The sequence below is a fragment of the Opisthocomus hoazin genome, chromosome 7, assembly GCF_030867145.1.
Source record: "Opisthocomus hoazin isolate bOpiHoa1 chromosome 7, bOpiHoa1.hap1, whole genome shotgun sequence".
NCBI classification, from domain to species: domain Eukaryota; kingdom Metazoa; phylum Chordata; class Aves; order Opisthocomiformes; family Opisthocomidae; genus Opisthocomus; species Opisthocomus hoazin.
The window spans coordinates 61,930,359-62,140,320 of NC_134420.1; the positions used below are offsets into that span (position 1 = coordinate 61,930,359).

At 40.1% G+C, this 209,962-nt stretch overlaps 3 protein-coding genes across 5 annotated transcripts; 2 read left to right on the forward strand and 1 right to left on the reverse strand.

Moving 5' to 3' along the window:
* Positions 1-34,852: 34,852 nt before the first annotated feature.
* On the reverse strand, positions 34,853-35,875 carry LOC142361882 (inositol 1,4,5-trisphosphate receptor-interacting protein-like 1). The gene has a single exon (XM_075425678.1). It carries the CDS (start codon positions 35,873-35,875, stop codon positions 34,853-34,855), a length of 1,023 nt encoding a protein of 340 aa, XP_075281793.1.
* A 24,715-nt stretch (positions 35,876-60,590) lies between these two features.
* PPP2R5C (protein phosphatase 2 regulatory subunit B'gamma) lies at positions 60,591-147,572 on the forward strand. Of its 3 annotated transcripts, none has more exons than XM_075426548.1 (16): positions 60,591-60,673; positions 62,316-62,381; positions 76,328-76,487; positions 113,047-113,246; positions 121,183-121,293; positions 121,895-121,987; positions 122,080-122,210; positions 124,725-124,784; positions 128,496-128,604; positions 130,763-130,816; positions 133,464-133,634; positions 134,200-134,327; positions 135,870-135,971; positions 138,386-138,458; positions 140,785-140,901; positions 144,952-147,572. In XM_075426548.1, exons 1-16 carry the CDS (start codon positions 60,647-60,649, stop codon positions 145,081-145,083), a joined length of 1,734 nt encoding a protein of 577 aa, XP_075282663.1. In that variant the 5' UTR covers positions 60,591-60,646; the 3' UTR covers positions 145,084-147,572. The 3 variants fall into 3 exon arrangements, with proteins under 3 accessions (XP_075282663.1, XP_075282664.1, XP_009935135.1); XM_075426549.1 differs by lacking the exon at positions 60,591-60,673 and adding an exon at positions 60,822-60,929; XM_009936833.2 differs by lacking the exons at positions 60,591-60,673; positions 62,316-62,381; positions 76,328-76,487 and adding an exon at positions 92,468-92,819.
* Positions 147,573-152,779: 5,207 nt separating this feature from the next.
* On the forward strand, positions 152,780-198,770 carry DYNC1H1 (dynein cytoplasmic 1 heavy chain 1). The gene is made up of 78 exons (XM_075426550.1): positions 152,780-153,120; positions 155,709-155,796; positions 157,001-157,174; positions 157,398-157,653; positions 158,569-158,755; positions 158,942-159,213; positions 159,352-159,579; positions 160,096-161,172; positions 161,412-161,591; positions 162,203-162,352; positions 162,567-162,713; positions 162,860-163,000; positions 163,134-163,310; positions 163,423-163,533; positions 163,616-163,735; positions 163,957-164,196; positions 164,725-164,880; positions 165,176-165,289; positions 165,906-166,016; positions 166,097-166,306; positions 166,689-166,835; positions 167,061-167,227; positions 167,944-168,117; positions 168,823-168,988; positions 169,067-169,255; positions 169,339-169,533; positions 170,519-170,801; positions 171,058-171,158; positions 172,629-172,788; positions 173,080-173,323; positions 173,500-173,683; positions 174,172-174,384; positions 174,565-174,803; positions 174,914-175,070; positions 175,481-175,708; positions 175,952-176,182; positions 176,313-176,453; positions 176,715-176,948; positions 177,480-177,686; positions 177,784-177,905; positions 178,280-178,445; positions 178,685-178,848; positions 179,121-179,250; positions 180,032-180,165; positions 180,418-180,532; positions 180,659-180,820; positions 180,898-181,112; positions 181,197-181,401; positions 181,541-181,714; positions 181,807-181,926; positions 182,055-182,175; positions 182,799-182,994; positions 183,637-183,754; positions 184,703-184,918; positions 185,460-185,672; positions 185,859-185,986; positions 186,292-186,445; positions 187,242-187,388; positions 187,470-187,620; positions 187,829-188,082; positions 188,252-188,386; positions 188,482-188,576; positions 188,668-188,842; positions 190,291-190,366; positions 191,486-191,646; positions 191,920-192,031; positions 192,114-192,174; positions 192,563-192,686; positions 193,030-193,143; positions 193,421-193,591; positions 193,802-194,019; positions 194,196-194,299; positions 194,700-194,911; positions 195,782-195,935; positions 196,737-196,879; positions 197,233-197,401; positions 197,776-197,903; positions 198,338-198,770. The coding sequence occupies exons 1-78, from the start codon at positions 152,850-152,852 to the stop codon at positions 198,464-198,466; spliced, it is 13,956 nt and encodes a 4,651-aa protein (XP_075282665.1). The 5' UTR covers positions 152,780-152,849; the 3' UTR covers positions 198,467-198,770.
* Positions 198,771-209,962: the final 11,192 nt, after the last annotated feature.

Sequence of the window (209,962 nt, forward strand, 5' to 3'; positions counted from 1 at the left end):
GCATATTGGCACTTTCTGCAGATGCTGCTGGAAGCTGGAAAGATCTCCTTTGTCTTTTACCACATATTCTGTGTTATCGTGGACCTGCTTTGGAATCTTGTTTGTTTAATAAATCTAACCCTTAGAAAAGGGACTTGACAAAAAGGAAAATCAGATTTTATTTTATCTTCCCAGTTGCTGAACGTGCCCACTGACTCACAACTGATTTCCAGAACTGTCAAGCTTCTCGTGCTCAATGCAGTAAGGCTTCATGGTCCGGAGGATGCGGAAGATGCCACCGAGCACATCAGGCCTTTGAGAGAGACATCAGCACTGCACTACAAAGGCACGAGATAAGGCTCAAACTGCAGGACAATGAAAAGAGGGAGATGGTTCTCTATTTCCCATGCACAGCACTGACAGTTGACTGATATGCCCAGCTAAATATTGTCTGTCAAACCCAGTACTATTTTTAATGCCAGGTGAGCAATCAGGGCATTCATTGTCATTCCCGTATAATTCGTTTTCAGACGATGGATGTGTCATCATTGTAAAATGGAATTTGGGTTTTTTTTTGAAAAGAAATCAACACTTAAGCCATACTCCTGAGCAAGTCAAAAGACACCCCAGAGTACGATTGTCTTGTACGCTGCTCTTTTTAATAAGGCCAAGGAAAAGCATCACTGGATGGGATTATAATCAACTGCTGCTTTAATGCAGACAATCGAAGAAGGCTCCTTACTGATGGTTGTAAATTCATCATTAAGGATACCACTCAGAGTCATTTGGCATGACATTTTTTATGCACAGAACAGAAAAGTGCAGTATTAGCTCCAGAGTGATTGGATGAGTTGTACATCCATTATGGGCATATCACAAAATGTTTCCCAGCTTCGACTTCTTTCCTACACAAACTGAGAAGATGCAGATTGTCTTGCTGTTGTTTACCTAAATTTTTGGTGCATTTTTTCACTCTGTCCAAGATCCTGTTTATCTGAGAACCTACTGTCATCATGCATTGTAGATTTTACTGCTGACTCTGAGATCGTAACAGTCTGGCTATGTTCACGTTTCTGAAATCTACAGGATGACAAGCAATAAGAGAGCAAATTAGTTGCACTAATTCTGTAATGTGTAAACATTTCTCAGTTCACTGCTTTGCAAAACAAGGGAATTGGGAATTCTAAGCCCAGGAAAGACAGGCAAATTTTTGATCGAATGTTTTATCCACCCAAGCTGCCTGTTCAACCTGGCTAAAATCCACATGTCATCCAGCTGAAAATTGCAAAATTATTCCAACAAGAATCCATTAAAACATAAAAACATTATAATAAACACTAAAAAAACCTATACTCAAATAGACCACCTTTTTCATTTAAGATACTTCATTTCTAAATATAACTAGATTTGATTTTCCAGAAGAAATACATAAACAAAAAATGGAAAATTTCATTTTCCATTTTGGCCAACTCAAAAAATCTACATTTTCCTCATATACAAGTGAAATAAAATATACATTATTCAAATTCCCTGCTCTGCAATCCTTCTTCCTGTTCACGAATTGTTCATGAACTGGTTATGACCTGTTAATCTATTCTTTATCCACACACTTTATCGATCAAATTACATGAACAAATTTCAGCCAAGAATATATCAGCTAATTGTTCACTTAGGGTATTTATTTAACTGTGATATATGACCATCACTTATATGAATGGTGTCATACTTGTTGCCTTGCTGGCAATGATTTATTCTTTTTTTTAAGAGAGGAAGTACCAAATATCAAGTCATGACATTACTCAGATGTGAATTTTCAGACGACTCATCATTAAATGTTTAAAAGGTATACAAAGTTTCTATCCAGAAAGCAGCATTATCCACCTTTAAGCCACTGACACATTTTCAGCGCACTGAACCAACATTTTTTATTTAACCATATACACAAAATATAGATACAGTTTATAGGAGAGACTAGATAATAAGAATGCTTAAAAAAAAAAGCACCTAGAAGTCATTATTTAGGCTTCCAGTATAAACAATATCTTTTCCCCCTGTAAGTGGTAGTGGGAATACAATCACACCTCATCTGCCAGATAGTTAGGGCACTCACTTAAAGGAGGAGGTTCTGGTATAAGCCCAGATCATGTTCATGGTTCTGAACCTGGAATTTCCACATCCCTGCCAATGTTGTAGCCTGTCAAATATGCAAACCATTTCCTTGGAACTTTAGGGGAATAGGAGCTGATCAGCACTTGTGGGGGATGGCGGGAGAAAGACTCCTCACTTTTCCTAGCAAAGGTACTTCTTTAGGATATAAAACAATTACGCTACAGTATCAAGCAAAAAAATCAGGTATATGCCATAACTGTGAGGCTATCATTTAATTCCAGCTAATTGTCATTCTTCTTCATTTTATTCTGACCAGAATGGCTATTCTGACTTGAGAAACCTTCCCAATGAAAATTTACTTTTAGCCAACACATTCACTCATAAAATAGATGAATTTACCAGAAATTTAGTCACCCTCCCCCCCCCAAAAAAATGTTTCATTCAAACGTTTCAGGCCAGCTGTAGGATGGACTTTCAGAGTCGCATGCAACTGCTTTCGTTGTCTGATTGGTCAACACGTCTACATATCTTCCCCTGCTGTGCATATGACCGAGCATTGTGTAGGCAGCACGCTGGCCAATAAAATCTCAAAAAGCAGTGAAACATTCCCAGCAGTGCAAGCAACCGTTCTCAGCATAAATAACCGTCTTGTCATCTCTCCCCAGGCTCATTCTCTTTGCTTTCTTCCTCTCTTGCCTGCATTTCCTCAGAGATGTTCTTTCTCCGTCAACATAGAGTGGTGTTACTTCTCTGCAGCTCTGCTGCCCTCCGTTCTAAAATCTGGCATTACAGTGAAACTTCCAAGAATTCCATTCTCTGAAGCATTATGAGTCACACTGTAGTCTTCAGCAATATTTTTAAAACACCAATGTTTTTTTAATCACTCTTGAGACCCACTGAAGAAAGTAAGGATATTATCTTGCTAACTTACAGTCGTGGTTGTTTTTTCTATTGCCACCCACACTCTCTCATCTTTCTCCAGATACTCTGCTCCAGTGTCTCAATAGTGCAGGCATATGGTATTCAAGCATGCCAGAGTCTGACTTCAAGTTTTAGTCATTTTTCTTCCTGTAAAAAGGATGGAGGGACATTAAGCCTATGACCATTTGAGAGCTTTCTTTATGTAAGAGTTTTATTAGGGTTTATACTTCAATAAATAAAGTATATGCTATACCATAAAACTAACAGAGAAACATCAGGTCTGAGCCATAATTCATTGTACCTGAATACTGTGTGTCTGGCGTGTCAGAGGCAGCACAGAAATCACTGGTGCAACAGTGAGGAGGGGGAGAATTCCTGCACAGGAAGGGGAGAATTCCTGCCTCCTCCTTGCAGCAATTTGCAAAAAAGCCTTTGAACAGAGGAGCTGGTTATCTTTAGGAGCTGTACTTCTAAATACTGTCCCTGATAATAAAAATAAAAGTCTTTATTTCACTGTTTGAAGAGCTTTCAATTTTGAGAAAAAAGAAACATTACTAAGCTGTGGTAAAGTTATCAGTTAATTTTCATTGTATGTTTCAATGCTTTCTCCTTTTTCTTGTGCATGAGGGGTGAGGCAGCTTCTGTTACCAAAGAGTTATTTGCAGCTTAGGACAGAAGTTCCACAAATTGCTGTTATCTGCCGTGCAGATGCTCATGTGACACACTGAACAAATATGCCTCAAGGTAAGCACATAACATTGGACAATGAGCGTTCAATAAAGAAGATCCTTAAAGACAACAGTTATCTGAGCTTCGGTCGAGATCAGCTTCTTGCATGCAGCATTCGAGGATGACTGGCTGCCCCATGACAGTCTTCAGAAAAAGCTGCCAGGAAATAAGAGGACAAAGAGACCTAGATTTCAAATTGCCAGCTGATCACATGAAGAAAGTACATTCTTAGGTCTCAAAAGTTACTGAAAAATGGTCAGTGAGCTCGCCTGTGCAAGAGATGGTTGAGGGAACTGTGAAAATAAAAACATCATTGAGAAATGGAGGTAGGATGAGTGAGATTTGCTTAAGAAAAGGCGAGAACAGTGTTAAGTGAAATAGAAAAGAATCCATATTAAATGGTAGCATTAATGCTGTAAGCCAGGAATCTACAAGCGATTAAGACTCCTAAAGAATCAAAGTTAGGTGAGGGATTTTACATACACACATGCATATATTTAATTGTCTACATAAAATAAAGCACAGTCATAAAGAAACTGCTCATTTTACATCCAGCTCATATAGGGCTTTTCTGTCTCACCGCCTCATACTCCGAAATGTGGAAAAGCAATAAACTTGTCTTTCATTTTAGTAGGATTTTGCTCCTACTCCATGTATCTTTAAGAAATCTTGGCCAATTTTTTACTTGATTGTACCAATCCTAAGCTTTTGGAGGATGCTACAACTACCAGGCCAAGACGTTTAAAAATTGCTTTACTCACTGTGGGTTTTTTAAGATTAAAAAGAAAAAGATTCTTTTCTAGGAAATAGGGCCCAAATATTAAGACAGTTGACTAATGTTAAGGTTTTGGATTCATATTTAGTCTCCCTAGTGCCAGTGAAGTTATACCTCAGTGACAGACATCCATAAATCTCAGTGAATGGCTGTGAGATACAACCAGCTAAACATCAAACTATTTATAAACTCACTACCATTATAGACTCAGGAGCCCATTTAAATACAGACATCCAGTTTTGAACATCGCTCATAGGACTGTAGCAGTGATGGGCTAAGATCTTTGGTAACTGCTGCTGTCGTTGGTCAGCTGTAGAGACTGCGATTTTTCACCAAAGCTATTGTTACCAAATGAGCACCTCTTCAAGCCCTTTCTGTTTCATTATTTTGTACTACTTCTAAGAAAAAGAATACCTCCATCTTCTCTGAACCCCCACCACCGCGATTTCGTGCTCTGGACAGAACAGGATGCAACGGACACGACAAACAACCTCTGGACTGGGCAGCACATGCCAGACTTCGCAAAGAGAACGTCATCAGTCAAAGATCAGTAGCTGAAAGTTCCAGATTACTCTGAATCATTCTCCTGAGTGGCCTTCATACTACCTCTCACTGGGTTTTCAGGAATAATTAGAAACAGGCGCCGGTAGCACCATTTCTGTAAGTTTAAAGCAAGCTGAAAATCAGAATTGAGTTGCTACATTTTCAACAGCAGAAAATGTCAACAGCACAGGCAATTTTTGTCAGAATTTACACATGCTTTTTTCAGTGCTTCACAGAAAGAAAAACCAATTGACACAATACGGAAATCTAGCACATACAAAGTACGAAGCTCTGAAAATGAAGACTGTTGTGAAATTTAGAAACGTGATACTGATGTGAATATGCATGTCTCTAAAACAGACTCCTCCATTACAGATCTCAGATTTGTATATGCCAGACATAGCTGAATGAAAGCCAAAGCCCAGATTAATCACTTTCTATAAAATTTGCCTACATATGTATCTGGAAATCAAAACATAGAAAACAATATCAGACACCTCATAAAGAAAATAATATTTAATTAGCTACAGGTTAGTAACTAATTAGTACAGGTTCAGATACTGGCTCACCTTGAAGGATTTTTTGTTTTGTTTTTTTCTTACACAAAATATACTTCTAGAATTCAGTTTTGTTTACAAGCATTCTTTAATGACCTCCCCAACGTTAATGATTTAGTCACAAAAATAAGTGTTATTTTGTTCACTCTTACCTTCTTAGTCCATAAAATGTACCCTCAGTATCATTTATGAAAAAAGGCAAAATAATACTTGGAATAATCAAAGGGTAAGCATCCAAATAATTTAGAAGACAAAGACTGCGTATTTTAACAAGCTTACCCTACCACAGCAGTGTGATGGGAGTTACAGCTGTGACAGAGATTTAACTGGGGAAGAACTGATGCAGATTTGCAGATGCAAGTCATGTCTCAAAAATGTATCAGGCTTGTCTAAAGGAACATGTGGATAAGACGACCTGTTAACTGCGGTGTTGCAATTCTGTACTTGGATACTCGGCTGCATACGGCTTGGATTTCCATAAAGCTCTGGGAAAATTCACAGGCCTTTGAAAGAGTGAAGATATCATGGCAGAAGGGGAACAGTCCTTTTGTGCATTATTAGATTTTTCCAAGTTAGGAAAGAAAAGAAGCAACTGACGGTCAATTGCCAGGAGGGAGGAAGGTGACTCGCAATGCGTTACAAGGTCTCTGCTGGAATCTGTGCTGTTCAGCATACTCGCGAGTAATCTCAAATACAGAGTAAACAGAAACTGTATACATTCTGCTGATGATATGAAATTACCCAGGGTAGTCAAAACTAACATTGTTTGAGGCACAGTATAGAAGCATCTCACAGTACCAAATGACTAGCTGGTAAACTGACAGATTAAATTAAATGCCATTTCTAAGCTGGGAAAAAAGCTGTGTATACATTTTTGCACATAATCACTGGCTGATGTAACTCTGAACAACAAAGTCTACAGAGATTTTAATGATTTAATGAAACTATTGCTTTTAATTAATTCCTATCCATGATTCAGAGTACGCCTGATAGTGCCTTTTAATTTCATTGAAAGTTGGTGGCATTTAGACTGCCAGAGTCTTTTTTATAATTCCTTTTGGGGATTGAGCTTCTCTGTCTTTACAGTGCTTAATAAACACAAATTAACTATCCTAACACTCTTGGAGGTCTATAAACTATGTAATTCACCTCTCACATGGGAAGAAAACCAAGGTATTTCAGTTAAATGATTTGCACTAAGTGCTAAAAATGTGTTGAGCATCTCTCCACTAGAAAACCGTCATTTCCACCAAGATCTTCCTAAAATAGTTTAATTTAAGCTTTTCTTGACAAAGTGGAAAACACTTCTAAAATGCAGATATATTTCAATCAGATATTTCTGGACAAGAAATGTTCAAATTTTCACATTACAATATTTTATATTTTTTAAATTACAAAAGTTTAAACCTAATATCTTTATTTTAGCCCAACATTACAATTAAAATGCCCCAAAGTAGTCTGAACTTGAATCTTTTTTTCCCTGAAGATATTCAGCAACTTGTCTTTTTGTTCCCACTTGGGATCACTTTGTTTTATGAAGTGCTATTTTTTTTTTTGAGAAAGAGAAACAAAAAAGTTCATTACCTGACCAGATCTGCTGTTAGTTTACATGCCACAGGCTGACAACAACACAAGAACTACCTCTGAGGAATTCTTAACACCTTCTGTGTAGAAACAACATCTGTCTAGTAGTATCTCTTCACAGATTCAATTTTCTGGGAATAGAGTAGGTCCCTGTTGATTAACATTCCCTGAAACATCCTATGAGAGGTTTGTATGTGTGTAGGGGATACTGAAAAAAAATTAGATGCCTCCTGCCCCAGACGTACCTAGGTTGAAACTAAAGATCACACTGGAAAATTAGGAAAAATACTGCCAAAATTTACCCGATTGTAATCAAGGCATTGATATAAATTTTAAAGTCTGTGGAAGTAACAGCACTGAACTACAATTTTAAATGATGGGCTTCATTGTACTCAGCACTGGTAAGGCCACACCTGGAGCATTGTGTCCAGTTTTGGGCTCTGCAGTACAAGTGGGATATAGAGCTACTGGTGAGATTCCAGGAAAGGCCCACTAAAATCATATGGGACTAGAGCACCTCACATGTGGAAAGGCTGAGAGAGCTGGGATTGCCCAGCCTGGAGAAGAGAAGGTTCAGGGGGATGCCCTCAGTGTACACCTGAAGGGAAGGTGTACAGAAGATGGAGCCAGGCTGTTTTGAGTGGTGCCCACCGACAGGACAAGAGGCAATGGGCACAAACTGAAACAAGGGAGTTTCCATCTGAACATCAGGAAACATTATTTTACTGTGAGGGTGACTGAGTATTGCCACAGGTTGCCCAGGAAGGTTGTGGAGTCTCCTTCCGTGGAGATATTCAAAAGCCATCTGGACATGGGCCTGGGCAACCGGCTCCAGGTGGCCCTGCCTGAGCAAGGGGGTTGGACCAGATGACCTCCAGAGGTCCCTTCCAACCCCAACCATTCTGTGATCTGTGATTCTGTGAAATATTACTCAAATTGATAAAAGATTAAAGAGGGAAAATGAAGAACAGAGGAATAGGAAAAAAAATATTCTTTAACAAAAAAACTAAGGAAAAGATGCCTGAGCAACTAGAGCAGCAGAATGTTGCTGGTACAGTTATTTATAACAAGTACTTAATAAAACAGCTAGAAAAAAAATGTAAACCAGAAGGAGGACATATGCATCCCCTGATCATAAAGGAATTAGGTAGTTAATTTACGAACGACTGACAACTAAATTGGTATGACAAGAGAAGCAGGTACTGAGAAATCTAAAAATTCAAAAGGAATAAACATGGATTAATGCTTTTCCTATGGAAGTCCAAGGAATTCTAGCACTTACTTTCCAGCATCTCTCACTTCTCCTTCCAGAAAAATAATTGAATAAATTAGAAACAAACGTGTGAACCCAGAGAGAGATGAAGAGAATACTAGAACCATAAGCAACACAAAACATGTATAGGATCAAAAGATCATAGCATAATTCAGGTTGGAAGGTATCTCTGGAGGTCATCCAGACCAGCCTCCAGCTCAAAGCAGTATCAGCTATGAGATCTGACCAACTTACTCACAAGCAGTTTGGTCTTGAAAACCTTCAAGGACTGCTGTCTGTTGTCTCTTGCCCTCCCATCACGCAGCACTGCAAATTGCCAGGGTCCTTCCTCTTGGTGACCTCCTACTATCAGGTCCTCCAAAAGCCATATCTTCTCCAGGTTGAACAAGCCTCAGCTTCTCCCTCCTAAGGCAAATCCTTCAACCCCCTGACCATCTTTTAGCCCTCCGCTAAACTCAGTCCAGTTTTAAATTTAAATGACAAATCCTGGGTAAGATATGTAGCGCACTTACTTCAGAGATAACCATACTGTAGTGGTGAATAGTCTTTACAGGTAGCAACTCTGTAGAATAGTTTGGAATCCTTCATCTTAGAGAACTGATTTATATAAAAGACACAGTTTGATAAGTTCTCCCTATTCAGGACTGAATATAAAGTTTTGCTAAACTTTTAGTGAGACCAAAGTCCCACTTAGACAATTTACATTTAAAAATCTACTTGCATTTCTTAACAGGGATAGACTTGAGCACATGTTAAAGTGCTTTCCTGAATCTGGGCAAAAGTTATTCTATGTAGAATATAACCTGTAACTGGACTTTATATCTGATTACTGTGCCTTTCAAAACTTTACCCACAAATGAGTCACATTTTCCCAAATACTGACAAAACCTTATGAACTGCAAAGCAATTAAAAGACTGAAACAAAAGGTAATGGAAGAACATATATCAAGTCTGGAAAGAGGTGGTAGCAGGACACAACAGAGTTCATTGAGTATTAGTTAAGATTTCCATTAGCTATCCATGGTGACAGATAAACAGCACTTACATTTGTAAATTATACTGTACCATTATGAATATTAGTGAAAAGAGTGAAATATAGTGCAAAGGAGTCCGAAAATATCAGACTATGGAAGCCAATACTGCTCGCCTTGCTTATACAAAAATCCCATTAAAACAATAAGGTGTGCAGAATCTGGCTCCTGGATATAGGAAATAAAGGAACAAATCCAAAGCCCACTGAAGTCAATAGGAGACATTCTTCTGACCTCAATGGGCCTTGGATATCACCCAAAATGAGATTCATTCTGGAAAAACGCAAGCTGAAGGAAATAATCATTCAAAAAGTATCTGGGAGAGAGATGTTTGGAAAACCTGGATATCAAAGAATACCTAGGAGACTTTGTGCAATATATGATACGTGACAAGAGCTTATGAACACTGTTACAAGATTATATCGTTTCTGAAAGCTTATTAGTCTAAGAATGAAGACAGAATGTAAGAGACAAGAAAACAACCCGTTCTACGCTTTTAGGGAGCAGAAGTCCCAGGGATATCACAGATTGTTTTGCATGGAATTTATAATGTGCCAAGCATCAAATAAAAACACAACACTAAAAGTAATCGTCCCATTTGAGAAACCACAGATATCTCAGCTCTCCTCCCAGATACAAGTCTGCTAGTACCTACAAAGATGAAAGGTACAAACCATTTGCATACAGGAATTTATGGTCAGACTTTAATGAGGCAAGTGTCACATTTGTTATTTGATCCCCTTCTCATTTTAGTGATGAAGGTCAACAGAGCCTTTTAAGATTTCATCTTTCCCACTATACATGAATATCTTGTGCTAAACTAAGGATGTCCTTCTTCCTCTTGGGTGGAAAAACACTTTCATTCTCCTGTATACCTTGCTGCTGTCAGATGGAGAACATTTCTAAGAATATACGTACTCCTCAGCAAAATGAAGGTCTGCCCTTATTCTCAAGACCAAGTGGACAGAGTATGCGCACTATAAACTCTCAAGCTACCTGTCCTCAGCAATTATTTTCCTACAACATCATTGCTGAGCACTGAATAAGGACATCTGTAAGCACATGCTATGCAGCAGAAAAAATAATACAAAACAATGATAAAGGTAGTTTCTCCTCATCTAGTCTTCTGCCCACAGAAGGACCTATCCTGTCTCCATTTATGCAGTGAAAAGAAGCTAAGAATGGCATAAAGAATAAACTGATTGTATTGAAAAGCTATGGCAGCCTGACTAACCAACCTACCGCAGTTCAGAATGGCTTGGTCCTTCTCTGCTGTAACTACTGTTGCTGCCAAGGAGAGGAAAACTTTATCTCTCACCAAAAAAAAGCCAAATCACCCAAACACTCCCAGAAACCCAAACTCCAACAGCAACCATGTGTGGCTGTGGCTCAACAAGTAAGATTGACAGGGATTTGGAGTTTCCTGCTTTATTGGTCCAGACCATCTCTATATAATTTTTGCTTGTAAGACATAGATCAGGGTGAAGACAACCAGACATCCCTGAATAAATGAATTGGATTAAATAATTGTAAGATGATTAAAATAAAGATGAAGTAAAGAAAGCAGACCCCTATGCTCTTACCCTAAATCCTCCTTCATCTTATAAGATTGATATTGGAAAAAAACAAATCTCTTGCCTGAAAGCTCCAGTTCATTCTACAATGTCTGTAGGTTCATATATTGTAGATTATGTGCTATTTAGTATCATAATTTCTGGTTTAAAATCCTTCTATTCTTAGATTTTAAAACAAGAATCATTATTTTTTGGGGAATTGTATAGCTGACCCTTCACAGAAAATGTTGGAAAACATTTTATTTTGAAACATTCATGCTTATGCTTCATATATTTTTTGGACCACTTCATATTTAAAACTCATTGGCTTTTGCTAGAAAATCATGCCTCAGCATGACTGTAATTCTTGCAGTGGATTCAATCCTGTGAAATCCTGAGCACTCAATTCTACCGACCAATTCTTAGGTTTTCTCTGGATCCGATCTTTTGTGACATCATAAAAATTTCAGTGGAATGAAGTCACAAATAAAGGATTAATTCACATGGGTAAGAAGAAAAAGGAGCACATGGATTTTAAAACATGAAGCTTGTAAAGAAAATTCCTGAACAATATAAATGGGAAAAGAGAAATTGTGGATAATGTGATATACAAGAGAACATTTCTGAATAGACCACTTCACAAAATCGTTTTATAAAACTTAGGTTTTTTAGAAAGTAGACCCCTATGCTCTTACACTAAATCCTCCTTGATTTTATAAGATTGATATTGGAAAAACCAAATTTCTTGCCTGAAAGCTCTAGTTTCAATTAATGAGGATGTTCAGCATTCTTTTTTTCAGATACATGAAAAGACTGACAGGATTACAGACCACCAAATTGTTGGTATTTTAAGAATCTGACAGGCTCAGCACCATGTGCCATTCTAGCCTCTCTGTGTATCCTTTGTGGTTAAAACTCTTAAGCACTTTAAATTCTTTTGGTCAGTATTTTTTTCCTTTTAGGGCAGACAACTAGAAGCACATTCCGAGTAACCATTTATGGTGTACAGAAAATTATAAGATACTAAAATCACCTCTTTGAAGGTGTTTCCAGGCTTTGGATAGTAAAACAAATATTTTATTTATAAAAAAACAAAGTGTTGTTTTAAAACTAGAATATAATTATCTATGTTCCAATTCAAATGAAAGACAGTAACAGCACAAAGACACGGCAAAATATTACATGTCAAATCCTAGAGCCTTTACTTGGACAAATCTCCCATCAAGTTTTGGTCGCAGCTTTGCCTGATGAAATATGGCTGAGCCAGACCTGAAATAAGCGAAAAATTAAGAAGCCAGTGGAATCAGCTACGAAACAACAAAGGAAATATTTAATTTTGGTGTCTGAAAAATAATGACAATTAGGTGAATTATCAGTACAGAAGTCCACTAAAACAGGAGTCCTCAGGCTCATTTATCCAGATACAACAGAGGACCAAAAAGACGTTTGAAGAAGCAGAATATTTGATACAGGCTGGAAGAAATACGCAAAAAAAAATTTCAAATCATCACACTTTGGCAAACAGAATTGACTGTAGTTTTTGCATAACTTCATTTACAAATTGTTCAGTCCTCTCACGTTTCTTCTTTTCCGATGAAGACGACAAAACTGTGGACTGGTCCTGTGCAGAAGACATATCTGGGTGCTGGGGCTTACGGCGGGGAAGAGGCCAGCATTTCTGTGCTGCAGCCAGGAAACATGCCAGCAAGCGGGTTCCTCGGGGCCAGACACCCCACTAAGAACTGGTGGACATGGAGCCCAGCTGCCTGTCCTACTTGACAGCCCAGTGTGCCAAGAGGCAGGGGGCGAGAGGAGCTGCCAGCCGCCTGCAGCTGGTATCTCAGGTCATGGAGTAGGAGAACGATTCTGGCACTGTGCTAGGAAAGTCTGCAAGACGTACCCCTATCTGTGGGGGTGCGTCGAGGCAGGAGCCAAATCTCTGAGTCTCACACTCGGTGCACAAAAACTTAACAGCTCAGATGGATGGGTAGAATCTGTATCTGTGTAGAAACTGCATGGGATGAAAGCTTTGCAGTTCTGCAGAGGAATCTGGTTCTGCTCTGCACCATCTGTGCTCCAATTGTGTGGACTGTTTGTTGAGCTTTGTTTGTTTGTTTTTTTCATTCGGGAAAGATACAGAAGTCAGTAAAAAGAATGCGCTTCACGTCAGTTTAACTCTTGAGCTATTCTTTTTTTTGCCCTTGCCACTGCTAATTATAGTTTCAAATTTCTTACAAGAGAATACATAATACATAATTCTTGCATACCTAATTTCTATTTCTGCAATTTATTTAATTTCAAAGACAACAATTTAATTTCAAAACTTGTTCACACTACTGAGGGAAGTTGAGAAAACCTGGAAATACAAAAACGGTAAGATTCAAGGTCTGATTTTCAATGTTAGAACCTTGCAGCTGAGAGTATATTTGTATGTGCATGTAATATGTGCACACTCTGTTTGAAACCTAATGACCATGTGATAGTAAATACCTGGCAGATCCAGACCTTGAAGTGGATGCTCCCTTTAGGTCTGTGCTAATACCACACATTTATTTGCATGTATTCTTACAATATACATACAAATTAGACTGCACAGTTCATAGCAACATGTAAATGCAACAAGATAAAATAAATTTGCATATATGTTAAACATTTATATAAATACACACATTGTATATGCATCTCATAAACACATTCAGACAAAGATTTTAAATCTTAATGTCCACAGGCCCTCCAAACATGCTGTGACACTCACAGAGTGAAATCTGAGACTATTAAAAACATATGGGAGCCTTGCTTAATCGGGGCTCTTCAGACTGCTGAAGCCCAGAGGGGTACCAAAGAGAATCCTTTGATGAAAATTAAGATTATAATGACATCAAGGTGAAAAAAGGCATTGCTCCTGTCTGCTTCTCCAGAAGCTTCTTTTGACTTACAGGAAACAGCACCTTACGCTCTCAACCAACACAATGCAGGAGTGGAAGAGATGGACTAAGAATTCCATAAACATTGGTAAATGTCTTACAAGAATGTTTTCTAAAATCTTGATGTTCTTTTTTGGCTTCTGGGGTTTTGGCAGGAACTCCGGTCTCTAGACCCATTTCTGTGTACACACTTTAATAATGGGCTTGATTAAGAGACAGTAATTCCCTGGAGGTTTAGTATCTTATTTATTGACATGAACAGGGGTACAACGCCAAAAGCAAATGGTTGTGTCCCAAACCAGTGGAAAATCACAGATGCAAAACCATGCTGAATTCTTAATTTTTTCAGATTTCATGTATTTCTACTGTTTTCTACCGCCTGCAGGCGTCACAATCTAACCAACACCCAACTTGGCCTTGCAAGAGATTACCTTCCATCAAACAACAAGCAGTAGCAAAAATGTCAGCCTACGTCTGCCCATGAGGGAATTACATTGAGGTCCATTTGTATTTGTCCCAGTAACTCTGCCTGCCAAATAAGCCAGTTTCCCTCAAATGAGGATTTAAAGGAAGAACACAGATGTTGGCTGTAAGACAGGACTGCTAAGGAAAATTCTAGACAATGAACTGTGTTGTAGGGTAGTTTAGGAATCAATATCTCAAATGAAAACATAGCAATGAGTTTATAAAAATGAACTTGCTGTCCTCCAACATTCTCCTACACAGGATTCCAAATTTCCAGTGAGGTCAACAGGATTTGCAGGCACATAATATATCTCTGGACAGGACTTTATATTCAAAGCTGCCCTTATCTCGATGAAGTGCGACCATTCCTGGGATGACACTTGGAACTGTTTAATAGCAACAGAGCACAAAATGATGCTAGCGAGCAAAGCAGAATGCGGGCAAGGCAGCATGCTTAGCACCTATACAAAGTACTTGGGAATCATTGCTGATCACAAATTCTGTAGCTCTTTAAGATTACTTAAAGACACACAAAAATATATTCTGGAATAGAACCAAGGCTCTGCTTTTCATAACTGAAAGGCAATAGGAAGAAAACATCCTCGTCATTCCCTGTACTAAACTAATGGCATTGAACTTCAGACTAATTGACCATTTTCTTCTTCCTCTCCCTGGCAGGCTGAAGGAGAAGAACCCTCTCCCACAGTTCTGCATTCCCATGAAAACTCAGTGTCCTGAAGCCTTCTCTCTTGCAGGAGAAAGTGGTGATGCTCCACAGCCTGCAGCTCTACCATATTCTTTTACTGGAATAAGAAATGATTCTAGATCAACAACTTAAGAAGCCAATGGAGCATCTGTGTGCCAGTCTCTTTTCATCTGTGAGAATTCCTTCTCACAGGAAGATGGCCAAAATCTCACAGAGATATGAGTGTGTGGCAGAAATCTACAAGTTTTGATCACTAATTACATTATTTCTCCTTTTGAATATATCTCAGTGTACACGCATACATTATTCTGTATGTTTTCATTTCTTCTTTATTTTCTTCAGTTTGATTTCCATTTGATTCTCAGTTTATTATGAAATTGTGAATATTTTGGTTTTCATCTTTTTTTTTTAGTTTTGTGTTTGTTGTCATTCTGGTATTTTGTGACTTTCCCTTTCTTGTTCCTTTGTACTTCCTTAAGGCAATAAGTCATCGTTGTGGTGCTGTACGGGGATGAGGGAGTTGCCAGCAAAATTTTTGATGCACCTGCAATAACAATCCTCTCACCACGCCTTCAGGTTTGTAAAAGGTAACTCCAGATGATATTTCTACATACAGTGGTACATTTTATCCAGAGAGGTAACTGTGAAGTCTTTACTTGTCTCAATTACTTATATTTATTATGTGCATAGATATTTCTCACATAACATGCTAATGTAACAAGTACTTATGCATATTATACATATGAAATGAGTGCATACATAACATTTTCCAATCTTCCAAGCAGCACAACAAATTCTTAAACAACCCAGTACTTGCGAACACTATTATGTGAACAGAACAAAATGTAGTTGTCAACCAATTAAAAACATTCATGTACGAGGAACATATTTATGTTTTATTGGATTTTCTTTTACTTAATTTTTAAAAGATTTTTAGGCTATGGTATATAATATTTCCCATGCCATAATATTTTCATTAAATCTATCTATATCAAATCTGATCATTGTCTTGCTGTGCTAGAAATGCAACAGGGTGATAATCTTAAAGAACCAAATAGTGAAATGAACTAGACACAGAAAGCCCTCACAGTCCAGTTTCATTATCATGACAAACTGCATAACCCCAAACCCACATATTGAATCTGACAAATATAAATTATGTTGTAGCTAGAGAAAGTGTGATGCAAAACCCATGGATATCTTCAGGAAAACAAATGAGTCTCACAACTTACATAGAAGGTCATCAAACTGAGAATCTAGCACAGCAGAGAAAAAAGCTGAAAACCAAGGTAAACTGGTGTAAAGATTACTGATAGGGCAATGAATCCCTGAATATAGTGTTCAACTCATCTTCAAAAGATGTTTAGCTGAAAGAGAAAGGTGTCAAAGACAGGTAATTGAAATGTGGTTAAAGGCACAATATGACCCTATTATAAGAAGGGACTGAAATGAGTAAGTGATAATTTGACACAGACATCAGATAATGAAATTTTGGCAGTAAGTGCCAAGAACTGTTATGTCTGCAGTGTTGTTTGACAGGAGTTCTCAGCAAAGAAACACATAAAGGAAGCCTCATGCTTCTGATCGCTACTGTAAATGTTACAAAGAAAATGGAGGGGCTCAGTCATAACCTTCAACTGCCAAAGTAAACAAGAAGGCGTTTGATTTTCAGCCAATAAAGACAAAGTGAAAAATGAAAGTGGGAAAGCTCTGGGTAGAGCTTTTTCTGGTAGAGAAAGACAGACAGATGTGCATGATAGTTCACTCATTGCTTTGGAACAATACAAATGATTGGAGAAAACTGAAGCATTTTTCAAACAAAAAATTAAAATTAGAAAGTATTAGTCCTTGACACACATGCTGAAGATGTTTAAACAAGTTACAGAGAACTCTGGAAAAATGAAAATTCAGTTGGAAGAGTGCACTTCTCATTATCAATGTTGTTTCCTGTGGAAGCTGAACTCAGCTATGAGATTAACCCTCCAAAAACATTACCAGACTACCTAGGATAGACTCTCCCAGAAGAGGCTACCAGAGACCACTGATGGACAAGAGTCAGCAAGACAGAGATATGAAATATTTCTGGAATTAACCCCTTGTACCTGCTGTGCCCACAGTAGGATATAGAACAGCAAAGTAATAAATTCTACAAAACACTTTTTAATGCATTTCACAAGATGTTAATTCATATTTGCCACAGATGTTTGACAGAAGTAATTGCACTTTGCACTATGGCCATCACTCAGCTCCCTCAAAGCAGTTTCGAAGTTAGCCCTTACACTGCTTCTGCACATGCATAAAGCATCAGTGTTTCCCCCAGCTCTGGAACTGGATACGGCAGTCACACCACTGCATGCAAATAATCCTTGTTCTGAAATCAGAAGTTAAGGCAACCAGCAATAGTTTGATGCTGGAAAGACAGCTTTTCTAAAATAATCCACCATTTAATGGCCATTCAGAGGCAGAAGTCACCGGTCCGTAGCCCAGCAAGAGTGTACTACACTGTATACCATGAGAGACACACTGACCTTTCAGATTCAGTCTGCTGCTCTCTCTCTGTCCATCCCTTTCTCTATTTCCTGCCTGCTTTTTTCCCCCCTAAGTAGGTTTTTAATGATTTCTTTGATGTCCCTTACTGGTGGAAAGGTGAGAAGATGATTGTTAGTTGTTAAAAGTGTTAAATAGAGCAGAAATAATTTTCCTTTGTTTTAGAAAAAAATATGGTTGATAGGTCCATTGTCTTATTAAATTCTTGATACACTGTTTGACACCGTGACAGGTCATTGATTGCAAATGCTTCCAGACTTCTTGTCTCCCAAGTAAGGATCAAACTTAACACAGTACTTCATGTCAAAAGTGAAAGGTAGAAAACTAAAAGATGCAGAGTGAATGAAGAACTATCGCAAGACTGTCTCACATTCTCCACAGTGTTCAGTATCATATCAATTAAAACATGCTTATCAAGATATTTTCAATATCTTTTCACTAAGTAGATATATCCTTACATCCTATGAGATGACCTAAGAAAGCAGGAGCCACCAAATAATGAGAGTAAAGCTGAAGGAGCTATGGAAAGAAAATACTTAAATAAGCAACGTTCACCACTAGAGAATCTAGAGAAAGAATCAGAAACGGTGATCATCAGAAGTCCTACAACTATTCAGGAAGAAGCATTCAAAAATATTTTAAAAAACATTTTACAGTCACATGTATTTATGTTCCACATGCTGATCACAGTGATAAACAAGTGTAATACAAGAAATGAAGCCAATTTTAAGGAAAAAAAAAATCATTTTGCTATTCAAGCCATGGATCTGGTAACAGATGGAAAATGAACCTCTTAGACTGTTCTTGCCATAATGACTACTTGGAAAACTTACTAACTCCAATTATAGCCACAATTAGCACTTTTTAAGGACTTACATGCATAAAGCACTGAGACAGATGTAACACCAAAAAAAACCCCAACCAAAACCATTTTCTGTTACGTTGGCTTATCACACCCCGCAGCTGGAACAGTAGTCATCTTTTTCACCACGTCTCCAGATTTTCCCCAGTGTCCTGGCTCCCAGAGAATGTATTTGTCTTTGTGATTTTTAGTGACACCTGCAGTTCTCTAAGAAAAATGCAGAGTGAAGATTTTTTCCTGTGGTGCAACCCCAGCATAGTGCCCTCTGTCTCATTTACCCACCACTAATGAGGCTCTGGGCACCACCAAAAGGCACAAAATGAGATTTTCCAGCGGTTGTTGGATCAGCTCCCGGAGCCATTGGCAGTTGGCATACCTGGGACTTAGACCAACTGAGACCACTCTTTTACTATCAGAGAACTTCAACAGAACTTTCTTCCCTTTCACTTTGGCAGTCCCATGATACATCCCAGTTGCAGGTCAAGGTCTACCTCTTCATCGACACAGTTGATGTCTCCTAAGCTACAGGCTTTTTTCCAGTCTGCAAGACCAGAGACACATACCTAGCACTATTCAGCTACTCACCAACACACTGTGCAAATCATAATGCCACCTCCCACAGCTCCGTCCCATAGAATTTCATACTATATGTCATTAATAAACATATATTTTAGTGATTGTTAAACATTATCTGGAAAAGACTTATTGATCTACAAAGCAGAGACTGAATGTCTCAAAAAAAAAGAACTTCTGACATCAACAGGTTGTAATGGTGTTGCTGCCTATCATACACAAATATTGGTTATTTAAAGAGCTTCTGAAAAACCCAAGTTTATCCCAAAGCACGGATGTTAGCCTGCAGTTGGAATGGAAACAGACTAACATTTCCAATAAAAAAAAAACCTTCTAGCCAAATTTTAATTGATGCTAGATAGCAAAAAAAACTTTTTTTTTTCTTCCCTAGGAAAAAGCAGACTCTGAAAACAAAACTATATCAATAAATTTTGGATTATTTTTATACCAAAAGCCTAAACAATATAAATGATATACAGTAAAGTATTTAGAAAGCCTCGAGTGAATAAAGAAAAGCCAAAATTTTTTTCCAGAAAATACTAAGGTGAATACTGATGTATTTTTTCAATGTGAAGATAGTTCTCTGTTAGGAATCTGATATTCCCAGCTCTGTGTGCTCATGATGATAGATTAATTCTTAAAGATAATCATTATGATTTTCATTCTACAGTTTTAAACTGAGGATCAATATGTTCTGAAGGCTTTATTGCCTCTTAGAATTTCACATTCCCAATTAGTTATTAAACAATCACCTTTCACTATATACACTGTTTCCCTCTTGGAGCAATGTTTATCTTTAATAGACAATGGTTTGATAAATATTGTAGAATAGATGAATTGTTTATCACTACAACATAGACTTGCCAAGTAATGAAGAGATACTGCTATTGTGTAATTCAATAAAAGAAAAATATAAGGCACCAAAACATGCAAATATTGTCTTTTTTGTTTACAAGACACACACAGAAAATTAATTCAGCAAAGCAGTCTAGAATCATTAATTCTTCTGAGGATTTTACTTCTAGGAAAGTTTTGTACAGAAGCTTCTTCTGTAATTCATACTGACACCTTACTAAATGCTAGCTAAATACTCTGGATGAAGACCATAGTTGCCACGTTCCATAAACAAGGATTGTCTGGAAAAATACCCTCACAATCTTTAGATCTCGAGAAAATATCTAAACCAGTTTCTTTAAAGTTTGCACAAAGGCTGAGATTCTGACAAAATTAAAATGCAATCAGTGGCTACGCAGCAAAGTTGTGGAGGCTTAGATGGGGAACTTATGTGTGTGTCTTAGCACTGCCCAGACCAGAGACATTATACAGAGATTCCATTATGTTTAAATGACAAAAACATTGTGCGCCCTGAAGAACTAAGTGTTTTCTAAGGGTTAACAGCAATGCCATTGTTGTCCAAAAAGCGGATTCTCTACCCGGTGTGCAACAAGCCAATCCTCACACACTCAGGAGACATACCGTTTTATTCCAGCCTCGGTGTTCGGTCGATTTTCCACAAATCAAGTACACTCAATGCAGGCTTCTTCGTCACATTTCTACATAAAATTAATGCATATTCTATCTATCAAACACATAGTCATTCTGATCTACATGTGGTGTGCAACTATGTGGAGTTGTTCTTCTTGGCTCGTTTTCAGACCCTTCTGTGCATGTTTTCCTCCTTTTGGGGGTCTCTGGTGGTCCTTGGTGATCTTTGCAGATGAAGTACCCTAACTCTTTTTATCCATAGATGGTCACATGGCAGCTAAGGACAACTTCAGGCTACTTTCTTCTGCCAACTTTCCTTTGTTTCTTCCAGAGGGAGAATTTGACTTTGATGAAATGGATAGTGTAAATGGCCAAGATATTCTGTTTCTAAGCTTAGGTTAAACGTTAACATCATCTACTACTTGCTCAAAGGAACACTACTTAAACATAAACAATACCCCTTCATTCCAAGGGCAGAACTTGTCCTGTTACACCATCATATAGAATATTACCATTAGGCACTACCATCTCTCCCTTTCAGTAATTAATTAATGTCTGATAAAAGATGTTTTATTAATTCTGAAATACTTGTTCACTTGCTCTCTTGAGTACTTGGATCGCTAAACATGTCCAAGCCAGAATGCCTATCTCACCAGTTATTTCAATATCTCCTTCAGTAGCCAGATACTCCACCCAAAAACAGAGTAGAAAACTTGGGGTTCCTCCCTGGCTGGGAGAAAACCTAAATCAGGGACCTAAAATGAAAAACACATTGCCAAGGGTTGCAATCTCCAAAGACTGTGGAGGCATAGACAATCTAATATTAGTGATTGGTAAAACATTGTTCCCTTTGCAACAGAAGACTCCTGGCAAACAGAACTGGTCTAAGAATTCTTAAGACAGTTGAATGGAGCAAAATTAAGGAATGATTAGACAGCAAATATTAAATGACTGTTGCATGTCCTAAAGGGGCCAGTGTTCTGTAGCTATGAAAATAACCACTGTTGAACAGGTAGTGCAACAGAATGGTAACTTAATGTCTGCCACATCAAGAAGAGTCTGGAGTGATGTGATGTATGAGAGACCATCTGGCCTCCATTAAAAAGAGAAAAGAAAGTATTAGGACACAAGAACACAGGGAAGAAACCTGTCAAGCAGTTTGAATCTGTGTCTAAAAAACAAAGCCTAACAGTTCAGCAGCCAGCACTGCAAGGATGTGGAGAAATCAGTAATTCTGCTCAGACTTATGAGAAAGGAGGTTGATCCACATAAGCCAGTTCAAGAAGCAGACACCCTTGGAGTAAAACACATACATACCACTGGGTACTGACAATGATCGTTTAGACTCCCTGGCATGAGTTCTTTCAACAATCAGACAAAAACGTATTTTCTCACCATTCCTTCTAGCAGTCTGGTTTAGATCTCTGAGTAGCAAACATACGACACTCTTGCTGCCAGGGATAGCTGAAGAGATTTTAAGCATCAAGGAGGAGATTTCAAGAAGTAGGACCATGCAGGCAGGACAACATATATACGATCCTTAACAATCTAAAAGGCACAAGAAGCAGAGCCGCCGGGTCAGAAACATTCAGGAAGCTACATCGAATGAGACGACATGGACACAGTCCTACTGCGCTCTGTGGATGTTGCCAAAGCTGACACAGCTGGATAACAGATAGATGTTGTAAGGAGACAGGCGCTGTGTGAACACCCAGCATTTTCTCCATAGACTCTACAGAGGCTCAGACACTAGGGCGTATGTCATCCCTGGTGCTGCTATGAACACCTCACCCATATGACTAGCGTACATACTTACCCAAATGGCACAAGAAATTTTGGCTCTGGTGGCATGTGCAGAAGAAGATAAAAAGACAAAAGCCTTCTTAAATCATCTGAGAAGAAAAGTTGGGAGTCTAGCTGCCTTTTGCACAGTGTTCGCATCTTGAACAACCAGCAAAGAGAAAACCGCTGAGAAACACAGCCCTAACTGAGAAAACCAAAATATCCTGCATGTAGACTTGATCACAGGACACAACCTCTGCATATTCTGCACAGCTGAAATGAGGCTTCAGACTAAATAGTCAATACAGCAGAAGCAAAAGGCAATATACTAATTGTGAAGATCTGCAAAGCATTCTATTTCAACACGAGAATTACTTCATACGCCACACGCTGAGTAGCAAGGAAAGGAGCAACAGCACAGCTCTTCTAATGTTGCAAAGACAAAATTTTGGATCTTGAATGCCTGGGCCATAGCAAACCCATCGTAATAGCTAACACGGACCCATTTCAAGAACTTGTGGTTCAGGGCAGGTATTGGTTAAGACCAGAGGGCGTATCTAGGACTTAGCTTTTGTTCCCCAGCAACAACAACCCTTGAGGTAAAGAGTACAGCCTCTAATAAAGTAAATCAGGCAGTAAAAGGAAACAGCAGTGATAAAGGCATTTGGGGGCGGGGGGGAGGTGTTTCTGCAAATAAATAAAAATTTACAGCAGGGTCAGGACTTAGAGGAGAGAACAGAAAATTTGGGACTGTTCCTCATCAAAGAGATTATTGGATAATAGGGAAATACCAGGAAAAAATCCTAAATTACTGCAGCCAGTTCCTCTTCCCACAAGGTAAACTGCATGCCTGTTCTTTCCATAAGCCACAACCAACATAACATGCCTAAATTATTCAAAGCAATAATGACACACATTTATTTCTGGTTGCACATAGTATCACCCTTATAACTGTGCAATGTCAATGCACATTAAGAGTATGGCACTTAAAAAGCGCTGAAAATGTAAATAGTGCTAGAGTTCTTATCTCTGTACTCGATCACACAAAAACCCACCCCAGCTAACTTTTTCTCTTTCAACGCATCCAGCTGCACATGGATGTCCAAGGTCCTGCCTCTTATAAACAAGGCCAAAGCAGAAACTCTCATTAATTTCAGTAATGCAGGCTCTAATCCCACATGTAACACTAGACAAGATATTGTCATATTTTCAGGCAGATCTTTAATCAAAGACCATTTATTAAGGACAGTATTTCTGCAAAAATCCTGGGTGAGCAAAAGAAAGGGTTAAGCAGAAAGATTTTAAATCAAAACACTTCTCAGTTCTTCCCACTTTTATCCTTATTCATATCACATCTCCTCAAAAATTACTGAATTACTTGAACAGTTGCAGCTGGTACAGAATGCACTTGGAATAACCATGCATTTCTACAGCTTCAGCAGCAGCATGCTCTGATTTTAACAGTCAAAGGATGGCTCAGATTCCATTCATCTCTTCCTCAAATGATTACTTTCTACCTTGCATGAAAAAAACTAGTAACATACCAAAATAGGCAATTAAACAGTTTGGGATTTAACAAAGGATTGGAAAACACATAAACTAGATTTGATCTGACCAAAAAAGTAGAATGATCAATTAACTGAGTGTCTACACAAACTTGAAAGTTTGATAAACACTAATTGGCTTAATTACTTCAATTAAGACTAACAGCATATGGACAGCATAGGAGGAAGTATTATTGGTGATAAAAATTATTGAGGACAGTCAAATCTAAAATTTACTGCTAGTTTTTGCAGAAGAATTATACCATACTGAGCAACAGGAAATAAAATTAATTAACTACAAAGACAGTATCTCTGACTCTGGAATTTCCTGAAGTGCAAACTGCTGGAGCTGGGCAGAAGATTCTGACAAAGTAACAATACATGATTGCCCTGCTCTAATGCTTTTTTTCCAAAAGCATTTTATTTTAGCCACTGTTGGAGACAGGAAACTGGCCTACAGTAACCTTTGGTCTAATCTAATATAATCATTCTAATGTTCTTAAAATGGATAATGAGTGCATAAAATCAATAAAGGCAGCATAATACACAGGTGAAAACATATAAAAAAATGATCTCTTAACTATTATCATAATGAGAGGTGGTCTTGGAGTCATTATGGATGATTTTTTGAAAATTGCCATTCAATATGCAGCAGGATTCAAAAAGGCAAACAACATAAACTACTAGGAGAGAGACAGAAAGAAGTCTGAGACAATATAAACCTACCATGTTCCCAACATCTACAAAGTATGTAGTTCTAACATCCCATCTCAGAAAAAAAAGACTCTATAAAACTATAATTTTAGTTTCTAAAAAACTATAGCTTCTATGAAACTATCGAAAGAGTATCAAAGATAAATAGAAGCATAGACCAGCTTCACAAAAGAGAAACAAAACACACCAAGATGCTTCACTTCACAAAAATCCCAGAAGACTGAAAGAGAAAGACAACTAACATCTATGTTGTGATGACTAAAGTCATTCATGCAATTAAGATAGTTAACAGAGAAGAATAATCTGTTGTTTGTTACTCTGCAAATAATAAGGCTTGCCAAACAAAATTCTCACGTAGCAGGTGAGAGGCAATATTAAGCTAGATGGACCTTTGGTCACATTTCATGTGGCTGATCTTAAATGACATGAAGCAAATGAGGTCAAGAACTTATATGTAAATACTTATATGGAAATAACATAAATACAGTGGATGTTCACAATTATTATAATTATTTATATCCATTTTATGGAAAGAGCTACTAAAAGCTGAAGCAGATTAGCAATTAGAGTTCAGGAAAAGACCAGTCACTGTCGTTTCCTGTGAAATTCTTACACCTTCTTTTGAAAGCACAAATATATTGGCAATTTTCAGAGACAGAATACAGGACTAGATGGAATTCTTATATTCAGATGAACATAAAGCATGAGTCTTTGAAGTTCTGACTTTTCACAATTTATGAATAATTTTCATTTCATAGAGCCACATATTATTCCAGGCAACACATTTCTGAGGTCTTGTTTATTGATCTGTATTGACAATGTTTCTCAAACCTACTTCCTGGGACTATTTCTTTAAAAATGTGCTACTTGTCATGTCCCACTGCCCAAGCATACCCATGTTTGTTGGATTTTTTTTTTTTTAAATTCCAAAAAGACTTAGGTACACTGAGTAAACAGATTTAATAAGCTGAACTCAATCGTGACTTCTCCAGTTACATTTTTTGGCAAAAAATGCCTTTCTGAGTTTCTATTTCAGTAAGATTCACTTAATACAACCAAAGCTGAGTAGCCTTTGATCCACAACTACAAAGCTAAAACATATGGAGAAACAATAATGCTGGGAAAATGCTCTCCGGGCAAATAAAAGCTGGAGCAAATTAATCCCACCAATTTCCCACCTTTAATGAGTTCAAATCTTGCCATCATTAATAATACTGAAATAATTATTAACATTTATATAAATATAATTAGAGAAGGTCTTTGGACCTGCCAGCAGGATCGGAAGCTATTGGAACTTTCATCACATGAGCAAGATCAAAACCAAAGCAACTATACTCCTTTTTTTCCTTTTGCATTAAGTAACTTCATAGCCCAAGCATCTGACTGTCGTCTTGACTTAAAGTACTTGGCTGTACCCCAAAGAGAGGTTCACACAAGGTTCTTTGATTCCACACACATGCACATACACATTCTTCCATCCACCCTCCTTGCATGCAGGAGTCAATAGAAATTAAAGGCAGTCAGCACCTCAAAACACGTTCAGCACTTTGCAGGATGTGGCCCTTTATCCTCATTTGCCCCTTTGTACTTGCTTAGTTCTCTTTTTGCCAGGTCTACTAATAATGTCGTTCTGCAACAAAAAATACTGTCCAAAAAACACTGATGCCTACTGTCATCTTTCCTTGAAGTGCTATACAGTCTATATCCCCAAGTTATTAAATGTAGTTTCTACTCTCTATATCATCTATTTTAGAAATAAAGATAATTCTGAAAAACAAGACAGTAAAATTTCCACTAAAATTTGCAACATTGGAGAATTCTTCAGTAAATGCAGTCATAATTATTTCCTGAGATATTATTGTATTGTAGTCTGTACTCTGTTTATTTTAAAAGGTAACAGAACTGAATTATCATGGCTTGCCATCCTAAAATGTGGAGTAGAGCTTACCCTTGCAATCCAGCTCCCCTGATTTTGTTCTGACTGGAAAACTATTCAACTGAAAACTACTCTGCCTGTATCTTTAGGTTCCCATTCAACACAAATGGCAGTATTGGATCAATGGGGAAACAGGAACGGTATACACCTAGATCTTGTTCTGGCAGTCACTTTGCATGTATGTCTGTATCCAGGAGCCCACACACATGCCACAGTAGAATGCAATAGTTTATATACAGCTGTTCTATACATTTAGTGGTGATAAGGACTTAGGAAATTCATGAGTCTTCGGGACTGCATTTATGGATCATCAAATGAACTATTAAAATTTACTGCAAATCAGCCACCAGTGCCTGAAAGCTGCATTCCTAAATGCATTTCTAGATTCCAAAATAAAAGTAACTTGAATTTTTGGAAGATAGTCAGCAATTCGATTGTTCATGAGCTTATAGAAGTGTTAAGGAAACACATTTTAGCACCTTAACTTGAAAATATTAGTTCAAATGTTTTGGACTTTATTCTTAGAGATCATACTGCATTTAACTATTTAAACATTTAGCTTATTAATTCCTTAAAGTTTCTGTTATGAATGTAGTAATCAATAAATTTCCCACAAAGTTTTAGAGGACTCAGGGTGGAAGCTTATCAAATAGGAACCTGAATTGTGTAAACAGCAGTGCAGAAGGATTTTCCATTATTGGTTTGTTAACCAGCTAATTTCTAATTTCAAGGACACAGGTAAAAGGAAGAAAAAGTCTTCCTCCATGTAAGAGACATTGATTGTATAAAACTTTTGAGTTTTTTGCTGTCTACATGAGTATAATCACTTTGTATTTTGTTTTCAAGTAAATGAAACACAAATTGAGTTTTCACATCTTTCCGCTCGTCCAATAGTAGCTATGGGAAGAAAGCAGTCATCAAGACAGAGAAGAGCACACCTACCGTATTACTTGCAACTCAGGTTAACACGTCCCAGCTTCTTTAACAGTTCTTCTGTGTAGTGTTTGACGATCACATCTCCTTTCCAGGCCTCTGTTTAGTCATCTCTAAAATGGATATAATATTCTTATCAGAATAATCAGATGTTTACTTGATTAATATTTGTTAAGTGCTTACACATTCTTATATTATTGGCACTAAATAAATCAGAAGTACTGCATACAACTTGCAGACTCCTTATTTAACAAGACTCATGAGACTGTTTATTAGCAAATAGATTCTCAGTGAGAAAATGCGAACATTACCCACATGTTAATGTATAAATTGAATATTTTAACAACTTCATTCTTAGAATCATCTCTTTTTTTGAAAATTTGGCACTAGAAATTGCTTAGCAGAAGCCCCCACTACTGGTATTTGCACTATAACCTACATCTACTGCTTCTTTAATATTAATGCATTAATAAATCAGGATGTATTCTTATATTAGTAAGATACAGTAGATGACTCCTGCATGCGTGTCAGAAAAAGTTATAGTGTGCATACCAAGTTATACATTACAGAACCGGGAAGATATTACAGCATTCCAGTACATTGTATTAAATACACTCTGGAATAGGAACTAAAATAAAAAGATGAGTTGCAATATCCTCTATAAACACTACTTTCCCAAAGTCTTTCATACTACAACAACATTTTGTAAGTACATTTTAAGAGCTAGAATTCTACAATCTATTTTAAAAGACTTAAAAGACAGACGTTAATGATGCTCATTACAGAGTTTTGGAACCAACAAAGACTTTGAGGCAAATAGTAAACCCGAATAGTCTAGTGGCTCTTCTCAACCTGTAAGTTAATGTCCTTATCCTATGTGGGAATAGTATTTTAACATACTCCACAGCTCATTCTTTCCAATAAAACAGTAATAGGAATCCTAAAAAAGCTGAACACTCTCTTCTCAAATTTGACATAATTGCATTATTGCTGATCTCAAAGCATGCAACTGATCCACCTTAATACAAATGTATTTTTTAGTGTATACCATGTAAAAAAAAAAATCGATGAGTCACATGTGTCACTAGTTTTATAGCATTTAAATATAATCAGTTTCCAAACAAAAGGCTATTTTCACACTCAAACACACACACACAAAAATTAGCCCAAAGCAATCACAAGAAAATAAAAATAGAAATACTTAAATCTGGAACAAAACCCATAGTGTTACATATGTCATAGGCACACATATCCAGAATACATAAGGTTCATAGGTTGTTAGATTTGAAAAGCAGATATTCTTTAATCTATAGAGTTTCCCTCATTCTTGATACCACTCAGTTTTCAGAATTTTTCTAGTGACATGAAACAAACTTTTGTACTTCACTGAAATCAGTAAGGAACTCAAGCAATGAAGAGGCAACTGAGGAAAAAAAAAACCCTAGGCATTTACATAATATTAAAATTATAGTAAACTGATCAAATTAAAAAAAATTTAAGCAGTCAAAGAAATATTAAGGGAAGCTAAAATATCAGCAACCATAGAAAGAAAAATGGATATTGCAACTAATTGTCCAAAAGGCACCTGATTCTTCATTTGCTGGCTGGTTGTAAGTACTAAAAATTCACAAAGACAAAAAAACAAGGAATGGAAGGGTAAAGAAAGCACATTAAGAACCAGATCGTGGACTCCTTATTCAGGTGTTTTTCTTCTGCTGATAAAACTCAATGGAACAGACATTTTATTACACATCTTGATTAATAAGTCATCTAGTCAAAGACACTTTTGGGGTCATATTTTGTGGTCTAGTCTGCTCTCACTACATTGCTTCAATATCAAAAAAAGACTAGATACCCCTCTTTAGATAGAATTCCCTGATCACAAACATCACTCCCAGCCGGCTGAAATCCAGTGTGACCAATTCCTACAGTCTAAGTAACTAGATGATCTTTAAGGTCCCTTCCAACCCAAACCATTCCATGACTGCATGAACTGGGAAGCAAGCACAGAACATGGGCAAAACAATTCCAGCTGGTGGACTGCCTCATGCGGACCATAACTAGAGTAAGGAGTTTGAGTGGTCCCCTTTTTGTAATGCTGCAAGGGATGATGTAAAAGCGAATTTATAATCTGAAAGTTCTAAGTATCTCCTTGCTGGTCCTTTGCCACGAAAACTGGTCCATTATCATTACATGTTGTGAATCATAATTTCAATGGTTTTATCATACAATTCTCACACAGGCGGTGCTTACAAAAAAAATTGGTTATTTACAGTATTAAAGCCCAGATGCCTCAAATCCTCCCATTGTCCCTACCCAGGCATCTTCTACTATAAAATATTGCTGATTTATGATTCCAATGGGGTTTTTTGTGCAACTCTTACATGCTTTAATAAATAAAAATAAATTATGCTCTTTCTATTAGTAACAGGAGCACTGTTCTACAAATCTCAATCCTTTTTTAGAATTATTTGATCAATCTGTTAATGCCAATGAGAATTCTGCTTGTGCAAGGACAGTCACAATCAGGGACTAGTCAGGAATATGGAAAAAGCAGAGTACTGTGACTAATATTGTTAATGCCTCTTTACACAAGATTACAGAGTCACATTCTCAAATCCCATGGGGAATTTGGCCTAGCAGCTCACCCTCTTTGATACTTCTAAAGAACAGAATGTAAGGTGCTAAAAAACTTTATTTGGCAAGAAAATGGTCTGAGACTCTTCTGAGTGTAAAATAATTTCATAGTAGCTGGATCCAGGCATAGGAAACAGTTTGGAAGGTATGAAGAAACTGAAGTGTTGTGATTAACAGACAGAATGACATTATGGAGTCATGTTCTTCATTCCTCAAAAGAAATGTGGTCAGCAACAAATGGCATGACATGTTTCTCAAAGTCTCTACTTAACGTATTTCTTTTGAGTAGCAAATTACTCAGAAAAGTGGTATTATAAACAACAGACGTTTAATGAAAGAATGGGCAGACTGTATGATCCTGTCGGGTGTTTTAAAATCTGGTAAAACATATTAGTAGTAATGAGTTTGTTTTAGAACCTAATTTAATAAGCAAACACACATGCACTATGTAAGATTATTACTTAGCTAAATATTTTTGAAAGTACATTTGACTAACATTAATTTCTCTATACACAAGTTTGTATTCTCAAACTGTAAAGAAAAATGTAGAATTACTGTTTTTTAAAGATATGTCAATGAAGAATAGGTATTCTGTCCTGAAGAGAACAGGGACTGGCATAATTACCTGGAAAATTTAAGAATTAGTATTATTTTAGACTATTATACCACTACAGCACTACCTGGTTTACCAAAATGCTTACTATTCTCAAAGCACGTAAGTCCCGTCACACTCTGTTACCAGTAATTTTCGTAGCACTGTTTCCCAGGAGAGAGATGCTCAAATACAGAAAAAGGCACTTCCTGGAAAAGCTGTGTGACTCCTTTGTCTGGTAGTACTTCTGTTACACAATATTTTGACAAAAACATTTATAATTCCCTCTTAATTTAGGATTTTTTTTTAATTTCACATCAGTTTGATTTGTTAACTTATTAAAACACAAAAGCAGGATCTCCCATCCCAAACCAACCTAGTGATCACTTTAGTACCATGTCCTTCCAGCTGTAGTTGGCAACTTCTCTTTCAGAGAAAGCCAATAAAGAAACCTGTGCCTAGAAAATGTGTCACTTAAAACTTGAAGAAACAACTCGCCCCTTAAGGTTCTCAGTTTAAAACATCAGACATGAAATTCAATAGTGAATGGCTCCCAGAGCCAGATTATGAATGATTTTCCTTTCTCATGATCATGAGTACTTCTTCTCTTACATAGTTCCAATTCAGCTGACAGGACTACTAATTTCTTATTTAAGTGCCCGTTCTGGGTTCGGCTGGAATAGTGTTATTTTTCTGGCCTTCTGTTCTACTTGGTAACAAACTAGTAGTTCTGTCATTTCATACTACTGACTATAAGCAATATTATTAAAAAAATGAGAAGTAGGGACATAGCTTCTTTTTCAATATCACCAGTCAACTTCTCTTTTCCTCATATAAGATTTGAAGTCTCCTCGTCAGAGTATATCAGCTTGTACCCTATGTCTGTGTTGAATCCAAGGAAGGAGCCATCCCCTTCAAAAGCCAAATTCTGACTTCTACGGACATTTCTTTAAAAGATTGTAAAGTGAAAAAATTGTGTAGTATTTTCTCTTTGCAAATTATATGAAGGTGTACATTAAAAACAGTTTAATTTTCAAAAATTATAGCAAATTAATTGATATGGAAAATATACCATCAAACAAAATACAGTATTTAGTTATAAAATTTCTTCTCTTTAGCTTTTCTTAGTAAACACATTTTTTTTCTGACTTTGTATTATGGGAAATCACAAGACACTTCTAATCCAGAAAGATTAATCAGTTGACGAAGAGTCTAACTCAGCAGAGGATTCTGGTCTCTGTAGTTCTACATTATAAAGACTGCTTTACAACTACACTTCATTGTACCCTACTTTTTCAATTTTTTAAGGCTCTTTTGCGTCCTATTCAATTCAAATAAATTCTCAGCACATTCTTGTACAATCTGTCTATTCATTTTATATTAAAAAGTAATTCTTAATACTTTCCAGGTAGTTAGCTTGGGCAGTAATACACACACAAGCAAGCTGATACTGAAAGTTTTGCGTCAAATCTAACATGACAGGAACTGAAATCAATGAAGACAGATTTTCAGATTTGTTGTCATAGCTCTGCCGCATACCGTTGGTCTGCTTTCTCTAACTTGAGATGTCAGGGCCCTTTTTTAAGACCGATTGCTTCCAGATGTATGGGATATTGTCAGCAGAGAGAAAGAGAAGGCGTACTTCCCATTGGCATAGCTGAAACTGTAGTGAAAAAGCGGCCTCCACAAATCAAAGTCAATCCCTTTAATGTATTTGTTTCTTCTGTCCTCCGTTACACACTGAATTTTTCTTTCTTATGCTTTCAGTCAACCACCAGAAAAACAGAGACATTTTGCCTGTGCAATTTCTTACCTAGTACAATAGGACGCCATTTGCTCCTTACTCAGGACAAGACAATATCCTTATTCACACCGAAGAACACCTGCCCTAGTGAATTTAATTCAGTGAAGCCACTTGTAAAGTGACATATTCACCATATGAATGATCTAATTTTCTAATCATTGCATATAGTATGCAGTTATACCGTAACAGGGGCTGGTTCATGTGGTTATTAATGGAAATAGAGTGTGACTGTGCTAGATTGCAAGTTCACATTCTCCAGATCATAAGCATGCAACTACCATCTGCACATGACATTATACCTCTTCAGTGACCTGTGAGAAATACATTTGATTATTTTATTTCCTGTATTTCTTTACAAATTTCTATTAGAAGAGAACACTCTGCCATTATTGCACTCTTTTTGTGCATATCAGCAGGCAGCCCAAACTTTAAATGAGTACATAAAATGAACCGTGTTGTAGGTCAGCAGAGAAGGACATTACCCGAGGAGCTCTGGCTACTCGTCCTGTGTTATTTGTCCTGCTAATTCTGTTCTGCAGAGCTAGCAGTCGAACTCCATTTGAAAACACGATAATCAATATGAAAGTCGGTGTTTATTACAGAGCTCTTCTAATGTCTATTCTATAATTCAATGAAATACTGAGAAAAATATTGCACTGGAATACTAAATAACAAACTATTAGACTATGTCACTTCATAGCCATATATAATGTTTTCAACTGTTTCAGAATAATTCTTAAATTCCTATGTTTGTATTTAAGGCAATATTCTTGCAATTATGAACATGTGAAACTGCAAATTGTAATTAATATTTGTTTTATTGTGCTGCTTACTACATAAACAGTATTTTTCCAAATAAAATTTTAAAAGGTGCCCTTTTCAAGGCAAAATATGTAGGAAGAAAAAATAACATATTCCAAGAAACACTGATAGGGTCATCAAGTGAGTATGCATTCTTCAGTAACACAGAATCACAGAATGGTAAGGGTTGGAAGGGACCTTAAAGCTCATCTGGTTCCAACCCCCCTGCCATGAGCAGGGACATGTTCCACTAGACCAGGTTGCCCAGAGCTCAATCCAACCTGGCCTTGAACACTTCCAGGGAAAGGGGCATCCACAGCTTCTCTGGGCAACCTGTGCCAGTGTTTCACCACTCTCATGGTGAAGAATTTCTTCCTAATATCTAATCTAAATCTGCCCTCTTTTAGTTTGCAGCCATTCCCCCTTGTCCTATCACTACACACCCTTGTGAAAAGCCCCCCTCCATCCTTCCTGTAGGCCCCCTTCAGGTACTGGAAGGCTGCTAAGGTCACCCCGGAGCCTCCTCTTCTCCAGAATGAACAGCCCCAACTCTTTCAAGCCTTTCCTCATAGGAGAGGTACTCCAGCCCTCTGCTCATCTTTGTGGCTTCCTCTGGACCCGCTCCAACAACTCCATGTCCTTCCTATGTTGGGGGCTCCAGAGCTGGACACAGTACTCCAGGTGGGGTCTCACAAGAGCGGAGTAGAGGGGCAGAATCACCTCCCTCGACCTGTTGGCCACACTTCTCTTGATGCAGCCCAAGATACGGTTGGCTTTCTGGGCTGCAAGCGCACATTGCCGGCTCATGTTGAGCTTCTCATCCATTAGTACCTCCAAGTCCTCCTCAGGGCTGCTCTCGACCCACTCTCTGCCCAGCCTGTACATAACATTTAAATAATTTGGTTTTAGTCAATAGGAACACTAAACCACATAATAACCCATATAACAGTAAATTCCATCTTCTTATGCCCTTAAGCTATTAGTTCTAGACACACAGAATCTTGAAACACAGAAATCAAGAGAATCAGGCATGTGGAATGAGAAACAGGAGACAGATTCACCTGGTGGTACTGACCTATTGAAGAGAACATGGAGCTAAGATCAACGTTTTTTCACTCTTTCTACATCACAGGCTTATTTTAACACAGCTAACATTCCCCTCCCATCCTGCACTGGAGGAGATTGTCTGTTTGATACCCAGCTGCCTCTGGGGATTAACTCACAGCACCTGGGAAGCCAAAGCCCAGCGAAACCTTGAAACCAGAGCCTACGGCATCAGCTTTTTGGCAAAATGCTCCCCAACACTGTGGCAGCTGAGCTGTCAGCACCCTGTGCCCACATTCCCCAACTAAGTGATGCACAGACACTCATGGATGCAGCGTTTGTGCAGACAAGTGATTTATTGACATCTCTGCACCAGGTAAAGCTCCCGGAGGGAATGCCGTAGCACAGCTCTTGGGCCACGTCCTGCAGCTGGTAACATTGGCCTCTGCCTACTCGATGCTCAGGAAGGCATCCAAGTCACGTTGCTGCACCCCAAACATCAGCTGAATCAGGATGGTGCTCTGGGAAGGGTGCATCAGCTGGAGCCTGCAGGAGTGCCTGGAGGGCAGCACTGTCAGACAGCTGTTTTTCGGCGGAGGCAAAACCACCCAGGCTGCTTTCACCAATATCTGGAACAAGCGCATGGTTTTTTCCAGGTCGAGGTAGGGACCAGTGCAGAGGGTGTCCAGGAGGCTGGAGCCCTGATTCTTCCTCGGATCATCCTTGAGGTGGTGGAGGAAGCACAGCACGTCCTCCACAAACTGCTCCCCTATGCAGGTGCGCTCCAGCTCCACGCGGAGCCTGGATTTCCTGGCTGGCATCTCCTGCGCGGTGCCAAGCTCCAGATGGAAGGCATGCCCCTGGGAGGGCTGCAGGGGCACGAGCAGGCGGTAGACAGCATCGTCCTCACAGGGACCCCAGCCTTCTAAGGTGCTGCCCACTCCGAAGGCTGGCTTCAGCTGCAGCATGAAACTCTTCCTGGACCGGCAGATATGGGGAAGTTCATCTACCAGCTCCCGCACCATTGTGAACGATAATGGCAGGTCCCAGAGGTGCCTGGTTGAAATTCTGCCCACTTCCAGCGCAACACTGCTTTTTCCTTCTTGTTCCTCCTTATCCGCCTTGCTCCTGGAACTGTCCTCCTTGAGGCTGCGGGCTGGCCCATGGCTGCTTTTCCTGAGCCACCAGCAGAGAACAAAGAGCAGGAGCAGGACTGCAGCAGCAGCCCAGAACTGCCACTGCTGCAAGGCAGAGAAAAGCAGGGCTCCCCAGGCCAAGCTGCTGCGCTCCTGGCTGCTCTGCTCCCGGATGCGCTGCTCCAGGTCCCGCAGCAGCCGAGTCATCGCCCATCTCAGGTGCTCCACACACTGCTGCTTGCACTCACGTGTGGCCTCATCCAGGTCCTCATCAAGTATCCGCAGCTGCTGATTGATATTTTCCGCAAGCAGGGTGAGGAATTGCATGGCAGCCATGGTCTGCAGCAGGCACGAGAGACGGGGTTCAGTGGTGTTCGGAGGCAGGGAGCCGGACCGGGAGCCACAGGGAGCTGGGGACAGGTAGGAGAGGCGTCGAGGGAGCTGGGAGGCAGCAAGGCCTGCGCCCATCCCTGCTGCTGTCATCGCTGTGCCCTGCCCACGGTGCTCCCGCCAGCGGCAGGGCCCTCGATGCAGGGTGAGAACTCACTTGCGGGGCCCCGCGTTCCTGCCCCGGCTCTCGCCCAGCCCAGCCTCCCCCTATGCGTGCACTCACCACTGGCCAAGGCTGTACTGGGGCAGCGCTGCCGGCCGGCACCCTTTTATAAGCGCCCTCCCCCCACTGTGATGCATCTTCTGTGATGTCATGGGCATCACAGAGCACCACAGGCACGCCCTGGCCTTGCCTGTCCCCTTCCTTTCTGCTTCATTTACTTTTTTTCTCCTTTTTCTGTTTCCCTTTTTCTTCCCTTCTTTTCAAAGAACCACAGAACAGTGGGGGTTGGAAGGGACCTCTGTGGATCATCTGGGCCAACCCTCCTGCCGAAGCAGGGTCACCTACAGCAGGCTGCACAGGACCTTGTCCAGGCGGGTCTTGAATATCTCCAGAGAAGGAGACTCCACAACCTCCCTGGGCAGCCTGTTCCAGTGCTCCGTCACCCTCAGAGGGAAGAAGTTCTTCCTCATGTTCAGACGGAACTTCCTATGCTTCAGTTTGTGCCCATTGCCCCTTGGCCTGTCGCTGGGCACCACTGAAAAGAGTCTGGCCCCATCCTCCTGACACCCACCCTGAAGATATTTATAGGCATTTATAAGTTCCCCTCTCAGCCTTCTCTTCTTCAGGCTGAACAAGCCCAGCTCCCTCAGCCTCTCCTCGTAGGAGAGATGCTCCAGTCCCCTAATCACCTTCGTAGCCCTCTCCTGGACTCTCTTCAGTAGCTCCTTGTCTTTCTTGAACTGGGGAGCCCAGAACTGGACACAGTACTCCAGATGGGGCCTCCCTAGGGCAGAGTAAAGGGAGAGGAGAACCTCCCTCGACCTGTTGGCCACACTCCTCCTAATGCACCCCAGGACGCCATTGGCCTTCTTGGCAGCCAGGGCACACTGCTGGCTCATGGTTAACCTGTCATCCACCAGCACACCCAGGTCCCTCTTCACAGAGCTGCACTCCAGCAGGTCCGCCCCAAGCCTGTACTGGTGCACGGAGTTATTCCTCCCCAGGTGCAGGACCCTGCACTTGCTGATGTTGAACTTCATCATGTTCCTCTCTGCCCAGCCCTCCAGCCTGTCCAGGTCTCGCTGAATGGCAGCACAGCCTTCTGGTGTATCTACCACTCCTCCCAGTTTTGTGTCATCAGCAAACCTGCTGAGGGTACATTCTAACTCTTCATCCAGGTCATTGATGAATAAGTTGAGTAAGAGTGGGCCAAGTACTAACCTCTGGGGAACACCACTACCTACAGGCCTCCAACTAGACTCTGCGCCACTGATGACAACCCTCTGAGTTCTGCCATTCAGCCAGTTCTTAATCCACCTCACTGACCACGCATCTAGCCCACACTTCCTGAGCTTCCCTATGAGGATGTTATGAGAGACAGTGTCAAAAGCCTTGCTGAAGTCTAGGTAGACAATATCTACGGCTCTCCCTTCATCTACCCAGCCAATCATGCCATCATAGAAAGCTATCAGATTGGCCAAGCATGATCTCCCCTTGGTGAATCCATGCTGACTCCTCCGAACCGTCTTTTCCTCCACTTGCTTAATGATGACATCCAGAATGAGCTGCTCCGTCATCTTTCCAGGGATGGAGGTGAGGCTGACTGGCCTGTAGTTCCCTGGGTCCTCCGTCTTGCCCTTTTTGAAGATTGGAGTGACATCGGCTTTCCTCCAGTCCTCAGGCACCTCCCCTGTTCTCCAGAACCTTTCAAAGATGATGGAGAGTGGCTCAGCAATGACATCCGCCAGCTCCCTCAGCACTCATGGGTGCATCCCATCCAGGCCCATGGATTTGTGGGTGTACAGTTTTCTTAAATGGTCTCTCACATGATCCTCCTAAACCAAGGGAAGGTCTTCCTTTCACCAGGTTTCCTCTCTTACCTCCAGGGACTAGGATGCCCGAGGGCCAGCCTTAGCAGTGAAGACTGAAGCAAAGTAGGCATTCAGTAACTTTGTCTTCTCTGCATCCTCCATCACTAGGGCACCCGCCTGATTCAGCAGCGGTCCCACATTGTCCCTAGACTTCCGTTTGCTGCTGATGTACCTGAAGCAGCCCTTCTTGTTGTTTTTCACATCCCTTGCCAGATTTAATTCCAGATGGGCCTTAGCCCTCTTCGTCACATCCCTGCATGCTCTGACAACATTCCTGTACTCCTCCCAAGTGGCCTGTCTCTCTTTCCACATTCTGTAGATCTTTCTCTTCCATTTGAGTTCTGCTAGAAGCTCCTTGCTCAGCCATGCAGGTCTCCTGCCTCTTTTGCTAGACTTCTTACTCAAGGGGATGCACCAGTCCTGAGCATCTAATTCCAACCAAGATCATCTAATTCCAACCACCCTGCCATGTTGATGATGATGTTTCAGGTCCCTTCCAGCGCAAACCATTCTATGATTCTATTCTATCACCTAGTTCCACCACCCCTGCTATGGGCAGTGACACCTTCCACCATACCACATTGCTCAGAGCTCCATCCAGCCTGGCTTTGAACACTGCCAGGGAGGGGGCATCCACAGCTGCTCTGGGCAACCTGTTCCAGTGCCCCACCACCCTCAGAGTAAAGAATTTCTTTCTTTTATCAAATCTAAATCTACCCTCTTTTGGTTTAAAGCCATTCTCCCTTGTCCTATCACTACAGGCCCTTGTAAAAAGTCCCTCTCCAGCTTTCTTGTAGGCCCCTTCATTTACTGCAAGGCTCCTATAAGGTCTCCCCAGAGCCTTCTCTTCTGCAGGCTGAACAACTCCAACTTGGTTGAAACACCAGCTTTGCATCCACCAGTACCCCCAAGTCCTTCTTGGCAGGGCTGCTCTCAATCCCTTCATCCCCCAGCCTGTGTTGATAACCGGGGGTTGCCCCAACCCAGGTGCATGACCTTGCACCTGGCCTTGTTGAACCTCATGAGATTCACACAGGCCCACCTCTCCAGCTTGTCCAGGTCCCTCTGGATGGCATCCTGCCCCTCAGGCATGTCAACCGCACCACTCAGCTTGGTGCTGTCAGCAAACTTGTTGAGGGTGCACTCGACCACACTGTCTGTGTCATTGATGAAGATATTAAACAGCACTGGTCCAAATATGGACCCCTGAGAGCCACCACTTGCCACCGATCTCCATCTGGACATTGAGCTGTTGACCACTACCCTCTGGATGTGGCCATCCAACCAGTTCCTCATCCACCAAACAGTCCACCCATCAAATCCATATCTCTCCAATTTAGAGAGAAGGATGTTGTGGGGAACAATGTCAGAGGCCTCACAGGAGTCCAGACAGATTACATCCTTAGCTCTTCCCTTGTCCACTGATGTAGTCACTCCATCACAGAAGGCCACTAGGCTGGTCAGGCAGGATTTGCCATTGGTGAAGCCATGCTGGCCTTCTCAAATCATCTCCTTGTCCTGCATGTGCCCTAGCATAGTTTCTAGGAGGATCTGCTCCATGATCTTTCCAGCGACAGAGGTGAGGTAGTTCCCAGGTGTAGGGCTCCAGGCCGGAGTGAGAACTGTTACAAACATCCGTCTTGAGAAATCTAGACAGAGACACGCAAATTCAGCAAACTCCTAAATCAGGCATTGTACTTTGGGAACTTCCTCATCTTGATAAGGGACTGTGGCACATGAGCAGAACCCTGCAGAGGCAGGGTGCCACCCTGCGAAACCCACCTCTCTCCCTCCTCTCTCCCTCACGTAGGCAAGGAAGTTCAGCTCTTGCACAAGGCAGTGACCAGCCTTGCGGGGGAGGGCGTGTTGTGAGACCACCGAGACCCACCCTCCCCCACACTGACTCATTTTGAGAACTTTCAGGAAGCACAACAGTACCCCTCCCCAAGGAGGGATGACAGATACCTGAAGTGTTGAAGACAATCTCTGAAATTTAGCCCATCAGTTGTTGAACAGCAGCCAGTGTTCCAGACAAGGAACATCTCCTGCCTACAGACTTGCTCAACCGAGGAGATAGATTGTTACACTGAATCACCTCCTGTCAGAAGAACAAACACTTTGTATATTTAACCAAGGATGTGCTGGAGCAACCGCACCTTGAGAAGGACAGTTAATGAAGATGTTCTGTGTACGCTGCAAACTTGGCAGAAGAACTGAGAATTCATGTATTCTTTGTTGAACTACCGTTACTATAATACTAAAAATCACATCCCCTGAGCTGGAGACCCCAGCCCAAGCAAAGACCCTTACTCACTGAGCATTCCTAGTGAATTTTACGAGCACTGTATCTTTAAACTGAAGCGAGACAGGAACTAACTAATCCTAGTTACGAGGGTACGGCTAATAGGCGGTACTAACATTTTAAACTGTGTAAATATCCAATGTGATTGTAAGTGAGTGTGCTTGATTTGTGGGAACCACCGAGCACCCAGGCTTGCGCAACCTTGAAATAAATGGAGAGCGAGCAATCTGCTTGGTGTGTGCCCACCACCGGAGGACCCTGACCACCAGCAGAAACCGTCGCTGGATCCAAGGGCGGTGATATCTTTTCTCTTCTCTTTCCTTTTGTTTTCCTCTCTTTCTCTATCTCTGACTTTCTAGGCACATAAGGGTAATGTTGTTGTAAGTTTGTCAATCATCTGCTGTATTTTGGGGTTTTGTGAAATCAGACATTATGTTGTTGTAAGCTTTGCCAAGTCAATATCCATTCTAACCCCACCGCACTAAAAGTAATGTTACGAAGTTGCGAAGTTACCATCTTTTGTAATCCCACTCAATTCCAGGTAAAGCTTTGTTTGTAGTTGAGCCTCTTGGGTCATTGTCATGACTCCTGAGTACCACATCGAACTGAAAAGCTCACCTTCTCCTTACCCACTGAGTGGGACGGGACACCAGGGTCCACCTTTCTACCTTTTTTAAAAATGGGTGCAATTTTTCCCTTTTTCCAGTCACCAGGGACTTCACCTGACCGCCATGACTTTTCCAGTATCACAAAGAGTGGCTTGGCAATAATGTCAGCCAATTCCCTCAGGACTCTGGGATGAATCTCATCAGGTCCCATAGACTTATGTATGCTCAGGTTCCTCAGGTGGTCGCAAACCTGATCTTCCCTTACAGTGGGAGGGATTTTGCGCCCCCAATCCCCGTCTTGCAGTCCATGCACTCGAGACGCATGGGAAGAGAGGTTGCCAGTGAAGACTGAGGCAAGAAAATTGTTGACTATCTCAGCCTTCTCCTTATGCGTTGTTGCCAGTTTGCTACTCTTGCTCATCGGGGTGGGGGGGAGGGGTATGCTTTTTTTGACCAAAACAACAGTTGCTGTCCCATTCAAGAGAATTGTTTCTTGACTAATTATTATTCTGTGGCTACAGGTATGTTGTTAAAAATTCTATGTTTTCACATTGCAGTTTACCACTGCAGTTTATACCATCATGGCAAACACTGCTCAAGGGGATTGTGGAACAAAGACGACAAGACATTGACTCTCTGTGCACATGAACTGTCCAGATCAAGTACCATCTTTCGTGCAAGCATAGACCTCAGAGAAAAAAAAATGTAATGCAAATATTTTGCAATATAAATTGAATGCTAGGAAAAAGAATCATACATTTTTATGTTTTTACTTTTGCTCTTGGTTTTTAAGGACAAGTCACATGAAAATTAAGAAAATATTTATTGTGTATTCTTTGTACAAATATCAGAAAAACAACTTGGCAAAATAGGAACAAATACACTTGTGAATTAAAGTAACTTTATAAAGCACAAGTAACTTTTATGAATTCTATAATATGTATCAATGTCAGTATAACCTCTATAGTATCCACTAGTTATATTTAATAGTGCATTAAGTGGTAACATTTAAAAAGTACAATCCCATCTCCTTAAAACGTGTTTGCTAACTGTTTGGGTATGGAGAAGGTAAATTGTTACGCAGTCCTCTAACTGGACCTTACACACAAGTGAGCTGGCTGTATGCCAAATGGTCTCTGAAAGTAAAATCAGAACAATAAAGACATCAATATATTAATTCCCATCTGTTCTGCTCGTCACTTGCAGAAATCACTCCACATGAAAAGCTAGAGATATGTCTTTAACTACGTCTTCTCTGTTTCCTGCTTCCACTTTGCCTTGGATTGCAAATAGGAAGCATCATGACCTCTTTAATACCAAAACACATTATGAAATATTTAGATAAAACTTCTCCAAAATGTGTCAGAATATTAAAAAACACAAACACCAAAAAAACACCACCAAAAAAGATTACTCTCATAGGATTTTTAACATATATAAATTTCCAAACTTCCAGAGCAGGAACATTTTTAGAGGATGAGTGAGAAATCATTTCATTTTTTGTAGCATCTATCTTCACAGTAAGCAAACGCACCTTCAGTCTAGACTGGCCCTTTTAGTGGGTAAGTTCAAAAAACTGATGCATTGAAATCTCGGAATTTATTCTCTTACACAGGATTTTGGCTTTCCTTATTTTCCCTTAAGCTATACCCTGGATTTCTGAAATTTCAAACTGAAAAAAAGAAATTAAGGGTATTTTATGTGCTTGTGGATACCAGTGTCTAGAGATACTATCACCATGAGAGTTAGATTTTAATGCCAGAGTTCAAGAGTAGACTAAAAACCAACTAGTGACATACCTGTGAAAAAGCTACCATAGAAGAATACAACAACAGAAGTTTGATAGTCTGGAAAATCACAAGAACTTGTATATGTATGCTCTGTTTTACAGTGACATAAAAATACATAGTAGTGCAGCTGATGTTGGTGGCTGAAGTATATATAATCATCACATTGTATGCAACATTTTGTTAATTATTCCTTATTATGTTATGTAAAACAAAACTCTGAATTTATAAATAATAGTGTGGGCAACATACCATCTTTTCAACACACATAAATCACGTCGATGTAGAGAATTGTGTTAACACATACTGCCACTAGAGGATAGTGTTGTCATATTACTATGCACCCACGAAATTACTATAAAGTTCAAGTTGCTTATTTTCTAGAGTTGGCAAAAAGAAGAGAACAGTTATATTTCAATTAAGGAGGGGTTTTTTTTTGCCTGACAAACTCTGACGCCTTTTTAAAATAAAAATTAGAGAGAAAAATCACATTGCTTATTAGTTTGCATTTAGTAACAGTATTTAATATGCTTTTTGTTTTCGACTACCTCAGACTGAGTGTACTACCCGTGAATCTCTTGGAAGGAGACAGCCCTTATGCAGTGGTCCAATATACAGCAGATAACTGAATTTTATTGCAAGGGTGCTGAAAATACGTGATCTACTACTGATATATTTGTGAAACATAATGTAGATTATGGCAGCCTAAGCTGGTCTAACTACTTGCTGCCACACCTCTACTCTCTTGTCCTGCATTCTCCCTTGCTCTTTCAGCACTTGCTTTGGTAAGTTTTCTGCCATTTTAGCTCTCTGAACTGACTCACTGTGATCAAGCAGGTAGTGCTCAGCACAGACGAATTGCAAGAATAACACTGCCCCGGCAACATGTGGCACCAAAGCTGCTTCAAATTAAACTGCTTTGTAACTGGAGTCTAGAAAAAGTGCTTCTCTGCTTAAAAATCCATACACTTCTGCTGTAGCTAATATAGTAATCAGATGGAAATAATCCAGTTTTTATTGAGTTTAAAATTAATTACAGAAATATTGACTCCAAAAGCAGGTATAGATCCTTCTGACAGGTGTCATATACAATAAAAAGGGCCCGTGAAGAAGCCTACCTCCTCAGAAGGTTCAACATACACCTGGATGAAATACCTGTGGGATTCTGTCCTATTCAAAGCGTCTTTGTTTTTATTATTTTAGAATGTTCCCACTTCATTGTAGCGTTAAAATATCTTCATTTGCTTGATAAAAAGTAAGGCTATTGGTCAGAGTCACAGGTATCAGACTTGAAAATTGACTGACAGTTTACTGAGGACATTGCTTACACCTTTACTTCGGCAAAGCAGAGATAAACCAGCTGCAGAGTTCAATTAAAGCATGCAGACAGAACTTAGAAAATAAACTTGCAATAGTTTGAGGAGTACACTGCTTCAAATAAAAAGCCACAGCAAATTGCTGTCATGAGAAATAAGAAAGTAAAGGAGGAGAAACTGTGCCAGTCATCCCCTGGCGCTCTACCTGATGGAAGAGCTGTAAGTTTCTCCATGTTCAGAACAAGAATACTAAATTCTGGAAAAGATCAAAATCTAAATTTAGTCTGGTGATGATATGTTCCTCAATAGAAGGCCAGAACATATTTTACTCACTTATTTTCAGCAACTGAAATCTACAGTGGAACACAGTCAACTCATTTAGACCCATGCTTGACACACTGAACATTACACCATTCAGAACTAGAGTGCATTTTTCCTTAATGTCCATTATGTGTTCACAATACATGTTTATATTACTAATATGACAATACTTAAATTAATGTGTGTATTTAATCAGTTATTTCATATTGCTTTAATTTAAAAAGTCAATAGGTTTAGCAATTGTTAGTATTTATAGAAGAGCTCCACCCAGACAAGAAAACTAGCAGTAAAAGTGGCTTAAAAAATGAGCCTTACGAGAGAGGTTAAGGATTTGAAAGAGTTCAGGACTTGATAAAATTCTCTTGATACATGAAAAGTAGTTATAAAAAGACGATCTACTGCTCAAAGTATCCACTAGAAGGAGGACTGGAAGAAACACACGAAATATTAATTAAATAATTGAGAAGAATTAGAACATGGATGGGAAGCCAAGCAACAGACCTACTACGAAAGCTGTAAAACCTTCTTTACCAAAGGCTTTTCAGTAAATTTAAATGTGCTTGTCATAGATTATTTAGGAGAAAATAAACTGACAAGAGCAATAGGTTACCCTGGATTATCTCTTCGTGCATATTCCACCTTTCCTACATATTTATAATTCTTTTATAATCCTAAACTGTTGCAAGACAAAAATCTCATTTACCATCTTACTAAAATCAGTACAGACTGGGAAAATAGTATTGCATCAGACTGGTCCACTCATTTTATTAGTAACAGTAATATGACACTTTTAGGAAAAGGCATCGGAACTAGGTATACACAAAAGCTATTCATTAAGAAAAAAATCTGTCACCTTTCTTGGATTTTTCTTTACTTATAAAGATATACACTTAGCACACTTTCTCTATGCTCTTGTGCAAAACTCACCATGTAAGTAATTCCGTTATCTCTTCTTAGTTATCGGTTCATCAATAACATCAGGCAACAGTGAATCTTGGGAACTCTCCTAATAATTTCTGAAAATTTGTTCTCGGTACTGAACACAGTCACTACAAAAAGTAAGTAGTAGTTACAAAAAAAATAGAAAATCATATTCTTCAACTTTGCCACTCCACAACTGAAGCATTATAGGACTCTTAGAGTGATTTAAATTCAGTTGTGATTATAACTGTGTTAAATTTTATTAGGTCATCTTAATTTAAAACTAAGTGAATCTGAGTAATTTTGAATCCAGCAAACTCCAATAATATTTTACTGGGATCTTTGCTTGTGAACTGCTTCTTTATGCCTTATGTTTGTAGAGATAAAATCACCTTACTGTGCTTGTTTTTGTAAAAGTATTTTATGCCCGTTTTAGCAGATTTTTGTAGCAACATGTGTTAACATCCAAGCATTACAATTTACTGCTCACTAATGATATTTAAACAATAAAATTATGTGTGTGATTTCCACACTCTAAAGAAATCCATAAAATCTATCAGATCTCTATACTATGAAGTGCTTCATTCAGATTTTTTTTCCTCTGACTGCTGAAACTTGTTTTAAGTTGCAGTTCTCACTTTCTTACAAATTAATTTAATTTTCTCTGAAACCTTTATATGCAATTAAATAGCTGTTGTAACGTCAGAACATGTGTCTTGGATTGCTCAATTAAGTAATTGTTATTATTATTGCATAATATTATTATATCTGCGCTAACAAGATACTTTGTTGAAGGCATAAGTGTCCAGGCACATTCAGTTTTGTTTTTAAATGTACATTATTAAGCAACAGTAAACAGATAACTGCTGGCAGATGATCTCTACAGAAATGGCCAAAGCTTTCACAAAAAGAAGTACAAATACATTGTCAAGAGAGATATTAAACTCTGAGCTACAAAATATTTTTAACCAGCACTGTCCTTTTTTTTGGGTTTTGTTTGGGTAAGGACATCTGAAACTGAATTTCAGGTCCTGGAGCATGACCACTCGAACATTAACCAGACGTATGAGCTAACTTTTTTAAAAATTTAATCAGCAAGTTGCAGAGGTATTAAGAAAAGAAAGAACTCAAATTATTTTCTCCTATATTTCATCTTTCAATGTCTTGGCTTTTCTGATACTGCTATGAAACGTGTACTCCAGTTGCCACTGACTATGGAGGACCTGGATTTTTAATGTCAGGGCTGCAGCTTGGTTTCCCAATTCAGACACTCTTTGCATAAACAGAATAAAGAAGAATAAAACCAAGAAAATTTAATATCCCACCTTATTCCCCACTTCATCTTTAATACAAAGGCTATATCTGAGGTTGGGTTTGGCTTCAGGATTTACTTACACCACTAAGTCAGTCAGAATTGTGAAAAACACCCTTCTGAATGAGCTAGTTGTGTTGGTAAAAGTGCTACAGTAGATGTAGCAATACTGATACCAGCAAAAACCGGACACAGTTTGCCTCACTTAAAGAATTACAATAAGCACAACTGCAAAAAAATCCCCTCCTATACCAATTTAAGATCCATCTGTACCTGTTTACCTAGACAAACTTTTCAGAGTTTCTTACAGAAGGATGAACACTAGAACACAAAAGGCCTTGATAGTGGTCCTGGTCCCGAAGGTCAAAAAAAATGAGCAGTCAAACCAGCAGGGAGATCAGCTTGCAGCAAATCCTTAGAGATTCTGTAATTCATGTTGTCGGTTACCTATCAGGCATTGGTTGCCATAGCTATAGCTCCTTGGTCCCTGTGTACTGCAGTAATACAATCTTGAAGCCACAAAGGCATGAAAACTGCAGAGATCTGTATCAGAGATAAACGGCCAAGCCTTTGTGTGTTTTGGCCAGTGATACTCCCAGATATTACAAAAAAAAGGCAAAAATAAAAAAAAAAATCACAGATTGAAAATGAAGTTTCATTGTGCAAATGTCTTGGATCAAGGACTACACCTGCATGTCATTTTCTCCCAGGCACGTAATTACTTTCCCAGTGTATACAAACTGCGCATTCTAAGCAAAAAAAAAGATCAGTACTTCAAAAGAGCATGACTTTCAGAGACATTAAAAACTAAACACTTAATACTGTCTTGTTCTGGCTGCAGGCTTTAATTCTGTCAACTTTTCAGATCATATTGTTCAGTAATATAAAAACAACACAACTCTCCCAAATGATAAGACTGTAAATTACGTGTTTGAATGGCTTAAGTTCTAATGCAATAATTTTATTGTGCCTGGTGGAACTGTTAATTAAAAATGTTAACACTGTCCAAAACAAATAAAATTCTCTAGATACTTTTGGTCATTTTTCTGGCATTGACATTTCCACTGACTTTGACAGAGCTGCACCAATTTATATCAGCATTCAGCTCCCTAAGTCCAAAACATTACCTTACTCATTTCATAGCATTAAGTGATTTACATTATCAAATACTAGATTAGTGTAGTTGTGTTAGTTGTAATAAACTATGATACAATTTACTCTTTTTTGCTCAGACTCCATGTTTTGTAGAAGTATTTTGAAGCAGTGATAAAACACGTTAATGTACTTACACAAAAACTAAGCAACCTCATACTCATGGATCAAATTTCATGTCACATCATATGTTTTAATGCCTTTTGTCCCCTAAAACAGAAAATACCAGGCAACTTGCCATGGCTACTAAGGCGATGTTAGAGCTCAGAAGCTAAATAATGCTGAGATAGCTTATGCTGGAAGAACTAATAGCAACATAAAAGCTAGAGCACAATCCATGAATACATTATTAATGATGTTTTCTTCTCAAATCAGCAGATGGACACTGAATGGCTCAAGTGACTGGTAATGTGATACACAGCTTTTCATCTCAAAGTAACTGCTTCAGATCTGCCTCATATTGATCGTAACTGAAAGTTACAATTTGACAGGTATTCAACAGTCAATGTGTAATAACTGGTCTTAGTCTAGCTTTTCCTGTACAATCTGGTTAACAAAGCTGGCATGCTATTTTCAAACTCAGGGTTGAGCAGGCCAGAAGACTTGATTATCCTTTTATGTCTAAAGGTTCAGCCCTTCAAAACAAGTCTGAAATCCAGGTGCAAGTGGGGCAATGGACTTAGTATGTATTACACTTGTTCAGTGGTCAATTTCCATTAGTGTCTATCAGGTATTTTTTCCAATGACGAAATTAACTTCTAAACAAAAATAAAACAAAGAAGAATATCAGCCTAAGATGAATGGAAAAAACTAATGTAATGAGACAGACTGTTGCTTTCGCAAAGCGCGAAGGACATGATGTGTTCTTTTGTACACTAAAGGCACAAGAATTTTCAGTAGCAATAAAAAGGCTGCCTGTATCACCTGGAACCTGACAGCAAAATTGGTCACAATGGAGAAGCACTTTTCCTTTGCAAAGAAAAATACCATTGCGGTATATCTGGAGTAAGCCTAGCAACAGCCACATGAGAAATAATTGATCATTGTCTTCAAATGTAAGGTCAATATCACATGAAAGTTTTATAATGAGAATGTTTTTGAAAACATATCAGGCATGAAAGGGATTTATACGTGTAAAAGCTGCAGACTTTTAGCTGTAGGTCATAGAGATGTTGAGTCAGAATTGTTATAAATACAACTACAACTCCTTGATACCCATGGACATCATCTTCAAGTCTAACTTCTCTCAGCTCAGTACAGAACATGAAGATGGATGCCAAAGACAGCTCTCTGACAGGATTCGATCCATTATGTCAAAGATGGCTGAACATGTAATTTAACACTGTATACCTATACAAACCCATTACAATCATACTTCAGTAGAATGACTGAAACTTACTTTGTCTTTAATATTATTTGTTATCACTGTTACTAGAATCACAGTCAAGATTGCTTCCCTCTTTAATCTAGGCACTGTAGAGACAAACTGCAGTAAAAATAGACAAGAGAGATAAAAGATGTGAAAAAGAAACAGAAACACAGAGATTAACTTGCCAAAAATCACACTGCAAATCAATGGTGAAATTAAGAATAGAATACAGATCTTCCAAACCCTAGTCCTTCGCTGAGTTCACAGAGTACTCCCCTGGGCTTTTTCTAAGACAGTTTTCTTAGCCATCAGTGTTTACTAGTAACATTTAATGTCAGACCATAAAAAGACTTTTTAAACACAAAGCAACTGAACTTACCACCTCTCAAAAATTCACTTCCTCGGTAATGTTTACAGAATAATGAAAAAGTTGGCTAAGAGGCTGTTGAATACACCTGCTGTACCGTATATGTTCCATGTTCACTCAAGCCTACAGAGCCTGTTGGACTAGTTGGGTATGGTATACCAGCTTCTGCAGCCAATAGCATGCACAGGAACACTGGTCAGTATCATAAATGATCATCTCTTCAGACCAAATGACACAGGATCTACATACACCTGAGCAGCCTGGAAATGCACAAAGTTTAAACTCCTGCATCTGAGTGACTACTGAGCCGTTACACCTCATAAGTAACGTAAACATAGTAATTTTTTTTCAATTGTACAGCTTTCCGTCATTCTTGTCTTGTTATGACTTCAAGCCAACAACTTGTGCATATAGTTAATTTCACATTTAATTGAACAATACTATATATAGAATGCTTTGGGTTGGCAGCGACCTTCAGAGGCCATCTAACGCAACCCCCCTGCAATGAGCAGGGACATCTTCAACTCTATCAGGTTGCTCAGAGCCCCGACCAACCTGACTTCAAATGTTTCCAGGGATGGGGCATCGACCACCTCTCTGGGCAACCCATGCCAGTGTTTCACCACCCTCATCGTAAAACATGTCTTCCTTACATCCATTCTAAATCTACCCTCCCCTAGTTTAAAGCCATTACTCCTTGTCCTATCGCAACCAGCCCTGCTGAAAATATTTTCCCCATCTTTCCTACAGGCCCCCTCCAGGCACTGGAAGGCTGCTCTAAGGTCACCCCGGAGCCTTCTCTTCTCCAGGCTGAACAGCCCCAACTCTCTCAGCCTTTCCTCATAGAAGAGGTGCTCCAGCTCTCTGATCATCTTTGTGGCCTCCTCTGGACCCACTCCAGAGCTGCACACAGGACTCCAGGTGGGGTTTCACCCGTGCAGAGTAGAGAGGCAGAGTCACCCCCCTCAACCTGCTGGCCATGCTTCTCTTGATGCAGCCCAAGATATGGCTGGCCTTCTGGCACGCTCTTAGGGAAGTACATAGCAAAATCAGATCTTTCTGTGAAAAGGCCATTTCTTTACTAGTATTTCTATACAGTGCCATGATACTTCAGTCTTGAGTGAATACCTCTGATTGGTCCCCTAATATAAGCAAATAACACATACATGTATATACATATGTTAAAAAGATTAGCTATTAGTTCATCTAGTTTCCAACATTTTAGATAAAATGCGTTAACATATTTAGCAGAACTAAAATTCAAATCCAACTTAGTAAAATAAGTTGCAAAACTCCAATCAACTTGGACTGAGGAGTAGGATTTATACATAAATATAAGTAAAGAATCCTTTATGTATCTCACACACATCTTACATACCTTATCTCATTTACATACTTTATTTACCTTATTATCATTATCGCCTTTACAGAAATGAAAAAAGCTTTAAATTTAAAGTGCCATGGGAATTATGGACAGGCAGTTACCAATCTGCTTCTTTTTTATGCTAATAACAGGGATCTTCCATTTCAATTTATATTGAAAACCATTTAACTTCAGTTGAAATGCCTGCTAATTCTTTCTCTGAAACAAAAATAAAGAAGTCCATGAAGTAATCTGGGCGTCTATTCTATAAATTAAAAAAAACAAGTTAAGCAAAGGGCTGCCCATAAAGATATCAACACCTTCCTACCCTCTATCTTGGCAGCCCTTGGCAGAAAGCAAAAAGAGGTCTCACAACTGATTCTTGAATCAATCTTACATTGAACATTTCTCTAAACAGCGAAGAAAAGTATGAACAAAGAGTCTTCTGATAAAGTTGGAAAGAAACACGTAGCATAGCAATAAAAGCAAAAGCAGAGACATACAGCATGCTGGAAATTATCATCTGTAAGAACAGCTGTGATTAATCAGCTCTGCTCACATCAACAAATGCCATTTTCATGGACAGGAAAATACTGTTGACAGAGAAAAAGAGCATAAAGTTTAAAAAAAGTGAACAGCTTTGCAAAAGGAATGGACCAACTATAAAATTGTGTCATGCTTCTGTGGAAGGCATGGAGACAAGAAATTCATGTAAAAGGCCTCGGGTTTTTTTAATTCTTAGTAATCATCTTTCCATATTATTGTCTCAGTACTTCTACTCATCTGCCTGGTATTCAAAAGAAATCATAACATGCCTAAGAAATTATGATATAAATGTAAATACAGCTCATATCTATGCAGAATTTTTAAGATAAATACTGAACACAAGATGCATACAAAGTTAACTTTGGGGCAAAGTCTGTACAGGCATACCAGACAGTCAGTACACAGCATGATATAAATACAGATGGAAGAGAAATCTGTAGTTAAGTTTGCCTAACACATCCTATCATAAGGTTCTAGTTTGAAATGCTTATAAAATTTGCCAGTGTTTAATTGCTCAGTCTAAATTATTTCAGAGTATCTGATTTTTTTAAACCTTCAGTAAAAATCAAGTTGCCATCTTCTAAAATATGACAAAGCAAAACTATTCTGGTTTGCTGAAGTTAACAAGTTGTTATAATCCTTCTGTTGAAAAACTGAATCTAGAATGATGAAAGGACCTGGGTGCTTCACCATCCAGTAGAATCTACAGGCCTGAATTACAGACCAAGGCTCCCAACATAACATGTAAGGAGATTCTGAGTGCACCTGTAGTATCAATTTGAATCATCATCTGTGCTGCTCCAAAGTCCTCTCCATTAGTGTTTGTTCTGTGTGCCTGCCTGATTATTCCTGGAATACCCTTTGAAGCAAAATAACAAGGCTTCTTCCCAGACAAAACCTAGTAGCCATTCAGTAGCTAGATAGGTCTAGGAAATGGCTTGAGTACGAAGTCTCCTTCTACTTGGTTCAAATCTCCGACATCATCCTTATAAGCCTTTTTTTGCCTGGTATGTCCCTATAACATGCCTCTCTGGTAACATGCTATAGTAGCAGATATGTGGTGTGCTGCAAGCATTTCTCTATCTTGGACAAACAAAAAAGAGTATTAATTGTTAAAGAACCCTTCAAAATTGTTCAAATGTCTTATCTGCAAAGACAAGCTTCAAGGTGCTGAGAGGAGGTTTGCATGGCAGAGGACTCTAGGCTACCACAGCCCTTCAAAAAAAGCAAAATCTTGACTGCCCAAGTCTTGACACCCCGAGTACCAGAAGAGATGTGGTAGGTCAGCTTGATGCTGAGGGATTTCAGTGTAGCCTCAGGCAATGATACTTCAAAACAAACTTTATCCATCTTAAGCTACACAGTAAGAACTGGCACAATCACAGCATGTGAGCGCAGCAGAGAAGTGATATTTGTGCTGTGTATGTAAAAAGGCCATGGAAAGACCTGCAGAAGACCACAAGATCCCTCCAAACTCTGCACAGTGTAGATGCAGGCAGCCTGCCCTAGGGGAGCAAGCCAAAAGCTGTATTGATGGAAGCTACTCCTTACTTTCTGACCAGGAAGCACAGATTACTCCCGAGGCAGGTCACAAATCCATCATATGCATCATCTGAGAAGATGGACATTTCTGAGCATACTTGGAAGCAGACACTAATGCATTTACAGACTTATGGTACTTGCAGGGTTAAGTCCTGAGTATGCCTCCTGAGTATGTCTTTCAACTCTTCCCACACTGAGATAAAAATATACAGCTATATCAGCTATGACAAATCCTAAAAAAGGCAGAAAAAAGTATGAAGTGTTGACAGAGAGAATCTTGTATGGCATCAACAGGAGGTACAATTAATTGGATCTCTTCATTCGTTCTATAAATACCAAGTTAAATAAGATAAAAATGAAATGTAGGAGTCTTAGCTTACAGTCACCTTTATGTTACTAGTCTCACTCATCTGATATAAAATTAATCTTCCCTTTGATATGATGTGGGATGAGGGAATGGCAGTACGCGAAAACGAACATTGCACTTCATGCAGCAAAAACATGGAATCAACAAAGACTGCTAAAAATTGCATCAAAACATACCACAATAATATTCAATTTGGATACACAAAAAGAGATGAACTATCAAAAGTAATCTCGTCCCTTATACTCTCTGAATGCTAGGTACATCGAATAAATTTTAAACAGATTATTCTACCATATTTTAAAGTATCTCTGAACTCATTACAAATACAAAAAATAAACCCATGAAAAACAGTGGAAATATGAAAGCAGATATCCTAATTTCATTTATGTTACCAGCAGAGTTGCACACCTGTTTTTGAGTTTATTTTCCTGGAAAGATTCAGCTACATGACATGCAGCGAAGTCTTGCTTTTATGATTTTTTTATTTGCTTCACTGAGGCAGAAGAACATCAAGTGATTTGTACAAAGTGTTTTAATGTTACTATTTTTATAATTCCCATCTCTGTGGAATTTTGGTACCAGCACACAAATGCACTTTTCATAGGAATTGGCATTCTGGATAAAACAAATGGTTCATCTGGTTTAATAGCATGTCTATTACTTTGACAATCATCCAAATTCCCAGATGTTGTTCATTTTAATACTTAATAGCCACTGTGCAAACTGTGGTCACAGAGTCACAGAACGGTCGGGGTTGGAAGGGGCCTCTGTGGATCATCTAGTCCAACCCCCCTGCCAAAGCAGAGTCAGCTAGAGCAGGCTGCACAGGACCTTGTCCAGGCGGGTCTTGAATATCTCCAGAGAAGGAGACTCCACAACCTCTCTGGGCAACCTGCTCCAGTGCTCCGTCACCCTCAGAGTGAAGAAATTCTTTCTCATGTTCAGATGGAACGTCCTGTGCTTCAGTTTGTGCCCTTTGCCCCTTGTCCTGTCACTGGGCCACTGAAAAGAGTCTGGCCCCATCCTCTTGACACCCACCCTGAAGATATTTGTAAGCATTGATAAGGTCTTCTCTCAGCCTTCTCTTCTTCAGGCTGAACAAGCCCAGCTCCCTCAGCCTTTCCTTGTAGGAGAGATGCTCCAGCCCCCTAATCACCTTCGTAGCCCTCCGCTGGACTCTCTCCAGTAGTTCCTCAGACACAAAACAGATAAAATGTTTTAACTATCATTATATATTATTAGATATTTTTGTTATATATTATTTGTCTAGAATATTCTTGAATCTCAGTAATGATGCCTGTCATGGTTTAACCCCAGTAGGTAGCTAAGCACCACACAGCCGCTCGCTCACTGACTCCCTGGGGGATGGAGGAGAAAATGGAAAGGGTAAAAGTGTGAAATTTCATAGGTTGAGATAAAGCCAGTTGAATAACAATTTAAAAAAAATTAAAAAAAAATTTTAAAAAGCAACAAAGGAGAAAAGGAAAAAAAAATGAAAACCAAGTCATGCAAAAAACCCCCAGACAATTGCTCACCACCAGCCAACTGATGCCCAGCCAGTCCCCAAGCAATGGCGGCCATGGCCAACCTCCCCACCCCTCCATCCAGTTGTATTGCTGAGCATGACACCACATGGTGTGGAATTTCCCTTTGGTCAGTTGGGGTCAGCTGCCCCAGCTGTGTCCCCTCCAAACTTCTTGTGCACCCCTAGCCTACTAAATGATGGGGCAGTGTGAGGAGCAGAATAGGCCCTGAGGTTGTGTAAGCACTGCTCAGCAACAACTAAAACATCCTTATGTTATTGACACTGTTTTCATCACAAACCCAAAACACAGCTAGCCCCATACAAGCTGCTACTAAGAAATTTAACTCTATTCCAGCCAAAACAAGTACCATGCCACAGTAACATACTGTGTGAGTTCTCCGTGCTCATTATTTATGTCTTTCATGTGCATTTTAATATTAAGTTCGCCCAAACAGAAATCCAGAATCAATGTGCTCACGAATACGGACAATAGCTACTGACAATGCCTAATACCAGGCCAGTTACCAACCACATGAGACAACATTTCCAACTGGTCCAGGAGCTTCATTTAAGCTCTGGCCTGGGCACCCAAACCTGGCCTGCTTTGTCAGAGTTGTATCTGTATCCAGCCCTGTCTCCTTCCAGCACGACTTCCTGATTGAGCTTCTTAGATGGACCTCACACGTACATTGTAGGTAGTCTTGTCTCTGGCTCTGGTCTCCTGGACAAACCTTAGACCTATGTTATAAGCAGTCCTCTCTCTGGGAGTGTCTCCTGTAAGCTAGGACTTGCATTATTGTACTCTTGTCTCCATTCTGATCTTTGGCCCTGTCTCCTGTTGTTTCTGAGTGGACTTCTTGGATGCACCCCCGACTTGTTCCCTTGCCTTGTCTCAGACTGGTGACTACTGCCATCCTGACCTCACTGGGACGGTACCCTGGTCAGAGAAGCCCTGCCCTTGCTGTCGCCACGCTCTGCCACCAGCTCTTTCTCTCTCACGGAGCAGCCCCACTCTTGCTGCTTCCTGAAAGAAGAGTCATAAGCTGACTTCTGGTTTTGCCAATAAGCTTCTGGGAGCTTAGCGAAAAGGGGGCTTAACTTGAGCTTCCACCACTTACCTGAAGGAAAGAGACTCCTGAATTTTTCACAAAAGTGACAAACCTCCCAGCAAATATTATCTATAATGCTGTAATTGCCTAAATAACTGATGTTATGCACCACATTCAAAATGAAATCTTGTCAATTTTTTTAAAACTTAAGAGGTAAGAAAGAGAATGAAAAGGTAAGAACAGACAAAACTCAAAGAATCTGTATTTCAATGCAATACCTCCACAGTCATTGGAAATTCTTAAAGTTGAGATTTAGACAGTATAATTCATCATATGTGAGCTTTTTTTTTCATTTCTTACCAGTCCAAATTTTACATAAATACAGAGTAATATTACAGCTAGAATATATCCAATACTGACACTACTACACGTACATATGACTAATTATGGTTCTGAATGCACATCCCTGTTCTGTGTTAAGTGATGCCAGTAACTGCCATTTGTAACTTATGTTGCCACACAATGGGCTGAAACATCATGCAGTTTACAAGCATGAAGTTCTAAAATTTGACCGTTACTCATTACCTCAAAAGAGTCTGACTTTTACACAGCTTTGAATAAATTATTTTGTAACCTTTACAACACATCAGATTATGACAGCAGAGCATCCAACACTAACAGATATTAACTCAGGAGAATTAAAGCCTTGCAATTTAGAGTGAGAAACAGCCCCAAAATTATTTAATGTAATTCAGGGTAGGCACAATAAATCCATGCTAGTAGAGACGGTTTCTGAAAGATACTTAAGCTTTTTTGTGAAGTTGAATATACTGACTTTGCAGCTTTTGATGCTAGGTTGCATAGAAGCAGAGGCTATTGCAGGTGCTGATGAAGCAATTTATACCCTCAGTCCCTTCAGACATAATCTGGCAGTTTCACTACTCCTGATAGGAAAGTTAACTAATAGTTTGATCTGCACAAGAACGGAAAAATTGTTTAAATTTCAACCCACCTATTCCAGCCTCCTTACTGCCAGTGGTGCTTCAGCTTTCAGTTCTCTCTCTACATCTGACACAGAATGCCAGAAAACAGAGGAGATCTGCTTCAGTCAATAAAGAACTGTTTTGAGAAACAGCCTGCCAATGTTTGACAATTACGTATAACGATGGCAGTTCACTGGCTTCTCAAACCTTGTCCACAAGTGCAGTTGCACAGTTTCAGCTGAGCCAGATTAACAGCTTGCTACCAAAAGGTCTCATTGTCTCCTGTCCTCCCTGCTCAGTTAGTTTTCTGCCATTTTAGCAAGCTGAACTGGCATACCACCCAATTAAACTCGAGAGTGCATGGAGAGCAGTAAAATCATACAACTGGGGATGTAAGATATTATCCCTATCACAGTGACGGTGATCTGCTCAATAAACTCAGGCCAGATCATGACTGCTCAACTGCTGTAAAGGGATTAAAACAAAAACAAACAAACAAAAATAATATCCAATACAGTTGGAAAGGACTAACTGTGTAAATGTTCCCCTTTCATCAGTACACTGGACACATGGCCTGGTTTCAAGCTATTAAATATTATCCAGGTGTTTTACACAAGACTTGAAATTATTTGGTGATTTAACTTTTGCAAGTTTAGACAATTTCATCAATCAATACAGTACAAAAATGCAAATTGGTAGCTATGCTACATGCATTAGATTTTGCTATTTTAATTACAGAGATAGCCCCATCAGTGTGAATCTATTCTAGCTTTTTAAAACATGTAGTTGGCATAAAATATGTTCAGCAGTTAATGCAAATATTAATATAGTCATATTCACACTCATATTACATCACATTATTTACACAGTTAATCCTACTCTGTAGCAGAATAATTAGGCCCACAGTGATGTACCACTGTAGTAAAAATAAGATTTCATCTTAGCGCTGCATGAAAATGTAAGTCACTTGTCTTATTGTCATATTTTATGAAGACACTAGAGCATACAGTTGGAACTATTTTTTCTTGTAAAGCACCTCCACCCACCGATTATTTCATATAATACGCAGGCCTTGAAAAACACAATTGCTTTCTGTTACTGGTGAATGAGACTCCTCAGCAAGTGAACTGAGGGGGAGTCAAGTTTTCACAAGAGTTTCTACTTCTGTGGTCACAAAGAAAACCTCCTAAATGTTAACTGAGTCAGTGCCACCTTTTGAATCTGTATTCAGTCTGACGTATTGATTCAAGGTTTCCCAACTAACATCAAAATAAGGACAGACATTTTTTGCTGCTGCTATTCAGAAGTACTTGGGTTACAACGATACTGACTGAGTTTTTCCATTATTCGGAAAAACTATGAGCACTAGCAAGCACAAAGGAGGCCAAGAGCCAATGAGAAACTCATTAAGCTGCTTAAACTGATCTAAATCTAGGCTGTTGAGGTCACATCCCGCCCCCGCCACATATTTCCACCCCCTTCCTTCAGCCAATGCTAGTGTTTACAGAAGCAGGTATTGGTGTGCCAGTTCAAGGCAAAAAAAACCCCAAACAACGCATCACTTTTGGGGGGGAGAGTTTTCAACCCAATCAATTCTATGAACTGGTTTAAGGAGCTGCACAGTACCAGCATCAGTGCAGAGGAGGGAGACAGGAACACAACAGCTGGGAATTAAGAGTAGTTTAAGCTCCTATGAAACCTAACAAAGAACTGGAAGCTCTTGAGTTTATCCTCAGCTGTACAAACCCCTTCATACACCGATCAAACTCCAGTCTACAGATGGAGGTAGATTTCTTTCCCTTATTGTCTCTCAGTATGTTCGATATCCATGTTGTTCTCTTGGTGAGAAGTCTCATTTATTAGTAGTAACTCATTCATGACTGGCTCTTAACAGAAGCACAACAGTGATAACCGCACCTTATTTCTAAATCCTCAACCAGAGAAGATTAGGGAAAGGATAAGAGGCAGACATACTTTGTTTTCTAGCACTTAAAAAGCAGGAAAGGAAGGGGACTGAAGGAAGAGGAAGCAGCTCTCCGTAGTCATTAGACTTCTTTGCAGTGCCTGGAAAAGGGAAAGTTTCTTTGCCCTTTCACCATAGCAAAAGCAAAGTATTCAAATATAATAGATGCAAGCTGATGTTAGATATCACCACATCAGACACAAGTGGTTATTAGAAATCCCAGTTCCTGAAAATGAGAGCACAGACGCTTGCTCATGCTGTCTTTGATACTCACAGGTTGGGTAAGGAAGGAGAACAATTTCACTTTTATGCTGGTATTTATTAAGCTAGAATTTTTCTATGCTACAGTAGTACAGCACAATTGGAATTTAATAAGCATGTCCAATCTAAATTTTAAATGCTTTATGTCTTGGCACTATTATGAGCATTAATATTCCCTGTGCTTTTTCTTCAGCTAACAGTAATTTTGGGCTTAACCTGGCCACATGAGAAAGTTTGTAGATCTTCCAGAGGAAATATATGCACCTTTCTTCTTTTGTCTAAGAAGATTGTTCTGATTTTTGCATTCTGGCTTTGAGAGAATAAAGAGCAAATTGTTTGAAAAAAAATCATCTCTGGTACAGGTGGGGATAGAATCACAGAGTGCTTTGGGTTGGAAGTGACCTTTAGAGGTCATCTAGTCCAGCCCCCTGCAGTGAGCAGGGACATCTTCAACTCTATCAGGTTGCTCAGAGCCCCGTCCAACCTGACTTCGAATGTTTCCAGGGATGGGGCATCGACCACCTCTCTGGGCAACCTATGCCAGTGTTTCACCACCCTCATGGTAAAAAATTTATTCCTTATATCCAGTCTAAATCTACCCTCCCCTAGTTTAAAGCCATTACTCCTTGTCCTATCGCAACCAGCCCTGCTGAAAATATTTTCCCCATCTTTCCTACAGGCCCCCTTCAGGCACTGGAAGGCTGCTCTAAGGTCACCCCGGAGCCTTCTCTTCTCCAGGCTGAACAGCCCCAACTCTCTCAGCCTTTCCTCACAGGAGAGGTGCTCCAGCCCTCGGATCATCTTTGTGGCCTCCTCTGGACCCTCTGGCATCATGGAAACAAACACATCGGCACCCCGGCTTTTAAAAACAAACGGGATAAAGATAGTGTTATCAAATCAGGCTGCAACTAAGCTCACCTTCTCCTCATCCACGTACTGCAAGCATACACTGCAGTCCTCAGACTGATGATGACCACGCCGGATTTGTGTGAGAGGGCCACCACGCTGCAGATACGCTCTATATTGTTTTACTGTTTTCTTCTTTAACCATTGGCCGCTCCCCAGTGACAGGCTCCCGGCCCCCACACGGCGGCGAAGCCCGCAGCCCCTCACTCAGGAGCGGGCCCCGGCGGGCAGCTCCGGCTCGGGGGACCTTCCGCCCCCCGCGGGGTGCCATCGGCTGAGGAGAGCCTGCCGCACGCCTGGGACGCTGAGCACACCTCAGCCCACCCCGCCGCTTCCCCTCAGCGAGCCGGCGGGCTCGGGGCGCGGAGGCGGAGCGGCTCAGGCTGCGGGTCCCGCCCCACAGCCCGGGCGGAGCGCGGCGAGCCCGCGCCCTCGTCCCGCCGCCCGCCCGGCAGCGTGACAGGCGGGACGAGGGGAGGGAACCCGCCGCCAGCCCGGCCTACGAGGTGACGCTCGGCGAGCCGCGGGTCACGTGACGCGAGCAGCCAATGGGGCGGCGGCGGCGCGCTGACCGCGGGCGGGGGGGGCGGAGAAGGAAGGGGGGGGGGGGGGGGAGACCGAGGCCGCCGCCGGGGACGGGGGGGAGCGGCAGCGCGGGGCGGGCGCAGCGCGGAGCGGGGCCGCCGGGGCTTGCGGCTCGCCGGCCGCGGGGCGGGGGCGGCCATGCCGAATAAAAACAAGAAGGAGAAAGTGAGTCGGGGTGGCACGGGGGGCGTCCTGGGCTTCGCGGGGGGGGCGGTGGGGCGCAGGCCCCGCGGGGAGGAGGGGCCTGGGGCAGAGCGCGGCGGTGGGGGGCGGCGGCAGCGGCGAGCGGAGCCCGGCGCGCAGGGGGCCGGCGGGGCGCTCCCCGCCGCTGGGCAGGACCGGGCGAGGGGCGGCCCCCTGCCCTCACGGCTGTGTGCTGGACCCTGCCCGCCCCCGGGCGCTGGGGAGGGGGCAGCTCCCGGTGGGGCCTGGTCCGGGGGGTGCCCTGGGTGTGTGTGGGGTGTCCTGGTGCCGTCTCGCCGGGCCCGGGGGGGGGGGGCGCGGAGTTGGGGGCAGCGGGAGGGAGGGAGTCAGTCGGCGGAGGGAGGCCGCGGTTGTGGCGTGCGGGGGAGGGAAGGAGGGGGGCGGGAAGCGTGTCCGCCGCCGTGCCCGGCGGAAGGGTGGGCGCGGGGGGCGCGTCTCGTACTTCGGGGCCGGCCCGGGTGCGTTGAAGGGGAGGAAGGGGGTGTTCGGCATGGCGGCGGGGCTCGGCGGGCGGGCGGTGCCTGTCCCCGCAGCTGGCGGCCCGATCCCCCTCCCGGGGAGTCTCTGGGCTGCGGGGCTCCGGCTGCGGTTGCAGCTGTGCTCGGGGCATCGCCGTGAGCGCTCGAGGAGCCTAGACCGCCTCTCCGAGCCTTGTCGCCTCCTTTCCCTGGCGATGGGAGAGGAGCTCGCTTTTGCTTTGCCTCAGTTTGCCCCCGGCGCTCCCGGGTGGTTTGTCCGGCAGCTACGGAAGGGGCTTGCGCGAGTAATGGTCGCAGAAAATTTACTAATCTGACAGAAAGTTAACTGGGTGCGCTTTCGGTGATAGGCAATTAGCGATGTGAGTGGAAGTCAGAAACAGAGAAGAGCTGCCCTATCCAGCTGCTGTCCCTCTAGACCTTCTCTGTTCAGTTGGCTTCTTCTTGTCTTTTTCAGCGTGGTTTTATAATTGGGTGTAGGGAGATTGGGTGTTGTGCTTTGTGGGGGTTTGTTCTAACTTTTTCCTCAATATCCTTGCCACCTTTGATTATTAAAAACATTCAAAGTTTTCTTTACTTTTCTGCTAATAATGAATATCAAAAATATGCTATGAGTGAAGGATGAAAGTTAAGTATAATGCTGAGAGGGAGAAGTATGAGTTGTGGGCCTGCTTCTAATACTAGCCTTTCTAGCCCCTTGAGCAGGCGAAATAATGCAGTGTAAAACGTGTAGGGCACTCATGCTGGTTTCAAAGCTAAACTAAATATAAATATTCTTGAAGCTAAAACCCAAAGACAGAAAGGATAAGTTCTTAAACGTAGTTCAAATTGCTTGCATTCTTTGTCCCTGCCTGCTTGGCTGTATGAAAGCTTATCTTTATATGGCTCTATGGGTGAATTTTGAGGCATAAATAAAACTCCAAAACCTTTCTGCAGATGAAAAATGTTTAAAGTAGCTATGTAGAGACTGATAGTTCAGTATTAAGATTGTCCAAAAAACAGTATCATTTTTTCCATCAATTTTAATATTCTTAGTGTCTAAAAAAACTTGAGTTTCTTGGCTTGAAAAATCTGTCTGAATCTCCTTTTCAAAGTAACTGAAACTGCAAACTTCTTTTTTTTTTGAGGAACCTGTGAAATCAGTGAAGAGTGGAAAAAGTGGCAAAGATGGACAAGACAACCAAGAACATGAGGTAAGTATTACTAAAATATGTAGGTATTTTCCAGGCAAATTTGTCATAGCTCTTGAAGAGTGTTTAAGTCCTAGATTGTTAAGATTTTGACATGACAGATGGCTGTGAGGAAAGTGGTTGTGGAACTACTGCCCTAGTATTTGACGAAAAAGTGTTTTTAAGACTTAAGAGAAGATGCTTTTGAGGAAGTTAATTTTATTTACAGTAAATAAATACGTGCTTGCTACAGTCTTAAATATTAATCTGTTTTCTTTTTGTTATCAGGCATACATCTATTTTGTTTTCTAGTCTTATTATAAGATTTTGGGCTTGTTTTCTAGTTGCTCGTTGCAGTTTTTATCGTACTCTGTAAGTCCCAGAACTCTCTTCTCTCAAGCTGTTGACGTTGGTGTGTCAGTTAAGTGTCAGTAGCCTGTTACATTGTCAGGAGACCTTAGGCTTAATCAAAGGCTGCCAGTTGTTTTGTTGTGTGATTTCTTTTTATAGGTATACAATGCAGTGCTCCATTTCTGACTGATTACTCTGTTGTTGATGCTGATTTTTTTTTTTTCCTCTTCCGCATTGCTCTCTGTTTTGCCCACCAGCAAGATACAGTGACTTGAAAGGGGTCAATTAAATCGTTATTCACTCCATTTTGCATATTCATCTAGAAACTCGGAATTAATAGATATGTTTCATTCGGAAATCCACTGTTTAGGTAGATTCTGAAATTTCTTTTAAAACGTTCATACCAGCCTGAATGTAAAACACTGCACTGAAAAGCTTATGTATTTCAGCCTTTAAACTACATGTTGTGATACTGAAAGATGATGTTTGACATCAAAGTACTCATCCAGCTTCACCATTTTTCCCTCACTGAAATATCTGTTGGGGGTAGGTGGTTGGGGATATTTAGTCTACTCCTTCTGATGCACTTCAATGAGTTCTTATTTGTTTCTTGTTCAGAAAGACGCATGCTACTGTCATAAATTAATAAGATCATTAAAAAGTCTAATCTTAAGTATTTTGGCAATTCAGGTAAGAGGGATTATGCATTTTGGTGGAGGGAACCTAGCTTCTAGGAGGGATCTTAGCTACTAGGAAAGCTCTTAAAATGGAATAAGAAATGTATCGGTGTAAATAGACATACTTTATTGTGATGTGTTCTGTCTTTACAGTATATTGCTGTGATGTTAAAAAGAGTATTACTTCTTGGCTGTAATTTTAGTTCCTGTGCAATTGTAAGGCTTGTCATTATCAGTGTCTTTTCTGTACATTTGTTAAGTACTTATTTTCTCAAGCTTCTGAATGACAAGCTGCTGAGACCAAAACTGATTTTCTTATTTCTTCCTGGTGCTTCAGGATAGAGTGTAAAGCTCCCATAGTTAATTAGTAGAGAGCTTTAAATGTTAACTGAAAATGTATACACAGTTTTTTAAATTTCTTTCTGTGCTTGCAGATCTAGATGTGGGTTTGTTTTTTTTTTACTTAAAATGTGAGAGAGATTAATTTCAATAGGAGAATATGTTGTAGTGTCCATGCATTTTTCATTTTCACTTGTCCTTCTGTGTAGAATTCCCAATGAAAAACGCGGTTTACTTAAGTTATCTATGATAGTTAATCATATGTGAGTAGGGGCAGAATGGGAAAAGGACTGGGGGTGTGACTGGCACATATACAATGATTGCCATTCCCACTGGGCATTATTTAGTCTCAGTACAATTTTGAACACCTCAGTGCTTGACTCATTAACTTAATTAATAGAATAATTGCACACAAATAGTAATGTAGACTTTGCATTCTAATGTGGCTGACTGTAATCATGATGTATGTTAGCTGGTGCTTATGAGCAGAAAAGAGGCTATTTGTTAACATAGTGAAGATTAGTAAATATAGAAATATTCTGGAACGTAATACATTTTAGGGTTTTTTTTCTTTAAAGAAGGTTGTCTTCAAGTTTCCTTGTACGTGTATTTTAACAATGATTTTTAAAAAATCCTCTTCTAGACTATAAGTAGATCTGGAAATGTGCTTGTTTAATTTTTTTTCTTAAGATGCATTTAATGCAAATGAATTTAATGCAAATGGCAGATTGTAAAGACTAGAAGCTGTCTGCTGTTCAAAGAACAGGAACAACACAAGCAGCAGCATCCTACAAATACTTTATTTATAGACACTTTTATAGCACTTAACTAAATTCATGATGCCTTGGACTTCTGTAGTTAAAAAAGTACAACAGATTTTAATATTTACAAAAATGAACAAGTGTTTTTCCTGTTGTGCAGTCAGGGAGATGAGATTTCAGTTGTGAAGCTATACAGCAAGTTTGAAAATGGATTGAAATGATTTGTGGTATGCCAGGTCAGGATGCCTGTCCTGAAAGGGGCTGAAAGTGAATTAAGCAGATGCTTGTCTCAATTTGAAAACTTCAGCAGTAGCCCGTAAGCATGTACAGAGGTAGGGAGTAGCTGCAGTATACGGGTGACTACTGAAGGAAAAGCCTCTTCATTTAAAACTCAAAGAATGCCATTGTAGTTGTGTCTGAAAGCAAGGTCCATCTTGCCTATTTTCCTGTCTCCAGCATTCCCACGAAGCAGATGTTTACTGGAAGGAATACAAGATAATTCTTCTTGCGTTGCCTGTGCCTTGGTATTACATCAAGTAACCAAAAGATCCATGCTACGTAAGGAGGGTCCATGTTGCTTCATATTTGCTGTGTGGTCAGTAGCTGATACTCTGGAAGAGATATTCAGAAACAGAGTAGATGTGTGGTCTGCCATCCTGAAACACTTTTCCTTAAGCCAATATCTGGCTTAGAAAGTTGCTTAGCTGAGGTATTGTATGAAATTGTTTTCATATTATTAATGATTTATTTGATATTTTTTAGATTGTCAACAGTAGATTCCCTCACACCCCCCCCCCCCCCAAGCCCTGCTTAATCTCCCCTAGGTGTGAAGACTTTCATTACTTTGATTGTCCTTCTCTGTGTTCTGTTCTCCTTTATGTGACACAGCTGCCAGAATTTCACAGAACGTATGAGGTGAGGGTATCTTGTTTTTCTGTACCCTAGTGCAGTTATTCAAGTTTCCAGGTGCACATATTGTTCACTTTTTTAACACTTAGGAAAAGAGGTAATATGATTAAGCTCCCATTTATTTAACTGTAGTTTCTAACCTGTTAGTAGACATTAATGAATTAGACTAAATAGTTACTAGAAAAGTTGAATCTATTCCTTAAAGTATAAGTACAGCTTCTTACTTCAGTAATTAGTCCAGGATATTAGTGTCTTCAGGTTGTGAACAAAGGCTTAATCTGTTGTGTATTGGGGTTTTCTGTTGTTATAGTGTCTCTGCTCTGGTAGAGTACTTCGGGGTTTTGTTTACCAGTGCCTGAAACATGTACTCAGAACAAACAAATAACAACAAAAAAAAAACCAACCCAACCAAAACAACAAACTGGGTGTGGGTCTTGGCTATGCCAAAACTTCATAACTTGTGGACGTATTCCCTGTGACCTAACTGGCTTTTGCAGAAGTTACTTCCCTCACGCATAAGCTTTATTGTAGAGTTCTGTTATGTCACACAGATGTGGAGGTGGTCTTCTGCGTTAAGGCAGTAGTGACTTATGGTCAGTCTAATTTCTTCAGAAGGAGGTGGCTTGCTAGTAGTTAATGATTGAGAAACATTACCTTTTTCCATCTCTAGCAAAAACCTAACACTTCTAAAAATTCAAGTGTTTCTTACAGTACTTTAACAGTAGTTTTGAAATACAACCACAGGGGAAGGAAGTTAAAATTTTAACCCTATCGACTCGTAATTCTGACTGTTTTGTCTGTGGGAGTATATGTGCTGAAACTTGTGCTTTTCACCAATCCCTGAAATGGTCTGGGAGCACTTTGAGTGCTCCTATTTGAACCACTGTTGTGGTTCACTGGAGGGATGGAAGGGTCAGAAGTAGCTGGTAACCTTTCATCCAAGGCAGTAGTAGGTGACTGGGAGCGACAGCATCTTCTAGGTCTAGCTGGACTGGTTTAAGCTTAGAAGTTTCATGCCGCCTTAAAACTGTATTCATTTTGAATCTTAAGTGCTGAGTAGTCTGTAGAGAAAAACTGTTTTTGTTGTTTAAGAAAGTATTGGCTTGGTGACTTTCAGCAAATGAGAACAGGAATCGTAACTCTTCCTTCAAGTTCTTCTGCTATACAGAGCAGCAAACGGAAGACCAGTGTGGTTTGAGGAGAGTGTGTGTGTATTACCTCATTGTTTCCATGTGCTATCCTGGGTGATTCTTTCTGCTTTACAGGTGGGTTGGTTTTTTTTAATACAGACAAATCAAAATGTAGTAAAATATAAACTGCATTGGCTAGTTCTCTTGTGGTGCAAAAAATTGCGTGATTTATTGATGACATGTGTTGCCAATGTGAGACTATAATCACTATTGAAACCAATTTTAAAAGCTTTGTTAAGTAGTGATCCATGCTTCTGTTCTGCCATGCATGTGATTCAGTGTGTGTATATATTTATTGTCACTTGTATAAAGCAGCTGTCATTAAAGCTCTTTTCCATTGCTGTTATTAGATGGGCAATCTCTGTCACGCAGTGGCACAGCGTTTTTGGATGCACTGAGTTCAGCATCTTTAAGATTTAACATCTTTTTGTGTATTTGTTGCTTTTCATAGAAGCAGATGTCTTTTAGACATTTAGCATAGTTTTGATTTATCTCTTTTAATTAATGCCTGAAGTTAAGTATTAATTTATTTGTAACATAAATCGGTGTTTTAAGGGGTTTGGTAGTACTCCCTACCATACTGTCACTTTGATGCCAGTTATGTAGCCATCTAGATCAGGAATGGCTGATAGCCTGTAATAAAGCATCCCCAAGCCCCCAGGTTTTCAGTGAGCCAAATCAATAAGCTCTGTTTGTCAGGTGTACAAAGCACATAACAAACCTAGCTGTACCTTAGCTGTTTCTTTAGTATGTATTCAGTAATACGTCCCTGCTGGACTGATAGGCTGAATAGCCAGTGTTTTCATGAGTCAGTCGCATGCAGTAGATGAAATTGATTTGGAAATTGGTGGTCTTTCGTTTGGAAGAAGAGGTACTTGTGTTATGAAATGAATTTGAAATGTTGAACAACTAGTACTCTCAAGTTTTAATCTCAGAATGGCTATAAATGCATAATTGTAGAACTTCTGTTTCCTGAAGCTTTCTAGGGCTGTTGGACTGGGATTTTACTTCTGACATTAGCAAAACAGGACTTTAAACCAAAAAGATGTGTAAAATCAAGATGGATTTCTCTTGTATCGGCTGTATAAATAAAGTTTGTGGATTTTCGGTGGTTTTTTTGTTTTCTTGACTTTAAACTGGTATGCCAACTTCTTTAAAAAATAATTTGAAAACTGTTTTTTTTTTTCGTGGCCTGCAGTTCTGATTTTCATTCCTAGAGAGAATTTTTTAATGGATTGATACAACCATTGAAAAATACTTAAGTGTAGGAAGTAAACAGAGCCTTAGTACTAAATGAGGTGCTATTGGCTGACTAGAAAGATGCACTATGTGCTACTCTTAAAGCAGCTACACAGTTTTTTGTTTGTTTTTACCTTCTGTATTTCCTATTTCCAATTTTTATTGACATCTTGCCTTTTTACTTTTGGTAATCGGAATTTCCTTCTGCATCCAAAGCAAATACACCTTGATACTGAATAGTGAAAGAGGCTGCCTTAACAGTGTTTGTTATGTGACTTTAATATTATGCTTTTAAAACTATTTGCCTTGATTAAAGAAATGTACCAAACACTGCTGTATAACTAAATATCTAAAAGTTATTTGTTACCTAAAAGGAGATGTCTCTGAAAACTGGATCCTAGGCTCTTCTAGTTCTTACACAAAGCTGATGACTACTTGTGTAACATGTATGTATGAGGTCTTTGGTTTGTAGTTTGTTTTAGTACTTGCTATTCTTTACTTTCTAATCATGCATTTAAACTCTCTGAATCCTTCCTGAACGGAACCACGGCAATGAAGGCAAAGACTGTTCTAATCGGAAGGAGCAAAGTGGTCTTCAGAAATGGATATCAGCAGTTTGTAAACTGAAGACATCCTTTTATCCTTTGTTTCAAATAATTTCTCTTACATTTTTTCATAAGGGTTAAGACCTAGTGCTCCTTAAACTTTGAGAGAACTCAGGTGTTCATTAATGCATATGAGTAATACTGAATTATTAATATAATTATTCCGTAGAGAATACAAATAGTAAGAAAAACCTGTTGAATCCACCCATATATTCAGACTTTACAAATATTAAATCTTGTTTGGTTTTTTTTCTCCCTCAATTTCATTTAAAGCTAGAATAAATTAATAATTATACAAGTGGGATGGTAGACTTTGGGTTTTTATTTGTGTGTTGTTTGCGCCCTCCTCCCCTGGCTTTGGGGGCCAATTAGAAACAAAATTATGGGGATCCCCCCCGCCCAATTCCTGAATATACATATATACTTGTAAAAAGAGAACTGCCAAATATTAGAATTTGCTACACCTTTATAGTGACTATAATTTAATACATTTCCTCATCACTGCTCAGTTTAGCAGTCTGAAGTACTGAAAAGTAAACTTTTCTAGTTTATATAAAAAAATATAAAATAATGTAATAAAAATATATAAAAGCATGATGAGGGCCAAAGATGAAATGATTTGGTGTAACAGTTCTTTGGAAGTGGTTAAGGTTGTTACTGCACTACTAAAATGCCCAGGAACCTTGTCACAGGCTGTAACTCTCTTATATAGCATGTAATACAAATACCAGATTGGGGGGCAAGGGGCGAAGATTCCAATATGAGTATGTGGAGTGAGAAACTGCTGTGAATAGATCGGGGAGCACAAAAATACAGATGTCACTGATAAGGCCACGTATATAGTAGTTTTAGCTCATCAGTAGCTTTATATAATTAAAATTTGCAGCAGAGTATAGGAGTTGGGGCTTGAAGTAAGTGAGATTAGTTTGTGCCTATGTGTTTTCCTTCAAATGTGGGAACCTTATATGTATGTGTGTGTGTATATATATAAAGCAGCACAAAGGTAGTTTCTGTTGGGTTTTTTGAAAGTAAAAGGGTGGTTCAGGCTGATCAGAGAGAAATTACAAATGAAAATCAAGAACTAAAGTAATTTAAGCCAAGCCATCACTTATTCAGATTCTTCATCTCTGTATTTATATAAATGTTTTGAAATAATGCTTAGGACTTTATCTGGTTTTAATCATATTTAATTAGCTAACTGATGGTTGCAGGTAACAAATTTTACTTTCCCAGGGGCATTTGTTTCTTTGAAGTTTGATTATAGAAGATGCATTAAGAAACAAATGTTGCTTTGCTGCTGATGTTTATGAAGTACCAGGTGCTTACTGGTGGTGGTGTTACAGCAAATGCAGAACAGCATGAATCTGCTTATGGTCCCAGCCTGGCCACCCTGTCATCGTTGCCAACACGCTACAACCTCAGGCTGCAGATCAGTCCTCTGACTGAAAGGAATCAAATGTCAATTTGTTCCTAGAGTAAACTAGTAAACTTAATTTTGATTTAACAAGGAGCAAATGGAAATCAAGCTTGATGCTACTGATACTTAACTATGAGTGTAAAATACAGTGCAAGAATGTCTAGGATGCAGTACACTGAGCTGAGACATCTTTGGCAGTTGTCAGGATTGGCTGATGTGTTGCAAGTCAAGTGTGTTGTACAAATCTAGGGTGATACAATTCTTTAAAAGATAAAATTTGAGCTATGTGTGTAAGCAGCTGACAGGGAATGCGTGCAATGCTTTGTCGTGAAAAATAAATGCTAGCAAGAAACGTGAAAGAGCTTCAGCAAGTTATAGATCAGTTTTCTAAAATGGTCTGTGACTGTAAAACTTGCTGTGGGCACCTCTCCACAGTGAAGAGGGTCAGATGACCTTCACTGCTGGTAGGGAACTTCCCAGTCTGATGCAATTCAACAAACTCCATGTTGTCTCTGACAAAACACTGGTAGAACTCCATAGTCAAGCATCAACAATAGCTGCCAGTAGCATTGCTATATGTAATTACAAAATCATGGTTGCTAAACAACACATTGTAAATCAGTGAGTGTTGGTTACAGTGTACTAAAATATATAAACTTTGTCATCACCACCCTGTTGAAAAGTTAAGCTTTTTGTTTATCATTGTAATAACATGGATCCTCAAAGCTTTAGGATGCAGGTCTTGCTATCTTACCAAATGAAAACATAGTAAGTTACACTGGATAGTACAGTGGTAGTCCCAGCATATCTCAACCGTTGAGAGAATCTTTAATGATAATAAACGTACTTGCTAGAAAGGCAGCTGCAAAGATCATTCTAGCAAGCCAATCCAGGTATCATTCTGGCAAATGATTTTGTTGAGGAAAAACAATAGAAATCTAAATTGTGGTCTCTGTGAAACCAACCAAAGCCTTCAGCACCATAAGCTGCATCTCCAGAAGCTCCTTCCGAAGTTGTCTGTCCAAACAATCTTATGGTAGTGAGACAAGTGAACAATAATGGCATAGTAGGAACAAAGCGAGAACCTCAAAACTGTGTGTCATCCAAAATGGTACCCAACAGTCATGTTGTTTCCCTGCTTTAACTGGGTTGTTTGTGGGTAAATGGCCCCTTTTTATGTTTCCAGATGATAAAGAATCCGTATCAAGCTTTGTATAGATTGAAAATGCTGATATTTGAGGTTGTAGTTAGTTGCTCCATAACAAACTCTTTATCAGTGATTAGGCACTACTTGTATGAACTGGAATTACTGCAGACTGTCTGGATAGCTCTATTAAGCTGCATCTTTTTATACCGTAATAACAAGAGTTTATTCTGACGTTGTCCTCTTGGAAGGCATGTTGAACTGGTGGTCTTAACAACACAGCACTGAAATCGGGTGACAAATGCTGTTCTCCTGGTAGCGTTTTTTCTTGAACAACTTGCCTTGGTCCCAACTGCTAATTAACACCACCAGCCCACCTCCTGCAGGTATGCTGTGGATATATTTACCAGGTTGATGGTTACTGGGCCATATGGCAGATGTGATCTGTCCCTGTTACCTCCCCCAGATCAGAGCAGCAAATGAAGATCAGCAGAGAGCTCTGTGGCAGAGTTGAAGATTTCTGGAGTGTTCAGAGACTTTCACGCTACTTTGAAGTTACTGCAGAGGGGAAAAAACCTGCATTGAAGGCTCTTAACTGCTCTCCACCCATTTTGACTCCTTGATCTTTGATTTCAGTTCTCATCTCAAGAGATTAAATTAAATTCAACTTCTCAGCCTAATTACATTGAATATATATTGGACCTCAACCTCTTAGCCAAATTATTTTGATTACGTACTGGGCGCTCATACAGTTTTGAAAATGAAGTTGTAAATGTCGCTTTGGTGTTTTCTCATGTCCTTTATTTAGTTTCAGTAAATTGTATTTCGGTTTCAATGGAAGTACATATTAGATATAATCCAGAATGCTTTCATAGCTCCTTCTGAGGCTGCCTTGGCAAGAAATGAGTTGCTCTGGGTGCTACAGATCAGACCTCTGTTTATCTTAATGAAAAACAAATCCATGGAGGCTACTTACTGTACCAAAAGGAAAAGAAGGAAGAGATTAATTCTGAATTAATATAGGCATTCTCCCTTGCTTCTTGGATTCAGACTAATGATTCTTACAAAAAGTGTTCTGTGTTGTGATTTTTTTTTTTCTCTGTGTACCCACATTTCACAGGGAGTCTTAATTACGTGTTAATTGGTACAAGGTTCACCTATCCAGATCCTGTAGTCCAGAGTTTTTATCATGATTTTAGCTGGTATGTGGCGTGCTGCTGCCATCCTGGGATGGTGTACACACTGATAGAAACTTGAATTCAGTGGTGATACTCATTAGAAGGAAGAAATCTGTGTCAAGAAATGCCATGTAGGATACTGCCTAGCACCATGTTTTCTTCGGGCAGAGAGAGACAGTCTCTCTTGCCTTGTGCTTAGGAGGTGATCTAATTTTTTTGTCACTAGTAAGCTATCCAGTGTTTTTTAATCATGAATGACAGATGCATCCATGTGATTTTATTATGATCTTCAAATCCTTACCCTGCTCTCACCAGTTTATCTTAGAAAGTGGTAGGAAAGCTTGCTGTGTCGTTGTAGAGTTAACCCCACTCAATGCTTGACATGGAAGCCCTCTTGATTTTGTGATGCAGAAGAGTGTGTGCTTTGCTCTAATTCAGTTATTAGTGAGTGTGCTTTGCAAGGTAAGGTCAGACAGAGTTCTTCTGGTTGCCCATGTTTGGTCAAGGTAGTTTGAATACCAGCTTTTTGGGGGACTGTCAGAAAAGGAAGAATAGGGTCTTCTGAAAGACTCGTTGACATCTGTGGGGTGTGGAGTGGACCCTCCTTCCAGATCCCAGTTCTCTCTCTCATGTCTTAGATGGCTGGCCAAAAGTAAAAGTTGCCGTGTGGGCTGTTTGATGATCAATTTAATTCAAAGAGAAAAATTGACTGTAACTGTAGATGTGCTTGGTCTACCCATACCTATCTTTCCCAAAGATTGGTCACAAACTTAGTGTTGTGCTCGGATCTATAATTGCCTGTGTACAAGTTGAGGTGATGAAGAATGCAACTTTGAGCAAACAGTGGTGTTAAGACAAGGCATGTACCGCATCCTGGTTGATGCAGGAGGACTCGCGGGAAGAAGGGATGCAAGGAATGTTTATCTTGAACTATTATGGCTGGCAAGAAAGCTTCTCCTGCCTGCCTTTCACTCTCTTGAATTCATTTGAAGCTTATTCGAGGGAATTGGGGAACATGAACTCTACTCTGTTTTTGAATTGTTAAAAGTCAGAATAACACTGGTCCTATTTGTCTTATTGTTCATAAAAGTGTGTAAAGCTCTATCTTTCAGAAACTAAATTGATTAGAAAACATGAGGATTGTGTTTTAGTTGTGATCTGAAGAAACATGTTCTCAATATGATGTGTTTTCAGAGGAATTTATTAATATTTTTAGGGGTTTATCAACACTTTTGGAATTGAATGTGTCTATGAGGGTATAAACGTTTGGGTGGGAGGGAGCTGTTTGCCAGAACAAGGGGAAGAAAAGGTATTTCCCATTCTAGTCATAGGAGGAGAATTGCTAAAAATGCATTTGTAGTTTGATTGTTCTGCTGTCAAATAAATTGAACTGTTCGCTGATGTAGCAAAATGTCCATCAGGAGTTGTGGTTTCTGAAGTAATTTGGTTTATTACTGGGAGGAAGAAGCTGAGCTTGGTTGGCTCTTCAGTCTGAACTAACGAGCACTCTACCTTCATAAAATGTATGTTACCGTGAAACCTTTAGCAAATGAATACACAGAATTGTTAGTCTGTTTTCCTTTTAGAGGGGAGGTTAAAATTGCTGAGCTGTGTGACTTAAATTGACTTGACTCACTTGCTCCAGGTGCCTTTCTGTCCAAGGGCTGGTTATCTGCGAGCCCTGGAGGCCACTTCTCTCGTGGTAACACCATAGTGCCACTTGGAGAGGCTATTGGGTACAGCTGTGTAGTGTAGTATTCAAATAATAATGAAATGAAAACTGTTTTGGCAGCTTTGTGGTATGTGCTGTCTGAATGACTGGAGCATGTCTGAAAAGCAGGGATGATCATGGTTGACGGTAGAAAGGAGGAGGAAATCTGTTGGATAAATTGGCCGATGATTCAAGGCTGGAATTACACTGGAGTCATCACTGCTAGATGGGAAGTTGCCATAGCAACAAAAAATGCTTTCTTTCAACATTTCTAATTAGGAATGTTACCCATCCTCTTAAATAACCACTTTTGGCTAATTTTAGAATTTATCTGCAATTTAGAATACTTGGTTCCCTGAGGTGTGTGTTACCTTAGGATATCGCAGTGTGCGCATGTGTACAGGCACACGTGAGCACTTCTTAATTTGAAATTGGAATTTGTTTGGGAATAGAGGAAACAGGAAAGTAGCTTTCCTGTTCCAAATAATGCACAAAAAACCAGGTGGCAGTGGAAGATAGCCAGTTCAGAAAAACACTGTTAGGCTCAAGCACAATATTGGAAGTATAGAATCCTGTGCAGTAATAGTATTTATAATGCATCTTAATTAGCTTTTATCACTTAATACATGGTAAGTCATTGCATTCTATTTTTTAGTACTGGTTTTCTTTCTGCTTCGTCTATTCATAACTTTATTTGGAGTGTTTTTTAAAATTGGATTATTGGGTAGAATTTACCTTGCAGATCACATGTATACTCAGCAAAAATATTTTTAAGCATTTAGTATTTGGGATTAACAATTGAAATAGTCTGAAAAATGCAATGTAACAGGTATTACTTGTACATAAATGCTTTAACTTGCTAATGTATGCCATTTTTACTGAAACCAATTCTAGAGTATTTTTTATAACTTAAGACTTTTGATGTTCAGTGTGTTGTCTCACCTTATTTGTTCTATAAGGCTGTAAGGGTTTTTGCTATTATAATACTAAATTTGGCAAAATGGTCATCTTAAATGTATTCAGTGAAAACTAAATGCTGCTTTCAGTCATGTCTTTGATATATTAAGCACTGTGTGTATAATATAACACAATTGTTACTCTATCCTTGAAGGTTATACATTTCTTTCCCGGTTATGCTAGTAGAACAAAGTTTGAATAAAATTACTGTCTTAGACTCTAGAAGAAGATAAATTTATGTATGGTAACATTTCCACGTGTCCTGAATGTGTACAATTCTGGACCATGTGGAAATTGCTGATGAATAAGCTATTGTAGAAAGCTTTTTAGAACATGAAGAAAAGTGGTTTCTGTTGTTTTAGCATTATCCCTGTGAAAATTCCATTGATGTTATTTCATGCAGGAAAGAAACACTACTTTCCTATGTACTATTCTTAACAAAACTCTAATTAAATCCATTCAAGCTGCCAAAGTAGCAGCATTACAAGTTGATTTCCATCCTGAATCCTGTTTCCATCTGATCTTTTTTTTCCCATTTCTTATCACATGGGCACTTACTGAAAAGGAGAATATGGTCTTTCCTGTAAGAGAAAAGTGCCAAGGTGTATTTTCACATGTATGTGCTTCAGTGTAAAATAGTTTGCAAATTTGAAAGGTTTCTACAGCAAATTAAGCTCCTGTAAAATGAATTACTTGCAGTAAGATTTCTTACTCAGCTGTTCCTGTATTCTTAGTGTAGGTCACTCCTAGATGTTTTATCATTCTTGTAAAGAACGTCAAAAGTTAACTATTACCTACTTTAAACCTGCTTTTCCTACTTCAGAAAAGGAATGAGAAAGGCAGCATCACAAGTTCTGACAGGCTTTTGTTAATGATGCATTTTATTCAGCTTGAGAGAAAGCACTGTCAAGTGTAGTCTGGGAAACAGCAGCAAACTGAAAACCTATAGGTGGGAGCCATTTTTCTGGTTTTATGTTATTTACCACATACAGAGGTACAGTGACAATCTGATAAGGATTATTACAGCAAAAGCAACTTGCTCGGAGCCAAGCTTAGGACTATACCAACAAGGCACACTACAAATAGGCAGTGAAAGGTTTACCTTCTGTAAATAGAAAAGGTCCTGTAATCCCTCTGAAGCTGAAGTAAGACAGCCAAATACCTTGTAGACCCGGACTTCTCAGGGAAAAGGTGAAAGTAGCTAAGGAACTACACTATTTGAAAACTTCTTTTCAATTGACTGATAACATCAAGTAAATGGGCTGGTGCATGTAACAAGCTGATCTATTCCTATCTATATGTGGGCTATGGTACAGAAATGAACACTGAAAAGAGGGAACAGAAGAATAGATAGCTATACATTCAGAGGGTGATGAATAGAGCAATTTGATTAAAAGCTTATTTTGCTTATTTCTATAACAAAAATAGTTTTTTAGAAGATTTTCTCTGTAAGTTCAGCTGCAATTAACTGCTTTCATTTCTGTTTAAACAGGTGTCAAACAAAAAGTCAAACAGCACTCCTCCCCCAGCACAACTATCTAAAATCAAAGTACCAGCACCACAGACAGTACTGAAGAAGGAAAAGCGGCAGAGTTCTTCAAGGTTTAATGTTAGCAATAACAGGGAGCTTCAAAAACTGCCAGCTTTAAAAGGTATGTCTTTCTAAATTAGAATTACTCTTGTGAGGGATCTTGGGCAGGAGACAGAGAAGCATCTCAACCATCATACTTCTTGTATCTGGATAACATACATTATATATCAAGTATACACATGTGCAGACTTGCAGATACTTGCATGCTCAAACATGTTGTTTGTTTTTTCTTGTCTTTCATTCCTTATATGAGGACTTCCAGTGTGTTGTATAAGAAATAGCCAAGTTTCTTCAACCCAGAAATGTCTGTGTTAAAGTACATTCACTCATCTCGCATAAAAGCAGAATATTTGGGCTCTCTATGCAAAACATCAGTCATCTGTCCTCGGTGCAGCATGCACTACTTTGTACTAGATATCTGTTGGCATTGTGAGATGACCTGGTCTATTGCTATTTATTGGTCTGGTTTTCCTGAGCATGGGTCAAGTGTAGGGGCATCTTTTTAGGGAATACGAATTTTTTCTTTATTAATTCTAAAGCTTTGTGATCTTTTAGAATTATATTTACTGCCATCTGTGGTGAAAAGATGATGCCAACTGATGTGTCTTCTCTTACTAATATGGCTTTTGTCATCTTTATATTAGCTACTGTCTGTTGTGTAGATACATGTTTACATAGTGTGCTTATAGTAGTTTGTAGTAGTGTTAGGGTAGAATTTTCCAGGTGGGATCAGATGTACTGATCTATTGCTTATGAGCAACTGATTTGCTATGAAGGTTTATTAAAAAAAAAAAAGTGCAATGCATACTGCCTTTCCAGTGGTCAAAGTTGGCAGTGAAAGCCTAATAGACTGCCAAAAAGTTGAGTAGTACTGTTGTAGGCAGTGTGAAAATGCCAAGGGATAGGACTTTTTTCCTCCAGTCATTGTTGTCTTAATATAATGCATAAGTGTTTCTTAAAAATAAGAAACCCAGCTTCTCAGCCCCTGTGAATTGTATTGCTTTTCATACAGACCAAGTCAGACAGACTGCAACATACTTCTCTTCACACACATACTGTTTTTACAAAAAGAATATGAAATATTGTTCATCATGTTAGTACAGCAGTCTATATACAAGACACTGAAATTTGCTAATTAAATAAACAGCAGTTAAGTCTTGAAAAATTTTGATCAATCTAATTTATTAGATTTGTAAGTAAGAATATTTAGCACCACAGATTATGAATAATATGTCCTATCTCTTAAACTGACATTTTAGGTTCATGCACAAGCTGTCACACCCAGGGTGTGACATAAGCAAATGACACTGAATTAAAGTAGTGATTTTTATAAAAAGTTATGCATACGGCCTCATTGGTATAACCTTTTGTTCAAAGACTCAGCTGCAAAGAACAACACTTGTTACTTGGTCTAGAACCTCCGTTTTGCCTTATTTGAAATAGTATGTTTCTGGTAATGCCTGGGACTGTCAGCTCGGGGAGACTAGAACTGAGTAGAAGCGGAGTGGACAGTGAGCTGGAAATGAGAAAAAAGAACACAGATGGAAGAGGGGGAAAGTAATTCATCTTACACTGGGTGGGGTGAAGTTTTAGATTTGTTTCCACCTCGGCTCTGTTGTGATTTAAACTAGTAGGCAAGTGAAGGGCAGAAGAGTGCCTGCTTGGACTTGGGTGGGGAAGTAAATCTTAAAAACTGTGTAAGGTGTGTTCCTAGACTGTTCTACTGTTTTTGCACAATGCACCTAGACGTGAAGAAATGGTAGAAGTATTGTTGTGTGCATGCATTGCATTTGCCTTTCAGTCTGCAATCACTCCCCACCCATTCTCAAGTGAAAAGAAAGAAAAGATCTTGACCTTATCTGTGGTGGATGTCTGATGCTGTATGTGTGTCCCCAGGCTGTCGCGGGTCAAACTTTGTTATGAAACACTGGTGCAATTGCTGATCTAGTAATGGGTAGTAATTACTACCTTTACTAATAAAGCTGTGTCCAGTCTCAGGAATCACAGTAGGTGCCTGGATAGTTGCTGTACTCACTACGTGTGCTCACTCATGACTTAATTCCCACCTATTAGGGTTGCTGAGAATGCTGTTGGCCAGTTGTGCTGTCCTCTGAATGTGTAGATAGATACATGACTTGATGTGCGTTCAGTGGGTCAAGTGAAGCAGGGAAACTTTCTTTCTGGATGGCTGTGTGTTGTTTAATGTCTGTGTCCAGACAGGAGTTAAAGCAAACTGGCAGGCTGTAATTTAAAGGACTGAGATGATTAAGGTGGGTTTGACTTTTACAAAGCACTGGGAAGAATGTAGCATTCGTTCAGGTTAGATGTATTTAACCAGCTTCCAGCTTTCAAACTCCAGTTATTCATAATGGGTGGCTATATTTCTATGGCTGCAATACCTGGGAAACATTTCTTCTATCTGTAGTACACCGAGATGTGTATTTTCTTCATAGATGTTACGTTGATTGCCGTGTGGTGGACTTTACATGAGATTGTACTTTAAGGGCAGCATATAGAATGGGATTGTCTTTGTGTACTTGAAGATCTGTATTAGATCTGTGAAAGTGTGTAACTGGTAAGCTCTGAATGGCCTGCAGTATTGCTGAGATACCATCCTTCTGTGCCATAGTGCTGGAGGTGAGGTCAACAAATCACCTGAAATACTGGGAAGGGAAAGGAGGAGCTGCCAAAGTGAGTTTTCATCCAGATTTCTTGTTTAGGAAATGCTTTGCCTTTTAATCTGAAACAGTCTAAATTTGTGGTCTTCAGGCATGTTGCGAGCTTCTTTGGGGCGTTGCACAAAAGTGCTGATGATAGGCTTCTGGAAATATCAGCCTATTTGCCCTGGTGACTGGTGTTAATGTGATGTGATTTATATTCATTGGAGCAGCTTGTGATTAACATTGTACACCCTCAGTTTATGCCGGAAATGGAGGAGCGGGGTAGCGCAGATAATGCAAAAAGAAAAGGAAATAAATTATGACTTAAGAGGCTCTAAAAATAGAGATGCACATAGAAAAGAGAAGTCTGCGATGCAGTTGGCTTTTGGAGCATAGAGATCCATATATTAGCAAAGCTGCAAGCCGATGAAGATCCCTGCAGCAGTGTAATACAACCTGATTTAGTTTGGGCAGAATAGGCAGCTTGTCTGCCCAAAGGTAACCCAGAAGTATCTCTGGAAGTGCCTTCAGAACAGTGTCAAATGTCTTGAAAAGACCTTACCTATTTTTACCAAAACAGAAAAATTCTGTGCCAACATAACTTGCATTATGTTAATTTCTGCTTATCTGGTTCTCCTTGTTAGCTGGCATTTCTAGTACAGGTACTTCAGTTACAGAAAGTAGGTTTGGTTTGGTTTTTTTTTTTCAGTTGTTTATTGGGAAAAAATTACTTACTGACCTTAAAGGTGTGGGGTTTTTTATTATAACTTTGAAAACTTGCAGATTAAGGCTTTGGTTGTATCAAATACACATAGCAAAGGGTGTTTCAGCCTTCAGAAACTTATCAGTTTCTTCATTTTTGCTTTCTTAAGAAAACAGCTTATAACTGAGGATATACTGAAATTTTTTTCAATTTTAGGACTGTATTCTGTGTGAGATAAACAGTGGAAGTGTTCAATGTGAATATTTAATAAACATATTAAAGTACCATATCTGAGCTTGTATGTACCTGACCACTAACACACTGAAGTAGTTTGTTCTTTGCAACTTCCTACTCCCAGCTTTGCACAAGAAGCTTAAATTCATTGTTACATTATGGATAATTTTTTGTGGTTAATTAGCAAATAATTCCACAGTGTCTGTGATTTAGTATGTTTTGTGCTGACATGTATTTCTGGTGATGTTGATCAGTTGTCTTTACTTAAGCTCTTGATTGTAGGTTACCTCTATGAACTTCTGACACCCAAATATATTATATACTGGAAAAAGCACTGGAGCTTGAATATGTGATGTATATGTGCTACTGATCCACCTGTGTTTGTTCAGTTTTGAGAGGAAGCTTTTGAGAGTGTCTTGGCATGTCATGAATTGCATGCTTGTTGCTTGTGTGCTTGACAGCTGTAATAATACGTTTTCACTTGAGCTGTCATGGAGTTAGTGTGTGAAGACCAGCATACAGATCAAGTCTCTAAAATTTTAAACCAAAAAATGACCTGGGTTTAATGCTGAGGGAGAAAGTTATCTTTTTTTCTTATTCTTTTTTTATGAGGTAATTGTGTTTACTTCCAGGTCTAGCTGCCTTGTTTTTCCTTCTCTTAAATGCGTATTAAGAAAAGCTTACCATACAAATACTTGTAAATTCTATAAGCTTAGTTTACCATCTAAACCATTAGGAGATCAGACTTAATGTTTTCCGAATTTTTCCTGGAGTGTTTTTTGCAACCTTTTTTTTTTTTTTTAAATTTTTTTTAAAAAAATTTATTTTTACTCTCTGATTTCTCCGAGAATATAGTTGTCCCATACCAAATGAGTAGTGTGTGAGTAACGGCATCTGCAGGACTGAGGTTGCTACTCTGATGAACTCACTGAATAAATGACCCAGATCAAAAAGGAATCACAAAATAAAACAGCCAGCAGTGTGATATTTCATAACTGGTTAACTGGCAACTTATATGTTCATGTGTTTCGCTTCTGTTCAAGACTATTAATACAGAACAGTAAAATTTAAGTTTAATGATTCAAAAATGTATGTTATTGAAATGAAAATTTATATTCATAAGAATTTATAATTTTAGTAATACTTCCAGGTTGACAGGCGTTTTCCCCATGGTATAGTCTCACTAATAATGCACCTTTGCCCATTACGTACATTTAGTTTAAATGCTATAAGGGATTTTTGGGCACAAACTGAAGCACAGGAAGTTCCGTCTGAACATGAGGAGGAACTTCTTCCCTCTGAGGGTGACGGAGCACTGGAACAGGCTGCCCAGGGAGGTTGTGGAGTCTCCTTCTCTGGAGATATTCAAGACCCGCCTGGACAAGGTCCTGTGCAGCCTGCTGTAGGTGACCCTGCTTCGGCGGGGGGGTTGGACTAGATGACCCACAGAGGTCCCTTCCAACCCCTACTATTCTGTGATTCTGTGATTCTGTGATTTTTAACAGTACAAACAGGTCAACATAATTGCATTTGTGCATGTTATTTTGCAAGAATGTGTTCATTTTAGTAAACTGTGTAAATGTGCAGCGTTTAGAGGTAACTGTTGTACTAAGTGTTGAGATTTTTAAGGATATGGTCTGAATCCTTACAAAATGTAAGAGGATGTTGGAATGAGAATTCTTAAATACAGTATTAAGATGCCGTGACTGGGATAAAAGGTTTTATACACTGTCAGATAAGATTGTGTCACAAGTCTAACTTTAACCTGCAAGTAATAATCATTGAAAGATAATGTTCTCTCAGTCCTAGAATAACAAATTTGGAAGAAAAAAGAGTCAGTACTTCTTAATATTCTGGAGAGCTGTAAAATTTCGCAACGAATATGTGTTAGTCATGCATATGTAAACTTGGGCATGATTCAAACATACGTGCTTTTTTGTAGCATTTCTGTTTTTTTAAAGCTGGATAGAAGTCCTTTTATAGCCTTATAGAGGACTCCTGTGATGCCAGCGAGTTTGGGGTTGGTTTTTTGTTCTCTTTTTTTTTTTTTTAGGCAAAAGTGAACATTGTTTTATGTAATCTTAAAGATGATGATTGCAATTGAGCTTTTATTTTCAAATACAGTTCCTAATTTATTTACAGAATTACTATTTACCTCTTGGAGTTGGATTTTTGATTCAAAAATGTGGATACAGTATTCTTATAAAGGTATCTATCAAGGTAGGAAGAAATTGGCTATGTTGACAGATGTGGACATCTAGACTAATTCTTAGTGCTAAGAACTATAGAATATGGAATACTGTGCTGTTTTCTTGATGTAGAATAACTGCATGTGGTATGACTAAACAGATTGTGGTATTCCACTGCTGGAGATCTTGCTGTGCTGTGTTGATCAGCGCTGGTTTTGACCTTCTGGTGGAAATGTCTGTTTCTGACTTAGCATGATACTACTATCAGTACTATCTCTGAAAAACCCACACCAAAACACGACAGGTCATAAGGGTGCCATTTTTCTGAGCACATTTCATGTAGAGTGTGTGGTTTCTTTTGACTTTAGAGCTATGCCAAATTTTGAGTCTGTTCTGTTCAAGAGGAGAACGACGGGGTGGTGTCTCAACTTGTCTGCCTGTGATACAGGACTCTGATAGGGAGGCAAGTGTTATTAAAGCTTTCCTAATGTTTTTAAGTCGTAAATGGCTGTCTAAGGGAGAGCTCTGTGTTCATCGTCTGTACAATATTAAAATCTGATGAATCAAGATTGCAGAAGAGGTGATTCCAGTTTAAGATTCTGATGCTTAAAAAATTGGACCAAATTTCTTTGAAACTGTTGTAACAATGACGAAGGAGGAAAAAGTGAGAATTTCTCAAGAGGTCAGAAATGGTAGGTGGTTGTGTGTTTCTGTAAACTGTAGAGTACAGGTAAGTAAGCAAAACTGGTATCGAAGCAAATTAAAAAGCAAATAAAATACTGTTCTGTGCTGCAGAGAATTTCAACCATATACGTTGGTAATTTCCACAAACTCATATCGGGGTAAGTTCAAACTCAAGCACAGTGCGTTACCTGTTCATTTAAAACCAGCGTCTGTTTTTGTGATACAAAAGAGACTGGCTGGACATATGCAATATAATTGAATTCATAGGAATCATAGCGATAATGGACTGCTTTAGGGTTTTCAGCAGCCCTTTTCTTATCAGCTGTTGAGATTGGAGATCTCAGTGCTTAATGTCACTGTCACCACAGAAATCTACTCCTGCCAGGTGTAAATTAGAATCATAGAATCATAGGTTGGAAAAGACCTCTCAGATAGTCAAGTTCAGCCGTTCAACCTAGCACCACCATGCCTACTAAAATTAGGTGGAGAACAAAGGTGCAGTACTTTGCCCTTTCCAGTTTAATCGTGCTGCTTGTGTGTGTGCATGGCAATTAAGGAATTTTGTCCAGCTGCAAGGTGGTAGCATCACTGTTCAGCTAAAAGTATTTTATATGCAAAGTAAGATGGTAGATTAAGCAAGATAATGGTACTATAAAAGATAATTTGCCGTAAGATGTAGTGTATTTAAAAGGCAAAGCACTGAGGCAAAACATTAATTCTCATGCAAAGCATTGATGAATACAGTTTTGTGAAACAGATGATGCTCGTCTCTTGTACACAAACTACACTGGGCTACCTAAGTATGCTAAGTGCTATCCTTCTGATCCTAGCTGTCTTCAGTTTTGTCAGCCTGATGTTGTACTGAATTTATTGAAACAAAAAGTCCATAAAGGAAAATACTGCAGAAGCTTGCTCTTCTCTGTGTCAGTATGGTTAGGTGTCAGTGACTGTCTGTATTGTAGCATGTGAAAGAACTGTGGAGACTCTTTGCCATGTTAATTTAGTAACTTGTTTATGAACTTTGATCTTTATAATGTTATTATCGAGTTGCATAAACACATTCCTGTATTTAATTTTCTTTAAAATGTTTAGAAGAATTATTAAAATGTGGTAAACATTTACGTTTCTTAAAGCAAAAACTGGCAATTGTTTGGTGTTCATACAGGAAAATATGACCTATCAAATGAGTAAATATAATCTATAATCATTAAATATTAAAATATTTAGCAATTATGCAGTCTGAATTACTTTAACATTTTAAAGATTAAGAAACATGATAGTTATTGAGTGAATAACTACAAAAAAGGTTATAGAGAAAAATGCTTTGAGTGTGTGAATTTTTTTCTTTAGCTTTACATGAAATCATAGGTTTGGATTAATGAGCTGTTTTTCATTTCAACTGCCCTATCAAACACCTACTCATTAGTCAGCAGCTGAAAGTGTTAGAAGAATGCTCTACATCTGTCACTGGCAGCATTTCCTACCAAACTTGTTTCCACTGAAGCTTGGATAGAATCCATAAAAATGGGATTTCAAATGTTGTATTGTCTTATTTTCTAGATTCTAACCCATCTCCAAATTCAGAGTTTAGATCTCCCTTAATGTTTTTTATTATGCTCTTATTTACAGAGAGAGCATTGTGTTCAATTGCACAGATTTGAGTTGTAATCGGACTGAAGCATTTTTGCTGCTGCACTAAACTTCTCACTTCGTAAGACCTTTACTGATCAAACATTGAATGCAGTATGTATATGTGTAAACAGAAGTCAGTGTTTACTGGATAACTAGCAAGTTGCCAAGTTTTCACTCTTAAATGTAATTTTTTACACTTCATTTCTTGAAAGTGACATGTGACCTATGTAATAAGGCCACAGACAGACGTGAATTTGGTGGTATACATGTTAGCTTTTATACTGGGCTTGGTTAAAATGACATGCCAATACCTGAAATGACCTTCTGCGATCTGCCAGGGAAATACGTGTTTGTACCAGATGCTGCTATTAAAATATATTTCTTTTAAGGTAACTAATGATTTTTTTGTGTTGTACAGCTTTCTGAACTCAACTGATTATCTACTGATTTCTCCCCCCACTCCTCACTAACACAGCATTTTGAGTGTGCAATACTGGCTGAAGAAAAACTTGGCACTGTTGAGTCTGTGTGTGCTACAGTGACCATGCAAATATTAGGAAATACAGATAGAGACAAATCCAGTCACAGGCAGATGTTTGCCAGTTTCCCTTTTAATCAGTTTCTCCCATAATAGAAGGAATAGATATTATAAAATTCTCAACGTGGAATACTATGTTTTGCTGTGCTTCAGTGTTAGGAATTCTTTAAGGAAGCCAAATGATAGTGCATACCCGTTTCACGCAGGTAAGGATTTTTTTTTGTTATCTGTGTATTTCTTTTGATAGCTAGGTATTAGCATGGTGTTTACTGCCTCTGCTTCCTTGAAGGATTTCCTCTTGGCTGTCCTCTAGAATTGAGTCAGAACCTTGCAGAAGTCCAGTATCCTTCTTATTGCTGCAGTTTCTCCACCATAGTGTAGTATCCAGTGCCTTTTATCCCCTGAAACAAAGTTACTGTCCTCTAGTAACTCATTGTTCAGGGTTGTGGAGAGATCCTTATTTTCTATAGCCTGACATCATTTGTGAGAATGGTTAAGTTTTGATTGAGCTATAATTGGAGGGGAAAAAGTAAACTAGGTTGGTCCTACTGGTAAAAGCGAGTCATGCTTATTCCCATCCCTTTTTTGGGTAGCTGTCTGGTGAACCAGATAATGGAATCAGCGTGGCTCAAACTTACCCTTATCCTTCTCATTTTAACCCTGCTCAGTTTCCTGATCTGGTTCAACCATGCAGCTGCAGAAGCCCTTGTACGGTGACTTCAGACGGTTGTGCACATGTGCCTCAGAGGTGGGACTGCAGCAATAGCTCACGTAGACTTAGCTCAGCCAAGGCTGCCATGGAACACAGTCTAAGTTAACAGAAAACCAACCTGACAAAGGAAGTGGATTTCTGTTGGAAGAATGGACTAGACCAGCTCAGCTGTGAGTCTGATGATGACTGAAGCAGAGCACGAAATAAAGCAGGGGGGAATGCAGGAAGGGGACTGAAGCAGTCTGTAACTAGGCTGGTTTAGGTCGCTGAGGAATAACAACTTCAGCAGTTGTGGAATTACCCCTTTAGTTACCTTGGAGTTCAGACTAAATAGCCCCCTTCTCCTCCAATCCAAAGATGAAACTCCTCATACAGTCCTAGAGGTAATCAACTGTGTCCAAGGTGTATTCATGTACACAGAAGTTAATCCAATTTTAATTATATGTTGTTGATTCTGTCACTGTTGGTTAGAATAGTAGCTAATTCAGAATGGAAATAAAGGCAACCTTTGGGCAGGTGAATTTGTTGTGGGGGGCGAGATAGGGTTGGTGGTTGGTTTTTTTTCAAATCACAAAAAAATGGAATATGTATTTTGAAAGAAATGCTGCATAGCTTCCCTGTATAAAGAGAATTCACCAACTATAGTGCTGGATCCCAAACGTAACGTGTGTAATCATATCCTGAGAACTTCATAGGATTTTCCTTTGTTCCCATCATCAGGAAGTTAGAAGTGATCAGCAGCGTTCAGCGGAAAACCTGTAATAGCTACAGTTTTGCTATACTGTCAATAGGTTTTTCATTCATTTAATTCTAAAAATGGATAGCTGAAGTTAATACGGTGTTTGATTCTCTTGCAACAGAAGTGTCTTCATAAATTTGTTCAAGTAACCTATTCCTCCTACCATTCATATTCATTAGCTCCATTCCACTTGCGCTAGTATTCTTTCCTTTCCTATTAGTAAATCAATTCCTCACTCAATTTTCTTTGCAATTTTTCACCCAAATTAAGTTGCTCAAAATCATTCAACTTAAGTAAATATTTTCATTTGGTGACAAATAGTTTAAGGCTGAAACAAAGGGAGGGTATACAAACCTCCTGAGCAGAATGTACTTCTCAGTCTGTACGACTGGTGAGAAGATAGAAGATTTTGTTAATGAGCAGAAGGTCTTCTAAGACTCAAGTTCTTCAACTCTGCTAGTGTCCTGTGAGAAGCTCACCAGAAATATACTGAATTATGGCTGGTTGAACTAGTTTCATGGTAGTTTACTGAGTACTGGCCTGAGGTGTAACAGTCCTGCAAAGAGGAAGAAATGTGAACAGGATATTTGTATCTTGCAAGAGAAAACTTACTTGAATGTTACTTAGTGTTCTGCCGTTGCTACTGCTAGCACTTCAAATCACAGAATCACAGAATAGTAGGGGTTGGAAGGGACCTCTGTGGGTCATCTAGTCCAACCCCCCTGCCGAAGCAGGGTCACCTACAGCAGGCCGCACAGGACCCCGTCCAGGCAGGTCTTGAATATCTCCAGAGAAGGAGACTCCACAACCTCCCTGGGCAGCCTGTTCCAGTGCTCTGTCACCCTCAGAGGGAAGAAGTTCTTCCTCATGTTCAGACGGAACTTCCTGTGCCTCAGTTTGTGCCCATTGCCCCTTGTCCTGTCACTGGGCACCACTGAAAAGAGCTTGTCCCCATCCTCCTGACACCCACCCTTCAGATATTTGTAGGCATTTATTAGGTCCCCTCGCAGCCTTCTCTTCTTCAGGCTGAACAAGCCCAGTTCCCTCAACCTCTCCTCGTAGGGGAGATGCTCCAGTCCCCTCACCATCCTCGTAGCCCTCCGCTGGACTCTCTCCAGTAGCTCTTCATCTTTCTTGAACTGGGGAGCCCAGAACTGGATACAGTACTCCAGATGAGGCCTCACCAGGGCAGTGTAGAGGGGAAGGAGAACCTCCCTCCTCCTGCTAGCCACACTCTTCTTGATGCACCCCAGGATCCCATTGGCTTTCTTGGCAGCCAGGGCACACTGCTGGCTCATGGTTAACCTGTCGTCCACCAGGACACCCAGGTCCCTCTCCGCAGAGCTGCTCACCAGCAGGTCCACCCCAAGCCTGTACTGGTGCATGAGGTTGTTCCTCCCCAGGTGCAGGACCCTGCACTTGTCCTTGTTGAACCTCATCAGGTTCCTCTCTGCCCAGCTTTCCAGTCTATCCAGGTCACGCTGAATGGCAGCACAGCCTTCTGGTGTATCTACCACACCTCCCAGTTTGGTGTTGTCAGCAAACTTGCTGAGGGTACATTCTAACTCTTCATCCAGGTGGTTGATGAAGAAGTTAAACAAGACTGGGCCCAGTACTGACCCCTGGGGGACACCACTTGTCACCAGCCTCCAACTAGACTCAGAGCCGCTGATGACAACCCTCTGAGTTCTGCCATTCAGCCAGTTCTCTATCCACTTCACTGACCACTCATCCAGCCCACACTTCCTCAGCTTCCCTAGGAGAACGTTATGGGAGACCGTGTCAAAAGCCTTGCTGAAGTCAAGGTAGACAACATCCACGGCTCTCCCTTCGTCTACCCAGCCAGTCATGTCATCGTAGAAAGCTATCAGATTGGTCAGGCATGATTTCCCTTTGGTGAATCCATGCTGACTACTCCTGATAACCTTCTTTTCTTCCACTTGCTTCATGATGGCCTCCAGGATAAGCTGCTCCATCACCTTTCCCGGGATGGAGGTGAGGCTGACCGGCCTGTAGTTCCCTGGGTCCTCCTTCTTGCCCTTTTTGAAGATTGGAGTGACATTGGCCTTTCTCCAGTCCTCGGGCACCTCTCCTGTCCTCCAGGACTTCTCAAAGATGATGGAGAGTGGCTCAGCAATGACATCCGCCAGCTCCCTCAGCACTCATGGGTGCATTCCATCGGGGCCCATGGATTTGTGGACATCCAGATCGCTTAAGCGATCCCTCACACAGTCCTCCTCAACCAAGGGAAAGTCGTCCTCTTTGTAGGCTTCTTCTTTTACCTCCGGGGCTTGGGATTCCTGAGGGCCAGTCTTAGCACTGAAGACTGAAGCAAAGAAGGCATTCAGTAGCTCTGCCTTCTCCGTATCCTCCGTCACCAGGACACCCGCCTCATTCAGCAGCAGCCCCACGTTGTCTCTAGCCTTCCTTTTGCTGCTGATGTAGGTGAAGAAGCCCTTCTTGTTGTTTTTGACATCCCTTGCCAGCTTCAATTCCAGGTGAGCCTTGGCCTTCCTCGTCACATCCCTGCATGCTCTCACCACGTTTCTGTACTCTTCCCAAGTGGCCTGTCCCTCTTTCCACATTCCATGGACCTTTCTCTTCTGCCTGATCTCCGCTAGAAGCTCCTTATTTAACCATGCAGGTCTCCTGCCTCCTTTGCTCGATTTCTTTCTCAGGGGGATGCATTGCTCCTGTGCATGGAAGAAGTGTTGTTTAAAGAGCAACCAGCACTCATGGACCCCCCTTCCTTCGAGAGCCCTGGCCCATGGGATTCCTCCCAGTAGCTCCTTGAAGAGGGCAAAGTCAGCCCTCCTGAGGTCCAGGGTTTTGATCCTGCTTATCGCCCTGCTTCCTCCACGCAGGATCCTGAACTCGACCATTTCATGGTCACTGCAGCCGAGTCCACCTCCAACCTTCACATCCTCCACCAGTCCCTCCTTGTTTGTTAGCACGAGGTCCAGCAGCGCGCCTTTCCTTGTTGGTTCCTCCACCACTTGCATCAGAAAGTTATCATCGATGCTCTGTAGGAACCTCCTGGATTGCGCCTGCCTAGCTGTATGGTCTTCCCAGCTGATGTCAGGGTGGTTGAAGTCTCCCATGAGAACCAGGGCCTGTGACTGTGAGGCTGCTTGCAGCTGCCTGTAGAAGGCCTCATCAACCTCCTCCTCCTGGTCAGGTGGCCTGTAGTATACACCCACCGTAATGTCACCCGTATGAGCCTGTCCCTTAATTCTAACCCACAAGCTTTCAACTTGTTCCTCATTTGCCCCCAGGCCAAGCTCAATGCATTCCAGTTGCTCCCTCACATATAGAGCAACTCCCCCTCCTCTCCTTGTTGGTCTGTCTTTCCTAAAGAGTCTGTAGCCATCTATGACAGCATGCCAGTCATGCGAGTTGTCCCACCACGTTTCTGTGATGGCGACCAAGTCGTAGCTGTCCTGCTGTATAATGGCTTCCAGCTCCTCCTGTTTATTGCCCATGCTACGTGCATTGGTGTAGACACACTTGAGCTGGGCTGTCAATCTCACCCCTGGCCTTGGCATGCCAAGCCTGGGCTCATCCCTAGTGAGCTGGGCAATATCCCCTTCCCCCTTCGAACCTGTCACATTGACTGTCTTCAGTGAGGAACAATGCAGGGTGGTTGACTCTTGAACCATTACCTAAAATTTGCTAACGAACATCCAACTATTCAAGCCATGCTTATGTATAAAATAGGAAATGGCACTGTAGCTAAAGTAACATTCCCTTTTTGCTCTGCTGTGTTCCAGTACAGTAGTTGTGTGCTGTTGGACCAGCAGTCTTCATATCCATTTTAATCTTTGCAGAGAGTTTCAAAGAGGCAGAAGCAGCAGTTGATCATTAAAGCAAAGACATGAGTAGAGAGGAGGGGAGAGAGAGCAGCTGCCTCTTAAAGATGTGGTTACCAGATAAATTGGAATTTTAAACCTAATTTTGGCTGCTTCATACTGTGACTTACCACTATAGAACAGTCTGATTGTACTGTAGATGGGGGGAAAAGAAACATATTTGCTTACAAAATTCTGCATATGAAAATACTGCGAAAAATTATCTGAGTTGTTCTTCAGTTTTCCATCCATCAAGATCTTGTAGAAGACTGTTTGAGCTCAGTCTTGGTTTTGTTTTCAAATCTAGTTTTGTTAAAGGCGCATCTGTATGGTAGCTTTTTGTAAGACTAAAACACCATATCTAAGGTGTACACAAGGGATATGCAGATATAAAACCTGACATTTTTGAGAATACACCTCCCTTGTTTTTGCCTAAACTGAAAGGACAAATTATTTGAATCTCTGTAGTCTTAGGGATAAGATTTAAAAAGGCATCAGAAGTTCATGTAGTCCATTTTGATGTTCTCAAAAGCAGGATCAGCTACACTTACATCACTCATTATGTTTCACCATTTTTTAAACTATTAGAAAGTTTGTGGTCTCTTACTTTGTTTCACTATGCTTATTTGTGAGAGGATTTAATATCCAACCTAATCTTCCCTGATGTAGGAGGAATTTACTGTCTGTAGTGAATGTAAAAAAAAAAAAAACACAACACAGCTAATTCCCTCCATCTCTGTAATGACTTTCTAAGATACTTGGATATTCTCAGTCTAGTCCTTTCGGGGGGGGGGAACACAACCGAAAACCACCCACACCAAACAGAGCAGCCTTACTTTTTTTTTTTCTTGAGTAGTATTTTCTAGGTTGGTTGTCTTTAGGCTTTCTCATCAGGTTTATATCCTGCTTCAGCTGTGATGTCCAGGATGTGCTACTTCAAATGGGGCCTTGTCAACCATCAGTAAACCCAGCTGATTTCCTCATATGTCTTGTGGGTAACATTCCTCTTTTTTCTATCCTGGATAGTCTTTTCCCTTCATCCAGTTGAACAATATTCAGCACAGCTTAACTCACCTTTGACAGTGTATTATTGTAGTGCAATATACTTGTTCTAACCGGGTATGCATATGTTTTTTGTTCCAAATTTTCATCAGCAAATTACTTAATTGAAAAGCCTCTTCCTCTTTTTTATGTACTCCTTTTCTGAGCACTTGTAAGGACAGTGTCATAGATCAAGTAATCTAAGTATTTAAGGTGACATGCTGGTGCAAATAGTATCTGGGGAGAAGTACGGATTTGGAGATGGTACGACATTGCCGGTGTGTCTGAACATCGCTCCCAGAGGTGCAGCACCTGGGAGCCAAATGGTCCTTCAGATAGCTCACGGTAAAAATAAGCGTGCATGTCTCTCGTGTTGAAGAAAAGGGTGCTTGCAGTCTTGTTGCAAATTCCTCAAGTAATTTGACTAAATAGAAATTGTTATGCTGTGCTGCTTCTGCATTTCTGGGATTATGCAGCAAAGCTGTTTCCATATGCCCATATATTGGTTCTTAGTGCTGCAATACTTTAGTTTGTAATAATAATAATGAAGTTACTTGTAATTACTGAACTGCCTAGCAAGGACAACCTCAATTTTGCAATATCAAAGTTTACCAACATCATATTAAACTTAAAATAGATCCATTTCTAGATTGAAATATTCAAATGAGCATGAAACATGGTGTTTCCGTCTCCTGAAGGCCAAGTGTGTATACGTTTTTACTTATAACGTACATATTGGCAACCAGTCATAAAACACTTCGCGTGAACGCTGATGACGTTTTCTATTTATAAATCACCAGTAATAACGATTCTTACTGTGAATCGCTAGTTAATACGGCGCTGGGCGGCTGAAGTTGTGGCTGTTGCCCTGAACGCTGTGGCTGTGCGCGGCGAAGGTGCGGTGCGCTGCGGTAATCCTTGGCGGCCGCGCGGGGGGGAAGAGGCAGCCTTGGGCTCCTTCAGGAAAGGGGGGGGGGCATGCGCTCTTCCTGGCAGGTGCGTAGCGAGCGTCACTGCGGGGCAGCCCCAGGGCAGGGGTAGAAGCCCGGCGCCGAAGGCCCGTGTGTGTGTCCGTTCCCCCCCCCACCCCGGGCGGGGGGCGCGGGTCGGCCTCGCACCAGCCCCTGCTCCTTCGCGGCCGCCTCCGTGTCATTTGAAGTTGCTGCCGTCAGCCAATGGGGCTGCTCCCGCCCGCTGACATCACCGGCTAGCCCGTTCCCTCCAGCTGCAGAGCGCTTCAGTTTCTGTCTTTTTTTAAACTAAAATGGAGGCTGATTCCTTGCCGTGAGGAGCGCGCTGCCGTGCCCGCTGGAGCCTCGATGTTGACATGTAACAGAGCTGGCAGCAGGATGGTGGTTGACGCAGCCAGCTCCAATGGGCCGTTCCAGCCCGTGGCCCTCTTGCACATCCGAGGTGAGTTATTGTGCGTGTGCCAGGGAGTCGCGACCCTCTGAGGAGCTGACAAATGGCTTTTGTGGCGCTCGGCCGGGGGCAGCGGGGAGCCCTGTGTAGCCCGGGCCCTTTTGCCTAAAACCGGCGGAGATCCGAAACCGCCAGCTGCTAAATGCGTTGGGGGAAGGCTGAAGAATTCGTGGAGGCATCGCATGCATAGTTAAAAGCTGGTTTTACTGCTTTCTGCCGTAACCCTCCCATCCCCCTTCCAAGCTGTGCTGATGTCAAAGGATGTGAAGTCACTACCCCAGAAAGGTGCTGAGCGGGGGGAGGGAAGAGCCGAGTTCTCGCCATACAGTTCCTGGAGAAGAAGGGCAAGCGTTTGGTGTGCTCCGAAGCCTTTTTTGTCCAAATCATTGAGATAGAGCTTGCTCAAAACGCACTGCAGCTTGTGAAAGAACTGGGAGTGTGGTTGGGAAGGAAGGGGGGGGGGGCGGGAAGAGACGTGACATTTATTATGAAAATATCCTTTATGTATTCAGAAAGCGTTTCCTAGAAGAGATGCGGTTCGGCTTCAACAAGCAGGCTCTTATGTGCTTATTGCTTTGTGCAGTTTTGAATGTCACATTTCTTCATAGAACGTGTTCTTTTGGGTTTATAGAATTAGTGCATTGCGAATCCCACGTTTTTATATCATTCACTGGGAAAATACATGTTGGTATGCATAATACTGAGTGTGTATCTTTTGTTCAGTATTTTTGCAGTTAGTAAGATTTTGTGTTGCTGTAGGGTTTTTTTTGTGGTTTTTTTTAGCTGACTGTTAACAAACCGTAGCTTTTTTAATGTCTTCCTTAAAAGTTCTAAACCAAAACCACCTTGTGAAAGCAGAACATGTATTAGCTGGGATCAGTACACCTAGCACAATGGCATTTTGTATGCAAGAAACACAGCTGATACAGTTCTCAATTACCTTTGCTTCTTAGCTTTCACTGGTGTAGACTAGATGTTAGTACTGAAAAGTGCATTTTCTATTAATATTCCATACACTGAAAACATTTGGGGCTTTTTTAGAACTTTAAAAGCAAAATGTCCAGCAGTCTGCTTCTTTAAGCAGTAGCACTGGTCTTCAAGTATTAAGAAATCATGATTTCTCTTTACCTTTCTTTTAAAAGAGCCATATCCTTCTCTGTCTGAAGTGGGACTGGATGTATTCTAGAAGACTCTAATTTTGGTCTATGAGTGGGGGAAATGTGATATAATTCCCTGGAGTTAGAGTAGGGACAGTGCTTGTTGTCGAGGGGATTCAAATACGGCTGCCTGACCTGTAGACAGGCCGTCACCTTTCACTCTGCGCAGATCACCGTAATTCTCTGATGGGTGCTGCCTTTCGGAAGGAGAGAAGCACCATCTGTTACAGGTGCAAGTCGGGGAAACAAACCAAGGTTGGAATTAGAATGATGAAATGTTATAATGATGAACTTTAATAATCCTTTGCCTCAATACGATAACGAGGTTCTTGTCAGTGAATTTGTTATCCCTGTTGCTCCAATCAAATACGTAACTGTGAAAACAATGTATTTTTAAACTGTTCTGAAATTTAGTTTCCTAAAACCTGCATTTTTGGTGTACTGGATAATACAGTGGTAAAGTAGAGGTTGAGGGGTTTTGTGGTTTGGTTTGGTGTTTGATTTTTTTTTTTTTTTTTCCTTTTTTAAATGAGTGATGACGGTGGACTTTCTTGTAAGCAATTAAGCAGTAACTAGGAGATTGGTTTGCATTTTTCAGGTGGTAAGAAAATGGATAGGTCTGTGATATTGTAGCCCAGAGGAGTTTCTTCATGCTGGGAGGGGAAAAGGATCTCTTCCATACATATATGTATACAGAAATTGCTTTGGTCTTTTTTTCTTTGTGTGTGTGTGTACCTCATCTCACTAGCTGCTCTGATGTTACTGGTACTCATCTGCCTCCAAAATGAAGCCTGTCAGAACAATGCAAGCAAAATTAATAGCACTAAAAATCAGCTGGTAACTGAACCCTAATGACAATGTTTACTGTTTGTCCCAATCCATGCTACTTTTACTTACATCATCTGTTGCAGTATAGGATTAAATTTCTAGTAGAAGTACTCCTCTTTGCCGCTGTAAGAGCTAAAGCTTCAGTGTCAAGGTGAGGGAACACAAGCCCTCAGTCGTTTCTAGTAGGTCTAGTTTGTTGTAATAGAGAAGATACGGCTGTATCACCAATTTCATATCATCTTTAATGTTTTGAGATGGTGTATTTATTTTACCTTTATGAAGTAGCTGCTATATTTGGCCTTAATCTTAGTTTTAGAAAAAAAACTGAAGCTTTGTGGACTATGCTGTCAAGACTTACTTGAAAATAAAAATTGCAATCTTGCTTTTAAAGTTAATTCTAAGGCACTTTCTGTGCCTGGATCATATGGAATATGTAATGTTTGCAGAATAAGAAGGAAATCTGATATAGCATGGGAGGGGAGCTTGTTCCCCTTCCTCCTCCACCTCCTGAACTGTAGACGGCTTTATTGTCTGGGCTACTTACAGCTTTAGCAAAACATTGCAGTTGGAAAAATAGATGCAGGTGTTTTTTAAAAATGATGTTATGAGTCTTGTGAGTAGGAAATAAAGGTGTCAAAATTTTATGGACTGCTGTTGCTGTCACTGGTATTTGCAGCGTCACCAGTGAGGAGTGGTAGGTATTTGTAGGATAGGAGGTGTCAGGGCCCTAGATACCTTGTTCCTCAGCAGTTCTTTCAGCTGTCAGTGCTCAAAGTTAGCTTGGATATGGTGCAGCCGTGTAACCTTGAGTCAGACTGCTGTGAGAAGAGCTGTGAGAAGTCTTGTCAGGGTTCCCCTTTCACTCAGGAGTTGTCTTTAAGCTGATGTCCTTGGCTTTGGTCATTGCCTCAGCTCGGTTGTGGCTTTGTGGTTGTCCGGCCACGTACCTGATCTGGATGCAAATGTGTTGACTGCCTGGCTTGGCATGCTACTTCATTGTGGACTTGTCCAGCAACCAGTGGGCTGTTGGCTGACCCTGGTCACTGTCAGTACACCCGCTCTCCTTTCCTCATTCAGGTGCTGTGAGACTGCCCTTGGTTACAACCATAGACTGTAGGCAGATGAGTTCAAGACCAGTGTGTAGAAATCGGGTCTGCAGAAGATGACTTTGGACCTGTTGTTGGAAAATACCGAGCACCAAAAGAGCCTAATCCACACTGAATGCGAGTAGCGCGGAGCCATTACTGTGTGATATTTCTTTGTGCTGAGAGCACTGGCTCAGTCAGAGCGTTTGGTCTGCTGGAGTAGTGAGCCCTTCGTCGTTCCACCCACAACAGGCTTTCCAGGAGATCTGAGCTATGCTGCTGCTGCGTTGACCTTTCCAGAGTACAAAGATGGTGCATAATGGTCATCTGAGCTACTTGTCACTGGTTATCAGGGTGAACTGAAAACTTACCTTGTGTTGGAATGACCCAGAGCTTCCAAGAAAAACTGCAGTGTCAGTCTGAGCAGCCATTATGGCCATGGAATAACCACTGTGGTTTGCAATCCTGGGTAGAGGCTTGAGCTTGTAGCTGACTGTGAAACAATGGTGTGGCCAGAGCACCTTGTCGGAGGGTATCTGCGTGGAGAGCTCCTTTAGGGTCTTTGTGCGTAGACAGGTCACTAGCTGTGAAGATGACATTAGGACAGCGCAGAGAAGAGGGTTATTAGGTGTTACGAATTTAGAATTTTTACAGCAAAGAGGGAAGCGGAGCCCTGAGTGTTGTTTTCAGGATACATCTTTCTCCTTCTGGAGCCCTTCTGGCAGCTGAACCCCTAGGGTGATGGAAGTGCACTCAAGTCTGTAACAGGAGGATCCACATAAATGAGATGAGGCCTGGGGGAAGGAATTGGGACCTTTGGATTGCTGTTCCAGCACTTCAAGCACAGAAAGAAGCTGTAAAAGCAGCATGGAATAGAACAAACAGTAAATGTTTGTTGCTAGTTCATACTTACTGTTTTGAGTTGTCTCGGTGAAAACTGCAGCTGTAGTACAGAGTGCTGTTGCAGGTAGAAAATAATTGTAATTCATTCTGTAGGCAGATTACAAATGTTTATTCATTAGGGGGGACACACATTGCTTATTAGTAATACAGTGCAATGCTGTTAAGAAAAATCTCTTAATACTGTTTTACCAGTAATGTAGAAGTAGCCTAAATGCCAGTGTTTTTATGAACTTAAGACACAGATATTTGAATAAAATACAGATAAAACTCTGCTCTGATCTGCAGTGGCAGAATTAGCAGAATCTGGATGTTGCTTTAGTGGCTTAGCGGCTGACTGGCTGCAGTTGGTAATGTCTGTTCATGCTTTTCAAAATTTATTTTCAAGATGTTTTGCAAGACATACTGAAAGTTGTGTGGAAAGGAGGGTGAGAACACTCTGATACTGTGTCAACTCGAACTGATGCTTCCTGTAGGCCATAACCTGTTTCAAGTATCTCATTGTCCATCCTTCTGCTCTGCCTTCCAGAGCAGCAAACTTCTTTTTCACAGATTCAACTTTGTCGTTATTTAAGTTACTTCAGGTTTTTTGACAGATGCTTTGGCTGTTTTTTCAAATAAGCTGTAGGTGATGTTAACTTTGTCCATTATTTCAGTGTGCTTCTCGTATGTATTAATCTTGAGTAAGGGATCATGGAAGGTAGTTCATATTCCAACTTGACATAGTGCTTTTCTACATGGCTAAAATGTCAATGGTAATGTTTTTGTGATGTAAATATCTGAGTATTTAGATACAAATTTGCATTATTGTCAAAGCCAAATGAAAGAAAGGTTGGGTACTAAACTAGCATCAAGCACCTCTCAGTGGTGTTTTCCCTGAGCTTGGTTCACCTGTGATCTGGAGCTGAAACATTACCTGGTCAGGATGAACTGCTGTCAGGTTCTTGAAGCAACCAAGTGCTATCTAGCTATTGCAAGGGGCATTTCCACTTCCTTTATACTTTCATACTTGGCAATGAAAGGTCAAGTCCCTTTTGACAATGTGTAAACATAGGAAACAACTTCTGAGTGAGCTGCATATTGTATTTAATCCTCAAGCATGCAATTTATTTTTTTTTAAAGGAGAAAAGCTCGGCACTTCCATTTTAGAAAAAAACCCAGCATGTGTTTTCTTTTTCTTGAAAAGTAATTGACCTGAAGATACTTTTGTCTAACCGTACTTGCTAAAAATTATGAAAGTTCTTACTTTGCAGGAATTGTTTCTGAGCTAAAAAAAAAAAAATCCATTCCATAATTAAATGGGAAGCAGAGGCCAAAGCTCACACTTCAGAAGTAATACAGACCAAATTCAGCATGCAGAACAGTAGTCATTAATCTTGTGATGTACAAAAGGAGGCTGAAAGAACTAAGTTTTTTGGCCTGTGGAAGGGGAGGCTAAGGGGAGATCCTGTTTTCAGCTAAGTTATGGGAGGGTATAGAGGACAGAGCCAGGCTCTTCTCAGAAGTCCACAGTGATCCAGTGAGAAGTAACCAACATGAGTTGCAACACAGGAGACTGCAATTGTATACAAGGAGAAAAAATTTTCGCTGTGAAAGTGGTTAAACACTGAAACAAGATTCCAAAAGGGTCTGTGATTTCTCTGTGCTTGGAGACGCTTAAAAGTTGACTGGACAATGCCATGAGCAACCAGGTTTATCTGGCTCACCCTGCTTCAAGTGGGGGATTAGGCTAGCAGAAATGAGACGGTCCCTTCTGGTGAAAATTATTTTATGATTCTGTCATTGTTGCATGTGGGACCAAAAAATGGCTGGCCTTACTGTCACTTAAATGTTACAGTGTCAATTTTAATGTATTTTTTTAATTCAGAGAGTAACATTCTTATTGTAAACTTTCTTTTTTCTTTTCCCTTCTGTTACTAAAGCAGACTGTTTAATGCTTGCTGCCAGCATGCCTATTAGTAGTACTTTTACCTCTGTGTTAGCACTTAATTTTGGTGTTACGGTGTTTTAAATTATTCTTATCATGTTTTTGCAAACTGTTAAAGGTGAGTGACTGGAACCGCATGCAGTATTAAAAATACTGGCACACTGACAGGATGTTTTGTTCATTTCTTAATATTCTGTTAAGAGCTCAGCAGTAGTAAAAGAAAAAAACTATGGCAGGTATGTGTTTTTTTTGCAGAACATCTGTAACTGGAAGTATCTTCTGAATAAGCTAAGATTCATGAACGTACGCGGTCAGCTATGTCACCCACATTTCTTTACATTTAGCAGCTTTTGGAAAGATATAATAGATTGAATTCTTTTGCTCAGTATTGTGAGATTTTTCCGTAGCTCTTTTTTAACAAGCTTTGAACTGAAATGAATACAGCGCTAACAAACTGTGTGACCTTGCTATTCATCTTCTGTGGTGTTTATGAAAATGTTGAACAGTGTAATTTCTACCACAGATCCTTACAACATGTTTCTGGTAATCTTCCTGCATTATAAAAACATTGTGTTAAAAGTCTGAAAATCCAGGGATAATTGTAATTTACCAACTGTCTAATAGTTTCCAAGAACTTGATAAATTTCAAGCATAATTTCCTTTAGATGTGCTCAGTTTGCCTTTTTTGGGTATTAACATTTTATTATAGTATGAAATTGGCCTGTGCTGATTGTGAAAGCGTACCTAAAAATCTCACGAAGTCACCTTTCATGCTACTGATTTTTTTGCTGTTAGTGTAATACTGCAATGGAAAAATGAATCTGTTTTATTCCTTCTGTGTTTTCTGTGTAATGATAATTGTCACCTTCACATGCATCTTGCATTTTTCACCTAAGTGGGTATTGTTAAGGATGATGAATTTAACGGGTCTGAGCATGTATGTTTATTTAAATATTAATTTCCTTTAATCCTTCAACACGTTTAAATTTAGTAAACATTTAAGGTACAGTGACTCTTTTAGAAGTGAGCAAAATCTTCCTGAGAATAAAGGTACACAGAGTAGGTATCTTAATCATTTTCTTCAGAAGTACTTCCATCACAATGATGAATTGTGCTAATTCTTTTAGTGAATTTAAATTTTAAAAAATACAGCTACTTGTGAAACCGCAAGTTTGTTTTTACTTCTGTGGAAATATTCCTCTGCAAAAGACCTTCAAAACTCTTTTCACCCTTACTAATCCAGTAAATGGGTTTTCTCATGGCCAGCACACATCATCTGTCCTGCTTGTGGCTTATAGTTGTTGTTGGTTTTGGAATCAAATGGATGAACCTCAGCTGAGATTCAAAGGAGATAAAAATTCCTGTTCTTCCCTTTTCTCTCATATGAATGAATTGTCATTTGATAATCTGAGGAGTTGAGGACCAGCTGCGTTGTTTGGGCTGATGGTGGCCTTCCTACCAAGCCACCCAGACTCCATCAATACTCAGCTTGATTCCTGGAGTTCATAGTCATCCATCTTGACAGAAATTTCTTATATCCTCATAGCAAGTTCTCAGCCAGTGCTGCTCTTTAACATTGCTTAACCACTTGTACACTGAGTCATTAGCTTTGAAACCCGTCCACTGTTCCTTTCGAAAAGTGTTGCTTCAAAAAAGGAGAAACAAGACCATCTTCCTCAAGAACAAGCAGCAGTTCTGTTCTTAATGAACCTAAGGCCTCTCGTATCTATAGGATTGTGAAATGTTTAGTTAATCATCTGAATTATTGAAGGACTGATATTGGTACAGATGATGGTTACTGTATTGCTTCTTGTACAATTTTGCTAGATTTTTTTGAAGGGCATCCAGACATAGCCACCAGTACACAGCCAGACATAGACCAATTGTTTTTTAATAGTATATACTGAATCAACTCATGAGGAGTGTTTTTAATACTTGACCAAGAGCGAATATAGGCGAGGTTGCTTAGTTATCACTCCTGCTGCGTTTAACATGGTGACATGCTTATTAACCCTTCACTTACTGAGTACCACTTTGTACCAGATGATGTGTTTTACATTGTTACTGCTTTTACTCTGTCATTCTTCTTACTTCACTTTGGGTTATTTTTACCTTTGTATAGATCCTTTGCCCATACAAAGAACATATGTATAAGTTCTGCTGCTGGAAGCAATGAGGATGTTAAGTGTTCACACTGCACTTGAAATCTCTAAGGGTATGACTGTAAAATGTCTCTGGAGGGGACTTTTTGCTGAGCTGAAAATTCCGTGAAATTGTAGGAAGGTAGTCAGCTGGAATTTTTAAGTGAGGTTTACTGATTCATGGTGTAATTTCTGTGCCCTTTCAAGGAAGCAAAATTATATTGGTGTAAGTGCATATATTCCTCACTTTTTATGCGTACATCAAACCTTCTGTTTTGTGACTTGATATGAAATACAGTTTAAGATTAAAATTCAGTGTGATCTGTTTCTGAGGAGAATTTTTATTCTCATTTCTGTTCAAAGCTTTTAATAATTAATTTCAACTTCTGTAGAGTCGGCTAATTCTCTCTATGTGCTATCATATACTGTTAGCTACTGAAGCTGCATTGTAAACCACACCGAGTAAGTGAGCACCAGCATTATTTCATAGATACAGGAATGTTTACATTGTACGCAGGCAAGGTGATCCTCTGGTGGTGGTGGCTTCTACATTCTAACCTGTATGCCCAAGATAAACACTCTATACCAGTGAAAGCACAGTCTTGCAGCTTAACAGAGCCTATGGCTTGGCTTCTGCCCACATACTTGTGTCTCAAATGACAAAACTCAGTTACATGGTGCTCTGAGTGTGTGATATTTTAAAGCCACAGGCACGCTTTTAATGAATTCCACTTAAAGCACATTAAAATCATGCAACACTACTTCTGCTATAATTTGCCACTTACGTTTTCTTTTTCAAATGCAGCTAAAATCAGGGTTGGGATCTAATGCTGGGTTGTTATCAGTAGTGACAGTTTTACGTCAATTTTCATAATTGATCTTGTTACTGATAAGGATCTGAATTTTATTATTTAAATATTTTCCTTATAAATTACACAGTCATGTGTGGAATGTAAAATATGTAAAAAACTATTAATTTGGGACTTCTAGTTGTTCGTAGCAGTCTAAGCTGACACACTTCTTAATTTTGGGGAGTTTTATAGAAGGTTTTTGATGTTCATTTTTGAATTAAAGCTACCAGCTGTGTGTCTTCACACAGCCTCTGGAACTAAATTCTTACTGCTTTTGTATGTAAGTGAAAGCATAACAATGTCAGGAATGTTTCAAAGGTGTCTTATGTTCATTCAAGTCATGTATGAACAATAATAATCAAAGCTTGAAATCCCATTATTCATTTATGGGGAAAGTGTGTTTTCTGTCCATTTGGTGTAGTAATTTTTCTTTAAAAATATTTTCCAAACAAACTGTAACTAGTCTAAACACTAGAATCTTTCTTCTAACCTATTCCCAGAATATTTTTATGTCTTTTGCTCCTGTTACATCTAATCTTCTGTAGAAAGTGTTTTAAAATACAAAAATTGGTGGACAGGCTTTTTTGAGGACTGTCTGTTCAAGTTATTTGCATGCTATAAACATTTGTGTTGTTCTTGTCCCAGTAGGAAATGATCTTATTGACCTTTGAATCAGAATACACACATCCTCTCTAAAGTAAAATGTGTATACTTCACTGCATAACTTTTCTCACTCCCACTTGTTAGAACTCGGCATTCATTAATGTGGCTTAAGGGATGAGGAATCCTAAAGCTTATTTTTAAATGGAAGAAATTAAAATAAATAGCTTTCATTGTACATCTAATCTCCTGTTTAAAAAGAAAATGGTAAATAAAATAATCGATATTTTGGGAAATGGGCTGGGAGATGTGTAAACACGTCCAGGGTTTCTGGCCATGCAGTAATGGGTTAGTCTTGGATTCAGAGCTAATAAAGCCAAGCGACATGTTTGTGCCCTGTAAATTTACAATTTGTTGGAGGCTCCAATTTAAATGTATTGCATAATGAAATTCTCCACTCTTTCTGCTGTAAGAGGAGTGGAAATTTGGTGCAAATCACCAGAATGTCAGCTTTTCAAGCAGCTAAGCAGGGTCACTGTTCTAATACCTACAGTTTCTGTTCTTACTAGAATTCCCTTGTGAGACTGCAGACATCTGTTTGAAGGAAATGTACATGTTTTAAGACATATGAGGCAAATAATGTTGGATTGTGCAGGAATGATTTTTTTTTTTAGTTAAATGGAAAATTCTTAGATGTTTAATTCCTGACAAAACAGGCAGGTTTATTATATCTTTAATCTTCTTAAAATATGATACGTTGAAAGCATGTATTCTAGTACATTTTGAAATGGGCATAATTGGCTTTCTGCTGTATTTCAGTCAAAACTTTCCTTGCTGAAACATGTTTTTTATTTCCTAGCAGGGAACTACTAGTAACTGCTGTTGGCATTTGAAGTAATTGTTGTTAGCATTTGACACGGCCAGCATTGGCTGCTAAGCAACTTTGTGACCTAGCTCTAAAATGATTTCTTTTTCTTCTTCCCAAAACATCGCTGCTATCATGCTTGACCATTGTTACAGTACACAACGTGCCTGAACTTCACAGGCATATGGGACTAAGTAATTGTTGCTTGTGCCAAAAAATGAGGAAGACTATGGACTGAATTGGAAAGTAGGATTTTTCAAGGAATATTAAATAAAATAAAATAAAAAAACGAGCACACTGAACCCCAAACACAACCATCCACCTCTCAGAAAAACCCCACAAACAAGCAAAAACCCACACAGAGGGAATGGGACTTACTGTCTATTAAAATCTAGTAATATTCATACTTTCTAATCTAGTATGTCATCTCTTTCTAAGCCAACACATGACCCAGCGTTCTTCAATGAATGCTTGTGATATCTGTTGATAATTATTCTAAATGTCATCATTAAGTTCATCTGTTTGTTCAGAAGCACTCAGTAGGAAGCAAGCAGTAGCCCCCAGGGTTTAGCGTATGTACGGGAAGTGAGGGGAGGAAGAAGCAGGCTGATACACTCTGGGGGAGTAACCAAGTTATTTTACATTTTGGTGATTGATTGTTCCTTGAATTATATTTAGTGCAGAGGTGACAGGTAATATTGATTGGCAAGTTACTCAGACTTGTGAGCGGTATCTGACTAGAATTACGAGTGTGTTTCAGGATGGTTACGCTTGATTAGCAGATACTTATTTCAACCAAGTGTCCAAAGTAGCAGCGTTTATTCGGTGGCTCATGGGTTTCTTCAGTTTACTTAATATAAATCTTTTGAATTACACCATGCACTTGAATTATGTTCTGTAATGTAACTGGGGTCTGGTCTCACCACAGTAGGGTTTATGCCGTGAGAATGGATTCAAGTACACTGTAATGGCTAGGAAACTGAGGATTTTTCTCTTCAGGTTTCTAGAAAGGGCTTTGTGTTTAAAAATTGGTTTTGCTGTTGTATTAACTGTATGTATGCCAAAAAGCTCTACTTAGAGTTCTTTATATGTTTGGTTTCTCTCTTCTCTTGTTAAGACAGGGGGTTTTTTCTTCTGTTGACTATTTGATTATCCTCCCTGTCATTTTTCTCCCTAATTTTCAAGTGGATTTTTTATTTCATTAGTTCAAGCCCATTTCAACTTATTTCACTCGTCATTTCCTGTATAAGCATTCCTGTTTTCCTCTTTATGGTACCTTGCCTTTAAAGTATTTATACAGTTACCACTTTTACTCTTCACTTTCTATTTTTAAACATTTTAGTATAGTCTAAAAATCCTTATTTCTCTTAAATATTATAAGTACATTCTCAAGGTTTTTTAAAGTTTTAGATATCTGCTAGGGAAATAGTTGACTTCTGATAAAACTCTTTGTAAAGCAGGAGCGGGGGGCAGGGTGGTGTTGGTCCACTTTGGAAACATCATTAGATAATTAGGAGCAGAGATTATTCACTGCTGATCTGCCTTTATCATCATTAGACTTATGATGTACACCTGGAAAAGATTTTACCGGAATTAATTTCAGTGGCTCGGGTTGTTTAGTATGTAAAAATTATGCCAAATAGTAGAGCTGCCTGTGCTGGATTCCCCAAGGACTGGAGCTTTTGGAGGGAATTGGTGTTGTGAAGCACCTGTTTTGAACTTCCCTCCAGGACTCACAACATGTGTGCTCCCATTCCTTTCAGGCTCTCTTTAGCTGTGGGGTTTTTTGGGTGGTAGCTTTGTTTTTTGTTGTTGCTGTTTAACTACTCTGATAATGGCTCATTTGTTTCTAACAGCCCTTTTTTCTTTCCATTAAATGGAAGAGTCTATTGCTTTAAGAGACTCATAATCCAATGAAAAGCTGCTCATTTGAATGAAAATTTAGCCAAGAGATTTCTTTATGTAGAAACAGAGAATTTTAAACGTTAAGTATCTTTCTACTTAATGAATTCCAACATCTGTTCCTGCCTCCTCCCTCCTCACTTCTGTATCATGATTAAGACTACTTTCATACACAAGCTGTCATAGATGAAACAACTTTTATCTTACGTAGAGTTACCTCTACATCCAGCCTGTAAATACAGGAGAGTGTAACATAGAAGCACTATCAGTGCTAATGCTTTATTGAAAACATAAAGCTTGAATGTTCGCTACTAACCAGGACTTGTTTGCTGGAAATAAAGCTGCGTGAAATAAAACCACTGGAGTACCTGAATGTCCAAAAAATCTGAACTACTTGAAAATAAAGTAAAATGCAGCTTGCTTTTGAATTTTAGGTAGAAAATGTGCCACGTGGGTATGACTTAAGCATTGTTTTTAAACCTTATTTTCTGTCAATATATAGGAAAGCAGTTCTCATGGTTTGGGTGCCAGTCTCTTTCAGGCTCATTACCAAATGTGAAACGCCAGCAGCTAGGAACAGTGTAGTTTCTCCAAATGCAGGGAAATGAAAATTTCCAGTTACAAATTTGTTATCTGAAGAACAGCCAAAAGGTAGTTCTGGCAGAAGCTCAGTTCCTTGAAAGCAAAGGAGTGACCATAGCCAGTAATTACAGCTGGTTCTCATTTCCCCTCTTGCCTGAATGCCTGGGCCATGGTGCTGCATAAAGGCAGCTGATGTAGATGAAGGTCATGCTTTGGAAGTTTCAGTCCACTGTACAAGCACTGCTTGAGATTGGGAACTCCAGTGCAACTTGTGCATCCACCTACCATTCTCAGCTCACTTCATAACTGGCCTTGAGCTAAACAACTTTACTGTGATAATAGCTGGTTGATTTTCCCATAATCGTTATGGAAGCTCTAAGTACCTGCAAAGTATTTTTAGTTATTGATCAGGAGTTGTTCGGGAACCATGGATGTTGTTGTAGATCAGACCAAGTCCATCTAATCTTCAGGACATCTTTAGTAGGGCCTGTTGTGATAGGACAAGGAGTAATGGTTTTAAACTAAAAGAGTGTAGATTTAGACTGGATACAAGGAAGAAATGTTTTACAATGGGGGTGGTGAAACACTGGAACGGGTTGCCAAGAGAGGTGGTAGGCGCCCCATCCCTGGAACCATTCCAGGCCAGATTGGATGAGGCTCTGAGCAACTTGGGCTAGTTGAGGATATCCCTGCTCATTGCAGGGAGGTTGGACTGGTGACCTTTTGGTCCCTGCCAACCCAAAGCATTCAATGATTCAATGTCCTGTTTCTGACAGGAAGTGTGTTAAGTGTTTCAAAACAACAACGAAAAAAAAAAAAGATGTGGAGAACTACTCTATAGGAATGTTTACAGGTATAATACGTGGTAATTAGAGAAGGACCTTAAACTTACAGCTCAGTTCTTTTGGAGTAAGTCTGGGTTCCTTTGTGGTCTTTCACATCACTTACATGTGCATTCCTTTATATTCGTTAGTGAGATAAAGAGCTGAAGTTTGTTCCTCTCTATGCCACTTAAAATGTTTATATATCATGCTCTCTTCAGTGTAATACAAGCACTCTATTTTTCCCTGAGTGTTCCTGTGGCTTTGATTGCTGTGGTTGTTTTTTTCTTGTTTTAAACATTTCTTTTGGCAAAGAAATGCTTCTACAGGATCAATAATGTTCCAAAGGAAACAACATAAACAGCAGTATGTTTTATGTATTTTCTGATCCAATGTATGCATACAACAGTATCTTGCCTGCCTTGAGTTATCTGCAGCCAAACTCCCACTCCCAGGGTTGCTAGTTAGAGTGTAAGATGTATTGCGTATTGTATATAATTATAGTACTTTCCTGTATTCCTTGAGTTTATTTTTAAGTGCTGCTAGAAGTAATAGCTTTAATTAAACTTTTCCATGCATGAGTTGGAAGATTTCTTCCCTGCGCTGGCCACTTATTTACAATTTCATGTATTAGAATAGCATACTTTTAACTGGCAAAATGTCATCTGTAAGTAGTGTTAATTGTTGTCGTCATGATTTCAGTAAAATCAGTAGTGAGACTATGAAGTAATAGAAATGCAATGAAAACGTAAGTTCTAGAAGACAGAAAAGTACTCCTTGCTTGGGATTGAGGAGTAATTTAACTGTTTCAAAATAAGGTAAATACTTTAAATGGAATTTTATCAAGTGTTAGACAAGGTTTTGTAATCTTCTTTCTAGTTTCCTGTGATTGTCCTGTGTTCTTCTCTTTTGAAGGGCTTGATTGCTAGTTCTGGGAAAAGTGCTAATTCTGGTAAATCTATGCTTTGACAGATTATGTCCTTTTCCCATGCCTTGCAGTCCCTCTGCCTTCATGTCTGGCAATTTCCATTTTTCTTATGATACTGAACTCTGCTTATTCTTTGAAAAAATGCTACCATGGTACTATCAACTGAAATGACTAAAAAACATTGCAAGATATTGGACTCCACATGTTCAAGTACAACTACAGAGTGTGAATTACAAAGCTTCACTGAAGCTTTAATAATGCTTGCTTTTCCAATGGACATAAAATTTGAAATACGCTAATACTTGCTTTTGGCTGGCAGAAGGAACAAAGTTATCAATACACTTGACATGTTCTGCATAGCGCCCTAGTTCACAGTTCAGTGTTGGGTTTCCATAGCATTAAAAACCCTAGCCCTTCAGTAGGTTTGCAGACATGTTTCATAAGATGTATTGTCTACTTGGAAGTAGGAGTCACCTTACTCAGACTTTTGTTCTATACCTGTGTCTTAAAGAAGCAGTTACTTTTAGCACGGTTTTTAGTTAGTCTTCTGTGACTTTTTTTTTTGCACATGCTGCTTCTCCTCTGTGTAGTGGTCTGTGTATTCTTTGACTTAAACCTCTGTTTATATGAAAAAACCTAGCTGCCCATTCAAAACGAGCGGAACATTTTTTATTGCTGTGTGTACATAGTCTGGTAGCTATGGGTATCTGACAGTTTTAAAGAAAAAGTGCTATTTTAATGAAATGGGGAACTGTCAGCAGAGCAAAACTGGTACCCCTACTGAGCCTTTATATGTGAGCAAGAAAGGGCTCGCACAGCTGAGAAAATTTATCTTGTGCATGAATTTCCTGCAAATTATAGAATCATAGAATGGTTTGGGTTGGAAGGGACCTTATAGATCACCTAATTCCAAGCCCGTTCTCGTGGGCAGGGACACCTTCAACTAGCACAGGTTGTTCAAAGCCTCATCCAAGCTGGCCTTAGGCACTTCCAGGGAGGGGGCAGCCACAGCTGCTCTGGGTAACCTGTTCCAGTGCCTTACCACACTCATTGTAAAGAATTTCTTCCTTATATCCAGTTTAAATCTACCCTCTTTTAGTTTAAAAACATTACCCTTTGTCCTATCACTACACACCCTTGTAAAAAGCCCCTCTCCATCCTTCTTGTAGGCCCCTTGCAGATGCTGGAAGGCTGCTCTAAGGTCGCCCCGGAGCCTTCTCTTCTCCAGGCTGAACAGCCCCAACTCTCTCAGCCTGTCCTCACAGGAGAGGGGTTCTATCCCTTGGATCATTTTTGTGGCCCTCCTCTGGACCCGCTCCAACAGGTCCATGTCTTTCCTGTGCAGCGGGCTCTAGAGCTGGAGGCAGGACTCCAGGTGGGGTTTCACCAAAGCAGAGTAGAGGGGCAGAATCACCTCCCTCAGCCTGCTGGCCACGCTTCTTTTGGTGCAGCTCAGGATGCAGTTTGCTTTCTGGGCTGCAAGCATGCACTGCCAGGCTGGGCTGCACCCCCAAGTCCTTCTCTCAGCAGGGCTGCTCTCAATCCATTCTCCACCCAGCCTGTATTGATACTGGGGTTTGCACCGACCCATGTGCAGGACCTTGCACTCAGCCTTCTTGAACTTCATGAGGTTCACACAGGCCCACCTCTCAAGCCTGTTCAGGTCCCTCAGGATGGCATCCCTTCCCTCCAGCGTGTCAACCACACCACACAGCTTGGTGCCGCTAGCAAACTTGCTGAGGGTGCACTCGATCCTGCTGTCCATGTCACCGAAAAAATGTGAAACAGCAGCGGTCGTAGTACCGACCCCTGAGGGACACCACTCATCACTGGAGTCAACCATGTCTCGTTTTTGGCTTTCAAAATGACGTAACAGTGAGTTTTACTTACCACAAATTGTGTAAGATAAATGATGCAGATGGAGGCATAAAATATGCCATTACAGTTTTTGTTTGTGTAAATCTGTGTCAGGAATTGCTGGACATCCAATTCAAATGTAAGACTCTATCTTTGTGATTCTGAAAAACTATGCTCCTGTTCCAGTAAGAGACTAGAAATTACTCATTTGAAGTATAATTAGTGATAGGGATAAGTGTTTGGATTGAATAGAGTCTTAAGACTACACTAGTGCCACTGTTCAGAAACAAATTCTGTGAAAATTATGTAAAGGGTGACTAGCAAATGGGGGGGGTGTATGGGGTTTTTGTTTTGATAGGAGGGTGGTTTGGTTTTGCGGTTTGTTTTTGTCTTTTGTTTTTTAAATTGCTCAATGAATAGCTCCAAACGCAAATTTTGGAATAATTGTAAGGAGTAGCTTCTGAATAACTGTGGCCTTCCCGTGGTCATTGGGGAATGGAGCACCAGAGTTGCTCAACTATGGAGACTTTTACCTGATGGCACTCACTTCAAGTATGTCAGTTAACTTCAGCAGTTGGAAGTCGGAGGTTATCACTTGTATGGAAATGGAAGGTCACCATGCAGTTAACTAAAAGAGCATAGCCAGATAGCTACTGGCATGTGGCTGAGGATAAATGACTTCTGGAGGCATCTCAGAGTTGGTCTGCAGATGTGCATGTGTTCTCTGCACAAAAATTATGGTCTGCTCAAGTCAGCTTCTTAACTACCTTCTATTTTCTGTCATACTTAAATCAACCTTTCAAACCTTAAAGGTATGGGTGGGCTTGATTTCATGGCAGGTACTCGAGACAAGTACCAGAAGAGATTTGAGGTCTAGACAGTTGAAAGCTGTTGATGAAGGGGTGAAAAAAACCCCAAGCAAACACAGCACAGTTTCTTAGAAATATGTGAGTTTCTCAGTCTGTATAAAGAACATCTCTCTGCTAGGATAGCAGGGATGACTGAGGTACTTAAAACAGTCAAGCCATTTCAAAACAAATGGTGAGGAAGGTGGCTTGCCTTGTGAGGGTGTTTCTTGACCCTTTTAGTTGTCAGTCTTTAGCTTCCAAGATTAGTAGTAATTACAGCTTTAATGCTTCCTCTCCTTTCAGGTTAGTGTACTATAAATCACTGTAATTGTGTGTCCATTACTTGTACGATTATAATCTCTAGTTAGGCTTTGGATTTCGTGGAGTTACACATTCATAATATGCTATCCCTAAGTGAAATCATGTTGTTTACACGTCAAGTTGAACTCTTTTCAATTTCACAGTTAATTGGGAAAAGGTACCCACTCCAACCACTTGGTACATCTGAGACTTTTTACATTCAGGTCATAAATTCAGCTGGCTTTCAGTATGTGAACTACTCAGTTAAATACTCTTTTTCCAGGAGAAATTGTTCATTGCTATAGTTTTTAATCCAAACAGAGAAAAGCGTGTGTATTCAGATACAAAATTTGTGTGGCTTAAAGTACCCTCAACTTGTTCACAGCACCAGACAGGAATTTTGGTTTATTTGTCAGAAGGTTGTTGCTCTGTTGAGGGACACTTGCCATTTAGCACCTTCTTTTCAGTTCTCGAAGTCTTCACTATCCCAGGTGTCTTGGTGACACTGAAGTATGTAACTGGTTATGGCTTTGTTCATGTATACTACATTTTATTCTGTATGTTCTTCAGGGCTATTACCGTACAGGGTTTTTTCTGCAGTTAATCTTCAGAGCAATTCAGTGTACATAACTTTAAAAAAAAATTGCTAGCTGTTTTAAGCCAAGTACGTATTCCAGGTTCATTGTAACAAAAGTACATTTGAAAGCAGCTGCTCTTAGGAGGGGAAGAACTACTTCAGCTTTTGCTGTCCTAAGGAGAAGTTTGTCAGGCACTTAAAGGAGAGGAACTTGTATTTCATCAGCTGGACTGTAGGTATCTGTTAGGCATTCAGTTTATTAGATTGTACATGCACGTGTTAGGTTGTGGGTGCTTGTATTCAGTAGTACCACTTGAAATCCTTTGTTTGACGGTAGCTTTTGCTGCTTGTTGAAGAAAATTTTAGCATTTTATGATACTCTAAGGAGAAAGAAAAGTCATCAACTAGAAGTAGTGGGAGTAAATGCAGAAATATTTACAAAGTCAATCTAGTCTGACTCTGTTTTTTAACATGTTATTAATGTCTTAGCAGTTCATATCTTAACAATAAATAAGTCATTATGCAGAAACATGAAATGTGTTATTGTGTTAATTTACGGAGGCTGTCTGTGGTGTGTTCACATTTCTTGTCTTAAGCTTAGTGCTGTAGTTTTGTGGACATTTTACTTGCATATGGATTTTTGTTGCTGTCAAAATATGGTACTGCTTTCTTCACCTCTGGCCAGTTACTTTAGTATTTGTTAAGTATTGAAAGTTAAGGTCCTGATCCTGCAAGTTTTTGCTGTGTATAATGATCTGTAATTTCACATACACTAGCCAGCTGCTCATGGGATTACTTCAGCGAAACACAAAGCACATGCAGAATTTTGCGTAATCAAGGCTAAAGTTCTGTAGAATTTAAAAGGTGTAACTTCTGTTCTGTAACTGTTGAAATGTTAGCCATAGGACATATTTTAATTTGTCAACATATGAATGTTTATAAACAGCAATCTAGTGTTAGTTCTTTCATAACAGTAACCTAAACTTCTACATCTATATTGGGAGTAGGTGATTTAGGCTTACTTCAGTTTCAAATTATAATTGGTGGGTTTGTATCGATGTGAATATTTTTTTAATTTTTTGAAGGTTCATTATTTTGGAAAATACTAATGGCAAAAGTAGTGCTGGCTTACTTGCTTATCAGTTCTGTGTATTAAGTTTGAACTGTGCAATCTAATTTCAATTTACATGCAAGTGCTAAATAATTAATTGCGGAGGGTCAGCAGCAAATGAGATATTTACTCAATTTGTTTGAAAATTCATGGTTAATTTTTTTCATATCTTATATTCATCTTGGTGATTAACTATGGCCTCTTCTAGAAGGCCAATGTTGTTTAATTTTGCAGTTCTGGCCACAGTTAACCAGCCTCCTGTAAGTTCTTAAATAGATTGTTAATGCAAGTCTAACACTTGTACATGTGGAACAAACATTCAAAACAGTGTTACAAATTGACCAAATAGTTGAAGATGCTAAGTGCGTTGCTCCAGTTTCTTTAAATGTTTCTTGCGCTAATCGAGTTTTTAAAAATCTCGAATAGCTGTTCTGTGCCTAGATGTGGTTACTGGAGCGTGTGGTGTTGTAGGAGGCGCTTGATATAGAAATGGAGTTTGTGAGGTGGCAGCTCCTGAAAAAGTGGCTCTGGCTTAGATCTAGTGCTGAAACTGAAGATCCACCTATTTACATCTAATACTAAAACCAGAATATTTCTGCAAATGTGGCATAATACTTTTTTTTTTTTTTTTTTTTACACAAACTGAGCTGTTTGGGGAATTCCTTGAGGTATTTTTTCAAGTGTGTTTTTTTTCCACGTGGTACTTCTGGCAAAGGCAAGTATGCATCACTGTTGCAACTTTGTTAAATCATCCTGTCATATAAGTGTATGGTACTGGGGTTCGTAGCCTAGATCATTATATTCCTGAAAGTTTGAAGATGCAGAAAGTTTGCTTGTAGTCTTAAACACTGCTATGTCTGTGTCTCTGGAAATAAAAATGGGGAGAAAAGTAAAGTCCACTACAATATCATTTATAACCAATTATTTTCACTTTTCAGATGTTCCTCCTGCTGATCAAGAAAAGCTTTTTATCCAGAAGTTACGACAATGTTGTGTACTTTTTGACTTTGTTTCTGATCCACTAAGTGACCTAAAGTGGAAGGAAGTAAAACGCGCAGCTTTAAGTGAAATGGTAGAATATATCACACACAATCGCAATGTGATTACAGAACCTATTTACCCTGAAGTAGTACATATGGTAAGTGATTTAACAATGGGAGCTATTTTGAATTTTTTTAATTCACAGTTGCTTCTGTAGCTGTATCAGTTCGTCTTCAGAAATCTTACTGAAATCTTCAAAAGACATCAACTGAGTTTGCACATCTGCAAAATGGCAATATAACAGTGCTCTTAAATCCCATTGCCAGTGTTGATTCTTCTTCTTTGTAAGATAAAAATTAGATGCATATATGAAGCAGGAGTAAATTATGGTTAAAGTTGGTAAAAATGAAATCTTGTATTTAAAAAAAAGGGGAGGGGGAATCTTTCCCCCCCACAAATCTTTTTTTAATAGGTGTTTATGAAAGTAGGTAGGAAAGTTAAATACAGCTAGCTGTTAAAAAAAAAAAAAGTAGACTGCAAAACTGAAAATCTGAAAAAAAAAGAAAAATATTAGAATTAAGATCATCTATGCAAGCTTGACGCTTTGTCACATGTAATCCCATTCAGTACCAGTGATTAATTTTATTCTGCATTCAGAGGTGAGAATGAGAGTCAGTTTATTTAGGACACTGGATAGCAGATAAAGATGCTGCTGGAACAAGCTATGTGAACTGTTCAGACCTGCTTTGTTCCTCCCTGCTCAACATCCAAATTCTAGCCATCTAGACCTGGTTTAGATGTTGTGCTTAAGTCTACTCCAGAGGAGGAGGCCATGAAACTACAGGAGAATCTCTCAGCTCTCATTGTGGTGACTAGGCACCAGTTGCCTGGAGTTAGCAGTTGGGTTGAGTTCTGTGGCTGTTGTCTGCAATACACTGAGAACAGAAATCATTGTTTTACATTGCTGACTACTAAGCCTACAAGAAATGCTTGAGCATGTGAGACATGATGTTTTTCCCGAGACTATGGCTTGGAGTGATTTTTCAGAGGGATGAGGAAACAGTGTATCTTTACCATAAGTATGAACTTAGTCAATTTTCGAGGTCCTACAAATCGGAGACTTTGAAGCTTCTTCAGAGATTCTAGGGATTTATAGTATGAAAGATGTTGCTTATTCCGAAGATTGCTTGTGATATAAATCAGCCAAATGTTTACTGATACGGAAGTTACTTCTGTGAGAACTTCTGAGAATATGAGGATTATGTATAACACTAGATGTCAAACATACACAAAGCATTGAGGATGGTTAATGAGGAGATGTGGGATCACGGCTTTTCCCATGTCTTGGTAGCTTATTTGTCTTTCTTGCTAATTGCTTGCTTGTTTTGGAATACTGGACACTGAAAGGGGAGTTACAAAAGAGAAGAAGTTTGCTGAGACTTCATTTAGGTAAAATGGAGTTCATGATGGTTTCTTGAATATATGTGTCAGACATTAGTGTTTGCTCTGTGTAAGAAGTCTTAACTGCCCTTAATTTCATAACTTTTGCCTTATGTGGCTGCATTATCTTCGTCAACAGTTATGACCAGGATACATTCGGCTGAGGAGAATATATACATTCTTTGTTTTCAGATGCAAATGATGGTGGGAAAATCTGCACTTCAGTCAGTGTAATAAATCTTGGTGCAGAATTTTGCTGCTATCTTAATTGCCAGTGTTTCGCTGGGAGCACACGGCATCTGTTTGGCAATTCTTTCAGTGAATTTAAAATGTTTTTTATGTGCAAGCTAGAAGCTTGCACATAAAGGGTACAGGGTTTCCTTGCATGGGACTTACACAGCACTGTGATGGACATTCTCAGTGAAGGCACCTGGACTAGTATTTTGAGGTTAAATTCAGATAGCAATTTTTTAGGCTGCTTTTGTGAAACAATTTTTTTTTGTTGTTCTTCTGGTCTGAAACAACTGTATTCCTCCTGCAGTAGTATTACCGGCTTTTTTCTTTCAGACATATATGTAGATTGAGGTCTACTTTTGCTATGTTCTAGTAGTGGATTTGAGTTGATTGTGTGGATTTTAGGCAAAAATAAAACTAACATCTTTGTGTACTTTGAGACTCTTCCAAGAGACATTGATAAGTTATGTGCTGCTACTGCTACTGAATTATATTAATAAGGAATAGGGTTTTCAGCAAAATTATGAGAGTAATTCTTGGTTTGGAAAGTTTGTAGAGTTGGTAGTTGGCATAGGAATTAGGATTTGACTGTGCATTTCTCTTCATCTTTACAATTCGGAGGTTATTTGTTTGTGTATGACTATGTATAGACATACATGCGTAGATAGGTATGTGTGTCTAATTTTTGTTTGGTTTTGTTAACATGTTATGTAGTCCAAACACTTAGGACAATGAAGTTCACAAGTTGTTTAACAGTAGTAATAAAATAATGTTTCCTTTTCAGTGGCTTCAAATCTTGCTCTTTGACAAGAGAAGCATCTGCCGTATCTGGTCCTTTTTTATTCTTTGTAATTCTTGTGCTCCTGCCATGTGCATCAACCCCACCTTCACCCTTTTTTTTTTTTTTCCTTCAAAGAAGTTCTGGACTAATTTATAGTAAGGTCTTGTCTCTAAGCTATATATTCATCTAGTGGCTTAGCTCAGTTGTTTCATCTTAAGTATAAGTCTCCTTTTCAAAACATAAGAGATAATTTAATTTCTGAAATGGATTTATTGCTGTTCTCTAATGTAGATGCAAGAGTTTCTTCCCTTTCTTTCTCAAAGAGCCAGCTGACATGTCCTTTAAATTCTTTTCACATTTCTAAGCCAAGATGTGAAGTGAAAGGATATGTTTTTATTAAACCGTTGTATAGCAAGTTCCATTTCTCAGGTACAATACAAGTAAGGTTGGATTGATTAGCCTCAGAGCAGGAACTTACCTCTTCTCAAAACTGTAAGAACTGTAGTCAAATGTCTGAATAAATCTTGTAAATGAGAAATTTAGTTGTTTTGATCAAAAGCATTTGTTACTGATTCTTATTTAGAAAATTATATAAATTTTTTTTTTTTAGCTTGGCTTTTGAAGAAAACAAGCCTTATCAGAATATTCTGTTGTGCAATAGTTTGTCAGAAGCGTAGATGCTTAGGATGTTAGTTTTGTAGAACTTTGAGAATTGCTGGCTATGTGGAACACAGACCCAAATCAATGCTGCTTTCCACCTCAGGGGAGGATAGATGACAATACCTGGATTGTAGCTGTTTTAAGAGGGACTATGAAAGTGAACGTCAATACAAATACTCCTTTCCCCGGCTAACCAGCTAGAGGGTGTTGAGGAGAGCTGAGGGAAGGCTGGGGCAGTACTGAGTGTGGAGGTCCAGGGTTGTGTTCTGAGAAAGTGGCTCAAAAGCATGTATAAATACGTCTTATTTATTTCTTTAGCTCCCAGAATAATTCCTTAGTGGTGATGATGATGAAGTACTTGTGGATGGTAAATTAAAGTTTTTTGTGAAGCATGTAGGCTAATATTACTTTTTTAAATTGATAATATGTAGAACAGATCTAATTTTATTCAGCATTTGAAGCAATTTTCACTGCAACTTTTCAGGCATTATGAAAATTACATTACATGCTCAGTTACACCCATGGGAGGAAGATATTTTTGTTGTCGTTGTTCTGGGGGTTTTGCAGGTGTGGGTATTTGTTTTGGGTTTTTTATCTCTGATCTTTGGTCTAGAATGAGAGAAGTTACTGTGAACAGAAGTGTACTACCTGTGGCTCTATTTACCTGTAAGAATGGCTTTATTCACATGAATATAAAAGGCACAGACTTGCAGATTGTACAGCTTGTCACTCAGAGCTGTTCATGTCAGGCTTCACTCACGCTGCTCAGCAGAATGGGGGAGAGAACATGTGATGATATCTCTCATGCTTACTTGCTTGAAAATATCCTCCAGCCTTACATAAAATGGGCCACCAGAAAAACAGGGTGCGTAACTACCATTACAGCAAGCAGATCTGTGAAGCGGTGAAAATGCAGGTTGTTTGCTTTTCCTTTTTTGTTCTCCTATCCTCCTAAGTTACAGCCTTTGGAGTCAAGTATTCTCAGTCCTAACAGCACAGAGAGGATTTTGGCACACTAGTCCAGTTTTCCTAAAGACTCAAATTTCATACATCTGGGGGAGTTGGGGGCAGGGGTGGGTGGGGGCTGGGGATGTGGTTAAGTTATGCTGTGTTTACTTAGTACTTCTGTGGGAAATTTGCCTTAGGCTTTGCAGCTTGTGTCTTGTCTGTTTGGTCAAGAGACTGAGAAGTTAGGAAAAAAGATCAGCCAGAAAGATCAGCCAGAAAGGTGAAGGTCTCACTGTTATTAGTTCATTATAAATTTTCCTAAATTTCAATGGCTTAATAAACAAGAGAGTCTCAGGTTCGTGCCTTCACTGAGATGCTGCACCTTGATTTGAGCAGTTTTGTGTTCTGTTGGTCAAGGATATAAAACACAAAATAGACCAAATCAGGCTTCACTGGTTCTAGTGCTTATGGAACAAATTACTCTGTTTTGGGGTTTTAACTCTTTCCATTTGGTATTCCCAAAAATAAAAAATACAAAACAGTGTACCTAACACCTTACGTGACCTGGCTTTTCTTCTTTATAGCGAGAGACTGAGACTTTCTTCTCTAGAAAAGGCTGATTCTTCTTCCATTTGCTTAACAACCTTAGGAAGTTCTAAATTTCAAGTCTGGTCTTCCTGGTTTTTTCTTGTAAGACCATTATTGATTTTTGTAAAGTTTCACTGTATTTTTTTTAAGCAACGGTTGGAGGTCGTTAGTTGTTTGATGTCCATGCTTTTAAAAAGGGGAACATGAAGATATTTTAGCTTTAGTTTTAATTCTCTGAAATAGTAATTACTCTGATATGCCAGCCTCTGTCTGTATCAGACCTACATGTCAGTTGCTGAAATGAAGGAATATTCTGAAGAAAAATAAAGCATCAGGATGACTTTTTCCTTCATGGGACTATGATGTAAGTCTCACAGATTTAGCTGATGCAGTTTGATACTGCCTCCCACTGTCTGCTCTGCCATCTGTCAGATGTGAGATGGCAGGACAGGACATACGTGTGCTCCTTAGCCCTGCCAGTAATAGGTAATTCACGGCACTATTTTAAACTCTGAATGGAGGTATTAATGAGAAGTCAGAATGTGAAGAAGAAACAGCATTCTGTTTCTTTTCCCACAATACCACCAAAAGAGGGGTGGAATGCATTTTTTTGCAAAGTAGTGTCTTTAAACTGAGACAGCTTAATCTTTCAGAGCTTTCAAGTAAACTTCAGATGATCAACAAGCAGGCTTTGATGCTCTTTAAAAAAAAAAATTTAAAAATAAAATTAAAAAAAAAAAATACAGCCAACCAACCAGGAAAAACCTGAGTAAAACCTGAGAAAAGAACAACGTGTTTGTGGCATATATGGTTATTATCTACGATGGAATTTGAACATAATAAAGTCTGAAATCATGGCATAAAGAATAGATTTTAAAAGTGATACTGGAATAGACCTTGCATTCTGAATAGCTGTAAGTAAACTTAAACTTGTAGGGTTTAGGTTTTTTCCATAAATTGAGCTGTATTATACAGTTGTTGAAAGTGTAGGAACCTTTCAGCTCATGAAATAAGTAAAATGTTTTTTTGCATCCTCAAAAAAGGCATTCTGTTCAGTGCAAGGTCTGATGGAATTTGTTGTGGGGTTTTTTTTGTTGTTGTTTTTGGGGGGTTTTTTTGGTTTTTTTTTTTTTGTTTTGTTCTGGCTGGTCCTGGAGATGCCCTGTACTGGCATGTTTGCTGAGCCAAGTTACTGATTTTCTTGAAAAGGATCTGTAAATGTTTCTGCTGCTCCTGGTGATGTAGCCTTTTGCAAAGAATTTTCTTTTTCCTGGCAAATCAGCTTTTCTCCCCTGTGGTCTCTTACTTTGCCACACTTAGGAGATGTATTCTCAGATTTTCCCCTCAATACTTGCAAAAAGACACCTCCAATCTGTTACAGCAATAGAATTCCAGTAACAATGTATAGGTTAACTCTTGCCAGTACTTGTGGTACATGTTTAGGACAGAGTATATTTATACCTCATGCTGAAGCTCCATGTAGGCAGCTGCAGGTGATTTGATAAATCAGTTCTGTGCAGGATGTAGCTCTCCATTCAGCACAGCCTCAACTCTTGTTGCAAGCAAATGTTTACTGAAATTTGCTTTAAAATACCTTAGTATTTTTATAAAGCACAAAGTGATCTGTGTATTTGAAAGCAGAATTTAATTTAGTGTTGTAAGGCAGAATCAACATGAAGAGAGTTTCTTTATGGAGCCTAATATACGCAATTGTTATGAAGGGTTAGGACAGTACACCACTATGTCTTTATTTTGGTGGTGGTCTTATCGTCCCTGCAGTGTGTTCAAGCTGCTGAGAGACAAAGGCATTTGTCTCAAGGGATCGCTTTAAAGTACTGGAGGCAGTTTGGGACCATATACTAATTTGAATTTATCTTTATTTTTTTTATTCTGTACAAAAAGAAGTTTAGACTGCTTGGTACTGGTTTGATGATGAGTAAGGAACAAAATATAGAACAGGAAAGTCTCTATCAGTGTACTTACGCAGCTAAATAGATTGCATTTTTATACTTGCTCAGCAATTTGGTTGTCTCCTACCAATGTCTGCCCGACCTAATATTCTGGCTTACAAACAGAACTGAGGAATTAGTGTGTTTTCAGCACTGACAGCCATAGCTGCGTTGCATATACAGTCAAAGGCTTTTTCAGCCTTTTTTTTACTGGCTCGTGCAGTAACCTTTTCCTTCCACCTTGATCAGTAAAGTTTTAATCATTAACTCCTCAGGTTGTGAGAACAACCGTTTGAATCACTAGCTAGTTGCTCCTTTCTTATCCACAAAGAAGCCAGCTGGTTTTGCTGGCTGTCATTTCGGATGGAGAATTTAGGATACTGCAGACCTTTTAAATCTTAGCACCATTCTGGGTAAGGTTACTCTTGACAATGCATGCTAAACTTGTCCCAAAAATCGTGTGAGGTTTTTTCAGCCAACATATGTGTTTTGTTTTACGTGTGTGATCATATCCATTGTATAAATTGATATAAATGTTATTATTTTTAATTATATGTTTTTATTTTAAAAATTCAAGCTCCATGGATTTAGTCATGGGGTTGTTTGGCCTGCAACAGGACCTCGTAGAAAAGTTTTCTGTCCATACCACAGGCACTGAGGGTTTTGTCTTTGTTAGGGACTTTGAAACTCTCTTCATATTAAAGCACTTTGTGGAGAGTACTACTCTGGTTCATAATAGTAGGAATGTGCATCTAGACAAGCACTTGGAAACAAAAAAAAGTATTTATCTGTGTATCAACAACTTGAAAAGCAATTCATCTTTGTAGTCTGCTCTACTTCCATGAGGGTGTTAATGGTTTTCAGGGAGTTGAGAATTTGGATGAAGTGAAAGATTAAAGGATTAGGGTGTGCGTTTCTCCCCCCTCAATGCCCCTGTGAGGTCAGGTGGATGGACATGGTTTAAGAGAAATAACCATTGGGAGGAGGAGGGAGGAGTTTGGTTTTGAAGTGTTTCCACATATGTATACTCACGCTGTGCAGTGAAACAGATAACATTTTACAGAGAAGAACAGTCGGGGGTAATCTTTGTTTTGCATCTCTGCTGCCAACTTCCAGTTTTGCAGGTTGTTGCATGGCTTTGTAAAGCATATATAAAATAGTTACACAAACATTTTTTATATATACTTTTGCTTGGGCTTTTAAAATGTGTGTGTGTGTGTAAAGAGATCAGAGCAATATCCTCATAAAACATGTCCTGACAGTAGGTTTGTGCTTGAAAGAGTACTGCATGGAAAAGTATTCTCCAAGTTAGAAATCTTTGAAGAATGAATGTACCTCATTATTGTTTAAACTGCTGGGTTATATAGCTTGTATTTTTGCAAATATCAATTAAAATAGTTCATATAAAAAAAAACCCCCTCAGTCAAAACAATTTTTAAGTCTTTTTTTAATCATTCACTTGTTTCAAAGTTCTTAGATACATGTGATTTCAGTTTGCAGTTAATATGTTTCGAACATTACCACCATCTTCCAATCCGACGGGAGCAGAATTTGATCCAGAGGAAGATGAACCAACCTTAGAAGCTGCATGGCCTCATCTACAGGTATTTAAGGAAGATGAGGAAGTCGGAGTCTAACAAAGTTTTGACATTAAAGTCATTGTTTATTGATTCAAAATTGTTTAGTTTATGTGTTTATCTCAAGTCAATTACATTTCTCTGCAATATTTAAAATACGTCTTGAATTTAAACTGATAAAAAATTTCAGTTAGTATATTAGAGGTTAAAGGCTTGTTTCTTGTGGTACAGATGTGGCTGCTGTGATTTTAAGTGAGCTTCAGTTTGTCACTTTGAATGCTTTGATCTTACTGTGGCACAGCTCTAGCTTTCAGAGGTACCGTGACAAACAGAAAAGAACAGAGAATTTTCAAAACACGTACTTCTGGGCATGATGCATGCTAGATTACTGTATGTCATTTGAGTAAAACCTACTGATGGAGCTCAGCAGAATTTTGATGCAGTTTAAAGAACTTTGTCAGCAGAGGAATAGCCAAGCTTTACTGTGTGGTATATAAATAAATATAAATACAAATAAAAGAAAGTGCAGTTCTGTACAACTAATTGGTGTAATTTTGGTAATGTGCTGCTCATAGAATGGTTCCTTGTTTGAAAGACTAATAACTATTTTTCTTTGGGTTTTTTTCAGCTTGTTTATGAATTTTTCTTAAGGTTTTTAGAATCTCCAGATTTCCAACCTAATATAGCTAAGAAATATATTGATCAGAAGTTTGTATTACAGGTGAGGTAAAAAATAATTTTTAATTTCAAGCTTTAAATTATTTTAAAATGGATTAGACTCAAGTAAAGTGTATCTCTTTTCTCTCTTTGCAGCTTTTAGAGCTCTTTGACAGTGAAGATCCTCGTGAAAGAGATTTTCTTAAAACAACTCTTCACAGAATATATGGGAAATTCTTAGGCCTAAGAGCTTACATCCGGAAACAAATTAATAATATATTTTATAGGTATGTCTTTATATTATGGTGCATGCAATCAGGTATACAACTAAAAATACTCTTAAGACACTGCTAGCAATTTTTTTAATTCTTAGTGAGTTTATACCCAATATTGCTACTTCCTGCTATAATTAACACTAGTTAGGAGATCTAAATTAAGGTAATGTTGCACACAGCATAAATTTGGCAGCTGACATTTGAGTTTGTGTGTGATTCAGTCGGTTTGATATCTTTATCTGTGAGGATTTTTTTTCATATTGGGTAGTAGTGTTTTTATTATAGTAGTGTCTTAATAACATGTAGTTCTTCATAATGCAGAAGTTGGGCTCAAATTGAATGGCTGAGAGATCTGGAATTTGCTTGCAGGAACATTTTTACTGCCTTTTCTTTCCTCAGAACTGAGATATACCATTTAGGACTCATGAAATATTTTTTTAATTGCCATAGAATAAAGTATAGTATTATCCCTGATAGAAAAATAAGTAAATATGAAAAATTAATCCCCTGCATTACCAAAGGTCTTAAGAACTGTGTGTTTTTACTGCCATTATGTCAAGTGTAAAAGCAGGATTATGGTGCCTGCTTTTTAGTCTTTTAGTTTTGGTATGCTTCTCTTTTCTACCAATAATTATGTTGTGTATCTGTTTTGCACTCGTCCATCATGCTTCCCTTTTTCTCTGCCACTGTTGTTTCCATCCCGGAATGAATGTATGATGCTACTCCTTCAGTAAAATAGCAAAAAGCTGCTGCATACTCAGTGCCATCTCATGAGTGGCACCCAGCAGTACCAGCTGTAAACGGAGCTTATCTTCCCTGTCTATGGTAACAAGTAAGCCTTTAGAAGAGATACAGAGGGGCTGCTTTAAAATAATTAGTAAGCCGTCACTGCCTGGCGGACAGCTGCTCTTGGCTGGAGGTGTCAAGAGCCAGTATGTCCTAAGGAAAAAGTACAGGTGTATCTGTCAAAGGTGCAAACTTTTTTTCCCATGCATAGATTTTATTAAATTAATTCCAAAATGCATAATTTTGTAAAATGTCTGAAGGAGATGGTACACAGCATCACAGTGTGTTAGAATGCACTTCTGAACGGCGTTTTTATTTGCCACTTCCTGAACTTTACTTTCAGGGATAATGGAAGCAAAGTCTTCAAACACAGATAGTTCGGGTGCAAGAACTTTGAAAGTCTAAGAAATCTTCTGGTTATTAGATCAACTTTGTAATAGTTTGTATAAAAACATGTTTTTGATCTGAAATGTACATGGGAGATTATACAATTTTCACCATAGAGACTACCTTTCTCTACCAAGTTGTAGGAAGAAAAATTAAACAGAAAACTTCACTCGTTTGTGTAATATCTAGGAGCTAGAAGTTGAAATGTTTTGCATCCAAGTGTAATCTAGTGTCCCTGGATAGGAGTACCAGGGAGGAAAGTTGTTTCAACTTCTGACTTGAATTAGTGGATTGCGCATGATAAGCTTTTAAAGTATGTGTAGAATTTTTCAAAGTATTTCATTTTCTTATACTTTTCCCTGAAAGTCATCAGTTTGTTACTGTGTTTACCTAAGAAAAGCGTGGTCTTTATTTGTCTTTTAGTCACTAACCAGAATTGCATGAATTCTGTCCCAATAGTACATTAATCTTATTTTTTCTAATGTAAAAAATATTTTTATAAAAATCATTAAACCAGTATGTTTCTATTAATTTAGTCTGAAGCTTTTTGTGTCATTGTCTTTAGTTTTGCTTGGAATTGTTGTCCTGAATTATATGGGAATGGTCTTTAAGGAGAAAAACCAGTCACATCAAATATTCTAGATTAAAAGTAGCTGTTAATATACCAGTCTGTTAAAACAGAAAAATATTTTCTAATGAGTGAAATAATTTTCTCATAAGTGTAAACTATTATAACTATTTGCAAAATACCTGAGGTTGTGTATAGAGCTTTCTCAAGAAATGTACATTCAGGCAATTGGGAAGAAGGGTGGAAAGGTGATTGCCTCGTAAATTACAGTGCTCTGTCAAAAGAAAATTCAGGAAAATTTTACTTCCTCTGTTTATTACAGAGCCTTTTGTGTGCGCAGAAGTCTGTAATGCCAAAGAGCTTTTTAGATCCATAAGTAGTAACTGTTTGAACATCTTGTGCTCTCGTGCACTGTAGAAGGTTGAGTCATGGCACTTGATTATGCCAGATACTCTTGTGTTGTTTTAATATTTAAGATGTTGTTTGCTGTGTTCAGTTTTGCATTATTAAAATGGCATAGAATATGATTATTGGGAAAAACTGAAGTGCATGCTGCTTTGTTGAATGTAGAAGAGAGCCAGCAAGTGAGAACACTGTAAGCAGCTTGATGTGCTATTGATTTATGCTTCCACAGAGTTTTTTTTCCAGTATGTGTTTCTGTTTTCTTTTTACTGAGTGACTAAAATCTGGGAGATCAAGGCTACCTGTAATGTTAGATGGGGATCTTGGTGTTGGAGTTGTATCTCTCTTCAGCAGTAACTGAGTAAACCATTTCATTTATTTAGGTTTATTTATGAAACAGAACATCACAATGGCATAGCAGAATTACTGGAAATACTGGGAAGGTAAGTTGTAGGTTTTGTTTAACGAAACTCACTTGGTCTTTAGAGGAGACTTTAAAAATCAAATTGGGGATTGCAAATTGCTTGGAGACAAGATTTAAATAGCTTCATATCATGTGGCAAAGCTGTAACAAAGAGAACAAGTTTTGTGTAAGACTGCAGAAACGCAGCAAAAACATGAACCCTGTGGCAACGTTCTGGGGTGTGACAGTTTTTTAAATCATATTTTTTTAAGTCATATTTTCTAGCTTAGGATCCTTGTAATTAATGTTAGTTGTAAAACTACTACAAATAACATGTAATTAGTTGAAGCGTATTAAAAAATTCTTCTAACATCCCTAAATACATAGCAGGTAAATAAAGGAAGCATAGGTTATGAAACTTCAGAAACCTTCTTTTCTTAATCCCATTATGTAGTAAACTTCAGTAATGTATCTGAAAGCCCTTGAAACTAAAATTTTACAACCTTAAACTGCTAGCCTTGTCAAAATCATTGTGTTTTTTATCAATTTATTTCTCTAATCTGTCTGCAAGCTTTTTGGTTTTATACATTTATACACTTTAAAAGCTTAGTTAGGTTTACTTGATGGTGTTTCCTTATTTTTGCGCATAAAAATAACAGGTTAGTGAGAGCAGGTTGCTCAGGGTTGTGTCTGGTCGTGTTTTGGATATCTGCAAGGATGGAGGCTCCACAACCTCTCTGGGCAACAGGTTCCCATGTTTGACCACGCTCACAATAAAAAGGGGTTTTTGTTATCTTTGACATTTCCCATGTTTCAATTTGTGCCCTTTGCCTCTTGCCCTTATACTGGGCATCAGTGAGAAGAATCTGGCTGCCTTCTACACACATCCCTTCAGGTGTTTGTATACATGGGTAAGATCCCCCTGGGCCTTCTCTTCCCCAGGCTAAACAGCTCTCAGCCTTTCTTTGCGTGTCAGGTGCTCCAGCCCCTTCATTACCTTCATGGCATGTTGCTGGACCTAGTGCTCCAGGTGTGTCCATCTCGCCAGGGCCGAGCAGAGGTGAGGGATCATCTCCCTCAGCCTGCTGGCAGTGCCGTTCCTAATGCAGCCTGGAACACTGTTGGAATTGGAAAGATGTTTTAAAATCTTCTAGGTCTGGATGTCTGGCTAGAATAGTTATTCAATTTTCAATTACATGTTCAGTGGTTAAAGGAGTTACATATCCATCACTACTTCAACATACTGTAATCGAGTAATATCAAGATATACTGAAGACTGTGTAAAGCTTAAATACTAGAATATGGAGCTAAATCTTCAAAACTGTTAGTTAAGTCACAGAATCACAGAATAGTAGGGGTTGGAAGGGACCTCTGTGGGTCATCTAGTCCAACCCCCCTGCCGAAGCAGGGTCACCTACAGTAGGCTGCACAGGATCTTGTCCAGGCGGGTCTTGAATATCTCCAGAGAAGGAGACTCCACAACCTCCCTGGGCAGCCTGTTCCAGTGCTCCGTCACCCTCAGAGGGAAGAAGTTCTTCCTCATTGTTCAGACGGAACTTCCTGTGCCTCAGTTTGTGCCCATTGCCCCTTGTCCTGTCACTGGGCACCACTGAAAAGAGCTTGACCCCATCCTCCTGACACCCACCCGTCAGATATTTGTAGGCATTTATAAGGTCCCCTCGCAGCCTTCTCTTCTTCAGGCTGAACAAGCCCAGTTCCCTCAACCTCTCCTCGTAGTGGAGATGCTCCAGTCCCCTCACCATCCTTGTAGCCCTCCGCTGGACTCTCTCCAGTAGCTCTTCATCTTTCTTGAACTGGGGAGCCCAGAACTGGACACAGTACTCCAGATGAGGCCTCACCAGGGCAGTGTAGAGGGGAAGGAGAACCTCCCTTGTCCTGCTGGCCACACTCTTCTTGATGCACCCCAGGATCCCATTGGCTTTCTTGGCAGCCAGGGCACACTGCTGGCTCATGGTTAACCTGTCGTCCACCAGGACACCCAGGTCCCTCTCCGCAGAGCTGCTCTCCAGCAGGTCCACCCCAAGCCTGTACTGGTGCGTGAGGTTGTTCCTCCCCAGGTGCAGGACCCTGCACTTGCCCTTGTTGAACCTCATCAGGTTCCTCCCTGCCCAGCTTTCCAGCCTATCCAGGTCACGCTGAATGGCAGCACAGCCTTCTGGTGTATCTACCACACCTCCCAGTTTGGTGTCGTCAGCAAACTTGCTGAGGGTACATTCTAACTCTTCATCCAGGTCGTTGATGAAGAAGTCACCAGCTTTTACATTCTTGGTTTTGTTAGATTAGCTTTAAGTGTTGCAAATTTTGAAGTGTTTTTTTTCTCAGGCTTCAAAATCAAAATTTGTTGTAGATAGTGAGGCTTATGAGCTGTAAGTGTTCTGCATTGGTCATTCCTCCAGTCCATTGAGGAGTTTCAGACAGCATGTTGTCAACATAGATGGAACTTCTTACGAGTAACAATTTTTAGTTGGGTTCTTGGGTTTTGACTTGTCAAAAGTAGAGAGGAATTGGATTTTATGCTGAAGTACTAGATTTCATTCTTTTCCTTTGCAAAGGACTATACAATACTGGACAAATGAACACTTCCAGTAGGAACTACTAATGTGGTTCTGGGTTTTTTTTGGACAGTCATCTCATGACAGGATTACCAAATTTCTTCACACTCGATCAAGGCCAAACTTGTCCTACAATACTGCTCCTTTTTGTGGTTAACAACCTTAAAACATCTTGGAGGAGAATTTTTTTACATGAAATTAATGTGTATTTGTCAAGTATGTGGAATCTGGAAAGAACACCATAGAAATGTTAATGTAGAAATGGGGTTTTGATATTGTGTTGTGAGAGGCTTCAGGAGGGATAACCTCGTGTCCTGAACTTAGTTGTGCAGTCATTACTAGTGAAAATTATTTCAAGCATGCACAACAAGGGTAAGCAAGTGTTATTTAGCAAGCTTTAATTCTGAGACATCATCTTATTTCTGAGATCTAAAACATCTGTAACTGAATTTTTTAATGTAATTTTTTTAAGATAAGTTTGGCAGGTTCCTTTTGCGTGGGTACTTGTTAGTGAAGAGAAAAGCATTAGAATTAATAAAATAGGGCTTGAAATAGTAAATGGGCAATAGGATTCTGAGTGTTTAAACTGATATTAATGCTAGTCAAGTGAGTGAACACAGTTCTGGTGCTGTGTTTTTAGGTAAAGGTGCCATTGAGCCACATCTGCACTCACCTGTAATTGGGATGTGTTGAGATGCTGTTGGTTATATGCTAGGGTCTTGCAGACATAGTAATATTTCAGCAGAAGTCATGTTTTGACTTGTCTGCTGTCCTGGATTGTTCTCTTCTACGTCCAGTCTGGAGTTCATTCTTTAGTTTTGTGAAGAAGCTGGGAGAAATATGTTTTCAAAGCTTTGATAGTGAAGAGTTCATAGTGAAAATTGGAACCTGAAGTGTACGTGTAGTCATACGTTGCTTGGAAGAAGAATTTGGGACTTATGGAAGACTTGGGTGAGGGATGGGCAGAGGTTGATCTGACTATTAATTTGTAATCTTTAGAGAACTGGACCAAAAGTTAAATAGTCTCTCATGCATGCTTCATTTGTTAATTTTTCTGTTACATCATGATCTCCAGGAGATTGCAAAAAAAAAAAAGCACTAAAAACAAGGATTTTGATATATCCTGTACAGATTTTATATAATTACTGATTTTTATTTTAAATTTTTTTCCCTGGCAGCATAATCAATGGATTTGCCTTACCATTAAAAGAAGAGCACAAAATATTCCTATTGAAGGTTTTGTTACCATTGCACAAAGTGAAATCACTCAGTGTCTACCATCCACAGGTAAGTTCTGTTCAGTGCTTTTCATGCTAGTGTTAAAGTAAGTATGCCTAGAGAGGTTATAGTCATTCTGACATGGATTCTGTTCTAGGCTCCAACACACTTCCCTGCTAACTGGCCTTGGAGAAGTTATTTAATATATATGCCTGTAATGCTTCATGGAGCAGGGAGAAAAGATATATATGTGTGCCCACATGTATATAAATAACTAGCTTTTTTTAAAAGCACTGTAGGTTTATAGATGAAATGCATGAAGAAGTTGGCTAATGTGAGAGTTCTGGATATTTGTTCACATGCAGAATTTTTATCTTGTTTGTCTGTAATGTTTAGACCTACAGAAATTGCAGAAAGGTATGGTTTTAATGAATGTCATCTATAAACATTTTCTTTCTGAACTACAATGAGAATTTCGGCTGAATTCAGTTTGTTACAACTGTTGATGTTTTGAAAGGAATTGGACGTTTACTAGGGCGTAATTATTTAATTCAATAGATCTTAGAAGTACACAGAAAAAAAAGGGGGCATCTGATTTGTACTGTGCTTTAAATCAGCTGTATCTTTTCTGTGCTGAGTTTAGTTCCATTCAGAATTCCTAGAGGACTGGGAAATTGTACAGTGTTAACCACAGTATTATTGTGATGTGCTGAGATTTTCTCCATGAGAGGTTGTTACATGGCTTTGTTTTTTTTTAATTTGAAAGTTCAACATTTTTCTATGTAAATTCAAGTACTCCAAGTTCTAAGTGCCATTTCCTCAAATAAAATTACTAACAACTTGTATTATTAAGAACACTGTTTCTGTAATTACAATTCTCTAGCAATTAGAGATGCATATAAGCATTTGCTTTGGATGTTGCCTACTGAGGCTCCCATCGGTTCCTGTTGAAGTAGTAGGCTAGAGTGGCTCCCATTTCAAAAGATTTTTTTTTCCTAATCCTATGAACGTAACTTGTTTGGGTGTGGCCGATCAGACCTTTCTATAATCTCAACTAGTGCAGAGATCTGTGATTGACACCTGTTCTTCTACCTGCCTGAGGTGGATTGGTCTTCATCTATTCCCCTTACTGCACAAGCTAATTCTCCAGAACCTTCAGGTGATTTGCATTCCTCATTACTGTCAGTAAAAAGATAGTGGCATAGGGATGCCTCTCTTCCATGTCCTACTGAGTGAGATGGGAAGGCTTTTCAAGCGAGCTTAGTGTGTGAAACACCAGGGTAAAACCACAGCAATTCACATTGAAACAGTGGCAGATACTCAGAAGGATTTGCTGCCAAATCCGGATATTCTTGAAGAAAGCTAATTTCTATATTCAAATCAGATTTACTTCAGAATAGTGGAGAACACTAGATGTAATAATCTTTGTATGTTCCTCAAATTACCTTGGGACATTCTTGTAGCAGTCATTAAAACAGGAGAGGATTTGGTCTTAGCAGCTGAACTTCCATAAGTGAATCATAGAATCACAGAATGATTGGAAAATGGAATGACTGGAATGGAAAGACATTAGAAAAATGGTTCAGCAGTTCACGAGGTGTGCAGTGATCCTCCCATTTTCTTTGGGACCATTGGCCTGCTGAATGAAAGGGATGTAATAGTTCACTGTTTAGGCACAGACAAGCTCATTCTCAGAACTGAAATTGGTAAATACTGTAATTCAGCCTCAGCTTGCACCAGCTTTACATTGATACGCATAGCTATCATTAGTTCTCATACATAGAGAATCTGAAGATTTACAGCTGTTCAATGCATTTTTAACTAACAGGTTATGAAATAGAAAATACTTATTAAATCAGCATGGGACACCAAAATGTTGGTGAAGGTAAAGCACTTTAGAGGACAAGTTTGATTTTTAAATCCCGTGTTTGAAAAGATGAAGCGTACTGAAATGTAAAGTACTAGGTCTAAAAAGGAGTGTCAAATTGTGTGTTTGTATTATAACCCAGAAAAAGGTGAGACCAGACTTGGGAAGGTTGGGGAAAAACTGGTAAAGCATATTTACCCTTTTGTTGTTTAAATCATCTGCCAAATAATTTTTGTAAAATTACAGAAAAACTGTTGTGTTTTTATTTCAGTTAAGTAGTGTGCTCCACTTAGCTAGTGATTTCAAAGTGTGTTGAGATTCATGGTAAGCATTAATAAAAATCTTTCTCTTTTATTGTAGCTGGCGTACTGTGTAGTTCAATTTTTAGAAAAGGACAGCACACTTACAGAACCAGTAAGTTTATCTTGCTATTGTTATATATTTTGGAGTATTAATATCCCTTTCATCTGTCTAAGGAGGTTTGGGGACAAAGTGTTAATATGTAATTGTTTTTATTAGGAAGAGTCAAATATTTAACAATTTTGGTCTATCTATTTTCCCAACAGTTGTTTGAAATGTCCAAAACGAATTAAAACAGCATTAAGAGCATAACTCTTACAAGCAGACCAGAGTTTATTCTATTTGTTTTGTTCTGGCTGACTGGATACAAGATGGTTGATCCAGAAGCAGTTTAGTCAGAAACTAGCTTGCCTGATCTGTGGTTGAGAGACTGGTGTTATAATGGCATGCGGAGCTACCTACTGATGCAAGCCTTTTGATCTACCCAGTGTGGACCATAGACAAAACCAGACTTTGGTCTGGCTGCACATAATCATATAGATGAATACTTTTAATTATCCTTGATAGCATATAGTGTTTTGTCTCATTACACCCAATATTAAGTTGGTAATAACTAATATTTGTAATCACTAAGTAACAATCAGTAAAACAATTGCTACTAACAAAAGTGCACATTATTAGATTATAAGCATTTCCATTGTAAAATGGAAACTGGGATTTTAAAACCAGTTAAGTGTGCAGCTGAGAAAGAACTCTTTTCTACTCAGAGCTTCTAATATTTGTTAAGATAACAAATCTCAGACATCCTGTCATTCGTGTTATATGAGATCTTGGAATCTTAGTTTTCTTCCAGACGTCAGCTAGGATGTTACATATTTCCTAGTACAAATCTAGACTAATACGCATCCAAGTCTGTTTCCCTTTTTGATCCCAAATTAGTACATGATTACAACATTCTTTAAGAATTTAGCACATGCATCACTGAAGTACTAAGTTTCCCTTCAAAAATTTTGGTCACTGCAAAATAAAATGCTTTGTTTCTCCCTTTTAATTGTCACATGAGACTTTTTGACATTTAAATAAAAAAAATCTGCATAAATTTCTCAAGGCTTCTTTGAGAACATGGTATCTGCTTTCATGGTTGAAAAATACGTACATGAAGGATGCACTGATCTCTCACTGAGTTGTCTTGTCAGTGATGCTATTAAATATTGTTTATAGTTTTTAGATATAAAAAGCTGGACTTCTATAAATGTCTTCCATTGCAGAAAACAAAAGACTGCTTTTTTCCCCTAAATGAGGGGGAAAAAATTGTTGTCTGAGACTAATGGACTGCTGTAACTTTTAGATGATATAAAAAGACAAATATAAACTTTAAGTTTTTTCAAGCAGTCTGCTGGTTTTTATTTGTGGGGGTTTTTTTTCCTCCAGGTCTGTATCTAGGACTAGACAGACATTGTCATATTTTAGTTCTTCGTGACTTTTTAATCTTTAACCACAGAACAAAAGCATTTATAAACTTAGACGTTCATGGTTGTATTAATTTCTCATCAAAAATATCTAAATTTACAATTGATTGCTATGCTGGTCATTTTGAAGTATTTATCGTGGCTTAAATATCCTTTAAAGGAAAATGTCTTCCTATTTGAATATTGTTTGAGACCAAGTTGCCACAGATGGAAAATGGTTTTTGTAGTTACCCCAAAAAAAAAAAAAATCTTACACTTTGGTTTTAAAATTGACATCTTTGTTAAAAAATGATCATTTTTTCAAACCAAAAACATACTTGCATTTTCCTTAAATCAAAAATTGCTAACAACACAAGAGTCGTTATTCCTTCAATATAACTTTGTGTGTTTTTGCAGATTCTTGAATAAATTGTGATTGATAGCTCCACTAATAAATACAATGTCTAAATATATCTAATTGCTAAACTAATATCACTTTTCAGACTTAAATTCTTCTACTTATATATTCAGTAGGTGAGAGAGTTTGTTTTTCAGTTAAGACTTCAGAAACGTTTCCCCACAGATATACAGACTCCTGAAGAGTTGCGAGCCAGCTGGCAGGCAGCTTCCTTTTGTGTCACATTTTTATGGATCCTTTAGTTGTCTCACCCCTTCGTCTCCCCACACCACCCCCTTTCTCCCATGTATCTTCTGAGTGTTCATGGTTTGCTAGGAAAAAACTGCTTCAGCAAGCTGGGTAAATAATTTAATAATCACGAAGAAAGCTGAGATTCTGATTATAGTAATACAGTCAATTAAATAAAATTGGATGTTTAAGAGCAACATGCCTGAAGTACTTGGTCACCTGTCAATCTGGGTATTTATAGTAAATCTTTTCTTATAATATAATGATAGAACTTAATTTCTTGAGCTTTGAAGTATGCCTCCAAGAAATAAGAGATTGAAAGCTGCTGTCACTGAAGTGGCAGATAATATGATCATCAAATCAAAGTGCAAACTTGCTACTGTACTGTGGGGAAAATGAAGTTAGATGTCAGGTTACTTTCTCTAACCTTTTGATTATTATTTTTGAACATGTCTCTGAAGTGTATAACTTTGTTTTCTGAAGAAGTGTTTTTAGACCTATTAACAGTTATTTTTGTGTCTCTGAACTGTATCTGATCACTTCTGTCACAAGGCAAGAAATCTGAGCTTTGTGTTCCCTTTAAAATGTTAGGTTTCCTAATGTAATATAATCTATTGCAAGGTAAAGTCAAATTATCGTCAAGATTACGTTCACTTTGTCTCTACAGGTTGTAATGGCACTGCTGAAATACTGGCCAAAGACTCACAGTCCAAAAGAAGTCATGTTTTTAAATGAACTAGAAGAAATTCTGGATGTTATTGAACCATCTGAATTTGTAAAAGTTATGGAGCCTCTTTTCAGACAGCTAGCCAAATGTGTGTCCAGTCCACACTTTCAGGTCTGTACCTACTGAATGTACAATAATACGAGGATGTTCGTAGAGCAGACTTGTTGGTGGTATTACACGTTATTCATCATAATTAATTTTTTGTTGCAAAAAAGTCTTTAATTGTGTGTCAAATTTTAGAGATCCAAATGTTAGCTTTATTGTTTCTTTTCAAGCATGTGGTATGTGCATTTGTACTGAGTGGTTCACTTCAGTGTTGCACTTAACATAAAAGCTTAAAAGCTCACTGTTTTCAGAAATACCTGAACCCTTTCAATACATAGGGCTTGCATTTTACTGCTTGTAATAGAGTTCTACAAATACTGTTTCCTTGAGAGAACATTTCTTTGCTTGAATTTCAGAGTTCATAGGTTATAGTTTGAATCATGTCTCTATCAAGGAAAAAGTAATTTTTCCATACCCCTTTCCATCAGCTCCATGAGCCCCATTTGCACTAGAAAAATTCAAATCCAAGTTGAGACTTTTCTTACCCTTACCTTATATTTGCCAAATGTTTCAATTATTTGTTCTTGAAGAGATTGTCTGAAGAAGTGTTCCTTTTTTCATGTCTTCTTAGGTTGCAGAGCGAGCATTATACTACTGGAATAATGAATATATTATGAGTTTAATTAGTGATAATGCAGCGAAGATTTTACCCATCATGTTTCCATCCTTGTACCGGAATTCAAAGACGCATTGGAACAAGTAAGAAACACTAATACAAATAAAATTCTGCTACTTCATTTATGTGTAGTTAAGGCTTAAAAGTGATTCAGATCTGTTGTCAGTTTTAACAGTGACTTGAGTTGTTTATTCTATGACATTAAAGTTGCTGGATGAGGTGGAGACTACTGCTGTCAAAATTTTTAGGTAATATTAAGAAATGAGGAAGATAGTTCCTTCTTTTTTCATTAGACAAGAAACAGTGTTTTAGTGCATCAAATCCGTGACATTTTATTAATATGAAGCAAATTAGACATTAATCTGTACTTCAGATGCTTATAAAGACTAGCTTTGTCTGATCTCTTAACCTCTTTGCTGATTTGCATTTCTTCTGCATTTTAGTGGAATATGTTGTAGATCAGGTCATCTGTTTTTTTTCCCTTTTTGTTTATTGTTTTCTCTTCTTTCTCCATTGACTATTTTCACTTTTTTTCCCCCACAATAACATAGTACTTATGCATGAAAACAGTCCTGGTCAGCTCCTTTCCGCAGCTGTTCCACTGTAAAGTGCCTCTTTGTTTGAGCTGTTGTGCAGCTGCTGGGATGGTGACAGCATCACGGTCTGGTGCTGGCCATGAGTTGAGGACTGCTGATGAGTTGGCCAAGAATGTGTAATCAATCTGCCACTAAACACAGGAAAAGAAATGGAAGATAAAGTGATGTTAAAGTGATTTGTTACTGTCACTGAATGTAAGCAGTAACAAATAATGTACTCATTAATAAAATTTTGATTCAGTGATGCAAGTGGACATGGAAAATGTGGATTGCTGTCAGTTGTTTTTCTGGCTTTCAAGACCATGCATTCATTTCATTCTGAACAGAAGTCATGTTACCCAGTACAGCTGCACTCTTGCTTGTAACTGAAGTGTGATACAAAGTAATCAGTTAACTTATTGCTCTTTGGATTTAATGATCAGCAGTAGATTACAGACTGGAACTCTAGATGTCTCTGTGAAAGTGCTTCCTAAAGCAGATCATTTTTGTTTAATTTTTCTGATGTTTTCCACTTCATTTTTCTAACACTTTTCTAGAGAGTCCTGGCATAATTGTGTTGAAGTGAGTGCTGCTGCTGTGTGGCAGTTTTCAAAATGAATGGTGTCTTTTCTAGGCTCCTTTTAATCACTGACTTTTTTTTCTGGAATTGTCAGTTGCCAGTAAGTTACTTATATCAAGATCTTTAATATCATCTTGCGTTTTCTCTAATAAGCCTAGTTTGATGAGTATCAGGTACTAAATTTCAAAACTAGTTCCATATTGACACACATAATATTAAAAATGAAGTTCAAACATGAAGTGTGACAAGTAGTACTGTAGAATAAGAAGTCTGCATTCAAAGTTGGTAATTTAGTACTTGCATTAGCCCTTTTAAGGGTAAACTGAAACGTCCACTAAATAGTTTTGTTTCCACTTACTCTGAAATTATGTAATTTTCCAGTTATGTAGGCTATTGGCTACTGTTGACCAGAAAAAATAGATTTCAAAGTTTAAAGTACTCTGAGTTTCAACCAGAAGTTTTACTTATAGGACAATACATGGCTTGATATACAATGCTCTGAAACTCTTCATGGAGATGAACCAAAAACTGTTCGATGACTGCACACAGCAATTTAAAGCAGAAAAACTGAAGTAAGTTTTCATGTCAGTGTGTCTGTCTGTTCTTGAATAATTTGTTCAGAGTGCTTTAGCTCTGATAAACCACTGTGTCTTTAGTGGGAAGTTGCCCATTTGATTACAATATAGCAGTCTCAAAATTGACTTGGTGAAACTTCTTGTTATGTATGAACTGTAAAATCTTCATAAGAATAGGATGCTTCATGTAGTGTTTGACCTAATACTGCTGGGGGTCACCATCTTCCTAAAAATTTTTTTTTGAGAGGGACACTGCTAAACATGGAGCCCAGAGTAAAAGATTTGTTAAACAGTTAAGTTTACATCCTGTGTTTATTTTAGCATCTTTTATTTACCCAGTTTTATTTTCTTTCTTTTTGTCACTCGATTCTTCCCAAAATACTTTTCCAGTATTTTTCCACATTGCGTTGTGTGTGAGCACATGTGTATGTTTTTCTGAAAATAACCTGAGATAAAGTTGTCACTCTGTTGTAATACAGGATGTTCGTACATTATTTACCAGAAGAATCCTCATGAGTTTAGTATATTCTTGCATAGGCAAGTGAACACAGGAGGGAATTGGAAGCTAAAATTTTTGTTCTGTGCCCAAAAATGTGTCTAACTTCTATGATCATAAAGTCACTTATCTTGTGTTCCTCTATTTCCAATTTTGTTAGATAGATTTTTTTTTTTTTTTTTTAATATTCAGTATATTGTAAAGCCTACTAAAATGAGATCGAGAAGTCAAAAATATTAATGGCTTGGCTCTCATTTTAGGGCCTGGGGAATGTAGTTAGAAAGTGGGTACTGAAAAAACCCAGATTTTAATTTAATTTCAAAGTAGACGGGGATTCCTTCAAGTAGTGGTTCAAATTACACACCTATTTTAAACCAGTACGCTGTAAGTAATACAAATTCTTAACATACATTGATTTATCCAAGTTTTGAAGTTCCTTGTTACAATTTAAGTAAAAATGAGCTTGTAGTGTAACAGTTTTGAGATGTATATGTGTGTATGTGTATAGATAACAAAAATATGAACATTTGCTTTTTTAAGAAAGACTCTGTACGTATCTCTTCATAGCAAATAAGTAGAATCCCTTTTAAATGGGAAAGCAATCTCTTCTCTTTTTTTGTTGTTGTTTCTTTGTAGATTTTTTTTCTGTGGCATTTTGAGTGTGAGCTAAGGCAGGCAAGTGCTGAGTGACAAAATAATGAAACCACCTTCCCCCAAAAAGAAGTCCCTCACCAAACAGGAACTTAAAAGGGTGTGGTTAAAGAGTTCTTCCACCCCATCCCAAACTTACTTAATGGAGAGTTGGAGGCAAATTGCATGTACGTGTTGTGGTTAAACTCCAGCCGGCAGCTAAGCACCAGGCAGCTGCTTGCTCAGTCCCCATTGCGGTGGGATGGGGACAGAATCAGAAGGGCAGAAGTGAGAAAACGCATGGGTCGAGATAAAGACAGTTTAATAGGTAAAGCAAAAGCCGTGTGTGCAAGCAAAGCAGAACAAGGAATTTGTTCACTACTTCCCATCAGCAGGCAGCTGTTCAGCCACCCCAGGAGAGCAGGACTCCATCACACGTAACGGTTACTTGGGAAGACAAACGCTGTCACTGTGAACATCCCTCCCCTTCATTCTTCCCTGCGCTTTATATACTGAGTGCGATGTCACATAGCATGGAATATCCCTTTGGTCAGTTGGGGTCGGCTGTCCCAGCTGGGTCCCCTCCCAGCTTCTTATGCACGCTTAGCCTACTCACAGGTGGCTAGACTTTATCATTTTTTATTGCATTAGGCATAAGGAAAGAATCCTTTATTTTTATTTTTTTTTAAAGAAAGAAAAAGTATCCCTTGTCATCCCTCTTGGGTTGTGACTCCCGTGAATGACTGTGAGTTTGTCAGGTACTTCTCTGTTAGTGTTCAATTCAAAATGTTCCTGGGCCTTTGGCTTCAGCCTATTAGCTGAAGCCATTGAGCTGACAGTAAGAATCTATGTCCTTTTTTTTTTTGTTTTTTTATGGTCATACATTAGTTTCTTAAGTTTCAATATAGAATTCAAATAGTAAAAAGTTACAACACAAACATACTTCAGCATGGATCAAGACTTTTTTCCTGTTTTAATTGTAGCCCTTTTAACAGTGTGCTGTTACAAAAGATTAACTGATATCAGCCAGTTTGCTGCTTTCATGAGAGAATACAATTTTTTTTTTTTCCCCTTGTAATGTTGCTTTGAGGTCATGGCGTTTTGATAAGATGCATATTGTCCTGTCAACAGTAGGTGATATTTTGGGCAATAAGCTGAAACGGGCATAGCTAAATTGTTGAATTTTTCTAGTGGTTTTCTTCATGTTTAAGAAAGTATACAAGTTGTGACGGAAGATTCACCAAGCTTCTTTTGCCATTTTTCTTTTTAAATTTTTTTTTTTCAGAGAGAAGCTAAAATTGAAGGAACGGGAAGAAGCATGGGTTAAAATAGAAAATCTAGCCAAATCAAATCCCCAGGTATATAGAAAAGATTAACAAGTTCATGTTTAAATACTTTAGTTTTGCTAAGTATCAGTGGGGGAAACAGGTCTGACTGATCATGGAAATAAAGCAATTTCACTAATTGTATTATGAAAGATATACAATAAAAGTACTTTTAAAATTTGTAACCTTTCTCTTGTGCAAGTAATTATTCTTTTTTAAAAAGGTTTCTGAAAAGTATGTTATGAAGTACTTTTTCCTTCTCTTATAATAGGAGATATACTGTATTGCGGTTTGAAAAATTATTGTGCAAAATTATGGAAAATATAGAGATGCCATAATTGGTTTCTCTTGAAAAGCTGTTTTGCAAACAATATATTACAAAAGAGATCTTTCTGCAAACTGTGAGTTATGACTGGTCAGTTTTTCTCTGTGTCAAATGAATTAAAGTAATACTCTGTGTTCTCGTCTGCTGCATTTGTTCTCATACTTGCCTTGGGTGATCTTCTGGTGAGCCTGCACCTCAGGTTCTTTCTAAAAGGAAAACATCCTGTCAGGCATTACTTGATGGAACTGAAATTGTTATAAAGAAACAAAAGCCCCTTTAGACTATTCACTATATTTTGAAATTATGGGAGAAGGGGATGGTTTGGCTTGGGTTGTTAGTTTGTTTTGTTTTGTTTTTTCCCCCTACTTACTTTTCTTGGAGAATGCTGCCAGTTTTCCTTTACCTCAGTCATACTGATTGCTGCTATGGGGGAGAAAACCCCAAACGTTTCGATTACTTTGCAGCCAGATTTTTTTCTATACTGTAACAAGAAACTTACTGTAATGTATCTTTCCAACATTGTGTAGCTGAGTTTAAAGTGATGGAAGATAGAGTAATGATACTCTATAAACAGAAGTTGGACACTTCATGATCTCAGTGCTATTTTTAAAACAAAATATGAGGTCATCTTTTTTTCTAAGAAGGTAGAATTTCATAAATTTTTTTCCTCTTGTGGCATTTCTCAGGGAACAATTAATAAACTGCTCAAATAAAATTTATTAAAATTAAACATTGTGCCAGTTGACAACAGATCAGTTAATCAAAAAAGAACCACTCATATGAGAGCAGCAATTGACTTTCAGTGACAAAACATTCTTTTAATCAGATAATCCATACAAAAGCCTTGCGTGAAGAGTACTTGATATACATGGTCATTTGCTGTCACAAATGATGAACTATTGCGTGTCTAGCTAAATACAGGGATTGACTTGCAGTAATATTTAGAGTTCTACAGTGTAAATTTCCTTTTTTTCCCAAGTAATTTTTTGTAACTCTGTATGTTTTCTGAAACTGGTTAACACAACCTGTATACAGCATATTCTGCGTAGCATGCTTGAAGAGAGCTGCTAATTGCAAGCAATTTAAAATAAAAATTACTACTTTGAATGCTGAGTGCTCCACTGAATTGACATAAGGATATAGAAATGCTTTTAGCACTCTATATAATGGAATTTCGATTAACTACTTTTTAATTTGTCTAATTAATTACAGTTCGTATTGTTCAGAGCTATTCCTGACTCTGCATGACACAAGAATACATTATAAGATTTTAAATTGTTATAATTATATCCATTAAAACCTTTCTGTCAGTTTTTTGTATTTTCTCATCTGCATTTATTGGTACACTCAGATACTATAAACTATTTATGAGGACAAATGGGTGAAAAAGCATGTGTGTGTAAATGAGTTTGGATTTCAAGACCACATATGCCTCATCTGATTTAAAATCGAATTTAAAATACTGAGATTGCTGTACAGTAAGCTTTAGATACTATAGAGGTGTTTTTACAATATTTTTTTTTTTTAATTACTGAAAACTTTTATGGCTGTTTTACTTTCTCAAGTCAGAAAAGTTTAATATTTTATCTTGAAATTACTTTAAATGTGTATTAACCATATTTGGCCTTTTAATAGTGTATTTTCGCTTCCAACACAAAATTGCACCAGAAAGTAAAATCATTGTGTTTGGGTTGCTACGCTGTTTGCAAATCACTAGACAATGTATTAATAAAGTTTCAGATAAATGATTGCCATAGTAGATTTTCAGCACTGGCAAAATCTGAATATTTTAAAATTCAATCTCAGCTAATCAAGGCATATTTTTTGTATTCTGACTGTATTTTTCAACAGGACGTTTCTGTCAAGTGAAAGTATTGGCGTTTCATTTTATAATGTATTACTTGGTGCCTGGAAGCATGAGATATTGAACCTAATCTCAAAAAACTAATCATATTATTCAAATGCTCAAATACACTCTTAGTATTTAGGTATTACTACGAAGAATGATTATTTTAACACTTTGCGTTTTATTAGTACCCAACATATAGTGACACGAGTTTGCTGAACAGTCCTGTTGCAATGGAAACAGATGGGCCTTTAATTGAAGATTTGCAGATGCTGAAAAAGACAGTGAAAGAAGAGGCTTGTCAGGTAAAGCCATGTGAAGATAACAAAGTACTCTAAATTGTGAATTACTTTTTTTTTTAAGTGACTTAACTGAAGTTTATGCCTATGATTATGTTTTCAGCCCTGTAACTGTTTATCATAGAATAATAAATTTCATTAGGGCTGCTACTTTTAAGTGATACTGTAGCAGACAGGAATACAGTGTTATGTTTCTAATGCCCGTGAATCTGCTATATGGTCTCTTTTGACATTTATTCCACGGAAACTTCCATTTTCTTTTCACTTAGAAAGACCTTTTTGTGTCATGATGGGAACAATGATTATGCTTTAAGGATAGTTAAAAGTATGGCTAAAACCTACCATATCATGTTCTATTCTTTTCTCTAGAAGTATTGGTTTTTTCAAGAGGAAAACTTGTATAAAATATAGTTAGATTCTAGTGATGACATTTTTGTTTGTTATTCAGAGCCTTCTTAGTGGCTAAAGCTACTATGTTTTGATAAAACGTGTGAAGTGTGCATTTGACTTGCCTGCTCGTGGGTCGTCTTCCTCAGTCCACCATCTGTCATGTTCCATTACCTACCATAGGGCAAGGGCACTCAAGGTCATTCCAGTCTTGTCTTTAGCTAATGCTTAGTGATCTTCAGGTGTTTTTAATTTAACTCAGTTCAGTGGAACTAGAATCCTGACATTCAAACTAGAGATTTAAACTTGGAAATGATGGAAAATCAAGAGGTGCCAGGGAGCATTGCAGTATCACTGAGACGTCTGGTAGGAATATTAATAAGATGAATATCTCTTAAATCCAGCAAAGTTTAAGACCACAGAAATGATCTTGAGCTGAAGAATTAGTTGTGATCGGAGATAAAGTCTGTCAATTTGAACCAATGTATCAAACAAGAAATTTAATAACAACAAGCATATGGTCAGCCTAACCTCCTATATTACTTTTTTAAAATTCCAGTGTCATCCTGCAAGATTGTATTTTATTTACTGTTTGTACTATGGCATTTTAGATGAAGGTTGAAATCAAAAGAAATGCTGGAACACCTCCAAGACATGCACATTGACTGCTGTTTTTTAAACACTTATTTCTGGAGTGGAACCTTATGTACTGTGTGTAAAACTCGGTGGCTGAAGTATGTGTCTATCCAGGGCAATGAACAGGGGCAGCGTTCCCCTGAATGGGAGTGTTGGTTAGAGCTAGTCAGGGAGGAGCACTGGGCTTATTACAGTTTCTGAACCTCTGTTTTTCTTCAGACCTTGGATAGCTTAGCTAGGCCAACGTGATGGGGAGAGGGCCCTCCTTTCACTAGCTCCAGTGCCTAGAATGAGTACTATTGGAGAAAGGTACATCAGCAAGGCTTTCGACACTGTCTCCCATAACATCCTCCTAGGGAAGCTCAGGAAGTGTGGGCAGGATGAGTGGTCGGTGAGGTGGATTGGGAACTGGCTGAATGGCAGAACTCAGAGGGTTGTCATCAGCAGCACTGAGTCTAGTTGGAGGCCTGTAACTAGTGGTGTCCCCCAGGGGTCAGTACTGGGCCCAGTCTTGTTTAACTTCTTCATCAACCACCTGGATGAAGAGTTAGAATGTACCATCAGCAAGTTTACTGATGACACCAAACTGGGAGGAGTGGTAGATACACCAGAAGGCTGTGTTGCCATTCAGCGTGACCTGGACAGGCTGGAGAGCTGGGTGCAGAGGAACCTGATGAGGTTCAACAAGGGCAAGTGCAAGGTCCTGCACCTGGGGAGGAACAACCCCAGGCAGCAGTACAGGCTTGGGGTAGACCTGCTGAAGAGTAGCTCTGTGGAGAGGGACCTGGGTGTCCTGGTGGACGACAGGTTAACCATGATCCAGCAGTGTGCCCTGGCTGCCGAGAAAGCTAACGGGATCCTGAGATGCATTAGGAGGAGTGTGGCCAGCAGGTCGAGTGAGGTTCTCCTTCCCCTCTACACTGCCCTAGTGAGGCCTCATCTGGAGTACTGTGTCCAGTTCTGGGCTCCCCACTTCAAGAAAGATGAGGAGCTGCTGGAGAGTGTCCAGCGGAGGGCTATGAGGATGGTGAGGGGACTGGAGCATCTCTCCTACGAGGAGAGGCTGAGGGAGCTGGGCTTGTTCAGTCTGAAGAAGAGAAGGGGACCTAATAAATGCTTACAAATATCTGAAGGGTGGGTGTCAAGAGGATGGGGCCAGACTCTTTTCAGTGGTGTCCAGCGACAGGACAAGGGGCAGTGGGCACAAACTGAAGCATAGGAAGTTCCATCTGAACATGAGGAAGAACTTCTTCCCTCTGAGGGAGACGGAGCACTGGAACAGGCTGCCCAGGGAGGTTGTGGAGTCTCTTTCTCCGGAGGTATTCAAGACCCAGCTGGACAAGGTCCTGTGCAGCCTGCTGTAGGTGACCCTGCTTCGGCGGGGGGGATTGAACTAGATAACCCACAGAGGTCCTTTCCAACCCCGACCATTCTGTGATTCTGTGATCTAAATAAGTGTACTGGAAAAAAAAAATAGTGCTGCTTAATCTTAGAGTTGTGTTGATGGTAGTGTCCATCTTTTACTATGCTATTTCCTAGCGCGTAATTATTTGCTCAAGATTTATGAGACCTGGTTCACTTTCCATCCTGGCCAGAGAGAATTAAAACTCATACCTCCTACCTCCGAGTGCTCTAACTTTAGTTCTAGAAGAAAAGCAGCCGAAGTATGACTCTATACTAGTAGTTGGGACAAGCAGTTAACAACAAAGTTCCCAGTCCCAGCTGCTACAGGTGTTTGGGGATTTGGGCCAGTATTATGCAATATCAAATGCACAAATATTAATGGTAGCCCAAACTAAACCCAAGGACTCTACCTAGGCCTTACCTTATTTTCTGCTGTTCTGGTTTTAAACAAAGCATCTACAAAGAATCCAACTTCAAGAGCTGTAACATTGAGGCCATGTGCAGCGTCATTGATAGCATTCCAGCTGGAGAACGAGTGCATTGTGTTCCTATGGATGAGCTTGATTTCCACCCCCCACCCCAGTTGTTAGAAGGGGTGGGGATTAAAAAAAGTGGTGCTAATAGAAAATAAATAAATTGTAAACTAAATAAAATTCTGAAACTTGGGTTGGAACTGTTCAAGCATTCATAGCCATCTCTCCAAGTGCATGCTTTCCTGCTTTTCCTTGCTCAGAAAGTGTGCAAGAAGTAAATGAGATGATAAGAAAATTATAAGCCTGGTTTTCAAAGATAAAGATCCTGTCCTAGCAGAGCTAATAGAACAGTTTGAAGCAGGAATTCTTCTTATTAGGAAGACTTAAGCAAATCTGTGACAAGTATAAAGCTTGCAAGAGGATTGATAAGCCAGGGTCACCAGACAGGAAAAGGAATGATTAAAGATTAGGTAATTGCAGAAATTAAGCTAGGTAGCATTCTTGCATCAGTCAGTGAGAGGACACTGGAAAGAGAATTATGTATGCCTTCCTTCCTAAGTACCATCGGAAATTGATGCTAAAACAAGAGATATTACAATTACCAGTTAAAAAAACCCAAAAGGCTAAAAAAAAGGCAAATCAAAAGGGCAGCCTAGTTTACTTTTTAAATAAAACTTCGGAATTGAGAAACTATGTAAAGATCTATACAGCAATACTGTCTGGTTTTGAGAGAGTATCACAGCAGAACCTTAAATTTTCAGATACGTGAATAGTGCAAGTAATTACAAGCATGGAAAAACTTAAAATAATTTATCTTACATATAAAGATTTACAAAACATATAAAGATTTACAAAAAATAAACTTATCTGTCTTATTTTTATAGATGTTATCAAGTGATAATTGCAGTAGTAATGTCATGATTGCAAATAGCCTAGAATTTGTTCGTTGTTACTAAATTTCCCTCAGCAAAAAAATCGTTTTAAGGCTTGAAACTGGGTAGCTAGTGGAGTAAGGAGGAAAAAGTATAAACTTTTTCCCCATATGCTTTTTTATTTTATTTTCCCGTAAGTCAGCATACTGATGTGCAAGAAATATTTTAAGTAATTGTTTAGTAATAAATATTTTTGGCCAACTTCACTCTTGTTTTTATTTCAGGCACAGAAAGATCAGAAAAAAGATCGTCCTCTTGTGCGACGCAAGTCAGAACTGCCTCAGGATATCTATACCATGAAAGCCTTGGAATCACATTGCAGAGCTGATGAATTAATATCACATGATGGGCATTAAACTATTACAGTGAAATATTATTTTGGAGGAAAAGTGTTTTTTTCTGGACTCGGTTCTACAGTAGAACTTACTTTTTTGTGCCATACCAATCAGTTACACACAAAGTCAAAGCTTTCTTCAACCCAGTTCTGTAGGCAATAACTTAGAGTATGCAGCTCAAGATTAGTAGTTCAAACAATGGTAAATTACCCAATTCCATATGCAGAATATTGGGTTGACTATAATCAAGTGGACACAATTCCCTGGAGGTGTTATCATAGTACCAGTTAGCCGATAACGTGGTTTTTATAGTCGTATTTGAGAAATGCATTATATGAACTCTGTCTAAATAAATGAGTGACCAATAGTTGGTACTAATGATAAATGTGTGTTTTCAAAAGTAAACTTATTTCAGAATGAAGTATTGAACTTTTTTCTAATATTTCTCAATTTTACAGTGGTTTCCACATTATTGCTGTCTTGTAATATACCAGCAGTTTTGAAAATACACAGTTATTCTTTCGTATTGTAAAACATGGCTTACAAACTGGTAACTTTCATGACAATCCTCATTCATCATTCCTTTCTAAGAATTCTGTAAATTTATTTCTCCTTTATGTAGGATAAAGATGTATATCTATATATACCATGTCCTAATACTTTATGTATATTTAAAGCCATATTTTCCGGTCTTTAGTGTATAATACAGCACCAGTATTCCAGACATGAACTGGTAGAAGCATTTTTCCTAAAATGAAAATATGTTTACTGTAACTGGGAATAGACTGAATATAAAATTTTATTTTAAGTTTTTTCAAGTCAATGGAATACTCTTTCACTGTTTTCTCCCTTATCTGAGCTTTTAATACTCAGCATTTTTCTTGGGCTCTAGGAGTTCAGTATTCTCTGGCAGATATTATGCGCGATTTCAGTTGCATCAGTTCTTATCTGAAAGATGAGCATAACCGTTCAGGAAATAGAACATCGAAAATTACTAAAATAAGAAAAAGAACAGACCCTTGAATTCCATTCTGCTTCTTTTTAAACGAGTCTAAGAGCTGAGGAGATAGTGACCATAATTTTACCATGAAAATATTTTTGTTGTTGTTGTAAAGAGCACATGTGCTGCAAATACACCTCACAAGTGAACTGAAAATGCATCTGAGTTGCTGATGATCTTCAAATGCTGCTATATATTCCACAAGATTACTTGCATGTAATGAGCTTTTTGTTGTAGATGGAGAAGCACGAGAGGAAAATCTCTTTAAAAATATAGTGCTTTGTCTTCAATATTTGATTTCTCTCAGGGTGGCCAGTATTTTGACTTACTTATCCTGCTTACAAGCTGTTTGAAATGTGTTCCGCTAATCTGAATGGGTGATTAGTTTCTTTTGTCTCTGGCAGTAACATGATATAACTTAATGTTTAATGTCTTGATGCATAAAGAGATAAAAACGTGGCTTCTTTAAAAATAGTTTTGTTTTACTTCTTAAGAAAGTATAATGTCTCCTGCATCCATTAAAAAAAAATAATTGTGCAAAGCAGACATTCATAGTAACCTTGTGCAGATGTAGTGCCTGCTGTTGGTTCTGTTTAACATTCAGTTTCCAATATTTGTTACGTTGTCTATTGGAAGAAAATTGTGGGTGGTAAATATTGGCTCACAATTAAATTTAAAGACCAACCCAAACTTTAAGTGGAATGTCCACTGTGTCTGAAAACATTTCCTGTAAAACTTGAAAAAGAATATGCTTTACCATTAGGATAAACTATATTAAAACAATTTAAAGATGCCTTCTCCTTTTGAGGGAAAAAGGGTGCTTTTTTAATTGTGTAAAGCGATGTCTATGTATTTTGATATACCATTGTTTGAACTTCCATCTTTAGCTGGTAGATTATCAGTTACCTTTGATTTTGGGTGTTCAGTATGTTTGTGCAAGAGGTTGCTGAAAGGAATTATTCTTATGTTACCCAAAGGGGGGGGGGGAACCTGTATATCAATGTTTGATTGATTGTGTGATGCTCAACGTATAAGAACATCTTTCACTGTCTAGATTTTATTTCTGTTCTTTACTGAAGATAAACACTCACCAAAAAGGGGAAGTATTATGGGATTTTTAAAGGCTTAAAGTTCACCGTAAATTCATATTTGAAGTCTTGGGCCACTGAATATTTGCTTAGGCAATATTCCAAAATCTATCACCACTGATGGTTTAGCGTGTTTACAGTCAATATTTACATACTTCTTAATAATACTCTACTAAACCATTCTAAAACTAATACATCCAAAATAAAAAGAAAAATTAAGGTAGAATTTTGGTGACTGTTGTTCTTCATAAAGTTCTGTCTGACACTTTCCCTTGTTTTCCAAAATTACACCTGTACATCAGGAATGTCAAAAGTAATATTACAAGTGTCTTTTTAGTGTGGCTTTAGTATGGCTTCATTTTAATATTGTACATACATTGTACCTTGTTTTATGGTAATAAGTAATAAAAATGTAGACTTCATATTTTGTACAGAATCGTCCTATGTACAGAATAAAAAGTTCCTAGAAACAGCAAAAATAGGTAAGTGGCACAATTATTTTTCATTAGACAATATCTGTAACGTTATGCGTTAGTGGAATGTTAAGTTCATATGTACCTACATATTTTTTAACATTTTGTAATTCAGTTTTTTGTTCTGGCATTGTTTCTGAAGAACTTCATACACCTGCCATTTAATATGCTTTTATCTAATTTTAAAACTTAAAAAAAAAAAAGGTGTATTATATGGACAAATAAAGAACGTGTGAATTTTACTTGCTCATCATGGAACTAAATTTAGCACAGAGCGTTTGGGGGTGTGTTCAGGTTATTGTTTGCAGAATCAGCTGTACAAATTAATGTGTATCACAAAAGCAAAAAAAAAAATTTATGGAAAGGCCATTAGCAAAAAAAATGAGAATAATCAATATTCAGTAGGAAAAGCAGGCTTAACTTTTAGAACAACTATCAGTACTGAAAGGAATTTTATAATCTCCAATCTACAAATATGCAAGACACCTTTCATTCCATACTGTTTTCCCCTGTAACAGTTCTATATTGACAAGCTTCAAGCAAATTAGCCCTAAAATCAAGGATTATAGTGTGGTGTGTGATACATGGTCAGGTGGCAAGGATGTAGGAAAAAACTTAAGTCTGCAGTAGGAATTGTCTTCCCTCTGGAATCTATTAAAGTCTTCAAAAGAACTAAGGAAATTACTCATGTAAAGCTGACTTTCAGTAAGTGGTGGGTTTGTGGGGAGGAGCTGGGGAGGTGGGTGTGTGCTTATAAGCCTGAGGTCAATATCTGACTGTTGACTTGAGTTATAAATGTAAGATTTGAGTTATAAATCAAGCCTTTGCGTACTGAAAGAAAGTTTTCTGCGTGAGCTCAGGAGTAGGCTCATCACATGCACTCCCAAGCTTGATCATGAATCAAAAGCTAGATATTGAAACAACTGATATTCAGTCATTCAGTTTACAAAATTAGGGTCAAATATCTCTCAAAATACCATGTTTTAAAATACTGGCAGTAGTGACATTATTTCCATATAAATACCTTATGGAGTTGCAAGCATGTTCAGGAAGTGAACTTTAATCCTTGCTCTCTAAGGGAATTCAGCTCAGGGGTTTTGACCAACAAGCTTTTTTGGCATTGCTTGCTTGGTTTGGCTTTTTAGAAGTGAAAAGGAAGGTACTAGGGTAGCACAAGTATGCTTGTGTTCTTCGGAGGTTTGGTTTATGGAAACTATTTTAGTACCTGACAAATGAACTTACAGGAGATAGCTATGACTCCAGGTTATCCTGAGTATTGTTCTGGATCCCATTACAGACCACCCACCTAGAAGTGGAGCATTTCTGCTCCTTGGATCTTGTCCTTACTCTGCATAATGATTATGGAGACTCTGACTGCATATAGCTAATTAAGAAATGCCATTCTAATTACCATATTGCTGTCTCCCTGGAATTATAGGTTCTTTTATATGACGAGACTTGGCTTGAGCTGCCTTTACCTTATGAAACAGAACTTTTATGTAGTTAAAAAAATTGGTAGGGAAGAATTCCCAAGGGAGAATTTACTGTGGAGCTAAAGAAGATGATACATTATTCCTTCCTCACATAATTGAAGAGCAGCGTGGCTGCAACTGGCTTTCGCTGAACGCAGTTATAGTGGGACTGCATTCACTCCAGCACAGACAGAGGACTGTACACACAAAACATGAAGGTTCATAAGCATTTACACTATCGTGCTGAGGGGAGAGGGTTTCCACTGTTTCGCTACAAGGGGGAGAAGGATGTTCACATAATTGCCTCAGGCGATATTGGGCATTTTTGTGATCCAGAAGACCACACTTCAGAGGGTTTGCGCTAGCATCAAGGCCTTGCCATAATTTTCTAGTACTCCGGCTGTAGAAGTAAAGATGCAAGAGGGTTAGAGATGGGAAAGCAAGTGTTTTGCTCTGGTGGTTACTTGTTTTTTTGCTTTGTTTTTGGTCTCAATTACTACTAAATTTAGGGAAAAGACTTTGTAAATTAATGGATTTTTTATAACTTAAGCAAAAGGTTTCCTTTCTACATATGTTGTATGGCATTTGCCAGGAGCAAATCTTGTCTGTCTTGACAAGTCCTAGTTCTCATTCTGATTCTCTGAAATACTTACTTTTAATTAAATTGTAGGGAAGATGTGTCATATTGGCAGTTTTGCCTTTCAGATGGCTGATTTTGGTGGCTCCTTGCATACCTGTGAGAAGGCCTAGGTCCTTTGTGTGTCAAAGAAAAGCACATTCATAATTAAGTAGAGGTAGATCAAGGCAAACTATTTTCACCCTGATTGAGCAAGCTAAAGCCTTTTTGCTCCATAGGCTTTAACTGAACATGAGAACTTGTGCATTTAGCTAGTTTATCTTGTCCTTGCTTTGATTTCCTTTGACTTAATTTGCAACATTTTCCTCTGGCTCCATTTGCTGCAGTAGATAAGGATGAAGGAATACAAAGTATCTTACATACGCTGGCTTTTACTTGCAAGTAGCCTAGCATTTTAATATCAGAATCCTAGACTTGTTTTTATACACAGAATCACACAGAATGGTCGGGGTTGGAAGGGACCTCTGTGGGTCATCTGGTCCAACCCCCCTGCCAAAACAGGGTCACCTACAGCAGGCTGCACAGGACCTTGTCCAGCCGGGTCTTGAATACCTCCAGAGAAGGAGACTCCACAACCTCCATGGGCAGCCTGTGCCAGTGCTCCGTCACCCTCAGAGGGAAGAAGTTCTTCCTCATGTTCAGACAGAACTTCCTCTGCTTCAGTTTGTGCCCATTGCCCCTTGTCCTGTCGCTGGGCACCATTGAAAAGAGTCTGGCCCCCACCTCTTGACACCCACCCTTAAGGCATTTATAAGGTCCCCTCTCAGCCTTCTGCAGGCTAAACAAGCCCAGCTCCCTCAGCCTTTCCTCATAAACCATGAAGTCTTGGTGCATGTGGTGGTTTCTGGTTGGGTGAGACTTGGGGTTTTTTGACCCTACTTTCTCTGAATTCAGCAGCAACGTATTAAATAATTACTTGAATTCTTATTTTCTTTTCCCTACTGCTTTCTCTTCCCTACTTCTTTAGTCTACTTTCCTTGTTTGTATTTTTTCATGGCAGCAATTTTACAGTAATGAAATACTGTATCTTGCTTTGTAAGCTACAAAAATTTTGTGACATTTTGGTGCAGCAGATGACAGCTGTTTTAGGAGAATGAGCATGCTAGCACTTGGAACCATAGCTTGAGCTAACCTCCTAAGAGATGCCAAGTTACACTCAAGACGTATCTAGGTTGCTTAAGAGTCTTCCCAACACTCTTCTAATGAACATCCTCAAGGCCAGGATGTTTATTTAACCTGTGGGGTATTTTTGGAAGCTTGGTCTGTACTGACACTTAGTGGAGGGGTGTAAGAAGTAGTAGTTCTCCCCCCATTGAAAAGCAGTCAGGCAGGACCAGATATGGGGTAGCCTCAGTGGAATTCAAACAGCCCAGCAAAGATGGTTCTTTTTTTCATATGAAATGTGATCCGAAAAGACAACCTACATGTTGAAGAATGATAGGGTGTGAGCAAACTAGACTTCGGAAAGTGAAAATAGGTGAGCATTGTATTAAGCACTACCTCAGTAAGCATATTCTGTAAATAGAATATTCAGGTGAGTACCACTTTTTTTCTTCATCAAAAGCAGAATTTATGTTTCTAGTAAGATGATGGGGGCAATATTAGATGGTTTTGATCGGTTTTCAGTGAATCACCTCTATTGGTTCTGGTGCTTGTGGTTGAAACTTGGTTGCTGAATAGATCATTTTCCTTCCAGACAAAAAAGTTTGAGATCTCTTGTTAGTTAAGAAATCAGTGTCTTTTCAAAGTTAGACTGGATTCCTAAAACCCTTAGGAGCCTGCTTGCGCATAGGCATGCTTTTTCCCCAGGAGGAACGGAGGAGCTGTGGTATGTGTCTGGGCTTTCTGGATTCCTAGTATCCTAGCTGGACACAGACACTTTACTGCTGAGTGGTCCTTGCATAGTGCCTTACAGATTGGGACTTACCCCAGCTCTCCTCTTTCTTGTGCAGTACATCTGAGCAGGTCCTGGGCCTGTGGGTCTCGGCGTTTGCCTGGGTGTCCACCTGAGGCTTTCCTAAGGCACGTGGGGTTCAGAGGCAGTTTTGTATGGTTGGTTTGCTTATTTTTTGGGGCTACATCCCCTTCTCCATCTCTGTATGAACAAAAACTGGGCGTTTTCAGTTTGTGGACCTCCCAAGGGCCCCAGTGTACTGTTTGGGAGTCACTGGAGCTGCTCTGAAAGGTCACTGTCGCCTCCCTCTCCCAGGCAGCTTCACACATGGGGGAGGGAGGGGATGAGGAGGAACAGGGTTGTCTATCCCGGTGACAGTGAGCTGAACTCATCTAGAACCTTAGCTTGGTCAAACATGCACACTGGGGTGGAGCAGGCACCTGTGGGGTAGCTGTAGAAGAGCTTTAAAGATTTTTAAAAATGAAACGAGATCCTGAAGGGAAAGTTTCCTTCCGTGTTTTTTCAGTCTTGTGCTTCTGGGAAAGCCTCACGAAAGGCTGAGACTAATGGTTTGGGTGCTGGATTCCTGAAGCTGTACTGAGCTGGGTTAATAAAGCACCCGCGGCACCAGGGTCGGGGGCTGCTCGTCCCTGAAGGGAAGCCGTGTCTCGCCTGCCCAAGGGGGGTGACAGGCTCCTCTGCAGCTTTCGTCAGGGAATACCGCCATTCGCATCACCCGTTCTTACGGCTCCTGGGTGTATTTTTAACATGAAATAAACATTTTTTTTCTTCTTAGGGCAGCTAAGCCCCGGGGCTGCTTTGCCTTCCAGCTGCCGGGGCAGCAGCAGCAGAACGCGCCTCATCCGGGCCGTGCCGCCAGCGGGCCGAGGCGGGGGGCGGCGGCACGGGGGCTGCCTTTGCCTCGGCGCTCGGTCACCACGCTCCCCCGCCGCAAGAAACTGCTCGAATAAAGCGCTTGTTGGAGGCGCGGAAGCGGCCGCTGCCCGGGCAGGGCTGCAGGGCGGCCGCCGTGCGGAGGAGGCACCGCCCTTTCCCGCCGAGGCCCGCACCCGCCTCAGGCCGCCGCACGGGGCCGCGCCGAGCGCGGGAGCCGCCCCCTTGTCCCGGCGGCGGGGGGCGTGGCGGGCCGCCTTTCCCAGCCTTCCCCTCGGCGGCGAGGCGGCGGCGGATCGCGGCGCGGCTGCTGGTGTCCGTGCCTCGGCATGTCCGACTCCGGCGGCGGTGGGGGCGGCGGCCCCGGCGGCGAGGAAGGTGGCATGGAGGTGTCGGGCTCGGCGGTGCAGAACGTGGCCGACGTGTCGGTGCTGCAGAAGCACCTGCGCAAGCTGGTGCCGCTGCTGCTGGAGGATGGCGGGGAAGCCCCGGCGGTGCTGGAGGCGGCGCTGGAGGAGAAGGGCGCCGTGGAACATATGCGCAAGTTCCTCTCTGACCCGCAGGTCCACACGGTCCTGGTGGAGCGCTCCACCCTCAAAGGTGAGGCGAGGGCCCGGCGCACGCCGCGCTCTCAAAATGGCGACGCCAGCCGCTGCCCGATGCCAGCCGCCGCCCCGCCGCGAAGTGGGAGGGGACCGGACTGCCGGGCGGCCGCGGCCGGGGAGGCGCCGGCCTGCCGCACTGCGTGTGCGGCCCCTCCCGCGGGGCTTGGCGCTGCGCGGGGGCGGCGGCCGCGCTGGCTGCCCCCGCCCGGCCCGGCCTCCCCCCTTGTTTCTTTGTTCTCCGGGCCTGGGGCCGGAGCTGACGCGGCTCGGGGCCGATGCGCGGCGGGGCGGTGGGCTGGGCGTGGGCGCGGGGCTTTGTGGGCTGCAGCTGTAGCCCGTCCTGCGTGGAAAGGCACGGGAAGCGCTTCGTCAGCGGGCTGCGGGCGCTTCCTGCTGCGGCCTCCGCTCGGCCGGGGGAGCGACCTCCTCCCTGGCAAGGCAGATAACCGGTCTAGAACAGAACAGAACAAAAAAGACGACCCCAAAACCCTGGAGGAAAAAAAACCCAGACCTGAATAGGCCTGTAAAAAGCGCTATTCCGTGGTTAATTGAGCAAGATTCCCAAGTTCATAAATCAAGATGCAGAGTTTGTGGTGTCTTTATGTAGTTACCAGAGCCTGGTGGCCATTCATGCTGCTTGAAACGGTTTTTGGAAACCTCATGAAGTGCGGCATTAAGTACTACAGCTAAGTTGACTCTGTGACTTGAGAAACAGCTTTGTCATTTACATGTTGCTGTTACCGACTCCATTTATTTCAAAAATGACTTTTTAATCGTCAGAAAATCGGTTGTTAAATAGGTACTTATTGTCACAAAATCCAGACTAATGAACAATAATCAAATATAACTAGGCTTTATTAATAACACAGACTTTTACTATTAAACAAGACCTGCAGTCTGTATATGGCTACATGCCTGCCAGTCTGAGCTTGCAGAACTTTAATGTTAATGTTCTGGTTCTCTGGTCCTAGTGTCCTCTTGGTTCAGTCCCTACAGATGTATATCAAATCTTCATATAGTTGTACTTGCTATTGCATTAACATGTCAGCCACCGCAGTGCTGAGTTATGGGTCTGTGCCCTGCAGCTCCTGTGCACCAAGGGACACTTACACGAGGTTCTTCCAGTCGCGATTCACTGTGAACTTAAGATGTTGCTTAAAACATCCTGTCTTTGTATATCTTACGCCTATTTCTGCTGATTATCCTTCTTCCCCTTCCAAAGTTTGAGACTTCTTTTTCAGCAGGGATAACAGTAGAATTTTCTAGAGAGGAAAAAAACAAGTCATTATGAGTTCATGATACAGCATTTAACAAGGCTTAAAGAAAATCCATTGGCTGCTGATAGGCTGTGCAGATGATTTCTAAATTTCTCGTATGTCTGGCTCATGAGGTTGGTTATCCTTAGATTGGGTTGGAACTAATGAAAGATAGTGGTAATCAGTTAGCTCCAGGCTTGTCACTCAGATATTGTTATATATGTATAGTTAAAAACAAGTTGAGACAATTATTGCATGTTTTGGAAGCTGAGTACTAATTTACTATGGGCAGAAGGCATTTTCATCAATGTCTTCTGGTTTAATAACAATTACTTGGGGAGAGTGGATTTTCTGATTGGCAGCCAGTCTTCAGACTTAACAGATTCGGAACCTCTGGCAGCGTATGAAGATCTTGTTTTCTCTGACACTGTTAAAAACAATATTATTATTGGTACTTATGCATGGACTAGATAGTATGAAGTAAATTATTGATTACAAATACAATAAAACAGAAACCATATTTCTGAGTAATGGAAGCTGCTATGCGGTATCGCTAGCTGCGCAGCCTGCCAGCAGCTTTCGTAGGGGTTCCTGTGGTGTCTAGTGCGGTGTTGTTCTGTGTCTGGGGTTCTGGTGCTCGGGATCACAAATGTGACATTCTGATGCTGTATCTCCAGCGAAGGGCCAAATTAAATCAGAGCAGGACAAGAGTCTGCAGTATTGTGCCCAGTCAGAGTGTGTCCCCTGACAGGGAGTAACCTTCTGCACCGAAATCACTGCATTGCAGCACTGCATCCCCAGCAATTACGTCATCTGTGATAACATTGGCTGTGGTAATGCCCAAGTACTTCCCATGGCTTGGGTTTTTGTTTTGCTGGGAGGTTTCTTTGTTCAGAGGCTTAATTTCTAAATCACTTTTAAATAAAATTCTGAAAATACAGAGCAACCTATAAAAGAAAAAAAGCAGCTGTTTAATGTTCTCACTAAATGTAGTTACCGTGGTAGTGTATCTCTACAACTAAATTCACATTCTGTATCACAGAAGATTTCTGTCTGCTTCACGAGCAGAATGTGGGTTATAATTTGCTTATTGGAATGTTTTATCGAGTTTTTTTATAGCAACCTACAGAGCTGTGTTAAAAAACAATGAGCCCACTCTGAACTTGAGGGATATTGCAAAGCTAAATTCAATTTAAGCTATTTTGCATAACAAGTTGATGTAGAAATTAAAGGTTAGAAAATAGTCTGATAATAGCAGAAGATGGTTGAGAGAGAGTGGCAGATGCCTTAGAAATAAAATACTTCTTACATAGCATATGTTTTGCAGAGGACGTGGGAGATGAAGGAGAAGAGGAAAAAGAATTCATTTCTTACAGTATCAGCACGGACATTCATTATGGAATAAAATCGAACAGGTGAGTTAGTAAAATAGATCTTGACATTTCTAACCTATGAAGGCAAAACCTACACAAGTAGATTTACCTAATTTACCTGTAAATTTACCTCCAGTTTACCTAGTGCTTCATGCGGTGTTTTTATTCAGGTGGGGCAATGGCTTTTCAAGGTGGAGGCTCTGATAAAACAAGGGTGTGTTGTGAGGCTGAAAGCAATAGACTTAGGACTTATGGCTTCTTGCGGTTTAATCCCGGCCAGCAGCTAAGCGCCAGGCAGCCACTCACTCACTCTCCCTGCAGTGGGAGGAGGGACAGAATTGGAAGGTTAAAAGTGAAAAAACCTGTGGGTCGAGATAAAAACAGTTGAACAGGTAAAGCCAAAAGTCACACACATGAGCAAAGCAAAATGAGGGATTCACTTACTACTTCCCATCAACAGGCACTTGTTCAGCTATCCCCAGGAAGTCAGGGCTCCATGACGCGTAACGGTTACTTGGGAAGACAAACGCCATAACTCTGAACGTCACCCTGCACTTCCTCCTTCTTCCCCCTGCTTTATATGCTGAGCTTGATATCATATGGCATGGAATATCTCTTAGGTCAGTTGGGGTAAGCTGTCCTGGCTGTGTCCTGTCCCAGCATCTTGTGCACACCCAGCCTACTCATTGGTAGGGTGGGATGAGGAGCAGAAAACGTCTTGACTTTGTGTAAGCACTGCTCAGCAACAACTAAAACATCCCTGTAGTATCAACACTGTTTCCAGCACAGATCCAAAGCATAGTCCCATACTAGCTACTATGAAGAAAATTAGCTCTATCCCAGTGAAAAACAGCACATAACTCTGAGGTTAAAGAAACATTTATTAATTTGGCATACATGCAAACATAACATACACAACTTGGGTTTGGTGGTCTTTGGTTATGTTTGATGCTTACGTATTTGTCAGTTACCTTAATGTGTGTTTGACGGTGAAGCTTCATAAGATGTGTGTCTATTTAGCATGCCCATACTGCAGTCCTTACTGATAGCAAAGTCTGGCTAATTACTGAAGTGTAGAGATGTATTTATTGGAAGACTTGTGTTCAAGTCTCTTGGAAGAAATATTATGAAGTATGATGATGCAGGTTAGCGTTTGATTCCTGTGACCTAAACTTGCAGTCAGATTAAAGCTATTCTAACTGTTAAGTTTCAAATGTTGTTGGTAACTCTCTGCTCTGTTCTGCAGCCTGGCGTTCATTAAGCGCACACCAGTGATTGATGCCGACAAACCAGTGTCTTCCCAGCTGAGGGTGCTCACTCTCAGTGAAGATTCTCCGTATGAAACATTGCACTCTTTCATTAGCAATGCTGTTTCTCCCTTTTTCAAGTCCTATATCAGAGAATCTGGCAAAGCAGACAGGTAATTCAGTATAAATACTGCACTTCTCTGCTAATGAATTGAAGTAGGTGTTTAACGAAAAAAATATCAGTGACTGTTTAAGGCAAAGTCGTGTGGAATTGTTTAAACACACAGTTGCATATGATGCTGTTGTTGACTCTGGGGAGGTAGTTCAGCTGGCTTAAATGTGTTGTGTATGGTTTTTGTTCTGGCTTCCTATAAGGAAACATCTGTGCTTTTTCAGGGATGGAGATAAGATGGCGCCTTCAGTTGAGAAAAAGATTGCAGAACTTGAAATGGGCCTCTTGCATCTGCAGCAGAATATTGAAATTCCAGAAATCAGTCTGCCAATTCATGCAACCATTACCAATGTTGCCAAGCAATGTTATGAACGTGGAGAAAAACCAAAGGTTACAGATTTTGGCGAGAAGGCTGAGGATCCATTATTTCTCAATCAGCTACAATCTGGAGTCAACCGCTGGATTAGAGAGATACAAAAGGTAAAAAAAAAAAACCAACCAAGTGCTAGACTATGTGGTAAGAACTTCTGTGTAGCTCTCTGTATCTTCCTACCAGTTTAACTGGTAAAACACTGCTCCACGCACAATACTCTGAAGATCTGAGGCTAGTTTTCTGAGTGATCAGAGATGCTAGTCTAAATTAGATGAAGTTTAGACTAGACTAAGTCTTGTCTAAATCTGGAGTCTAGTATAAATTGTTCTGCAAGTAGCTGAGAGCGTTACTGTTTTATCTCTATTGTAATAGACTCAAGTAACTGGCAGTAACCTTGTGAATTTTGTAACCATTCTTCAAGTCTTTACAGCAGATTGAGAGAAACAGGTCATGTTTCATTTTGTTATTTCCCCAGGTGGATCCACAGCCACTTCAGAACAGTTGCTCCAGTCCTATCTTGTAATCTCTTGTACTCCTGACTGTTAATTTTCAAAACAACTCACTGTTCTTCTGCTGTCACTCAGAAATAGCACCTCAGATACTACTCTGGGTTTTTTTTCCCCCTTCATGGGCCCAGTAAACACCTGTTGCTCATAGAAGAGCAGTGCCTTATCTTAGTCCAGAGCATGAGACATTTGTTCTCTTGCCTGGCTTGTCTGTCATTATCCAGAATACAGGCATTGATTAGGAAGGTGGACAGGTGACCTTTTTGGGCTATGCTGAAGATGTTACATGAAGGTCCTAAAAACAACTTTTAGGGCCCCTGTAATTAAACCTTGACTCTTGTTGCACTGCAGCTTCTACAATTCTTGCAGAATGAGTGCCAAAACCATCTAATGTTGGATCATGAAAACCTAGTAGATGTTATGTGTTTCAACTGTATTTAGTAACAGAACAACTTTATACAGTTGAAGCATGTAAATTAATGCTTTTCTCCCTCGCTTGTCTTTATTACTTTTAAGGTGACCAAACTAGATCGAGATCCTGCGTCGGGCACTGCCTTACAGGAAATAAGCTTCTGGTTAAATTTGGAACGGGCTCTGTACCGCATTCAGGAAAAACGTGAAAGTCCAGAAGTTCTTCTGACTCTGGATATTCTAAAACATGGCAAACGTTTTCATGCAACTGTCAGCTTTGATACAGACACAGGTAAATGTCTTTTCAATAGAATTTTTCACAAATGTCCTATGGAATTTAACCTGTTATGAAACTTCAGCATTGTGGTACAGAGAACAATGCTGTTTAGAGTAACCTTGGTCTAGTTAAAGCTACTGTCTTACAGATTTGATTAATGAAATAAAAAGTTGCATTCGAACTCTCTTCTCTTATATTTAGGTCTAAAACAGGCTCTGGAAACTGTGAATGACTATAATCCACTGATGAAAGACTTTCCACTGAATGACTTGCTGTCTGCTACTGAGCTGGACAAAATAAGGCAGGCCCTTGTTGCAATATTTACCCATTTGAGAAAAATCAGAAACACAAAATACCCAATCCAAAGGGCATTGCGTTTAGTGGAGGCTATTTCAAGAGACCTGAGCTCTCAGCTACTGAAAGTATTGGGAACCAGAAAACTAATGCATGTTGCCTATGAAGAGTTTGAAAAGGTATGTTCAGGGTTTTGCGGCGCTGGCAGCTGTATTTTCGCATTGTGGCACTGGCGGCTGTATTTTTGCATTGAGTAGTGACTTTAAGGAAGCATTTTTGTTTGGGAGCTAAAGTTCCTATTCTGAAATTCTCTTCAGGTAATGATTGCATGCTTTGAAGTTTTCCAAACCTGGGATGATGAATATGAGAAGCTACAAGTTCTGCTGAGAGATATTGTGAAAAGAAAAAGGGAAGAGAACCTGAAGATGGTGTGGCGTATCAATCCTGCTCACAGGAAACTCCAAGGTCGTCTTGACCAAATGAGGAAATTCAGGCGTCAGCATGAGCAGCTGAGGGCAGTTATTGTGAGAGTCTTGCGACCCCAGGTAATGTTCTTGGTTGTTACCAGACAGAAAATCTGTTCGGCTTCTTGAAGAGTGTTCAACTTCAGAGGTGTTCCTTTTTGCTTTAAAAAGTTACCAACGCAAAACTAATGTAACATTCAATTTCACTGTCTGCTTCCAGAAACAGTCTAGTTTTGAAGCCTTGCTAATAGGCTTAGCTGTAATTCTGACCTACTTCACACGCTACATGATTGTACTCATGTTAGTAGACACAGCAAGTCCAGACTTAACATAGAGGAGATTAATAAGTGTGTAAATACTTGATCTTGGCTAAACCACAGTGGAAAATGAGATTATGCTGCACAGTAGTGAAAGTTTGTAAAGTAACTGTGTTGCCCCATTCCTAGTGGAACTTCAATCTGAAACATGACTGAAAGATTGTTACATGTTTGATACTAATTTGTAGGGTTTTGCAATTCTTGTTAGAACAAATTGTGCTTAGCTATTTGTAGATAAATTTTGCAGCATCCAACTCACAAAACTGTGACTTTAATACAGGTAACTGCTGTTGCCCAGCAAAATCAAGGAGAGGTACCTGAACCACAGGATATGAAAGTGGCAGAAGTCCTGTTTGATGCCGCAGATGCCAATGCAATTGAAGAAGTCAATCTTGCTTATGAGAATGTTAAGGAAGTAGATGGATTAGATGTTTCCAAAGAAGGTACAGAAGCCTGGGAGGCAGCAATGAAGCGATATGATGAAAGAATTGATAGAGTTGAAACAAGAATAACTGCCCGTCTGAGAGACCAGCTTGGTACAGCAAAGAATGCCAATGAAATGTTCAGAATTTTCTCTCGGTTTAATGCCTTGTTTGTCAGACCTCACATTCGCGGTGCCATTCGTGAATATCAAACACAGTTGATCCAGCGTGTAAAGGATGATATTGAGTCTCTTCATGACAAATTTAAAGTACAATACCCACAGAGTCAAGCTTGTAAAATGAGTCATGTTCGTGACTTGCCTCCTGTGTCTGGGTCTATAATTTGGGCAAAACAGATTGACAGACAGCTCACCGCTTATATGAAACGTGTTGAGGATGTCCTTGGCAAAGGCTGGGAGAACCATGTAGAAGGCCAGAAGCTAAAGCAGGATGGAGATAGCTTTCGCATGAAGCTCAACACTCAGGAGATCTTTGATGACTGGGCAAGAAAAGTTCAGCAACGCAATCTTGGTGTGTCTGGTCGTATTTTCACCATTGAAAGCACTCGCGTTAGAGGTCGAAGTGGAAACGTCCTGAAACTGAAAGTCAACTTCCTCCCAGAAATAATTACGCTCTCAAAAGAAGTCCGAAACCTGAAATGGCTTGGTTTCCGTGTTCCACTAGCAATTGTCAACAAAGCTCACCAAGCAAACCAGCTCTATCCATTTGCTATTTCTCTCATTGAAAGTGTCCGTACATATGAACGAACATGTGAGAAAGTGGAAGAGCGTAATACTATCTCACTTCTGGTTGCTGGCTTGAAGAAAGAGGTGCAGGCTTTGATTGCAGAAGGAATTGCACTCGTGTGGGAATCATACAAACTTGATCCATATGTACAGCGCTTAGCTGAGACTGTCTTCAGTTTCCAGGAGAAGGTTTGTTTTATTTTTCAAATTTTGCAAAATTTTTACGTCTGTACTTCAGTAATATGTGGTTAACCAAAAGTGGAAATGGATAGCTGATGACATATTCTGTAGCTCTTTGGCCAGCTGAGTGGATCTTTGAGTACTACTAAAATTGATAGACTTGCTGCATCCAAATAAAGAGAAGTGACTAACCATTACTGCGTAGTTATTGTCAAACTAAACATCCCATTTTTCCTAAACCATTTTAGGTGGATGATTTGCTCATTATTGAAGAGAAAATAGACCTGGAAGTGAGATCGTTGGAAACGTGCATGTATGATCACAAGACTTTCTCTGAAATCTTGAACAGGGTTCAGAAAGCTGTGGATGACTTAAATCTTCATTCATACTCAAATTTGCCAATCTGGGTCAATAAGTTGGATATGGAGGTAGGTTTCAGATCAATGAGTAGTGTATATTTAGAGGAAGCATTTTAATCAGGTGCAAAACATTTTTTGATTATGCTCTTTTAGTTACCAGGAGAAAGTTCTTTCTCCCCATTCTCTGAAAATTTTGGTGCATTTTTTGGTAACCAGAAGTTTCAAGACCTGTTTGGTTTTAGCTGTTGACGTTTGGGATCAATGAATTCAAGGGAGGTTTTGTCCTTTGAAGAAAAGAAGCTCAATACAGCTTGACTGCCTGGGAGGTGCTGGGGAGTGAGGTAGATAAAGGGTGGTGAAAATTTGCTATGCCGGTAGCACTCTTTGCCTTTGTATTGTTTGTTTCTGCCTGTTGAGGTAAGTTTCAGGTTATTGGACAGTAGGCCAACTGCAAAGCAGTTAAAATTCTCCATTAGGACGGGAGAAGCTTTGAGTTGATATTTGGTGAAAGTCTACCAAAACTCTTAAACCACTACAATGACTTAGTAAAGGAGCACCTGGTTCTTTGAGGTGCCATAGTGTAGAATATATCTGACACTGGTGTCAGAATATATCAATGGCCGGGATCTTTATGCAGTGAATATGCAGCTTTTTCCTCCACTGTGGCTTATTTTCTTTAGATTGAAAGAATCCTGGGTGTTCGTTTGCAAGCTGGACTGAGAGCCTGGACCCAAGTTCTTCTTGGACAAGCAGATGACAAAGCAGAAGTTGACATGGATACAGATGCTCCTCAAGTGAGCCATAAGCCTGGTGGAGAACCCAAGATCAAAGTAAGTTTTGTTGCGGGGTTTTTTGTTTGTTACTTTTTTCCCTCATTGTCAATTACTTAATTTCTTCTGCCTTTGGTTTTGGAGGAATACTGGTCTCCTCCTATTTCAGTGCAAGCTGATTTTTCAGAAGTGTGTGCTACTTTTTTAAGTCCAAAATTCTTGTCTACATGTAGTATCTGCCAATGAAACTTGAGTGTGTTTACTGTTTCCACAGAACATTGTACATGAGCTAAGAATAACCAACCAGGTGATATACTTGAATCCACCAATTGAAGAGTGTAGATACAAACTTTATCAAGAAATGTTTTCTTGGAAAATGGTAATCCTGTCACTACCAAGAATTCAAAGTCAGAGATATCAGGTGAGTGTAATAAAGCTGTATCTAAGTCCGAGTGATTACTTTCACTTTGCAGTTAATTGTGCTTGATACCTTAGTGTGTTGCTCTGGGACTGAATCTGAGTGCCCTAGAAATTCAGGTATATCACATGTATAATCGCGGTTCTTAGGTTGGAGTGCATTACGAGCTGTCTGAGGAAGAGAAATTCTATCGTAATGCTTTGACAAGGATGCCTGATGGCCCTGCAGCTCTGGAAGAGTCGTACTCTGCTGTCGTGGGAATTGTGACTGAAGTGGAGCAGTATGTCAAGGTAGGAGTCAGCTGCAGCATTAGGTGGTGTCAAAAATGAACGTGGACTTTTCTCTCGGTTTTCATAAGGGGTAGGGGGTGGACACATGTCTTTTGGAGTATACTGAACGTTGTTTATGAAACGCCTCAATTAGGTTTGGCTGCAGTACCAGTGTCTGTGGGATATGCAGGCTGAAAATATATACAACCGTCTTGGAGAAGACCTGAATAAGTGGCAAGCCCTTCTAGTTCAGATAAGAAAGGCAAGAGGAACATTTGACAATGCAGAAACCAGAAAGGAATTTGGACCTGTTGTCATAGACTATGGCAAGGTAAGAAATTATGATTATTATTTGTGATAAATGCATTAGATTTCAGAATGGGTGTATAACAGAAAATAGCAAGGCCAACAAATTATTATTGTGTAACTTTGTTCAATTGTAGGTACAATCAAAGGTGAACTTGAAGTATGACTCCTGGCACAAGGAAGTGCTCAGCAAATTTGGCCAAATGCTTGGTCAGAATATGACAGAGTTTCATTCACAAATTTCTAAGGTAAGGCAAGTCTGAACTTCAGTTTTTCACGTTCAGATCAACTGTTCTAGACTTCTAAAACACTGATTTATGCCCCAAACAGTCCCGTCAAGAACTGGAGCAGCATTCAGTGGACACTGCCAGCACATCAGATGCAGTGACTTTCATCACTTACGTGCAGTCCCTGAAACGTAAAATCAAGCAGTTTGAAAAGCAAGTTGAGGTATGTTGTCTTGCTAATGGTTCTTACTTCTGGAAATGTCAGGCTTAGCTCTTAAGATGCAGCTTCATGATATTCAGTTTCTCTTGAAAACAGACCTGAACTTCATATCCTGAGGAATCCTGTGAACTCTGTAGTGAGCACTTGTTAACATGTGTGGAGTATTTAGCCTTGCGACTTAAGTCAGTTTTGTGTCTTTAACTTACAATCACTGTCTCTTGTAGCTTTATCGCAATGGTCAGCGCTTGCTTGAGAAACAAAGGTTCCAGTTTCCATCCTCTTGGCTGTACATTGACAACATTGAAGGAGAATGGGGTGCCTTTAATGACATCATGCGTAGAAAAGATTCTGCCATTCAACAACAAGTAGCAAATTTGCAGATGAAGATAGTTCAAGAGGATCGTGCAGTGGAGAGCCGAACAACCGACTTGCTAACAGACTGGGAGAAAACAAAGCCTGTAACAGTAAGTAGTGATGATTAATACTCATTCAGCAAATGAGGTAGTTTCTCTGCGTTCAGTAAGAAGTAGGTAGTTAATTTTTTTTGGAGCTTTTAATTTTAGATGATGGTATTAGTCATTTTGACGGTTCTGTAGAAACTTGCCAGTGTGTTGATTTTTTAGGGGAGTGGCAGAGGGAAATTTACCCTTAAAAAATAGGCCTCTGTTAGATGCAAAAAGCAAGATGACTTCAGTTACAAACAAAGCTTTGGCTGAAACAAGGGTTGTGTCAAGAGGCATGCGTGTAGGAGGATTCAGAAGCACGCTGCTTTTTTGCCCTTTTTTTTTTTTTTTCCTTCCCCTCAAGTGATGTTTAGTAAAGCCAAAAAGTGCATGGAAAAGTGGGATGAGACTTATTCTAGATTAGTGTGTAGCCTTATTGTCAGCAAAAATAATGAAACAGACCAACATTTAATATTTAGTCCTTGCTTTTAACTTCACTTCCACTAGGTTGTAGGGCTTTTTGATTAATGTATTCAATGCCCACTTTAGGGAAACCTGCGTCCAGAAGAGGCTCTTCAAGCTCTTACCATTTACGAAGGAAAATTCGGTAGGCTGAAGGATGATCGCGAGAAGTGTGCGAAGGCCAAGGAAGCTCTGGAACTAACAGATACAGGACTACTCAGTGGCAGTGAAGAGCGTGTCCAGGTACAGCCTGCTCACACAACTTCTGGTCAGTTTTGGAAAAAAATGTTTCTGTTCCATCTCTCTCTCTCTTAAGAGAGTGACTTGTAGCCTGTGGTGTACTAGTGTCAAGACACAGTCTCTACACTTGTTCAGTTCTAGCTTGAAGAGATTGTCACTTGCTATTTCAGTTCTGTTGAATTGGCAAGCTATCAGAAAGTTTATGGTATGTTAAAGGTATTCTGTTTAACTCTCCCACATGAAAGACTTTGACAGAATTAAGAATAACTGCTGATGTGTAATATATTCTTTACTATAGGTAGCCCTTGAAGAGTTGCAGGATCTCAAAGGCGTCTGGTCTGAACTCTCTAAGGTCTGGGAACAGATTGATCAAATGAAAGAACAACCCTGGGTTTCAGTACAGCCTCGCAAGGTACTTAACTTCTGTATACATAAGCAATGTAACTACTGCAAGTATATGCAAATTAAGAATTAGACTTCCTGAGATAGACATGCTCAGTTGTTGTGTTTTACATTGTTTTCAGTGTTTAGGTACCTTTTTAAGTATCTGGTGAGAATGTTTCTTCTAATGCTACACTAAAAATTTTAAGTCACTGGGTTTGTCACAACTTAAATAATTTTGCAGGGGACTTAATGCAATTCTAGTAGTTATGAAATTGAGGTTGGACTGACTGCATCTACAGAGAAGGAACTGTACTGTGTTTAAATAGGCTATTTGGACCTCAGTAGGGAAACTTCATTATATGGCTGGAGGAACAGTTCAGTGCTCAGGAGGTAGAGCGCAATAGCAACACTAAGCCGTAAACTGCCTATGACAATACCATTTCATCTACCTTAATCAGACCAATAAAATTACATTCCCAGCTATAGCGTAACCATATCTTCTGCAAATACACAGAAAGAGCTGTACTGTTGGTAACATCTCATTAGAGAGGTTTCTGTAAAAATATGTAGACAACTGCGAACTTGTACAGCTATGCGCACATCACTTGCCAAGAAAGATTTCATTGCTTTTATGTTGTTGACAGCTTCGACAAAACTTAGATGGTCTGCTGAACCAACTGAAAAACTTCCCTGCCCGCTTGCGACAGTATGCCTCCTATGAGTATGTTCAGAGACTTCTGAAGGGCTACATGAAGGTAAGATATACTCGTTTATAAATTGCGTGTATTTTATAGTTCAAGTTCAAGAATGTAACATGTCTTCTTGTCTTCTGTAGATAAACATGTTAGTTATTGAACTGAAATCGGAGGCTCTTAAAGATCGTCACTGGAAACAGCTGATGAAAAGGCTTCATGTTAACTGGGTTGTCTCAGAATTGACGCTGGGTCAGATCTGGGATGTGGATTTACAGAGAAATGAAGCAATCGTCAAGGATGTACTGCTTGTGGCTCAGGGAGAGATGGCTTTGGAGGAGTTCTTGAAACAGGCTAGTATCAGCTCTTGTATGCATGCACGTAATAGCAAATCAAAGCCTTGTTGTCAAGTGGCTGGCACTTGTGGAGTAAACTTGTCCATCTAAGCTTTTGATACAGGTGCTGGGACTCCGTGGAACACTATTTTGGGGAACAGCTTAAAGCTATGTAAGCTTACTCTGATAATACTTGCATTATTTGGGAAAAGCAGTCCTTGATGATGACTGCAAAGACCACTAACTGCATCATATTCTCGATATTTTTAACAAAAGCTTGAGCAGAAACACAGAATCTTTGGGTAAAAAAGGTAAAATCTGATTACTGTAATACATTTCTACTTGAACTATGTTGGAGCAGAAATGATTGATGTCATGTCTTAAACTTTTTTTTCATCAGATAAGAGAAGTGTGGAACACTTACGAACTGGACTTGGTCAATTACCAGAACAAATGTCGTTTGATTCGTGGATGGGATGACCTTTTCAACAAAGTAAAAGAGCACATTAACAGTGTGTCTGCTATGAAGCTATCACCGTACTACAAGGTAAAACGGAGAACAAAGCTAAGGAATGTTCATTTAATCCTACCTTCCTTTCTTGTTTGGTTTATATATTTGCCAGCAGGGACTAGATTTACTGTTTCAGGTGATGAACAATTAATTGCATATGCACACTTTGTAACTCTCAAACAGCTGTTTCCATTAAGGATTATTAGTGGTCAAACTCTTGACACTATTAAAATGAATACTAATGCAGCATTTGAACTTTAGGTGTTTGAGGAAGATGCCCTTAGCTGGGAAGATAAGCTGAACCGTATCATGGCACTGTTTGATGTCTGGATAGATGTCCAAAGGCGATGGGTCTACCTCGAGGGTATCTTTACTGGCAGTGCAGACATCAAGCACTTGCTGCCTGTGGAGACCCAGCGGTTCCAGAGGTAACTTTATAATTGCTTTGTTCTTTTTGTGCATCCCTTGGGGCACCATGTGGACAGGCCTGCAACTTCATGACTTCAGCGTAGCACTCTCTAAATTGAAATGCTAATTGTATTCTTACCCGGTCCAGCTGGATTACAGCCCTGCTGTAGATGTAAGTTTGTCAAGCAAACAAATATGGCAAGAGGTGCGTGTAGACAACTGTGACAGAATAAGTTTTGTAATAAACAGGCTGATGTGCAAGTTTTAGAAGATGATTTGTATTCAGGTGGTTTTTCTTGCCAGTTCCAGTCAGCTACCTTAAAGATTTTTCTGGAATTATGGCTGCAACAAGCAGCCTGATTTCTGTGGCTGTAGCCTTTAGTCTCACCCTTCAAATGTCATTTTGTTCCTCCACTTTAAGTTGCTGTGGCCATCCTTACTCATCCCACACACTTGCAGTCAGATCAAAGAATCAGATCTATGCATCTCTTCAGGAAATGAAGAAGAGTAGACCTACAGCAGTGGAACTGATAGATTGAACGTAGCAGCAAAGTTAGATATTGTTGTTGTGGACTTGAGGTAGGTGAAGAGCTATTTTGTGGATTTATCCTTGTGTTCCCTAGGGCAGCCGCAGCAATTAGAGAGGCAGTGGTCCTTTAGAGACAAACAGCTTTGGTGTTCTGCAGGCCTGCGGTTACTGAGTTTGCACTAATGTACTGTGTTATTTTACTTGCAGCATCAGCACTGAATTTTTGGCACTCATGAAGAAGGTGTCCAAATCTCCACTTGTGATGGATGTTCTTAACATTCAAGGTGTGCAAAGGTCGTTAGAGAGACTGGCAGACTTGCTTGGGAAGATACAGAAGGCACTGGGAGAATACTTGGAAAGGGAGAGGTCCTCTTTCCCTCGGTAAGAAGTTAACTTTGATTGACTCTTGAAGTAAAGTAATTTGATGCTTCTGTGCAGGAATTGGTGTACTGTTCTGTAAAGCCTCTGCCATTTTTTATTTATTGCATATATGTAAGATGTTGTGACCATTTAAATCTGTGGTGTGTAAATACAGAAATTAGTTGTAGCTACGTCTCAGGAAGTGGGACTAAAACTTCCCTTACTTGCTCATCCGTGGCTGGTTGTAGGATTCAGATATTGCTAAAGGAACCATTGCAGTTGATTTCTGTAAATTTAACGGTTCTGTTTTGAACTGCTTAATTCTGGCATTTGATTGAAGGACAGTAGCTAAACTGTCACAATCCAGTATTTAAGTCATTGGTTCTGACTTACCTGGTAGTCTTCAACTAGTCTGTCACTTAGTATGAGAGAGTAAGGGTGATGGAGGTACCAAGTGGGAGTTCTCCTTGCCTAATAGACTTAATTCAGTCCCAGGCTCTACTGTGGGTATTTCAGGGGTGGACAGGTAAAGAAGATGATCTGCAGTACGGAGCATGTGTACACTTTTGTATGCTATAGACCACATGAACTGAGACTTAATCTTAGAACTGAAATGTAACCTAGCAAATGAGTATCAGTTACTCCTGTATAGTGAGCCTTCTGTGAAGCATAAATAAAGGTGATAGTTGGAGTTCTGATACAGGTCTAATTTTATGTAATTATTAGGTTTTATTTTGTTGGTGATGAAGACTTGCTTGAAATCATTGGAAACAGCAAAAATGTTGCTAAGCTGCAGAAACACTTCAAGAAGATGTTTGCTGGTGTTTCTAGCATTATTCTCAATGAAGACAATTCTGTGGTTCTTGGGATATCCTCACGTGAAGGAGAGGAGGTATGGCTGCAGTGTTTCTTTTTAAATAAAATACTGAAAACAAGTGAATGTGGGCTGACTTAAACCTAATTCTTGCAGGTGCTGTTCAAAACACCTGTTTCCATCACAGAACATCCCAAGATCAATGAGTGGCTCACTCTCGTTGAGAAAGAAATGAGAGTGACCCTTGCTAAATTGCTCGCAGAATCGGTTACTGAAGTAGAAATCTTTGGAAAAGCAACTTCGATTGATCCAGCAGTCTACATTTCTTGGATTGACAAATACCAGGTATCAATATGGAACACTTAAGCATACTGCAGCTTCATTACTTCAGTGAGGAAAACTATCTGATGAGGAATTTTGTTACACAGGCTCAGCTTGTTGTCCTGTCAGCCCAGATTGCATGGTCTGAGAATGTCGAGTCAGCCCTCAGTGGTGTGGGTGGAGCTGGAGACAGCAGTTCTATCCACGCAGTGCTAGCTAATGTTGAGGTCACACTCAATGTCCTGGCAGACTCTGTGCTGATGGAGCAGCCACCTCTTCGCAGAAGGAAACTGGAGCACTTGGTAAGTAAAAACCTCCTTTCCTCTTCCGGATTCACAGGTGAGGATTTTTAGAAGTTTAATGAAAAAACTGATTAGTCTAAGACTTATTTTTCCTCTATGAAAAAGTTTCATGCAATTTAAGCAACTGCATCAAGCCGTGATCCTGTAGATGGTGGTAGTTTTTCGCTCTAGTCAGCGTACTGCATGATAGCATATTATAGACTCGCTCACTGAATTGATCTTCAAACTAGTTCTTCCAAATATGGAAATTACCAATTTCTTCATTCAAAAGAAAAATATCTTATTAAGCTGCTGCTTATCATAATTATTGTATGCTTTTGTTTGTAGGTAAGGATTGGGGGGGGGGTGTAGGGGTGAGTTAAAACATCCTGGGTGATTTCTGTAGATTTTTACAGGGAAGTATCTGGTCTGTTTTACGAGTACTTGTCTTCCTAGTTTCTGGCAAGTAAAATATCTGGTTCAGTAGTGTAATGGATTAACAGACTAACTGGACCAGAGTGCTTTGCTGAAAGCTAGGGAAGTCCTTAGCAAGAGCAGTCAACATTACAGAATGACAGAATGGTAGGGGTTGGAAGGGACCTCTGTGGGTCATCTAGTCCAACGCCCCCGCTGAAGCAGGGTCACCTACAGCAGGCTGCACAGGACCTTGTCCAGCCGGGTCTTGAATATCTCCAGAGAAGGAGACTCCACAGCCTCTATGGGCAGCCTGTTCCAGTGCTCCGTCACCCTCAGAGTGAAGAAGTTCTTCCTCATGTTCAGACGGAACTTCCTCTGCTTCAGTTTGTGCCCATTGCCCCTTGTCCTGTCAGTTTTGTCTTTGTTAGTTTTGTCTTTGTAGCAACAGATTCTAAGGCAGAGACTGTTGGTAGGTTGTGATTTCTAACTGATGGCAATTTACGATGCTAGTCTGAAAAGCTATAGGATTCCTGGCTTTATTAGCAATGGCCTGTATTGCTGTGATCTAAGGAGTTACTTCATTCTCCAGATCACGGAGTTGGTGCACCAGAGAGATGTTACAAGATCACTGATCAAAAGCAAGATCGACAACTCCAAATCCTTTGAATGGCTCAGCCAAATGCGATTCTACTTCGACCCAAAGCAGACAGATGTGTTGCAGCAGCTCTCCATTCAGATGGCAAATGCCAAATTCAACTATGGTTTTGAGTACCTTGGTGTTCAGGATAAACTGGTACAGACTCCTCTTACTGACCGCTGTTACTTGACGATGACGCAAGCCCTGGAGGCAAGACTTGGAGGATCACCGTTTGGTAAGTTTGTACTGAAGTACAATAAAAACCTGAGACAAGTATATAAACTCTTATCCTCTCTAATATATAACTTCAGTGTAAACATGCAGAACAGTTACAACTAAGATACTGAAGAACAAAACAGTCTTTTGAGGGAAGTTGCAACAGTTTTAGGTTTCACTGAACCCTCTTGTCAGAGCCCATCAGAATCAGCATGCTACGCAGTGGTACCTCAGATGATAAACACTAAAAGGTGTCTGTCCCACTTGAAAAATAGGTCCTGCTGGTACTGGGAAAACAGAGTCTGTTAAGGCTCTCGGACATCAGCTTGGCCGCTTTGTGTTGGTTTTCAACTGTGATGAAACATTTGACTTCCAGGTAAGCTGTTTGATTAAAAAATGTAGTCTTTGCTAACAAGCAGTATGAATCTCTTCAGAAATCTGAAACAGCCAGCAGTGTTTATTTTCAAGATGGTTATCTGTAAGTCTTAACTGAGCTAGTATCTGTGGGTCATATAGCTGCTTTGTAACAAAAGATGCCTAAAGCAGAAGTGGGACAGAAAACATTTCTGGAGGAGGGGTTCTGGTTTATTAGAACAGGTAGTTCTGGAGCAGCAGATGGAGGGAAAGGAAGTATGGGGTGGGGGCTCAAGACTGGCTTTAGGAAAGTAACTTAAACTGTTTAGTTTGCATTGATAGTACTGGTTGAATGGAGAACGCATGAGTGTGTGAGACTGCCAGAGTAGCTGTACTATTACGGGATTACCCTTTGCGACATGATGCCCTGAAATGTGAAAAAATCTTCAAAACTAAGAAAATTACACAGGTGGTTCAATATTGATGACATTGTCAAACATGAGACCAGATGAAATGCCTCTGTAAACTGTAACACAGCAAATGTCTCAAAATAAAATCCTTGGTCAGGTGTATATATAAAAAAACAGTATAAAACACGGGCAAGGAATCACGATGCTGCATGGGCTCTGCCAGGTTGCCCATCTGGGGGTTTTTTTTCCTGTACAACTGTATTTCGATCAGACCAGGGGTCCATTTAGTCAGCATTTGGCCAGAAGTGGTGACTGTAAGAAAATACCTAGGGAGTAGTAAGATCACAGATTGTGCGTGGTAATCCTTCCTTGCCCCCAGTCCTGTTCCTGCCTCTAACAGTTCTGAGGATTAGTAGGTCTCAAGCAGAAATGGGTTACTCTATTCGCTCCAGTGAACCTTTCTTCAGGTACTCATTTCTCCCCTTAAATCCACAGGCACGCTTGCTTCTACAGCATTCTCTACTGAAGATTTCCACTGCATTACTATGCACTTTATGAAGGAGCACCTTCTTTTGTCTTTTTTATGATTCCTTAGTTCATGTAGTGGAGAAAGACAGTGAAAAGTTGATTCCTGTTTGTCCTAAACCAATGGCTATTAGACCTCCATCGTATTTCCTCATACTGACTTCTGTGGAATCCTGCCTTAAAGGTTGTTCTTTAGGTGGATGCCTTACCATACTCTGGCCATCCAATTTGCTCGTCTGAAATGTTTCGTAATTCTAGTATCCTCCTTGCGATAAAGCACTAAAACTGCACCTGGTATTAATGGGATCAGCAAACAAAACATTATGCAGTGGACTTATCTTGACTGTTTTGTGAATACACTGGAGTATAGTACGTAGTAATAGGAAGTCAGAACCCTTTTACAACTCTTACAGTACTACAAAGATGGTAACTTACGTACAAATACATCTCCTTCCTGCCTTGGGTGCATTGTATAAAGTGCTGTTCTCTACTCCCTTTGCCTGTGCACAGACAAGAATGATCATGCAACTTCAGTGAATTTTCCCCTCTACGTGCAGGCAATGGGACGCATCTTTGTGGGACTTTGCCAAGTGGGTGCGTGGGGCTGCTTTGATGAGTTCAACAGACTGGAGGAGCGTATGCTCTCTGCTGTTTCACAGCAAGTTCAGTGCATTCAGGAAGCCTTGCGAGAGCATTCCAACCCCAACTATGACAAGAGTACGTAATTGTTTATTCCTAAAAGTGTTGTACAGCATCTCTAACATACTTCATGCTGTTTTATTGCTCAGTTACATTTCTCCCAAACAATCTTAAGGATTAAGCCACTTTCTGTCAAAACTTAAAAACATGAATAACTTTCAGCTGGTAGATACTTGTATTTCAGTATTTGAGTTGCATTGCTAGAGGACCTGCTATCTGTTACTGTAGGAAACTAAAACAGAATAAAGTATGACTTCTCAGGGTGATTGATCACTGACTCAGATGTAACTAAATGCACTCTCTTTTCAGCTGCAACACCTATTACTTGTGAGCTGCTGAACAAACAAGTCAAAGTGAGCCCTGACATGGCTATCTTCATCACCATGAATCCTGGCTATGCAGGCAGATCAAATCTGCCTGACAATTTGAAGAAGTTGTTCCGTAGCTTGGCAATGACAAAACCAGACCGTCAGTTGATTGCCCAGGTCATGTTGTACTCCCAAGGTTTCCGTACGGCTGAAGTGCTTGCCAATAAGATAGTACCGTTCTTCAAGTGAGTAACAAGTCTGGCTCTAATCAGTAAAAGTAGAGCTTATTGTTCAAAGTTGTAACGTTCTTTGCCACTCACTAACCACGTTGTGCAGCAATAATTTCAAGCAGTGATATTACTGAGTGTTGTGTTGGTCCATATTGAGAATCAAATTGTATTTTATCTCTTTTTCTTCTTAGGCTTTGTGATGAACAGCTGTCCTCCCAAAGTCACTATGATTTTGGCTTGAGAGCACTGAAAAGTGTGCTGGTTAGTGCAGGTAATGTGAAGAGGGAGAGGATTCAGAAGATAAAGCGGGAGAAAGAAGAGCGTGGTGAAGTTGTGGATGAGGGAGAAATCGCTGAGAATTTGCCAGAACAAGAGGTAATGTGTGTGCGAACTCTTTACTTCTGTGATAAAGTACAGAATGCACACTAAACAAAGCAAATAGTCCTGCAGTGTTTACCATTTAGTGTTAAGCCATGCAAGCAAAGTAGTGTTAGTTACAGAAGCTGGTAACTGGATAGCTTAGAAGCACCAAGTTAAACATGTCTTAGGAGTCCCTGAATCATAGTGAAAGACTTGTTCTTACGAGGTGGTGCATTCGTAACACTTACTGCTGCTTAGTTCCTCAGCAGTGAATACCAAAAGCATAATAAAGAGGCGTAAGAAACTACAACTGTATAAGCTGAAAATCAATAGGAATTCATTGTGTAGTTTCAAAGTTGAGACCCCCATCAATGGTTGTTTTTACTAAAATCACCATGGTCTGATGCTTTATGAAGAAAGTATTTAGTGAAGTATTCCTTGTCAAACACATTTGGTAAAGCAAACTTCACAAAAAATCTTAACCAAACCATGACTCTCTGCAGATCCTGATCCAAAGTGTATGTGAAACTATGGTACCAAAACTGGTTGCAGAAGACATTCCTTTGCTGTTCAGTCTGCTTTCTGATGTATTCCCTGGAGTACAGTATCATCGCGGGGAGATGACAGCCTTGAGAGAGGAGCTTAAGAAAGTGTGTCAGGAAATGTACCTTACTTACGGTGATGGAGAAGAAGTTGGTGGCATGTGGGTTGAAAAGGTAAAATATTAAAACCGAAAATGTGGGATTGAGGTTAATGAATGTAGAAGACTAAACTTCCTTTTTAATATGAAAGGTGGAAAGCTTTTTCCTTTTTCTTGTCTGAAGTGAGCAATATATAGAAGCTTAGATTGACTACTGAAGTTAAGACTTAATTGGTACATAATTTTTTTGTCACAGGTTCTTCAGCTGTATCAGATTACACAAATAAATCATGGATTGATGATGGTCGGTCCCTCTGGAAGTGGAAAGAGCATGGCCTGGAGAGTACTTCTGAAAGCCCTCGAGCGGCTGGAGGGCGTGGAAGGTGTTGCTCATATTATAGATCCAAAAGCAATCAGCAAAGATCACCTCTATGGTACTTTGGATCCAAACACCAGAGAATGGACAGATGGCTTGTTTACACATGTCCTGAGAAAGTGAGTCTTTAATAGCACAACTCAAAAATGGCCAGTGCGTTTGTGCCGTGGATATTCTGGCCTTACTGAGTCTTTGTTCTCTACTGCAATAAATATTTCCTTTAATGCAGAATCATAGACAACGTGAGAGGTGAATTACAGAAACGTCAGTGGATTATCTTTGATGGTGATGTAGACCCTGAATGGGTTGAGAATCTAAACTCTGTTTTGGATGACAACAAACTACTGACTCTGCCAAATGGAGAACGTCTCAGCCTCCCACCAAATGTAATGTTACTTTTTTGCTACATGATATTTATGTGCTGTCGTATAAACTTGTTGCTTTTACCTTAGTCCATACTGGTGCTGTCCCTCTTTCTCATCACAAGCAGAGAAATACTGATCTCGGGTAGTGGTTTGCTGGAGTTAGGAACTTGTGAGGAATCAAACATCTCATGTTATGCTTACTCGGACCCTGTGAGACAAACTTTGTGGAATATATAAAAGTCTAGGGTAACAATCAATAATGATGAACTTACCTTAGGGTAGTTTACTGCTGCTGTTGATTACTTAGAGACCAAATACAAATTAACTTACTTTTAAAGTTTTCTGGGTTTTGGAGGGGAGTTTTTTGTTTTGTTTTGCTTTTGTTTGTTAGTTTTTACTTCAAACTCTTGTTTTCGATTTCTACTCTTCAGGTGCGTATCATGTTTGAGGTACAGGATCTGAAATATGCCACTTTGGCTACTGTGTCAAGGTGTGGCATGGTCTGGTTCAGTGAGGATGTTCTCAGTACAGACATGATATTCAATAACTTCCTGGCCAGACTAAGAAGCATTCCTCTGGATGAAGGTGAGGAGGAAGCTCAGCGAAGGCGGAAGGGCAAAGAAGATGAAGGAGAAGAAGCAGCATCACCAATGTTGCAGGTATAACTTAGATTACATTATGGGATAATGTAGTAAGAACAATTCTATCACAAGTTGTACGGTGTACTTCGAATTTATGAGAGCCTGTTACAGAAAAGCTGACTTTTCGCTTTACATTTTTTTCTTGTTTTTGAAGAATATTAAAATACAAAGCATTTCAAACCTTAAATAAAATTATTTCCTTCTGCCTGGTAGTCAAATGAGAAGCAAGTGCTTTGAGCAGTGTTTGTCTCCCCCCAACAGATTCAGAGAGATGCTGCAACAATAATGCAGCCATATTTCACATCTAATGGCCTGGTAACTAAAGCACTTGAACATGCTTTCAAGTTGGAGCATATTATGGATCTCACCCGCTTGCGCTGCCTTGGTTCTCTGTTCTCCATGTTGCATCAAGCTTGCCGCAACGTAGCCCAGTACAATGCCAATCATCCAGACTTTCCCATGCAGATAGATCAACTCGAGCGTTACATCCAGGTAAATATGATAGGCTGGTAAGTGACTGCTGTGTTTGACATGTCAGTATAGCAGCTAGATTTGATTTATTGTTCATTAAGTTCTGTGCCATTACTCTAAAGCCAATAGCTGCTTTTGCTGCTTCTTACAGAGGTACCTGGTCTATGCAATACTCTGGTCTCTTTCTGGAGACAGTCGTTTGAAAATGAGAGCAGAGCTGGGAGAATACATTAGGAGAATCACCACTGTGCCACTGCCAACTGCACCCAACATACCTATAATTGATTATGAGGTAAATCTTTCTTATGCTAGAAGTGTTGCTCTTTTGTGTTCTTAGAAGCTTGCATTAGATTTTGGAGATGAAACTGGAAAATGAAATGCTAGACTATCTTAAATTTTACAGTTTCACAGTTCCATGAACAAACTGCCTGCTTAAATAAATCCAATTTGATGCTACAAACTATTCTGTGGTTTAAAAAAAAATACTCTCTTTTAACTGAGGCTGAGCTATATTCCTGTTCTAAATTGTCTGATCATGTTTTTGTGCTCCTAGGTGTCCATTACAGGTGAATGGGTGCCATGGCAATCCAAGGTTCCTCAAATTGAGGTTGAAACACACAAAGTTGCAGCTCCTGATGTTGTAGTACCAACCCTAGATACAGTTCGCCACGAAGCATTGCTGTATACTTGGCTGGCAGAACACAAACCTCTAGTACTGTGTGGCCCACCAGGTTCTGGAAAGACCATGACGCTTTTTAGTGCTCTCAGAGCTCTGCCTGACATGGAGGTACACAAGAGAGAGAGTGTGTGTGCGCGCGCACGTATGAATTACAGAGTAGTAACAAGTCTCTAATCTCCTTGAAGGTTAAAGCGGTCTTGGTTTAGCATGGGAATTATTTGCTAGCCGGAATTCAGTGATACCACCACCTCAGTCAGTCATGTGTATACATAGTAGAAATAAAAATTATATTGAGCAGAATCTAAGTTAATGTCTCAAGATCCTTAACCTATAAACTACTTTCTTCCTCTGTCACTTCAATAATACAGGAGCATTCCTCCGTTTAGTATCTAAAAACCATGCCAATGTTTAAGAACAGCTCTCATCCTTCAGTGTATTTAGGTGGAGAAACAGTTGTATGAAGCTGTGGTGCTCTGAAGTACGAGGTTGGGCAGGAGGTATTGCCGCACGGTAAATGGAAAACCTGCAGTAGGAAGCAAACAGTATACAGTCAGAATACAGGCAGTAACCCAAAATATACTATAAAGTATGTGTATTTAGTGTATTTTAACGGTTTCTTTTCACTGTTCTATTTTTAAGGTGGTTGGACTCAACTTTTCTAGTGCTACTACTCCAGAACTGCTTTTGAAGACTTTTGATCACTACTGCGAGTACAGGCGTACACCTAATGGAGTGGTGCTTGCTCCTGTGCAGTTAGGAAAGTGGCTGGTGCTGTTCTGTGATGAAATTAACTTGCCAGATATGGATAAGTATGGCACACAGAGAGTTATATCCTTCATTAGACAGGTTTGTTTTTGTTTGTAATGAACTATATCATAACAGTTATTTTCCGGGAACTACAATGTTCCACTGATTTTATTTTACCTTTTTTTTTTTTTCCCAGATGGTGGAACATGGAGGTTTCTATCGTACATCAGACCAGACATGGGTGAAACTGGAGAGAATTCAGTTTGTTGGTGCATGTAATCCACCTACCGATCCTGGAAGAAAACCTCTCTCACATAGGTAGTGTATCCAGTAAACTCTATATAGCAACAGAACGGGTCAAAATTGAAGCATTGACTATGTAATCTGTTCTTAATACACTTGTTTAACACCAGCTGTGCTGAAATTGTGTTCCTTGCTTTTGAACTAACTGCTAGTTGGTTCTTACCCTGACAGCCAATGGACTCAGTGTAACACTTCTTGAATAACCTGTCTGAAATGCTGTGGATATCTCAGAATGCTTTTTGGTCTGAATCTCTAAGGAGCAGTCAAATCCACTGCAGTTGCTGCTGATAGTTTTAAATCAAGCTGTTATTTAGTTCTGGCAAAAGATAATGAAAATAAAATAGACTGTAATTTGACTTTCTGGATTGTCTAATATGCTAATCTTTCAGATTTTTACGACACGTTCCTGTGGTTTATGTGGACTATCCTGGACCAGCTTCACTGACTCAGATATATGGAACATTCAATCGTGCAATGCTAAGGCTGATCCCGTCACTTCGCACATATGCAGAGCCTCTCACTGCTGCTATGGTAGAATTCTACACAATGTCTCAGGTAACTTCTTAAATACCACCCCAGACTCTAATTAGAAGTCTTCCTTTTCTGCTGAATCGTATAACATGCACTGTTTGCCTTTCAAATGGATAATATGTGTACAAGAACTCAACTAATTACTTGAGTTCTGGTGAACGGCACTGAATGATGCTAGCAAAGTAATATCTTGCAATGCCAAGACCTGTAAAAAATATGGTGCAACTTTGGGATGAAGTAACTAATGAAGTTTAAATTTTTAGGAGAGATTCACTCAAGACACACAGCCACACTACATCTATTCACCTCGTGAAATGACTCGATGGGTGAGAGGTATATTCGAAGCATTAAGGCCACTAGAAACCTTACCAGTTGAAGGCCTTATCAGGATTTGGGCCCATGAAGCCTTACGTCTCTTCCAAGACAGGTAAAATAAACATGAGATGGGGAAGCCAAAAAAAAAAGAAGTTTAAAATTTAGTTTTCCCCACTCCTTGCCAACTTTCGTTAAAGACCAAACTGAAGTGTGCTTCATGTTAAATAGCTGGAATACAAATGAGAATATTTCCCTTCACTCTGACACTCTTGGGAGTGGTATCTGCAAAGCAGAAACGTACTTTGGTCGTAGTACTACCATGTGATGCGATTGTATCCTCCCACTGCAGAGGATTTGCAGTCACTGACTTGTTTCATTATCCAGACTTGTAGAAGATGAGGAGAGACGCTGGACTGATGAGAACATTGATATGGTTGCTCTGAAACACTTCCCCAATATCGACAAAGAGAAAGCTATGAGCAGACCTATCTTATACAGCAACTGGCTGTCAAAGGTGAGTAAAAATTTTAAAAAAAAAATAAAAAACCTAAGTCGTTTGGGAGCAACTGGGTGATGCAGCTCTCATGACTGTATTAACACGATAATCAGTGCCCATCATTTTGTTAAACTGATTTCCAAGAAGTTCTTACTGTGATTATCTGAAGTGAACTCTACCACAAAATTAACAGCTGTTATGCCAGGGATGCTATTGTAAGATCTGCCACAGTATGTAAAGGCAATGTTAAATAATATTTCTCAAGAGCAGTATAATGCTCCCAGAAAACTACTGACAGTTATTGCTCTTGGATAAGGCAGTGACCCTTGAACAATACTAATACTACAGATATTTATGGTGGACTATTTCTTGCCATCTGAAATGATCCAGCTGGGCAGTCTGTAGAAATCCTGCTGGGTGAAGGCAAAAGTCCATCTAGCCTGCTACCCATCTTTGTGACTAACAGCAAGTGGCTAGGCAAGGCTATTTAAAATGAACTAGGGGAGCGAGGGAGTGGAAGTAAGTCTGTCATGCTATTTCCCAGTCTCTTTAGTGACTAGCAGTGCAGGCTCAACCTATGGTAGGTTCAGTAGAGACAGTGTTTAAACACCATGCCACTATCTGTGGCCTTCCAGTGTGTGGACATGTTCCTGTGCAAGTTAAATGAGTGCAGCATTCCTAAGCTTTTTTAGGGGATTGCTGCTTTAAGTATTCTGATAGTTCTGCTTTCACCTACTCATAAATTGATCCCTAAGCAAAATTCCCTTAAATTCCAATCTGTGTTGACTGGTTCTTCTAGGATTATATTCCAGTGGATCAAGAGGAATTAAGAGACTACGTGAAAGCTAGGCTTAAAGTCTTTTATGAAGAAGAACTTGATGTACCACTTGTTCTGTTCAATGAAGTCTTGGATCATGTGTTAAGAATTGACCGGTAAGTTGAGACTTCAGTTCCTGCTTGTATAAATAATATTCAAACACTTTTTCTAAAACAGAGTAGCCTAAGTGAGAATAGAGCGTGATCCCATTGTTGTCCATAGACAATACACTGCTGGCCTCCAGATAGCAGGATGCTGTCTGGAAAGGTGTGTAGGTTTTGGTACTAACTTGAAGTTTAGGTGTTCAAGGAAAAGCTTTGATAAGTTGATAACACTTATCAAATGTACTTGGTTATGTTCTTTTTCAGAATCTTCCGTCAGCCACAGGGCCACTTGCTGCTTATTGGAGTCAGTGGAGCAGGAAAAACAACCCTCTCAAGATTTGTTGCCTGGATGAACGGTTTGAGCGTCTACCAAATTAAGGTTGGCGTGCTAGTTTAATTTAAAAAAAACCCGTAGTCAAAATTCACACTTCTTAAATACCAACCCCTAAAAAGTCCCAGTAAAATCTAAACCAAAATGTTAATAAACAATGTTAAATCTTACTAGGTTCACAGAAAATACACAGGTGAAGATTTTGATGAAGACCTTAGGACAGTGTTGAGACGTTCTGGCTGTAAAAATGAAAAAATAGCTTTTATAATGGATGAGTCAAATGTGTTGGATTCTGGATTCCTGGAGAGAATGAACACACTCCTAGCCAATGGAGAGGTAAGAGGATTTTAAGTAAATACTTCAAAAACCTTTTTGCTACTATAAGATACAACAAAATTATTTTTTTGAATTAGGTTCCTGGTCTCTTTGAAGGAGATGAATATGCCACCCTCATGACTCAGTGTAAAGAAGGAGCACAGAAAGAAGGTTTAATGTTAGATTCACATGAAGAACTCTACAAATGGTTCACCAGCCAAGTTATTCGCAATCTCCATGTTGTGTTCACTATGAATCCATCTTCTGAGGGCCTGAAGGACAGGGCAGCTACCTCTCCTGCGCTCTTCAACAGGTATTGCTGTATATTCCAACATGCATTACAAATACTGTAAAACAGTATTTTTTGAGAAGACTTCACAAATGCTTTGTATTTCAGGTGTGTCTTGAACTGGTTTGGAGACTGGTCAACTGAGGCACTGTACCAAGTTGGCAAAGAGTTCACAAGCAAAATGGATCTTGAGAAACCAAATTATATTGTGCCCGATTACATGCCAGTTGTGTATGACAAGCTACCACAGCCACCATCGCACAGGGAAGCTATTGTTAACAGTTGTGTGTTTGTTCATCAGACTCTCCACCAGGTGTGTTTTTATTGTCTTGCTCAACTTGTGTTGATCTCTAGGCCACAGCACCATGCATCAGTTTCCTAAAAAGTATGGTCTTTGGCAGTTGAATATGTTTAAAACCAATGCGTAATCTACAATTCCTTCTTCCCGAAAGGCTAATGCTCGACTGGCAAAACGAGGAGGCAGAACAATGGCAATCACACCACGCCACTATTTGGACTTCATCAACCATTATGCAAACTTGTTCAATGAGAAACGAAGTGAGCTGGAGGAACAGCAAATGCATTTGAATGTTGGCCTTAGAAAAATCAAGGAAACAGTTGATCAGGTACGTATCTTTAAAATTTTGCCCTGTATAAGGCTGGAGTGAGTAGATCCCTGTATTTAATCTGATTTCTCCCATCTTACAATCCATCTCAGGTGGAAGAATTGCGGCGTGACCTAAGAATAAAGAGTCAGGAACTGGAAGTGAAGAATGCAGCAGCCAATGACAAGTTGAAAAAGATGGTGAAAGATCAGCAGGAAGCTGAGAAGAAAAAGGTAAAAATTTTTGTTAAATTTATGTGCATAGTAAATATTTTTATTTACAAAACAGACCCTGCAGAGCAAGTACTAGAAGAAGTTCAGCTTCTAAAAAGCAGTATTTTATCTGTGCGACTTCCTCCTAGGTCATGAGCCAGGAGATTCAGGAACAGCTGCACAAGCAGCAGGAGGTCATTGCAGACAAGCAGATGAGCGTGAAGGAAGATCTCGACAAGGTGGAGCCTGCTGTCATTGAAGCTCAGAACGGTATGTTAGCACCTGAAGAGATCACACTGTGAGACTGGATCTAAAACAGAAGTCTATGGGAATGCATGTTGGTGTGGTCTGAGTTGGTCCTGCCTAATAAAAGTGTAGACTCTTACAGTGTTGAAGAAATTCGTAATCTTTGAGCTCTGATTTTGTGCTGTTTGTAGTGTTGATCTGATACTTGATAACTCTTTAATGGCTTGTGGCTTTGCTTCTGGCAGACCAGCTGTAGTTATTTATTCAGTCTATTTATCTATAAAGAAACCTCATAAGCGGAAAGACCACTGGTGCCTTATTTACCATACAGGCGGCATACAATCAAGCTGTCCATTCATTAAACTGGATAGAGGAGTCATTGCTTATAATAAAGCTTAAAGTGATTCATTTGTAGGCAGCAGAAAAAGTTGCCTTTGGCCAGTTGGCAGATTGATATTCACAAAAGTTTATCATGTGATCCAGTAGTTTGAATGTTATCCACCAGTATCTGCTTCTCTAATAATATCAAATATCTCTTGAGACTCTTGAAGCATTTTTACTAATCCAAGGTACTTTAATAGCATGGATTTTGCTAACTGCTCATTTTTTTCCCAATCAATATTCATTGTCTTTCTGGCACGGGTTAGCTGTGAAGTCAATAAAGAAACAGCATCTGGTAGAGGTCCGTTCTATGGCTAATCCGCCTGCAGCAGTGAAGCTGGCGCTGGAGTCCATCTGCCTACTGCTAGGTGAAAGTACAACTGACTGGAAACAAATACGTTCCATTATCATGAGAGAGAACTTCATTCCAACCATTGTTAACTTCTCTGCTGAGGAAATCAGGTAAAGCACAAGTGCGAATGATTTATGTGAATAAACTATTCACAAAGATACAGAAGGTGTTAACTGGACTTTTCTCTGTGTTAATCGCTTTAGTAGCTCTTGACTTCTTTTGAGATTAATTTGCTCCTGCAAGTAATGAATGTGTAGGAGGTACAGGAAACAGACTAGTGAAGCAAAGATGTGTTGTGCAAACTGTAACAAAAGAGTTGCCATTGAGTAATGTCAAGGCATGGTTGCAAAGCAGTGTGTTGCTATCCAAAGCCTCATTATTAGTTGAAAGTGGTTACGCAGCAAGAACAGACCAGGTTGCCAAGGGCTTTATCCGGGCTGGCTCTAAATCTAAGCAGGAGGTCAGGCTGGAGACCTCTTGATTTCCCTTTCAACCCCAAATTTTTCTGAGCGTAGTTATGCAGTTTGTGAGCAACTAATTCTAAAATGTTGTTAAATGCCTTTTATCATCTGTAACCTGTAATTTCTGAAGCAACATCTTGAACTAATTAAAACATCGCAGCTGCCAGTCAGCAAAACTGCTAGGAAATGTTCATGTCAGCTGTAGAAGGCAGGCCAGATAAAGGGATATTGAACACCTCTGTGCTGACATACAGGGTACTCATGCTATCCCTAAAAACTTTTCCCTTGCAGTGATGCTATCCGGGAGAAGATGAAGAAAAACTACCTGTCAAATCCAAGTTACAACTACGAAATTGTAAACAGAGCATCATTGGCCTGTGGGCCTATGGTGAAATGGGCAATTGCACAGGTAAAGTTGCTGTGGGAAAGCAAACATAAGGTGAAAAGACTGAGCCTGAAGGCATATAACAGTGTCTAAAGGCTCTGAATTTGCTTCTGTGGAACTAAATGTTGCAAACTACTTTGCATCAAAGAAATTGGTAGAAGGTTCAGGTGAATGCTTTTGGGCTCTATAGTACTGTGCCAGAGAACTAACAGCCGGTTGTGATGCAGCTTTCGCACCAAGAAACTCCAGGTAAACAATAGCTGATCCTTTCTGTATGTAGTGTCACTCTACAGGACAAGACAGTTCTCAGCTGGAAAATGCAATGCAATCCTCTTAATCAGACGTTGTCTTGCTTCAGAGTGGGGCATGCAGCTCTGTTAAGATCTGTTAGGCAGACTTTTAAATACCTGACTGGTTTCCTAAAGGAATAGTCTTTTGGGAAGGTGCCCCCAGGCTGAGATATCCCAGGATGGTTTCACTTACCTGTTGGTGTTCAAAAAAGTTGTTAAAACTGTGCCTGCTATGAGTGGCATAATGTCTAGAGACTCTGTTTAGCTTGAATCTTGCCATTATATCCTATCCTAATTGTTCTGTGGCTTGGCTGTACTAAATTCTTTACTAAGAAAGGCAGATTAGCTCAGTACTGGTGTGGACGCCCAATCCAGTATTTATGCAGAACAGTGCTGTACACTATTGAGTGTGGTCTCAGCCTTTCACATGACTTCCTGTAAGTCTACAGAGCAGTAAAAGGCTCTTGCAAAAAGCAGTTACTTTTGTGTCTGTGCTTGGTTTAAAGTAGAGTCTTAGGGACTGATAAACATCCTAAGTTTCTGTTAAGTAGCTATTAATTCTTACACAGGTTGTAAGTACCTAAGCTTGAAAAGATGCAGTTGATACTATACACCTGAATGCTGCTGTTCTTGTTGACATATGTCATTTTAGAAAGTATAAAGGGCCATTTACTGTTTACAGCTTAACTATGCTGATATGTTGAAAAGAGTGGAACCTCTACGCAATGAACTGCAGAAGCTGGAGGATGATGCCAAAGACAACCAGCAGAAAGCAAATGAAGTGGAGCAGATGATTCGTGATCTTGAGGCCAGTATTGCCCGTTACAAAGAAGAATATGCAGTACTGATTTCGGAGGCTCAAGCTATTAAGGCAGACTTGGCTGCTGTAGAAGCAAAAGTAAGACTTTGATATATTGGTACCTTTTCGTTCTTTAATTTGTGACAGTCAGAAACTGAACCATTCTTCAGACTTGTGAGCAGACTTGGTTGCTTTCTTTGTGCAGTGCTTCTCAACAGTCCATTTCATCCCTGGATCTCACAAAGCTTCTTAAGCTACTGAAACCTGGCTGGAGTTAGAAGTATCAACTCGTGTTGCTAGCTGATTAATGACACAGTTCACATAAATAAGTGGAAAGCTTTTGGAAACAGGCATGGATGTAGTGTAATTGTAATGTCTTAACTGGACTTCTCTTTTTTTCGGGTGAAGAATTTCTTGATGTATTTGATCTAATTGTTAGCATGTCACCACTATGCTAGTACTTAACACTGTTGAGTTCGTCAAGATAACGGTTAAACCCCACATTAACTCTGAAGAAACACAAATTTAATTTCATTCTGAGCTTTTAAATTTAACTTGGGCCTTGAGTCAACATTTAAATGTCCTGAGAGACTTGCAACACTATAAAAATTCATCATCTAAAGAGACCACTTGTTTCTAGGTAAACCGTAGCACAGCTCTTCTGAAGAGTCTTTCTGCTGAACGTGAAAGATGGGAGAAGACAAGTGAAACTTTCAAGAACCAGATGTCCACTATTGCAGGAGACTGCTTACTTTCAGGAGCTTTTATTGCCTATGCTGGCTACTTTGATCAGCAGATGCGTCAGAATCTATTCACTACGTGGTCTCACCATTTGCAGCAAGCAAATATCCAGGTAAAGATATGGACATGAGAAGTTAACCATAGATCAATTCACTGCAACAGTTAAGGAAGCTTTAAGATTGCGAAGTAAAGAATGGAGCTATTGATGAGAATACCTTGTAGGGCTGCATTTACTCAAAACATCTTCACCAGCTGGTTGGAGAATATCTAGTCAATTACTAACTGTATGTACTTGCAGTTCCGTACAGACATTGCAAGGACAGAGTACCTGTCCAACGCAGATGAGCGGCTTCGCTGGCAAGCAAGTTCTCTCCCTGCAGACGACCTGTGCACTGAGAATGCAATCATGCTTAAGCGGTTTAATAGGTATTTCATTCCTATGAAAGCTTCTCAAACATGTGTAAATATAAAAACTTCCATTCATCTTTGCTTGCCTTTTTTGTTATGCTTAGCTGTTAAGTTGGCTTGAACTGAAGCTATTTTGTTGTCCAAACACAGACTAAAGTTTTGAAACTCTAAACTGAAATAAGTCATTGAACCGGGCCAACTTATTCCTTCAATATACAAGCTTTTAGAGTTGAGATTAATAATGCAACCTAAATTCAGAAAACTGCTTAGAGGCTGTGTGCAGTCAAAACCCAAATAGTGAAAGTGTTTTATTACTAACTTAGGTATCCGTTGATCATCGATCCCTCCGGGCAAGCTACAGAGTTTATTATGAATGAATATAAAGACCGTAAGATAACTCGTACTAGTTTCTTGGATGATGCTTTCAGGAAGAACTTGGAAAGTGCCTTGAGATTTGGTAACCCACTTCTGGTCCAGGTTAGTTGCATGATCATGTAGAAACTATTTAAAATTCTAGAATGCTGCCCTGTGTACTAGAAAAGTTTGCAGTTGTTCTGTTAGTAAAATGCAAACAACCTTATTTTCAAACTGTAATTTCACAAGTAAACTAGTACTGAGTGCTACGTGAGGTGTTAGTCCTGAAAAAAATACGATTAGTGAGATACACAGTCAAAAGAAGATACTTCTTTTTTCCACCATTTTAAGATCAAATGCTTTTATTTTCAAATTATCTTTCTTTACTTCCACTCTATAAAATCGTTTACAACCTGGTTTTCTGTTCCTTTGTTCCCATATGCTTTCTCTAGTCATAGATAATAGAACCTAATATGGCTAGGTACCTAGAATTAAATCTACTCTGAGTAGCAGGACGAAGTTTCAGTAATACAAAGAAAAAGGCAACTGTAGGAATAGTTGACTTCGCTTGAAATGGAGGTTTTTTTGTCCCATTACTATGGCAATGGGAAAATAAAGGATTAGCTCACAGGTTAGATCAGTAACTGTTGCTTGTGCTGCTTATAATAGGGCTTATTATGCATTAGTACTAACAATTACAACCATTAATAATACTCTGCTAGTGAGGTTTTGTATAAGAATAGCCTAAACTCAGTAGCTCAACTACAAATCAAAAGTGGAAATACCTTCTGAATGTGATCCGTATTCAAAACCAACTGCAAATTGATTGCTGTTGGAGCTTTAAGCCCTAGTTGGATCCGGATTTTTAGCTGGATACACTTGCAAGAAACAGAATCTCTTAACACTTCTCTGCTTCTAGGATGTGGAGAGCTATGATCCAGTTCTGAATCCTGTTCTGAATCGTGAAGTCCGGAGAACTGGAGGCAGAGTTCTGATTACTCTGGGAGACCAAGATATTGATTTGTCACCATCCTTCGTTATCTTCCTCTCCACCAGAGATCCAACAGTAAGTAGAACAAAAGGCTGTCCTGTTTGTAGAAATTGTATGTCAGAGAGCTGAGAAAGTTTTTCTTGTTTCCTGTGATAGGTTGAATTCCCACCGGACCTCTGCTCTCGTGTTACGTTTGTGAACTTTACAGTAACTCGCAGCAGCTTACAGAGCCAATGTCTGAATGAAGTCCTGAAAGCTGAAAGACCAGATGTTGATGAAAAACGCTCTGACCTCCTCAAGCTTCAGGGTATGCTTATCAAAATTCAAGTAACTTTCTCCTGTTCTGCAAGAATACAGTGGTCTTAATGTAGCTGTAGAAACACACAGCTAAATATCTTTATAGCTGACACTCTTGCTTTTGCAGGATGTCCAATGGCAAAGTATACATAATGAATATAATTCTTAAAAACTAACACATCTATACAATATGTAACCTAATCTTTCTTCTAATTAAGGTGAATTTCAGCTGCGCTTGCGTCAGTTAGAAAAATCCCTACTGCAAGCGCTTAATGAAGTAAAGGGACGTATCCTGGATGATGACACCATCATTACTACTCTTGAGAACCTGAAGAGGGAAGCAGCAGAGGTCACTAGAAAAGTAGAAGAGACTGATATTGTCATGCAAGAAGTGGAGACTGTTTCTCAGCAGTACTTGCCACTTTCTACAGCATGCAGCAGTATCTACTTTACTATGGAGTCGCTGAAACAGGTAGGATGAGCTCTGCTTCGTAGCAGAAGCTTAATGTATTTACTCATCAAAGCTTGAATAGACACTGCCTAATTCCAGCCATGGCTGTCACGTTGCAGTGCCGTAGGCATAAGCCATTGGCTGTCAAACAGCTGGACTCGAGAGAAAACCATACTCTTCTGTCTTTCAGATACATTTCCTGTACCAGTACTCTCTCCAGTTTTTCTTGGACATCTACCACAATGTCTTATATGAGAACCCAAATCTGAAGGGAATTACAGACCATACTCAGCGTCTCTCAATCATCACAAAGGATCTCTTTCAGGTTCAATTTTGTAATTAGTACATGTACTTTAATTATTTTTGAAGGGTCGGAGTTCAAGGCTTCTTATGCTACCAACTTCACTGTTTTATTGGTAGGTGGCTTTCAACAGAGTCGCACGTGGCATGCTGCATCAAGATCATATAACATTTGCTATGTTGCTGGCCCGGATTAAACTGAAAGGCACTATTGGGTAAACATTTGTTTTCTCATCACTGTAGTTGAAAAGGGGAGGGGTGTATTGAACACACCTAGCGGAAGTCCTCTTTTTGCCTTAACATTAGGGAGCCTACATATGATGCAGAATTCCAGCATTTCTTGAGAGGGAAGGAGATTGTACTAAACACTGCATCTCTCCCAAAAATCAATGGTTTGACTGTAGAGCAAACAGAAGCAATGATGAGGCTGAGCTGCCTTCCTGCATTTAAGGACCTTGTTTCAAAAGTTCAGGCTGATGAGGTAAGTGTTGGCTTGGGTTTGTTTCTGCACTAAACTACCTAGTAAAGATTTTTAGGTGTCTGCTTTAAGAGCTTCATGCTTGCAAGTAGGCTCTCCTAGTGTGAGAAGGGAAGCCTTACAGATTAACTAGTTGTAGGTGTTGTGGAAATGAATGTTTTTACTTCATTTGCAATAAAGCTGTGAAACTCTAGTTGTAAATACTGGCATTGTTTATCACTCAGCCTTAGAAGCAGCTTCACCATTTATCTAACTTTGCAGTCAGCTTTGGTTCCTGTGGTATCAGAAAGTGTGATAACTGTGTGTCTTTCACTGCATCACTGTTGTGTGATAATTCTGGAGCAGAAAGGAGCAGCCCTAGCCATACATAACATCATTATGGTGGGCTTTTGGACGTTACTGTTTGGAATAAATTTGGATAGTGCTCAGCTGCTGAACACTTTGCTCCTTCTGATGACCTAAGTGTTCTAAGAATATGTCTGTGTCCTGACTGTGAAACTGTATGTTCCAAAACACGTCCATATCTCAAATAGTACCTCTTTGGTTGCCCTGCCTAGTTTTTATATTAAAAGTGGAATTCTCTTTGCTGCATCTAATTTTCCTCAAACTTTTCAGCCTGGGGTAAAATACTGAGTCGCTTGGGCAGGGACTTGGTAGAGATCTGTAGAATCAGGGACGCTGGAGGCAATGCAGAATTAGGGGATATCAGTGAAATGATTGGACACATCTCAAGGAAGCGTAATAGACAAAGCATGGTTTGAGTTTTACACGTGCATCTTTGTTTAAAAAAAGCAACAGAACTTTCAGAAATTCATTGAAGAAAAATTAGTCAAGAACTTAATAAATGTGCTGGTCAAATTGCAGTCTTACTCAGGGAAACATTCAAACCATTTATACTTAGAAACCTTGGAAAAGACCAAACTGCAAGATGTTGGACAAAATTTGGGGCAAAGTTTAATGTTTGATTTAATGTCATTATTATAATAGTGCTTCTGTTTATCAGTGTTAGCCCTGTGTTATTTCTCATAACTTAGTCATAGATGGAAGCTCAAATGCTTAATCTGGTACTCAATCTAAATTTTTGTTCTGAAGACGGATAAGTTACAAGCATTCAATGGGAAAGATTTTATAAAATGGTGCATTTCATTGTTTACACATTTAGCTACTTATTAGAGTTTTTAAAGATCTGTTTGCAAATCCAAAGCTAGTGGAGCTTGGACTGTACCAAGTTCAACCCTTCCCTAGAAAGTACAGTCCAACCCTTCCCTAGAAATCTTTGTCTGCTACTGAAAGTTGGTATGTAGCTGAACACTTCTGCGTACAATAAATTCTAGATTTTAAGGCTGGCAGTGAACATCTCTGTTGCACCATGAGCAGGATCTGCACCTTGCAGCAGATTTTTGATACCATAAAACTCCATTTCAAGTCTTTTGCATCTTCTTTCAATGTAGCAATTCTGTATCTGGCTGGATAGCAGTTCACCAGAGCAGACTGTACCATACCTTTGGACTGAAGAAAAACCTGCAAGTAAGTTAAGTTGCACTATTGTCCACACCAATCCTACTGTACTGACTTAAAGCTAAGTAGAATTACTATGATTTTAAAGCAATTCTAAAATAGAACTTTAGTTTGGACCTTAATGCCTGGGAAAATCATAAAGTTGGGATTGTGGAAGAAACGTCTTTTTGTGGGCGTTTGGTTCAGCTTTTTTCCTCCTTAAAAAACCAAACTTTTGTAAGCAATAGTTATTATACTTGGTTCCTGCACCTTAACCTGTGATCTGGTCTTCCACTGAGGGTGAAATGTACTTCCACAATCTTATTAGGTTGCATAATGGTTTGGATTGACCTTAGTCATTGCAAATCTGGAGGCAGCTCAATACTCAGAAAGCTCCAAGACACAGATTTTCTCAGGACAGGGTTGATCTTTAGAATGTTTCCTCCTGCAGTTGTATCTAAAGTTGAAGTCTTAATTCTTGCTGTGTTTGTGCCAATTTAGTAAGAGTTAGAACTCAAGGGTAACCGTTACCGTTCAGTTCCTCCCCTATCTGAAAGGTAAAGTTAGGAAGTGTTTGCCATCTGTGATCATTCAGGGCTTATTCCTGTAGGTGGCTTTCTAAATTAAGGATTCTAAGCTTGTATTTATTAGCTGCCATAAAGCTGCTTGACCATTAACTGAAGCAACTCTAGGTTATCTATACTATCCATACTTAGACAAGTATGTAGTACTTCAACATCTAGGAGAATGGCAGATTATGGAAAGAGTGAGAAGATGTGAAGAAATCTGTTGTCCATGAAAGTTAAAATCACTTCATGGCAGTACTTGCATACCGTAGATTTTATAAACCAGTAGCATTTCAATAGAGTGCAATAGCATCTTGCCAAGGTGGGCTTTTAAAGGCCTCACAGCATGAGCAGGTAATTAAAATGTTGCAGAAGACAAATCAGCTAAAGATGGTAAGTTTCTTTCAATAGAATATAAGCATTCCATTATTATGTTGCAACAGATCTTTCAAAGGGATAATTAACTCTCTAAATACCTAGTCTTCAGAACAAGATGGAAAAAAAATGAATGGAGAATTGAGGAGAGGAAGGCGTCGAGGATGGTTTTCTTTCCTGTCCATCTAATCCTGTCTTCCCTTTTCAGCTCCTATCGGACAGGCCATTCATCGCTTGCTTCTGATCCAGGCCTTCCGTCCAGATCGTTTGTTGGCAATGGCACATGCCTTTGTTTCAACAAATCTTGGAGAGTCTTTCATGTCCATTATGGAGCAGCCTTTAGATCTGACGCACATCGTAGACACAGAGGTAAACCACTTGGATTTGAAAGTCTTAAAATCCTGGGGTAACACTTAGTGCCACTTTGCATGAGTTCCATGGTGAGTAAAGCTATCCACTGGAACATTTATTCCACTTATCCTTCTCCCTGTGATATGAGTGGATTGTTTTGCTGTTTGTTACTATAAAACTAAGAGTAGCGTGATGTCTTTAGCTGGCCGGAGGGAAGAAAGGCTGAGCTTACTGCATTGTTGTGTTCATGTATTGACTGATTCCTACCCTTTTAAACTTCTTGGACAACAGCTGAAGCCTAATACCCCTGTGCTGATGTGTTCAGTGCCTGGTTATGATGCCAGTGGTCATGTTGAAGACCTTGCAGCAGAGCAGAATACACAGATTACTTCTATTGCTATTGGTAAGAACATTGCTTATTTCATCATCTAAGCATAAATTAAGTTGTTAGCAGTAAGAGCTTTAGCAATTCTTCTGTCTTTTAGGTTCTGCTGAAGGGTTTAACCAAGCAGATAAAGCAATAAACACAGCAGTGAAATCTGGAAGGTAAGCTCTATCTCCTATTTCACTGCAGTACTGTCTAGCAGAAGGGTAAATGGGAGGTAAGGGGGAAGTAATCTGTTGGCTAAATAGATAAAAAAACGCTGTTGGGTAAAAAAAGGAGCAGGGGAAGGGACTCTGTCTTCTGAACTGAAATTTGTAATAATTTAAGCATAGCTGTTCACAACTTCTATTTGACTTACAACATATTTCTCTTGAAAATATTTATCTGCAAAACAGGGAAGTTAGCCCATTTACAGTACACAGTAACTGTTTCTATGTAGAAGACAGGTTTAAAAGAGGGAGAAGAACCTGTAGCGTGATGATGCTGGTTATAGCCAGGATCCATGAGCTGTACACTGAAAAGCGCTTGTTCCGTTTCAAAACTTCACAGATGGGTAATGCTGAAGAATGTTCACCTGGCTCCTGGGTGGCTCATGCAACTGGAAAAGAAGCTACATTCCTTACAACCTCATGCTTGCTTCAGACTCTTCCTTACCATGGAGATTAATCCAAAGGTAGCAATGATTTGCAGTTTGATCCTCTGCTAGACTAACAGGCTTGCAGAGCCAAGAGTGCTACCCAGGGAAGGCTTTCTCATGATGGCCTTTCTGCATTAAAGAAAAAGGAGAATACATGCTTTTCAGGGTAGTTACTAGCCTTGGTTTCTGATAACTTAATTGTAGCTGTAAACTTCTTACCATTCCTTTTACTGCTTCCCCTACCCTCCAAAAAGGAAGGCAGGACTTCACTGTGTGTGCTCACAATGAGGTTTTGAAGCTAATGCAAACTGTGCTGTTAGAGGGGTTTAATTTAGGGAAGGCTAAAGGAGTTGCATGTGAGTTTATTCATCTTTTCTAGGTGCCAGTGAATTTGTTACGTGCTGGCCGAATCTTCGTGTTTGAACCTCCTCCTGGTGTAAAGGCAAACATGCTGAGGACTTTCAGTAGCATTCCAGTTTCTAGAATGTGTAAGGTAGGTCTGTGGCTTGTGTAGGTGACAGAAAATGTCAGAACGAGTTTGCTAAAATCTTACCGTGAGTAATAAAACCTCCGCTTCTAAGATGTGCGTAGAATGTTTTGTTCTCACAGAAGTAAAGTAGTAGTTGCTTCTTCTGTTGTCAGAATGTATTCAATTTTGATAGCAATCTAGCATGAAATCTGGTATTTTCTAGCCATTTACCAGGCTTTTGATTTTTATCAGTTCAGTTGACTAATAGCTGTACGTATTTTTTTTTCTCTCCACTTCCTAGTCACCAAACGAGCGTGCTCGATTGTATTTCCTCCTTGCCTGGTTCCATGCCATTATCCAAGAGCGCTTGCGCTATGCTCCATTGGGTTGGTCCAAGAAGTATGAATTCGGAGAATCTGATCTGAGATCTGCCTGTGACACGGTGGATACATGGTTGGATGATACAGCGAAGGCAAGTAGTCTTGTGTACTTAGGCATACGTAATACTTAGATTACTTAAGAACTTCAGTAAGGCAGTCTGTTCTGGAAACATTTACTGAGTTAAATGAGTAGGCACAAATAACCTGATGGCAATTCAACTTAGTTCTTGAATTTGATTCCTTGATCAGAAGAGAGGTGAAAAGGACTGTTTCCTGCTAATTACATTGCATTGTACTTACAGGGTCGCCAAAACATTTCACCTGATAAAATCCCCTGGTCTGCATTAAAGACACTGATGGCACAGTCTATCTATGGAGGTCGCATCGATAATGAATTTGATCAACGCTTGTTAAACACTTTCTTGGAACGTCTGTTCACTACTTTAAGTTTTGATAGTGAATTCAAACTGGCTTGCAAAGTTGATGGACACAAAGATATTCAGATGCCAGATGGAATCAGGTACGCCTTTTCCTTATCCTGATCTCTATGTACAACTTCTCTTTTTTTAAATCAAAACAAAACAAAACAAAAAAACCCTAACCTGTGTCTCTGTGCTGGAATTCAGCTGTGTAGACATTTTCCTCAGACAAAGAATTATTCATCATTCTAATGAGTATTAAAATTCTGACATGTAGGCGTGAAGAATTTGTCCAGTGGGTTGAGATGCTGCCAGATACACAGACGCCGTCCTGGCTGGGCCTGCCAAATAATGCAGAGAAAGTTCTTCTCACCACACAAGGTAAATCCAGTACTTTAACAACGTCTTGCATAAATTACCAGGCCACCATTTTAATTAAAAAGCAGAAGAGAAATATAAATCCTGCTGAAGGGTTGATAGCTTTCCCGTCCTCCCTCAACATAGTTGGCTTAACTTCTGCAAGGTAAAACACTCGAGCAGTCCAAACACTGACCAGAAGCTTGTGGTTTAAAAGAACAGTTACATTCAACCTTCCAGGTGTCAGGCTCCCATCTTGATTCTGGAAAGCTTTTTTGTCAGCTCTGGAGCCACCTACAGCTAGGCGGTTCAGAATCTTAGGTTTAGACTAGGGAAAAAGCAAAGTCCTAGTTCTTGCATGTAGTAGGGTGTTTTCATCCTGATGCCACTGCTACTCTGACTAACAGCATACCTTCTGCTTTAGGCATAGATATGATCAGTAAAATGCTGAAAATGCAGATGCTAGAGGATGAGGATGATCTAGCTTATGCAGAAACTGAGAAGAAGACAAGAACTGATTCTACATCCGATGGTCGCCCAGCCTGGATGAGGACGCTGCATACCACAGCCTCTAACTGGCTTCACCTTATCCCACAGACTCTAAACCATCTGAAGCGGACTGTGGAAAACATTAAGGTAAGAACTAGATTTTGTCTGATGCGAGCATAGGAACTGCACAAGTTCTGGTGCATTGGAACAAGTGCGTTGTGATTTGCAAGTACCAATTAAACTGATGGGGGGGGGCAGTGGAACCTGTATCAATGCTGATTCTGACTACCATAGCTATGTAATGCCCTGCTGGGTTTCTTGAAACGCTCTGAAAAGTTGTTTTATGCCTTCTGGGGATTATTTGAAGAAATACAATGGTAAATTGTCTATCAAGGTTACCACTTCTGAAGCTTCTCTGTGATCAGGTAGCAAGAAGCAAGTGCTTCCTGTTGTGCTTGTAGCACACTGACTGCTACTTATGATACTGTCTTAGCAGCCAGTGCACATTAATTACTGCCAAAATTTAGTGATGGTTACTGAGAGAAGATAGGGCAGCAGCTGCTGCTAATTGGGAACAGAAATTGCAAGGGCTGGAGGAAACCTTTGAGATCCGGACAGTAGTAGCATAAGCTCTAACTTGGGAATAAGCTCCCTAGTTGAATACGCCCATGATTGCCTAACTGCTTCTAAAGACTTTGGGATAGTAGGTGAGAACCTTTTGTTGCTGATAAAAAGAAACTCAGAGTTGATTGGAAGGACCTGCAGCAGGCAGCCTGCATTAATTGTTCAACTAAGACTTTTACTTTCTTGCTCCTCCAGAGGAGAGGAGATTGTTGGCTGTAAAACAGTCTCTACAATCACTTTCTGCACCACAGGCTGCATCTTCATGTTGTGTGCTTGTAGTCACAGTGTCACTGGTCAGTCTGTCCAGCATTTTGGGGTTGCTTTTTGTAGCAGTTTTCCAGAAAGGACCTTGAACTTTGATCTGCAGCTTACTTTCAATGTTTTGGCGATCAGGATCCTTTGTTCCGGTTCTTTGAGAGAGAGGTGAAAATGGGAGCTAAGCTGCTTCAGGATGTTCGTCAGGACCTCGCAGATGTGGTTCAAGTGTGTGAAGGAAAAAAGAAACAAACCAACTACTTGCGTACACTTATAAATGAGCTGGTGAAAGGTATGGTAATTCAAATTAGTATCTCGCAGTGTTCTGTTTTCCTCTTGCGCTCTTCAAGTTAGAGGCTGTTATGATCACAGCTTAAAAAAAAAATTTCAGGAAAATTAGGATTGACTTTTACCCATTTCACATAAGCAATACTTTTGAGCCGAGCATAAAAATCCAGTTAGTTTGGTTTGGGATTTCAAGTTGAGGTAGCTAATATTAGGCTTTTTTGCATAGTTTATATCAGCAGCTTAATTTCTAAGCTGAAATCTTACTACGTTTTTTCAGTCTCTGAATTGCGATGGAACAAAGTTATTTATACCACAAAGTGGGTAATATTGCTCCTGTAAAATCTCATAGAAAATACTCAAGATCTCTAAACTTCTGTTTCCATATTGTACACAAACGGGGAATTTTCAGACATCCTACAGCTAGTAATACATCAAGGTTTGCTGTCTGCTTTGAACAAAAGCCTTTCCTGAAACAGACACTCAAGCTCTTCTTCAGTTTTTTATAAAGAACTCAAATCTTCACAAAAACTTGAAGATGGGTTACTGCAGTATATAGCTGTGTGTAACTGAAGTTTTGGTTGAAGGGTTTCTGTAACTGGATGGCATTTTAAATGAATACTAGACCAGGAGGCGGTTTGCTTTGTAATATTGGAAAGTGCTTTCACATACTGAGGAGCCTTTTAAGATGGAGGCTGATGTCCTGGTCCAAATCTTAGATGGCTATTGGGAGGAAAAGTGTGAAAATAGTGTGTAATTCCAACTGGTATGCAAACAAACAAATTAATTCTAATCACATTTTTCATAGGTATTTTGCCTCGTAGCTGGTCCCATTACACAGTGCCAGCTGGTATGACTGTTATTCAGTGGGTGTCTGACTTCAGTGAACGCATTAAACAACTGCAGAACATTTCCCAGGCAGCTGCTTCTGGTGGAGCAAAAGAACTAAAGGTATCTTGTGCTGACTTCTTCTAGAGGTTATATCTAATTCAGGTGGAGCTGCATAACTGCTTTATGGAGTCTTCACATCAAGACTTCTAAGTAGTTCCTCAGGCAAAACAACTTCAGCCTGCGTTCTCTGAAATGTGCTTGTAATACTGTTCAGTATCTTCTGGTCTCAAAATGGCGAGGAAACTTAGTATTTTAGAATGACAAAACATAGCCTTAGAGCAAAAATAAGTTTAGCAGTTACATAGTGTTCCAGTAACAGCAGGAAGATTTTAATGTTAATAGATTGCTAAAGTGATAATGATAATAATACTGCAGCTGATATCCTTTTTTTATTATTTTTTCCCCTCAAATAGAACATCCATGTGTGCCTTGGTGGCCTGTTTGTGCCAGAGGCATATATTACTGCTACAAGACAATATGTTGCCCAAGCAAACAGCTGGTCCCTTGAAGAACTCTGTCTTGAGGTCAATGTTACAACTACACAGAATGCAGTACTGGATGCCTGCAGTTTTGGAGTCACAGGTAAACTTACCAGAAAGGATGAGGTTCTTGCTCTAAAATACTTTCAGAAGCTTCTGGTATTAAATGGGCTGTATCAAATGAAAAAGATCATATCATTGCAAAAATGACAACACACTTTCTGAAGTTGTTTAAAATTAGTTTGATAGTAGTTAGCAGGGAAGTACTTATAATGCTTATAAATCTCAAGACTCCAGTCAGTATATATTTAAGCAGTATTGGATAGTGTATCTGCTACAACCTCTTTATTTTGAGGTATGAAATATTTGCCTCTCATTTAGTGGACATAGACAGCCCTTAAATGATACATGGGGAAGACCGTCGTTGTCTGGAGGTGTGAAAGCTCTTAGAACTCAAAAGTGTATTTCAATCTACAGGCCTGAAGCTTCAGGGAGCTACATGCAGTAACAACAAGCTGTCGCTGTCGAATGCTATTTCAACTGTATTGCCCATTACACAGCTTCGCTGGATCAAGCAGACAAATGCTGATAAAAAAGCAAATGTTGTAAGTATTGATAAAAATAGTTTTAAAAAGAACTCAGATCTACCTAGTAGTTTTTTTCCCTGAAGCTTTATGGATACTTTTATCAGGCAACACAAATCAAATTGTTCTTTACTAATATTCTCAGTGTCAGCTGGTACCTAAATTCTGGGCTAGCAGCAAACAGACCTAGTGTTGACTAGGTCTTTCTGTTGTAGTTAGATAAGAAGAAGGAGACATCCAAAAATACTAGTGCTGTTCAGGCAAAAACTTGAATTTATAGCTATAAAGAAGGCTGTGCTTTAGGTGAATTTATTAGGCCTGTTGTTTTCCTCATATTTTGAGTATGGAGTTATCTGAGACTAAATTCCTATCTCATAAGTACTGGTATTCTAGAAACTTCTTAGCTCTTCAGCTGCCTTACGTAACTCTTCTTCTATATTCATGTTTTTCCCCAGGTTACTTTACCGGTTTATCTGAACTTCACTCGTGCTGATCTGATTTTCACAGTTGACTTCGAAATAGCTACCAAGGAAGACCCTCGTAGCTTCTATGAACGTGGCGTTGCGGTTCTCTGCACTGAGTGAAAAGATTCGTTTTGACTAGTTAAAGCTGTAGTAATTGTCAGTCTTCTATGTGTAGTATTCACCTGTACTTTTGTAACCTGGTTGGTGAGGTAGTCAGATGGATTTGTGTTAAGCAGAAAGAAATGGGGCAGGGCTTTGGACAGCTGATAGGCTAGATGTCTTCGAAGGAAAAGTGGATGAGATTTTTAGACGGTTATTGATAGATGTGATATTTGATGGAACATGTTATATGAAATAAAATCCATAGCAAAACTTTTGACTCTACTTCTGGAAATAAAATTCTTACCGTGTTGTGGGTTTTTTTCCCTGGAAATGATCCTTTTTGGATAATAACAAGTAATAAGTCGGTATTGAAGCATATTGTTGACCTTCACACAGCTTGCTCAGCAGCTGGTTCAGCTAACCTCCAGTAACAAGAACTTGAAATGTGCAAGTCTTCAGTGCAGTAGGACACAGAGCCTAACATTATCTACTGTGACATCTGATGACATCGCATGAATTATTTGCAATGAGCTGGCTCTCGCTTGAAATAACACATGTTTACACAGCTGCTGAGATGCATTCAGAAGCTGGAGTATCCTAAACAACTTTCTTGTCCTTTTGACCCACAGGGCTTCCTCTTTTTTAAGCTGTTTTTATGGTGAAATAAGGCTCCAGTTTCATGTCTGGTTAACCCCAGGAGGACAGTATTAAATGCTTAATAGAGGAGTTACAAGCTTATTTCAGAGACTCATGTGTGGCTAACTGTTACCAAATTAGGGGAGCTAAGAGTTCCTGCTGATGGCTTGGGTTGCTGTCGGGATTTGGAGATGAACTCACTTTCTCTGATCCTGTGTTCATCAGGCAAGCATTTCTGCCCTCCTGACCAACCTGTCAGAACAACTGTCCTCTCTGACAGTGGCTAATATCAAGTGTTTGAAGGTGCATGTGAAGAATACAGGTGCATAGCTTTTCAATCTCAGAACTCTCAGGCGCTCCTTCCTTGCAGTGATGTCTCTGTGAAAGCAGTGACGTTCTGAACCTGCATTAACTCTCATGTTTTCTCTGTGGTAAGTGGTTCTACAGCACAGGCTTGTGCTGGGAGGAAAGTTTTATTACCTCAGCCTGCCTCACGTGCTTGTTTCAGTTGATGCCTAAATAGAGTTACTGCTGTCTGCTCTTTCCATGCTGTTCTGTAGCTCCTGTAGTTAATCTGTGTAGGTTGAGTTGTTCTGTCTGGTTTTATTCCCTTGTAAAGGGTGAAGCCCACACCAGTGCATGATGTAATCTTTGCTTCTTGTAGTTCCCATCCAGCTTTGAGGAACTGAGAAGGGAACTACGTGTATCATCCAAGACTGGTTTTAACCATAACCTAACATTGTTGTTCTGTTTCAGTTGCTGAGTTGCTTTCCTTTCCATCAGCAGAATATTCATATCTGGCATCTGTACTGTCACTTTTTCCAGGAAAACTTGAAATCTATTGTATAGTGAGGAAGCAGATCTCCTACTGCTAGCAGTGTGCTGCTTTTTGTGCATGTTCAGCACCTGAGCTGTGGCACCAGCTTACAGCTGCTATAAAAAATCATGAGTTAAACCAATTTCACATATTAGTAAGTAATAATGGTGGCATTAAGAGAGTCTCAAATACGCTTGAAGTAGCTAGAGCTTCCCCAACTATTCAGCTCTTCATACATTAACTTCTGCATTAGGCCTGAATTAACAAAAGGTGCATTTTCAGTTCAGAATTTAATCCACAGTTGGTTCTCATAGGGAATTAAGCAAACTTTGAATGTCTCGGTAAATACCATCCCATGTGGCTTACCCTTCAACTGGCTTCCCTCATGAATGTTCCTGTATTATTTTTTCTAGTAGATTATTTATTTCCCTGTGCGGTGTTGAACAACTGGTTTAAGTGAAATCCTCACCGGATGAGTTCAGGGTTCTTGGCTGCAGTTTGAAGGTCAGTAGGTCAGTTTTATTTGGCCTCCAGTTAGGTAGTTGAAGGCCACACAGCAGACAGCTAGGACTTCAAAGGGTACGACTTCCCTGGCATGGGGCTGAAGGGCTTGACTGCACCACCACGTTGTATTTTTGAACCTGGCAAAACCAGTAGCTTGTGTCTCTGGGCAAAGGCCTCCAAATCTTATTCTAACTAACTGCTTTGTCTCCAAGCTAATTAAAACCATCTCTATCTCCAGCTTGGGGATAAGGGAGAAAGCAAAGCTGCCTTAATAACATAAATATGGAGGTGTTAGTGGAAGGGTGCAAGGCTGGAAGCTAAATAGTATTTTGAGTGGCTTTCCACCTTATGAAAGAAACTGCAAATTAAAAACTCTCTGCCAGTCATACAGAACAAACGCTTTCACAAGGAGTTGGTACCAACTTATTTCAAGCCATCACTGTACTTCTTTTATAGATAGCAGTTTCCCTTCCACACAGACTGCCCAGGCTCTACAGGAGATAAGGGAAGTGACCATACAGGAGAGCGAGGTCAGCGGTACAGTCTTTGCTGACTAACTGGCCTCCTGCCTGTGCACGCCACTGCTGCGGCTCACACTGATTGCTCTCACCAGGGAAGCAGAGTGCTTTCAGCTCCTGTTCGCCTTCACAGTGTAGATTCTGAACTGGCAGGCAGACCAAGACTGTGTACCTAAAACATTATTCAAAACAGGTAGGAACAGACATCTTAATAGCACAAGTCAACTTCTTCCTGTTCAAAGAAAAAAAATCATCAAGGCTATATTGTCTTTAGCTGCAATTAGTTCAACTTAACACAGTTCAGTTTGTAGTCAAACCTGCAAGATTAATCACCACAGAGCCGCTTCTCTCACACAGGCCAGGCACAGGAGGAGCCGAACTCAGAAGGGAAGCTATAGCTATTGATAACTGCAGCCGCCAGTCACTCCTCCTTCCCTCCTCAACACACCTTTGTAATGCGTTTTTGAAATGACACTGGAACTGAGCAGGCGCCTCCAGGTACCAGACACAGGAGTCGGGCTCCTGCTTCCAGAGGCCCCGGGCACCAGAGGAGCACCCAGGCGTAAAGCTCAGCTGCCATTCTGTGGCCGTACCTCAGCTAGATTCCACTTAAGTCGCCACACAAGCTTGTTTAATCAATTCTGTCTTTTCAGGCGGATCGCAAAGCCTGCACTACACAGCGCAGCTGCATTTGTAACAGGCCTTGGCTGGTTTGCCTAAAGCCTGGTCAGTTCGGGTACCGTCTGCAAAAGAAATCTCTACCAGGTTCATTCTTCAGAACACGTTGTTTGTCCAATGGTTTTTTTCATACCTCAGATTAAGTTGTACGGAATTTCTTTCTTCTTAGTTTTTCACTTGCACCCTCTGGAATGGGAATCCCTAGTTTTCTTTTAATTAGGGGCTGTTTGGCCACCGTGCCATCAGAGCCAGCTGCTAGTATGGATTGTGGAGCACTGTCACCTGGGCTTACCAGATCTGCAGAGACTGAAGAGCTGATACTCATCTGCAAGGAAGGGTCAGGCATCAGCCACATGGAGGCAAGTGCTGCTCTGGCTCTAGTGAGTTCAGAGGGTTGTAACAGGCTTCTCTGGAAATCCTCCTCTTGGTGAGGAAGTTCCAGAGGTGTTTTACAGTCCTTTACTGTCTGAATGTCACTGACTTTTGTTTCTGGGCAGAGCCAGTCTGGAGGTTTAGGGAAGGACTCTCCATCTTCTGAAGTGTCAGCATCCTCCAAAGCCATTGCTTTTGGGGCACTGTTCGCCCATGGTGCAACTTTTATACTATTCAAAGAATTCAAGCTGCAGTCAGAGTGAGTGGATGCATCTTCTGAATCGCCATCATAAGGATCTAAAAACTAACATAAATGTTTCTTAAATACAGTGGATGATTATTTGTTTATAAAAAAATATAAAAGAGGCAACATACAGCGGGCTTTAAAAACACTTGCAATGCAAGCCACAGATGTGCTATGGAAGTTTTTCTGTTTATCCACATGTTCCCACATACGGTTTAGTTTTTGGGTGCTACGCTGGTAGCGGGCTGCTGCGTGACAGCCAAACCTACCTGCAGTCCCCCAGAGTCCCTTGCTTTCCCGAGTCCTCCAGCAAGTGGGCTAGGCAGGACCTGTTTGAGAGAAGCTAATGTAGGTTTATCAAGCACCTTCCTATGAACTGTTGATCAAAATAAAACCAGAGTAGGTGAAAAATCCTAGAGAAGAGAAAGCCAGATTGAGCCCTTGCTAAAAGACAGTAAGAAGTGCATCTCAGTCTTTTAAAGGCCTAGCAAAGTCAGCCTAAATTAGAGAGACTCAGGAGAGTCTTACTGCACTTAAAACATTGCGATGAAGAGACCAGTGAGTAGTTGTATACTTTACCACGAGAAGAGCAAACCAAACCAGCATTTAACTAAGAGTAGGCAAGATGTATTTCAGAGTTTAGAGATCTTCTCTCCCACTCAGGTCCCTTTTTGTTCTTTTGCATAGGGGTGCTCCGAAATTCTTCCTTCTCGGTCGGATTACAAATTTGCTGTCATTTGGAGAGTTCCACACCACAAAGCCAAACCAAGTCCTTTCAGTCAATCTCAGCATCACTGCTGCAACACCAAGGTTTCAGGCTGCTTTTCCCCATGTTGTTAAACTTGTCACGGACTTGTCTAGACCTGGACCAAGAACTGTCTTCGTGAATTTATGTTTGAGAACCTCATCATTATGAAATAGAGCTTATAGTCTGGGTCTATTTAAAAAAAAAAAAAAATATATATATATATATATATATAAAAAGCCCCCCAGCCCTGGCCTGGCACCTGCCTCAGCACCTGTGGTGAGAGCAACCAGCTCTTTGTCCAGGCTGGCACCTTTGCAAGCCCCTCTTCCACCCAGTCCAGCCAGACAGCTGAAATTCCAGCCTTGGTTCTTCCAGAAGGAGACCACAGACAACTCCAGCTTGCTGGAAGGTGAAGTGGTGGCAGGTTCCTGGCAGACAGCTTCTCTAAGCCACGGAGCACAGCAAGCCACATTGGCTAACAGCAAGCATCAATTCTGAAGACTTTTACCCAGAAATTTAGTTCTCCACTCCAGAATCAGGGTGCTTTTTTCCATAAGCATTAAACACACTGTTTTGACAGAGCAATGCTCAGGAAGTTGCCGACATTCATAAGTAACTGCCACAGCAACAGAGCTGCTCTCTTAATCTCATCCAAAATGGACAGTCAGGGGAAATCCCACCAGACCAGAGCTGCTGAAAGCTAACCACCAGAGACAACCCAGTTCAGCTCTAAGCACTTCTTAGCAGAGAAGCGCTTATGCTACATTTGTCTGCCTAAAAAGACTGCTGCTTTCCAACCTCATCCTCCAGAATCAATTTTGCTAAAATTATCAACAGCTGTAAGGAAGAGCCTGATGGAGTGTGGAGGCTACACACACACCCACACCCCCCTTTTCCTTTTATGGTCACAAAACCAACAACCCCAGCAGCCGTGCCTTAGACTCTCCCTTCTGAGGCTGAAGGGAGGGAAGAGTTGGAGACCCATTGGGGAATCCCATCACCATCAAACTGGTTCAGAGAGTCAGGCCTTACCTCTGCACTGGATTCAGACTCAGACTCCGTACTTGACTCTACCATGCACTTCTGCTGCAGAGGAGGAAGAGAAAGAAATGCTATTCAAAGCAAAAGTTACCGCAGCTTCACCTTGAAGCTGAAGTTCTAGTACAAACTGCAGAGGCTGTGTTTCTCCACAGCTTTCCCATCTGAAGCCAGCCTGTCCTTCCAAACATCCCACATTTACGGTGCTGGTTGGGTTGTGCAAGAGAGACACAAGAGGAAAACGGAAGTATTACTCTCCCACCACTCCCCCCACGAAAAAAAACCAAACAAACAATGGGAAGCCACCCAGAACATGCCTTACATTTGCTAGGAACAGTTATTCCAGGTCCGTAAGTAGCTTTACAAAATGTTTCTTGATTTCGCTGAGGTTTTGTTTGTTTCTTTGCTTTTGGTGGCCCTACATCTCAGAAATGTAACTGCAGATGAATGATTGTAACGACAACCTCACTTTTTTTTCCGCAGGTCTTGCTGTGGAGACCTTCCCAACTCACAGAGCCCTTACTGCCCAGGTGGCAGCACAGCAGTGGAATAGCTTTCTCCCTCCCTTTTTGTTGGTGATACCATTTGAATTCATTCACTCACACCTGTTTTTCATGGGCTCTTCCAGCACAGCTGGCTGCACTATTAGGCTAATCACAAAGCAACTACCAATTTCTAAACACAGAAACAGCAGTTACGGGAAAAGAAAAAGTTACCATGTATTTACACGCCAGTCTTTCTATGTGGTCTGGGCTTTTAGCAGGATCCTTCATTTCCTGAGCATCTACTAAAACAGACAGAGGGTTGGAAAGCACATTAGAGCAAGCCTTCTCACAGATAAATTGCCCAGACACTGTAACTCCCTCTGTGCGAGAAAGGTTGGTCACTCCTTCACCAAGTCTGTGTTAAGTTCTAAATCAAAGGCAGCTGCTGTTTAAAAACAAACAAGAAGCCACCGTCATCTACCAAAACAATTACTTGATTCACTGGTCCTTCATGCAGCATAAGAAAAATTTTTCTTTTCCTTTTTTAAGGCCCTACAGTTTTTCTGAACCCTCAAAGAGGTCTTTGTACCCAAGACATCAGACCAGAGACAGGTAAACACAAAAAGCCGCACTCAGATTCAGCCCTTTCCCCCAGCCCTCCCATGATGGCCTGAAGTCCCTGTTCCCCCCCACCCTAGGCCGTTGCAGGGCTCTCCCTTCTCCCAGTACCCTCCATGGGCCGCCCAGCCCCGCGCCGCCGCCGCCGCCACCTCCTCCTCCACTGCTGCCTCTTCTCCTCGGCTGAGGCCATCCTGCTCCCAGCACCCTCACCCTCCTTCAGCTTTATGGGCTCAGGGCCCCAGCTGCCCCACCTCCACCACCCCCACCCGCTCAGCTCCCTCCCCCTGCAAACTGCCCTCTTCTGAAAAAAAGACGGGAGCGAAACAAGGGAAAAGCGAGTGAAGTCCTCCTGCGAAAGCACCTTGCGCCCGTGCTAGAGGCTCCAGGCTGCTCTCCGCGCCGGGTTCGCCAGAGCCGACGGCGTGGAGGTCTGCAGCAGCAACACGCGCAGCACAGCGCGGCGGTCGGAGCCCTCCGGTCAGGACGCTGCTCCAAGCGTGCACACGTACAAAGCCCAGGTACACGTGGACCTGCACATCCACCTCCAGCTGGGTTTGCAAGGCCTGGTGCCCAGAGGCGCGACGCTTCCCCCGCCGCTCCTGCCGGTTCATTTTCCACAGCCCCGTTTCATTCACGCGGCCTTCAGGCTGGCAGAGAACAGTCAGTCCTCGAGGGAAAAAAAAATCGCCTTTCCCCTGCAGTGGCAGCCGGGGTGTTTGCAGCCGTCTCCCCCCGCCATTTGCTGTGGCGGCGGACGATCTCCCGTCTGGCTGGAGGCACAGGGCTTTCTGAGCGTTGCTCTTCATCCCTTCCAATCCACCACATGCGAGCTGGGGGACTCGGATAGCATCACCCTCGCTTACCACCACTCACTGAGAGAAGGAACAACAATTTTGCTATTTTTAAATACAAGGAATAGTATATTTTCAGATTTACTACAGAACTATGACTCAGGCCCATTTTCCACAAAGAAGCAGATCTGATTTGACCCTTTAAAGGCCACAGGTCCATTTCCTCTCTTCTCCTCCTTTTTACAGGGAAATGAGGAACGAATTCTTTACTTTTTCAAATCATATTCCTCTTCTTGAGATTATTTCCTGCCTATCCAGCTTTGTTGCATCTTCCTGCACAATGCAGAAGGTCCTGTTGTTTTAGATGAATGTCAAAATGAGTATAAAAGCCTCAGTAAAACAAGCACCTCACTCTAGAGCCAGCGGTGGGCTGTCACTCTGAAAAGATACCAGGAACAAGTCCCTGAGGAGTTGACAGTGTGAGCAGCTGCACTGGGAGCTGCTCACAAACTCCACGACCCTCCCACCCCACTTCTGCCTCCAGCTGAGCTACGCACTACTGCACACACCTCTTTTCTCCCAGACACCTCCTTTTCCATCTCCTTACCTTCTCTGCCCAGCCCAGGACCATCTGATAGCAATTCCACCCCTCTGGATCCTCCAACTACTTTCAGATCAAAACAGAGCAGCCAAAAGTCCTGCACAACGTCCCCCAGCACCCCCAACCACTGAGGCAGGAGATCCAAAGCGCCGTGTTGGTGCAGGGAGTGCCAGCTGAGTTCAGCACCTCCATACAACCCTCATCACCCTGAAGACAGACACATGGCCTCAAGCCCTTTCTCCCACAAAAGCCTGCCCAAAATTAGCTACTGAGGCTTTACAGGTGACAGCTGTCAGCAGCAAGGCCCCGGCGCCCGGGGCTCAGAACTGCTGGTCTGCGAGGGCTTATAGGTGAAAGCATTGCTGTGAGGTTGAGCCCGGCCTAAGGCTCGCACGACAAACCCGCTGCCAGCAGCAGACATACGGACAGATGACAGGTCGCTGAGGAAGGTTTTGGGCTTCCACTCTCCAAAGCACACACGCCATGCCATTGGCAAGCCCAGGCAGCTGTCAGCCGTACCTGCTTGGTGCAGTAGAATCACAGAACCATTAAGGTTGGAAAACACCTCTAAGATCATCAGGTCCAACCATCATCCCAACACCACCACGCCTGGTAAACTATGTCCCAAAGTGCCACACCTACACATTTTTTGAACACCTGCAGGGATGGGGACTCCACCACTTCCCTGGGCAGCCTATCTATAGGAATGAGGAGGGTCCTGGAGGGTTACAGAGGCACAGAAATTCTCGCTGGAGCCAATCATTGCAGTAATTTACTGTACTGCTCCTTGGTGCCTTGGCTCTCCTTGTTGCTCTTGGAAGAAGCCAGACCCTGCACAGACCTCACGCTGGCCCCGGGTAGCTCTAAATTCCCCTGAGTCCAGGCTTTGTGGCCAGCTGAGGATGCAGGTAACATACTTCTCTCGTTTGCCAAGGCATCATCGCTCCTTCTGCTCTCACCCACGGGCGCTCGCTGTCTCACCACTCCACGGGTGCCCCAGGAGGCCAGGCCGGGAAAGCCTCTCTCAGCCTCTACGCTGTAACCACCCACCCAACAAATCACACAGGCGTCTCTGTCATTCTTTAAAAAACTAATCCCACCACCACCATTTGAAATACCGTTGACTTCTATACGCAGAGACAAAACATACTCGCTTGTCTGCTGTGAAATGCGCTGGAGGAAAAACTGTAGAAAACTCGTTTATCTGAGATGAAAAAGCACTCGAAGCTCTGGGGCTGGGGCAGAGCCGGTGCAAGAGCCGGAGCAGAGGCTGCCTGAGGTTGTGCACCCGTCAGGGAAGCACCAGGTCGCACTGCTTCCCTGCAGAGCAGCCAGCACTGCCGTCGTTGGGAGCAGACTTAGGCAGCAGTTTATGTTAACCTTGAATTATTAGTTAATAATCTTGAATAACCCCTATTAGTCAGTGGAAATTATTATCATTCACAGCGAACCATGTTTGACTCATGGATGTTTTGTTCCAGCCAAACCTCCCACCGTAAGAAATGTCAAGGGTACGGGATGAACTGGGTCTCTTGGCTCCACACATGCAGCTCTGCAGCCATCTGGGTGCTCCAGCTGTGTTCGGGGGACGCAACCAAAGCAATCAAGCAAATAGTACTTTTTCTGCATGGGGACAGTGAGGCAGAATAATATGCTTTAAACATATTCTATTCTCATAGCTGTATCTAGCAACAGGAGAAGGTGAACGCAGAAAAAAGACCCTGAATGAGCTCCTGACCTCTGAAGGCCAAGACAAAGCAAGATCAGCCTTTTTCCTTAAAGCTACAGCCTTTCCATAAGAGCAGGTTTCATCCAGCCCAAAGAGCCCAGGAGACAATTTTCCAGTGCTTTTTTTTCTCCTTTTACTCTGAGACCGGTGTCACCCTGCTCCTGAGAGCCATCACCCATCCCCAGTGGCTCTGTGGCTGTAGGTGCTCATCTCCTGCTGCTGCTGGGGCCCCCCCAGCTGCCAGCCAGAGACAAGACAGATTCCTCACAGGGAACCTCCGGGCAGGATAAGAACGAGCAGAGATTTTTCTGTTAATTCGGGCAGAGTATTTGACAGCAGCACATGCCTGTCGTGCTGGGAGTCGTCTTCGGAGGGCAATGCCTATCTCCAAATTTTGATCCTGAAGTACCGTTGGAATTGCTGCATGGCAGTGAAGCCCAACACCAGCATTGTTTGTGCTGTTTAGACATCAGGAATCGTGTCTTTGACACGTGAAACATTTCTTGAAAAATGCAAGATGGGGTCGTATCTTGGTGAAAGGGTCTCTACTTCATTTGCAATAGGGAATAATCAAAACAAGATGCTTAATCTAAACTAAGTTCATCAGATGAAGCAAGCACGGATCAGAGAACGAAGATTTGCAGCTGGTGGCCATTTGGGCCAGCCCCCTGCTGAACACTGATCACGGACACGTCGGGCAAGCCTGAGAGCGCTGTGGGAAGCTGGAAACAAGATGCTGCAGAAACTGCAAGGTCTCGTCTCACGCTGCGTGTTTCTGCCTATGAGCAGGGTAGGCAATCTTTGAGACTCCGCTTCCTATTCAAATCAAGCTGTGAGCACAGACATTAAAAGTACAGCTCTCAGCTGTTTTGCAGAACAGGAATTGGCTTCATCCTTCATCTGTACCTGCAGATACGGCACGGTGTATGACTGGAAGCATGGCCAAACTACAACTACTGCTGCCGTCTCCTCATTCCCACAGCTTACCTCAAAAAGTGCCACTGCACCTCTTGTGGTTAATTCATGGCTGTTAATTCTTCACAGAAATAAAATGAGAGAATGAAGGCAGCCTTTAAATTCCTGTACTTGCAGCTGTTTTCACATAACAACATCCCATTCGTATCTCCATGAAGTAATCTCCCTGTGATGCATGACAGAAGGGTCTGGGAGACAAAGAGATGTCCTTGGTGCCTGCAGCCCAGGAGCACAGGAGTGCTGTATTCAGAGGCAGCTGGTCTGAATGCTCCCAAGGAACCGTATCCACAATACCGGACATTATGTGGTACAGGAACCATGAGGAGTCATTCAGATTCTTAGTTTTCTCTTGCTTGTAAGGGGCAGCGTCATCTGGAGACCTGAACTGGAGGTTAGAAAAACCAGCTTCAGTTCCTGACTTTTCTTTGTGTCTTGATGCATGGAATTATTGACCACGGAAAAGAAATCACTTCAGCCCATTTTAAACCTTGTTTCCCCATTTGCAAAATGTAGGTGTAATGCTGGTTTTCTTTAACCTGCTTTTGGAAATCCACAGTTGTCCAAGGAAGATCAAAGGTACAGAATTTTCTCACAACAAAAGTAAAACCAAAACAAACAACTCCTTGTAGCAGAGTACCAATAACCCAGGAAGCCATGCTGGCGTTTGGTGAGGGAATTTCATTTTTAAAGCCTGGCTGGACTATTGCTGTTTTACCTCCTATTTTGTGCATGAATACTGGAGACAAAATAGTTTGCC

What these genes read in the sequence shown, in the direction of transcription:
- LOC142361882 (XM_075425678.1), bottom strand. Translation starts at nt 35,875, where the DNA reads ATGGCTGCCATGCAATTCCTCACCCTGCTTGCGGAAAATATCAATCAG.
- PPP2R5C (XM_075426548.1), top strand. Translation starts at nt 60,647, where the DNA reads ATGCCGAATAAAAACAAGAAGGAGAAA. An exon ending in TCAAAGACGCATTGGAACAA is followed by an intron (nt 134,328 to 135,869) that starts GTAAGAAACACT and finishes TTTTACTTATAG; the next exon opens with GACAATACATGGCTTGATAT. An exon ending in TTTAAAGCAGAAAAACTGAA is followed by an intron (nt 135,972 to 138,385) that starts GTAAGTTTTCAT and finishes TTTTTTTTTCAG; the next exon opens with AGAGAAGCTAAAATTGAAGG.
- DYNC1H1 (XM_075426550.1), top strand. Translation starts at nt 152,850, where the DNA reads ATGTCCGACTCCGGCGGCGGTGGGGGCGGCGGCCCCGGCGGCGAGGAA. An exon ending in TTGTCATAGACTATGGCAAG is followed by an intron (nt 163,311 to 163,422) that starts GTAAGAAATTAT and finishes GTTCAATTGTAG; the next exon opens with GTACAATCAAAGGTGAACTT. An exon ending in CCTCACGTGAAGGAGAGGAG is followed by an intron (nt 168,989 to 169,066) that starts GTATGGCTGCAG and finishes TAATTCTTGCAG; the next exon opens with GTGCTGTTCAAAACACCTGT.